Here is a 288,358-nt window from a genome sequence, read left to right on the forward strand (position 1 = left end):
CACTTGATAGGATTTTTCCTTTATGTCAGCTGCATGTGCGGAACACTTGTCAGGGAAGAAAAGGCAACATGTTTTTGAGCACATTCTTACCCAGCTTCAATTCAGGTAAACATATTCTCTGAATGCCCCCGTGAAACATGGATTGTGTCTTTCGACCTTGATTTTGATTAAACTGTAAAGGAGAGAGACAGTTCAGAAACCGACGTGTTCGACTTCATTAAGCTCTGAGCAGAACGATTTATGACAATCAATGTTCTGTGAGAGTGTTTTAAAAGCATTGGTTACGAGAGTTTCCATGATAACTAAACAAACGGGAGACAACCGGTAATTTATGGATATCATCCAGCACCCCAAAATAATACCAAAACACTTCAAAACAGCCTTCATTATTCACAAACAGTGTATAACACCTTGAAAAATGACATATGAGCCAACCAAATCACAGAGATGGCATTCGCACGGCTTAAGATCCCAGAAAACCCTTGCTATTAATACAAATGACAAGAGGTCCCCCAGTAATACTAATCTTTAGCGGAAAGGGCTCATGGCACTTCAAACGATTTCATACAATGCAATAGTTAAGCACAGTACAACAACGCTCCATGTTTTTCCCACATTTTTCTCATGTGCGAACCAGTGGGCGGGGCTAGAGAAGTATTCGTTGATACTTTTCTGTGGAGGCGGTGTTCAACCTATCAATGTCGTCATAGATAGGTGCATTACAGAACCTGGCGTTCGCTGGGCCTGGTGTCAATAACAGATGACATTGTATGCCGTTCCCAGTGTGGAGCTCCGCAATGTTGAGAGACCGCTCTCCAAAGGGAATGTTACTGTCGCAACATTGGTTCCCTGAGAAGCGGGAACGAGACATTGCGCAGTCCGACGTGTTCGCCACTCATCAACTGTGCAGGTGTCTCTGGTAGATTATGAGGTATGCCGTTAGAAACGGGAAAAAACTATGTGAGCATGTAAAGACAGCGTGTAAGAAGATTACAACTGAGCGAGCACAGTCTATTAATAAACTGCTGTGTGAAGGTCCTTGATCAGTATCCAAAACTAAATGCATCAGAAACTGCTCCTCTTTGTCTCCCTTCAGCTTGGACATGCCGTAGTTCCCGGTGGTCATCACATCCATGTCACTGTAACTGCTGTTGTACATCATCTGCCCCGGATGAACCATTCCACACGTACACTTCAACTGCAGCATCATCACATTACAGCACATCACACACACATCATGGTGATAACTGCTAACTGAAGTGTCTGATCTTACCCTACTGCTTTGTGTCCTCTCTTTGCGCTCCTGTAAGGTGGACAGGTAATTGACAGCGGCGTGCTCGATCACAGATGTAAAGACTGAGCTGACCCACAGGTAAATGTCCACATTTGATGTAAGACACTATGGGCATGAAGGCGTTAAAACCCGTGATGATGGTGGACCTGGTGAGCAACGTGGTAATGCCTGCAAAGAAACTCCAGACGTCATAACAAATCTACAGCACTTGAATCACTTACGGTGAAAAATATCATTGTCAGTGTAAGAGGGGTTCAATTATTTCACTAAAACTCATTTTTGGGTGAACTTTAATCAATTCCGTGTGAATTCATTTGATTAAATTTGATGACCAGCTGTCCTACATTGATCACATTGCAAAAATAATGCGGTCATGCCGATATGCCTTATTCAACATTAGAAAGGTTAGACCCTATCTCACTGAGCAGGCCCTGAACAACTCCTTGTCCAGGCCCTTGTAATCTCAAGGTTGTACTACTGCTATCCTCCCTGGTCGTCCTATCAAACCACTCCAGCTGGTTGACTAAATGTTAATGATCAAACTAATACAAAAGAGAGTGACCCCTTTCTAAATCAAAGATTGTGCAGAATTAATGCTGTCTCTCCTGCAGTTTATTTATTTCATATTAATAGTAAGCGTTCCACAGCAAACCATTTTCATTGCAACCCTATGCAGACCCTATGATTCACACACGTGAATCAAAGAAAGTTTCACTGGCGTAACAAAAATTGATGTAAAAAACATATTTGTTTATTTGCACCAAAAACAAAACAGATAATTGCACATATCATAAGAATATTTAAAGGAAATTTTTACGATGCACTTTACAACTTTAGCTATAAAATTTATGATTATAAATCCAAATCATTGCAGATTTTTTCGTAAATACTTCACAATGCATCTATATAAATCGATTTTACATTGTTAATTAATTTTGATATATATATAAAACTTCTAGATTGACCGTCTGCCTAAAAAATTACTTGATGGTTTCGTATTTTCAAGAGATATTCTGTAGACGTTCTTTCTTCCAGTAGAGCACACAATGAAACTTTCTCAAATCATCAGATGCTCATCACAACTAAAGTGCAAGAAACCTTAACTCAAGATGTCATAATATATCTTTTATTTGCATCTATAGTTTTGGAATAGCGCACCACTAACTGACTAAGCAGATCACCAGACGTTCAATAACTCACCCTGTCTTAAAGTGTGTTGGAAAGGTGAAGGCGCAGATCCTCCGGAAGGGAAACTCCAGGTTGGAAGACTGAGTTGTCTCGTCAATCATATACACATCATTCTTTCAATCCATCAACATCATGTACCTGTGGAAACACAAGAGAAGCCACAGAATGTCATGGAGACAGACGGTCATCATTAAGTGCAGATGTGGCTACAACTTGCTTTTTTATTTTATAGATAAGATCGAAAGACATTGTGATGTGATGTATTACACTATACCATGAACAAATGTTTGCATACGTGCAACTGGACACAGTGTAGTGATCCATCGCTTTAAGGGATAAAATAATACTCCGCTCATAAATTCAAACACCACACAATACCAGATTCACAATACAATGACAACCTTTTTTAAATAAATAAAAAAAACATATTGAACAAAATCTTTTAAGCGAAACTTAAATTCTAATAATTTACTAATTAATTTGTTTACTTATTGGTACATTTATCTTTTTTCAATTAAAACTTGTGTCATTTACACATAAAAGCACATTAGTAAATCCACTGTATGCAGAGGAGAAAGTGTGCCTCGCTCTCAAGCGCTTTCTGCCACCATTTTGCTTTTTTTGGTGCCATTGCCATGGTGAATCATAATATTAGAGCTCCATTGATAATGGCTTATCGTAGTTATGGTGCAAATGCTTAACTCTACGCAGAGTTGATAGAACTAACTCAAATCAGTTGTTCTGAAACTAAAAACTCAAAGTTTCGCATCGTGGTTTTAAACAACCCAAGAATTCACATTTTAACTCGTTGTTGGTTGAACCTCCCTATTGAAACGGGCTCCTGGAATGCAGGGGAAGGAACCTGGGCACTGCTGTTTAATTTGTTTATGATTTATTCTGCAGTAACACACTGCCAACCTCAATTGAGTGTTTTTTTTATGCATGATGATTTTATTGATTTTAAAGTTGCTATAATGCTGTGATGTAATCAATTGTTTAGATGATTTCCGTTTTGTCTGAATTGATGAGATGTGTTCTCTTCTAGTATTTAGTAATTGTTCCCATTTAATTTAATTACTTTACTACTCATTTTAAAAATAGTTTAGAAGTGGCATGAAGGGAGATAAACAGAGACTTTATCTTGATATTATGCCTTTGAATTGAAATACATTTCAATGTCCAATGTCTTTCATTCCTGAAATAGATCAATGTTTTATATAGGCAATTAGTTTTTGTTATACTGGTGGGAATAAACAGGTTCTTGTGGATTTTAAAATATTTCATTTTATTATGTCAAATACACCCTCTTACAATCAAATTGGAATTTAACAGTACGCTAATAATAGATTGTATTTAAGTAAAAAAGCAAAATAGATGCCTTTCACTCCCCACTGATATGTTTGTCCTTATCCAAATCAAAAGCAATTTGTGGGAGATGTAAAGACAAACAATAACAAAAAAAAATATTATCCACAGAGGAGAATGACCGTCAGAACAGAAGTGGACCACTTGTGAGGTGAATGATAAATATATTCATTTTTTTTAAAAACATTTGTTTCCTTGGTCAGACTGTATCAAGGTTTTTTGAGGTTCAGATCAAGGTTGTCATCATTGGATATACAGTACGGCAGATTGACAACACAGACATGTGATTGGAGTTAAACAGGTTAATCGTGGTGATTAAGGGGATGTTTGGACAGAAGGAGATATCCAGCTCTACAGAAGCACAGTAAGTTTCTGACGGGACAGTTCCTCTTGAAGGAGTTGTGTGTGTCTTCTGGGTGTGGTTCTGACTTGATGCCGCTCCTGGATTACAGAGTGTGACCAGAAATCGTGTGTCAGAATGTAGGCGGAGAACACACTGTATATCTCAGGATTCAATACTTTGTTGTGCTCTCACTCTCGATAGGAACTGTGGATAAGGAGCGGACATTGCAAATCTAAAGATTTTAAAGGAGGGAAGACTTGGTGTTGTTGCTATTTGGAAAAAAGGTTGTTCTCTGGTTTAACACGGAACGTTTTGTCATCCATTCCTTCAGCTCCTCTGCAATGACAACCTGAACAGCATCTCTGGAAATCTTACATGCAGATTTTCCTGCCATCCTTTTTTTTGGAAATTTTATTGAAGTGCAACAGAATACAAAAAGTACATGAAAATCTGGAGCGTTCTCAGTAAAACTGAATGTAATGTATTTAAAATTCTATTTTGATGGCAGATTAATGGCATATAGTTCATGATAATCATTTGTTTAAATTTGTTTAAAGTTGGACGACTTGAATGTGTTTGGAAAAGCATATGGAAATAACCTAATAATCTTAGTTGTCACGGTAGATTTTAATTTCACATTTGCTTTCTGTAGGTATAAATCTGTGGAGTATACCAGTTTATAGACAGAATACATCAGGAGGAAGAAAATGGAGAGTAATCCCATGAATTCATTTTTTGGCAAATCTACAGAATATTTTCAACCCAATAAAAAACATGAACTTCCAACATTGACTGAGGATAGTCTGTCTTTGACCTCTTTTCAATCTTTGACTGAAAATGATTCCTCTTTGGGAGACTGTTCTCGGTGGTGGGATGACTTTGGCACTTCACATTTAAATGTTCAGCTATACAAGAAGACTAAGGACAACCTAAACAGCTCAAATATTCTGATTAATGAAATGAACACTGCTCCAGAAAAAGAGAACCTGGACTTAGACCTGACTGTTGCACATCAGAGAGATCATTACAATAAAATATCAGGAACAAGCCGAGCTAACCAGGATGTAACAGATGGTCTAGCTTACCCCCAGTCTAAACCAATTAGCGAAGTCTTGGACAGTTACAGCGTGAGCAGTCTGTACAAACAAATTGATAATTTAGCAGTGGGTTCAGCGGATACTAAAAAGGTTGTTTTTGGTGACTATACAAAGGTATCTGTCAACATGAGAGATAAAGAATTTGTATCAGCGAGTGATGATGGGAATATGTGCAAATACAGAATCAGTCAGGACATATCTGACAATAATGGACATGGGTTGGATAGCATCAGCAGTGAATTTGGTACGGTGGAAAATGACTCAACGAGAAGTTATCTTTCAGAATTTTCTTTGTCTCTGAAGCCACCCACGTATGACAACAATGACATTTCAATGCAAAGTCAGCAGGAAGCATCTTCCATCATGAGCAAAATGACTGGAGATAAAAATATTGCAGATGTTGCTTCAGATGTAGTTGGAACTTTTGATTTAAACCAAAACACAACTTTAGATACTCTAGATAAGCAGGCATCTAAAAACGTGGACATTAACACCACATCAACACATTGTGAAGATCAGGATCTCATTGATCACAAGGTTCTTTCTCCAAACTCACCTGTGAACAGCAGAACTCGAGTTATCACCCTTACACAAGTGGAAGATCATTCTTTAGAACCTGGTATTGGAGGTGGAAAGATCCAAGAGAAGGAGAGTTTTGTGGAGGTCCATTCTTCTAACCCAACCCAGAAGACTGAGATTCAAAATACACGATCTGACATAAGAGGAAGTGAGTTGGAGTTTTTAAAAGATTCTGAAATCTTTGACACTAAACAACATGCTACCAGTTTGTCCAAACCAGGAAATTCTGACTCAGCCCCACTGGAACCAGTACCTTCAGGCGATCAGCTAGAGAACAAGGTGATGCAAGATTATGTCAAAGGCAAGAGACGAATAAGAGAAGAAGGCTGGAATATAAAAATGCAGGATCGAACCGACAAACTTGTGGGGTCAGAAGAAAAAATAGAGGATGAAAAGATGGGTGAAAATATAAAGAAAGAACCAACAGAAGATAAGACAATGATAGAACATGCAGATACATCCTCTGTGCTCAATCGCCCAGATGATTCATCTCCTGAGAAGAACACAGAACCTCCTCTGGGATCTGAGTCGAACCAATCTGTACAGTCCCCCACCGCAGTAAAAGAGAGACCCCTCCATTTGTCTTTCCTCTTCCCCAGCATGCGTGGCACCAAGAAAGAAGGACATGAGGAAAGAGAAACCCCAGACCAGCCCCAAAGCCCAGATCAGTCGAACAAGGAGGTGAAGGGAGACTTCCTGGAACAGATTACCCAATTCTTCAACAGCAGCAAGGGGGAAGGAAAGAGAAAGAAGGAGACCACGTCAAGTCCTCCGCTGTCTCCAGTCAGCCAAAAGCCTGCAGAAAGGCCAGAGAAACGTCCAAGCGAAGAGGAGAAATTAATCTCCCCATCTGAGGAAACGAACAAAGCTCCAAATACAGAGACGGCCTTAGATGCCTTCAAAGCTTTCTTTACAGTTAAACCCGTCAAAAAAGACACTTCACTTCAAATTGACATGGACGCTGGAAAAAAGAAGATGAATAAGGACAAAGAGGCTCTCAGAGCTTTCTTTGACCGGAGCTCAATAAAGTCACCAGATACCAAAAGAACTGATTGCAAAGTATGAAGCTTTGGTAGCATCTCCTCCAAATAGTTATTTGACAGTCTTTAACTGTACCACTTTCATCAAAAACCCAAAAGAATAACAATTAATTCTAACATTAATGTAGAATGTGTAGTTTATCCATAATTCTTAACTGCTTTAAAATCTTTATTTTCTTTTTATAATTTTTGTTTGTTATCATTTTTCAGTCATTTTTTAAAAACCCTACAGTTTTAGATTTTTAAACCAGTATATGAATGTCTTTATGTTTAACATTGCAATGTAACTGTTTTCTTCCCTTTAGTCTGAGGTGAGTGAGGAACGCACACCAAGGCGACTTCAGACCATCTGGCCTCCACCCAAGCCCAAAGACAAGGAGGAAAAGATAGGCCTGAAATACACAGAAGCTGGTGAGGCCTCATTGTACATTTTGAAACAAGCGGTGTGTAAATGTTTGCTTTTGTACCTAATGGCAGAATGCTCTCCAAACATACTCCAATACACCTCCACCCTCAATGTATTCTTAAAGGGCAGTTCTGCAGATGATAAGATATTTTTCAACATCATATTGTTTGTTTTGCATGTGTCACTCCAAGACAATGCTTTCATTTTCCTAGCTATGCACCACAAACATTTTTAAAGTTCCACCTACTATATTGTTTTGCGTCCATATTTCCAATTTTATAATAACACATGACCCTCATACATCACACATATTCTGTTGATTTAAGAGTCAACAGGGTGTGGAGTGAACCAAAAAAACATAAAAAATCATGGTTCTATGTGTTAATATAATCATAACAGCTACAACCCTCCCACATGAGAAAATTATCTTACAAAAGACGCCTGACAGTTTCTCCCATTGTTCCGCAAATATTAAAGCTATTTTTCTCGAAAGAACAAATACCAGGCCCGGATTAACACAGTTTAGTGCCCTAGGGTGACCACATGTGAAGTCCCCCCCCAACTCGCATGTTAGTGCAACATGAACATGTCATACTAAATATGTTTATTTGGATCATAAATGGCAAGTATTAGGAATACATGTAAAACCATATGTCTTAAAGGGGTCATTTGACTCGGCTAAAAGGAATATTACTGTTTGCTTTAGATGTAATACAATGAGTATAAACAATTTAAGAGTAAAAAATGCTGTATTTTACAGATACAGTGCATGTTTGTATCTCCTCTTTCCTCCGCCTCTCTGAAACATGCTAATATTTTACAAAGCTCAGCGCTCTGAAAAGTAGTGGTGGGCGATAAGGTAAAATTTGGTACCGATCCGATACCAAGTAAATGCAGGGCCAGTATTGCCGATATCGATACCGATACCAATACTTTTAGAAGCATTCACTTGAATTTACTTTCCTGTGGATGAAATATCATGATTTATCAGATGAATGCATCATTCATTTGCTAAATCTGAATACAATTTCATGTCTACTAAAATATTTTGTGATTTGTGCTCTTAATGTGCATATAGGCTAATTAATCATGTAGATGTTAAAACACGGGACATCATTTAATCCATATAAATATATTTATTTAGTTATTTATTCCTGTAATAGAATTTGCAAGCATGAACTTTGCACCAAATTATTACTGGAAAATAGTAAAATAACAGATTAACAGAACAGAAAACCGATACACAACAATACAATTTCTCTCTATCCTAGTACTACTCCTCTAGCTTAAAAAAAAGTCTACACAATTATTACTGAAGAACAAAGCTTTTAAACTGCTTTTCCGTTTTTGTTCAGTGTTATGTTTAGAGATAATAACATAACATTTACATTACATTTCCCTTTCATTACATTTTTAAGTGAATTTATAAACAAAGTGCACACAATTGTTTGAGAATTAAAGTAAATAAAGGGTTTCAATAATAAAGTACTTTTAATTTAAGGTACTGCAGGTACATTTCGCTTCTCTTTTTTAAATCGCCCAATCCCGTCTATGGATAATCCGCCCCTGACAAACACACTACTGCCATCTGCTGGAATGTTTCGCATCTGCAGTATTTAAATATGCACCTTTCGTGATGTATTTGGAAAACGGATTAATGGTAGAACACGTTTACAAGTTTTGAAATATGTACAGAAATAATCATCTCTTTGTTTGATTTTCTCAGAGCATCAGGCAGCTCTACTGCAGCAGAAAAGAGAATTTGACGAAGAGAAGGAGAAAATAGAGGTGAGAAACTTAATAACATTGACATTAACATTATTTAATTAAGCAATTTACAACTAAGCAATTTACAACTGAAAAATACAGAAAATGACAAAAACACTATGGCATCAGCTTCCTTATTTCATTAAGAATTTAAAGTGTCTACTAAAAACGTGTGTACAAAATTTCTAATGCGTATTTTAGTAAGCATGATTTAAAACACCTCTAGTAATGCTTTTACATTTTTCAGCAAATCTGTTTAATTGTAATTTAATTTTTCATTTTTCACATTTTCTCACATTCATGTTGAATTAATTTGACATTATCATGTCTGATTTCATCAGATCAGATTTATTTCTGTAATGTTATTATTATCTGTTTATTAAAATAATGTTGAATATTAAGAAATGAGAAAGCAAAAAATCTGCTGAAAATTAAAGTAGCGTTGGATTAGGATGATCACAGAATTTAAGCAAAAGTCATTAATCGATGGCTATTGGGAGAAATACAGTACATGCTCATGTAAATATGTTACAATCTATCAGTTTTTACACGTTGTTTTTGAGGAGGCTTATTTTCTCATGCAAATATTTTCATATCAGCGTTGTTTATATTAATGTTAACATAACACATGAGATTTGACACTTTTACATGAACGCAGGCCGAACTCAAACTTCAGCTCTTCCAGACACATGAGGAACATGAAGAGGTTCTGTCCAAACTAGGAGAAACCATCGCAAGCTTACAACAAGAGAGAAACGAAGACCATCACAAAGATCTCAGGGATGTTGCTGTGTCCACTGAAGACCACATCAGACCACGGGTCTTTCGCTCCGTTTGCATTCAGACAGACAGGGAGACATTTATCAAGTCTGATGAGGTCAAAGGAGGCCAGAGCAGGGTCCTTGACTTCCAACAAAGTGTGTCCAAAAATCCAGATCCCAGTTTGACAAAAGACCTAAACTTCACTGGCAATGAAAACATGGTTCCTCCTCCGCCTCCCCCACCTGCATTTCTTCAGTTAGAATTGGACAGCATGGTTCCTCCACCGCCTCCACCACCACCACCACCACCTGGCCCTTATGCTCCCACTATATCTCCGCTTCTTCCTCAACCTCTGGATTTGCCAGGAAGTGTACCTCCACCTCCTCCACCACCTCCAGACATGATGTGTGTGCCACCACCACCACCACCACCAGTGTTGCACTCTGTCCCACCTCCCCCTCCAGGAGGCGCTGTCTACCTCAGTCAAGTGCCAGACAATACTCTTCGCAAACAGTCAGTGGAGCCGGTCTGTCCAATGAAACCACTGTACTGGACACGCATACAGATCCAAGAAAACAGGTATTATAGCCCTATATATTTTGCTGAAATATAAACAATTTCCTATTGATAAAATATAAACAATGCCAATGCTTAGAAGTTGATCTTGTTATTGTCTCGGACATTTCTTATAAATATAATGCTTCATCTAAATTTAGATTGTAGAGAAAATAATGTGTATTTGGGTAAATTTTTGCGTTCACATTGAAATCTTCAATAATAATACTATTTGGTTGCGGATTTGGCAAATCTGTGCTCAATTTGTGACATCCTCTAAATTCAAATGAATACATTTGTAAGGTTTGAGAAATATTATTAGCAATTCCAGAGTTCTGGATGTGACATTTTGCATTGTGGATGGGACATATTAAATCTCAGAGAATGTTTTTGTTACTAATATAATGAACCATCTGTTTATATTTCCCTAACCCCTTGTTGATAGAATCAGAATAATATCAGCCTATGCTCAAGTTCTCTATTTCAAAAAAGGGAAATAAACATGCATTATGGAGTTGACAAAAAAGACACGGTTTGGGGAGACAACAATTTTGGCAGGATTTATTTGAAATAAATGCACAAACCAGAAGCAATAATACCCAACCATTGGAGAAGGAATGTCACTTCACAGAACATAAAACATTTATTTATATATTTATTTATTTTATTTTTCATGTGCCCATCCATAAGGAATATGGACCATTATAGATTTGACATTGAAAATGGCACACAGCTGACTACTGAAAACCATGCACTTAAAATATAACAAATGCTTTAAAAACGTGAAGAGAGACCTGAAATTGGAATTTGAACCACCAAGTCACGGGACACAGTTGTCAATGATGATTGGTTAGTTTGCGTTGGTGCTTGTGAATCAGTGTTTAAGTGGGCACAAGAAAATCTTCATTTTAGGGTGAAGGACTCTTTTACATTCCACAGAAACACTCGACATCCATCTCAAAAGTGAGGCAGACATCATTAGACCTCAAATTATGTTTAAGACAGACCGCTGCAGACATTTGTCTGCATGAGGGGCCAGCCACAAGCTGAGCAGTCGTCTTTCCAGGACCTCTAGTGGCGGTGTGGATTTCTGTGGGATTCTTTTCCCCGGCCACCTCTGTGCTGTTGAGATGTTATTCGACTCCCCATAAAAGCTTTCTTCTCTCTCTTTGAGGATTTATTCAAACCAAAGTCGAACCCAGTCAATCTTAACTACGCGCCTTCGCCCCGGCTCCTTAATTATTTTTATAAGAGAGAAATTGTTGCAAAGCACATTGAGATTGTGCTGATTTTCCATCCCCTGCATTATGACACTGTTGCCTGGCAACAACAAATGTTACTTTGGTTTTCACAAATACCACAATTAGTAAGTGCTTTGGTTGGTAGGCTGTACTTCACCTCAAGATATAATCTTGATGTGCCTGTAAAATAAGCGAAAACGTTTGAGGGGACAAAAATTGTCATATTATGCAATATTTCAAAAGAATAGGAAAAAGGCGTAATTAAGACATCCCAACACATCTGTCTCCATCTCCATCTTTATGTATTTTCTCAGAAACGATATGCTGTGGAGTTCACTGGTGGAGCCAGAGATAATAAACACAGATGAGTTTGCAGAACTGTTCGCGAAAGCCGCGTCGACCACCAAAAGAAAGCCCCTCTCAGAAGCCTACGAGAAGAAAAACAAAGCCAGGAAGGTACAGTTGATGTTGCTGAAAATGACAAGACATATGAGATTGGCATGAATGTCCCATTCAAGATAAGCAAGCGTTTATCTTCTTTCATAAAATACTGATTTAAGAAATGTCCACTAGAGAGAGCAGTTTTCAACCTTTGCAATAAAATATTCAAGGCTGGAACACAGAGATATTTCATAATGCCTCTATTTACTTTTCTCTGTTGGTCATTCAGGCTTATACAGAATAACAATAGCACTTAATTCAATTGATTTTAATTCTATTAAGTACCGCTGCCATTGCCATTATATTCTATATAACTACATTGGCTTATAGGAAATAACTGAAAAAAAATGCTACTGTTTATGTGACCATGTCATTGTTTATCTTGGCAGTCAGATTTCACAATGAAAGGATTTTTCAAGGTTTCTATGGTTTCAAATTTGTGTCTTTATTGCATGACACAAAAATAAAACAAAAATGAATCTTTGATTTATATAGTGTATAGAATGCTTTATTGTGCATGTTTGATTTATAAATAAAATGGCTATTGATTTTTAAAATATTGAACTTTTCAAGGTCATTAAATTATTGGATGGTAAGCGCTCCCAGGCAGTGGGCATCTTAATCTCAAGTCTCCACCTAGAGATGAAGGACATCCAGCAAGGTAAATTGCTTTGAAGAACTCCACACATCATCCAGTCAACTGATGTTTTCTTTGTTCCATTACAGTGATATGCCTGTCCAGATAAATTTTATCAATAAAGGGTTAGGGTTAACAATAAACAGACATGTGAAAATGGATGCATATTTGTGCCGTCTGGATAGCGTGAGACGAGTCGAGAGACAATGTTTAAAAAAGGATGCATATTTCTAGAGACGGAGCTTTCAGCCGTGGGATTGGAACCAGTTCTTATTAGGACTTTGTTTTTTAAATAAACTTGTCACATCGTTTGAAACCTTCGCATAAACTTTTCTGAATGCATCACAGGCCAGTTTTGCAAAGTCAGTACCAGCTGTTTTCAATGATTTCGGGAAATTGAGCCACACTTGCTAATGTATTAAATCCAGAACAATTATCACATACGGGAATAAAACTACTACGCAATAGTAATTCTTAGAAATATCTAAACATGTAAAGTTGCACATATCTCTAAGATGATATATTATATACAGTAGTTGGCTATAAAAAATAATACAATTTATTCACAGTTATGATCAATTTCTTGTTTTAAATACTTTCTCGTAGCTGTTTTGACTTTGGACAATTCAGTGGTTGACCTGGATGCCATTGAAGCATTGTATGAGAACGTAAGTATTCTGCAACATTCGTCACTTCATGTTTAGATTACCGTATTTTATTGGCGGTTCTAGTTACAAACATTACCTAATTTATAGTTTTGTTAATGTTTTCATTTACGTAAGTGTATGGGTGTATATTTGGGTCAGTTGTCGTATGTGTTCATCTGGTTTGTTTCTTTTAGAGAGCCCAGCCTGAAGAGTTGGAGAAGATAAAGAAACACTATGAAACCTCGGACGAGGAGCAGGTCAAACTACTGGACAAACCTGAACAGTGAGATATTCCAGAAACATAAGACATAGTTTGTGTTTTCTTTCCATTTAGTCCTGAAAACAGCTAGCAACTTGTATATTTTTTAAGTTTTTGAGATCGATTGAAGGCCAATTTCTTACTCATTTTTGCTCTGATGTTTCACCGATCTGTCCTGACAGGTTCCTGTATGAACTCTCCCAGATTCCTGAATTCTCCAGTCGAGTTCACTGTTTCATTTTTCAGTCAAAGTTTACAGATGCTGTTGCCGCCATACAGCACAAGGCTGAGATTATTCTCCGCGTCTGCAAGGTACAAAGGCAATTTTAAGGGTCAGATCTCAGATCATTTATGAAAGCTGGCCTGCTTTACCTATCACTTTGAGCAGTTGACATTTGTTAAGTTAAAATCTGAGTGCTTGAAAAATTTAAATTCTTTTAATTATAAAGACTGTCAAAAATACTAATGTGTCTTTCTGTACTGAATTTCTGCAGCATCTGCCGGAGGAGGACAGTGTGAGGGAAGTGATGGGACTGGTTCTTGCTCTTGGAAACTATATGAATGGAGGTAGTAGAGCTCGAGGTCAGGCGGACGGCTTTGGGCTTGAGATTCTTCCTAAACTTAAAGATGTCAAGAGCAGGGTAAAGTTACTCTCCAATACTCCTTCTATCTGTTAGACTTCTCCCGAGGCTTTTTAACACTTGTATGCCTTTCATTAGATGTCATTTCATCTGTTTTATAGCATTATGTATAATATGTACGTTTTAACACATTTCCGTATGAATCTACAGGATAATCGAATTAGTCTGTTGGACTACGTTGTTTCCTACTATCTGCACCATTTTGATAAGGTAACCTTTCATAAGCTACTTACTTTATTACACTCTTGTTAAAGGTATGGTTCACCCAAAAATGAAAATTCTGTCAATCATTTACTCACCATCTTGTCATTTCAATCCTGTTTGACTTTCTTTCTTCTGCAGAATACGAAAGAAGATATTTTGGAGAAAGTTAGTAACCGAACAGTGCTGACACTCATTCAAAAACCAATCCAAGTGAATGGGGGCCAGTTAACCACATTCTTCAAAATATCTTATTTTGTATTCTGCGAAAGAAAGAAAGCAATACAGGTTTGAAATGACAGGAGTATGAATAAATGATGACACAATTTTCATTTTTAGTGAACTATCACTTTAAAAAGACCACAGCAACAGTAAACCATCATGACCATCATACTGGTTTAAGTGGGTCAGGGACCACAGATCTTTATCTAATACGCTTGTTTCTCTCTCTTCAGAATGCCGGGACGGAAAAGAGCGTCTTTCCTTTGCCTGAACCTCAAGATATTTTTCTGGCCTCTCAAGTGAAGTTTGAAGACCTCTCAAGGGATCTCAGAAAGTTAAGGCGAGATCTGGCAGGTAGGAATTAGCAAAAGCTCTCTCAAGAGCTTCAAAAACGATTTTACTGTGTGAATGATTTACTACACCATCAAACAAGCCAGATTACATGGGTTTGGATGGATGGCTTTAATCCTCCAGCGACCGTCTGTTACTTTATCACAGTGAATCAAATGAACTTCAGTCAGACTTCTCAGAAGATTTTACAACATCTGTAAGCAACAACTCATTATTAAACCACATTAGATCAGGTAGAATATATCTAAGGACTTTCCGCTTTTGTGTACGCGTGTACACGCACGGATGTTGGAGACGAAGCGGAGTCGGTGCGACTCTGCCCTGGCGCCTTTTAGATATGACTTTAATCCTACCCATCAGATGCTTCAGGCATTCTGTGCTTCTTCAGTTTCGTTGCTCATGTCATTGGAGGGCCGACAGACGGCAGTGCGCTTATGTAATCTGAGAGAAGAGAGGCTTATCGCAATGGGATGGGCTTTATCTCCGCATAGATGCATCTCTGTTCTCCCGCTACACTTGTATCAGTCAAAGTTCAGTGTGGCCTTACAGATGTGTGTCAGAGATTCTATTCTTTACCTTTCAACAAGCCTTTCTTATCGCACGATGGAGAGACTGGCAAATCTGGCCCATCATGCTCTCCCTTTTCCTTGCCGTTTGAACTCCCCTCATGTCCCAAAGAGCCACGTCTTTTGTTCGGGATGTTGTTTTTTTGCTGCGTCTGTTGGATCTTGGTGTCTTTGGTACATTTCCTGCTGAGGTTTCGGATGCTTGAGGTGACCACGTTTGTCTGCAGTGTTGTTTTGAACAACAAGAAAGCGCTGGAGTAATTGAATTGGTCACTGCGTGCCTACGAGAAAGAGAGCGTCCCTGTGAAACGACAACTTTGACAACGTTGTGGAGCACATCTAATGCCTTTAGTCTCCACTACTGATTCATCTTGTTTTTCTTTTGAGACATCTTTTGGATCTCTTTGTAAACATTGCGGCTGTGGTTTGGCTCGCCACGTTGCACAGTTGAGAAGACCTGAATATTGCCACGATTTGAGTTCAACTACTTTCACGGATGTAGCCAATCTTTGAGAATTTAATCGGGTTAAATTAGGATTATTCAATAAAAATACAGTAAATGTCTAAATTGAATGTTTCCTCATTGACAGCCATCTTCACAGTTTACACAAATGCTTAATGACAATGGCAGTGTGTGTAACCTTATCTGAAGCGAGATGCAGATGGAGCGTGTTCAAGCGTTGTGGGTTCCCATCAGGGTGTATTATGACTTGGGCAGGAGACTGGCTCCTCTGATCCTCCTCTGATTGGACGGGGGCTGGCTGTGAACAAACAGCGTTGCAAGGTCCACAGGTGGCGCAGTGGCTATCTAAGTTTCATATCAGAGGTGCATGTGAACAGATCTTAGCCGGAGAAAAGACTTTCCATGAACTTTGACTCTTATGCTTTAGTATTTAAACATGGCTATTGCCTAGAAACATAAGATAACACAATGGTTAAAGAGTACCTAGCATATGGTTGTTTAGGCCCTACTTTGGTTTATGGAGTGTCCAACAACAAGTTTATGTACATACAATGTGTAAAAATACTATAATGTCTTAAGAATAGGCAGTTATTTACTTACTTCTTGACTGACTCTCAAATGATTCGTTCCGCGATTCATCCGTCTAGCCCCTGCCTACCCACTAACCTTGTGTCATGTGATTGGTCAGATGGTGTAGTCTGTTGTTATTGGTCAAACGCGTTCATCGTTTGTCGCAAATGGAACCCCACTACCATCATTACAGGATTACGGTTTACATGTGGTTGGATGTCATGTATATTATATGTGTAGCTAGAGATGGCGGCGATTTTACCGTACCAATTTGAGTCCGAATTTGACGAGGAAGCAGAAGACGCTAATCCACAACAAACTCCACCACGACTGGAGCAGGATGTTTGTCAGTGACAAGTGACAACTCTTGTCATAAAAACTCCCAGTGTGACAACATGCATGCTTATCAATGAAATAAAAGATTTTTTTTTCTTAAAATACTGTTAATACGTTAGTAATACTATTATTTCGTCTTAACTGTGCGTTGTCATGGTACATAGAGCATTTTAGAAAGTCGACGTTATGAAAAATTATTGTAGTATCACCCAAATATATCTATATAGGTGCATGTGCGGCAAATGTGTCAAAATGCAGAGTTAATAGCAAGATAAACAACTGTAAACACCCCAGAAATAACGGTACATGCTAATGTTGATGTTATATGCATTAGCTAAACACAGACATAAGGTACAAAAATATTTCTTGAAGCTAATACAAAAATGAATAGTCACACTTTCAGGTTGTGATTCGGTGGAGCTAACAGATCCAAATAGAGTTGGTATTGCCCCTCTTTGAAGGTTAGTCGTTTCACATACACTGCAGTGAATGCGCCAAGATTATTAAACCAATATTCGGTGAAATGACGCGCGCACAGTAAAACCCTGGGGTTATACTCCTCTGGTATCCTTTGAAAAATGAATTGTAACCATTTTTTCCCTCAGACGTTCTTCCTTTGGTAGTTGAAATAAGACGGACTTAGTGTCACACCCTAGAACACAGACTCTAGACATGATACACACGCATCATGAACGAGCGACTGTGTTTGGGGGAGTCTCAGCAAAACGTAGGCGGGGACTATGTCTAGTGACGTAGATACGCGGGTGTACTATTCCACGTCTTGTTTGTGTGATTCAGAGTCGACTCCCATTTTTACAAGCAAATAACTTTGTTATTTATTCACCTTCGGACTTACAACTTGGCAGACAGCTTACTTTCAAACACAGCAACATAACAGACTGCATGAAATGTCATTTTCATGATCTCATGCTACGTACTCTTTAAGAATTTTATGTAATTTTGGTGTGTAAACATCATATCGCGAGTTCGGAACAGATCAGCACCATGGCCACGATATGACATCTGGAAACCACTGACCTTTCCAGCTCAAAAACAACTCGCCTTCCTTCCAGAGATTCTTTGACGTGATTTCACAAGAAAATTTGAGAGGAATGACTGTGCAGCTCTTGGATAGGTTAGAGACATCTATAAACTTTATGTCACTATTAGTTATTAATCATGCACTTATAAACTTGTGACTATTATTTATTGCTGAGGTGTTTGTGCTAATTCATACTTACAACAGGACATCCTGCATAAAAAATATCTCACCTCATCCAGCAATCGCTAGGAAAAGCATGAAATGCTTTGCACAAAGCATCACTACAGACAGTATATACAGCAATGAAAAGGTCATTTTGAATTTTGAAATCTTGTTGACGATGATAAAACACTTCTGGAAATGCATTAAGATTTCTCCCAAAATACATTTTTATTACTTTGAGATTGCACACATGCTTTGTACTGTAGGACTCTCTGTGCGATCCAGACATTAGTAGAATCCTCTAAAATGCTTCCATGTAGTCGGCTCTTCATTAATAAACAATCTTTAAGTGATGGTTGACTCAAACATGAATATTCTGTCATGAATTGCTAGAATGTTCCAAAACTATATAAATGTCTTTGTTTGGTTGAACACAAAGAAAGATATTTGGAAGAATGTTAGCAACTGAGATTTCAGGGGCACCGTTGACTACCTTAGTGGAAGAAATTATTGTTGTTTTTTTGTTCTGTTGAATGATGTTTTGAAGAATTTTGCAAAGAAAACTGTTCCGGGGCATCCTTGACTTAAATTAAATGTTTTTATCTGAGGAAAAGGTGCCCCAGAAATCTCAGTTGCTAACATTTTTCTAAATATCTTTCTTTGTGTATAACAGAACAAAGACATGTATGCAGGTTTGGAACTATGTGAGATTGCGTAATTCCCTTTAAATCCCTTTAAAGCGGAAGTTCAATAAAAATATTAAATATTAAACCTTAATATGTATACACCCTTATTTAATTTAAAAGCTGTCCATGACTCGATGTTACAGTATAACACAAAAAAAGATATATTAAGGAATGTCTCTTTTGTGTCCAACATTCTTCAAAATATCTTATTGTGTTCTGCAAAAATAAAAGAACAGCATAATCTGTTCATTTGTATATTGAACAGAAATTGTTTATTGTATTTTGAACTGAAATAGTTTTACTAAAATCAATATTTTTCTATTGTTATAGTTCTGTGGAGAATTGACTTTAGTTTAATGTGTTTTAATGTTTTGGTGGGATTTTTTTCTTGACTCATCCATGTTTCTACAAACAAGTTGAAGCCTGACCTTTAGAGACTCATCTTTATCAACAGTGTTCTTGCAATTTATCATCTTGACTATGTATTAGTATTGTACATAGCACAATACCAGAGACATGAGTGGAAGCTCACTATTTACTGTTGTTTTGATGTTCTTTTTGGCTTTTGAGAACTACCGTAACTACTGCAAGTAACATGTATACACTTTGGTAAACGCCTTGGAGAGAAAAGCATCTGCAAATATGATAAATGTGATTATAATGAATCATTCGCTCTGTAATGCTAGCTTCATAAAATGTAAGTGCTGATGGAGAGCTAACAGAAAAAGGCAGGACTGTTTATTTTTGGATAAAATATTGTTTTAAAACTAGTCTAAACTTTGGGTTGGCTTTTGAAATTTGCTTCTGGTCAGGGACCAGGGCCTTAAAAGCATCAATCTAACCCAGTGTTATTTTTTTTTTTTTTCACAGTTTGTGAGAAAGATGTCCTAACCGTCTGTACCAATTCGGCCCAAGAAAACATGCATCCCTTCAAGGAGAAAATGGACTGTTTTATTGCTAATGGTAAGCCATGATGTGAAGTTTAGCCTAATTTACTGTTTGAAAAGTTTGTAAGTCTTCTATTTATGTTCCCTGTCTCATCATCCAATCCTTTCTGTCTACATTGTTCAGATATAAGCTCTAGTTTGTCTGTAAGATGATCGGAGTCTGTAGATGAATGATAGACAGCAGAACAAATGTTTGTTCTGGTTAGGTTATGTGGGTGTGTATATATAATGTATTGTTTTTGTTTAGTGTTTGGATTTGCTTTACTTTGTTTTGGAGATCATAGTGACTGATAAATGGTGATATAAACTGATATTTTACAGGGATGGATAAGACAATGCAAGCAATAGAAAACGTTAGAAAGAGAATAAAGAGAAAACATTTTTCTGTTGGTAACTTATGTATAGCATCAATGACAAATGTCTGCATTTCAAAGAAAGCTTTTGTCATTCCTACATACTGTAGATATTCTTCATGACTGCAGGAAATGTGCTTTCTTATCTGTTTTGTGCCCTTTCGGAGACCTGATAAGTGTCTGTGACTCCCTACCTGTACAGATAGCTGGTCAGGTTTAGAAGGCAGACGAAGAGATAGGAATCAGACAGACTTTAGCAATGAATGAGACTTCGTGAAAATAAGGCATTTTTGTTGTACAGGCCCTATAAACATGAGTATGAATGCTTTTATGTAGCTCAGTGGTTTGTGCATGGAGCTAACAACGCCAAGGTCATTGGTTCGATCCCAGGGGAGTGCACACACTCCGATACAATGTATAGTATAATTCAATGTTAGTCACTTCGTATAAAAACGTCTGCCAAATGCGTAAATGTAAATTAATTTGGGACTATAGCACTATTGGTACTATTGGTGCACAATCTTACCACTTGTTATAAGGATCTATATACAACAGTCCTAATTGTTGATCCACATATTTTCTTTTAAAGCACAAATAGAGGTCATTACTATGGAACACCAAGTGATATCAGCACGTAAAAGGTATAGGCACATATTTGTATAAAATAGTTATGCAAAACTGGTACGTTTCCATCAACTTCCTCCTTTGATTCATCTTTTCTTCCTCAGCTTTGGTAACCTGGTGGAATACTTAAGTATAAAGCCACGTTCTGGGGACCAAGAGGTTCTGCCTGGCCATGTTTTCACACTTTGGTTTGAGTTCTGTAATGATTTCAAGATCAGATGGAAGAAAGAGAACAAGACAATATCAAAACAGAGGTGAGAATTTATCAAACCAGTTTTCTGCCTCATGTTATGTATTTAGTAAACCAAACCAAGTCCGAACAACAGTGATTGATGAGAGATAATAAAAAATAAACATGAACTACATTGAATAAATAACTTGTATTTCATGGAATACTAAAAAAGTATTGAAAAGTAGTTCTGTGTACATCTGAAATTTGTCAAAGAAAATACATTTTCCTATATACTAATTGTCAATATATTTAATCATTGTATAGGTGTGTGTTTGTGTGCGTCTCTGTGTGTTAATATTTTTCAGTATTGCAATATATGTAATAATGCATTTGAATTGCCACTCTTCATATATATGCAAAAATGTACTATTATTTAATATATTGCTGGATATTTTAATGTATATTACATAAATTTTGGTTTGTAAGAGGTTGGTTTAGCAACATGCTTACACCAAACTAACTTTTAATGCTAAGTTGATGTGAAGGAAGTTAGGAAATACTGTCATATCCAATTTCTGTTTTAGTGGGTTCCAGCATTACAACTTGCTGGACAAACATTTTAGTTACATAAACACTTTGATTGAATTCAGCTTTCACATATACAAATTATTCAGTCTGAATGTTTTCTTGATTTTAGGCTCAGAGAGGCCAAACAGTCAGTGCGCAACATCACAGCAGAGAAGAATATTGAGACCAAAAGGGTCCATGCAAACGGACTGGTAACAACTACTTTCATCTTTTTTCACTTTTTTTATACAGTGTCACAGAACCCCTCACATTTTTTTAAATATTTTATTATTTCTTTTCATGTGACAACAATGAAGAAATGACACTTTGCTTCAATAGAAAAGTAGCGAGTTAACAGCTTGTATAACAGTGTAAATTTGACATCCTGTTAAATAACTCAACACACTCCCATTAATGTATAAACCGCTGGCAACAAAAGTGAGTACACCCCTAGGTAAAGATCTCCAAATTGTGCCCAATTTGCCATTTTTCCTCGCCGGTGTCATGTGATTCATTAGAAATACAAGGTCACTGGTAGTTCAACATGGGACCTCATGGAAAATAACTGTCTGAGGATCTGAAAAAAGAATTGTTGCACTTCAAAAAGAAGGCTTAGGCTATAAGAAGATTGCCAAGACCCTGAATCTAAGCTGGAGCATGGTGGCCAAGACCATAAAGAGGTTTAACAGGACCGGTTCCACTCAGAACAGGCCTTGCCATGGTTGACCAAAGAAGTTGACTGCACGTGCTCATCGTCATATCCAGAGGTTGTCTTTGGGAAATAGACTAATGAGTGCTGCCAGCATTGCTGCATAGGTTTAAGGGGGGGGGGGGTCAGCCTGTCAGTGCTCAGACCATATGCTGCACACGGCATCAAATTGGTCTGCATGGCTGTCGTCCCAGAAGGAAGCCTCTTCCAAAGATGATGCTCAAGAAAGCCCACAAACAGTTTGCTGAAGACAATCAGACTGAGGACATGGATTACTGGAACTATGTACAGTGGTCTGATGAGACCAAGATAAACATATTTGGTTCAGATGGTGTCTAGCATGTGTGGCGGCAAGCAGGTGAGGAGTGCAAAGACAAGTGTGTCTTGACTTCAGTCAAGAATGTAGGTTGGAGTGTCATGGCCTAGGGCTGCATAAGTGCTGTCGGCACTGGGGAGCTACTGTTCATTGAGGGAACCATGAATAACAACATGTATTGTGACATACTGTAGCATAGCATGATCCCCTCCATTCGGAGACTGGGCTGCAGGGCAGTATTCCAACATGATAACAACCCCAGAAGAAGCTGAGGGTAAAGGTGATGGACTTGCCAAGCATGTCTCTAGACTTAAACCCTATTGAGCCTCTGTGGGGCATCCTCAAACGGAAGGTGGACAAAATATTGACACTTTTGGCCCAACTTTGACATTTTCACTTAGAGGTGTACTCACTTTTGTTGCCTGCGATTTAGACATGAATTGCTGTGTGTTGAGTTATTTTGAGGGGACAGCAAATTTACACTTTTATACAAGGTATACTCACTACTTTATATTGTAGCAAAGTGTCATTTTTTCAGTGTTGTCACATGAAAAGATATAATAAAATATTTACAGAAATGTGAGGGTGAACTCACTTCTGTGAGATACTGTAGGTGGCAGATATGCAAGAGCTGCAGACCAAACAATAGTAACTGTTAAACTTCATTAGGTGTTTACAACCTTTTTGACACCAAACTTGTTTAACAGGATAGTGTTTCTTAACAGAACTGCATGATGCATCATAATAATATACATGTTTTTGTTTTAATTACAGAAAGAGAGACTGCGTATGAAAGAAGCAAGTCTGACCAGCAGCTAATGCTCTTAACCTTTTCCAAAGAAGGCCAGGTATATTTATGTGCTCTGACCCATCCTTTGGCAGGATAATATTTTTTTCTTCAGACTGTATTGGTGTATTGTGTGTAATCCCACAATAGATTACATTAAGAAAGTTTTAAATGTTAAAATTTTGAAAAAATAATATTTTTATAATTTACTTGATTTTTTTTATTTATTAATTACACTGGGGTTGTTCGAAATGACTATCGTGGCTTCTGAAATGAAATAGGATTCTAACATGTAAAAATGGCAATATAAACAGTTATCTTTAAACTTTATTTTGGTTGTTGCGTAACAAAGTTTAGTACATTAGACAATACTTAAACATAAAAGTCATAATCCAAAGGCAATGTTCATGTACAGTAAACATTGAAAGTTCACACACTTTTTTCTAAATACAGACAATTATGTTGCTTCTTAACATCTCTTTTTTTATTATGTCCATTATTGATGTTTTGATTGCAACATGAAAAATAAACGCCGGTGTAAATTGCACTGGACTCTTTAAAACAAAAATACTTTGGTTGCATCCATCACAATGTCTTCCACATTATGAATAAACCTTACTCGTGCAAATCTTGCTCCACACAGTGGATAATAATAACAATATAAGCATTTTCTAAGACGTCACTATTTTATAGAACTATAATTTATTTGAAGTACATTTAATTGCATACATTTTATTCCCACGACACGTTTTACGCAGAACTGTTCACAAAGAGAACGAGAATGCCGCGGTCACGTAAAGTAATGACGTCAGCACGTTCAATCCAATTCGATAGCGGTACAGCGGCACTGTTTCACCCGTCGCACTCGCTTCCGCTTGGTGTTGGGGGTCTGGCCCGGACAAAAGAGGGTATAAGTGACGGTGGTGAAAGTCTTCGGCTTGCACACAGAGCACGACTCGAAGGCGCTGTCCTCTTGATAAATGTGTCGAGGTATGTAGAATGAGTTGCACTGTCCGTAACAGAAGCGGTTGATGATGGTGCGCGGCTGGCACCCGTCCTCTTTGATCGTCTGCTTCATCGGCTGCGTTTTGCACCAGTCGAGTTTCAGATAACGGCGCTCCGTTACGTATAAAGCCTCCTGGCTAGAGTCCAGCACCTCGTCCCCGACCGAAGGCGGTCCCATTTCCCTGAAAGCGCCCTGCGGTGTCTGCGGCGACTGTTCCGACTCGTTTGGGGTGTATTTATTTGGGTGAGGAATGGCGCCTTGAAATCCCCCGGTTCCTCTGATTCTGGCTGGATTGCAGAGCAGCCACAAGACCGCGACAGTGACAGCTAATGCGTCTTTAGTCATCCTTTCACACGAAGAAAGAAGGAAAACTTAAACTTTTACCAAATTAGACGTATTATTAAAACTATTTTTAAAATAGGTTAAATAGTACAATGAATTATGTTTGTCTATTTTCTTAAATATCTATTCATACTAATATTTTCCTTTGGAGGACTTCAAGTAAACTGTCTTTATGATTTATTATATGGTAAATAATTTGATATGAGATGTTTAAACTTACCTCAGATAAGATGAATATTTGTTTGTATTTCTTCACATGGACTGCAGCTATGTTGTTTTAAAGAACTTGAAATGATATAAACTAGAATATATGTTGATATAAGTTGTTCCAAATGATCGAGATCTCAGAGTCAAAATAAGGTATGGAAGTTCTGAGCTCTGACATTTAAGAGGATGGGGCAGAATACCAGGGGAGGTGCACGCCTCCTAAACCAAAGATCATTCACAGCATTTTGGGGATGTTCCATTGCCTCGAGAGGGAAAAATCATGATAAATAAGAATGCGTATTGGGATTTGGAAAGTGAAACACGATATTAAATACACATCTCAAAATATCTGCACATGAACATATACATTTTTATTTGAATAAAATGAACAACAAAGTCTGTGCCATGGGAAGAATTACTTGTGTTACAATCACACTTTCCTGCACTTTTAATAACATGATTCGTTTGAATGTCGCACATTACGGAATATTAACTTTACTGTGATACTGATAAATGATTTTTATTATACAGATTTGTGAACAACACGATGTTCAGGTTTTGATATTGCTGGTAGCATTTCAACTTCATCGTCCTCTGGAAAATGTGGCACTGATTTCTTGGCCACCACGCTATCCAGCCGCTGTCCCATCAAATATGGATTTGGGCTCTGAAACAACAGTCAGTAGCAGGTCTTGTGACATACCCGCTATAAAATACACGTCAATATCACAGTGGTCTATCTATCATTCATGTGCCTCATAAATTCCACCCAGAAGCCATAGAACATTATTCCTAGTTATGTTCACAACATACCCTTTTTCTTCTTTTTGGCCCACCCTTCAGTTTTTCATACAACAGCCCTTCGTTCTGAAAGAGTAAGACAATATTACTATACTGTATTACAGAATGTATTTAAACATTATATAAACTTCAAAATGAACTATGATGTAGATAAAGAGATTGTTTATCAAGAACAAAAAAAACTGAACCAATTTACTGTAGAATCATTAATCATATTAGACGGTAATGCACAGAAATAGGTCAGTATACTTTTATCTATTACAAATAAAACCAATTTGACCATGACTTCGGTTAAAATAACCTCATATGTCATTCAATTGATTTGCTGAATTGTGTCTTTAAAGCTCATTTTGTGGAATGAAACAAAAGTTTATTTTAAGGGAATCCCAGTCTGTTTCACTGTGCCAACTCACCCACTTCGCCAGGGCAGGGTAGTCATGCTCTGGATCAAAGAGGTGCTGATGTTTCTGGAACTCACGACTGAACTCGGCAGTGTCTGGAGAGTTCTCTATGCATCCATCCACAGCTAGAAAAATATCACATTTTAAAAACTGAGAAATATGGACTTCTCATTTTCTGAGAATATTCAGATAACACTGAAGTTTAGTGTTGCATCTGTGTAGTCATTCCTGTCTGTAAACATCTTTAATCATTCTATCTGTAGTCTTTAAACTCTCCAGGCTCAGTAATTGTTTACTGTTTTTTCAGAATAAACTGTATCACTGTATTTTTGTGGATTTTGATCATTTCTGCACTTTCGGATGCTTACCAGTCTTTCCCAGGGGGCAAGGATTAGGAGGGTCGGGATACCCATGGTCCTCACTGAACTCTTTGGGAACATTGTCTCCAGTTAATTCTGCAACGATGTTAGGGATGTTCCCGTATGGTCCAAGATGTTGAAGCCCTTCGTGGGCACCACCTAGTGGACAAAGTGTAGAATAATAAACGTGAAGGCAACCTCATCATGGTGTCTAAGCCATTGAACAGAGGATATCATAAACATACAATTAAGCCGTTTTTAATATGTGTTTGTCATGTGTTTTCGATAAATGTTTTAAATTCTACAGTCTTTGCATTTAGCATACACACAACATAGATCTACGTTTATAATAAACTTATATTTATAATAAAGCGCGCCCTAAAGAAAACTGTTTTTTATACAAAGCTTGTACCTTGGATGCTAAGAGGACCCACTATGTTGGTGGCCTGGTGCGCAGGATACTCGACCCTGGGCCGAGCGATGCCCAGCTGCTCCATCACACCGTGGAGCAGGCGCTGGAGATCAGCCTCCGACACCTGATCTGCCGTGCGTGGACTGCGACCAGAAACCACGACCAACACGCTTATCATGACACTCAGAAGAACCGTGGGTGTCATTTTCGGGTCCGAACCCATCGTTGACGTTTACTACATTAACGATAAACAGAAAATAATAGATAGCTAAATTATATAAAAAGGTTTTTTAAAGTACATTTCAATATATTTATGTGACGTGCGCATCATGATGTATCATTTAGAGTTGACGGAGAATACATACTCACAAAAACAGATCGCTGTTGTGTACGTCACAGGTAAACAGGCTTCCTGAAGAACACAGGCCATCATTTGAAATGCATGAATTTGGCATGAAAATAGATAATCGTAGTCGTATTTTTGCAAATCTATAAAACAAGCGTGTTATGGCATGAAGCCTTAAAAATGACGGCGTATTAAAGAGATAACTTACCATGTAATATGGATCGAGAGATGGTCTCGCTCAACAGAGATGCCGTCCTCCTCCACGCATCATTTGCTCTGTTGCCAAGCACCCGAATCATCTGCCTGTACAAATGACCATTAGCTGACGTAGTGTGACACTGCAAACATGTTTTTTACGTCCGTGTTTCGGTGTTACATTGCTTCATAAAGTGAAAACGTTAGTTGATAAATACAAGTTAATGTATTTACAGTAAATAAATACAATTTAAAATTTCAGTAGGCTATATGGAAACACCTGTATGCTAATTTCAGTGAGCTGTGTGGTCGTCTTCGTCATTTATCCCTGAAGGGAGTACATTCTGGAAGTTCTGGTTTTCATTGCAAATAGGCTGTAAACTATCGGTTGTTTTCAAACACATTACAAAATTATTCTATGCAGTTTGTTTTAAGCCTTATTACAGTAGGATCTAATGTTTTTTTTCCAGACAGATACACAGAAAACATATAGTTTCCATTACAGTTTTTCTAAGTCACTTTGGTGCATTTCTCACATAACTATTGACATTTGCACAACATTTAGTTCAACCTCCACAACATTTAGGCTGTGCACATCATAGTAGCATTTTCTCATTCCTTCCAACAAATATCAAATGCTTTTGGACATCAATTGCTTTCATACAACTCTCTGCTGTTTTATGACATTATCATTTGCTTATGTCATGTCAGTCAAAATTGACTAAACATGTGAATGCTGAATAGTCATTCCATATAAAACTAATAGTCCTCATTTCATTGCTTTAGTCATTACATGCAAAAATGTTGAAATAGTTGTCAAAATCTTAAAAAAAATTGAACAAAATTGTCTCAGGTGAATTTTTCTCTTCCTGGAGGTGGAAGGTACTGTATATGACCAGCATCCACATACCCAAATGGCCCTGCTAGTGGCCATGGATGCAGCATGTGATGACATCACAGCAGAGTCCTGCAGAGGGTGGATTCGCCACTCGAGGAGATACATTTCTCGCTGCATTGCAAGAGATGATATTCGCTGTGATGTAGATGAAACTATGTGGCCAGACAGAGAGGAACGTCTGGATGTGCATGAATGATTTACAGTACTATGTATGTTGTATGTTCAGTTCCAATATGTACTGCAATATTGTTTACAGTTGTGCACAGCTCTACCCAAAGGGAGTTGATGTTTGTTGTAAATAATGGTGTATTTATACTTTTGCACAATGCTGTGAACAAATTAGAATTGCAAAGAGCATACGCAGTAAAAATGTGAAACATACATATTCAGTTCCTTGTACTCAGATACCTCACTAAATACAGTAATGTCTAACTTTACTGTAGTTTTCAAATGGCTGTGCAAATTGTATATAGTGCTGTCTTGAGCATTTTCAGGAAGTGTCACCAAAATCTGTCTTTTTTTACATTGGAAAACCTTTACTGAGTAAACTGTCATAATGAAAACATGACAAAGCCATTTGACTATCTTGTTCATAAACAGTGGTGTCAAGACTTTTCATCTCGATGACACTGACACTTTCATTGACATGAATACTTGCTTTTGAGGAATGAGCTGTCCATTTTGAGCAAGTGACAGGCTTTTGCAGGTTATACTAATTGTTTTGAGGAATGCATTAACTATTGTGCAAATGTAAATAGTGATGTGAGAAATGCACCAAGGCGACTGAGAAAAACTGTAAAACCAATACAATAACCATTGAACACACTAGAGTTTCTGTGGTGTTGTGCATCTATCTATCTATGTTATAAAATTATATTATGAAGAATAATAGTAGGCTTACAACACAAAAAAATGTATATATATATATATATATATATATATATATACACACACAGTTTATAGATAGATAGATAGATAGACAGACAGACAGACAGACAGACAGACAAATAGATAGATCGTATAGAAGTATAAGTATACCTTGTCTATAATGTTTAGTCTATTATGAAGAGCAGGTCATCCATTATGTGTTTGACTCATATTTCTCATATGCTTTCTTGAACTGTCGTCCTTATCATAATTTATTTCAGGTATTATTCCCTAAAAGTTTATCTTTAGTTATTGTAAAGTTGTGGGACTTTTTACCCCAGTGCATTCACCTAACAGTATATCTGTCTTCATACACCAAAAACTCAGACAAGTCCCAGAGAGCACGTCACAACTTTTATTACAACAGTACATGTAGGCTATATACAGCAAAGGACACAGTATAAATTCAGACGGTGGGGTTGTTGAGAGTTTAGAAGCACTTCCTGTGGACAATGGAGGGACCTGCCTCATCATACTCCTGCTTGCTGATCCACATCTGCTGGAAGGTGGACAAGGAAGCCAGGATGGAACCGCCGATCCAGACAGAGTACTTACGTTCAGGGGGAGCAATGATCTAGAGTACACAGAGTAGACAAGAGTTTTTAGTTGGAGTTTAGGACTTTAACGCGACACCTCACGAATGAATTTGACGTTCACCTTGATTTTCATTGTGCTAGGGGCCAGAGCAGTGATCTCCTTCTGCATACGGTCAGCGATACCAGGGTACATGGTGGTACCCCCGGACAGGACATTGTTGGCATAGAGATCCTTACGGATGTCAATGTCGCACTTCATAATGCTGTTGTAGGCAGTCTCATGGATACCAGCAGACTCCATACCTGAAGTCAAGTTAATGATTAATTCATGAAGTGTAATGAGATCACAAACAAAGAGCACTAATAAAAACATACCAATGAAAGAGGGCTGGAAGAGGGTCTCAGGGCAACGGAAACGTTCGTTGCCAATGGTGATGACCTGGCCGTCGGGCAACTCATAGGATTTCTCCAGGGAGGAGGAAGAGGCAGCAGTGGCCATCTCATTCTCAAAGTCCAAAGCGACGTAGCACAGCTTCTCTTTAATGTCACGCACGATCTCACGCTCAGCTATGGATGAGAGAATATAGCTTGTGTTATTTAACTTGATGTAACATATAGAACTCAAAAACGTGTAGTAGAACTCACCTGTGGTCACGAAAGAGTAACCACGCTCGGTCAGGATCTTCATTAGATAGTCAGTCAAGTCACGACCGGCCAGATCCAAACGCATGATAGCATGAGGAAGAGCGTAACCCTCGTAGATTGGCACGTTGTGGGTCACACCATCACCAGAATCCAGTACAATACCTGTTACACATAGATCAGTTTGTCAAATATTGCTCACATACTATATACAGTATATATATATATATATAGAGAGAGAGAGAGAGAGAGAGAGAGAGAGAGAGAGAGAGAGAGAGATAGAGAGAGAGAGAGAGAGAGAGAGAGAGAGAGAGAGAGAGAGAGAGAAATGAATGCCTATGTGTTATGTATTGCTCCTAGAGATTTGACAAACACTGACCGGTGGTACGACCAGATGCATACAGGGACAGCACAGCCTGAATGGCAACGTACATGGCAGGGACGTTGAAGGTCTCAAACATGATCTGCAACAGGAAAATACAAGGTCAGTTTTTCATCACCAGTAACAGTAAACCTTGAACAAACACTCAAGAATGGATCAGTCTGCTCACCTGTGTCATCTTCTCTCTGTTGGCTTTGGGGTTAAGGGGGGCCTCAGTGAGCAGAGTGGGGTGCTCCTCAGGGGCCACACGCAACTCGTTGTAGAAAGTGTGGTGCCAGATCTATAGAAAATTATGTAGGTTTACTTGCGAATGGATTGAATAAAAGACCTCAGAATTCATTTGGAATCATTGTGGGTGGTCTTTATGCATCATGTATGGATTTTCAATCGCTACCTTCTCCATGTCATCCCAGTTAGTGATGATGCCGTGCTCGATGGGATACTTCAGTGTGAGGATACCCCTTTTGCTTTGAGCCTCATCTCCGACGTAGCTGTCCTTCTGACCCATACCCACCATCACACCCTGTGAAGAAAAACAGGTACGGTGTGAGTCAAGTGGAGCAACATTCAGAATTTCAGAATTTGTGTTCTTTTAACTCATTATCTTAATATTTTGCTCTGTTCTGATTTTGCAGATACATTTTGAAACCCAGGGTTAATCAGAGCATTCTTAGAAATGTTCTTTCAACATTGTTTATAATATTAATGTTGATTTATTCAATATAAGAAAATTTAAGTCTGCTTTCAAATATCATTATTATTTTTATTATTAAAAATCCCCATTGTGTTTATAAATACAGTAACTCAAGATAAAAACAATACTATTTCAGACATTAAAGCAAATTAAAATTGTGAAAAATTACAAAATGTTGCAATTGTCAAATGTGTGAAATATTTGGGCTGACCTGGTGACGGGGTCTGCCAACAATCGAGGGAAAGACAGCACGGGGAGCATCATCACCGGCGAATCCAGCCTTGACCAAACCGGAACCGTTGTCGCACACGAGGGCGGTGGTCTCATCGTCGTCACACATGATTGGTCTGGTGTAGGTGGTCCTGATAGAAGAAAAACACAAATTAGTTTTGCTGTAAAGAGTAAGAGTGTTTTGCTGTATGTTTTGCTGGCATTTCTGCATAGAACCATTTCAGAACCATTGTGGGGTTTTAACGTTGTAAAACTAAAAGTTACATTTCAACACTGCACAAATGCACTTACACATATTCAACTATTTAAACAAAATATGCACTTTTAATAGAGTTTAAGTGTAACCTCAAGGACTACACTTATTGTAGGTAAAAAAAACTGCATCAGCACAGCACCACATAAAGTTTTAAAACCTATTTGAGCTTTCAACTAAATTTCACCAATGGTCAACAGCCTGCAGTAACAAATGCAGTGATTAAAGACCAAAAGGGACACAGCAGATTCCCTTTACACTATTTAAGGCATCAGCTCTTGTCCTTCCAAGTGGAGGCCCCCCGACCGAGTGTCTTATCTGTAGCTATTTCACAGTTGCTAGATGACAAATGACAGCAGGCCCAGAACTCTTCCCCTCAGCTGTCTGCAAAAGTGTAAGGGATCCGCTGACAACATGTGCCACTTCATTACTGTTGATGAATTTCTAAATCACTGGATCTTCAAGTGATCCTATTAAAACCCAGGCAAGGACATTGTAATCCAAAGAACATCAAAGGCTTGAGAACTTTCAAACAAATACAAGTTACTGCGGCTCCTTTTCTATTCCCTTTTAACCGCCTTTTTTACTTAACAATGTGTTTTAACCTATCTTTAACTAAACATTTTACTTACTATAACTACAAAAACAATCTTCACTCTTTTTTCATTGATTTTATGAATTATTCCGCCTCAGAAGAGTTGTTTTGTGGAAGTACAATTAACCTTTTTTAGCGACCATAACCCAAAAATCTTAAATTCCAAATAACGTTTCTTATCACGTTGGTAAAGTAATAGATCCTAATACTGCACAAAGCATCTTCAAATCTCACTCTTCCTTGCATGTAGTCCATTGACATAAAAGTAGCAAACACTCACCAAGTTGTAGCACAAGACTGGAGTTTCCGCTGGGATGAAGAGCATGGAACAGGGATGCTCCTTAAATATGGTAGGGGTCTGGGTGGGGGGTCGCTGTGATTCAGGGGCGGGCTCAGGCATTCACACAACACCAAATAAGCTGTTAGAAAACAGCGCATAGTAAGTAATTACAAAAATGGACAGATGTTTCTTAGAAGGTGACAGTTCCTCTTTGGTGCGAAAATAAACAGCAGAAATGTGCTGCCATTGTTCTGAATGTTATAGATGTGCCTGAAGAGCTGGGTGGTTATACGAATTATATCAAAGTGTATAATTAAATAAAGTCTTTTTTTAATAAATAATGTTTTGTATTTGTTATTATGTGTAATGAGACTACAAAGTAGTTTCTGATGAATAGATGATCATGAAATGATTGAATCATAATAAACATGTTCACTCTTTCTATGGATGTAGCTAAAGTAAACGTTATGTTAACCCTTCCTCTATTAAATCATGAATCGTCATTCTTCAAGTCAACACAGATGGGACTGATGCAGAAGTAGACAACAGCGGATGCAAAATATTTTAAGATTTTTTTGTGGATACACACTACATATACGAAACTTTTCTAATCATTTATTAAAATAGGAACTAGGATTTTTGATTTCACTCAAACCAAAAGGAATCTAATAAAAAAAGAGCTGTGAAACAATTAATCGCGAATAATCGCATCAAGAATAATAGTTTACATGATATATGTCTGTGTACTCTGCATATTAGTTTTGCATTTATAAACACAAAAACATACACATATATGTACAGTGTATATATCTAGGAAATGTTTATATATATTAATTTTTATTTATCAATAATTGAAATGATACATAAATGTTTTTTTTTTATTAAATATATGCATGTATTTGTATTGTTTAAAATACAAAATTAATATGCGCAGTACACAGACATATATTATGTAGACACAAACTTTTATTCTGGATGCGATTAATCCCGATTAATCGTCTGACGATCGATTCTCAAACACAGAGATAAAGACCAATATTCCACATGTGTAGAGTTACATTGTCACATACAGTCTCTTTGACTACATAAGGAATCAGAAGGTATGAGATGCAACCCTAGATGTGTGGGGTCACATTCAGGGCCCAGACCTGAGCAATGCCACCTTTGTCAAATAGCCTGGACCCTGGTATGCGATTGGCCTCAAAGTATGCCAGACAGCTGAGAGGTGTGGGGGTGTCAGCAAGGGGGTAAGAAAGAGCCTGTGTCCCTCTTCTGCAATTGCTGTCCGGTACTGCTGTTCTCTGATTGGCTCATTTCTTTCCTTTTAGGGTCATGGTGAGTGACAGGTGCTCCAGGCCGCACATCAGTGCTGGTTCCAACTCCTTATTTGTCACCCTCCCCCCTTATCTCTTTCACTCAACACTGTTAGAAAACAAAGCATTTTTTTCTTGTTGTTTGAAGATACTGTAGTTTGGTGCTTTGGGTTAAATAGTGTAGAGTACACATAAAACAAGTATTGTTTTATTGATTGATTATTTGTCTTGTTAGTATGGAGCTGACCATTTGAGCCTGGAGCTGAAATACCCGTCTGTTTCATTGGTACCTTGTGTTTTATCATCTCGGAGAGTTGGAGATAATGTTCTATTTGCGATCCTAAAAGCTCTCTGTGATATCAGCGTGATAATATTTCCTAACCTATTGTTATCTCTTTTTCGAATTCCTGGGGTTTCCTTATAGACCCGTCAGTTGATGCCAAAGTTGGATTATGTGTTAGCATTTTTCCGCACTGTAATGTTCAAACAGGACTGTTAGATGTGCTATTATTAGATATTTTTCACACTAAGCCCATAGGTCTACAGAACACAATCCTTTAGGATTCCCTTCAACCCTTGTGCACTATGGCAATACTAGCATCTTATTATAGGCATGATGATGCTGTCTAGAAACCAGTGCTTAAAATGAGGTCATGGCTAACTCTTTGCTTTGTGATTAGGTTAACTGTATGTACTATAATAAATACTACAATAAGAATTTTTTTGCATTCATTGGATTGATAATGTCTTCAGAAAACAAAAGGGATTCGAGAGGGTCCATCGAAACAAAGTAAAAGTTAGATTTTTTCATTTGCTAGCATTTTCAGTTTTAAATTGTTTTGTGTGGTAGGCCTGGTGGTCTACAATAATAGTCAGACAAAGAAGGAAACCGACAAAGGAAACCAACACAAGAATATTAACATGGCCCTCTTTCCATAAAAGGACACGCACGGGACACAGGATTTGCCTGTTTCAGACAGCTGCACTTACCAATACCCCCCACTCAGAATGTGGCAACTGTTACCCCCAAAAGCTTTTAAACATTCATTATATTAGGAACGATTGTTTGTTTATCAACCTGCTAGTGACATTCTCCTGCATAAGCCATGCCACGCTGAGCCAAATATCTGCTTCCAAAACTGTTCTAATGGTTGCTATGGTGTTCATAAGACCTTTTATAAAGCAGAATGTCTAAAATAGTAGTTTATAGAAAAAAATTGTGCAAATAGAAGAGCATTGATGTTGTTGATAGATATATTCTGCTCGAATCTAAACAAACGACAAATAAGTACATTAGCACTTCTTTGGTGTGGTAGTTTGAATATCTAATACCCAATGTCATGTGCTGATGTGACAATGAGCTGTCATAGTGATATAATGTATGTTAACAAGATCTATTGTGTGTCGATGTGTGGACAAAAGCAGCTGTTGTCAGCTAAGGACTCTTAAGAAGGATGGGCCACTGACAGGCATACTAATCAAAAATGTCCATATAAATATTTCTCACAGTAATGTACTTGTCTCTCCAGGGCAATGATTAATACATCACAATGGATTTGATTAGATTCTGATATACACAACCCTCTATAAAGTAGAGATCGAATTGGCAAATTAAAAGAACACCTATGCCTTACAGAGTAGAAACCTGCAGGAAGCAAACAGATATTAACCATCCATATTTTGAAGTGTTTAGGATAGATAAATCCCTCACATATAACTTGTTTCAGTTAAATTTAAACCTGTTTGAGTGTGCTACTAAAAGTTCACAATGTCCTGGAAGCACTTATAAGAGAATGGTTAGTCTCCCAGCCCCTACCAAGAGTGCCCCAGATAATGAGTCCTATAAATATATTGCACGCTTCAGAAGTTTCCATGTATTTTTATTGCAGGTTTGCATTGAGAAAATGATTCACTGTACTAAAAGCACAATTCCCGATCTAAGATTATGGTATTCACATTTTGCAATAATAATGTAATATCTGATACAACTTTAAGAAATGTATAACCGGGAAAGCATTAGTAAATACTGAGGTCCCCAAGTGCGAATCCTAGTACCACAAACGCAATACCAACACATGTTCAATTGTTTGAGGTAAAACTAATACTATTTATAGACTTGGCACGCATTTAAAATAATGCCATTTGTTAAGTTTAAGGTAAAACATGTACCATTGTTAAGTGAGCTGTGTTTAAAAAAAAAAGTCTTAAAACAGCCAATTAGAAAAGAGATTCAAGCATATGGGATCTTTATTTAAAAGTACAAAAAACTAAATAGCATTTTAATATCATAAAAAAAAGAAAACTCATCTCACACATCAATTAGGTTCATGTGACATGAATGCTGTACAAATGTAAGGGCCGAGTCCCTGTACATGTCAATAGTCTTTAAAGTGTCCATTTCCAGCATTTGGATAGTTTTTAAAAATCAGCATCTAGTCTGAAAGTGTTATCTGTAGAGCCGGACATAACTCCCATCCTCTGGTACTCTCCCACTCGTTTCTCAAAGAAGTTGGTCTTGCCCTCCAAGGAAATGTTCTCCATGAAGTCAAAGGGGTTCTCCACCTTGTAGATCTAGAAAACAATTAAGGTTAATACCTCATTTTATGTAATGAGCAATTCTGAACAAGTCACAGATCTACAATCATTCCACGAACAAGGCTACTGATATAGTGACCGCCAACAAAGTGCCAAATAAACCCCTACCTTGCTGAATCCCAGCTCCAGCATTAGTCTGTCAGCAACAAATTCAATGTATTGCTTCATCAGGTCACAGTTCATTCCGATCAACTTCACCGGTAGAGCCACAGTCAGGAACTCCTAAAGGGGAGATTGAAAACATTTACAAGGAGGAAACTAACAGCATTTGTTTTAACAATTTAGGTTAATAGTACAATTGATAAATCTCTGTATCATATGGCAATCACACAAACCTGTTCAATTTCAACTGCGTTTGTGATGATATTCCTTACAGTTGCTTCTGAGGGTTTGTTTACCAAGTGCTTGAACATGAGGCAGGCAAAGTCACAGTGAAGCCCCTGTTGGTTAACATGAACAAATCAAAACCAAATTAGCATTTTATTATACATTTCGGAGTAGATTTAGGTTTGAGCGCGTGTGTGAGGTGGGACTCAAAATGTTACCTCATCTCTGCTGATAAGCTCATTGGAGAAGGTGAGTCCAGGCATGAGTCCTCTCTTCTTTAACCAAAAAATAGAAGCAAAAGAGCCAGAAAAGAAGATCCCCTCAACAGCAGCAAACGCCACCACTCGCTCTCCTGTAAACAGACTCACATTAGCCCAACCAGTTGTCATAATCAAATAATTCAGAAGTGCAGCTTCAACGTACCATATTGTGCATTTTTGTTTCCAATCCAGTTGATTGCCCAGTCAGCCTTCTTTTTTACACAAGGCATGGTCTCAATGGCATTGAAAAGAAACTCTCTACAGGAAAAAGCACATTTTAAAAGGTCAGTAAATGTCAAAACTGAAATGCACCATATTAAGGCAAGTACACATTTAGAGGGCTCAGTCAAGGCGTCTGTTTCGTACTGACGCTCTACAACCAGCGAACCACATGCCCACTGATCTTCGAGCAGTCAGCACTCAGCTCCCATCATCAGCTGAGGTACGTACCCCTGCGCCACTCATCATCGCCCACAGTAAAAACATGTCAAAGGACCTCACCTTTCTTTGGGAACTTTGATATAGGTATCAATCAACAGACTGTACATTTCAGAGTGAATGTTTTCCATGGCGATCTGGAAACCATAGAAGCAACGGGCTTCAGTCACCTGGACTTCCTGAGAGAAGCGCTCCACCTAGAGCACAGACGAAGATGTGCAATGAGAACCTGGGGTTTTCTCTTATAACAGCTTTTGAACAAATAGGAATGCATTTGCATCTGAACTAACCAAGTTTTCATTGACAATGCCATCACTTGCAGCAAAGAAAGCCAAAATATGGGAGATGAAATATTTCTCTTCATCTTTCAGAGTTTCCCAGTGCTGGATATCTTTGGACAGGTCCACCTTGGGAAAAACAAATAATTTTAACATACTGTGACACAAACCACTAAGATTTCAAGTTGTTGTAAGGTCATGTTGGATGTCTTTACAAAGACTAAAATATTTTAAAGTATGATATTTAAGTTTACCTCCTCAGCAGTCCAGAAGGAGGCCTCTGCCTTTTTGTACATCTGCCAGATGTCATGGTACTGAATTGGGAAAATGACAAAGCGTTGGGCATTCTCCTTGAGAAGTGGCTCTTCTTCCACATTTGTTTTGCTGGCTTTTGGTTGTTCCTTAAGAGAAAAATTGTAAGACTTAATTACGATTCAGAAAACTAAAGATTAACCATTTAAACAAAAAAAACATGCCAACTTGGAGCATTTCTGAAATAAATCATGTTCTAATATGTAATATAAAACCCATCAGCAATACGTAAAGATTCCATCGTGTTCGCTTTATAGTTTAGAAATTAATGAAAAAAAAAACATTTTCGGTAATAAAGTTAGTTTATCTGTTTGTCAACATCAGTTGCTCAGTTCGTGGTAGAAAAACGCAAGCAAGACTACCAATAACCGCTCCTTTTTAACTGTATCTGATAAAAGTACAAAACAATGATCAACTAAATAAAACGAATCTCATGGTTCGGCTTACTTGAAGAACAACGATCATGGCAAACATGTTTGAGCATTAAATCGACAGCAAAGGTTGTGCAACTGTTGACCCGCCAAAACACGTGAGAAAATAAACCCAATTCTGTTGCAACTCCACAAATAGACACGAACCCCCATTTAAATCTAGAGGACATTAATGGAGATTGCCTTGTTAACTTGAAATAAACACGTAACGTTACACAATGAGGCTAGATCAGCCAAAGTTGGCGCGCTTTGAATCCGCCAAAATGTTACGTGCATCTTTCAAAACAATCCCAGAAATAACTCGATCCAGAAAAATACTACATGTAGTTAGATACCAATCCTGAAGCAACATATACTGACGGGAGAATTTAAACATCACGTTACCTCTGAATCAAAGATTTTGCGCGCGACTTTGGACGCCAGGACTCTTGTGGAGGTCAGACTGGGAGGCTGGAGGCGAAACAAAGATCACACTTTCAACATCAACATTTCGTGGTAAAAACAGACTCAGAAATGTACTTTGAACAGCAATAGATTTCCTCTTACCGTGTTTTCTTTGTCCACGAAGGACATGCTACTCATTTTTGAAGAAACGGAGTTTTCATTCTTTGTTTTAAGTGGAGAGCGAGTAACGTTAGACAGCATGGTGAATGTTCGCGTGTTTGATAAAATATACAAAAAAAGAGCTTAACTTAAGATGCAAGGAGAAATTAAAATCAAAGGTTATAAGATAAAAATAAATAAAGTATACGAGCTTGAAGAACTACAGTCCAGCTGGAGGGAAGAATACGAAATATGAGTGCCGGTGACTCTTATATTCATTTCTTGGCGCTCGAAATCAGCCAATAGGAGAAGTCCAGCCTACTGCTTTGTCTTGTCCTTTTAATTCTTGCGTCAGCTGAGCCAATCAGAATGCGAAAAGACGTCACGTGAGCACTATACACATTTCAAGATCGCGGGAAATTTAAAGGTGTGGGGGGGGGAGGGTGTAAAATGTTACACAAGGTTCTTTTGCAACGCCCTATACCAAAGAAATGTTACACAAAAACCCGACAAACAAGTACACAAAATGAGTAAAAAGCGCGAAAAAACAAAAAGCTACGTATTGTTGATATTCTGAACTAAAGTTGGATTGAACAAAATACATTTGTGTTTACAATGAGACACAAGACTATTACGTTTACTTGCTATGAGATTTCAGTGCACAATACACTTTGCATGTTGCTTTCCACTTTCTATTTATCTAATTCTAATTTATAATCCCATTAGGAAAGAAGTATTTTTAATAAAACATATTGTGCTAGTGCCAATAGATGCATTGCCACATGTATAAAAGGGACAATAACTGTTGCTCTTGTATAAATAATACTTTAAACATCAAGCGAAAGTATAAAAATGTAATGGTAAAAGCCTCTTGTTTAGGAAGAATAATTTATACGTTCCTTTTAGTAATACAAGCACAACTCGACGCTTTTATTCTTTTTACAACCAAACACCCATAGACAGGAAGCACTGGCTTCTCGACAGATTCAAGTAAACAATCATAAAAGACATAATGCGAACCCATATACTGTACAATACTGCTGACAACATAATTTCCTACAATTAACATAATACTGCTATACAAAACAGCTAACATGATCATTCTTACAATGAATATAATTCTTCCTAAGGCGTTTAGTTTAGCAACGCATTTTAAATAGCTACCTTCATAAAACGTGGCGCCAAATGTTTTGTTGTTGTTCTTGTTTCTCTCGTTCACACGGTTTATTGCTTTAAAAGCGCGCCCTCCTCTGGATTCTCACTGACATTACAGCCATTTCATTTATGCAACAAATTTTTTTTAATCATTTTGGTCTTTTTCAGTTCTCATGGCTGTACGTACTAATTGCGAGTCAATGTTTTTATGCTTGGTCTTTTTGTTGCGGTATTTTGTGCTTACATTTGTATTCGTTTTTTATAACCAGTCAAATATATAGTCAAACAAATAATCCTCTCTGGATAAAGTTTAGTGCTAATAAAATGTTCATAAAGATTGATCAAGATAGTCGTCGTTCATTTATATAAAAGGGACGTTCATATCTTAAAGGACAGATTCTGATTATAGGCATTTTATTAACCATGTTTAACTTGTAATTTATACCACAACAGATCGGACAATTGCTCATCAGAACCAGAAAATCAGCATTGATTAAAACAATCGCTTAAATTCTCTTGAAAACGTGTTTCAGAATAAGCATTAATGTTTAAATTCCTCTTTTGTCAACAACATTTGCAGGACGCGGGACAGGAAACAGGCGCTCAAGAGGTCACAGTGACGTCACGGTGGTAGAGAACTGCATACTTGTGAGATATCTAGTGGCAGGAGGATAATACTACCAGGAAAACTTTTTCGAACATTTTATAAAGACATCTTCGTAGAAACAAGACTATATATATATCTCTAAAAAATATCACGATTTATGAACATTTTATTAGGACTGAACTGTATTCAGAGATGATTATGTGACTGATTATGAAAAATATTTAAAAAAGAAAAAATCTAAACACATGATTACCACAACAAAAAGACATAAACAAAACACAACCAAACACGGACTCGCCAGAAGCAGTACGTACAGCCATGAGAAGTGAAAAAGACCAAACTGATGTAAAATATATTTGTTGCATAAAGGAAATGACTGCAATATCAATGAGAATCCAGATGAGGGCGCGCTTTAACAGCAGTAAATCTGGCTCTTCTGGATAATCGCCAGCATTGACGAAAAATTCAGAAAATACGGGTTTTTTAGTTTAATGAAAAGCAGTTAAAGGTACCACGCGAACATGGCGGTTAAATGTTGCCGATCTTTAAGGACACGTACAAGAATGCAGTTTGGTACGTTAGCTATTGTGTTGCGTAAGTGTTAGTGTCGTAACAAACGTTTTCATTTTGAAAACATACGTAGACCCGAAAAACATTTCTTTAAGTATACGTATGAAATTTGATCCAATCGTCAAGTGCTTTAAACTTCCGCATTATTTCAATGGTAACAATGCAGCTGTTCATCAAAGTCCTTCCCTATTTTTTCAAAAAATTTAATTTAGGATTTTTAATATAATTTTATTTTTAATTCATTAGAAGACAGAATATTGAATTTTATATCGTTTTTAATGCAATGATAGTAGTTTGAAGTATTTCTTATATATCGGTCAGTAAGGCAAGTGGGCGGAGACCAAAAGATGTCAGTAAGACTGCTGTTGGCATATTTACATCTCGTCACCATCTCTGATTGGTCGCGCCCCCTTAACGCTCCACAAATACGCGATGCGATTGGAGGAGTCGTGTTACTTGGCACCGTTGGGTGTCGATGTTGAGAATTTATATTGAGCTAGTGTTGAGTAGCTGTGTCGTCATCAGTACATGGTTGTGTAACGATGTCATTGTTTATTTTTCTCCGTTTTCTTCTTATCTATAAGTTCTTTATTTGTTCATAAAGGTCACAAATATAGAGATCAAAATAAAACAAATGATCTAGTTATACTAGAAATGTTTATTCTTAAATAATATGGAATATTGCAGGTAGTTTCGCATACAGGAATACTGTCCAAATAACAGAAGTAACATCAATAACATTTATTCATATATCAACAATAAATGCAAGTTTGAATACACGTTACATTCATATAGATAGCGATATTTATATACAAATATACAAGAGTAAAGAATAAGTAACAGATGAACCGATGCAAAGACTTTGGCAAAAGGAGTAAATACATACCGGGAGACATAACTTATATAAAAGTAAACAAGAATTCCTTATAAACAAGGATGATTAAAATAAAAATCCAGTGCAATGTCATTTTGTTTTATGTACATGGATGTGTAGCAGCCTTGGTTTTCTAATATTTCCCCTGTAAATGGACAGTGGGATATTGTCCTGAGGTGAGTGGTCTCAATCTAGTTTGAGGAAGGAAGAAGAACACTAAGGGGAAGGGAAGATGGCGCCTGGGAAGCCGACACTTTGTTAAGATCGCGAACTTCATTAGGCCATGTTGCTGACCTCTTGGTTGTCATGTGACGCCGGGCATGTTTGGTCAGGTGGTCGCTTCTCATGAAGCGGCGATCGCACACGGGACAGACAAACTTTTTTTCACCCGTGTGTGTTCGGCGGTGTCTGGAAAGTTCATCTGAGCGTGCAAATTTTTTATCACAGCCTTCCCAATGACAGCTAAAGGGTTTCTCACCTGAAACACACACACAAAAGATATTGTCTACCGCTTATTGCAAATATTGAGTAACAGCGTAACCTGAAAACAGTGAATACAAACCTGTGTGGGTTCTTAGATGTGCTTTCAGGTGGGAACTTTTAAAGTAAGTCTTCTTGCATCCTTGGAAGTTGCAGACGTAGTTCCGTCTGCGAGAGAAGTCAGACTGCGTTACTCCGCCGCTCTGACCCGTTGGCATATAGACCGGAGCAGGAGCCAGCGGCAGAAGCTTAGTGTTCCCAAGAGTAACTATACTTTGCTGACAGGAGGAGGCCTGAGAAACCTGGGACTGGGGAACGACAAACATCACAGTACCCTGAGCTACAGGAGAGCCGACCAGAAGAGACTGAGATAGAGGGGAAGCCTGTGGAAGAATGGGCTTTGAGCCAGACGCCTGCATCTGTACCGGGGTCTGAACAAATGCAGAGATGATTCCCGTCTGCCCATTGACAGGAAACACCTGACAGAGGACAGGGGGGCTAGAGATGGGGGACTGCGGGATGGCCTGGGAGACAGACAGTGATGTGGCGATAACAGGGACTGTGGAGTCAGGGGAGGGGGCAGTCCTTTCGGTTCCTGCAAGATCATGTGGGCTTTTGCAGTTTTGCTGATTTGCCGTGGGGTTGCTACCAGGTTCTGTATGCTGTAAAGGGTTTTCGGTAGAATACTGCATTTCTTTCCCAGTAGCCGGTGTTGGAATGTCGTGGTCTACGGAGCTGTCAGCAGTGTGTCGTATAACGCTGGTGGCTCTGCGGATTAAGGGCTGGTCTGAAGATGCGTTGAGCATAACTGTGGTAGGAGGATGCAGGCTGACGTGACATGTAGCCCTGTTCGTCAAGGGTGAGCAAAGCCTGGACTGTGACAGGACGGGTTTGAGACCCAAGCCTGCCACTGAGGTACCTAGAACGGCTGTGCCTGAAGTTTCAGCAAAGCTTGGGCTATGGGGAGGGGTCATGCACTGTTGGGAGACAGAGATGTGAACTGTGTGAGTTTTGAAGATTCTAATAAAGTCAAAGCTTTTCAATCCTCTTTTTCGATAAATTTATTTATTTCTATTCATATTTTTCAGAGTCACTCACCAATGAAGAAAGGGAGACGAGGTCTTTAGGGGACTCAATGATTTCAGTCTGCAATGGGAGAGAATCACAGGAGTCTGACGTGGGCGTCAGTGGGCGAGGCTTGTGCGTCCTCTGGACCCAGGAGCTCATGCATACCAAAGCCTCTGCAGCCTCCAGGTCATTGTATTCCAGAGTGGAGGAGCAAGACTTCTCACTGTCATGCCGGTTTCTCTCCATCATCACCTCACAGATGTCCACAAGACTGGACTACAGAACATAAAAACCCACACTGCACTTTTAATCTTAATGTACGTGGCAATTGGGTAAAAAGGGTGCTGTTCCCTGTAACTAATCTAACAATTTTCTCAATTGAGATCAGAAACTGTTATACATTTCTAATAGACGGGTCCTAAAACAAGTGAGGATATGGCGATATCAATGAACGGATTAATACTGTTTGCCAACCATCTGCTGAGTGTTGATCTGTAAATAGCTACTGCCATTCATAAGCGAAAAATGGGCCCCAATTCTGGTCGACTACACCCACCCACCCCCTCGCATAGCGTTAACTGTGAGCTTCTGGGAACCTCCCATCGCCAAATATAGAATTAAGAGTGACGTGCACCCAACCAAAGCGCCATGTGAGTGTGCCATGCAGATAGAATCGTCTATGGATAGTTAAACACATCAATACATTTCAGTAAGGTTTCTTTTTGTCGTTATTGAGACATTCACACAGGTCAGCAAACACTAAACAATGTGCAAAATGTTATAAAACAAATAATGCACTCAAATGTCTGACCACAGGTCAATCCAATCAAATGAGTTTACAATTATTCTTCTTATGGGGGGAATTGTGTTTTGCAGAACACCAAACGAGAGTATGTTCCGGGGGCAAATAAGGTCGCAAAAAAACGGTGACAACAGTTTGTACCCAAGTAACACTGCAGCTCACCACCAAAGAGCACAAGAGGGTAATGAACAACTAAGATGCGGCAAATGTCTTATCATGACTTCAAATTATATAAAGCCTGTTTTTTACACAGTGCAATTTAAAAAGCATTCAATACTAAACACGCTCATATTTCAGGTAAAACTATGACCAAAGGTACAAAATGATGTTATACAGGCGCGCAACTTTGTAACATCAGGGAGCGGTCGTCATTAGCTGGTCACTGCGCAAACAATTAAAAATGAGCAATTATTAAAACCACTTTGACAGCTAACAAACTTACCCGGCTGGGGTCAAAATTCAGCATGCGTAAATCTCCCAAAAGCAGAGCCGAGACGGGAAGACTGGGTGACACCGCTGAGCAAACCCTGGACACATAAGTCTTACCACTTTTTTACAGCAAGGTCCGACCTCAGCTGAGTGAATCAGAAGCGCAAAAAACAACAGAAGAAAAAAAGAAACAAAATTCAGAGCGCTCTGGCGGGTGGTAACATGTTACCAATCAAAAACAAAGGTGTAGCGGATAAAAGCCAATGGAAACGCAGGCAGCGCGTGATCAGTACGTGATCGCGCGGCGATTGGCGGAAACAGGGTGCGTGGCTGTTGGGAGGCGTTACGGAGGAGTCAGCGGTGTCAGAGTAAACCCGGTGAACCCGGCGCTCGAGAACTGGGGGAAAGGTCGGCGCGGCGAACGAACGGAATCGTGAGATACTCGCACGCGTCTGGATCGCAGCGCCTAGTGTGCTAGCACAGTGTGGCATGCGCAGACGACGCACAATGAATCCACACTGGAAATGCGTAAGCCAACGCCTGTATGGAATCAAAACAAAGCGAAAGCTACCATGAAAATAATGTGCACATATTATATAAACACGACTATTGCTGTCTTTAAGGAATTGTTTATTTTGCATGTTTTGAACGTGTACCCCAAATGACTGTTGCATAAAGGGGAAACGCGCACATCGCTTAATGACAAAAACACGATGCTGTTACAACAAATGGATAATACAAATATCTGCTGTGCTATGAACGAACACCACAGCAGTTTGGGGGCGAAATAATAATGTATTTTTTGTAATCCTTTTTTAGAAACGCATACAAATTATGGTGCACTTGGTTTTGACATATCGTTTAAATGTTTATTTATAAAGACATGGTTCTCACAATAGCGGTCCGGAAAGCATTACATATATATCACGTGCCAGCACTGGTTTCGCTGAACTAGAATGAACTCGGAAACCTCAGTGATCCCCTTTTCTCCGAAGAATTCAAGGGCGGAGCCTATGAGTGTGCTGCATCTCTTTGTTGTAGATACATCAACCTTTACGTTTCTATCATGTTAAAGCATAAAAAGCTCAATGCGTTGGTCGTTAGTCAAATGATTAGCAAGAAGAGGTGTAAATGTTCGGGAGTTTTCATAGATGTCCTCACTGTTTGTCCCTACAGGAGGGCTGTAATTTCGTCTGTCTGAGACAGCAGAGCTGAGGAGACAAAAGGCTTATCAATCCCTCCCTCTTCTTCAGATATTCAGGATATTCAACTGTAGATGGTTCCGTTTCTTTGTCTGTGGTTTGTGTAGTTGAGGCTGTTGATGTTCTGAATAAGCAGAAAAGAAATTCATGATAATAGACATTATTTGGATAATTGACTTATAATTGTCATTTAGCTTGAAAAGAACGCACAAACAGACACACCTCTATAAATCTAAACATGGATTTAATATTTTATTTGAGAAAATGAGCAACATCCTTGGAAAATAAATATGGGGTTGGTGTGGAGGAGGGGGATCCATGAGGTAACTGGTATGGAAACAAAGGCAGTTAATGTTTGATTTTGCACAGACACAAGAGGCTTCACATTTTTTCCGATAGTAGAGTGAGCTTTTGCTTGATATTTGATTCCTAATCCTGCATATGTGGACAATCTATTGTATTTTTTGTTTAGGATTTTGTATAAATGAAACGTGTTTTGTTAAAGCTTTTTCATGAACATTTACAAGCAGCTTAATTTGCATCTGTACAGAGTTGTGCAAGTTGTATGATAAACTACAGGAGAAAGGAGAGTGTTATTGAATTAAATAAGGACCACGTTTCTGTTTTAGCAAAACAATGCAGAAACTGGAAAATGGTACAGCATCTGTGTAAATGGAAGAAAAAGACCAAATGCTGCCAAATATTTCAAGGTGTATCATTATTTATCATTATCATATATGTTGCTTTACATTAAAACAAAATAGTTTACACAAAAATGAAAATTCTGTCATTTACTTACCCTCAGATTGTTCTGACCAATATAAATGTTGAGATAACTCCGTTTTTAAACTCATGTTTTTTATTACGTTCTTATGATGTTTCATTGTGTTAATTAGCTGTTTTTTAGTTATTATGGCTTAAATAAAAGCAATCCAACTACAGTTTGATTGATATTAATTGGTAATTGAAGACTGTCAATAAACAAATATCTACCTTTGTGTTTAGCAGAACAAAAACATGTATATAGGTTTTGTTTCTCAGCCACTTCTAATATTATTTAAATATTTATAATACTATTTCAATATTAATACTGAAATATTATGTAACTTATTTATGAGACACTGTTACAAGTATTTATTTTCTGATAGGCCTAAATGAACTTCCAGATTAAGATGCAGAGAATTTTATATTATGGTCCACAATAGTGAAGTTAAATTTGATTTTATGAGGATGTTAAAAAGGATTTGAAAACCTCAGACCTACATTAAAACGGCAGTTTTGTAGGTGTCAGCTGAAAAGAAATAACATCTTAACATTAGTCATCATCATAGGTTGGGTTTTTGGTCAAGCAGACTTCTGATAGATGGTGTCTGTTTAAACTCAAACAGGAATATGGGGAGGGTAGTGAGGCCATGTATAGGGTTATAGACTCTGGGCCAGAGGAGACTGTGTGTGTAAGAGAAAAAGAGACCCCAATCAGGGTGTGCAAACACATAGGCTATGGACAGGGCTGGGTGACAGATGTGATATGTTTGGGCTGATGAGGAAAAAAAGCTGTGGAAACATGGGCAGAACTTTGCCGAAAGGGGAACCAATATGTGCTGGTTTAGCATTGTGAACCCAATGACTTGTGCTCAGATAGATGGGATCCTCAAAAGTAGGTCATCCAAAAAAGGACGGGCTTACTTTCAACCATAAAGACACGACATGCTTTCCATGTTACATACCCCAATTCTCCTCCATCTGGGCTGTTAGAAAAGGACAAAGCAAAATGTTGTTAAATTTCATGACTTATTTAATATAATAAATAACTTTCTCATTTCTAACAATAAATGTGTTGTGCCTTACGCATGTAATACTGTACTGGAAAAAGACAAACACTCAGCAATTTCCGTAACTCGAATGAATGCTCAAGAGGCATAATTAATGTCACATGGGTTTTAAATGTTATTTAATGTATTGCTTAAAGTTAGCATGTTACATTTATCATGTAGAGCTGCTTTGTAACAATGAGAATTGTAAAATAGTTACATAAATAAAAGTAGAGTTGATGAAGCAGGATATGGAAAAAAATCACAATATTTCTAGCTATTAACACAGGTCTGAATATGAAACAGCCCCGAAACATCCAACCATACACCTGTTTAAATGGTACGTAAAAAATACAAGAGTATTGCCCAAAATGACTCTATTTTTATACTTCTTATATAGATTAAGATTTATCCATTGGAAAATTAATTTAACAGTAATGTGGTAAAAAAAAGAGTTAAAGCAGATTATAAGGTACAGAATATGTGGGTAACAGGCATGTATCCAAATTATATCTGCTGCCATTCAAACCCTAAAGCGAAAAATGTTTTGCCCTCTAACAGGGGCTTTTCACTCTTTAAAGTTGTTTAATGTTAATTATATCACGATAAAGGTACAGGGTGATCACAAACCAAGGCGAAGAAAAGAATCAAAAGCGAAACTGATGATAATGGGAAAGAGAGAACAGTATTGTGAAAATAACTTTCCAATAAAGTTACATTTTGGATACTGGACTTCGCTTTACCTACAGTATGCATGGTTTGTGTATCAACAGCCCTGGTCAGTTAGTCAAGGTTAAATCCAGTGCTGAAATCACATTCATGAAAATGCTTGCAGTGCAATTCTCATGGAGTGTTTTTCATTTGACACCACAGCAAAGTGTAGAGGTGTGGCTAGTTTGGAGAACCCAAGATAAACAGAAAACATGCCAGGAAAATGAGGACAGCCCATCTACAGGAGAGTAGAAATGATCCTGAAAGCCATGCAGAGTAAATTGTTTTCTGCCCTGAAATATTTTGCTGAAAGCAATATGTTTGTAAGTATGTGTATAAAGTGGGGAAGGGCTTTTCTAACAGGAAACATGTGGACAGTGTTTACATGCACACAGTCAGCTGGTTTGGCTAGGCCTAGGGAATAGTTCCAGAGAAACACCCATAAGAGCACACAAGCTCTCTGTCCTAACTCCCTCTTGCCCCGCCCCCGTGCTCATGCTATTTCGATGTTTGATGATGTTGATTTTCTCTCTGGACCATTCATGCTGGACCTTCAGCAAAAGTACACTTTAAGACAATTTCAACTTCTTAGTCCAAAACCGTTACAAGAAACACATTGTTGGAACATTTACAAAAGTTTTAGCTTTGTTTTAGCTGTGCTTTTTTTTAGGTTAAAGAGTGTATTCGAGGCATCTGTATTGCTGCCCATATCAACAGAAATAATGGTTTTCATAGATGAAGGGCAGAAAATCAAAGAAAAATGCTCCAAAAGACACCAAATCTCACCCTGTTTTGTTATATTATATATTTTGTGGAAAATACATCTGAGCAAACTATAGACAAACCCTAATCCTGAGGTTACTCCAGTAGAGGGTTATCAGATTGGCAAATAAACGCTTTAGCCCCTCAATAATACCAAAATATGCTACATCCAAGAAACATATTTTACTGTCACCGTTTTGAATTACACACTTTGTTTTCCTACAATCACTGTATGATCAACACAGCTTTTCTTCCCTTAAGAATAACAAAATAATTTCATCTTTACCGATCCTACCGTGCACTTGTCAATATTGGGCTGTAAAATCATCATAGGTCTACCTGTTTATTTTATATCTTCAACAAACTGACAGGGTATTTAGGTTGTTAAATCATCCTGCATATTAGGACCATGTCATTAATTTACAGCGCAAAATACTTTTATGTGTTTATTATATATTGGATAGCTTTAACTTATCTGTTTATTTTGTCGATGTGGCTTAATTTAAATTTTACTCGCGGAATAAAAACAACATGCAACAATAGTTTGAAAATATCCCAGTGCCGCGGGGAAAAACTTTGATTTGGCAATCCTGCTTCAGTACCAGTGTTGGGTGTAACTAGTTACTAAGTAATTAGTTACTGTAATTTAATTACTTTTCCCTTAAAAAAAGTAAAGTACGGGATTACTCTAATTTTTATGTAATTAAACTAAATTCTTTGTGTAATATATTTGTGTGCAATAGTGGAATTGACATCAAAATTCAAAGTCTAACTTTAAAATCCATGCTTTAATTTATACTTCTCACATTTGTAATACTTTGGTCAGTTAATAAATACTACTTTATGTAGTTTAATATTATTTATTTGATTGAATTAAAAGAGCCGTATCATGTCTATCCTTGAATCACTTAACTAAGGTGGATATAGGATACAGTAAGCAATTAGTAATAAGTAATTAAATACATTTTGGTGAGAGTAATTTGTACAGTAATCTAATTACATTATTAAATATGTAATTAGTAACTAGTAATTAATTACTTTTTCAGAGTAACTTACCCAACACTGTTCAGTACTTCATATCGTGGAGGATTTATATCTCTAGCTACAGTCATTGAGGGAGAGAGAGTCCCATCAACTGCCGTCACAGCAATGATGGTTCATAGCGGCTCTCAATAGTTCCCGGAAGTTACCAGTAACGCATAGTGCCGCGTGTAAACAGACCAAGTGAGGTTAACTCTTAACCCGTTTAAAGGTGTAAGTCATTTAATGAAGAAAATTTAAAGAAATAAAGCATTTAAAGAGGAAACTAACTTCCTGGAACTACGTGAAGCCTTCATGAATCACGTGACACAAATGTCAAACTTCCGTTGGCGTAAAGTGTCAATGGTTCTGGCTACAACATACTCGGGTTGTCAAGGTACCATAAACATGTCTTACGATATTATACCAGCTGAAGTATCTCGATACCAAGCAGTATCACGATACTGTGACATAAAATTCAGATCTATACAAAAAACACAGATTTAAATTAAACATGTTGTATTTACTATAGTAAACTGTCTTATACTTTGCAATGGAATATGTTCTTGTATTGACTGTAGCAATTGGATAAATTGTAGCAAATACTGTAGTGTACTTCAATATTTACTATGATAAGACTAAAAAACACTAGTACGTGTGAGTTTTATTCGTTTACTGTAGTAAATACTAAAGTACACTAGATCATTTCACGTGGGAACTAATTCAAATGTGGGACAAAAATGTATTGATACAGCAGTGTTATATATAAAGGGAAATATTAGGCTTACTTTAAATGCAGAAGACGGCCAATAGGTGGCGATAAACACCGCCAAAAGGCAGATGTAAGTGTTCGAATGAATATCAATGCGCATATGCAACATGAATTACGGTACTACGATACTAGCGTTTCAAAAATAGAGAGGTATCGCGAGTATTTTGTAGCGGTTACCGTAGCGCCGGTACACCGGGCAACCCTATTTTAAAGAGGAGCGTTCGGTAAGTTACTCTGAAAAAGTAATTGAATACAAGTTAATTATTACATATTCAATCATGTTATTAGATAACTACAAATTACTTTCTCCGATAATAAATAACTACATAAATGATTCTTATTAATTGATGTGATAAATGTGAGAAGGATACGTTAAGCATACATTTCAAAGTTAGACTTAAAATATTGATGTCATTTCCACTAATGAATACATTACACAGTATTTAGTTAAATTACATCAGAAGTAATTGTAATTAAATGACAGAAAAATAAGAGTAATCCCTTCCTTTACTTTTTCTAGGAAAAGTAATTTAATTACAGTAACTAATTACTTAGTAACTACTTACACGCAACACTGCACAAGAGACATGAATGGGACATATATTTTTTAGCAAAACATAAGACGTTCCAAAGCATATTGTGAATATAAATTATTAAACTACACAAATAATAATAACAATTCGGTATCTTTAGAAACTAATTTTGTTCCTTTAATGTTGTTTTTGTAGATTGATGCACACAACAGGAAGCAAAGGTGAAAGTTAACAATGTCATCTAAAAACTTGAAATAGGACATACTTGTCCTGAAATTTAAATACAGTACAGTTAAGTGTCTTGCTCTTTAGCAGATTAAAACAAAACTTTCATGTTATTTGAACCTTACAAAGGTCATATCACGCATCATGTCACTGGCTACAGACAATTTATAAAATTGTTTAAATTATTTGCAAATATATATTTGAGAATATATAGGCGTGACTGTATTATTACTCATTTGTTATTTTCCGAGGACGCAGAGTCCTTTCAGTCGCAGACTGACTTGGTGTACTTTTAGTCGCAGATTGACATGGAGTCTTTTTAGTTGCAGACCGACGTGGAGTGCTTTTAGGCACAGGCGGACGTTTTCTCTTCAGGAACCGTCGTTCTACGTTGAGGACCTCTTTGTGGACTTGTGCTTGACTGACCCCCAGCAGAAATGAGAAGAGATCAAGGAGCCACACGTACATCCTGGGCAGGCTGGGCTCAATTTCTGAGAAATGATCGTTACAAGTACTAAAAAAGGAAAAGAGATCAGGCTTGTCAAAATCAGAACAACAGTTCATGCACAAAAACAGTAGCGCAAGGCCTTCCTTATGCTTTTGAAAGTAACTTTCATGCAAGTTTGTGACATAAGCAGAATCTAATGGACTTCATCTAAATAACTGGTCTCGATCCACAACAGTACTCAATCACTCACAGTGGGCAGACACTTAGAACTGTATGCCAGTATTTTCGGTTGGTCAGCCTCTTGACACCATTTTTCTTGAAAGTACAATTCAGCCGCTGTTTATGCAAACTGCGACCGTCTGAACCCTGTTCTTTTCCCCAGTGGAAGTGAAAGCTTGAGAAAGAGGTTGTGGTGGAAACCTGTTGTTCTGGAGAGGAGTCAGTTAACTTCTGAAATATGTGCTGCAAGTGATTAACAACACCTGAAGATGACAAAGCACAAAACATTCAACGAAATATTGAGATAATGACATCACTTATGAGGTGTGTTCATCTGATCTGATTTGCTTACGTCTCTTTTTGAAAACCAAACTCTTGTCTTTCTGAGATGTAATGAAAGGTTTGTGGGATTTCCATAGTTGTCTGTAAAAGCAAAAGGACACCACATCCACCACGACATCCGTTTACAATATGAAACATTTACAAAGTCAAACATCTCAGTCAGAGCTTTCACGCATCTTACCGGGCTTCTTCTCTTTCCATCTTCTGTCGAGCTCGCTCAAAGGCAGGCTGGATTATTTTATACCATCTTTCTACATTGAACACTGTTAGGAGCACATCATGAGGTAAATGAAGACTTCCAATAATATGCATCAAAGTATGCAACTAAATATTGTTTATATTATAGCAAAATGTCACAAATGAAGACCTTTCTTTTTCTTCTCACTGGCTGCTTTCCCATATGACATCCTTAAAACATAACAAGAAGAAATTTATTCAACAATTTAATAAAGTTGGTAAATTTCAAAGACGATTCTTCATTTTCAGTGACGCTCTTGTTACTAAAATAAATATTTTGGTGTGTTTAGACGTACCACTCCACCCGATCATCCAACTTGAAAAGGAGCTTCATGGTGACAATAATGACAGCTGCTGCCTGAATGTCATAGCATACGAGAGCAGGCTTCTGCTTGACAGGGTCAAAGGTCAGGAAGGAGTCATCTCCTATAGAAGCTACATCTATAACCTTGTGGACCCAAACAAGAAGCCCATCTGAAGAACAAAGAACATGAAAAGCATTACAGAGGGTTAAAATGTTAGGTGTCTTTATATAAAAAACAAAAGACGTTGTATTAACATTCAAGAAAACCCACCAGGGAGGTTAGATTCCATTAGATAGCGGACAGTAAGTGGAATTGGGTGGAGCAAGCAATCTTGAGAAACAGTTGGGAAGGCAGGCAATTTGATGACCTTAGCCAGATCTACAGCTTCTTTGTGGACCATTGAGTATGAAGGTATGGACTGTAGAAAACCAGCAGAGATGTTTACAGAAACGCATTAAAACATGTTGCATTGATTCAAGACTAAAGAAGCAGATTGATTTTTTCTCACATCTACTCGAAAGATTTGGGAATCTTGTCCGAATATTTTCATTTCTTTTGGAAGATACTCCTGAATGTTCAAATATGGAACACGTCTCTCGTTCACCAGCCTGCCAAAAAAATAAAACAAGCATCAAGTTTCAAATTGTCCCACCAAAAAATTTAAATAATTTATTCATTTAGCAGACACTTTTTTCCTCAAAGCCACTTACAACTAGGAGAGCATATAAACATTTTATCAACATTTTACAATGCCATGCTACTAGGAGCATTAAAGCTGGAGTAACCAAAGGAGAGAATGACCAACAAGGTTTTGTTTTTTTGACAGACAGACATACAGAGTTATTGGTTAGTCAAATAAATGCAGAACAGGTATATTTTGAGCAGAAGGATGCTGCAGTTAGGATGGAGGCTTGTAGGTCATCCAAAAAATAATTAAACGAATTTGCCGTTATCTTTCTGTAGGCCAGTGTCAGAGATTTAAACTTAATGCGGTCGGCAAATGGCATCCAGTGAAGTGAAATCAAGACATAAGTTACATGATTCTTTTAGGCTAATTGAAAACTAGACATGTAGCTGCATTCTGGGTAATTTGCAAACAAATCAGAAATAACAGCAGAAATGTTTAGAACAACATGATGTTAATGACATGACAGAAAGTGTCTGTCATCACGAAAGTGTCTGTCGTCACGAAACTGACAAAAACGTTCAGCAAACAGCGCTTCTAAAACAAGAGTCTGTCCTCCATACCTCAGTAAATCAGCCAGGGTGATGGCCTCTCGCACCCACAGCAGAGCCAGATAGCACAGAGCCAGCGTCCGTGGCATGGTCATAACATTACGGCTCTTCCTTCCTTTCACATATAACGCAGCATCTAAAGAGCCTGACCGTCTATTATTGGAGCAGTCTGGAGAAAAAAAACATGTTTAAATGGTAACAAAACGCATTGCTTGAAAAAAGTATCAGCTGACAGTGGGAGGAAAGGTTTTACCTGAGGTTGGCTTCCCTCCCTCTGAAGGAGCTCCTGTCAGAGACGACCCCTCACAAAATGGCCCAGCCTCTGGTTCACTCTCAGACTCAGATTTCAGATCCTGGAGAAGATGGGGGAGACTTTAGTTAACATGCAGTGTCTTTCAAGAAAACGATTATATATTTTTATCAAAAAAATATTTTACACTTACTGCTGAAAACCCAGCAGCGGAAACTGGATTGTTGACGAAAGCTTGCCCGGTGTTCTGCAGGTATCTCTTCCAGAAATTCCACATTACATCTGTCTGTAAAATAAAACACAAAATGAGACGTGCTATTTTCTCATCACCTCCTGTACTTCCAACTAGTAAATGAAAGTAACTGACCTTAAACTGCAAACAAACACCAAGACTAACCAAAGCATCAGCCTGGCATTTCAGAACGAACTGAAAACCCTCACAGACCATCCACTCTTGTGCAAATTCTGAAAATACAAAAAGAAGTCATCACAGTAAGTTCTCAAGTAAACCAAATGTAAATAAAGAACAAGAAATGTTGACTGACCCATTGCAGTATTCTTGGGTTTTGGGATGTATGAGATTTTGCTGTTGTAGCTGTAATGGCTGCACTCCCCCACCATGTCTCTTGTTCTCTAAAAGCAAAAAAAAATCCACATGTGAAGATATAGGCTAAAGATAAGACATGGTGATTTGTTAAATCTGTCCTCGAATTGTTTAATTCATGTGTCAATGTCTGGATCAGTTCCATTTAGAAAAAAAAGTTTCACAATTCAGTGAATGACTTGAGTGGCCTGTTTGAAAATTGCAAAACAAAGAAATAATAAATGTTGTCCTAGATAGTTCGGCATTGTAATATAATTTCGGTCACATTTTACGTTAGATTAAGTTCTTTACTCGCATTACTCTTCAGGTACACTGTTAACGTCACCATGCATTATCCAATGAAATGTACCAAGCATCTAACCAGCATATAGTGCAGTTAACGTAGTAACCTGTGTGAGATTTGCGAAAGACCCTAAAAATAATCAATTGCGCCAGTGTGACACTTATGACAATTAATGTGACTGTAGACAAACCTCGATCACATTGTGACAGTTTTTGCAGAAGAACTGTTCCTCTCCAGAAATGCCCCAGTCAACAGCAGCGCACCGGCCGCATGGCTCACTGTATCCATGCTGCATGCACAGACCAACAGGTAAATCAACAACAACAACTCTGCTCACCGAACAAATCGCTGTGAGAAAATGCAAAAATATCGTGCTCAACGTTTCACACTCACAGTGAGAAATTCGTCCATTATAGTATCTGCCGATTAAAGCTCGTGTATCAAGTTTTGCTTCGCTAGCTTCATCAAGCAGAGTTTACGTTTTTTTAATATGGCCGGCAAAATATATTTTTCATAATAAAAGCCAGAGGACGAACTCCATCGTACCAGCCAAAAATGTAAATAGAGACTAAATGCAAACTTTAGTGTCACTAGTAAACTTTTCTTTGGTTTTCACTGTTAATATTTCTTATTCGAATAATTTATAATGCAAAATGACCAATTAAAAATCACGTGTACTGTTTACATAATAATAGTTTTTGTGTGATTTATAAATATCACATACATATATGCGGAACAGAATATCCTATCAGACATTACAATAATGCCCCCGCAAATTAAATCTAATCCTAATGTTGTTACAATTATTAGTTTTCTTAACTGCTTTTACATTTTCTGCAACTACTTTGATCAGAAAAAGGAAGATTGCTCCAAATTATATTGTATATATATATTATTACAACACCACAAAATATCAACAAGAGATATTGTGAACTGATTTGTTTCCCTTTAATGTGATTTTGGTAGGTTGATGCTTCACACCAGCAAGCAATGGTGAAAATGTAACAGTTTCACCTTAAAACATTGAACGCGAGACAGAACGCGTCATAATGTAGAAAACACGCCCACCGTGGTGGAAAACAATCCAACCCTCTCCATTGACTTTCTTTTGCGGGAAGGTGCCTCCTTGTCATTTATGACTTATAACAACGATGTTTTAACACTACGGTGACAAGTTGTACAGTAAACAAGCTAAACAATACAAACGTTACAGTTTAGAGCTTCATTTAGAGAAATATAATTTGTAAAACTGACGTTTGGATATTTGATTCACAAGTGACAGTTTCCTGCCTACGTATCGTTAGACATATCCTGTCAGGATGCTGCAATTTATCCATTCTTCCTCGTCTTATTGCCTGTATCCACTCTTGTCCTCTTATAGTCTTGGCTTTTACGGTTCGGTAGCTTATAAAACCTAGTACACTTACATTTTACATTTAGGCATTTGGAAGACGCTTTTATACAAAGCGACTTACATTGGGTTATCCTATACATTTTACATAGGTATTTGCAATCCCCTGGAAGCCAACCCACAACCTTGCGTTGTTAACGCTATGCTCTTACCACTGAACTACAGGAAAGCACAGTTTTTTTAAGCTTCTTTACTGAACACCTTATTACACAGCAGCTTTTAGACATTGTTCTGTATAAGTCAGAAATAAAGAGGCAGCTTCTCCCAATAGAAAGTATATGGAGAGGGTTGCATTGTTTTTCCCCGGTGTGGGTGTGGCCTAAATGGGTAATAAATACAGTACATTTCACTCAAATGGTGATTATCCAAATTATAACAAAACTTTACATTATTTAACCTTACAAAGGTCATGTGATAGATCATGCCACAGATCAAATTGTGAAAAAGGTATATTTGAGAACAAATTCCGCTGCATTAGATTTTACTAGGTTTTTTTGTTTGTTTGTTTTTCCGCTTTTTGGGAGGAGGAGTCTCTTTAGACACAGGCAGACATTCTCTCTCCGTGAAGCGTCGTTCTATGTTGAGGACCTCTTTGTGGACTTGTGCTTGACTGACCCCCAGCAGAAATGAGAAGAGATCAAGGAGCCACACGTACATCCTGGGCAGGCTGGGCTCAATTTCCGAGAAATGATCGCTGCAAGTACTAAACAAGGATAAAAGATCAGGTTAGTCAGAATCAGAAATTGAAGCTTTGAATTGTAAGCTTTGCAATGGTCACTTAGAAAACTCTTATTTAAGAAACCACTGTTGTTAAATTTCTGTAGCACAAGCAGCATCCAATAGATTTAACAGAAATGGGGTCAAACTGGTACACCAGAAGAGCACTGAATGACTCACGGTGGGCAGACACTTAGAACTGTATGCCAGTATTTTCGGTTGGTCAGCCTCTTGACCCCTTTTTTCTTGAAGGTACAGTTCAGCCGGTGTTTATGCAAACTGAGACCGTCTGAACCCTGTTCTTTTCCCCAGTGGAAGTGAAAGCTTGAGAAAGAGGTTGAGGTGGAAACCTGTTGTTCCGGAGTGGAGTCAGTTAACTTCTGAAATCTGTGCTGCAAGTGATTAACAACACCTGAAGATGACAAAGCACAAAAAATTCAACGAAATATTGAGATAATGACATCACTTATGAGGTGTGTTCATCTGATCTGATTTGCTTACGTCTCTTTTTGAAAACCAAACTCTTGTCTTTCTGAGATGTAATGAAAGGTTTGTGGGATTTCCATAGTTGTCTGTAAAAGCAAAAGGACACCACATCCACCACGACATCCGTTTACAATATGAAACATTTACAAAGTCAAACATCTCAGTCAGAGCTTTCACGCATCTTACCGGGTTTCTTCTCTTTCCATCTTCTGTCGAGCTCGCTCAAAGGCAGGCTGGATTATTTTATACCATCTTTCTACATTGAACACTGTTAGGAGCACATCATGAGGTAAATGAAGACTTCCAATAATATGCATCAAAGTATGCAACTAAATATTGTTTATATTATAGCAAAATGTCACAAATGAAGACCTTTCTTTTTCTTCTCACTGGCTGCTTTCCCAGGTGACGTCCTTAAAAATCAACAAGAAGAAATTTATACAACAAGTCAATAAAGTTGGTAAATTTCAAAGAAGATTCTTCATTTTCAGTGACGCTCTTGTTACAAAAATAAATATTTTTGGTGTGTTGAGACATACCACTCCACCCGATCATCCAACTTGAAAAGGAGCTTCATGGTGACAATAATGACACCTGCTGCCTGAATGTCATAGCATATGAGAGCAGGCTTCTGCCTGACAGGGTCAAAGGTCAGGAAGGAGTCATCTCCTATAGAAGCTACATCTATAACCTTGTGGACCCAAATAAGAAGCCCATCTGAAGGAGAACAAAGAGCATGAAAAGCATTACAAACAGAGGGTTTAGAAGGGGGTGAATTCATTAAATATTAATTCAAAGTTACATAAATAAGATTCAACTGTTGCACTACTCACCAGGTAGGTTGGATTCCAGCAGATAGCGGACAGTAAGTGGAATTGGGTGGAGCAAGCAATCTCGAGTGACCATTGGGAAGGAAGGCAATTTCATAACCTGAGCTAGATCTACAGCTTCTTTGTGGACCATTGAATATGAAGGTATGGACTGCAAAAGACAGAAGAAGTAACATCTGTCAGAACACAATAAAAAACCCTTAAAACAGTCACGACTAAAGAAATGGACTGAATTTTCCTCACGTCCACTCGAAAGATTAGAGAATCTCTCCCAAATATTTTAATTTCTTCTGGAAAATTGTCGTGAATGTTCAAGTATGGAACACGTCTCTCTTTCACCAGCCTGCAATAAAGTCACAAAAAATATTATTTTATTTAATACAAATATCCTCAATAAAAATGTCACAGAAAATATTGAGCTATTGTTATAATAACGGACTAAAAAAGGTTAAACATATCTGCCGATTAATAGCACTTATGAAATAACATTCATACTCCATACCTCAGTAAATCAGCCAGAGTGATGGCCTCTCGCACCCACAGCAGAGCCAGATAGCACAGGGCCAGCGTCCGTGGCATGGTCATAACATTAAGGGTTTTACAGTCTATCCTTTTAATGTATGCCAAAGCATCCAAAGAGCCTGACCGTCCACCAGTGAAGCTGCCTGTACGGCAAAACATGTTTAGTTGTGAATAAAATGCAGTGCTTTAAATGAGGTACCAGGCATGAGTGGTTTTACCTGAGTCTTTAACCTCTCCTGCCTCTGAACGAGCCCCATCCAAAAATGAATACACAGAACAGACCACAGACTCGGTCTCACTGACCGACTCAGAGTTTTGATCCTGAAGAAGATGGGGAACACATAATTATTTATTATACATCATTTATCAAAAGAAAATGTTTATACACTTACCGCAGTGGAAATCGGGTTGCTGACGAAAGCTTGCCTGGTGTTCTGTAGAAATCTCTTCCAGAAATTCCACATTACTTCTGTCTATGAATATAAAAAGACACCATTTTTAATACAGGTAGTCCTATTTTCGTCACCTCCTGTACGCTCAAATTGAAGCAACTGACCTTAAACTGCAAACAAACACCAAGACTAACCAAAGCATCAGCCTGGCATTTCAGAACCAACTGAAAACCCTCACAGACCATCCACTCTTGTGCAAATTCTGTAAAAATACAAAAAGAAGCCATCACAGACAGTTCTCAGGTAAACAAAGGCAAATAAAGGACCAAAGACTTTGACTGACTGTTTTCAGTTTTCATGGATTTTGCCATCTTTGAGACTCTGCTGTTCTTTATGTCAAGGAATGATTCATCCGTCACCTCTCTCATTTTCTAGGAGCAATCACATTTTTAATTTATTTAATGATTATTAAATGGAATATTTACATAATAAACCTTGATCATTGGGTACATATGAGTACAAGTACAGTGATGGAGTAAGCATATAGTTATGCGGTGTAACACTCATGACAATTAATATAAAGTTAGACTATAGACAAACCTCGATCACATTGTGGCAGTTTTTGCAGAAGAATTGTTCCTCTAAAGAAATCCCCCAGTCAACAGCAGCGCACTGACCGCATGGCTCAGTGTATCCATCCTAAATGCACAAACCAACAGGTAAATCAACAACTCTGCTCACCGAACAAATCGCTGTGAGAAAATGCAAAAATATCATTCCAACGTTTCACACTCACGGCGGTATATTCGTCCATGGTGGCATCAGCCGATCAAAATGTAATCAACAATTTTGTTGTTCTTAGCTCTCATCAAGTTAACATTTTCAATATGGCGGCGAAAATATTTTTCATAATAAAAGTCGGAGAACGAAACTCAGCCATGCCAATTTATCTACTTAAAGTAAACTTAGAGTGTTACTAGTAAAACTTTCTTTGTATATTACACTCGATATTAGTTATTATTCAATCGTCATGTTCATTTATATGAAAAATCTCTAACGTCCCTTATGCAGTTAACATAATATTAGTGTTTGAGTGCGATTTTGAAAGTTGATTTATAAAGAGCAGAAATTGTCTTGCAAAGTTAACAGTAGATGGCGTATGTGTCCACGAGGCTGTTTGAGCTTTTAACGTTCATCAACAAGAGTGCATGAATTATCCCATAATTTCCTTTGAACAATAACTGAGCTGCATCCTCCGGGTTTAATTGCTCTTTTTAGTACACACTGATATAAGAGTGCCACCCATAGTTTGTGTGGGTGTAAAATTGGGCAGGCCGGTCACAGTGTATATTTGTATTATTATAAAATTTGGGACAACAGTGCCATCGAACCAGTGAAAAGCTGAGGGTAGAAGCCTTATATTATTTAATGATTTTAAAATCATATTTATTTTTTAACCTTTATACAAGTTATCTTATTTTAATAGTATAGGCTTACATGCTTTCCTGTAGCTCAGTGGTAAGAGCATTGCGAAGGTTGTGGGTTCGATCCCAGGGGATTGCAACTACCTATGTAAAATGTATAGGATAAAGTAATGTAAGTCACTTTGGATAAAAGCGTCTGCCAAATGCGTAAATGTTTATAGTACATGTTGAACAGAATCTCCTTTCTTCTTCCTTCAAAGATTTCATAAAATATATGAATGTCTGTATGTTTTTTTTTGCAGATGACTTGTGTGAAAAGTAAAACAAATAGAGTTGAATACAAAAGTAGGCTACCATTAATGGAAATCTGTTTTTTTAAGTCATAATAACATGTCTTTTCTAGTTATTTTCAGGTGTGTGCATCAGCAATCCCCTTCACACACTCACACACATACAAAGTCCTTTAAAGATGCTGCTTCTTGCACCACGGGACCAATTTCATGGTTTAGTGGCTTGCAGGCAATCTTTCATGCTCTCTATGCAATGCGCAGCATTGTTGTCTATGGAAATCAGGAACAGTCAGTAACTGCTGGTGTGGGTATTATTCATCATACTAAAACACACGTTTCATACCCACTCGTCCTCCACGGGTGTCACAAGCGGAGGATAAAGATTGTGGGCGGCTGTGGGTGTGCTACGCTGCTCGGGTGAAGAGAAAATTATACTGAGCCTTTCTCACTTGGCTTTTAGCTGTATGAATATTACATGCTCTTACACCTTTTTCAATCACGACTCTGCTTCCTCTTTGTCACCGGCAGCTGAGGTTGTCCATAAACAATATTTACTATGAAACATAACACTAAACCCTGACTAAATTTTGCCCACCTTCTCACACTTGCTTGGTGGGCAGCAGCTTTCTCTGGTGTTAGGATGCTGACGTCTGTGACGTGTGTCAGCGGTGAGGTAATCTAAGGGTGAAGAGAGAGGCATTGTGAATAATCAAATATGCAAAAACAAACATCAAGGTTAAAAGTCCAGCAAAAATTATTTACATAAAACTCCATGTTTTTATGAGCTCAATTCCCTACTTATAGGGAATATCTGCTGTTTAAAGACATTTAAAGTTATAAGGAACAAACCAAAATATACGTTTTAAAATGTGTCATTTTGGGGTGAATTAGTCCTGTGTGAATGTGTGAAAGAAAATGTGAACAAGAATATGCAGTACAGTATATTCTATTGTGAACAAACTACTGTAATAGAGGAATATTAATGACATCAATAACGTCATTCACCTTTATTTCTTTCCAGCATTCACATACAGGTTTTGATGTGCCAAGATGGACGCAGTGGAATCTTCATTCTGTTTTCACACCAACTACGCACATGGAAAATCCTACTGTTGCCAACCTAAGGTCTGCGTCCCAATGGTTACCATAGAAACCACATCACGTAGAGGCACACTGAATGGCAGGGGTGCTCATGCATAATCAATGATGAAAGCATATGTGGTGTGCAATAGTTTTCCTCTTACAGAGGGTATCAGAATTGTTAATACATCAACAGATCCAGATGCTTTGCAGGTTCTGAGTTGACTACCACTTTACAGAATATGATTGATTAGGCATTGATATCAGGGTTCACCTCAGGTATCAGGTTTTCATTCAAAATAGTTGTCGCCTTTATGGTCCATAGAGAAGCACTGCATATAAGTGAGACTACACACACACTGTATTTTAGTTCCTCCCCATCACTCTGGAAAAAATGACCTCATTGGCATCATTAGTCACTAGTACCCTGTCAGCAGACCCGCTGTTTACTCAACCCTCCATCACTATGGCGATGAAAGCTTCACATACTGTATATCCTATCTCTTAAAAATACGCATCTAGATAGGCAAATGTTTATAGTGTTAAAGTCAGTCTTGACTGTATCACTGTCTATCCAAACAAGATATCCAACATCTGCATAAGCTTAACGCTTCTAGCATAAAACCCGGTCTAGAGAACACTAAAGCCGACACATATTACCTTCATCTCCAGCATCACACACAGCTTCTTAGACTATTGTTTTCCATTCTTAAATCCAACCAAAAGGCTATTTGTTTCAGCCTAAGAATCCCACTTTCCCACACCAGCAATATTTTTCAGGGAATGCCTAACAGAGCTTGATCAGCAATTGACTAACATTACGTTTTAACAGCCAGTTTAAAATATACTGTGGTGAGCAGAATGGGATGACATGTTTTGCTTGATTCTAGTCATTAGAGAAAATAAATATTTTACTGTATATTACCTTCATAGCAATATGATCAATAAAAATATGATCATTTCAATTTGTTTCTTCGTGTTAATTACTATATTTAAAAAAAACGTGACATTTTCTGTAAACTGGAAAACAAATATGCTGTTAAATTATGAAAAAAAAGTTTTTATATTGTATAGTTTTCCCCATTTCTCTTTTAAATGTTGTTCTTTAATTTTATAGTTTTTGACTGTATTTTAAAAATGACATAAAAAGCTGTAAACACTGCTAAGTTCAACATTTTAGCAGGAAAATCTGAAAAAATTCTGTGAAAATTATAGTCAATTTTATTTGATTTCTACCACTAACCCCCACCTGCTAAAGGATTGTGGAGAATACAATACTTGGCGTGGGATAACTGGGGCTGTCTCCATAGCAACTACTGATGGACTCTGAAGAAGAGAGAGAGAGAGAGAGAGAGAGAGAGGATGTGTGAGAATAGGAGAGGGACTGGAAAACAGGAATTCTATGGTAACTCCTAGAATCCAACTAAAATGAAACCCATGTCAAATGTCTTCTATACATTTTAAGCAGTAATAACAGGCCTCTCATAAAACTTATATTAAAATTGTGCTTAATATTATTTTTAAATGACAGTAAGGCAGAACATATGTGTGTGAGCAGTGCATAGGAGCACACTCTTCTGTTTAGGATTGGCAAACAGACATAAGGACTTAATGTTAAACATTTTGCCAGTCATACCTTTGATGAGTACGTCATGGTTCTTAACTATTGGGTCATGCTTTGCAATCTACTGTCAGGGTTAAATCTGTCTGCCAGGTTTTACAAACGTAGGGAGTAATTTGGTGCCTCATTCATAAACCGTTGCTTTATTTATCTACTGTAATAACATGTTGTGATCTCCATCTTCAACTGAGAAGATAAGAGCTGTAACATTTTCTTCACATGCAGGGGAGAGAAGGAGGGTGTGCAAGATGACTTTTTCCTAATTATTTTGTTCACTTTGATCATTTTGATTTATACATCATTATATATCAAATTATAATTAATACAGTTCTTTACTATGACCATGAAGGGGAGAGGCTGAGGGCACAAAGAGAAATGAAAGGACAAAAGGGGAACTATGTAAGTGTTTGTATTCATGTATTCATACACATTCAAGGCATAGGACTTTGTACTCTTTGTTTCCATGGGCTATAAGAACAATGAATACCCTACTAATAATTAATTATTTATGGTCTTTTTTTGATGTGTATATTTTGACTTTTGTTTTTTAGTAATGTTACATTATGTGTTTTTTAAACTGCCCTAAGGGGGAGTTGCACTTAAATTTTGTTATATTCTAATACATGGATAATAAACTAAAATAACAAACTAACTAACTCCAGTTGGCAACTTTTCCTATTGTAGTTTATTCTTGAACATTCTAGTATTTATTTACAAGTAAGTAAAGATAAATAGATCCATTATCAAAATAGATGATAATGTAATGCTTAAATCCACATTATATGGAGTACGTCACACCATCTTGTCTGTCATCGTGTGACTGCATGTGATTGATGTGATAAAAGATTGGACAGTTTATTCGACAGCTGAGTAATATTTCTTATCCTTGATAAGATTGTTATAGTACACTTGAAAGATGAGATACTCATTGTTTTGCAGTGAGGTGTGTTATTTTTACCCTAAAGTGCCAAGTGTTTGGTTACCACTGCGCTTCACCCATCTGTCTTAACCGAGGACTATAATTATAGCTGTTATTGACCCGTTTACTCTTAATGGCACTTCCACACTTCAAAGAGAGATATTCGCTGTCCAGCCAAATGTTAACCCACACTTCAGTTTGAGAATCACCTCTGTGAAACTAAATAAGATGCAAAATCACATGGTGTTATATTGTATATTCTGTGTAAATTCTTCATGGTATGTATTTTGCTCAACTTGAACTTTTTATCTTGTACATTTTATTATGGAAATTTGGGGGTGCAAAAAAGTAGTATTTAAATACACTCTGGCTATAAATGTAAGATTGCTGGGTATTAACATGCATTAGTCTGAAAAAAATCTCCTGCTAAGCATGCACACATCATAGATTAACAGAACAAAGCCCATTCTATTTGTCATCAATGTTAATGTAAGGTTATGAGGCTTTTAGTCGTAAATTTTTTTAGAAAATGACATCACACCTGCCCACACACATGAATTATGCAGTCTTTGTTCTTTTATCACATGCACATCTCACCCTCTCCTTATTAGCAACATACTTGTTTAGTTAATGTGTGTGTGCGCACGTGTGTTTGTGTCTGCATTGCTTTAGTGGTACAAAGAGTATGTATTCGACACACATCCTGACAAAAACTGAAAATGTACAGAGTGTTGTTTAAAAGGCTACACATTTGTATGAAGTTGATTACACATTTGCAAATGTGTAGTTGGATCAAAAATGTCCCCACAAGGTAAAAAATTATTGGTTTACCAGTTAAACTGGACTAGACACACACACACAGATTTTGAGTACATTAAAGCTCTTTGGGCTTGTGTGGGATGTATTTTTTAGAGTGATGAAATCTCATTACCAGACTGGGTCTTCATGTCCAGTTTCTTTGCTTTAAGCACTGTCCTTACGCAACTCGCTCACTTTAAGTTGGGAGGAACACTATGTGACATACTATATTACAGTTGCGGCCAGTGACTTTTTAACTGGGTATGCTGAGTGATTACTATCATCATCACAGCAAAAACATGTGAAAACAGCAGATTTACAATACAGTTTGCTATGCCCTGCACAACACTAGAAGCACAATGCAAAAAATAAATACTGATCTCAGGTGATTAACACTCTTTGTACACATTTATGGTGCAGAAACCAGATAAGCTATCACAGCTGTCTTCCTGAATTACAAATGAACGCAATCCAAATGATTTAAAAGTGTCAGTGTTGACAGAACTGTTATAGCAGCCCCTAGAAAGCCAAGCGTCTCCTGATGGGTTTGGGAAGGTAATGAGCCCATGTACAGTATTTTTTTCTCATTCAGACTAAACACACATTGACTGTATGTTTGCAATTGACATCACTGGCTTGAGTCACGACCAGGTTGAAATAAAGGAGCCCTGACTTCTATGACACTTTTATAATGTGGCAAACATGCCGTGTGTTTGACGTGCTCAATTAATTTTTGATCATGAGTGCTGAGGCCGAGTGGTCTACGGGCTCCATATGTGCAGTGCTCTCTTTCACTCTCTCTTGGACTGAGAGCTTATCTGATATCCTGAGCTTCATGTTTTTTATTGAATGGAATTACAAACCAGAGGAAGGGTTGACTGTGTTTGTAAAATTATTTAAATGAGAAAAAGATAAAAAAAATTGTGTGCATCTGACAGGAACCAAGCAATTGTCTGCTTTACAATATATCGCACAACCTATAACTATGTCACAATATATGATTAGTTATCATATTTGTGTTTATAACTTAGACACACAACACCACTGAGACGTACCTTGCTGATATTATGTTGCCATGCACAAAAAATGTATCACTAAAAACCTCAAAATGCTAATAGTATCTCTCAATAACATGCAGTTTCACTTCAGACATTAACCGGCTGGAGTAATTTAATTTACTTTGATGATGGATGTTTTTTTTGAGCTTCGTGATGTTGGCATTCATATTACATAGCATGGCGGTGGCAGGTTTTATTTTTAAAATGATTTCATATTAAATAAGTTAGAAATACAGTTGGGTAGCATCAGGGTGAGTAATTTATGAGAGTTTTTATATTTCTGTGAACTGTTGCTTTTAAGAGATCATATCTGGATTTTTCTTGACACATAATTCTGAGGATTTACAGGAGTCCACAGATGTTTGAATCAGGTAGAACATCAGAACAGCCATTTTCAGCAACACTATAACAGCTTCTGTAAAGTGACGAATGAACCCCAGACTACCAGCAGCAAAAATGAGGGTGATAGCATATTCACTTTTACATTTATGCATTTGTCAGACGTTTTTATCCAAAGCGACTTACATAGGTATTTGCAATCCCCTGGGATTGAACCAACAACCTTGGGTATGTCATAGTCTTATAAATCAAAGCATCTCAGGAATAAGGTGACAACATGGTGCCTCATCTGTATAGTGACTTTTGCTTTTGAGACCCCCCAGTAAATGAATAGGACTATAATTCAATAACATCACCAACTCTTCAGACATGTTTAGAGTCTGATCATGGCTCTTTAATTTTCAGCCTGGATAGATGCAGTGCAGCTGAGAAAAGCTGTGAGTGTCGGAGAATAAATTAGTAGAAAAAATATAGTGGAAAAATTTTCAATGGTAGTCAAAAGTTCCCCAGAACTGTTTGCTTTCCTGCAGTCTTACAAATATCTTAATGCTAGACAGAATAAAGCAAGTTCTCCTACAATATATTCAATGGTGGCCAATAACTGTTTTATTACAAGGATTCTTCCAAATATCTATAAAAAAGAAATTCATACAGATATGGAACAACTTGAAGGAAATGTTCCTTTAATTTTGCCAAATTGTGTATAACGTTAACCTTTATGACAGCCTGTCTAAATGCAACTTTTTTGTGCTGTAAAACACAGTTTTTGTAATCTGTGGTATATTTGCCATGACCTAATGTTTAAACAATGTTGCAACAATAATTGTACATTAAATACGTAATTTTTTTTTTTCAGGAAAATGTCTCTGGGCGTTGTCTTGTCTCCTGAAAACCTGCTTGGAAAAAAGCTTACTCATAACTGGTATCATAGCCATGTCCTTCAATGTACGGTGTTCAGAAAAGGCCCAGGAACTTATCAGCAGAATCATTCTGGAAATTACTAAAATAAATATATCACATAGATTGTAATAGTGCTCGCCTGTGCAGAAAGTGTGAACCGACAGCCTGACTGATCTAGTTCACAAACATGGGTGACGGTAGGCTGGCTGGGAAAGTGAAAGTGTTTAAAACTAAAAGCTGGATTAATTACAAATTTTTTGCACTACATATGAAAATGTTCAAGTAACGCATTATAGGCTATTAACTTCCAAGAGCTGGAACATCAACCGTATTTTACTGGTTCCATCACGACAGTGAAAGTGAGCTCTAAAGAAATGGTTTGAAAGTATGTGGGTAACCTGATGGTGTGCCTACACATATCCTGGGCCTGAATCCCAATACATCTTTGGCTTTTCTAATCAGCTGCATTTGATGTCCCAGACCTGTTTAAATCTTCTCCCGCCCTCTTTCTCCTTCCTTTCCCTATGAATGTTTTACAGCCCTCAGATCAGAGAAGGAGCAGCACGTCAGAAACTTTACATAAATGCACAGCACTCCTGAAGCACTCAGCATATTGCATGCTCTCATTTCTCCGCAGCTCCCCGAGCAGATGCAAGTGTCAGATAAGCCAAGCAGGCTGAATGTATGCTTTAATGTATAACTGATCTCTGGCAAAATAATATTTCCATTAAAACCTAATATGAAGTTAAGGACGATTTAGAAAGCAGCAATACAAAATGGATTATGAAATGATTTCCTGTAAGAGCACTTTAGCTTTTTGAAAAGATGCAGCTCATAAGAACAGAATTCTACACCTAGAATTCTCCCCATTGCATTTGCATGGGCAAATAATGGCAGCCCTGTCATTTTAGATGAATAAGCCTTTATTCATTAAACAGAGGGTAATGAGTGAAATACAGGCACATAATTAAGCATCTCTTTTTTATTCATGTGATTCAGTGAAATATAATCTGCTTAAAACATTCAATGAAAAGTATCTACTTCGCATTGTTAAGTGTTCATATGTTTACAGTATAGCGTGGCGGAATGTCATGTCACGATACAGAAAAGCATCATTTAGTAAACACCATTTTTTGTGCCTTCAGGTCCTTGAGAAACTATGATTAACAAAAGGATGGAATCCGAGCTCATTCTAAACCAGTAACTGATATGTGTTTTTTCCTGCTTCAGAGAATGTGGCCTATACGCAGATGTGAATGAGGCCATCCCCTATTTTCACTCTAGCCCCATTTGTTTCATGGCACCATGTTTTTTTGATCAACAGTAATGTATTAAACAAAACCCCAGGTGACATCACAGTCTAACAATACAGTTGAACGAGTTTTCTGTGTGTAATTGTGTAGGACCGTTGTTGTTCATTCTGTAACCCTAACCCAGGACTATCGAAAAACGAGTCAAACATGTTTATTTGCATTGGAAACACTCACTGTCCAAGATAGGAACTAAAAGCAGGGTTTCAGTATTTTCCTCAAATGAACGATAACACTCATTTTAAAAAACATTCGCATTTTGCACAAAGGGTTCTGCCTTAGATAAAGTAAAAATGTAAAAAATGCACGCCGCAGCGTGCACAAGAATTCGAGGGGGTGTGTCCATTGCGATGAGAATGGCTCTAAATCGCGTAAATCCCATGGCCTCAGACGGGACCTCCTTTAATCCCGCCTATTTTTATCGACGATTGGTCAACAGGCCGTAGCTCTGCGTAGGAGGAACGCCACATCTGCACTCTGATTAGTCATGCGTTTAGGAAGCCGCGCCCCTTCTTGAGTTCGGTTGAGGACGTGAAGGCGAACCTTTTCTCCCCCACTCAAAGCGGATATAGCTTTTGCTGAATATCTGATTGGTACCGCTCTTCAAGGTGGGAAAAACATTCTCTTATTTTGCTGTTTTATATATTTTCTCGCCGATTTATGTTAAGAACGTTCGTGTTTGGTTTAACTTCCGCTGTCTGTTTGATGTAAAAGCCGTGTCAGACAGGAGGGTGTCGTTATCTGTAAAATGCTAACCGAATTAATTGCACGCGCTACCAGGTTGACTAGCATTACTTGATAATATGTCCGATTTCGATGCAACAATCGGGTATTTATTAAGATTGTGAAGCATAATTAATGATATAAATGGGAGATATCTGGTGATATTTACAGAACGTGTTAGGGAATTGTGGGTCCAGAAGTAGCAGGTTAGCCATTTGCTGGTTAATGGACAGTATTGGATTAGACAAGCGTGATTAACGTTAACTGTTATATCAGGAGAAAGTGAATCTTATATATGATGCTAAACACATCGTATTCTCTGTATTTTGCGTGAAACGTAACCAGATAGGAAAATTGCAGCCAGTGGGTTGTTAAGGTGAAAAATGTTATAAGCCATATTTTTCGTGAACTGTAATGTGTTATTTTTTTATGACATTGAACAATTTCAACTGCCTGGTTCGCTTAATCTGTTATTGCATACTTTATTGTGAATACTATATTCTTGGTTTTACAACCTCAGGTGTTCGTGGACCACTATAGCCCTTACTGCTTCGCCCAGCAAGTCTCTCCTCTTCCCCTTTACACACTTTCTGTTCTCCCTCCCCTCTTTGTCGGACTCGCTATTGTCCAGCGTTGAAACGCTTTTACCGTGTCATTAAATCATGGATAAGACGGAGCTTATTCAGCAAGCCAAGCTGGGAGAGCAGGCGGAGCGCTATGATGACATGGCCGCGTCTATGAAGCAGGTGACGGAGCAGGGAGCAGAGCTCACCAACGAGGAGAGAAACCTGCTCTCTGTCGCCTACAAGAACGTGGTCGGGGCTCGGAGGTCGGCATGGAGGGTCATCTCGAGTATTGAACAGAAGACCGATGGCAACGACAAAAAGCTTCAGATGGTGAAGGAATACAGAGGGAAAGTGGAGGGTGAATTACGCGATATTTGCAACGAGGTGCTGGTAAGTTGACGTTGAAAAAGAGTATATACTTCTATACTGAGTATACCCTACTGACAACATACTAACAATACTTTTGAGAACAGAATGTTCTGTGCACAATATTATTATATGTATTGATACATTCTATAGTAGTATATATATATTTTCTGACAATATAGTAACTAATCTTACTACTAGCTCTTTACACTGTCTAGAATTCATCCTACTATATACTGACCATGCTCAATATTACTGCTTATACTGACTACATTCTATACTGGGCATATACTAGGTATATCTTACCTGGCAATATATTACGTATAGGAAATTCTGTCTCTGAACGTACTCAATATGCTCACTATACTCAATAGTGGCTTTATACTTCTATAATCTAGATTGCTAGCCTATATAGTGATCGATCTATATGGGTTTTATATATACTGGCTATGCTTAATATTTCATCTTTACTGCATCTTTCTTTATTGGGCAATATATTAAGTAAACTCTGAACTGGCTCTGAACACACTCAATATGCTCACTATAATCAACACCGGCTTTATAGTTCTATAATCTATACTGCTATATAGTGGTCAACCAATTTTTTATTTTTACTATACTGACCATTCTTAATATAGCACATTTTCTGATTACGCTATGTAAAATGCCATGTATATAAAGGCTGTAGTATGTACATCTATACTTGCAGTTATATGTGGATCTTTAATTAAGTCTTTTGCGTTTAGCTATAAGTGCTCATAGGGGCATCACATTATCACATGACCGACAAACTTTGATCTAGTGTTTATGTCCCCTCAGCCTCATTGTATTAGAAAGAATTGTATTCTTCTTGAAGTGAATTTGTGGCATATAGCTGCAGTACTTGGAGGGGAAAACCACCACATACAGTGTTCCAGTTTAAAGTTTGGCACCTCATCCCAGTCCTCTTGTTGTAAGAGGCTCTTGTGGGACGATTAGACAATTGATTACTCGAGCAGAGGTGCAGAGTGAGACAACCAAGCCTTCAGCTTCCCACATTCGATATGTATTGCAGGCTGAAGTGCAGCCTCTCTCTCCTCCCACAGGCAGGGACGTTTGGATTCTGTGTCATCAGTATTGGATTCCCACTGTCACTCCCCTAATAGCCCAGTCATCTTTTTGTCACGCTTATCAAACGTGGTGAAATGGTGCCGCAGAAAAGACAAGACCATTCATGCCTAGTGTTTAAAAAAGATGCAATGAATGAGCACATCTGGAAGTCAAGCTGGGCTCAATATATCGCAAATTGTCAGTTAACCCAGCTTTAGAGAAACTAGTTATGTGGCTCCTTCATAACTCTCAGTAAGGGTTTCGTTTTATTTATGAAATAAGATGGAAGGGAGAGTACCTGAGCTTTTCTTTCCTGAATGATAAAGGGGTTTATAATGCAATGCTACGACAATAATGAGTAAATTAATGAAGTTTGGGTGAACTATACCTTTTTATTTTTCTTGTGATCTTTCCCTCATGTCTAGTAAAAGGCAGCTGGTCTTGTGCCACAGAAATAAAATGATTTGTAATATAAGAAATTGGTTAGAAACAAGTGACCTCAGCTACTAAAAATAGCAGTTAGCATTGCATTGGCTTGCTGGTAGCGTTCTCTCACAGCTGATTGTTGTAGTGTGTTGTTTTTAAATAGGAACAGTTTGAGGATTGTGACTCGCTTATCCTGTGTGGAGACATGAGGGGCCCATCCTGAGCGGTTAAAGTACATTTAGTGTTGCACAAGGCGACCGGAAATGGACGTGTACATCATCTCAGTCACCGTTTTCTCAGCATCTCTTAATGATGAAGAAAAAGAGAGGAAGGGCATTAAAAGAGCTGGTTTCCTGTCAAACAAGAACAGGCCAGTTTGTGAAGAATAGAAGGTCAGGGGCCACTGACATATGGGGAGTTTATCCCTTCAGGTCAGATATTAAGGGCACTTCTCTGAAGCCTGTCATTGTCTGAAATGTGACAGCTACTCAGAGGTTTGTAGGGCGCATCTATGGTAGGGGTCTGGTTTTATATGCAGAAGAGCAGGCGAGGTCAGTATTAATCCATGGCTGAGTTGCACGATTACAATTTTTCTGAATTCTTTTCAGGCTTACAGGGTAATCTTTGGAGACTCTATTGACAGAAATTCAATATAAGTAACTGTCTGCAGAGGTGTATAAAGACCTTTCAAACTGAAGCGTTATGTTTTTTTCATCTTAGATGGAGCGACTTTTATCTACATACACCGCAGGTCCACTTGCATGGAATTCGTCATGTTGTTTCTACAGCCCTAAATAGACAAACTGTTAGGGCGCATTTCGTAAGTGCGTTATCTCCTCCGGCAAAGAAGCGAAAACGTGACGACATCTTAGTGCTGTGTCAGCCACCGTAGTGCTTTGAAAGGGAGGGGGGTGGAGTGAGTCGTTGCTTGCAATGCGCAACCTCACCACTAGATGCCACTTAATTCCATTCACTGGACCTTTAATGCATAAACTCTTGCCTATTGGAGTCAAGTGTACTTCACAACACCAGTCTGCATAAATTCTCTTCTTTCAAATCCTGTTTCTGGATCATTAAAGTTTATTTTTGAGTTAGAACCTGCTTGATCCAAACACTGGATCCTAAAACGGGAAATATATTGCTGACTTTAATATGTTTTCTTGAGATATTTAAATTTGAAGGGGTGATATGACACGGCCAAAACGAATATTATCGTTTGTTTTAGAAGTAATGCAATGCGTATATATGATTTAAGGTTCAAAAACGCTGTATTTTCCACATACAATGCATGCTTGTATTTAATCTTTGCCAAAGATCATCGCTCTGAAAAGTGAGGTGTGCTATGATTGGCCAGTTAAACTGTGCGTAGCAATTGGTCGAATACTGCAAGCGTGAGGCAGAAATGTAACGCCACCATATTTGGAACATCAGGTTCCATAGTAATTGTACTGACAGGCATGCCCACCTTACTTGCGTATACATTTGGGTGGTCTTAGTCAAATCACGAACATATGTAGATTTGTGTGGGGTGTGGTTACACAAGGTGTTTCAGGCAGGTCTGGGTAAGCATTCACTTACAGATAGAATGCATGTTTTGTTCCGACACTTTATTTTTTTTCCAATTTTACGTCTTATACATGCAAGGGCAACTTATAACGCACCAAAGACAAAGAAAAACGCATGTTTGTGGCACATGACCACTTAAAAATGTTACATCTGTGCTTATTATCAGCGAGGGAATATGTCTTTGTGCTTTTCTGACATTTGACCTTTAACTCTCTAGTTAAAGCAGTGTGCAGTATACACTGATATTAAGACTATATGCATTAGGAGATAGTGAGAGTGCATTAGTTTCTTTGGAGGCCCTGTAGAACATTCCCATAAATGCTGAGATGATGGCATAACATCTGATAATATGGATGTCTGTGTAAAGCAGTGCATTAAGTAAAGAGTAACCTTCGTTTATCTAAACTGATTTGGAGAAAAGTTAATGTAATAGTAAATGAGGCTGTATTACATACAGGTTTCAGTGGCTTGCCTTGTTGTGTTGCTGAGGTCTGTTTGCATTACGCAAGATTTTTTTTTGTTTTAATGCTTGTCATTTGTTCAACAGCCACCAAACCATTTAGCTGATCAACTTCCATTTACTTCTCATGTCACAGTTTCAAAGTGATTTGTAGTTCAGAAATGTATGGTTTCTTCTCCATTTATGCTGTAACATATTTTTATAGTTTATGCTGAACAGCTTGTTCTTTTAATATTTGGCCACACATCCTTGTCTGTGTCGTGCAGTACACAGGCTTGTTGTCTGTTCCTCTATCCTGGTGGTTCTGTTAAATTTAGGCATTAGGAAGCACATGTGATGTGCACTTACAGGGATATGGGGGGCCAGGAGTGCCCTGGCTGACCCTCTTTGGATTAAACAAAGTAATGTCAGTCCTACTCTTCTCATTTTCTGTCTTTTTAAACAGTAGAGAAACATCTAAAGGGGTGGGTTGTCACACAGGAAGTCTGCACTCTTCTCTGGTTTTCACTTGTGTTTATGTGCATTTGCATGGTTTGTCTAATAGAGCCTTTTACCTACCAACGCCCAGAATGTGGTAAACTGGTGATGCTGCAAAATGTCAGTTTACAGTTTTACACTTGTCAAATGAATAAAGTTTACAATCATACACTGCTGCCTTTACAACCTTTATTAATTGATTGTGTTATACAAAGATTGTTTAAAATAGATTAATATGACTAGCTCTTTCTCTCTCCCTTTTTTGCACTCTTCTCCACCCTCAGGGACTGCTCGACAAATATTTGATTGAGAACTCCACAAACCCAGAGAGCAAAGTCTTCTATTTAAAGATGAAGGGTGACTACTACAGATATCTTGCAGAGGTTGCCTCAGGAGATGTCTGGAAGGGTAAGTGTCTTACTGCATATCTGTTTCGGGGAAAGGGTTACGTGTGCGTGTGTGTGCGCACATGCGTGATTCTTTTCTCAGTAATGCTGTCTTGGTTACTTCACAGTAAGCAGTAATTTGCCATCCTAGACATTAGATGTGAATTATATAAATCTTGTTTCTGTTTGTGAGACCATGTCAGTGTCACATTTTGTTCTTTGCTTTAGGCAAAATTAGTTCTGTGGCGTTAAGACAGATTCAGCATGAATGGTTTAGTCAGATTTTGGTTGCAGAGAGTATTTAGATGGCTAAGGGTGTCTTTTAAACCATTTATTGAGTTTGCAGTCTTTCTGGGAGAGGGCCTTATTCCCCCTCTGGCTGCTTGCTTGGAATAAGTCATGAAGGCCCAGTGTTTATTTTGGCTTAGTGCAGCACAAAAATCTAGTGCAAGGGAGAAGGTTTTTGACATTGTGACAATTAGTCAAAATTCTTATTTTTGTATTTCATATGTCTTTTTCTAAACGTCTGCTGTTATAAATGGCATTTCGCCCTTTCTTTCTGATATTGATCATGCTTATTCAAATTGCACACAGAAAAAAGAATGTAATGTCCAAGTTATAATTTACTTGCCTTATAAACCAATTTTTTGTGCCACTTAGGTTATTGCATCAGTCTGATATCCAAATCCTGTGAGGAACCGTCACAACCTATTGTCACTACTTATAATTTCTGCAGGTTGCTCTCTTCACTTCATAATGTTTTTGTGTTCCCGCACAGAAACGATAGCCAACTCTCAAAGTGCGTATCAAGATGCGTTAGACATCAGTAAGAAGGAGATGCAGCCCACACACCCCATCCGTCTAGGACTGGCTCTCAATTTTTCTGTCTTCTACTACGAGATCCTTAACACTCCTGAGCAGGCTTGTTCTCTGGCCAAAAATGTGAGTTTTCTAGACGACACTTCCACTGTGTTACTGTTCATTAGTGCTCACTGAGTTCATTACTTTGATTACTGTAAACATTTCTATTTTTGATATTAAACCATCTTATGCCATTTCTCATTCAACATGAGTTTTGCTTGGGACTATGTGTAATATGCACCTTATTAGAGAAATCACTTGCAGTCTGAAAAGTGGAAGATATGATAAAGGATATAATCTTTTTTTGAGGGAGAACATGCCGCTGGTAGTGGCATATTTCACTTTTAAATCTAGTTAAAGGGATAGTTCACCCAAATGGGGTCCAAGAACGGTTTGGTTTTAAGCATTCTTTCAAATATATTTCTCCATGTTCCCAGAACAAAGAAATTCACACAGATTTGGAACTCGAAGATGAGTAAACGATGACAGATTTTTTTTGGTGTGAACAATCCCTTTAAATCATGTTGTTACCTTGATCAATTTTAGGTTTGAAAATTGTGTACCTCAAGCTTTGAATTTCATCAGGGACATAGTTTGCATTTCAGAAGCTTCACTGTTGTGGTTTCCTCGCACACCTTCACATGGCTTTAACTCGTTTTGTGGATTTTCTTGTAGGCCTTTGATGAAGCAATTGCTGAGCTGGATACACTGAATGAAGACTCGTACAAAGACAGCACACTTATCATGCAGCTGCTTCGAGATAACCTCACAGTGAGTCTCAAACAGAGTCATACTCGCCTACAAAAGATTACAAACAACCTTTAAGATTGAATATTTATGTTAAACTAACCAGTGTTCAAGCATACCTCCTTTTATCTCTTTCCCCATTAGTTATGGACCTCTGAAAACACTGCAGATGAGGGTGAAGTTGGAGATGGAGGTGAAAACTAAGCCTGCATATTCTCTTCCCATATTAAAGAAAAACAATCCTGGAAAACGACAACTTTTTACACTTCTTCATTCCTTATTGTGTCACTCATGATTATTCTAGCCATGTAAGCCCATGATCATACCAATGAGCTGTGAATGTGGAAATTCCAATCAGTCGGTTATTTTCTCACCACCTGGATTGTGATTGCAATGAAAGTGAATATTAAGTTTCTTGGTTATCTGTGGTTTGTCCTTTGGCCTTTATGTGCAGTGTCTGCTGTAGAAAAGTATTATCCTTACATAAAATCAATTGTCCTTTAACTTTGACAGAGCGACTAGCGTGTTATTCTGATAAACATAAGCATTGGAAGTGTCAGTCACAAAATGCAAAGCATTTCGCCTCAAGCATGGATAGTTCTTTGCTTGCTATATCACCTGCCATCTCTTTAGGGAGATCAGCATACACCTGACAGAGATAAATGTCTTGTGTAATTGTCATAGTTTTGGCTTGAAACGGGCCTTTTCTTTAGTATTGATTTCAGGAAAGCTGTTGTCTGATGCACCAAGTCAGCATGCATTGCTCAGCCAAGTATGCACTTTTCATAGACTAGAATCATGTCTTGAAGGTCACAAAACCATCTTGCCTGGTTGTGGTTTTCACTTTGAAGAGTTACCTTGGAAATGCTCAAAGACGAAATATTTAAATACCATGCATGCCCATATTTTACTATACACTGGATGGAATATGAACTAGTATCGCATACGTTTGGTAAAGTGCTTTTCATTGCAGGTTTGTGCACATGTTGAGAGGATGTTTGATTTGTCAAGTGATGTCAGTAGTTATCTGGACCACTGTTGTGATTTTGCAAATCATTGACTGTATTCACCTCATCTCCCCCCCCAAAACCTTGTGAAAATGTGTAAACCTTACATACCAGCTATGTAACCTGAATTAAAATGATCATTTTATAAGTCATACATCTTTGTCTGTAATTTCATTGTTTCCTCAGAGTGTTACAATTTGTTTTCACATTTTTGATCTTGTGATGCGATTGTTTTTTTTTTCTGTAAAAGCAAACAATACTACGTAAAAAACAATACAATACGAGTGGCATGAAAGTATTTCAACAATTAGGGCGTTTGCTGCACCCATCAACCATATTTGGAATATGTATGTATATATATATATATATATATATATATATATATATATATATGATTCAACATTAATATCTCAACCTTAGTTGTATAGTTACTACTCCATATATAAAAATACTTTAAGATGCTTGTTCATCTATGTAAATAAACCTTAAAACGCCGGGCTGAAGTTTGAGGTAAGCGTTTATAAATAGAGTCCGGATAAGACCGAGGCTGTGTTTCAAAACCTTGCGGGCTGCCTACAGTCCTACGCACGCGCCCCTTTTGAAGCTCAACATGCTATTTCCACAGTCAGCTCGGTATCTTTTGAGACATACCTCGAAAGTTCATCCTTTTACGTAATAGATACCGCGGCCAAGCCAAAAACCTAACGCGAGAACACGAGCCGTAGATAGTTACGTTACGTTAAATGGAATTTCCCGGTATCGTCGACTCGCGCACAGTGAATCTGAACACACAATAAACACTTCCGGGTGTTTGTCTACAATAAGATTATGGCATGGTTTGTTTTTAAGTGATTTTTTTTCTTTGAACGTCAAACAGCATGGACGACAGCGCCTTACAGCTCATATAATGTAATCGTATTTTAATCTTATTTATTTACGTCATTGAAACTTTATCGCTTTGTTTTGTCCTGCCAGCTGTGCGCGTGTAGATTTGGTGGATCATGTCCAGATGTTGATCTCCATCAGATTTGTAATCCATGGGATTACAGCGTGTGTTGTATGAAGTATTGTATAGTGTTCGCCATGAAACGCATTGTTTTCTTTTTGGCGTCTTTCTTTTTGACGGAGTGTTCAAGGAGAAACATTAGGGATGTCCTGGACGACGAGTACGGTGAGTTTTTCTGTAGTCACTTAGTTTCTGTAGTCACATTGTTTCAATGAAGTTACCAAAACCAAGGTCTGCTTTTTAAACACGTTACTGTATTTCAGCTCTCGAAAGTTTCCCTTGTTGTTGTACAGTAGAGTAAATCAAAACAAATAGTTTGTTGAGAAATCAAGGGAACAATTCACTCAGTTACTGTACTATTGCTGACATCACTATTTGCTGTTATTCATAGTTTTGAAGTTAAAAAGATACTTCTTCAATACGTTTTAAGATCTTCATCTATTTTTTTGTGGTGCCACAACTATATTTACTGTGGTAATGTTTAATGCTTTTGGCCACAAGGTTGTTTCTCACACTGGCTTTCTTGTATATCACCTTAAAGGGCAACCAAAAATAAAAGTTCTATCATTATTTACTCGCTTTGTAATTTCAAACCTGTATGACTTTCTTGTAATCACAAAAGAAGATGAAGAACGTTGATAACCGAACAACGAAGGTACCCATTGTTTTTGTGTCCATGCAATAGAGGTGATTGGGTACCGGCGTTGTTTGGTTACCAACATTCTTAAAATATCTTATTTTGTGTTCTACAGAGCACAGACGAAAGAAAGTCATACAGGTTTGAAATGACAATAGGGTGAGTTAATGATGACAGATTTTTTATTTTTGGGTGAAGTGTCACTTTAAGGAGTTAATATTAATAAATGTATAAATGCATAAATATATCAGTCACTTTGGGTAACATCATTTGAAGCATCATGAGTAAATGATGACAGAATTTTCAGTTGCTGTCTTCAATTTTTCAGACCAGCTCAGTTCAATGCTGTCAGACTTTGATGTTCTTCAGCTGTCCAGTCTTCAACAGCATTCAGTACGGAAGAGAGATGTACAGGCCCACACACATGCAGAGAGGTTTCTTAGTTTCACTGCATTAGACAGGTGAATATTCATAACCTGATTTTATGTGTACTTTTAAGGTCCTTCAAAGGAGTCCATTACAGTCTGTAGTTGTGCCCGGTCATCACCAAGATCACTGCTCAGTCATTTAAAAAACCTTGCTATTTATTTTGCAGGCATTTCAAACTGTACCTGACAACCAACACAGAGCTTTTCACCCGTGACTTTAATGCCGTGGTGATAGGAGAGGATGGCGCACAGGAGATGTTTGAGGTCCAAAGAGAGAACTTCTTCACTGGTCACGTCGTCGGTAACTTCACCTGTACTTCTTTAAAGTTGAAAAAATGTAATCTAAGTACTGTTATAATGGAAATAATTTATGGTGTTATTGTTTTTTTAGTTCAGAAAGCCATTATAAAATATTGTTATAAAACAATTAACCATTAACAAATTAAAGGATTAGTTCACCCCAAAAACAAAGATTTCTCATAATTAGGGCTGTTCGATTCTGATTTTTTTGGAGTCGATTCCAATTCCTGGTTTGGGAACCGAAAGAATCGATTCCAAGAATTGGTTCCTAGCTGCTGTTTTCAATTCCTGCTCAATTTCCTGTTTTTAATTTATTTTTAATGCAATACAAAATTCTAACCTGTCACTTTCTACATTTATTAATTGTTTATTGTTTATGTAACAAAAACCGTAACCATATATATTGTTGTTTTATTGATGTATCATTAAAAACATCATTAATAATCTAATTTACTAGCTGTTTTTAAAAAAAAGCACTGGTCAAATTACTATTTTTTAAGTTTCAGCAGTGTACACAAAAAGGTTTGAGGAATATAGATAGACAGATTGATAATCAGTCAATTGTATTCAAAATATTTAAGAGTGCTGTGCATATTAATATTAATATTACTGTTAAATGTAATTAGTGCAGACAGATGTTTAAAAAGTTCTGTCCAGCTTTTACAGCTTTAAACAGACATCCAAGTACATATGTTGCGAGACTGTTATAAACATGTTTTATTCTCTTAATGCACATACTGAGCTGATCGGTAGAGAGTAAGAGAAGATGGTCCGTTTACAGTCCGTCAGTCAAGCAAATGTACTTATATGATTTGTTAAATGTGTGGATACATGTAATTATATCTGCGGTGTGTGTGCAAACAAAGCTTTTGCTTTTTATGGATGCAGAATATTTTATGTCATTCCACAGCTCTAGACTACACCCATCAGTTTTTTCTTAAGTCTGTACTGTTTTAGAAAAGAAACCAATGTGAATTAGTTGACAAATGACATCAGCTGAGGGGTGGGGCTTATGCTTATGAAGGCTCTCAAAGAGGAATTAAATGAATCGATTCTTAAATGCCTTGGATTCAAGGAATCGACAATTTTTGGCCATCCCAGATTTAAATGGCTTCCTTTCTCAGTTGAACACAGATGAATAATGTTATTTGAAAAATGCAGTCATTCTTTCTTCTTATAAGGTCCAAGAGCACATACATTCATCATTTAAGTAATCTGAATGACTAAGCGGGTAAATAAAAGTGAACAACAAGTTTATATTTTACGCTGAGCATTAATAACGAACCATTGTTAAAACGACTCTAATTCACATGCTTTTACCCTCCCTTTCTAGGAGAGCTGAATTCTCGTGTACAGGCACATATCAGTGCCAATGATTTCTCTGCTCATATTCTCACTGAAGAAGCTGAATACAACATTGAGGTAATATAAATCACCACAATCTACTACATCTGCTGATATACATCATACCACTCAATATAAACACTACAATCATTGTTAACCTTTTCACAGCCACTGTGGAGGTTCACTGAAGACCCTCGGGATGGGCGGCTGCTTGCTTATCGTTCAGAGGACATCAGGAACGTGACCCGGCTGGCAGCTCCTAAAGTGTGTGGTTACATCAGCACAGAAGACAACGAGATGATGCCAGAGAGTGTGCAGGGAGCCACAGCATTACATGAAGACAATGATGAGTATGGTGAGTCTTAAAAGGAAATTATTTTATGATGCATACGGTAGACTTATGAGAGTGAAATACTGGATTTGGTCTACAGTCAACACTTGAAGATGGTGCACTGTAAGACACTGCTCTATTAAGTTACCCATGTGTAATGTCTGTCTCTCGCATTCTCACTCTTAAGTCTGTTCTAGCTGTTATATCTCCTTTACAGAGCACATGAGAGAGAGAAGGCAAACCCAGGACCACAGCAAAAACACTTGTCCTCTGCTGCTTGTGGCAGACTATCGCTTTTTCAGACACATGGGACGTAAGGAGGAGAGCACCACCCTTAACTACCTGGTATTCACACTTGGCATTATTCAGAAAGTGTCATAATTGGTTTAACAAGGCAATTTATCTAAAAAAGAACGTATTACTATTTCTTTTGTATGAGAAAAGTATTTTTTCTTTAAGAGACATAAATTATTGTATTATGAGATTAATGTTTCCATTTACAGGGTGGATCAAATTATACATTTAAGAATTTAAGAGAACGCTTTTTCGTTCATGAGTAATTGTGATTGGCCACGCCTAGACAAATAGGAAAGGAAAAATAGTTTTAATGGATTTAGTTTTAAGTTTTGCATTTTGTAAATTCATGTTTGGGTTTTAGATTGAGCTGATTGATCGTGTGGACGACATTTATCGCAACACATCATGGGATGAGCAATATAAAGGTTATGGAGTTCAGATTCACCAGGTAATTTAATTCCTTTGGTGCCTTAAAGTGATAGTGATCGTTGATAGACTTTCATTCTTCCGCAGAACACGAAAGAAGATATTTTGAGGAATGTTTTAACAGGCACCCATTGACTTGCATTGTATTTGTTTGAATATAGAATTGAATAGTCGTTGGCACTGTTCGGTTACCAACATTCTTTGAAATATCTTCTTTTGTGTTCTCCGAGAGAAAGAAAGTGAATGACTGAATATACATTTTGGGGTGAACTATCACTTTTAGAACACTAAGGAGTTCCAAGAGAATGCAGTTTGATACAAAACAACATTCATTTTTTTCAGATCATAATTAATAGGTCACCCACAAAAGGAGAGCCCGGAGAAGCCCACTTCAACATGAAGGGTTCTCCTGTGAAGAACAAAGATGTTTGGGATGTCAAGAAATTGCTGGAGGTTAGGGAGAGCTTGTGCTGCCTGTGTCCTGCCTGATGTAAAAATAAAAAATGTGCTTACTAGCACTTACAGAGCAAACAATATTGAATACTTGTGTATTCTGTTTCATTATCCATTTCAGCCCATGACCTACTTGTCAGAGAGGCTCCAGAGATGTTTTGTTTGTTTGAAATTGCTTTCGCATGTAAATGTAGTAAAATGTCGTGTTTGTCTTTTCCCTGCAGCAATTTAGTATCGACATCGCAGACAATGCATCAAAGGTTTGCTTGGCTCATCTGTTCACATACCAGGATTTTGATGAAGGCACACTAGGCCTGGCGTACGTGGCTCCAATAAAGAGTGGATTTCCTGGAGGTCTTTGCTCTGAGAGTGAGTGAAACGCTTTCTTTCAAATTATATGCCATATTTTTTGAGTATCACACCCAGATGGATAACTTAGTCCTTAAAATGCAAAAAGATCTTTTGGTGGTATTTTTCTTAAGAGTGCCCTTCAGGAAATGACAACCGGGCTATATACCTGAACACTGGACTAACCAGCACCAAGAATTATGGGAAAACCATTCTTACCAAGGTAAAGTGTCTTGTATTTATTCTGTTTTTTATTCCGTTTTGTTGTTGTGTTCGCCTGGGTTCGAATTTAGAAATGCATGTCACATCATGTTACAAAGGTGCCTCCATAATTCTCATGAGGTCACAACATGTCTATCCGTGTGCTCGTGCTCACTTTAAAGTGATAATTTGATTTGCTGACACAGGAAGCAGATCTGGTTACCACTCACGAGCTCGGTCACAACTTTGGTGCCGTGCACGACCCGGATAACGTGCTCTGTGCGCCCAGAGAGGATCAGGGAGGAAAATACGTAATGTACCCCATTGCAGTGAGCGGCGACCACTCCAACAATAAAGTACGTCCTTCTGTGATGTGTCCGTGCTTTGAGTCCACCTCGGTATCATTTGTCACGATTGTTGTTTTATGTGCTTCCCTTTAGTTGTTTTCAACCTGCAGTAAGGAATCTATAGCAAAGCAACTGATGTCCAAGGCCTCCACCTGCTTCAAAGAGAGGAACAGCAATGTGTGCGGAAACTCAAGGGTGGAGGAAGGAGAGGAATGCGATCCTGGACTGCTGAACCTAAACGATGACAACTGCTGCACATCAACCTGCAAGCTTAAGCCCGCTGCGGTGTGCAGGTAGAGCAGCTCCCTGTGGCCATAACGAAAAATTGCATAGTCAAACATGCTGAATTAAAGGGAAAGTCATGAATTGCTCAATCTCTAGTTGGTCAAATCTGTATATATTTCTTTGTTTGGTCGAAAACAGAGAAAGATATTTGGAATCCTTGTAACCAGACAGTTCTTGGACCCCATCGACTACCATAGTGGGAAAAATGACAATGGTTAACCCAAAATAGAACACAGGTTAACCTAAACGCTCGAATGAAAAAATGCTGTAGTGTTCTTTAGTATTTGATCTAGCAAATTGTGGTATTCTTGTTGTAAACTGATCAACTCTAGTAATAGAAGTATACTAAGTTTCAAACCCACTATATTATCTAGATAATGTAATATTATTGCAGTTTACCATAGGCCTAGTAAGTACTATAGCTACATTATTTTTATGTGGACAAACATTAATGTCATTTGTTGTTAAGCAGTCTATTTATGTGGTGATCTGTTCATTTGTGTTCTTTAAAGATGATAACAGACGTTTTATACTTGTGCTGCCTATGCTACAAAACTTCAAACCTCTGAAGCACCAGTGCTATGTGCAAAAAACTTAATGTACAGCCCTGTATTTCAATTCAGATCAGTTATGAAGATCGTGATGTGCTTTTTTGGGAAGATCACCCAGCCCCAAATATCTTCTCTGTGTTCACCAAAACAAAGAAATGTATACAGATTTGGAACTTGAAAGTGGTTAAATGATGACAGAATTAAAAATTTGGGTGAACTATCGCTTTAAATATTTGTATTTATTTAATTAAATTCAACTTTTTAATCCAGACTCTTTGACCTACAACTAAACATTAAAAACCTATATGATGTGTTTTGATTGTTGAAGTAGCGTTTAGCTTCAAATTGGGAAAAAGCTCCAATTTAATTTCTGTGTGACAAAGTACCTTTAAGATTTCCAGCTGATGTCACTTTCTATCGGTAACTGCTTTCCCTGATTTGTTCTTGGTACTAGTGACAGAAACAGCGCCTGCTGCAAACGCTGCCAGTTCGAGGACTCTACCAAGGTGTGCCAGGAGCCGATGGATGCCACATGCAAGGGCAGATCTTACTGCACAGGTGGGACATAAGCTGACATACTCCAGATACTACTAGCTATACGTTTTATTTTATTTTAAGTGTGGAGCTGTTTTGGTGAGCTTCATTCTCTAGTTTTTTGTAACACTGGAGTCTTTTCTTCTCTGGCTATAACAGGAAACAGTAGCGAGTGCCCTCCTCCAGAGAACCTTGCTGATAGGAACATCTGTGTCGACAACGGGCGATGTCTGAACGGGGAATGTATCCCATTCTGTGAGGCTGTTAAGAACCTGCAGTCATGTGCTTGCAATGGTAAACCGACCACCTGAAGTCATTGGTTATTTCAGACAATGCAAAGACTGTTGTTATTACAGCTTATAAACACTGTCTTGAGCCGGCATGTGCTTTATTTGATCTTCATCTAATTTTTCAGAGACGATCAACTCTTGTAAGGTATGCTGCATGGATAGGAACGCTGTATGTTCTCCGTATGTTGATAACATGGGGAACCTGTTGTTTCTGCGGAAAGGCAAACCCTGCACTGTGGGCTTTTGTGACGGAGCTGTGAGTTCTAGACCATTTTCATATACATGATTTTCTGCTTATGTACTGTTGTGAATTATTCAAACATTTATTTTGAAATCCAGGGCAAATGTATGAAACAGGTTCAGGATGTTATTGAAAGATTGTGGGATTTCATTGACAAGCTGGACATTAATACCTTTGGTGAGTTATTTATGAACATGATCATTTCAGCTCAATTGAAATCCAGTATGAGAATTTTTCATATTAAATATCTTTGTGTGTCTGTTCTTAGCGAAGTTTTTGGCAGATAACATTGTTGGCACAGTTGTGGTCTTCTCACTTCTTTTCTGGGTTCCTCTCAGCGTTCTGGTCCACTGTGTGGTGAGTCATCGCCAGTAACTCACAGCAATCTTGCACTTACAACTACGAAGAAATGTCTGCTATATGTATATATTGACCTTGAGTTGTACTACAGAAACAAAATGAAAAAGTGAAAGATACCGAATGGTCTATTCACGATATTCACCCATGCCTGACCCCAAAATGATTTGTTTTTAGGATAAGAAACTTGACCGGCAGTATGAATCAAACACCAAGTCCCTCTTCTTCCACAGTGTAAGTACCAATCAATAAAGACTAAATGTAAAGAATATACATTTTATGTTGAAAAACGGATAGATTGTGTATATTTTGGCACAGAACGCTGAGCTACTTAGCAGTCTTGAATTAGCCTCGGGGAGGATCTTCAAACCAACGTCTGCTTCAGCCAACTCCGCCGAGCCCCGATTCCAGGCATCCGGTCCTTTGCAGACCAGCACTCCACCCGTTTCACTCTCCCAGATGGCTCCAGCACTGGTCCCATGTCATCTTCCAAAAACAGGGACCCAGCACATGACCACCATCGAAGAAGATACCAGCTACAATTCCCACCTGAATGAACAAACCCTTGGAGAGGACTTCCCTACATCTGGTTCTGCTTCACGCTCATTTGATGACCTGACAGACAACCGAGAGAATGCCATGTTCTTCACGGGGAGGAGATATCCACAGACTATCAGTAAGGAGACTGAATGTTGAGCACTTGATTGTATAGAAGGAAATGGAAAGAAAAAATGGACTCGAGAGTTATTTTATTGGGAATTCTCAAAGCTGAACAGATCAAGCAAGGAGTTTAACGCTCATAGTTTCTGTATGGAAAATACCCAGAATGCAATGTTTTTAGAGCGCTGGAAGCTGCAAAAAGCACAAATTTTTCAGTGAGGTATCATACGGAATTTGATTTTGTTAATCTTACACACAGAGGGATATTCAACCAGTTATATTGTTAAAGGCTTAAGATTGGCATGAATTTTAAATTGACCCTATTTTTTTTCTTAATGCATGTTACTGGTCCTATTATTTATTATAAAAGTTGTTTGACCTTGGTGCAGTTAAAGGTGAAGTAAGCGATTTCTGAGAAATGCTGTGGAATTTTGAAATTGATAAACAAATGAACACAGCTCCACCCAAACAACACTTGTAACACATAATATATTATTTTATATATTTTTTTTATATAATAAAAAATAGCATTAGAGAGATTTATCTTTGGATCAGTGCAGTTCCCAAAAACATGCATCTAGGAAATATTCACAAATTACTTTGTTTTTTTAAGCCAATTTAATATAACGGTGTGCCACACCAACTTTTCACAATCTACTAAACAAGTTTAAAGTCCTGCCCTTATTTTTTTAAATCATGCAGTTTTACTCGTAAATAATAATCGTCGTTGAATACAATTCTTGTATCAAATTCTGAAACCCATAATGTTATGTGATAATATATGTTCTGACATTCACCATACATCCAAATGTTTTGTATCCTCTATAGCAGTGGTTCTCAAATTTGGATCCAGGGGGCCACAGATTTTGTGCCATTTTATAAAATATAGAAATTTATCATAGATTTTATGAAATAAAACAGATCACCAAAAAAAAGAATTGATGTTCCAGCATTGTGTAACCGAATACGTGTTTGTTTTAATTCAAGTTCTAAATATAAGATTATAAATCTTTATTTGGGGGGCTGCAAAGCAATGGACTCTACATAAAGGGGGTTTGAGAGCCACTGCTCCATAGACCATAATCTGGTGCTTTTAATCTCTGCAAATGATGATCACGTTTACTTTGAAGGGCATTTGATATTTACAAATGTAGGCTCTGAAGTAGTTTAGTTAAGCATATGAGCACTTTTATTACGGTGTTTGAGTGTAACATGTACTGTTACTTAAGTGTTGTACCTGCAGATATTGGGAAAATTGGTTGGTACATGAGGAAGTTTATAAATTCATTATTGAAACAAGTCGCTAGGTAATTTAAGGAACAATTGTTTTTATTGTAATTGTGTGCACTTAACTTCACGGGCACTGCAAAAAAAAATCACAAGACCGCTGAATGCTTTTAAAACACTGCGATACATTGCTGTGCCACATGCGGGCCTAATGTTTATGAGTGACTGTGCGTAAGAATAAGTATCTTACAGCTGCACCTAAATGAATGTGTACGGATATTTAACATTGCTCTGAAAAGTAACATAAGTGCCTTGCAGTTGTTTTGTAAAAATGTTATTTACTGAATGTGTTTTATAACATGTAAAAATCCTTAGTAAACTGACTCGGGAGTGGCAGTGTCTTTTGTAGGGGGCTAAATGGTCACCTTTGGCTTGTATTCATCTGTGTAACCATTGGGAGTGTGTGTAGATCACCTGTATGTTTATTGTATTAAAATAGTGTTGACCTCTCGATATACCAAGCACAAAAGTTTCTGTTAAAACAGATCGAACTCTGAAAACTTGTGTCAAATCCTGTGAAATCCTTTTCAGTGACCACAATACTTGCCTGTTGGCCTTGTAACAATTTAAGTATTTGTGTTGTATTTTGTATCAATGTGTTACACGTTTGTATAACCTAATAGCTTTGTGCAAGTTTTCGTTTTTAAATCAAAGCATTGTCCTCAATAAAAGACTGTGTATTTAAAATCAAGTTCAGCAGACTCAAACACCTTTTATTAAATCAACATAGATCATAAACATATTAAAGGTCATTATCCTAAATATAGTATAAATGCTAAATACGTATTATGTGACTTTCAGATGTGCATCTGTTTTACATCTACAAATAAATCTGCACCGTTTGCCTTTCGATTTAATTAAGAAATCGACTTAATACATTGAAGTGCTTCAGCCATTCCAACTTCTGGTGTCTTCAGTGTGGTCAAGCGTGGTTTAGATGAGATTTCTGGAGCTTCTAAACAGAAAATGTTTCTGCAGACTTTAGCTCAACTCACATCGCAGGGTTCATCGCTTCATACAGTCTCTGCACAGCAAGCTCCACCATTTCCCTTAGAGAATCATCTTCACCGTTGGTCTCTTCATACTCCACAGTCTAAACAGTAAACACACTAGAATGACTTTTTACTCTTAAAACATAGGTGTGCTGGAACATCTCAAAGTGTGATACCTACTCTGGTTTCCAGGTTCACGCAGGCAGTCTTCCCATCCACGGTTATAGACAGACTGTTATTATCGCTTAAGTCGACACATTCCTCACCAAACATGTCTCTGCAGAACACAGGAGAAAATTTTGAATCAAATGTAAACATAAATCCAGTTCTGCTATGTTCAGATAAGTGCATCGAGGCTCGACTTACTGGAACATTTTCAGTATTCTGCTCTGGAAAACATTCACATCCACCTTCTTTTCTTGAGGCTGAACATCTAATATAAATAAAAGAGTTTAAATATTTGGAAGACTATTTTATCAACCAAAAGTACAGAAACCAGGTGACCTCCGGCCATAAGCATGTCACCAGTATGGAATGGGCGTTACCTTTCTGTGCTTTAGGATTTGATTGGACCTCCAACACCACTGTGGTGACTGCATCAGCATACATGTCATTTAAGGGGTTGGCAAGCCACTGGTGAAAGCACAGAGACACACAACCTAATGAAGACACTGAATTTGCCATATAGTTACACTGGTACATCAAAACTCACAGTTAAAAAGGGCCTTACCTCCAGCATGACCATGTTTGAATCATAAACCAGTGTGATGTTGTTAAACACCCTCAGTGTGTTTTTCTCTGGAGTATCGATCTCATCCACATCACCTATAACGCACACATGCAGTATATATTTTTTACACAAATAAATATTAAGCACACGTATGCACAAGTACACCCACCTGTCAAGTGACGTAGCTGACTCAACAGCAGTTCAAAAGGGCCGGTGAAGGGGATGGCTTGAGTCTGTTTAATGGTGCTCATAGCAAGATCTGTGTAATCTGGATGATCAGAGTCAAGAAACAGGTCTCACGTTACACTTGCATTTATACATTTGACAGACACTTTAATCCAAAACAATTTACAGTAAATTCAAGATATACAATTTCTCAGTGCAAGACCTTTAATGCAATTATATAAAGGAAGCTATAAACACAGAAGTATAAAATACACAATAAAGATCAGAGCTGTTTCCAACACACACTTAACTTACTGGAAAGGTCAGATGGGGAGAGGATGTGATAACTGAAGTTCTTTTTGACCAGAATGCCGGAGACCCTCTGACCCTGCGCACACTTCTTATCCGCAAGAGAACCCATCACCTTAAAAGACCACACAACATTCATTTATTTATTCCAAGGTTATTATATATATATATATATATATATATATTCAAAATAATTGAGAAAAATGAGAAATGATCAACAGCCCTTTTTGTTATTTCTCAAATGCTCTATTTTTTTGTAAACAAAATATATTTATGCCAAATAACAAAACTAAGTTGCAATTTTAAAACAAATTCCAAATCAAATAAAATAAAATGAATAATGCAATTTACTTAAAATACTTTGTTACATTTAAGAAATATCAGCATATCCATGTTTACCAAGAATCAGTAAACATAGCGGCCCCTACTGTTCAAAACATGGATTGCACTTCATTTAATATCAACCGACTTAATTTGTCACATATTACTATTAATTTTCAACCGGCATAGAGACACTCTTCACATGAATTAAAATAAAGTACGCTTTATTTCTCACCTTTGCCAGTTTTTCTCCTCTGAAGTTTAACGTGACGGCCTCTGTGTTACGAGGGTTGTGGACCTCGATGTGAACCTCATCGTTGTCCTCGTACTCTCTGATCAGCGCAGCTTTCAGACGAGCCATCTCATTCTGCTCTCCATGAACTAAAATCTAAACACCAGTAACGCCAGTCATATCAGCCCCTTAACCAGAACACCTAATCTTGAGCCATCCCATAATGCTCTGCTTTAAAGTTAGAAATGTTTGAAATAAATAACGAGCACAAAATGCATTTCGCATAAGACTACATACCACATGAGGAGGTTTCAGAGCTCGGATGAACTCGCTGGTCTGCTGGTAGTCAGTGTGAGCGGAGAACGAGATGTAGTCCACAGACATCTTCAATGGCAGTTTCTGGCCGGACATGGTGGCAATTTCCTCTGGTTCAGACATGATATGCTACACATTCGGAGAAGACAGGTCAACTGTGCCCATACGTTTCATTTATCGGCCAATGAAAACATATAACGGGGAACTTAAGGCCTACCTTGGCGAGTGTTCCTTCCACACAGTAACCTGCTATGATGACGCCGTTCCTCTTGTCCGTGCACCAGCTCTCAAAAAGCTCTCTGGAGAGCCCGCTCTGCATCATACCTGGAGATGCCATCACCACACTCGGGCCGATGTCATCAAAATGGTCCATGCTCTGGAAGAGGACACGTTAGATTTTCTTGGGTGAAACATCCTAACGTAATTTTGTATTTTCTACATCACGAGTTCTTACAAATTTGAAAGATGCCCACCTTAAGATTGCTGATATGCTTGAAGACAAAAGGGTTGTTAATGTTGATGGCCTTGCGGATCTTGTCGTTCATGGCGTTCACGTAAGTCTGGTATACAGCCATGCACTTCTTCGCCAGGGACGAGGCATAATAAATTGGAATGTCGTGCAGTTCAGGGTGATTCTGCCAATATTCATCTGAAACAAATACAGAAGAAGGTCTTCAGATAAGTTCAAGTTTAATGATGACTTTCATGGTTGAAAGTCTGAATCGTGGACTTTACCGAGAATGAGCAGCAGCTCTTGGGCTCGACCCAAAGCGAACACTGGGATCAGACAGCGTCCCTCTCGGTTAACTATGTCATGGACCGTGTTACAGAAACGCGCTTCTCTCTCTTCTCTTTTCTCATGGATGTGTGTGCCATACGTTGACTCCTACAGAGAGTGAGAAATTTGACAGTCATCATCTGTAAATGCAGAATTTATATTTTTACTAAAATGGTGTATAAATGAAATCAATCGGACTGACTGTGATGAGAATGTCTGGTTTGACGCTTGGAATCTCAGCTGCCATTAGATGTCTGTCTTCCTGACGTGAGAAATCTCCTGTATACAGAATCTGAAGGATGTGCGTATATTACAATATTATTGTGCCGATATGTGATGCTTACGTGGCAAAGACATTACAATATTCTTCATTGAAGACCTCTGAACTACACCCACCTTCACTCCAGCAATCTCGATCATAAACATTGCGGCACCCAAAACATGACCAGCATGGTAGCACCAAAACTTAATCCCAGCCACCTCTTTCACTTCATGGAAGTTGATCGTCTCAATCTTATCCATGCTTTCTTCTAGATCTGTCTCTGTATACAGCATATCATCTGCTGAGATGTTGCTTTAGAAAAAGAAAACAACGGGAAAAGATACAGAGTTACTTTGCTGGCTCTTTCGGACTCATGCAAGATGTTATATAAAAGGAGCACACGTTACTGACGTACCTAACTTTCACATAGTCTGAAAGCAACCAGCGGTAGATGGCTTTGGTGGCATGGGTCATAAAAGTCCTCCCTTTGAAACTTGTCTTTTGTAAGAACCAAGGTAACGCTCCACAATGATCCAAGTGAAAACTGACAAGGGGAGAAAAATGTAAGCAGACTTACACAGTCTTCAAGAATCTATCAGTCATAGAGAGAATGGGAACTCACTGGCTGATGAGGAGCAGGTCTATCTCAGCTGGGTCTATCAAATCAATGTAGGGCAATGCATCCATGCCCTCCAAACCGGGGTGGATCCCACAGTCGAGCTAAAATATATATATAGCACGTTAGAAAACACCAACATGTTCAACACAAGGAGAAAACACCGACCAAACTATGCTCACCATAATTTTACGTCCCTTAAACTCCAGGATAATGCATGATCTGCCCACCTCCTGACCAGCTCCTCTGTTAGACAATTACAGAAAGCAATGATAGTTATTATTAAACGTTATTAAATAAAAAGCATGTTATATTTCACAGAAAAATATAAATATAAAATATAAAAATATTGAACAGAAAAACTGAACACGTGTAAAATATTTTTCTTTAGTCATTTAAGTCCTACTGAATAACGTGATGTTACTGTGTTTGCACACATAATTGAAGAAATATAGGCCTAAGTAATAAATATAAACAAAACATCGTCGGGCTAATGAATAAACTCACAATGGTCTTATGAGAAGTTGATCACTCTCTTCTGCAGGCACTGGTACATCCGCTTTACGTTTTGCAGCCATGTTTGTTGTGCCTTTTACACGTAATACACAAAAACGTATATCATACCCGTCTATCCTACTAATAATAAAAATGAACGTGCATGAGGACTGAACCCACACACTGCGAGAGCGAAGACACTACTTCCGGTGTGACCACGCACCAAAATAAAAGTCGTTGTGGCGAAGAAAATAAATTAGAAATATTATAACAGTCTATGATAATGAATGAGCAAATACACAAAAACAGTACGTTTTGCGTTATTATTTATTATGTATTAAAAGCCATTTTGACATGAACACGGGACATGCTTTTGAGAAATTACACCGGCTCTGAGGATAGCAAAATAAAGAACATAAAATTTTCAGAACAAAAATATCTAAATAAAACTATAAAACATATGAAACTGGTGAAATATACATATAGATGTGATGTCATTCGGCATTTTAAAACGAAAAAGATTACAGCGCACCTTACCCTGCCTCGCTTCCCATTGGCCAGTAAGTTTGAATCCTCACTCTCATTGGTGGACTGGAATGATTGACGTGTGAATACATTCCTCATACAGATCTCATGGAAGTGAAGTTCCTCCGGACAGGACCGAATGCACGGATCGGCCGTTCTGTACATTACAGCGGTCAGAGGCGCATGTGATGGAGTTATTTAACCCAACTCATCTTCTGATCAAAGATTTTACTCCTCGTTTCCTCTTTTTAATCTGTTTGGACTTCGCACGCGATTATTTAAGATAAAGTGTTAAAATAATGACTGACATGGAGTGAGTCTGGTCTGGTGTTTGTGCAGTTGGGTCTGAAAACGTCAAAAACTTTTTTGCCTTTGAACTTGTCTGTGTTTAAGGGAATAACAATGCCTGATCAATTAACCGTATCGGAATTTATGGACATTACCAATGAGGACTATCAAGCACCAACGACATCAGTGTTCTGCACGCGCATGAGTCACTGTCGCAATACAGTGGCCGCTTTGGAGGAGGTGAGAGCTGTCTATTCAACATTAGACGAATTATTAAACTCCTTTTACAAATGACACACGTGACTATTACAGAAAGTCTGCGATCTAACCTCAGATTATTGGTTTCTTTTAGTCCATGCTATTATTTGTCTGTTTTACGAAGGGAGCCTTTGAAATCACTTCCTTCTTGTTAAAGGCTCCGTGTATACTACAGTGTGTTAGAAGTGAACCTCGCCCATGTTCAGGATAAGACACTTTCTCACGGATATTATGTAACTTCTCTGCTAAAAAACAATACAAATTGTAGCACAACCACCTTAAATATAGTGACATGTAACAATTAATGCATATGGCAGGTCTTATGCACTGATACATATAGGTCTGTCCCTGTCAGTGTTGGGTAAGTTACTCTGAAAAGGTAATGAATTACTAGTTACAAATTACATATTCAATAGTGTAATTAGATTACTGTACAAATTAATCTCACCAAAATGTATTTAATTACTTATTACTAATTACTTACTGTATCCTATATCCACCTTGACTAGTTAAGTGATTTAAGGATAGACATGATATGGCTCTTTTAATTCAATCAAATAAATAGTGTTAAACTACATAAAGTAGTATTTATTAACTGACCAAAGTATTACAATTGTGAGAAGTATAAATTAAAGCATGGATTTTAAAGTTAGACTTTGAATTTTGATGTCAATTTCACTATTGCACACACATATATTACACAAAGTATTTAGTTTAATTACATAAAAAAACTGTAATTAAATTACATAAAAAATAAGAGTAATCCCGTATTTTACTTTTTTAAGGGAAAAGTAATTCAATTATAGTAACTAATAACTTAGTAACTAGTTACACCCAACACTGGTCCCTGTGTATTATTAGCGTAATACTGTTTGTGTATTGAGTTAGTGACACTGACACTAACATTTACATAAGAAAAAAAGATGGTACTTTAAAAAAGTATCAACATGACCTGGTATTCGTAAATACCATAATATATAGTAATAATATTTAAAAGTCAGGACCATGATATTAGCACAGTGTTACCATTTCTTCAGTTTACCGTGGTTCTGCCATGACATTTTTTGAAGGGATTAAAACCTCCATGACACTTGTTACAGGATCTCTTAAACTGAAATTGAAAGATTTCTATTTAGGTGTAACCTTGTTTCACTATTACAATAAGATAGAACTTGACTGAAAAATATCCTCCTTGCACTTCCGCTTTTGCAAGCAATCTTGAACTTCACTTTGCCTACATTAAAGATGTCGGTGAGAAGGGACGACGTTATGTTTGCTGGACATCGTGTAAATTACTGTTTCAAGGTGATTTTTAAAGTGAGTCAAATCCAGTGCCCTAGGCAGGGACACGTAGAGGGAAACTCTCTTTATGAGTATCCCTTTGGCACGAACCCATTTGCATTTAGCCTTATTGAAGTAAGCAACTGAGGTAAACAGATGTTCAAGGTTTATGTGAAAACTGGACCTGGATCGCATGTGACTTTATGCGTGTGTCTGCTAAAAGAAAACATGTAGAGCGATTCAATTATGTCACATGATTGGGTTATTATTGTACAAACCATCACATATTTTATCATAACAGGAAAGTATCACTATAACATAGGTGCGCTCTTTATCAAAATATAGGACTCAGACACACACAGAGACCATAAAGATGTTGAAATGTATACTGTAAATTGGTTTGACACGTAGTACACTCCTTCCGGTTTATTCCATGCTGGGAGTCCAGCCGAGGCTTGTCTTTGATGAAACCCCAGTGCTGTTAAAATGTCTCCTTCCCTCTTCTTCTCTCTCATGCTCCTTCCTTCATCTTTCTCGTTCCTCAAGGCGAAGGCGGAATGACTGCCACCGTTCTTGTCTTAACTTGTTCTTGTCTCTCCTAATCTTTCTTTTCCCCCTCTCTCTGTCTCTCTCTCTCTCTCTCTCTCACACACACACACACACACACACACGCAGGACCGGGCCAAGCCTTTACAGGGTCCTGAGCAGAGTTTTATTTGGTGTTGCCCCCAATACAACCGACTGTTGTCAATGTTTGATTATTTGCACGCACACTTTAAATCTAACACACCCAATTCTTTTAGTTGTAGCTGTATTTGGGATGTAGGAATGTCATTCTTCAGGAATGTAGGAATTTCATTACTTCCAATTCTAGGTGAACTGTCCCTTCAAATTTTGAGGACAGACCATACAAAGGTTGTTGTATTGATTGTTCAATAAATTACATGTTTTTCATCTAAATCAGCATTTTGTTGCACAACATTCTTTCAACTTTTAAACTAAAGCGTCTTGCTGAACACCTGAAGAAGTGACAGTAGCTCCGTCTTCTTTGTTTTGATTGGTTTCTGCTCGGCTCTGTAACCAGTAACTCCCGCCTCCTTTCATTCCTTTGATATTGCAATTTTGTAATTTCAGTAATTTCACAATTTTGACAAACACCACAAAAAATAGGGTACCGCTCAATGAGGAAATGGATGTGGGTCATGAATATATCACAAGAAAATCGTAATTTCATAAGCTCCTGGGGGCCTATTGGCGGGGGGGCCTTAAGCAGACGCTTAGTTTGCTTATGGGGAGGGCTGGCTCTGCACAAAAGTCTGCTTACTGTTTTTCCACATGCTTTTGTGTGTCTACACACCTGTTTGCTCAGTCTTCTTCTTCTTAAAGGCCAAAAGTGTGGCGCAGAGCTTGAACAACCAACAGTGTTTTGAGTTGTTACTGCATAGGACACAGATACACTGCAAGGTTTTTGGGTGACAGTTTGTGGAAGAAAGTCAGCGCTTCTTCAAAATGAGAATTTTGTCAATGTTTTGGAACACATTAGTTAGAAATACAAAAAAGCGCATATATGAAATTTACGTTTCAAATATATTATATAAACATGTTTAGTACACAATAGTGTAAATTTAGTTTCAAGTATTTTGATGTCTTGACATTACATTACTTCTGCATAAACGCAAGACTTTCTGTATCTCCTGGTTCTTTTTGTATCATAATCCCAAAGTGTGATTCAGCATGAGCGATGCCATCTGAATTAAAGACTGTCTGCGAATGATTCAAATCATCAAACAAAATTTTATATTACTCAATGAAATCCAGAGTAAATACAAAATGCAGTTTTTAAGTGCAGTTTTTTTTATTTATTAAGAGAAAAAACAATCTAAACATTTCTGACCCTATGTGAAAAAGTAATGGCCCCCTTGGTAAATCATGAATTATCTGTGATGAATTAAATAACTGAGTTAAATTTCACTAGCCACACTCAAGCCTTATCACTGCCAGACCTGTTGAATCAAGAAATCACTTAAGTAGAACCTGTCTGACAAACTGAAGTAGTCTAAAAGATCTCAAATAGCAACACATCAAACAGATGAGAAACAAAGTAATTGAAATGTATCAGTCTAGAAAGGGTTTGGGACTCCAGCGAACCACAGTAAGAGCCATTATCCACAAAATGAGAAAGCATGGAACAGTGCTAAACCGTCCCAGGAGTGGCTGGCCTACCAAAATTACTCCAAGAGCACAACGATGACTCGTCCAGGATGACATAAAACATCCCAGAACAACATCAGGCCTCTCTTGCTTCAGTTAAGTTCAGTGTTCATGATTCTACAATCAGAAATAGACTGTGCATCCATGGGAGAGTTCCAAGGTAAAAACCACTGCTGACCAAAAAGAACACAAAGGCTCGTCTCACATTTGCTAAAAAACTTCTTGATGATCTCCAAAACTTTTGGGCAAATATTCTCTGGACTGATGAGACAAAGGTTGAACTTTTTGGAAGGTGTGCGTCCCGTTACATCTGGCATAAAACTAACAGAGTATTCATAAAAAGAACATCCCAACAGTCAAACGTGGTGGAGGTAGTGTGATGGTCTGGGGCTGTTTTGCATCTTCAGGACCTGGACGACTGGCCATAATTGATGAAACCATGAATTCTGCGGTCTACCAGAAAATCCTAAAAGAGAATGTCCGGCCATCGTTTTGTGAGCTCGAGCTTACACGCACTTGGGTTATGCAGCAGGACAATGATCCAAAATACATCAGCAATTCCACCCCGAAAGGCTAAAAAAAACAAAATAAAGGTTTTGGAGTGGCCTAGTCAAAGTCCAGACTTAAATCCAATTGAAATTGTGTGGCATGACCTTAAAAAGGCTGTTCATGCTCGAAGACCCTCCAATGTGGCTGAATAAAAACAATTCGGCAAAGAAGAGTGGGCCAAAATTCCTCCACAGCGATGTGAAAGTATCATTGCGAGCTTTCGCAAACACTTGATTGCAGTTGTTGCAGCCAAGGGTGGCACAACTAGTTATTAGGTTTAGGGGGAAATTACTTTTTCACATAGGGTCAGAAATGTTTGGATTGTTTTTTCCCATAATAAATAAAACCATCATTCAAAAAATGCATTTTTTTATATACTCAGGTTTTCTTTGTGTAATATATATCTGGATCATTTAAGCATGACAAATATGCAAAAAAAACAAGGGGGCAGAAACTTTTTCATACCACTGTATATGTATATACTTGTACTTATTTGTGTGGCTTTAGAACTAAATTCTTTATAATGCTCTACTGAAAAAAATATGTTGTTTTGCAGGCGTTGGATCTGGACCGCACTGTATTGCACAAAATAAAGAAGTCAGTCAAAGCCATAAACATCTCTGGTTTGTGTAAGTATTACAAATTGCAATTGAGCTCATAGCTCAGTTTATATAAAGCTAGTTTTCTTTAAATAGGATCCAAACTATAAATCCAAAATATACTTAAAACAATGAAAAACTCACATTTCTTCGATTCACACCATTTGTGCATATAATAACCACATACCAGTGGATTTAGTTCACTGATACTCAGCCAGCAAGCAGTATTTATTTACAACCTTTTACATTCCACTCATTCCTACCAACAACACAAATACCTGTTGCAGCAGGACTTGTGTATTTTCCTCTCCCTCTTTCTTCAGTTCTTATGCCTTTACTCCATGTTTGTGTGTTTAGAGGCAGATCAACAAAATGTATGTTTTTTATTTAAATCTCCATCCGCATGATTCAAATCACCAAGACAAATATTCATGTAAGGCAATTGTATTATTATTGTATTATCTGTTACCGTATGGACATTTACTGTTGCTAAGCCATTTTGGTACTTTCTGCAAAATTAAGAACCAGTCTGAAATGTGGGTCCTGGTGCAAAACCAGTTCAGAGTTACTTCATTACTCTACGCCAGCTCTTACACATTCTGTTTGCTTTTTGTTCCACAGCACAGACTTTGGTTATAAATTAGGAAGTATGTTCCTTTGCAAGGGCAGCGCGACACGTGATAGCCATTGACTTATGCACTTGTAGACTTAAAAAAAGTCAAGTGTGTTTACAATTCAATGGAGTACAAAGCAGAAATGATCTTTCTAAAGCTACACTTGGAAAATGCACAAAATATCATTGATCATCAAACAAGCTTTTGTCCCCATCTGTATGAATCAACCCCATACAAAGCTTATGCTGAATCATATCGCAGCGGGTAATTAAACAAATGGTTTCTGTGTGATTTCAGCTCACGTTGAGAATGAGGAGCAGTACATTCAGGCACTGGAGAGGTTTACAGATAACACTGTGTACAAAGATGACCCTGAGATGTCCAGTTACTTCCTCAAATTTGCTGGTTTGACCAAGGAGCTCACTGGTCTCTTTAAGAACCTGGTAAAACCTCTCTGCTATCTATCTATCATATATCACGCTGAGTGTTTTTTGTACGTGTTTCCATTTGTTTTCACAGCTTCAGAACATGAATAATATCATCACTTTTCCACTAGACAGTCTGTTGAAAGGAGACCTCAAAGGAGTTAAAGGGGTATGAAATGAAATATATTATTCTTATTACTGTTAAAGAAAGTATTAAAGGTCCAGTGTGTCATTTTTTGAAAGACATATTAACAGAAATGCAATATAATATAAATACCTATATCTTCAGAGGTTATATATCTACAGTAGACCCAAATGGACAAACTACTCTACAGAGCGCGTTTTGTAAATATGTTATCTGCTTTAGCAAAGAAGCCACCGTAGTGCTTCGAAAGGGAGGGGTGGAGTGATCTGTTGGTTGCAATTTACAACCTCACCACTAGATGTCGCTACATTTCATACTCTGGACCTTTAAAGGGTCACGGAACACTGCAACACATTTTTTGAGATACAGTATGAATGCTGCGGATATTTCTATTTCAAAAGCAAATCAATTACTACTGTTTTGTGACACCGTTTGGCCTTGTACAAGGATATTCATTTCAAAATGTTTACCTTTCTTATCATTTAAGCTGTGCTTTCTCATAAACACAACGTTTGCTTGTTGGTTTGCGTGAGTGTTAAAGGAAACGTTTGACCTTAATGTCCCTCTGATGGAAAATGGTATCGTTTGTTTGCAGGATTTGAAAAAGCCTTTCGATAAAGCATGGAAGGATTATGAGACCAAACTGTAAGCACCCATTACTTTCTTTTTATTCTTTATTTACCTCACAAAAGGCAACCTGTTTTGATGTCACCTGTCATATCTGTCTATCTGAAAAATCTAAGTCAAGTTTGTCGATTACGGAAATACAAATATGTTGTCACATTCAGTTACAGCTCAGTGACTCATACCCATATCTTATAAAATCATGAATCAATCTTCTGCATTTCTCTGAGAAACAAACTGTAAACTGAGTTTCAGAGGTATGAACAAAACAGCTTCTAAGCTGAAAAGATTCAATTGTGGTCACGATGACTATAAACTTGTTTATTTGGACTTATTATACAAGGGATGTAGTAGTTAAATTATATAAGTGGAGGCTCTTTTTAGGTAAATTCAGATGTTTCAAGTAAATTCCTGGGTCTATATAGTTGAAATTGTGGTGTTTTACCTTAAGCAAACATTGACATTTACAGTTTATTTGTTCATCCGGAGCATTCAAAGGCCTTAACAAAAGCTTAACGTTTGTTTCTGGTCAAAGTAATGTTGGAACTTCTATTCTTTGACAGAAATAAGATTGAGAAAGAAAAGCGTGAACATGCCAAACAACACGGTCTGATCAGGACAGAGATCAGCGGAGGAGAGATTGCAGAAGAGATGGAGAAGGAGAGACGTCTCTTTCAGCTTCAGATGTGTGAGGTGAGGAACGTGCTTTATGTCTCTGCAGACAGTTTTTTCAGTGGTATAGTCTTATAGTTCTAAATGAAGTGATAAAAATGATTGTATTTTATACTGTTTTTATTGTTTCCCAGTATCAAATTAAAGTGAACGAAATTAAAGTCAAGAAAGGGGTAGACCTGCTCCAAAACCTCATCAAATACTTTCACGCTCAGTGCAAGTATGTTTTTTTATGAAATTCTCCCATTGACAATACTTTAAAAAAAAGTTTTTTAAAGTACATTTTTTACAGTTTCTTTCAAGATGGGATAAAAATTGTGGACAACCTGAAACCCTTCATGGAAAAACTTGCCACAGAATTGACAGCAGTGAGTCTCACTGGGCACTTTTTTAAACAGTCATCTACGTATTCTCACATTGTATTAGTGTATTCGTTTTTCCATCTCATATCTCCTGTATGTGTGTGTGAATGGTAGAGCAAGCAAACACAAGATTCAGAGAGGAAACAGCTGATGCAGTTGAAGGATGTTCTGAAATCTGCCCTGCAGTCAGAGTCTAAGGACGTGAGTCATCCTGCTCTGATGCTCCAATGCCAAAAATGACAATGTTCTCCAAGCATTTCTATTGCTTTATTAAATGCTAGCTTTATGAAAACCAGATTTAAAACTTGGCTAAGTGCAGATAAAATCAATGGTTTGCTCATGTTGGTATGACAAAACAGTTCTTTATAAATTACATCTGGTGACAGTTTACCATAATGTTGCACTTGAGTAGTTACGGCACTAGTTAATGATTAACAATACAACATTTTATAATCTGGTCTGTTAATTTATTTACAGAAACCATTTTAGTTCTGGCAGCAGTGAAATTTTATATTCTAACTAGATGTATTATGTGTGTTTTTTTGTGTTGTGACAGGACGGTCAGTCGAAGCAGAATGCAGGCTACAGTCTCCACCAGCTGCAGGGTAATAAAGCTCACGGTACCGAACGCTCGGGATTTCTAAACAAACGCAGTGAGGGGTGAGCTTGCATGGGCATTAATATAAAATGTAGCACATATTTCATAAATACTAATTAAAAAACATGATGCTCTTAGTTTTTGTCCATCTTCAGAGTTTTACAGTATACTTATTCAAGATTAACATGTTCACCCATATTAGATTTTTTGATTCAGTACATTTCTCAGAAAAAACAAAATAAAGGTTATTTAAAATAGGTTTTTTATACAAATAATACCCATATATGCTATCTATGTTGCTTGTAATTGGGATTTTTATGGCTGTATTAAACCAAATAATACTGTGGATCCAGTAACCTGCGAACATTGGCTGAGTAACAAAAACATACACCATACAAGTCTTTAATGTGTGCAAAGTTAAATGAATGGCAATGAATGTTTTAGTTTGTGAGATTAAAGGAATAGTTCACCTTAAAAATGAAAATTCTGTTATCATTTAAACCTGTGATTTTTATGTCTTGAACAATGTTGCCAAAAACCGATTGTTACCATTGACTTCTACTCTATGGAGATTAAACCAATGCAAGTCAATGGTTACCAAAAGGTTTTCTGTTACCAACATTTTTCAAAATATCATCTTTTGTGTTCTGCATAAGAAAGAAAGTCAAACAGGTTTGAAATGACAAGAGGCCATGTAAATAACAACAGAATTTTAATTTTATATAATACTATTTTATATTAAAGTTGATAACTATTCATTTAAGGTTCTTCGTCACATTGTGTTTACAGGTTTAGGAAGCTTTGGCAGAAAAGGAAGTGCTCTGTAAAAAATGGGTTATTGACCATTTCGCATGGAACGGTAAGTGAAAAACTCTCACATAGTCCTGAAATGTTTGTGTTGAATGCACTGCAAGTTGCTTTGTGTAGAAGTGTCTGCCTATTGCAAAATGTGCTTAAATTGTAAGATCTGTGCTTGATTAAAAATAATAGTATGTAATAATAATTATTGTTAACTTTCAATTTTTTATATATTAATACAATCATATAATAAACAAAATGTATTTAATTTAACATAGCTCATTATAGAGGAATCTGCCATAACTAGGCAATAAACATCAAGAATATCTTAAGAACATTTCTCTTATTTACTTTGTTCCTGCTGCATCTCTTGTCTTTGTAGCCTAATGCACCTCCAGTGAACCTCAACCTCTTAACCTGCCAAGTGAAGCGAAGCCCCGACGAGAAGAAATGCTTTGATCTCGTATCTCGTAAAATACTTTGACTACAAAGATTTTCTCAGAATCTGGCTCATTGTTCGATTGTTTATTTGCTTACTTTTCTTTTACATATTCTAGATGACAGAACATATCACTTTCAGGCAGAGGATGAAGCAGAATGTCAGATGTGAGTATGTTCTCATATGATGAGGGACTCATACATAACTTACTGAAGTTTTGTCATCAACTCACTCTGTCATTATTTTCTGTTTCTTAGCTGGGTGTCTGTACTCCAGAACAGTAAAGAGGAGGCATTGAACAACGCCTTTAAAGATGACCAGAATGAGGGCGAGAACAACACCGTACGGGAGTTGACCAAGGCTATCGTGGGAGAAGTAAAGAAAATGAGCGGCAATGACCTGTGCTGTGACTGCGGAGCTTCGAGTAAGCGATATGACAGTGGTGTGGTGGTTGAAAGGTTGCATGTGTAAATCCAATAAGGCATTGTGTCACATTGAGTAAAAAAATACTCTGTTTTCAACCTTCTTGCACTGGTTGTGTGGTAAATAGAATAACAGTTTCTATTCTATTTTAGCACACATATAAACGATGCTCACAGTTTCCTGCAGAACTTGAATATCTGTAATATATTAAATTTCACAAATGATCCGATCTTTTATGTGTTTGTTTATCAAATATGTTTGGCAAATTATGTACTACATTTTCCTTGAACACTTCGCGACCAAAAGTTTCCACACAAAATTAGCATGTAGCATGAGACCAAAATTACAAGTGTTGTTCATTTTCACACCCCACACTTCCTGTTTCGAATCTGGCCTTTCAACTTCTCTTTGCACATTCTATGAGACCTAGTTATTCCAGCTGAACTTGTTTCATTGTTATCCATGAATGACGGCTGAGATCAAGGATGTGAAATTCAGATAACATGTCAATGGATTTTCGTGTGTTGCCACTCCAGATCCAACATGGCTCTCCACAAACCTGGGTGTGTTGATTTGTATCGAATGCTCTGGAATCCATCGGGAAATGGGTGTTCACTTCTCCAGAATACAGTCACTGACACTGGATGTTTTGGGCACGTCTGAGCTCTTGGTAAACTCTCGTGGAAGCTCTGTTTCTCTTGTTTAAGAGAAGATGCAAACATACAGATTAAGACAGATTTCATTTCTCGCAGCTTGCTAACAGTGTGGGCAATGCAGGCTTCAATGAGATCATGGAGGCAAATCTGTCAGCAGAGATCCCCAAACCTAACCCATCTAGTGACATGTGAGTGACTGATGAAAAGAATATAAAAAGTTTCGAAAGAATCAACCTAAATTTAGTATTTTGTTTTTTCCCTTCAATTGTGCCTTAGGCAGGTAAGAAAAGACTTCATCACGGCCAAATACACAGAAAAGTGGTTCGTTCAGCGGAAGTTTGCAGACAACGCAGCCCGACTACATGCACTCTGTGATGCAGTGAAGACCCGGGACATCTTCTCTTTGATCCAGGTGTACGCCGAGGGAGTGGACCTGATGGAGACCATCCACCTGCCTAATGAACATGTGAGCTGTAATGTGAATTAGTTATGCTTCAAATGACATTTAGGGAAATTTTGTATAAGACATCTATTATCCTGCCCTTTGCTGACAGGAACCAGGAGAGACGGCGCTTCACCTCGCAGTACGAATGGTGGACCGAAACTCCCTCCATATTATAGATTTTCTAGTACAGAACAGGTGTGAGAATGTTTTATGTGATTAGAGCTTCGTAAATGAACATGATGACGGTAATTGACATTGAATACATTTTTAAATGCATGTTTTCTGGCATTTGTTTCTGAATGTGTTTGTGCGAGCAGTGGGAGTTTAGACAAGCAGACTTCTAAAGGAAGCACAGCCCTGCACTACTGCTGCTTGACTGACAACAGTGAATGTATGAAGCTGCTTCTGCGGGGAAAGGCGTCTTCCACCATTAGTAAGACATATTCTTGCATAGATTTTTGACTAAAATATCAAGTTTTACTGCAGAGTCATTGGGCAATAACTGAACCAAAGAAAGTGTCGACTGATAAAAGCTACATAAGATATGCTGTTTTATTATAGTTAAAGTGATTCAATCAAGTTTGCAATATATATTTTATTCATATAAAAACTTGATGAGACTGATAAGAATTAGTTGCTTAGATTTGTTGGTGTTTAATGAACATTGCGTATTTGTTTTGTCCTCTTTCCTTGAAGCCAATGATGCTGGAGAAACTCCCCTGGATCTGGCCCGACGTCTCCGACACTCAAAGTGTGAAGAGTTGGTCAGTGTAGTTTTCATCTCCGTGTTTAAAGGGTAAGTTCGTCCCAAATCAATTTTGTGTGTTTTTTTTTATTTTTTACTCACCCTCATAACGTAAAACCTTCTGGGGTCTTCGGAGCACAAAAAAAGATATTTAAGTGACATCCGAGAGATTTTCAGGCCTCCTCATAGACATCATGGTTAAAGTTGTTATCAAGGTCCATAAAAGTACTAAAGACACAGTTAAATTGGTCCATCTGCTCATCGTTGCTCAAATTTGTTTTTGTGAAGGGACGAGAATGCTTCATGTGTGAACAACAAACCAAAATAACGACTTTAAAAAGAGCTGCCGAAAGCACAGCTCTGTTTTTACAAGAAGACGCACGCTGTATATAATCTGACCTTCGCAAAATCTCTTATGATTTCTATATTGAGGAAAACTTGCATTTTTTTCCCCAACCAGACAAACCGAATGTGCACGCGTCGAAGTGCTCTCGTGAACGTGCACCGTAGACTGACATGACAGAGGAGAATATAAAGATTCAAGTCGTTATTTTGGTTTGTTTCACACATTAAGCATTGTTGTTGCTTCAAAAATATTAAATTGAGCCACTAGGAGCGGATGGACCAATTTAACAATGTCTTTAGTATAACTATATCTATAATCATTATATCTCAGAGGGGGCCTGGAAATCTCTCAGATAAAATATCTTATATCTTCTTAACATCTTTATTTGAGCTACGACGCCTGGAGGTCTCAAAACATGTTTAATGTCATGTGGGTGATTAAAACAATCACACAAATTTGATTTTGGGATGAATTTACCTTTTAATGTCCTGAAGTGTTTCTGCTTGCAGTTTTTTGAGATTTTGTACTAGAATTTCCCTTAACCTTATCATGTGTGTTGTGTGATTGACAGTTGACCCAAGCACAGACAGGGAAGTTCAATGTCCATGTGCATGTGGAGTCCGACTGGCGTCTACACAACGAAGATCTGGATGAGAGTGAGGATGAGATGGAGGACAAGGTAGTCCTGCTTTTTTACTCATACACACAAAAGAACCTATAACTGTATGTTTTGTTTTAAATCAGTTACAGTATTTATAAAGCATGGCGTTTCAAACTTTTACAGTCCAAGACCCACCAGACAGGTATAATATTGCTTCTATTGTTCACCTCATTTGTAAGTCGCCTTGGATAAAAGTGTCTGCTCAATGACTAAATGTAAATATTTTTCAAGACCCATATATGCACATTTAACTTTTTTACCAGACAATAGTTTTTATTTATCTTTTCATTGTATAAATGAATTATAAGTTTAATTTAAATACCAATACCTTATGGCAAGATATCAAACCATCGTCATTGCTAGTCATTCATTGGACTGTAACAGTTTTTTGTGTCATTCAATGCAAAAGCCTAGAGACTTTACATAACTCACTCCCTCTATGCAGCCAGCTAGTCGCCAACCCTCATATAGACAGGCATTGCGTTTTCCAGGCTTTGTTTGCATTACACGCACATTCAATTTGTTTGGCAAATCCGGTCTTTGAGACTGACCGTCCACACAGTCAATTCATAAGTAATGAAATGTGACCCATTTGTTCATGCAGCATAGTCAAATTTCGTTTATTTATATCGGATTCTATGGTAACAATGGTATCAGATTTTCTCATATGACAATAACTAATTAACATTGAATTAATCTGAATATAAATTGAATATAAAATAAATTGTAATATTATAACCAAACAAAGCAAACATCTAATGAAACCGTCTATATCGACTGAGAAAAGCTGTCAGTGTAAAAAGAGAGAACGAGAAGTCTATCATAATGTCTCGCTGTGTTGCTCAAGTCAAAATCGTCAGAGCACTTATGCAACACTATATTCATGAACAGTCTAGAACTGTACGCCCTTTAAAGCTTGTTTATATCATACATAACCTAGCGAATATCTTTGATTTCTCATTCCAGCCCATTCCCTTCAGACGAGAGGAGCGTCCAGTTAGCTGTTTTGTTCCAGGCAGCGGCCCTATGATGCCCAACATGAGCGCGCTGGCACGGGATGTGGTGAACGCGGTCAGAGATAAGCAGAGGGCTTTTGTGCCCAGCATGATTTGCAATGAGACTTACGGCACCATGCTTGATGTTAGCCCTCCGCCGCTTGGGTTACCAGGAGCCTCTTTGCTTCCTCGTACTCTGGGAAGGGGTGAGTAGCGTACTGATAACTGTACGGGGAGGATACTTGGTCAGAAGAATTAATAATCGTCTGGGTGTGAATCCTGAAAGCATTAATTTACACAAAAGGCATACACTAAACATATACTTTTGTGTGCGTTTGCTATCTCAGGGTGGAATCCTCCAATGGAAGTGGTTGGGAGGCAGAGATCATCTTCGGACCCTTTAAACCCTCAGAGTCCAGAGATGAACAGCTCTGTGTATGGTGAGTGTCACCTCAAACTGAATTTTACTGCGCAAGTTGTTTGTCACTTGCATAACACGTCTCGTATCTCCTCTAGTGCTCCCTCCTGTTCCTCCACCTCCTCCTGCACCCAAGAGACCACCACCCCCCGATCCTAAAGCCACCCTTCCCCAGTTTCCTCCGGTCCCAGCACCACCCTCGTTTATTCCACCCGCCCCAGGTAGACATGTGCCTGTAGTGCCACCTGCTCCAATGTTGCCCCCTTCATTTGCATATAAAGTCGCACCTCCGCCTGTGCCCACACCGCCAAAAGCCCCTCAGCCAAAAACCCCTACATCCAAGCCAACGAAATGCCCATCTAGGTAACATTCAGCTTCATTTAATAACATTTATATTAGTTTATAGAGACTTTTGTGTTCATGTGTACCTTGTGTGTGTTCACAGAGATCCTGTTGGTCCATTTAGTAAAGATGCAAATAAGGCAGCACCCGCCAGACCACTGCCCATTGATAAACCAGGTCAATCTTGCAAACATCGCTGCTGTTCTTCTGAAACCTTGTATCTCCATATATTCTTAATTTTTATTTTTTCCTACCATCATTATTATAAGTAATATTTTTTTGTTTGTCAGTGCATGGTTTTGAAATATCTAACCAATAAAATGTAAATGTAATCATTAAAAACGTGCAGTGTTTCTTCAGTTTCCTGAAAAACACTGAATTTGGACATCTGAGATTCCAGAGACAGCGGCAATATATTATAGATAATATATCCACTAATTTCAAAATATTATTAAGTTATGTTTCTAAAGGTTACTATTTATAATGTTTTCTCCAGATTCCGGCCCATCTGCTGCTTCTGTTCCGGTCCCGGCTCCAGCTCCCAAACCCCGAACAGCCCTTCCTGTAAGTCCTAAGCCTATGTTTCTAAAACAAAAGTCAACATTCTCTGATCCATTGACATTTATACACTTAAAGTTAGAGATGCACCGATATATCGGCCAACAATAGGTATCAGTCGATAAAAGCATTTTTCGACACTATCGCCCGATTGAAAACAGCTGATGATGATATATCCTGTCAATCAAAAAAGGACAGGAAATGCTATGAAGTTGTGCTCTGTATTGAGAAAATGTTAAGAAACATCACCAGTTTGTGATGTTATATGAATTAATAACATTCAGAAAGTCAAGAAATATTAATTTTATCTCCAGAATCATTATCGGCAGATATCACTTTGAATAATCGGCTGATGGTATCAGTGGATCTCTAATTCATATAGATTTGACTTAAGTGTCCTCATACTTCTGGTGCCATTGTGTTGTATCGATTTAGAAGCAGAAACCAAAGAGGGTAAAGGCCCTTTACAACTGTCTGGCAGATAATAAGGATGAACTGTCCTTCACTGAGGGAGAGGTAATAATAGTGCAAGGAGAGGAGGACAAGGACTGGTGGGTGAGTTCACAGTCATTTTCAAACACACGCACACGTCAATTAAATCACGTGTGATCTAGAAGTAAGCATTTAATGACTCTTCCAGGTTGGTCACATTGATGGGGATCCAAACAGAAAGGGGGTTTTCCCTGTCTCATTTGTACACTTCATCACTGATTGATGTCACACACCGCTGTCCTGCTACAGCCATAGGCTATGATGTCCTGTGTGACAGAGCCTTCAGATCTTGCCACGGACTACTGAAAAATATTCTACAGCTGGCAATATGGATTCTATAGGTTATCAGGGATGTTAATGTATGGGCCACAATCTGGATGGTACAAGATAAATAATCTCAGGACTGCTGTTGTACTGTACGCTATTACCAAGATCAACGTTCTGATTTGTAAACAGACTTTTTTTAACCAAACATTCTGATTTTAAGAGCAATTACCTCTTAATACAGAAATTGTGTGTGAGCTGTGATGTCTGCTATACATTTAATGGGGATTGTTATTTTATAAATATGGAAATTGTTGGATTTTTACTCCTGATTTTTTATGATCACACACTCAGTTTGCAGCGCAACGTTAGGTGACATGCTTCACCATAATAGCATGCATCCAAGTATTTTCTTTTAGCGCTGTTACTGAACATGCCATTAAACTTTTTAAGTCTATACATTTTAAATGTTGTGGTTTTATTTTTAGCACTAAAGATATGTTTTTACAAAAATAATTAAGACAAACATGTCAAAGCTGTGGTTCTGAAACAGTTCACAGTAACGTTACACATCGAACAGTTACATGAATAAACCATTCTTTTATAAACAAAGACATCTTCGGACATAAGGTCCAAAAAGTGCGAGAATTTCTATATTTTTCCGACCAGCACAGCCATGATTTAATTCCGTTACAGCATTATCAGATGGCCCATGAATTTACCAATTTGAAAAACGACCTTCAAGTTTAGCTGAGTCGGCATCATGCCTACAGGAAAACTTTCAAAATATAAAAAATACTCATGTATTTACAAAACAATAGAATCTGGAATCAATATGTGTGCCCGGCGATACGAGCAACAAAGTCGAGGTAAACCAAAGTCTCCATTTTTGTAGTGTTTGTGGTCCTTATGCACTCTGTACAGCTGCTACACTGCTTGAAACATCTGAAAAAAGAGTGATGTAGATTTTCTTCAAAATTTGGTTTAAATAATAACATTTAAACCATCAGGATTAATTACTGATAATGACCATTTAAGTGAGCGAAACAAAGTCATACGGCTTACCTGATATAAGTGGTTGTGTGTGTATCCGGCTCTCCTCTAGTGTTATAAAGCATCCTGGTTTCAAAGGCTTTGATTCTTTGTTTGCTGGATCCACTGCATCACGTGGTCCCTCAGTCTCACAGGTAAGTATATGAATGGGGCCCCGGCAACCCTTCAAGTGAATCTGGATTGAGTTCTAGACCATAACAAAGGTACACAAACATTAGCTCACATATTGCCAGGATAAAAACATCAGATTATATCACAGTTATCCAAAATTTCATAGCTTCCCACTTTGTGTCTTACCTCAGTGGGAGTGGGCACCTCTAGCTTGGTCTCTTCAGGGGCTCTGATTGATACAATAGTCTGATCTTGGAATACTCCAATCTGACAGATGTCCTCATATGTCACATAAGCGGAGGTACAATGTCAGTTAAGGCCAAAACGAAACGCAAAGGAGATTAGGTATTTAATACCAGCAAACCATTTGATTCCATTATTTAAATGAATTATTGTGACATTCAAAGTGTAATTATACTTATGTTTAATTTCTGATTTTATAAATCATTGCGTCAGCTGTTCTATGCTTTAAACTAAATTTGATTTGTGTCCATTAAATTTCCCCTGTTAAAGGAGGTATAAATTAAAATCACAATTTTTACCTGAGCTTTTGTTATACAAGAGGGAATCGTATTCACGCGAACATCATGTAAGTGTCAGAACTGATAACACCCTTGTTACCGAAATAACATCTGTTATTGACACCAGGCCCAGCGAACGTCATTCTGGAATGCACCTATCTACATTGAAATTGATAGGTTGAACACCGCCTCGAAAGAATATCAACGACTACTTCTCTAGCCTCGCCACTGGTTCACGCATGACAATTCTGAAGTAACACAAGTGGGGCGGAACCAGATAAAGTGAGCAAGCAATAAACAAAACATGCCGTTAAAGATAGCTAAATATTGTCCCATCCCTGGTTGAGGAAGAATACAGTAGCTGCATAACCTTCCTTTGGATTCCAATATTAGTAATGAGTGATTAAAGTTTATTTTTTAAGACGTTGATGTGCCATGAGCACTATTCGCACAAGATTAGTATTACCTGGGGACCTCTAGTCATTTGTATTAATTGCAGAGGTAGTCTGTGATCTAGAGGCCGTGCGAATCGCCACCTCTGTGATTTGGTGGACTCATATTTGCGAATAATGGAGGCTGTTTTCAAAGTTACCGGGAGTCTCCCGTTTGTTTGTTTATCATGGAAACTCTCGTAACATTTGAGACCTGTGATCGCGGTGATCTTCTGTCCGGTTCACGATCACTGGTCTCAAATGCTGACAGGTATCATTAAACCCAATACAACTACAGGCTATACAAACTATACGCAGAGCCTTGCATCACATCCGGGAAATAAGTCAGTAAATTTGAGTTGGCTGAAATCATCCCGTATGAATGTGTCACACGAAATACAGATGTTTGGGGGGGTAATTTATAAATCAGAGGAGGTCTCCAGGCTCCAGATAATACTAATGCTGTGCGAAAACTGTGAATGGTACTGATGTGTAACCTATCGTTACGTCTCTAACCAAATTCACAAAAGGCTCAAACTACGCAAACTGCTTTCCAATCAAAGCAGAGGGCGGTTACTTATAAAGTCTTCAATGAACTGAGCATTTGTAGAGCTGGCCTCAAAACCGGGTTAGAAAATATCCTATTACTATTACGTTGAACGTAAAAAACACACAAACGTCATAACTAGACCTCATACAACAGTATAAAACAATAAACAAGCCCAGTTCCTCACACCTTTAAAAGCAAAGGTAAGAAAAAGGATATTCAGCATTATCCTTGAGGTCGGTCAGGGCAAAGAGTTGTTGGGCACAGTCTTTGATGAGCCAGTCGAGGGATTCCTCGGTTGACTTCAGCTTAAGCAGGTCAGAATTCGGTTCAGACGACCGGTTGCTACCGCAGGAGCCGACTGTTTCTGAACATCTTGAAAATGAAAGATACGTCAAAATCAGCAATGCCACTTTTATGCCTTAAAAACAATACTTTTTTTTTTTAAACTTATTTAGATGTTGAAACAAGTTACACACTAAGTTAAAATTGTATCAAATCGTAATGTCCTTACAGCTGGATCTTGTTTTTGGACATCTTTTTGATCAGATGGATGCCATTAAGCACACTGGTGATGTCATACACCCGCCTCTTTCTTGCGCCCAGTTTTCTGGTAGCCTCATTGAGATCCAGAATCCCACCAGGTGCAGAAAGAAGTAACTGCATGAAGCGTTTGGTCAGAGGTCCAAGAGCGACGTTAGAACGATTCTGGACTGGAACAGAAAAAAAGAAACAATAGAAAGGTTTTTAATGAAAAATGTATGTTTTCTGTTTATTAACCATTCAAAATATACAATTAAAGTGCTGATTATCAGTCATCTTGTACCTTGCATGCCTGTTGTACCTGTTGGTTGCTTGAAGTCGTTTATATCATAGTTGTGAGATAGGCTAAAAGGAAGCGTTACATACTGTATAAGCAATTTTGGGACAAAAACGAATCAATATAAAAAGCTTTTGATAAAAAAGTTGTGTAGCACTTGCTTACATCATGCGATGTGCTCTCTGGACATCATTACTTATAATATTTGCACCACCATATGCAAACGAGTGTTCTTCCTCATCATCGTCTTCCTCTTCGTCATCGTCTTCCTCATCAACGTCATCATCTGGGACAGCTCCACTCTTGAAAGACCAAATAAGGGTAAACAAACCAAGAATTCGTATACACCAATCATTGCGCAATGCTAAACATTGTAAATCTTTCAACCTCGTCAGTTGTCGCCGACTGATTGTCGTTCACGTCGAGCAACAGTCCATCTAAAGGGGGCGTGATGGGAATCGCGTCCGGGCTTATGCCGTTGGGTGTAATATGATGGGTCAAGAAATGATCCTCGCATATCCGAAGGTGCTCTGGGATTTCGCGCTCAGACTCGCGTAAAGCGGCCAGCCACACTCTTACTCGGGCCTTATCATTGGGGAAGCTGAAAAACCTCTTGCGCGGACGGTTCGGAAGCTCTCCTGGTATCACATCTCTGTAGTTTCTACAGCTCTGGACCATACACTTCACCATCGTTACAACACGCTGTCAGATAATATCGCTACATTCAATTATACCATGTGCATTGTTTACACACATCACGACAGGAAGCAGGGAGCCGTGTCATGTGACTTAACACAATCAATCAAATGTTGTGTTTCATTCTGCTCAGGACCTCTTCATTGCCACCTAGTGGAACGGAGAAATAACGTGATCGTGTTTTTTTAATAATCGTAATTTTGTTGAACCAACACAAGAGTGCATGATATAAACCGGTGAATGTTAATTTCATTTGTAGGTGTTTCGCTACATTTTGTATAATAACATTTCATACACACGCATGAATGTATAATAGTTGTGTTTTGCGGAAATATCTTACATTGCCGTGTAATAGCATTTTATATTCATATTTGAGGAATATGATGCATGTATATGTGAGTAATGTACATGTGTATGCATGTATATGTATATAATGTTAAAAAGGAACGTTATCTAGCCCTATACGTTGCAGACAATCGGCTCCACATATTGGCCTGACGTCACGTCACGTGATTAATATTCATGAGCCGAGTTAACCCATAGTAGGATTTGAAAATCGTACGGCTGGACCGCGCCGTGTGGGTGTGTTGTTCCGTTTTTTACCAGCAGTGGACAGCAGCAAGCAGCAACAGTCTCTCCAGAGGTGGATGTGGATGTATGTGTGGGATTGAATCAAGGCGAATTGGGCTGCCACAGGGAAAAGCACAGAACTAATACAATAGCGAAACATGGCTACTGAGGCGCTATCAGCGTGCACCGGATCCAGTTTACTACAACCCATAAGCGAGATAACCAACCTCCCGTTAGATCAGGTACATGCATGTGAACGTACTGTATTTTTTTGTTATTTTCATTTGGTGAAATGAGTACTGGAGGCACAAAACCCTCGCCACGTCTCTCATTGGCATCCAGGTCCTTCTGCAAATCCATTGCAGGCTATGCCTAAAAATATTTGGTAAGATTACAGTGAAGACGCTGAATTCACATTTTGCCTCGAAATTGATGCTGTCGTGATGTGCATTGCCATATTTGTCCTCATTGAATTATTTGTATGAAGAAACCGGCGAGGGGTTATTCGAGGGTTATGCACGTAATTTTAAATTCACACACGGCCTAGATTATCATGAATTTACAGCAATGTTTAAGGTGGGAGAAAAAATAGCACCATGCACAGAAAACGACTGGTTGTGTTAACTGTGTGGTGTGTTGTTTGCCTTTAAAAGACGTCGTGGTTATTACTGTTCAATGTAAAGTTAACACAATCTCGGACAGAGTGGATGTGTGTAGAATGTCGCCCCTCCAAATACAGCGAGCTCCACACCTAGACAGCATTTTTGGCATCTTAAAATGCTGTCTGGATTGAGTGCTCATATGGCCTGAATGGTGCTGCAACAGAGGATGCTGTGTTGAGTGATTCTGATTGTCGTGTTTTTAATCTGTGGTTTTATGTATTAACAAGTCCTGTGTCAAATTTCAGGTTAATGAATGAATTATTAATATGGCAGTAAATAAATATTTCTGTTATTGTAGAAGCATCTATCACCAGGTATGAACTAGGCCGTCTCTACTAGAAGGCTGTCAGATATCCAGAATATAATATTGTTTAATATAATATAGTATTGGGCAATTTGAGGGTAACATTATTCCACAGAGCTTTCTTGTTCGAATATCTAACATTATGTTGTTGAATAAACGGGTATTAATGACATGAATCCATTAAAGCCAGCTCAAAATGAACAAGAAAAGTGAGTGATGAATTTCTATGTGACTAATTAATATTACAATTTATAGACACACACATACATGCACCCTAACGATAATCAGCAATTAATTGTATTATTTATTTCTTAATAATGTAGTATGTGTTATATTTAAGGTTTTTGTATGATGATCTATTATCATATCATTTATTGCTTAGCCTGTATTTTTGCTATAGACTTAAATGTGCATATTTTTGGAAAGTGATAACTGGGCGTGATGTAGCATAAAATTGTTCATACAGAGGAAAAAACATGTGCTTTTAATTATTTTTATTATTCAGTCAGTATAACTAAGCAAAGTAACTGTCAACAGGTGAATTTGTTATCAACACAATCACCCTAAAAAACACTTCTGATGTTTGTTAGTAGAACAGTTAACTTCTATTAAGTGTCCCGTTTTGAGGGAGAATAAAACTAAGGTTAGAATAGATTGTAATGTGAGCAGTACTCGACTATCGTTGCTCTCCCACTGGCAGACACTGGACTCCTGTTACACTTGTACCTAAGAGAGAAAGTCTCTTATGCTTATTGTCTGTTGCACTTTTCATGCTTGGTGTGGATAAGGCAGTTTCCTTCTTCTGCAAAAAGATTCTGCTCATTCTGTCCTGTTTTGTACACATTGCAGTCACACTCTTAAGATGACAGTAGGCTATATTTAATCTGTGTGTGGAGTCACAGCAGTTCATTTGGTGCCGTGTTTTTTAATATTTCCAAACATTCCACAGCTGTTTATAGTCATGACAATGGGTCAAACAGGATTTTTTCCAGAAGAATTTACTTTTTACTTTTTAAATGCTTCACGTCATGCCCTTAGCTGTTATAAAATGCACTGTAACCCACTGCTTCCTGGTGCTTATTGCTTTAATAAAACGGTTAATCCATATGCTTAGCAAGGTTTTATAAAATAAAGTAAATAAAATTATGTTTAGGCTTTGTGGTGAGGTCAGCCATTATATATCGGGGTGTATTATAACGGCTCCTTTATGAAAAGACAAATTTAAAGAGTTAATATTTTGTGATTTTTAAGATCCAACTATGGTTTATGGATTGTCAAACAACAGGTTTACTGAGGGTTCAGTCAGTGGAGGAAGGAGGATTGACAGTATGAAATGATCGCCATCTCCGCTAACATGAGCACTATTCAAAAGCATGTAGAGAAAACAACCACAGCTCTTTACTAAAAGCTACGTCTGTTAAGAAAACAAAGCATCAATTTTGTGCAATTATTGCATGTAATTTGAATTTCTGACAAAACACTTCGCAGTGTTTACATATTGTTTTTAACTGCATAATGAACTTCTATTTAAGTTAATTATAAGTACAAATTGATTTGATAATTCCTACATTTTTTCTGCATTTTGAGTTAAGGTGAATAAAAGACCCCTATACACTTCACGATTTAGCATTTCTTTTAAAAGTAAAAAAAATCTCGTCTCATTCTCGTGAACCTAGTGTCGTCTAGTCTCGTTGGATAACTGTCTCGTCACGCCGCTACCCTTTAATATTTGATGCTCTGTTTAACCATTTGGCTGTGAGTGATGTTTTTTTCTTGGAGGGATGTATTGCTACTTCACAATATGGTACAATACAAGACCCCTAAACAAGACCTAACAGGATCTTACTGCACATTTCACCGATATGTATTGTTGTGTGGATCTACAAATGCATTAGTAAGCTATTTTGTTCTACCTCATGTGTGGTACTTTAGCCTCTTTGTGAAACACATAAATCATATGAAGTGCTGATCAAAGACCATTGCTGGCTACATGTAGGTCTGTTTACTGAAAGCTGAAGTAAAACAGGAAGTCAATTTAGATTGTGTCTCATTTCGCATGATCCGTGGCACTACTTCAAACAGATGGCTTAATGCAGGACCAATCTCAAAGCCCTGACAGGGTTCTTTATGAACAATACAGCTTTAATGGGAGGAGAGGCCACCTTTTGGATTCTCACAGGAGAAGGCAGTCTCAGGGCTCTATGCTAATGTCCCAAGAAAAAATATTAGTCCCCTGGGTCTCAAATTGATTTAAACCAATGAATGGAATAATTTAGAGTCAGATTCGATTGGTTTTGCAAGTTGAAACACTAATTCACAGATATTTAGCATGTGGGATGTTCAGTGAGTCAGATGTTTCTTTTAATGTTAAAATGACTCACCAGATTTGGAAACTGCTTGATCATTTTTCGTTATTGAGTAATGTGAAACAGTGGGCACTAGAAGATGCAGATTAATTTAACACACGTCTCCAGGGAACAGGCAATAGGAATCCTAGTGAGGTTCTGTATTAAGATGCTGTGGTTTACCCGACTACTCAGCAGTTTTTCCTCATGTGCTAAAGGAAAACAAATTTGCACGTTGAGTCCCATTTTGTAGATTACATAACAAATGAGGGCTATCTAAGAATAATGTGTGCAACCTAATGATGGCCTGTAGTCTTATTACTTCATTAAAAAAGTGGAAAAAATAAATTAAAAATGCTAACATGGGAAAGTGGTGTTAGTTTTGAGTCAATGGAATAGTTCACTGGAAAATTAAATTTTGAGTTTCCCCAAATTAGTTTTTTCTAATTGTTCTGTAATTGTAATGCTTTACTATACGAAAGTAAATACACTACTGTAGTATACTGCAGTAGAATTCTTGTGTTGTGTACTATAGTATATATGAACCTTACTATAGCAAATAATAAAACCTACTATGGTGTTTAGTGCAGTTTATAAATTTACAACAAATTATTTTATCATCTGGCTCAAATTAAGCAGAGATTTATTTTGGTGGGTCGTTGTGAAGACACTTGAGTGTTTGATAGTAGCTTCACTCAAACAGTGAAATGCTCTTAAGCGAATCTTTAGCAGAACTAACTTAAACAGAACAACTTCGTTGATGAAGTTCATCTGTTCATGTCCTTGAATAGCAAGATGAAGACAAATCAGTATCACGATTGTAACATGGTTAGGTGTGCAAGTTATGCACTCATTGACACGCAGAACAAGTAGAGGACACACTTAAATAGTAGAATTCTACTTTCGTGAATCCTTCCATGTTTTCCCACATTGCGCTGATCATTGGGCTCTAGATCAATGGACTCGATGCAGCCGGAAAACAAGTTTTAATTGCAAAAACTAAATAAAAACAAATATAAATAGTGGTGCTCCATTAGTTAACCTCGCATGCGAAAAAGCACAACGACAAACGCACTTCACACAAACAAGCGGCTGTGTATTAAACACCTGCCAAACTGTATCGCACACGTGCTACACTATTACATTTATTCTTAGCACGGACCAAATTTTTTTTTAAGCTTATTCAACATATATGTACAGCCCTGGGGATGGGATGAGTAAATTATGAAAGCATTTTTATATTTAAGTAAACTAATTCTTTAATCTAGCAAACTACATGATGTTGGTCATGTGAACATATATTTACAAAGGGCCACTAAACCCACTGTCCAGCATGAGTATTTTCTGAGGTGGCTGATTCGTATTATTTTGTACGATGAGAATCATACAAAAAAGGTATGATTATTAGAAAAATGTGATACTAAATCCTCTCCCCTTACCCCACCCCTAAGCTTTACGTCACTGGCACGAATGCAAATCGTACTGAAATGTCCAAATTAATTTACAGTAGTTATGAATTGCTGTAAGATTGTGTTGGACTTTGCCCTAGTAGAAGATTATTATCCAAAATATTTATTGGAATTTCTTTCTCACAAAAGATTTTATAGCTGATCTCGGCATCGAGCCCTGCATAATATGTCTTCATTTAATAAGAATATAATACAATCTACATGATCCTAAGTACAAGCAGAGAGAACTTCTTGCCAGTCAGAGAACTAACCAGTTTCTGCTCATCCAGTTCCACCCTCTTACTCCAGTTTTTATTCTCTTATTTGTGTGGTCCATCTTCATATTTGGCTGTAGCATCAAGTGCTTTAGTCATATGTAATGGTTGTCTTTACCTGCTCAGTTGACAGGTGCATGAGAGCACCACATGCATTACCACCACAGATAAATAATTGAGTATCTAATGCACTGTTTGGAGGGAGCACTTAGTGCTCAAGAGCGATTTAATCATCTTCTAACTGCTCGTCATGTTATTCTTATGCTATATTCATGGTCAGCCGTTTGGTTAGGGAGATTAATGGGTTAACAGTAAAGCGGACCCTGCCACAGATCTCCCTGCCTAAGCTATCATTGACAAACAATGATTATTTAATTTTTTGGTGTTTATAGAACTTTGGCTCAGATTCACTTATGCATCAGCTTACCTTCTGTTAAAAAATATCATGCATGTCACTGATGTGTTGTGACCAGGATACTCAAGCACGTCTTATAGGGTCGCATGACACCAACTTGCAAATGAAACAGGAGAATTAATTTCTTGTTTATCTCAAAATCCATTAGAATTCTGAGGTGATTTTGCACTAACTCATGTTTAATTTGTTATAATATATTAAATTTAGCACATGGTTGCATTACGTGCTCCTCATTAACTATAAAAAAATCTACTGAAGGTAAAGGCTCTTAGTAAATATGACTCTAGAGTACATTCAATGTATGTTCACTTTAAATGAGGAATAATATGGTTTGTGGTGACCATAATGTGTTCAGTGCGGTGAGTTATTGGCAGCTGAGAGCAAGAAACTTTTAGCAGATACTTTTATCCAAATTATTCGCATTAACAGTATACATTATATCATTTTACGCATTCTCTGGGAATCAAACACCAAAAATAAATCAATTAGTGGATTTCAACTTTCGTTTAAAGGGATCGCTCAGAAATGGAAAGTCTTTTAATAGTAACTCTCCAGCATTACATAGCAAACCCGTATGACTTTCGTACTTCAGCAGAACACAAAACAAAATATTTTGAGGAAAGTTAGAAACCAAAAAGCAATGGTCCCCATTGACTTCCATTGCATGCACACCACTGCAACATTTCTCAAAATATCTTATTTTGTGTTCCACAGAAGGAGGAGTCATTTGCAGTTTTTGAAGGACATGAATGTGAATAAATGATAAGGTGAACTATTCCTTGAGGAAATGTTTGTGCTAATTTACAAAATCTTGAGCGTCTATCTAAAAAGGTAAAATATGCCTTTCTTGGTCTGTGGTTCTTAAACTTTTTCGTTGTAAGGCCCCTTTGTGTAGGGTGCATCACTTTTCGGCCCCCCAAAATAAAGACTTATAATCTTAAACTTAGAATGTTAATTAAGCCAAAAACCTATGCAGGTATACAGTGCAGGAACATGTGGTCTAGTGGGTTAAACCACTGAACTGGTAAAAAGGTTGCTGGTTCGATCCCAGCAGCCACCACCAGTGTGTCCTTGAGCAAGACACTTTACTCCATGTTGCTCCAGGGGGATTGTCCCTGTAATAAGTGCACTGTAAGTCGCTTTGGATAAAAGCGTCTGCCAAATGACTAAATATAAATGTAAACATTAATTCTTTTGGTTTATGATGTTATTTTTCTAATGCTAGATTGCATAAATTTTATGATAAATTTCTATATTTTATAAATAACACAAAATATGTGGCCACCCGGATCCATCTCGGCCCCCGGTTTGAGAACCACTGCTCTAGGTAACATCATAGCTTTTCGAAAGGTAATTATGTTTCAGCGGCAGTCACTGCTTTGTATATGATAAAGGTTGCTTTGCGTAGAAGTGTTTAGACTAGAAGGAAAATCAATCAGGCTGAGCGTGTGGCCTGTGACAGCTGAAAAGACTAATGGCTGCAGCAGGCAGCTTTCATTCTGCACCTCCATGTCCTCCTTTATTTTTAGGAGCTCTGTGTCCTAGCAACAGGCTTGTCAAGGATTTCCACAAAAAGCAGATGAACTGTGGTCTTATCGATTAGAAACCATAGTAGCCATAGTTCTGGTAATCCAGTTTTTTTTCATATGTGAATTCAAATGAATCTCAATGAGATTCCAGGAAAGCTGTTGCTTTTTCTTTTAAGAATATTATTACATTATAACAGCCAACATTGCATAGTGCATTTGTATTAACTTTACCACATCCATATAGCCTACATACAAATGTTACAAGATGTATAATTATTAGGGATGAAACGGTTCATGAAAAAGTTGGTACTGTTCAATTCACTTGTCATGGCTCGAGACGCACGTGTATTGTTCGGTCCGGTCCTGCCCAGCGCAGCATGCTTTTCCCCCCATTTGGCACAGAGGCAAATGTTAGCAGTATAGTCATGTCTGCTTATAATATGCAACTTTGGGCTTCTTTTTCTCTTAAGTTTCGTTTAAAAAATCATGAGTCACAGGTTCTGGGGCTTATAAAAAAAAAAAGTTGCTTGTTGAGAGAATCTGACACCTCGTTTCTTTACATCCAGTGTTTCCCATACATTGATTTATTCGTGGCGGACTGCCATAATGTCAACGCTGGCCACCACGAATAGATTTTACACGATTCCCCTTTAAATTTTTATTTAAACAGCTTAATTCATTGTAGAGTTGCGCGCAGCGTGTTTGTCAAACCCCCTCTCTCTCAATTTTGTGTGCAGCGCAGCGTTGCCTCTCTCTCTCACATGACAGTGACCAAATTCAGTGTTTTCAATATGTGTCACTCCGTGAACTTGCATATCCACGTAAACGTCAACAGTCACAGAGTTACGGTCAATATAAGACGGCTGGCCGAGTTTATCAGGACTTAACAGAAGATCAGCAGTGTTCCCCACAAATTGACTTTACTTGGGCAGGTATATAAATGGCCGCCCAAGTATATTTGGACTCAAATTTTGTCTTTTTTTATCCATCCGTAAGAATGACTGTATCTGCGATTAATTAAGCTGATAAACCGCGCTTCTAAACAGCTCTCACGTTTGCATCCTCTCTCTTTCTGGATGAGGCCTTGTGTGGTGTGCATGTGAGAGTAGTAAGCTCCCTGCTAACAGTGTATTCTCACAGATTTCTGGATTTCAAACTATCAATTGCATTCCAAATCTAAGAAGCGCTCATAATGCAGCAGCACAATGAGGAGAAAGATAAACGGCAGTAAAGGCCGTGTGCTCCATGAGACAAATAATTGACCCCAGAAATCTCAGTTGCTAACATTCATCTAAATATCTATCTTTGTGTTCAACCAAGCAAAGAAATGGATACAGGTTTTTTTTGGTTGAATGTTAGCAACTGAGATTTCTGGGACACCATTGACTACCATATCAATAATTATTGTATAAATTCTTTGTACTATAAAACATTTAGGAATTTAGGAAAACAAACAGTTATGGGGCACCTTTGATGACCATTTTACAATTTGGAACAACTTGAGGTTGAGAAATTCATGAAAAAATTGTCATTTTTGGTCGAACTGTCTATATTGCACTTTTTCCGAGTACCTCTTAGTAAATTTGGCTTCCTCCATACGTTTGTCAGGACTTACTCTTCTGTTGGTTTGATGTCATATCCAGATTGTTCTGCAAAGCGCAGTGCGCAACATCTTTTCACGAATCCTGATTATAATAAATAATGGAGTTGTAACGGTACACGTATTCGAACCGTTTCGGTACAGGATCGAATGCATTTTAGGTTTCACAAGTATAACTTTTCAAATCACAGTTCCCACACAAACATATTAAGTGGCGGACTGTTTAGTTTCCGCCTCGCAGTATGAGCGCGCTTAGCCTCTGGTTAGTGAACGTCATCATAGCCAATGCGAATGAAAGGCCAGACCTCGAAGACCCGCCTTTATCATTAAGGTCTTCTGTTTGGGAACACTTCAGGTTCCTGGTGAATTATGACAAGGGACAAAGCCATGTGTATAAAACAAAAGCACCATGCAGACACTGTTCAGCAATGATCTGGTATGTTTCTGCCAACATGCTGATAAATTATTTGAAAAGGCATCACGCAAATGTGAATATCACTACTACATGTAAAAAAAGTGTATTGCAATGCCTGATTTAAACAGCCCCTCGCTGATCGGGCCAAAGCAATGACAAATGCCTTTGCAGTTTTTATAGTAGTGGATCTACGACCATATTCAGTTGTTGGAAACAGAGGTTTTAAACATATGATGGTGATTGACCCCCGGTATTAAGTTCCTTATCTTCTGAATTTCAGTCAGAAATTTATTCAAGCCCCTTATGAAAAAGTAAAAGCTGCTGTTATCCACGACTTGTCCAATGCATCTGCCTTAGTACTCACGACTGATGAATGAATGAAAGAAACTGCAGGCCTGTGAGCTAAAAATGTTTGTTACATTTCTTTGAGAATTATTCAATTTGGAGAACCTTTTATTTTAATATTTTAATATTTTATTTAAACCAAGCAGGCATTTTATTTAAACTTTTGTAAAAATGTAAAGTGTTAATGTTTACAAACGTTAATAATAATAAATGTTTTCAATTATAAACAACAAACAATTTTATCTGCTAAATATCTTCCCACTAAATGTACCGAAATTTAATCGAATCATGACTCAAAAAAAGATGTATAATATAATGCATAATGCATATTATTATAATAATGCATTTTAGCAAGTTAAAATGGACTCGAAATGGACCCTTTTGCTTTTTTTCAAGACTACTGGTTTTATTTAGGGATGTGCTCTACGACCAATTTGACAGTCGTTTAAACGAAAGTTTTGCTACCGTGTAGTCGACTATAGTCTTAAACTAAGAATGGCCCAGAAGGCTGTTCAAAATCCTAAAAGTCCTGTTCATATCCCATATTTATTGTAGCTAAAATAGTCATATATGTTCCACATTTCGTTCCTGGAACACTTTTAAAGACAATTCATAATTATTTTATGAAATGTATTGTAAACGTAATTTAAAAGGGTTTTGAAGGAAACATTAAAATGAAAGTAATCTAAATTATGACATTTTGTGTAATTTTTTTAGTGTAATCGACTGTTGTTTTCAGTGACGACTAGTAGAAGCTTACCGTTTAAACGACTAGTCAATTAGTATCGCACATCCCTAGTTTTATTATGTGTGGTTTATTGGTAAACATTATTTTGAGTTTATTACTGATCAAAACTGACTATTAATCACGGTTCAACAAGTCCTTTTCTACAAATATTCATATTTTTTAACATTGAAAGTTAAAATTGACAATACATTTTGAAGTGAATTTGCGGTTAACAAATGCTGTTAAATTGTGTCCATGATATCTAATGATTGAACTTTAGTGGAAGGTGAATTGAACCCCAGTGAAAAGTTGTGTTACCCTTCCTGTATTTTATCTGTCTTGACCATTGCCCAATTAAACAATTCAATGGTAACATTCACCACCTGATGTAGTGAAGCGGCCTTTTACTTTCCCTGACTCAGCCGACCTTGATGTATCTTCAGGGAAATTCCAGCCAGACCGAATCACTCCCTATCCCCAGACACGCTGCTCTGCCTCCAGTCACCCATTTAGAAAACATCAGATTTATCTGCTGCTTCTCAGAATATGTAGGCTTGGCAAATTCTCACATGTTTTATCTCCAGCTGGGTGCTACCTGCACAACCTGAGCACTGTTGTGGCTACTGTAAGACTTCTGCTCAAATGACACAGGAGATGATACACCGGGTAACCTGGAAATCAAGGAGACTTTGAATGTAATGAGACACATCAAGGATCATTAATTAAAGAAGTTGGGAGAAGGCAAAAGAGGTCCAACCTTTTTTGGCCAGCTTGCATCATAGAAGCACATGTAACAATCCAGACCTGCTGAGTAATAGATGTGAGGTGAGAAGGTTCAAGGCAGTTATTTGAGTTCCTGATGGCAGTTGGATATTGGATATAGACTGTTGCATCTTAACAACATAAACAAACGTTAATGTGCAAGCGCACTTTTGTGACCCCAGCTAAACCATTCAACAAATTGTTTCTTTAATGAAAGGAACATACAACAAAAATTCAACAAATCATTTATTGAATACAATTATTATACAGTAAAATAATAATGCAAATCAATATTAACCTAAATTAAATATAAATAGTTATATTATTACAAACTAGCCTAACACAAACCGGTAGTTAACTTGGGGTCAGGCACGTATCCGATGAAACGTTCTTAATGCTGTCATCTTCTGCAGCCTATTACTGTTGTTTGGTGAAAACAACTATTACACAGGGTCAATAGATGAGTGTATGCCTTTCTTCCGCAGATATTTTGAAGAAAGTTGTTAACCAAACAGCAACAGTACCCATTCACTTCTATTGTATGGACACTAAACCAATACAAGTGAATGGGTGCCAGTTACGAACATTCTCCAAAATATCTTCTTTTGTGTTCTGCTGAAGGACGAAAGCCAAACAAGTTTGAAATGACAAGAGAGTGAGTAAATGATGACCGAATTTTCAGTTTGGGTCGAACTATCCCTTTAAGAGCAATTGTTTGATGACATAATAAATATTATGAACTATTGATTTATTTCTCTTGTGTTTCTTCTTCAGAGAATAAATGATTGATGTTATCTAATTTCACAATTCATCAATGTACCATCAAGATATTTTCAGCAGATTCATAGACCACAACAGATATATGACATGTTGATGTGCACGATACACTTTCAATTTTTTTTGATTCACCATGTGGTGGCATTTCCTGCTCTCTGCCAGAGCGCAGGACGGATGCTAAATGCAGATGCTTAGTAGACTAGCAACAGGAAGTCTACAGAGAAGTTGTTAGAGGCTCGCAAACAGATAACCCGTCATCTGTCAAAAGTGATGTAAGTTAGAGAAAAATGATCTTAGCCTTCAAAATTCCAAACTTCTCAGCGTCTCGTCCTCAAATGGCATGTCTGCTTGAGTTTTAAATTTTGTACTCCGTTGTAAAGACATCTGCACCACTAAATGATTCTTTTTTGCACACTTTTTTTATCAGTGATTTCAGATGTACCCATCCCAAATGCCATGTAAGAATAATGCACCTGCATTGTTTGTAAACATGATGAATCAGAATTTTCTCTTATTCGAAATCAAATTTTATCCTATTTTATGTGGCATGTTTGTTTTGTTTTTCCAGCCTAGGAAGAAGGGGCTGTGAACTTATGGGTAATATACAATAGCTTGCTGCCGGTTATCTCCCGTAATTCCCTTGGTCTAGTCTGCAGACCGTACTGGGTTGCATGACGAATGTATTGGGTGACACAAAAACATGTGGCTGCCTTATGTGGTGGTATTAGTAAGTGCTGCTCTCCAGGCATTGAAAGCAGATGTGGACAATACAAGCGGTGACTGTAGCATCCTTACACAGCGTGTGAATTCTGTCTCGCATCAATAACTTGCAAGCCGATAACCACATTTTCTGGATTGCATTTGACCAGAGGAAGGTGGCAGATCTTTCGCAGCGTGTATGTGGGCTGTGACCCTGTTAGAATTGTTTACTGCATATGGTCATGGTGTGGATATGAATGCTTTTATTACTGCTGGAGGGGTCTGCTTTGTTCTACCTTTGTAATTAATACAAAAAGGTCGCTTATGGATGCGGTTTGTATAAAGCTTTAAAGGCGTTGGGCCTTTAATGAAGTTGAAGATAAATAATCAGCTTTCAGTTTAAAATCTGCAGCTGCGTCCAGCCTGGAAAGAACTTCAGGAGTCATGCTGTTGCTGTCTTTGGTGTTCATGAGAAGCATGTCAGAATAGAGCTCAAGGCATTGTCTTCTAAGTAGGTCACAAGGCATGCAGAGTTCTGAGATACTGCAGGAACCATATCGTCGCCTTAGAATTATAAGGTTCTATCTGACATTTTGGTCAAAATTTAGTTATTCACATATTCTGTGACAACTTCTTCACATTATGACATGTTTTTTTTTTTGTAATGTGTGCATTTTGAGACTTTTTTAAAGAAAGGTTCTATCTACGAAATCGAATTATAATTTGGTGCTATAAGGTTCTATCTGCAAGAGCCAATCAGCACTTTGAAATGCACGCGAGAGGAACAATCAAGATCTTTGTAATGTGACCGTACTCCTCAGTGACAAAACGCAACAAAAAACAATGTTTAAAAGAAACCTCAAGATTGACTGTTTTATTGATGCTCTTGTCAACGAGAGCAGCTCAAACGAAAGTGTTTTAGGTTTTGTTGTGGAGATTCAATTTTTTATATTTATAGACACAACACTAGCCAGCAGCGCTAGCTTTATATCTGTGTTTACAAGACTCTCATAATGCAGTTAATGCCTAATAGTCAACTGCCTCAAGAGTCTTGATTACAACAATAAACATAATTATGTTTTTTCAGCCATACTCGTCTCTAAAAAGTAATTAGATCCGTCCCACCTTCTGTGGATAAAACATCGATACAACAATTAGCTTAGCCTTTTATGCTTAACTTGAACAATGAAAAAGCATCCTAAAATATGAAGTGTCATAAAAACCATGTAAATGTTCCTTTTTTACACATTATCATACACTTATTTCATGTTTTAACAAAAGTTATAAGTATATGGTCTGTGTTGCTTGAAAATGTATTGCTTTAATGAATGTTTTGCAGACAGAACCTTATAATTCTAAACAGCAGAAAGAACCCTATCATTCCAAGTCGACGATATTCAAACTTGTGTTCAAGTAACTGCTGGAAAACAAGCTCTCTGGCTCTGTTTTGTATTTATCCTGCTGTTCATTTTTTTGAATGCACAATTTGCTTTATACTGATTCATAACCGGAGGCAAAAAACTACTTTTTTATCTTCCTTTGCAACATATTATATATATATATAAGATATAGAATATATTATAAAATTATACTAACAGCAAATGAAAAATAAAACATGAATTCAAAAATAAAATCAATGTATTGACAAAATCACAAATCACAAAATTTTGTCACTGTAGCTTTGATCATAATACCATATTTGCCCCAAAGTGCACTAAATAATTGTTTGATTCTTTCTTTGTGTCCATCTTTCTCTTTTAGGTGAACTTTGTTGTATGTCAGCTCTGTGCTCTGCTCACGGCAGTATGGTTCAGACTCTATCTACACCCCAGCAAAACCAGTCCTTTTGTGCGGCATGTGGTGGCCACACTGCTGGGCATCTACTTTGCTCTCTTCTGCTTTGGCTGGTGAGTCTTTGGCTTCACACTGATGTGTTACTAGCTCTATTGTCAAAACCAGTTCTGGACTGCAGGATATGTGCTGGCTGGACATTCTAGAAAGAAGAAAGACAGCAATCGATAGAAAATGTAGCCATCTGTGACGATTGACATTTGATACAGAATAAACAAACATTTAGTGGACGAATACAGTGAGATGAAGCTGATTTCTGCTGTACACTGTCAGGTATCAAGTTATGTGGTATTTTTCATTTGTAAATAAACAAATACCTGTAGGACTTCCTTCCAAAACATCAGGGGACCGAATAGTAAACTCTGGACCTTTCCCGGTAAAGTGTAAGATGGATAAAAGACGCCTCTAAAACCATGCAGAAAAGATTGAAACTGATCCCGCAGTTTCAGTCGCAATTACGTTGCAAAACATCCATTTATTATTTCACTCTCCTTAAATCAATTTTGCTTTTGCGTCATTGGGAAACAGATCCTCAATTCCAGTATACTTGGTAAAAACTTGCCAGAAAGAAAGAAAGAACCATTATTCTAATGTTATTTCTATTCTGACGTTATTAATAGAAACGCATTAGAGAAAGCACTTCCGATATTAACATAGTTTCAGATACATTAGTGTGTGTGTTTTTAGCTCTACACTTGTATTGACGTCTAAGCGGTGGCTAAAATCTCAAAGTCATTAACATCTCATTTAATAAGACTAACAGATCAATAGGCCACACTCATGATGATAAAGGATGGATAGATTTTTGGCTGGGTTGCTGTCGTGGTGAATTAGAGGCTATTTTCAAAGCCTTGTTAAAGTGACTCTGTTTCTCTTTGTGTGGGGGAGCTGGTTTTGTTTACATTGTGGGGACAAATGTACACTAAAACAGATACTGAAACAGACAACGGTCTAGATGAGGACAACATAAAAATACCTAATAATATCTTAATAGACATCAAAAAAGTGTTTGTGTATACGTCGGGTTCAGCTTTATGTCATTAGCACTGATGTCACTAAATAAGTCTAGTGATAGATCTTTTTATAGAGGAACTGTAATTGCAGAGCTGTAAAATACTGTGACTGCACTATCCTGTTGTTCTTGTGTATTCATCCTGAAACCGAAATCTAGCACGTGAAATGATTATCTGTATAGTGGAGGAGAATGTAAAGGATACACGTGTGTGATATAGTTTTCGTATATAAAGTGCATGCATATTTTTTTCTCTCTTCTGTAGGTATGCTCTTCATTTTCTGCTCCAGAGTGGTATTACATATGGCATCATGATTGTGACTGGAGTCGAGCACATGCACAAGTAAGTCAAGTATTGTGTGCTTTATTGAAGAGCTTTTAGTTGTGTTGTGTTGCGTAGCATTGTAGTCAACCTCAAGTAAAAACATACCCTACATACCTACATTCAAAAATTTTTTAAACATTTGTCATTATTTACTCAACCTGTGTTGTTCAAACCCTAGATGTGTTTCCATGACCAAAGCGCTGATTTTTGAAAAGGTGGTGTTATGGGTATTTAGAATACAATGGGGGTGATTGGGGATTCTTGTTTTGAGCTTCAACTGGACACGAAAACTTCATATATGCCATATATTTTGTAACTTAAAGGCATACAAATTGGTTTGGTGTAGAACAATAGAACCGTAATGTACTTCTGAACAAATCTGTGCTTTGGTTCCAAAGATCAAAGAAAGGCGCAGAGTGTTTGAACAAGTAGTTTTGTTTACATCACAGACAAAAAAGATCGTTTACTACTTACCCCTGAGTACAAGATGAGTCATTAATAATTTTCATTAAAACATAATTTTATGAAGGAAATATATTACATTATGGAAGTAATCATTTACTTTTACATTTATTATTTACAGATTGCTCCAAACCTGTATAAATTTCTTTGTTCTACTAAACACAAAGAAGATATTTGGAAGAATGTCGGTATCCAAACAGATCTCATCCCCCACTAACTCCCATACTATTTATTCTCCCTACTATGGCAGTAAATTGGGGTTTTAATTTGTTCGGTTACTGACATATATTGTTTCTTGTTCATTAGAACAAAGAAATTCATCCAGGTTTGGACCACCTGAGGGTTCAAAATTTTTATATAAAAATATCTATAAAATAGCATATATTGTTTGATCATCCCTAGCCTTTTCATGATTACAATTGTACTGTTAGACTTGAATTGTCCATTTTATCTCCTCTAAGTATTTTGTCAGAAGTTGTCCCTCCTTACAGAGTCTTTCGTTGAAAGAGTGGAAAACTGACCCAGAGATAATTATAATGAGAAAGAGATCATTCCCTTCACCCGCTGACCACCAGGCACTCTTCTCCTCACTGGTGTAATAAAAACAGCCATTATTTTCCAGCAGCTATCTCCTGCCAGCTGCCAAAAACTTTTTACTAGGTTGTATATATAAAACTGCCTCCGTGTCACACTCTTGCCAAACGGCCCTTTGAGACATTTTGTTTCAAATAAGGTGATATTACTGTCTTCAGAAGATTCAGGGGCAGTTGTTCAGGCTGGAGTTCTTCCTGCCCTTCAGCTGTTTTCTATTGGTGGGCTCTGTAGACAGGACTGACGTGAATTGTTGTGTCGTTTGGAGAACATGCGGTACTTGACAATATTTTGGGGCTATTTAAGGATCATTTGAGGAGATGGGACAAAACAGTTGTGCAGCTCGGCAAAAGACAGTTGCGCGGTTGCGCTGACTGGAAAACACTCGCAGTGCACACACACCCACCTGATCTATCTTTGTTCTCACACCTGCAGTCATTGGGGACCTGGGCTGAATGTGTCATCACTACCGTACAAGTGTGTGTGTACAAAAAGCGAATGAGAAGGACTTCTGTTTTGTTCAAATATTAGAGATGAACAAAGATATTATCTTCTGTCTATTGACTTCCATTGTTGTTACACAGAATAAAGAAGTTTTGAGTCACATGAGGGTGAATAAATTATGACTATTTTTGGGCGGGTGAACTATGTCTTCAAAATAAATGTAAATTTAATTATTTGGTCCATATTGCAGATACTGTTTAGTGGTCGCACTGGGATATCTTAGCTTCTGCCAAATCACCCGGGTTTACGTCTTCGATTACGGAATGTACTCTGCCGATTTTACAGGGTAAGAATATACAAATATAGTGTTCCTCAACATTATATCTGAACTGCATTATCAGTGCTCTTTACCCACATCTCTCTTTATTTCTCCCCAACAGGCCCATGATGGTCATCACACAAAAGATAACCAGTGTTGCTTTTGAGATCCATGACGGTAAGATGCAAAAGTGTGCGTTTGTTGGGTTAGAATATGCAGAAGTGATGCAGGGGGATTGCGTTCAAACGATTGTCAATTGTGCTGCCAAAGGCCTTGAGAAACTAATTAAAGAAATGGAGGCAGAGAGATGCAATGAAAGCAAATTAAAACAAGCCCCGCCTCCTCTCTTCTTCGCTATTGTTCCACCGGGTGACAAATGACCCTGATGATGTGTGTGACCCCATACTGCATTCATAATATAACCATTATCTCCATTTCATTTCTTTCTCGTCTGCTGAGTTCAGCTGCTGTTCTGCAAACCCCATTGTAGATGCGTTTGAACAGGGTCGATTTCAGTATGCTTTTGTCATATTTGCCATCTTTGGATTTATTCAAGCAGCTCTCAGTGGAAAGGCTGTTTACATGTGAAATGAGGAATTTTACATGCACCGCGTCACCTCATAGGGGATCAAAATCAAGATGCGGTTTCACTCATTGCTCTGAATAAACTCCCATTGATATTCCCTGTGGTCCTGTGGACACTAATAGTACAAGAAGTCCTCACTGACCTCCATCACTAGGTCTGGGATTTGTTTGTGTTTCTGTATGTGACTAGCTCATTTTCCTCACTTCTGACTGGGTCAGTCATAAACTAATGAAAACACATTAAGTGCCTTGTATTGTTGTGTACATAAAGGTGGCAATGAAACAACAAGAAATTATTCAAGCCTCTTACCCTGGGTCACCTTATCGTGCAGGAAGACAAACAGCAGAAGCGGACGAGACTCATAAGTCGACCACACCAAGTCAATTTACAGCATCTTCTAGCTCACTATAATTACCTCTGTAAATCAGACAGAGGACTGAGAGAGTTAGACAAAGCACTTCTCACAGGCCGAACAGTCTTTCCACGTGCACACATTAAAGGTCCAATGTTTAATTTTTTTGAGGATCTATTGACAGAAATGCAATATAATATACATAACAATGTCTTCAGAGATGAAGCGTTAAGTTTTAGAGTAATTTTTTTCTACACCAGCCCTAAACGGACAAACTGCTCTACAGAGTGCGTTTCGTAAATACGTTATCTCCTTAGCCAAAAAAGTAAAAAAAAAATGTGATGACATCTTAGTTCTATGTAAGCCACTGTATTCTAAATTGCCGCTTTATTTCTTATGCTGGACATTTAAATAAAGGTAAAAGTTCACCAGAAAATTACAACTCTGTTATTTACTCATTCTTATTTCAAAACTGTTGGTTTGGTTGCAACAATAATCTTTTTTTGTGCTTTGAGATACAAAAAGGATGGAAAAAGTGGTCCATATGACATATGACTGCTATAATTAAAGTCTTCTGAAGCCCTGGATGGAAATGTTTGATGACCTTCCATGTCGTTTTGAGAAAACAAATGATAGATGTACCATCCAGAAATCATCTACCACTGTTACAACTCGGATGGAAAGATATGACGGAGGCATCAATGTTTTGCATTAAATGTTGGAAAAGTGGGATTGATTAGTTTTTCTTCATTGTTGGCAGGAATGGCAAGGCAGGAAGATCAGCTTAATCGAGGTCAAAAACTGCTGGCGATAAGGTTATATTTTTACTTGTTATATGCTAACTTGTTTTACGTTAACATGGTAACAATACTAAGCTATTGAAGATAGTGCCATTGATTACTGGATATTAAAACTCTGCATATAATCTCTTTATACACTTTATGGTTGTGAGGTAATTATAACATGGTCACGAAAAAAATCTAATACAAATCTTAAAGGTCCAATGTGTAATTTTTTTGTGGATCTATTGATGCAATAACATATACATATCTATGTCTTCATAGGTGCATAAAGACCTTACAAAATGATACGTTATGTTTTTATTACCTTAGAATGAGCTATTTTTATCTACATCCACCGCAGATACCCTTGCAAGGAATTCGCAATGTTGTTTCTGTAGCTTCCTGGGCACAGTGGTTAGCGCATGGCACTAGCAATGCCAAGGTCATGGGTTCGATCCCAGGGGATTGCACATAGGCACATACTCAGAAATGTTAGAATGTAGGAAACATGGTAATCAGAAACAAATGGTCAGAAACAAATTTGTAAGTCGCTTTCGATAAAAGTGCCGCCAAATGCGTAAATGTAATGTAAATGTTTCTACAGTAGCCCTAAACAGACAAACTGCTCTACAGAAAATATTTGTTCTGTGTGAGCCACCCTCTTTCAAAACCTCACTGCTAGATGCGGCTAAGTGTCATACACACGACCTTTAAGTCAATTATAGTTTTTTATATGAGGACTGTATGTACTATTTCACTAATGTAACTGTAAAATTGTTTCATCTTTTACCTAGGCGGATGCCCAGTTTATTGGAGTACTTCAGTTATAATTGTAATTTCATGGGTATTTTGGCTGGACCCACCTGCTCCTATAATGATTACATTGCCTTCATTGAGGGCTCCCCCTGTCGCCATAGAGACCAAGAGACCAAAGGAAAACTGAACGGAAAGAGCAGGCTGAACGACCCTTCACCAAACGTGTGTATTTTTTACTGCTTTTGGATTTTTTATCTATACAGTACATCAGTTTAGGTGTCATCTCACAAATCACTTAAAGGGCTGAACAAAGGCTATCTTACATAATTTGTATTTTATTCAAAGTCATATTCTCTTATACTCTAGTCTGAATATAATTCTCCTTTCCATATGGTCTTCAAACTATAGGTTGCATTATTTATAGTGAAGTGTTCATTTAATAATAAAGACTGTAGTTGTCTGTTTAACATTGCAAAACCTAAATTTAAAACAATACTTAAGAAATTGCAAGCACTACAGTATTTTACAAATGAAAAAAAATAGAACATACAACCAAGTCTGTAAAAATTGCAGTGAATTGTTAGTGCTTTGCTAGCACATATAGTGCTAAACATGTCATTATATTTGGTTGAATATGTTAATTTGTTTTCACTTAGACCAATCGCAAATGCCCTTTCGAATGACACTTGGGATCTTGACCATTTTTGTAATGTCGTAATTCACCAACAGACTACTAAAAATAACAACAAATGATGAATCAGAAATTTGTAAAAATACTTTGTCCAATCTTAATGAATAAAACAGCCAGTATCTGAACATTGTTCTGCCCGCAGCAATTTCTCAAGCAGTCATGCAAGGAACCAATCAGATTTGAAGATCATGTTCTATAGGACTGTAAACCGATTTTGCTGTCAGTGATTTCTTCACATCAGTTTGTGACTTTCTATCTTTTTTTGTTCACAGACAGCGGTCATTCAAAAGCTGGCCACCTGCTTCATCTCTCTGTTGGTCTTCCTTTCTGTCTGCAAAGTCTTTCCTGTGGAGCGTAATGTTGATGATGATTTTATCGCCACCACGCCCTTCTATGCTCAGGTGGTCTACCTGTATTTGTCCATGCTGACCACCCGGCCTAAATACTACTTTGTTTGGACTCTGGGTGCGTGGACTTCCTGCCTCTCCTTCTCCTTCCATCTCACCTTCTCTGTCCATTATTTTCATCTTTATAAAGAAAATTGTATTGATCCTCTCGCTTCTTCATCTCTGTTCTTGCATTGAATAACATTTTCCCCTCATGTCCTACGATCATTTATCTATAACCAAAATGTCCTTTTTAATTCCCAAAATATGTTGTGTGTGTCTGACAAACCACGATACGAATGATTTATTAAAGCGCAAGAAATAGTTTTTCTCTCATGTTCTGTCATTATCATCTATACTTTATCAGAGGTATGAATAATAATTAGGATTCATCAATCATGATCTGAGGACTGGTTCTGTTGTGACCCATCTGAATTGGGATCAACATGTTACACAACACAGATTTAGTTCTAATGACTTGTGTTGCAGTGCTCTCATCAGGCCAAAGATGGAACTGCAAGAAATTGATTCACGTGATGAATTATGACGTCAAAGGAAATATACTTTCTAAATCTGTGATACTTAAAACACACATTTTTGAAATGTAAAAAACTACATCAAGCATATTCAACAATGCCTTTTTTTAAATGAAACTCACCGGCCCTGTTTAGCATAAGTGTACCCGCTTCAAAGTAACACTTGAAGGAGGGTTTCCTATAGTCATAAGATAATAATAATCATAAAAATAGTAATAGAAAATGTATTTCTACTAATTGAAGCTCAGCTGCACTTGATTGTTTTAATGTATAATTCATAACATTGATCTCTTTTAATATGTCTGTGATCATGCTGTCGTTCTGAATAGCTGATGCCATTAACAACGCAGCAGGATTTGGCTTTAATGGTTATGACAGCGATGGTCTGCCGCGATGGGATCTCATTTCCAACCTCAGGGTCATGAATATTGAGGTCAGTCAAGCTACTGTTCATTTTTTAAAGCTTTGACAGAACGAATCAGATTTTTTAATTGACCCGTGTCTTTTGCAGTGCGCGACCAGCTTTAAAGTTTTCCTGGATAACTGGAATATCCAAACAGCACATTGGCTTAAAAGGTTTGAACAGCAAGAGCATGTTGATTGTGGCATCACTGCATTACATCTTGTAAATACATGTCATCTGCCCACCTTCACAAATACACTAATGCTCCGCTTTAATAAAATAATGCATGACCTAGATCTTACGAATTCATAGCTTAGCTCTGTGTGAGATGACACCATCTAATGGTCCTAAAGGCCATTCATATCTTTCAAAAATGAATGCTAACACAAATGTTATGACAAGTATAATTACTTTTTTCAAATATTTACACATTCATTTCCCCCATTCTATTTTGGAAATTGTGCTACGTAGTCCAAATGACACGAGCGTGTTGAATTAGGTGTGACACTAACTGTGTATTGTCTTGTCTAGGGTGTGTTATGAACGCTGTCCTTATAACCCTACTGCTGCCACCTTCCTGCTGTCAGCCATGTGGCACGGGGCTTATCCAGGCTACTACCTCACTTTCCTGACAGGCATCGTCATCACACTTGCAGCCAGAGCTGTGAGTAAAATAACACTGTACCTTACATGAAATACATGTATGACATATCGCTTGTTGCTCCCTAACTCTTTGTAAGTCGCTTTGGATAAAAGTGTCTGCTAAATGAGTAAATGTAAATGTAAATACGCCTTTTGTGACTTAAAATTTAATGCCAATGCTATAGTAGGAATTTAAGTCCATGTGGATTTGCTGTGTTTAATATGTGTATCTGTGTTCTTACAGGTTAAGTACAAATTATTTTCATAAGAAATGCTGCTGGGTGTGTATTTAATCTAATCTCTTGTTTCCTCAGGTAAGGCACAATGTAAGACCACACTTCTTGGGCTCGCCAACGCACAAGTTTGTTTATGACATCATCACGTGGGCAGCTACACAGATTGCCATTTGTTACACAGTGGTACCGTTCGTGCTGCTTTCTGTGGGTCCCTCGCTCAAATTCTACAGGTGGGTGGAACACGCAGGAAGAAATACCTGTAATGATACCTTTAGCATTATGCATTTGCTGATATACTGTTGCTGTTTTGCTCTAGCTTTGTTTTAGTACAATTCTGATGAAGTGATTCAGAATTCATTCTTTTACTTCTCTTTCTCACCCTGTAGGTCATGGTACTTCTGCCTCCACATAGGCTGTATATTGTTGGCCATCGCTCTGCCTGTAAAACCACGTCACCTGCGGCTAAAAGAGCAACAGTCTCCCCTCCAACCAAGCCAGGAGACCACAGACAGCAACAGCAACCAGAAACAAAAAACTACATGAGCCATGCATCTTATCACATTTCTAAATACACACAGACTGGGCAAATGTACCTATTCTCCAGCCACACAAGAAAAGAGTCGCCCCTTGGCTCAGTATAGTGGCACTGAGATTTTTGCGTGATTTGAGATAATGGAATCGAATCAGACTGGCATAAGGAGGAGTTGCCAAGTGAATGCGGTTATATAAAATTACTTGACCTTGCCTTTGTGATCCAACTTGCCACAGCAAGTATTAGTGTCCTGACCTAGTGGTCTAGTATTGGGCTGTAAATAGGATTTGCAGGGACAAAACCTGTACCAATTGAATACAAAATTGAAAACAATTTTCATACGAAAGGAGGAAACAAAATACATTTAAAGTTGTCCACAAAAAGACACATAGCTAAGTTTTGTTCTCTGGGTGGTGCCAGTAAAATAGGGCCCTTGGAGTTTTTGTCATGTTATGTTTGTTATGGTCTGTATTAACGTCTTGTCCATGTAGTCTTCAAATAGAGAAAGTTGTATGTGATACATGCCACTTTAAGACCAGAGATTATTTTCCCATAAATGAAAGTATTACGTCGTCTCCATTGGGAGTGTTGAAAATAATGTTGGACCTGAACTGGAACGTCGAGTTAACATCTTGGGAAAAATACCTGATAGTAATTGTGTGACCATTGAAAATCAACCAGACAGTGATTCTTTATGTAAAGTATTGCACACTTTTGTCTCATGGGTCAGTCTGCTAAGGGTTAGAAGTGAAGCTGATGTCTGTGTTAAAGTCAGTTGAAATTGTGTTGGAGTTCCTATGTCTGTGTGGACCTGAAAGGTTGTTTTTTTGCAAATTATGTGAATAAAAGAGGTCTTTTACTACTTTGTTGTGTATTTGTTTAGTGGTGGCCTATTTCATACTGGTCATGTGCACTGTATTATCACTGAAAAATAATTAGGTTTAGAGATATTTTAAAGATATTGATGATTTACGAAGCATTCTGTATCTGCTATTGTCCATACACAACATCTGCATTTGCCCAGCTGCTTCATTTCTACTTCCTACCATTCTTAGCCTGACCCTTACTAAAATTAACCATGGTTTTACTACAGTTAAACCCGAAAAAACATGGTTTTACTAAAGAAAAATAAACATGGTTACCAAAAAATAACCACGGTAAAGAAAACCAAGGATTTTTAAGAACCATATAAAACGATGGTTACTGTTGTAAAACCATGGTTTTGCCATAAAAATAAATCTATGCACCAAAAAAACATGGCATCGCGAGGCAAGGCGCCATAAATTTAGTCTATATGACGTCATAAATTATATCTGTGTGAATTGTATTTTCTTGTTACTTTTACACTTTTTATCGACTGTAAGCTTTTTGATTTATTTGAATAGATATACCGAGATTTACTTATTGTATCTGTAGTTCTTTATTTTTTTGACGTACAAATCTAAGAAAAATGTTATTTTTTGCAAGTAGGTGCCCAGACTACCTGTTGATTTAAAGACTATATTATCGTTTATTCAAACCAGCACAAATTAAACGAATGATTAAATTAAATGAACTGTTTTTGCTGATTTCTTATTTATAGACATCGAAATTGTATTTAATATGCTTTCTTGTTTAAACATGCTTAAGTGGGGTCTACTTTTTGTAAATGTACACTTCTGAATATAAAATTTACCAATAAATAAAAGTAAATATGAGTTCCGAGAAATGTGCGTGACGTCACCTAGTGTGTTGTCAGGGGCACACAGGGAAGAAGCCAGCAGCTCGAGCGCACTTCAAAATGGCTGTTGTTAAAGATGGTGAATAGGAAGAAAGAAGCGCCCTATATCGAGATCTGAAAATAAATACGACTCTTTAAACGGACCCCCAGGTCACAGAACATTTCGACGTTTCTCTTTCGTGAGGTACGGCTTGTATTATGGGTTTAAATCGCGTTTGTCGGATGGTGCCGCGTCTGATTGACAGTTCATATGATATTTATCACTCCCGTTTAAATGGCCGTAACGAGCATCACGCTGTAAGTTACAGTAGATGTAAACATTAACCGCGAATTATGTTTGGCTCATATATGTAACAGTATTAAATACTAATACGGTGCCCGTTGTTGTTTTTATAGCGATTCATTTGGCTGGTCTCCAATGGGAGTTAGTCCGTGCATCGACACGCAGACATGTCGACCTTGCAGATGAGACACAAGCTGTCCTCTGTTTATTTACAGAGATGCATTCTTCAGTATAAACTTAAAATAATATTTACACAGCTAATGTTATTTATATTTATATATATCAGTGGGCGTTATAACGATCCATGTTGAATCTATTCTTAATTAATAATCTATTAATTATTGCTGGTTGCTGTTTTTAGGAGTAATGTAACGTATACATGCATCATATGCACAGTTAAAACAACATACACACACCTGTATATGTTACCTGGGTTGCCAAATATAATGTTCAAATTTTGTGTGGTTTTTATTAGAACAAATTATCAGTCTTATTTCGTGATTCCCATAAATATTATTTAATGTCAGTCTCGAGAAGGCAGAATATTACAGTCTGCATTTATAAGCAGTCAGAGAAAAGCATGATAGACAGCAGATGCTTTGAAAAATACAATTGGTGTTGTGTTATTAGGAAGGGCAATAAAGAGCTGCTTGGCCTGACTGAGCTGCTATATTTTCTTTGTTGTTTTCTGTTTGTCTGTTGCAAGCCTTGTTTATACAGCCTTCATTAAATGATAAATAAAATGGCACATACCGGTGCAAGGTCAAACGTCTTAATGTATTCCTATTCAAAATGAATTTGCATTGATTTATGCTTGGTCTTTGGCCATGCAGGGCGGCGCAGGTGTATTTTTCTCATACATAAAATAAAACTGTTCTGGAATTAAAAAAATGTGTCCTGTTCGCTATATTGAATGTGGGGGAATGTGACACAAGGTACGAGTTGACTGTTAGGTGTGTCTGTGAAGAGGCTTGAAAAGAATGGATATTATATGGGGGATAAAGCTATCTCTGACATTCAAAGTCCCTTGGCTGTGTGCCTTCTCGCCTTGTGCTGGGAAGAAATGTTCTGATATCACCTGTCACTCAACTATATGATAATTTATTCCTGCAGTGCTTCTCAAAGCTTAAATCAGACAACAAAGACACAATTCAAACTTTCATCTATCTGGCTTTTAATAACTCGGTTGCCTCTCTACTCAGGGTGTCTGAGTGTTGAGTGTCAATCATGGACACCACAACCTCCATCAAGATGACCACTCTGGCCATCCAGAATCTCTTCGGCTATGTGGAAGAAGAGAACCTGGCTGCTGTTAAAGCCCATCTGGATAAGTTCAAAGAGGTGGATGGTCGAAGCGATGTAAGTTTTATTTAATGTACATCCATAAAATGTCCAAATTTAAAAGGGTCAGCTGAAATGTTCTTCTCCTATCAAATAAATCTGTATTATGCTTTATTGACAGAATGGACAGACTCCTCTGATGTTGGCTTCCGAGCAGGGCAGTCTTGAGATTGTTCAAGAGCTCATCCGAAGGGGAGCTGACGTCAACTTGGATGATGTGGTGAGAAAACCTTTTTTTTAGCTTCACAAAGAAAATGTCATACAGTAGCTCTGGTTTCCATTCAAGCGCTGCAGATTTTACAGAGGTGCTTAATGTGGGTGATTTTATTCAATTAATGACCTAGAAAAAGCTCAGATAGAAGTATATTGTTTTAAAATGTGAGTAAATAGCACTTTGAGTCACTATGGAGTCAGACATTTAAATTCCACTGTATTTCTATCAGATATTTTGTTGAATATGAATGTCCTGTAGTGTCCTTTATAACTGTGCCTTAGGGTTTTTCATCCAGCACAGCTACTGCACACACCATCACTGTTCCTATGGCGACAAAAGCTATTGGTTCATCATAGCAAACATGTTTCCATAGCGACCTGTGTTTTTCCCTGATAGGACTGCTGGTCTGCTCTGATCTCTGCAGCCAAGGAAGGGCATGTGGAAGTGGTGAAAGAGCTGCTGGAAAACAGTGCTTATATTGAGCACAGAGACATGGTGAGACGAACATTGCACCAGTCAGTCTACAATGATTAATAATAAAAAGCAATTTTTTGGTGTCAAAACCCATTTGTTTATTATTTTGTACCTTATCAATACAGTATATACAGCCACATAAAAGATTAAGAGACCATTTCAAGCACAATTGTCAGGTTTTCTGCATTTACTATGGATAGGTATGTGTTTTTGGTAAAATGATTGCTTTTGTTTTGTTCTTTGAACTACTACCAATATTTCGGCCCCCACCAAAAATATATTGTTTCTATTTGCAATAATTTGCTGAAAATTTAAATAGGAGAAACAGGTCGAAATAAGAGAAAAGAGGCTCTTTATTTCCAGACCTATATCAAATATCGAAATGTATTTAGGAAAAGTTCAAAAATATTTTTATGATAAACTTGGCCTTGTCATGCTGTCAGTCTTTCACATTGCTGTTGGATGACTTTGTCATTCCTGAGGTTTGATTTTGTTGAAATTCAACAGACCCTGGACTGGAACGACCACAATACACTTAGTAATGCTGAATAAAAATATCTCTTTAATTCTTTCCGTGGCTGTATATGTATGTAGTTATATATATATTATATATATGCAGATAAACTGTATAACCTTTGTGTTATGCAGGGGGGTTGGACTGCCCTCACATGGGCTTCATATAAAGGCAGAGTTGAAGTGGCCAGTATCCTGCTTGAGAATGGGGGAAACCCAAACACCACTGGACAGGTAAACAGCCTGTAAATGAGTCCTTTCCAAATATTAAAAGAAGTGCATGATAAAATTATTGATAAAATAAAATGATACAAAGTTAATACATATTCAACTATTGGAATTTAATTTTGTTGTGTTATAGCAGTATAGCGTCTACCCCATTATTTGGGCAGCGGGTAGAGGCCATCCGGAGATTGTCAAACTCTTACTGGAACATGGAGCAAAAGTCAACTGCTCTGATAAGGTGAGCCAGCGGTTGCTTAACTAACTCTGTCTAACTGTGCCTGCTTATATGTGTGTTAAATATAAGATGTATTGACAGATAGATTTCTGAAGCAAGTGCATTTGTGTGAGCATGGTTTTATATTCCGTTTTTACAAATGTAAGAATTTCTATTTTAAAAAACAAATCATCAAAAGATTTCAATATTTAATGTGTCATTCTGTACCTTTAGTATGGCACCACCCCACTGATCTGGGCTGCTAGAAAGGGTCATTATGACTCTGTGATGCACCTGTTGGAGAATGGAGCTGATGTTGACCAGGAGGGGGCGGTATGTACTCATCATTTGGCAGCTTCGAATCAGATGCTCCAGGAATGGTTGTCTTATTGATCTGTCTCACTCAGAACTCTATGACGGCACTAATCGTGGCTGTGAGAGGAGGTTATACAGAAGTGGTTAAAGAGCTTCTGAAGCGAAACCCCAATGTGAACATGACTGATAAGGATGGCAACACAGCCCTGATGATCGCAGCTAAAGAGGGCTACACAGAGATCGTGCAGGACCTGCTGGATGCTGGCACATACGTCAATATCCCAGATAGGGTGGGTCGAATTACAAACGATAAATGATTGAGTCTGAAAACCCAGTCACACATGTTGTCAATTTAACTTTCACTGCAGTTTTGGTCATTTGTTGATAAATCAAAGGGTGTGTATAATGCTTAATGCATAATAATGATAAATGATACATTTCTGACATGGGTGTCCATACATTTACATTTGTGGCAAAAAATTTATGTAATAATATAACATCACTCACTCAGTTTTCATTCCTATTGGTATTTGCTTTGGGTTGCTGTATGTGTAATGTGTGAAATGTGGCCATTCAGAATCACCTGTAAATGTTGTAATTTCACTGTGTTTGTGTGTTTTGAACCTGTAGGGTGGTGATACAGTGCTGATTGGAGCCGTGAGAGGGGGGCATGTTGAGATCGTGAGAGCCTTGCTGCATAAGTATGCAGACATCGACATCAGAGGACAGGTAACATACATGCAAAAATACATCAATACATGACACGTTTTAGACAAGCAGCTGATGCTTGATCATAGTAGTTGGAGGTGTGTGTGGGGTTTCAAAAGACTATTCCTATTGTTTTGTTACAGGAAAATAAGACTGCTCTATATTGGGCTGTAGAGAAAGGCAATGCAACCATGGTTCGAGACATACTGATGTGTAACCCCGACACAGAGACCACTACTAAGGTAAGAGAAAGCAAAACTTTAAGGCATACTTCACATAAAAAACTTGCTTTTACTGTTGTTGCATACCTGAACGCCTTTATTATGTGGAACACAGCAGGATATATAAGGCAGTGATGAAAGCAACAATAGATATTGAATTTTATTAGATGTTATGAAAATATAATTAATACATATTGTCTTCTACTGAAATGGGACAGTAATGCCTTCTTTATGAGACATACCTTTTATTGTACTTTGTGCATTTTTTGTGTGTAGGATTCTGAGACTCCACTTATCAAAGCCACCAAGATGAGGAATATAGAAATAGTGGAGCTTCTATTGGACAAAGGTGCCAAAGTGTCTGCAGTTGACAAGGTAAGTCTTAAGTCAGTTGGTAGTGTCATGGATGTAAGGAATCACATGAATAGCATATCTGCTGCATATTAAACCTAAAAGCTCTGTCTGACTCCAGAAAGGGGACACGCCTCTTCACATCGCCATTCGTGGGCGGAGCCGCAGACTGGCTGAGCTTCTTCTACGTAACCCTAAAGACGGCCGTCTTCTCTACCGGCCCAATAAGGCTGGTGAGACCCCCTACAACATCGACTGTAGCCACCAGAAGAGCATCCTTACCCAGATTTTTGGCTCCAGTAAGTTTTTTGGACTAATTCTGCCACATTGATCTAAAGTTATCAGAAGTAAATAAAATAAATAAATAAGCATGTGTTTTAGAATTGTTGTACTCAACAAGGACTTTTTTTACCACACTCACATCACACCTTCTAACTAGGTTCATATAATGTATGACCCTTGTAGTTTAACTCATCTCTGTGTTCTCCCCTTTAGGACATCTGTCCCCCACAGAGTCAGACGGGGACATGCTTGGCTATGACCTGTACAGCAGCGCTCTCGCAGACATTCTTAGCGAGCCCACCATGCAGCCCCCCATCTGCGTGGGTCTGTACGCCCAGTGGGGCAGTGGCAAGTCCTTCCTGCTCAAGAAACTGGAGGGTGAGCATCATTTTGAGTCGCGCAGCTTAAACTAGGAAAGTGACCTCAAAAGGGTATTTTAAAGTTTCCACATGTACAGCAAGCTAGCTATTTTGAAGCGTGAGATGTTTAATACGGGTCAATTCGCCGCATCTGGCGTATCTTCATTGGTGGACAAATCTTCATATTTCTTTCTCAGATGAGATGAAGACATTTGCAGGGCAGCAGGTGGAGCCTCTGTTCCAGTTTTCCTGGTTGGTAGTGTTGTTATCACTCATGCTGTGCAGCTCTGTAGCTCTGGTGCTCGGCTTCACTGTGGATCCCAAGCTGGCTATCGCCACTTCTCTTAGCATCCTAGCGCTGCTTTATGTGTTCTTTGGTAAGAAACTGACCTGTTATTCAGTTCTCCGTCATGTTAGTAAAATAAATATTGCACAAGCATCTATAGTTATAGTAAAGATAAATCTTTAGATAATACAACATTACACATGTCAAGGTATGATACAACTCTCCATCTCAACACAGTGGTTGTGTACTTCGGGAGCAGGCGTGAGGGTGAGAACTGGAACTGGGCGTGGGTCATTAGCACCCGTCTGGCCCGACATATCGGATACCTTGAGCTTCTACTTAAACTTATGTTCGTCAACCCACCAGAACTGCCTGAACAAACCACCAGAGCTCTGCCTGTCAGGTATCTATGCACCATTTATTTTAGTTTTTACATTCTAGTTCGTTTATTTTTTCTTATTAAAACAAAGCAAAAATATTAGATGTGATTTGAATGAATCACATTCCGACTCTCATCTTCAATGTTTTGTCGTCAGGTTTCTGTTCACAGACTACAACAGGTTGTCCAGCGTGGGTGGCGAGACATCCATGGCTGAAATGATTGCCACTCTCTCAGATGCTTGTGAGAGAGAGTTCGGCTTCTTGGCCACCAGACTTTTCAGAGTCTTCAAAACTGAGGAAACTCAAGGTAAAAGACATCTCTTTTTGCCTAAGTGGGCGATTCTTGGCCATTTATGCTAGAAAGTGAAGTTGCGTGGTGGATCATGAGTTTTTTAAAGAGCCTGGCTGCTAATAAGCCTTTATTTACATTAATGTTGCGGTCCAATCTTCCCCCAGGTAAAAAGAAGTGGAAGAAGACTTGTTGCATCCCATCCTTTGTCATATTCCTCTTCATCGTGACCTGCTTGATCATGGGCATGGGCCTGTTGGCAGTTTTTAAGGTGGATGGGCAAAATCAGACAGTGAACGCCGTGTTGATTTCCATGGCGAGTGTGATTGGGTTGGCGCTGTTGCTGAATTGCCGCACCTGGTGGCAGGTGACCGACTCGGTGCTCAATTCACAGAGGAAAAGGCTGCACAGTGCTGCCAACAAGATGAACAAATTGAAGAGTGAAGGCTTTATGAAGGTTAGTTTCACACTTTTGTTTGTTATATTGGAGATCCCAGTGGGTTCCAAAAGTCTGGATTGAAAATCTGAGATTCAAAATTAAAATCGAATTGTTGTGGCTGTAGTTGGAAAAGCATTGCGTGGAATGGGGTCTGAAAAAAGCATAAATACTTAATAAATACACAAATGCAATTTGAGATATTAATCATTTTAACTTTTGTACGAAAGGTCAGGTTTCTTTGCTTTATTGAAACTCCCAAGATTTATGAAGTATTCTGGTCCAGAAACATTTTCACTAGTGGTTTTAGACTTTCGGAGTCCACTTACTCTGCTACATACAATGTAGTCTTACATACAAATGTTCACATAACTTTTTGCTCAGGTTTTGAAGAATGAAGTGGAGCTCATGGCTAAGATGGCAAAGGCTATAGATGGCTTCACCCAGAATCAGACACGTCTAGTCGTCATCATCGATGGTCTGGACTCTTGTGAACAGGACAAAGTGTTACAGATGTTAGACACGGTGAGCACTGGTGGACACACATTCCTGTATCTATCATCATGGGCGTTGTTACCGTTGTAAGTGGGTGGGACAGGACCCACCCACTTTTTAAGACCAATGATGTTGGACCCACTCAATTTGTTAGCCTCTCTCATGTAGCGCTGATAGAGCACCTTCAGTCAAATCCATTCCACTTGAGGAATGTTTATTAAATTAAACTCTATTTTAACGTTTTATCTACAGCATTGACAGCATTCTCATTATACATACAATAACTTTCACTTCATTTTCATAATAATAGAGTGCAAATGATCATATTAATTAAAATGATTAAATGGATGCCAACTAATTGGGACACTATAGACCTCTATACTACCCCTAACCTTACCGTACACTTTTTTTATGAAGCTCCTGTTAGCCAATTTTCCTTAATTTTTATGAAAATGTATGCCTGTATGGTCTGATAAGTGATGTGAAAATATAAACAAGAGTTGATGTCGGTCTTCTTTGAGACCCATCCATCCATCCATTTTCTACTGCTTATCCGAACTACCTCGGGTCACGGGGAGCCTGCGCCTATCTCAGGAGTCGTCAGGCTTCAAGGCCTCCTTTGAGACATTGATTAAAATTAAAATTCTGTTGTAATTTCCTTTTCAATCAGGTGAGGGTGCTGTTTTCCAAAGGACCCTTTATCTCCGTCTTTGCAAGTGACCCTCACATCATCATCAAAGCTATAAACCAGAACCTCAACAGTGTGCTGCGCGACTCCAACATCAACGGCCACGACTACATGCGCAACATCGTCCACCTGCCCGTGTTCCTTAACAGCCGTGGCCTCAGCAGCGCAAAGAAAATGTGTGCCCCAGGTCCAGCTAACGGAGAAGCAGGCAACCCTGAGGGTTTGTGAAATCTACAGTACACCGCACTGTCCGGAAGTCTTATAAAGGAAATATAAGTGTGCTTTTTGTGATTGGCTCAGGTTCAATCTGGTAGACAATAAAACTGAGAATAACTCTTATTTAGGGCTTTACAGATACCTCAGTTAAATGTTGTCGGAATCACATTCGGAATCACATTTTTGGATAATAGAAGAAATCACAAAGAGTGCGATAATACCAACCACATTTTATGTGCAATGTTTAGTGTTTCAGATCATAAAGTACATTTCTTGAGAGTAGTAATGTCTTTTCTTATCGTTTTTTGCTCTAGGCTGGCATGACGAGTTGGACAGAAAATTGTCCCAGAACAGCTTGGGTGAACAGACTAAGTTTGGCAGTAAGACTACTCTAAACCGCAGGGTAAGCTTATAAAAATACTGCTTTGTTTGAAGGAACTTGTTAAATCCAAATGTCTGCTGAAGGACAGTAAAACGAAGCATTGAATTGAACACAGTGTGCTGCATGTGTCATGTTAATAATAACATAATAAAAGCTTTTGTCTGACTCTGCAGTTTGAACTTTTTCTAATGTAGCCGCTATCAGGCCATCCTATTCACTAATTTGATTCAGTGTTTAGTTTAGACATCTTGGTTTTCATTTTGTCTGACTTTAATCCAATATTACAGAAATGTAATATCATGTTTTACCATATGATGTGGTAATATCACCACTTTTCTCCAGTGACATTTTCCTTCCTTTTATTAAGGTAATGGCATTGATTTAGTCAGTAATACACTGGATTTAAATGTAACCTAACTCATCTCCTCTTAGGATACTTACCGGCGCAGACAGATGCAGAGATCAGTCACGCGTCAGATGTCATTCGACCTCACTAAACTTCTCGTCACTGAGGACTGGTTCAGTGACATCAGCCCCCAGACAATGAGGCGACTGCTTAACATTGTGTCCGTCACAGGTCAGCATTAAATCTTTAAGGGTCCTCAAAATTAGGTCATCACTAAAAATGGTGTTTCAGAAATGACGCCATTCAATGACTCCATCTTGTTTAGGTCGCTTGTTAAGGGCCAATCAGATAAGTTTTAACTGGGACCGTCTAGCATCCTGGATCAACCTGACTGAGCAGTGGCCGTATCGTACATCCTGGCTCATACTGTATTTAGAGGAGACCGATGGCATTCCAGATCAGACCACGCTTAAGACAATTTATGAAAGGTAAGATATCTGTCATCACATGATGCTGTGGATTAGAAATGCAGAGATGCAATATAATTCAGTTAAACATTTTAACAAATAGTTGTTGACCATGGCAAGACGTTACACAGTTGTTTTGGTTATTAAGTAGCTAGATTATTGTGTATCTCAAAGAAAACTTCGGATATTTTTTTTATGTTTTGTCAATATAAACTGTTATGCAAACACATTTTTGGACCGTTTGATTAATACATTTCTTTGAGTTTTTTAGATAGCCCATTAGGGTCGGACAGAAAAATGTGTCCTTTGGGAAACTTCCTGGAAACAAATAATGGGAGGCCACAGAATTTCAAATGAAGCCAAAGAAAGCAGGCTCAGATCATTAGATAGACTTCCCAATGGTGATTAGTCAGATTATGCTATTCATGAAAGACATTCTCATTGCAAAAATGTAGTCATTTAATCAGAGCTAACTGTTTCTATGTTGTTTACTTCTTTTCACACGTAAAGAACCATCTCGTTTACAATTTCATTGTGAGGTCATTGTCGTTCCCAAACATTAAGATGAAATGTGTTCACAGCATGGGTGTATTCTTACATTTGAGGGGTTTATAGGGCGTTTTTGAAAACCCTCAGGTCTGATTAAGTGGAAACACATGAAGTTTGTGGTTTTATGAAGAGGTTTGTTCTCCAAAACATCAGTAATATTGCTGGATTTTGTTGACACTGGCTGTCCACATGTTCCTTCCACTCTCAAAGCTGTCCGTAGCCCAGTAACACGAACCGAAATAGAGATATTGCGCTGCTCATGCTGAGTTATATCAGCATCATTTTCAGTTTGAATAAAACCATCATGTCTTGTTTCATCTGGCAAAGATTAGTGTATTTTATGCCAGGATATGTACAATATAAGCCATTTTCACAAAACATGCATTGTTTGAGTAAAAATGTCTGCTTCACATTAGCAAGATTTTTAACCTTCACCAACCTTAAAATATGATGCAGTATTGTCTCTTGTTGCTCATATTGTACCTTTCATGTATTGCCTGACAGGATCTCCAAGAATATTCCAACTACTAAAGATGTGGAGCCATTGCTGGAGATAGATGGAGATGTTCGGAGCTTTGAGGTCTTCCTCTCGTCCCGTACACCAGTGCTGACAGCTCGAGACATCCGCATGTTCCTCCCCTGCACTGTAAATATAGATCCCAAACTCCGAGAGATTATTGCAGGTCTGTTTTTTTAAATAAGTTTAAATGATATGTGTTGAAAATGCCAAAGTAATTTGAAATAAAATGATTTTTGTTCTTTGTGTACTCTCTCAGATGTGCGTGCTGCGAGGGAGCAGGTGAACATGACTAGTGTCACCTATCCCACACTGCCCATGCAAGAGGCCCGGCCAGTATCTGTCTACAGCCAGCAGTCCTCGGCCTGCTCCCCCACTGCCTCCTACAACGGCCCGTATAACCTGCCGGGCGTCTCTCCTCAGCCCCACAGTGCCTATTTCAGTGGCATGGCTGGGCCGCAACACCCGTTCTATAACAGAGTGAGTGATAATGCACAAAAGATAGCTAGCTAGCTATTGTAAGCTTCAAATAAATTCTCTTTGTCAGGTTGAAGGAGTCAGAAATTATGTATTTCTTTTAATCCAGTGTTCTATTATTCTGAGCTTTATTTAGCAGATCATGGTACACAGGGGTCGATTTTGAACTTATAAATAGTGTCAAGTGTAGATTGATGGCTCGGCTGTGGTTTAGACTGAAATTTCCTCAGGGAGCTTTACCAGGCAAGTCGACTTGCTTAATCTACGAGGGAAGTCCCCTGATCTCACACCACCCCCCCAAAGTATTCCAGCCCCGGTGCCGAACATTTTGTACCTGCTATTATTTATTCATCTCCCTGTGCTTGTGTTCCAGTTATTGTTTTACTTCATTTTATTGTCATTTTTGATGATTTGTGTTCTGCCTTGGTTTCTCGTGTTAAACCCCCTGATGTAACAAAAGGAGGTGTTAGTGTGGGAATACTACACAATGCATGCTGTATCCCACCTAATGAACATTTATTCTGAGGTTTCATGCATGTTAAAGAGAGAATGCATCTGTGTGAGAGAGAGAGAGAGAGAGAGAGAGAGAGGAGAAGGAGTGAATGAATGACACCTCATTATTTCACAGATTTACATTTAAGTGTTTGTGCTTTTCTGTTATATTTTTCGTTTCTTACATTTTTGTTTCCTTCACACTTGCTCTCCCAGCCATATTTCCCCCAACATCTTTACCAGCTGCCACGGCACTACCCTGGCAGCTTCATCCCTGCTCATGTTCTTCCACGTCCCTTCTATAAACCCGGCCATTCCAGGGATCCTAGCAGTGGACTCGTAAGTACTAGCCACGAACAGTAGTTTTTAGACTGTGGTTTAGAATCTTAGAATTAGTGTTAGATATTCTTCTTAAGGTTTCAGCTGATGAACCAATCTTGTTTCGCGCTTAATGTATCTGTGTTTTTGCCCTGCAGATGTTTCCTTTGTTTTTACTTGTTTAATGTCGGTCCACATACAACCTAGTGAGCTGTCTCTCTGTCTATATAAGCGGCTGTCTTCTAAGTCAGCATTTTAACTATGACAAATGACTGACTAGGAAACCTTCTACATAGATCGCAAATCTGCCACACAGATAGCAGCAACATGTATAGTAAATACATACTACATTTTTACTGGCGTACTACAAAAATAAGTCCGTTTTTATTAAAAGGATAGATCACGCAATAATTTAAATTCTGTCATCATTTACTCACCCTCAGATTGTTCCAAACCTGTATAAATGTCTTGGTTTTGCTTAACACAAAGGAAGTTATTTTGAAGAATATCAGTAGCCGAACAGATCTCATCCCCCTTTGACTGCCATTATACCTTTTTTCCCTGTTATGGCAGTAAATGAGGGATAAGATCTGTTTGATTACTGACGTTCTTTCAAATATCCTTCTTTGTGTTTAGCAAAACAAAAACATTTATACACGTTTGGAACAATGTGAGGGTGAGGAAATGATGACATAATTTAAATTTTTCGGTGAACAATCCCTTTAATTATCAATATAGTTTACCATTGAATTTCTCTCTTTCATTTCTTTCATATACAACCATCATGATTTTTTTGTTGAAATTGGTTCATTGCATTCTAGGATTACTTTCTCTTGATTTATTCATTGCTGCTTTAAAAACCATAGGTACAAAAGTCTTAGCATTGCGAGTGCTCCTGGAATGCCTTCAAAGGCTTCCTCTGCAGGCAGCTCACTAGGATGTGGAAAAGATCAACAGTCTAATGATAGAATGCTTCTCTGAGTGTAACATGTAATATGTGTCAGCTTTCAAACTCCTTTTGTGTGAGAACAGTGACAAATGAACAAACTTTCACTGCTCTAGTGACGTCAGTCACCAGCTTCCTTGCAAGCTTTTCCACCTGTTCCCGAATGCCACAGAGAAAGACTCATCTGCTCCTTGTAAAAACTCTTTCTCCATCTTTCATCAACATGACTTGAATTATGGTTCCCTCACGATTTCCACCTCCTCTGTCTCTCCTATCCTCTCTCTCCTCAAGCAGGGTAAAGTACCGTCTTTGAAAAAGAAGCAGGTACTGAATCCTTCAGACTCGGCTTAAGTTCTGCTGATGCTGCCCCTTCCACGCCTTCGCAAACACAATAACATAATCTGATGCCCCAACAGTCACACTCAAGCATGCACAATGGGAAAAAATATATTTTCCCACACCCGCATTGGGGAAGGAGTTTTGAAGTCAAATGTAAATGTTAAGCTGCGCTCAAATTATAAGCGACTTCGTCGCTGCAAATCGCCAGTGGGAGTCCCCACTAGTGGTTGCCTGAGTGTCCACATCCACTGATCACGTTAGCTTTACCTTCTTCCTATTGGCTCTCCACTGATCACGTTAGCTCTACCTTCTTCCTATTGGCTGGCGCTTCTGAAAAACGCTCTTCATTTGCATGAAGATGAAGATTTCTCAACTTTGTCGCGCTACTAGACACGCCCATCCGGTCGACAGTGGTTGCGACTGCTCGTGTCGCCGGAAGTCGCCAGCTCTCTGTTGAAATGAAAAGGATCATGCCGCTTTGTCGCTTGTAATCTGAACGCAGCTTTATGTGGTGAATATTTTCACATCTTTTACGTGTGCACAGTCAAGTATAACAGCATACATGAAGCATAATTTAGTAATCATTATTAATAATGAAGCTTACAATAATGTAATAATGTAATTGTACAATTATCATCTTAATTATCATCTTTTAGTAATATACATATTTCTCATATCAAACTTGACTTCTGCTCCTTCCCCAGAATTCTTTCTGTCCCCTCCTATAAAAAGAATCTTTCAGTCTCTCTTCTTATTTTCTACTACAGATTCTTCTCTCTGTTTCTATACCCTTTCAGTTGTAGCGATGCCGTTGTTTCAATGATGCCTATTAAAGCAAACGCCATTGAAATAATGAGCCTCTCGCACAGTGTGGCCTGGATGCTAAACTTTGTGAAGATTCTATCACACCTGATAGAAAACTTTAAAAAGTATAGAACCCAGGTGCCACTTTTGCTTTATGGAGGACTGTATATATAGTCTATGTAGTGTAGGTCATCGTTTTAGGGTTTGTTATAATTAGACGTAGCTATCTGAAAGCAACGTAACACTTAATTTTACGTGTAACAATTGTGGATGCAACACCCCAGCACTAACAAACTATTTTATTCCTTTTTCTAAGTAGTGTGTAGCTATGTCATGATACTGTACTAATATAGGCCTCTTCAAAATCATGGCATTGCATACTTTCTTCCGCAGTCCTGGCTTTTTGTGAGTTCCTCCTTCAATTTTAAGTCAAAGCCTTTTCTAACTTCTTCGTTAGTTTTGCTCTTCTAACAATCCGCATGGTATTTGAAATCCCTCGTGATAACACACCGAAGGCTGATTTTATACTTCATGTTATATTATGATAGTTAAGTGGCTTTAATATTTTTTTGTGTTGTGTATCAGGGCTCTGCCTCGGTGGTGTCAGGCACCCCATCCATTCTTCTCAGCTCACTGAGCACAGACGTTGTGTGTGAACGTGTCCGACTTATCGATGGCATTGACCAAAGCATGCTGCCTCAGTATAGTGCCACTATTAAGAAGGTAAGATGCTTCTGCATATGTGTTTGTCAAGAAAGAACTTATTAAAGTCTATTGTTTGCACTACATTCATATTTTGTGATTTCTCAGGCTAACATAAACGGCCGAGTTCTGTCTCAGTGCGTCCTTGATGAGCTGAAGAAAGAAATGAACATGAATTTTGGAGATTGGCAGCTTTTCAGAACAACAGTAAGTATTCATCCCATAGTTGTCAGCACATCGTTTTTCCTTTTCTAAACTATTTAGTTGTTCACGTAATTTAGTAAGCTGAAAAAAACTGAAATTACATAACAACAGCTTTTGGATTTAGGTCAGAAATCCTGTTTGTGTTTTCGTTTCAAAATTGAATTCACTGAAACTTGAATGTTCTAACAGATGTCATAATATTTTCGAAGTGATTGCAAATAGCCGCTGCCAAATTATTTCTTATATTAGCGTTCCAATAATTCTAGTGCTAAACACAAACTGCAGGATACTGGTTTAATGGAGATGATGATGTGCAGGTGATGGAGCTACGTCATATTGAGGGCCAAGTCCTGCATGAGGAGGCTCCCAGTGAGCAGGGGAGCAGTATGGTTGGGCAGGTGGAGACTAGCAGGCACGCTGGAGCGCCAGCTAACGGAGGAGTCGTTAACACGGACAACTCACCCATGTACAACTTTAACATCAGCTTTGAGGATCTCAGTAATGTGGGGTTGTATGAGCCTCCTAGGTACCCCAACCCCCCCTGGATGGTAAGGATAATTTTCCAAGCGTCCTTTTTTGTTTAATGAACTTATTTGGTTATAACAACATGTATTCCCATATCTCTCGCCCTCTGTAGGCCACTACCCACCGTACACCTAGCATGTCCAGCCTAAACTCTCAAGAGTCCTCTAATGACATTTGCAAGCTAACTGACAAGCAGCAGGCTGAGTATCACAACGCCTACCAGGAATACATCGCCTCAATGGCTCAACTTGAGTTAGGCAGTGGAATGGACAAGAATGGTCATTCTGAAGACAAGCGGAAGGATGGAAGCGACCAGGATGCGCGCAAAATGGCTTTGAAACGAGCAAGCGCCAAGTCCGCAACGGATAACACCGACTACACTGCAGGAGACACGCCCACTTTAGATCCCATTACAGAAGAGGATGAAAAGGTTGATCATGGAATATCAAAGTCCCTACTGGGACGCAAGACGTCTAGTGAGAAGTTGGGTCTCTTCCAAGGTGCTGACCTGAAGCTGAAGGCTAATGGTGGTTTACGCTACCAGAAACTGACCAGCGATGACGATGAGTCAGAGGAGTCTGACAATGCTCCACTTCTCAAGGATGGAAAGAAGCCTGAACCTAAAGCATCCGATGCTGGAGATCGATCGTTGGGCAAGGGTAAGGATTACCTTTCCGATAAGAAGGATTCCTCTGACTCGGGTGTACGTTCCAACGAAAGCTCACCCAACCACTCTCTGCAAGACGAAGAGGCTGACCTGTCGCAGTCTGAGAGGGCTAACCTGATCGAGCTGGATGAGGAGAATTCGGCCCCAAAGAGAGGACTGCCCAATAGTCTGAGCGGCCTCCAAGACCCAGCTATCGCCCGCATGTCCATCTGCTCCGAGGACCAGTGCAGTCTTCTGGCCAGCAGCCCTGAGGAGAGCTGGCCTTCCTCCAAGAGCTACAACCTCAACCGGACACCCAGCAACACCACCCTCAACAACAACACAAATGCCCAACAAGGAAACAACCTTCGGCAGCCCACAGTTAGCTCCAATACCACCTCCACGACCACCTGCAGTGATGTCATCATAGCTCCTGGCTCCAGCACCACCACCCAGAATGAGAATGTTCGTGTGGTGCACCTGAAGAGGGGGCTCAACCCTGGAGATCCACCTGAGATCCTCAATGTGTCTACTGACACTGTCACTTTTGGAGAGGAGCGAGAGAGCATCCTGTAGGCAACGTCTTGATCTGTTCGTGTTTGGTTAGACGGTTGATATAATCTATTGTGGTGTTCACGCATGTTTGGTGTAATGCTTAAATATGTGAAATGGTGATTAATTGTGACACCTATAAATGTTAAGTGTTGTTAATGTATTTTTCATTTACATTTCTTCTACAATCCATCAGTTTATACACTAGTTTCTTATAGAGCTGTTTCCATACAGAATGCTCAATTAAATATGCATGCCAGCCTTTCTAATTATAGATGTATGAACAAACTTAACAATTCCTATTAAGTGTTTTGCAATCGCAGCTGTGAGAAAAGTTTCAATAGGGTCTCCCAAAGGATAAGATCATAGTACCTTTGTCACAAAAAACAGCATAATTTAAGCAAACAGTACCAAACTTTGTGTAAGCCCATTATTAAGTATTAATATAAGCATTTTTCATTCAGCCATAATAAATGTGTCTTGGAAATGTGCTGTATTGAATTGTTTATTGCACGCTTGAACACTTTCATTGTGCAGTAGTAACAGTAGTATATAAGCAGTGACAAGCATGGGTCAGACTGCAGTGAGTATTGAATTAGTAGGTATGCTACTGCATGCCATGTGATGACATCAGTCTTTAGCAGTTTACCATATTGTTGACCACTGTCTGTAGAGGGAAAACGTGTTTGTGATGTTTGTTGCAGCATGAAATAAACCTACATTGACAGCACTTCTTGAGTCTTTGTTTGAAAGAAAAAACTTGAATGAAAAAAACATTTTACTGGTTTGTACAGACGGAAAGCAATGTGTTCCCGAGAGACTGAACAAACTTAAGTACCGTGAATTACAGATGGGTGGCACCAGTAGCTCGTGCATTACAATTATATGCGATCCCACACCCTTTTAAAATACAAACTTTATAACACAAGCAGCTCTACAGCCATTGTAGGGAGTTAATAAGCTTTATATATTTGCAAAAAAGCATTTTCAACTATACAGCGCTGTTGCATGTAATTATAAAAGTGCCATTTACGTCATAATTATAAAACGTCTGTAATATTATAAACATCACAAGTACAGCATATAACAATAATACATTTAAACAGTGTCCTCAGTCTTTGCCGACAGTTAATGCGAATTCGTTTGCGCATTTTGACAACACAAGCAAAAAATCCTGCTTTTTCGAGATTTCTTGCTCACTTTTCATTTACATTATAAAGTCTTTTTTAATCTTCCTTTGGAAGAAAGAATAGGAAAGTCCGTAGTTGACTCAGAATCTTTTCATGTCCATTTGTGGGAGATCCTTGTCATTCAAGACGAAGTCCAGGCGAATGACACGGGAAACAAAACACAAAAAGGTCCTGTTTTTGCTCCATGACCGAAACACCTGCGAAACATTGAGAGAGAGAAAGAGAGAGAGAGGCGTGTTTAAAGAAGGCAAAAGGACAAAGATCCGGACAGACTGGCGCCAGGGAGGAAGCCGCAGCACTTTTTTCGGACTTTTAACCAAACACTCCAACACTTGTGAAATACCAGGCAACCCCATATATCTCCAGATGGACTGCTTTACGCTGGGCATCTGGTTATAGCAACGTAACTCTTTGTTAATAGGTTACCAAACATTATACATTATAAAATGTGGTTAACAAGAATGATTTTCTATTTAAAGTAAAACAACTATTTGATAATTCTACAAAATGATGCACAGTTTGAACCATTTTTATTTTGAAGGGTGCATCAGCATGCATTATGTTCAGGTGCTCGCGACTGGCATACAAACCAGATCTCCCACGTGCAAAAGTTAACTTTGTTTACTTTACGTTTAACCATCGGGTTCATTTCATATGCATCGAACTTACCATATCAACGAGACAGGACTATGAGGTCATCTGAGTTGATCTCTCTTTGAGGGTTACTTGGCTGCAAATGAACATAGGCAAACAATTATGTGACATATGATGTACATCTGCTTACCGTTTTTAACAGATTATTTTCTTTACACGTTGCTCCTATGCTGTTTTCCATTCTTATTTAATACAAATATAAGAATTTAACCATCGTATTACAGCGAGCATGGATACGCTACATGTGACACAAACTTTGCGTTACCTGTAAAGAGATGATGCTGATATCAGCACCAAGTGATTTCGCCGTCTTTTTTGGAGTGCCCTGTCCGACCCGGAGCTGTTGTTGCGGGTTCTGGTCCAGTGTGATCTGTAGATCCAAAATATAATCTATGACATGCTGCAGGATCTCCATTTTACTCACGCTCCTGTTCTGCGGTAAACTCGGCACGAGCTCTTTCAACCTGCTGTAGCAGTCATTCATGTTGTACAGTAGACTGAGGGGGTCGTCCAGTGAGGTCTTGCTCCGTGAGATGCCAACATTATGTTCCGATAAATGAAAAGCAGGTTTCCTTATGGACCGCACCGGATTGACTGCCTTCATAGTCGATACTAATGTTACTAATAATTGCGCTGCATGCAGTTCCTCCAAAGCTCTTTGCAGAAGCTTGTTGTCAGCGCGGTTATATAGCAACCGAGCTGGGTTTGTTATAAGGGATAAAGAATTAAGCGGATTGGTCAACGAAGCGACGTCACTCAGTGAAGAGGGGCATCAGCATTGGCCAAACGTTCGGCACGTGAGGAACCTCCCACATCCTCTGCGTATTTTCGTCGTGGACGGGAGAATCTGAGCAACTGCGTGCAAAGACCAATAACATCCTTTTCGTTATCATATTCTTTTGTTTAAGCGATATGCTTTAGGAGGTAAAATAAACTCATACTACGGATGTATATTTTGGTGCATTTGTGTCAATTCGAATGGCAGCTGACCTTATAAAGTCAATATAGTTGGTGCTTTTCAATACCGATTGCGTGTTAGCATGCACTGTGCTTACTAAAAGCTATGAATTAAAACATACAAAGTGACCACAAGCGAAGAGTGAAAACATAGAAAGTGATATAATGAAGTGACCACGCGCTCCTGGCGCCAGTCTCGTGACGTCATCGAATCATAGCAACTCTCGTGTACTTCTGGCGATGCGCGGCCGCGTGCTTTCGTCGACTTTGAGCGATATGTGCATGTAGAAAAATCAAGTGCGCTGCTTCAGTTAAAAACTAAAATAGTTACTTTCCATCGATGTTCCTGCCTGTGCGCACCTGCATAATCAGTCAGTTTACTTGGCTTAAACAGATGCTGTTCATCCAAAGTAATTGACACTTCGCAGGTCCAGCCCTGCTCAAGCCACTGGGTCAAGTGCATTGCTTAGGAATACAATCCTGATAAAGCAGGATCAGCAGACTTTGTCTAGTCCCTGGGTCACCCCTACCTGACACTAAACATGCAACCATTGTTTTAGAAGTGCACTCTTTAAACAACGTTAAGCCTACCGTAAAAAATTGAATGTCAAATATTCCAGTATGGGCGGAGAGGGAAATGTTTACCAGATTTATTATGCAGGGGAAAATTCTGTGAGCCATCACGATGTACAAATTGCCTATCTTAAAAATACACGGCAGGGAATGTCTTTTGACCTTTTCCTACAGAGACCAACACTGGTGCAAACAAAGGAATGTGTCTACCCAGTTAACAATTTTACTTTATAAAAATGTTCCTGTAACACTTCGAATGTTTTTTTTAACGTTTATGTTTGAACATTCTTAGAACGTTCAAAATGACAAGGTTTTTATAAGAACATTATTCAAACGCTTTAAGAATGGTTCAGTCTGTTGTTATATCAATGTTCTAAGAACGTTTCTTAAAGATGTAATCTTTTGTTAATGTAACGTTCTTAAAACGTTAGGATCACAAACGTTATAATTGCTTTTTTGACGGAACGTTCTAAAAACGCTACTAAAACGTTCCATTTTGCATTAAATTAATGTTTTATGAACGTTTTTCTTACGTTCACAGTAAGTTATAAAAACAATATGTTTGAATGTTCTTAGAACGTTTAAAACGTCTTGTTTTTTATACGTTGTATTAACCTTATTGTTTTGTTGTAAGAACGTTATTAAAAGTGTTTTTAGAATGTTCCGCTTACAATGCAATTATAACGTTTGTGATGGTAACGTTTTAAGAACGTTACATTAACAACGCAATGGTAACGTTTCAACACTAATGCTTTTAGAACGTTCCGCTTAGAATGCAATAATAACGTTTGTAATGCTAAGGATTTTAAAACGTTATTCAATTGCAGATAACGTTAATGAAACGTTCTACTAATGTTATTGAAATAATGTTTTTGATAACTTTGCGAGAACCTTTAGAGAACGTTAGCCAAAGTTAGGAGTTCAGGAGCGTTCCCTGAAAACATCACGTTACGGCATGGCATCCCTCGATGCGTCACACTGAGATCTTATACAAGCCAAGAGGAATAGAGTTTCAGGATAATGTTCTTTTCTCAGCTGTTTCGGGGAAATATGAGCAGAATAACATGATTTCTCAATCCAGAGTTCTCCCTCAGTTTGCCAGTTTTAGCCAGTGTATGAAGAGAAACGTCCATTTCCAATATCAACTCATGGCCTCACATTTTGCCTCTGCAGTGTGTTTGTGTGTTTGGACGATTAAGTATTGAGGTCAATAAACGATCACTGGTGAAGTAGGCCTACAGAACTGTTTTAACAATAGCAAGTATTGGACAGATTCATCAGGCTATAGCCTACACAATTTATTATTCAGAGAGCTCATTTATTATAAAATGTAATAAATAATTCCTTCTGGGATCTATGCTTACTGATATTCACAATGCTGTCTTAAAATGGATTAGCTACATAATAAAGTATTTCAACAGACTTCTCTAGAAGCAGCAGTTACATGTTTATACATCTAGCACATCAAATCCAGTCAGTGGTGATGCCCTAAGGGTTCACTCGCTTACATACTCCTAGTCTGAATATGAGAGATGCCTCAGGCATGACTTCACAGGACAGGTGCTGTTCGCACATCTGCCCCAGAACACTACCAAAACATCAAAGGTGGGAGTCGGAGGGATGGTTGAAGAAAAGGTTTAGAAACTACATCTGAACTGACCTCAGACCTGTCTCAGGTAGCTAAAAATGCATGTCATATGAGCCTCATGTGGAAATACACTTTCACACTTACGGGAGGAGGTCACACCTGACTGTTAGTAAAGAATATAATGTATAGTTGTGGTATTCACCGCAGGTGATGGATCTGTGCTGCGGCTACAATGTCTTTCTGTACCAGCTCTGACCTCCAATGCACACGCACGCACACAGGTTCGCTGCAGGTGTTTTTTTATGTGGCACCGGTTGCCCCTCAGGCTCTTTGGGCTTCCCCTCAAACAAACTGGAGCACCTTATGAACACACATTAGTTCAACAAAACTTTTGCTTTATAATCCTCATGCTTTTTAATGGTCTCCACCGCTGTACACTTTACTCTACATGTCTTTTGTTAAGTGTGCAATGTGAAGTTTTCCTCCCCTGGTGGTAGGTTGAGTGTCCAGGTGGGGAGCCCATATGTGGGTGTCATGGGTGTGGAGTGTGCCTAGCTGGGGGGCTGGTGATGGTGGTGGTTGAGGATGGGGAGGGCGTTGCCCACAGGGAGAACACCTGCTTACCCTGCCCTACTCTTTCTCGCCCTCCCCCCACCTGCCCCAGCTGCATGCTGCGGGCATCTGCCCACCTCTGGGTAATGGAGCTGTCACTCGTGCTGGCTGCTCACCACAAAGGCTTGACCTAATTTATCTGCCCTGTCTTCAACTCACCAGTATGTCCACCGTGGGTCTACATCTTTCATCAGTCTTATGTTCTGCATGTTTTAGAAGGCCTGTTTCCTTCGACCCTTTGTAGCGGTGAGGCTTTTAATTTAAGTAAAAAATCTGATTGTGTTAAAATATGCTTATGTTATATACATTTTTATTTGCATTGCAATTTTTATTTTCATTGAACTCCAGATGATGCTGGTTTGATTGACATAGCTGTCATGGAATTGGCATGGCAGATAAGGGTCACCCTTAGTAGTTGATATAACCAGATAGCTGGGTCAATAAAGCCTAAAATTAGGTCATGTTGGTCTTTACACAATCTTCTCCTTTTGCCATCACACACCTTTGTTTTCCTCCAGCATTTACAGTAGAGGTCAACTGACAGATGGGCAGCAACCTTGAATTGTTGCTCTTGCGGTTTTGAAATCTGTGCTCTGCAGTTTGCACGCCTCCTGAGCGTTCTCTAACACGCCGCCTCACAGGGCACTGTTACACTGTTCCAGGTGGACCCAGCTGGGCAGGAAAGACTCCATTCACACACACTTATACATCATAAATTATGAGGAAGTCCCATTTACAGATAATGTTAATTCACAACGAGAGCTAAACTGCACAATGGTGTAAGGATGAGGGAGAAGGGTGTGTCTACAGTGACAGGGTTCTTCAACTTCAACTGGGTGTGAATGAAATTTAATTAAAAACGCAGGAGTGGGAATGCAGGCAGCAGTGTGCTGTTGAAGTTTAAAAGCGGAGATGATTTCTGAGTCATGCAATTATTGTCAAACTCTCCCAGATATGCAGCATCTCTCTGACATTCAGTCATCATTCAGATGGCTGGAAATAATAAAAACTAATATTGCAGACAGTCCAGCCACCGACTTGGCTCTGTGAACGTGTCTATGCGAAAGCAATAAACTTTTGAAAAGTTGCCAGTTAACTCACTGTAACTTACTGTTTATCTGATGAAAAAGAAAATAAAGCTATGATTTTTCTCTGATTGTCAGAATCCTTTATAACATATGTAATATTTGTGATTTTTTTTCTAGATGTCATCGTTCATTCTTGCGCATGTCATCACAATGTAAGGCACACAAAATGATTATGATTTTGTTGTTTTATTCTAAAAAAAAGACTTGACATCCACTGTTTAGTCCAATTGAGCAATTTGAATCTAGTAAATGAACAGATGAATCTCTTATTCATTCAAAAACTTTCAAGTTTAGAGTTCACTGCACGCAGAAAAGATTTTCAGTAGAATAATGGCTTTAATTTCCCTGAATCATATGGAATACTTTTATCACTTTCATGGTGCTTTAGTTCTTTGTGAAGCTGGAAAAATGTATTTGTTTTAATTACATAGGAAAAGAGTGACCGGTGAATCATTAAAAGTAATTTTGTGTTCCACGGAAGAAAGAGAGTCCTATGGGTTTACAACAACATCTGGGTAAATGAAAGTAATTGATGACATAATTGTCTTAATTAGGTGAACTATTTCTTTAAGCACACAGAGAGACTTTAATCCGTCATAAAAACAACAAAAATCCCATCCCATAATATAATCTGTAATGTTTGTTTTTACCATTAGCACAAATCTTCATATTGCCATTATATTCATGACTATTTTCCACCATTTCGGTTAGTCTAGTGCCGTTTCAGAGATTTACACTGACAAGAGGTCATATACTGCACCTGTGATTCACCATTGTCATAATTAGTTAATGGTCTCGCCATGACGGTGAAAGCATAAGCTTCTCGCTTCCTGAGTAAGTGCCATTAGAAGCCATCTGTGAGGTTCCTCTGTCCTTATGCCATAGAGCGTCTGTCATAGCTCTACAAAAATCATAGAACTGTTTGAAATCCACTTCTACTGCATTAACAGAGCCAGATGAAATCAAAGGCTGTGCTTACACAGAATAACATTTTAAGTGTCAGATATGAGCCGCAACAACATTTTATTGCTCATGGCTGAAGGGGAAATAAGCCAATTCATGTTTATAAACTTTAATACAAAGAGAATTTTATGGTTAACAGTCAGACCGGCCTTGTAAGAGAATAGAGACCGAGGTTTTCATGTATTTTTTTTGTTTTTTGTTCTTACCAATTTAGTTCTAAGTGGTTTTGAAAGAGTTAATAATTTTATCACTCTTGTAAGTACTAGCATATTAATATTACTACATAAAGTCCAACACTAAAAATGTCCTTTATCTTTAAGTGATAGTTTGCCCAAAAATGACAATTCTGTCATCATTTACTCGTATGATTTTCTGCAGAACCCAGAAGAAAATATTTTGAAGAATGTGGGCCACCAAACAATAGCAATAGGAACTCCTTCACTTCTATTGTATGGACACAACAATATGCTGTTCGGTTACCAACATTCTACAACAAATTTTCTTTTGGGTTCTACAGAAAATCATACAAGTTTGAAATGACAAGAGGGTGATTAAATGATGACTGAAGAAATGTTAAGATTGACTGAAGCTGGCTGAAGTTTCCTGTTAAAGACAGTTAAAAAGTAGAAACACCAGCATCTCATACTGGGGACCAGCATCTAAAACACAACATATGCTGGTGACCATCAATGCTGGTTTTGTCAACAGGGCTATCTGAAGTAAAAGTTCATGGCGTGAGTAATCATAAACTCAAGGCTTTAGGTTCTGCGTCTGGCATCTCAGTTTCAAGGTCATCCCAGAAGTGTAGAAAAATATCAGCACTATTGAAAAAGTTCTGCTAAATCTATCAGTACGGGAAACATCTCTTGTCACACTGTCTTTTGGACAGAACCAAGGAAAATAATGAATCACTTCAAAATAATATTAAATGAAAAGTCTAATGTGATATGTCAGAGATAAGATTTTTTCCTATCTTTGCATTTCAAAATTGTGGGCTTTTACTAGATACATGACTACGTCAAACAACAACTCAAATTTCGCTGTAACCCACACTTTTAGGTTAGGACACAGTAGTAATCACCATGATCTCTCTCAGTACTCAAGGGAGGCAATTTTAAAGCTTCCTGCCTCTGTACAAAGACCTTCTGTGCCCTGATAAAAACACTACTAATGAACTGCCATTGGGGAGATGAGGTGATTTTGAAGTGTGACTACAACTGCGTAATAGATTCAAACAGGCTTCAGCCAGCTCTAAAGATGGACAGGGTGCCTTATCTGAAATCTGTTTTTATTTCCAGGATGATTTGGACTCCACCCTGGAATGGTGCGTTCATTTCCCTGGGCAAGGACATCCGCAAATGTGTGTCCAGCAGGCATTGAGACAAATAATCTAATCAGCCACGGAGAACAAGACGGGAGCTCCCCATCACAGACAGTGAGGAATCACAGAGTGTTAAAGTTCTAGCCTCCTGTTAAGAAATAGAAATAAAATGGCTGTCAAAAGATTGAAATAAAACAAATTTTAAACCTGTTAAGTTATTATAATCAGTAATGATTTAAATAAATAAATAAAATATTTATACTGCAACAATGAATTAAATTAGTTTTTTGTGTTGATTGTGTTGGTCCTTAAACCAAAGGGCATTTGCTTAATAAGCTATAAAGTCTTATTTTTCTGAAACAAAAAAAGATCAAATTTAAGCGAGTATAGACTTAAAGCATATATCTGACAGGAGGATGAGGAAAAAAATGTGAATTACATTTATTGAAGTTTATTTTTTTAACCCAATGGCAGATATTTTTGGATGTCTTTAAAAATTGTATCCTCATTTTGCTTCTCGAGTAAATTTATCTTAATTTAAGAATTTTTCACATTTGTCCTGGATTTGTATTGTATTAGGCTTAGAAAGTATTGCGAATTTAACCAAGCATAGGGGCAGTTTGACAGGGCTTAAACCTAGTCCCAGACTAACTTAAATGTTAGAGGTGTCTTGACTGAAAAAAACTGATATGATATCTTAAAAGACACTATTCATTTATTACTGAGGCGAAACATGAAACAATCACAACGTCTCACTGTTTGCTCAATGGTCTTCACAACAGACTCAAACCCAAAGCAAATCCTCTCCTTTCCTCCCTCAGACCTGCTAATCTCCCATCCACTATCTGCTTATCATTCACAGACTGCCTCTCACATTCCTGAGAGTCGAAGAACTGCATGTATCAGCAGCCTCTCGCCACTATCCCGCTGGAGAGAAGTTAACAAAGTGAGGAAATGACCCATCAGATGTGTCTTCCTGTCATTTACAGGGGAGGGGGCTCAAATTTTTCTCTAGAATCATTCCGGGGTAGGATTTAAGTACTGCGTTTAGGGCACCTGTGACCTTAAATTAAAATCCATCTCAATAGACAGATTTACACATTACTCTTAAAGAAGTATTTATCTCCTGACACTATTTGTGATGCAGACTTTTTATGGTGGGTTAATTTTATTTTAAATACTGTATTGGTTTTAATCTAATAGATTTGCCTTTGTGTAACTTTAAAGAATAATAAAAGACCAAAGCATACCAGAATCCTGCAATGTCATATACTGTACAGTAAAGGGCTTTCAATGCATTGCAATTTGCTGGTAAGCATTTTGTGGGTTCAGTTTTCTAATCGTATACCTGGCACATCCAGTGCTTCCATCAGCAGATTCATCCAAAGCCGAAGAGGTGCTTCAACTCAGTATTCAGCTCAGAGTAATGGACCTCCTCCAACACCAGTGCGGTCAGGTTACCTAATGGGCCCCAGATCCATTAGACTAAGAGCAGGCTCAGAGAAACATCACCCTGTACATTTCCTAAGATATAAAATCCTTCTTCAGCCTTTTCTGTAGGCAGCCGCAACTCCTCTATATGTATAATAAATGTTTCATCTGTTATGTTTTAGTACAGCAAGGGATGAACTGTTCACATTTATGATTTATCAGATCCATTGCATTAAATCAAAAGCACTTTTCTACTGCCAGAAAAACTGGTTAATTTATACATTTTATTTAACATAATTCATTCATTCAAATCTCACAAATGAATCTCTACATATTTATGTCAGTATGTGTTTAGATCAATCAAGTTGAGGTATATGGTGTTGCAAGATTTCGTGACTTTCTGCTTATTTCTGCAAAAGAGTTGCAATACAAGGTCATAAGTAGACTAAGTTGACGTCTCATTCTCTAAAATGTCAACACAGCAAGTGTGCACTCACTTGTGGAGAAAATGTGCCAAAACAATATCACCAATGAGATTGTACCAAATGGCATTGATGTAAAACAGACACCAAATCCATCCTACAAGCAAAATCACAATGCACACGTAACACAAACAAACATAACAGTGCTTATGTGACTCTGCTTTGCCAATAATAGAGGACCAGTACTTTCGATTTTAACAAGACAATAATTGAGTTTGGAGTTACTGGTACGGTAATATAAAGTCCCTTACAAAAAACTTTATTTTGTTTTGTTTATTTTAAGTATTATTAAGTAAAGTTCAAATAAATTGATTGTATACTTTATGTACACTGTACAAAAACTGTAATTTTGTAGATTTGTTTTACAGCATTTTTTGAAACTGTAATCTGAAAAACATATCATTTTACTTTACAAAATATTCATTTTATGTTTTTTTCTGACACCCCAGCTGCCGCAATATTTCAGTTTTTTACTAGATTTGTTTACAGTGTAGTAACTAGTAAGTATAATATCAATGTACTGGTATAATACTTCTAAGTGTACTATTTCAATACTTTTGGGGACAAAATTGACCCACTTTTAGTTAATAAAAGTATGCTTTTTAAATTATACTTCGAACGGGTACCACTAGTTAGCCTTATACTTCTTGTCTGTACAACAACTGCAATACAAGTAAACTTATAGGTATACCGATAGTTTACTAGTTCAATTCTTTTAACATATTTTTAGTTTACAACAGTACACTTTAAAGTACACTAAGTACACTACTGGTTTAGTAGTTTTTACACTGCAAGCTTATCTGTGTGTAATATAGTTAACTATTTATGTAATATTTTGTTATTTTAAGTTTGAACGTTTATATGACACAATGTAAATCTAGTGAAAAAAGTTTTAAGCCAAGAACACTTCATTAGTATACCTCGATCAAAAGATTGAGTTCAGGTAGATAATATACTTGGACTTTCTGGGGCGATTTCCCAGACAGGGCTTAAGGCTAGTCCCACACTAATTTAAATGTTAGAGATGTCTTAATAGAAAACAACTTGCCCTGACTTCTCTTAAAATATATCAGTGCATTTATTTTGTCTCAGGATGCCCACCAGTAATGTTTTTGGTAAAATATGTTTTTAAAAACAACTTAAATATCCTAATGTAACCAAGGACTAGTCCTGTTTTAAAACAATCCTTGTCCGGGAAACAGCCCCTCTATCAGTATTAATCAAACACTTAATTTTAGGTATATTTCTGAGAAGTTCGTTTTAAACAAAAAAAGTTGACTTTTTTTGTTTAAAACGAAATGCCCAATTGAAAGAGCTTCTTTTATTGTCAGGGGTGCTTTGGAATCCCCTTATAGAAAGACTCTGCTCATTCCTGGTTATCTTCCATCCCTGATGGTTTACAGCTTGCTGTGGTGGACCACAGGAATCAGTCTTTCTACCACCAGTGTGAAAGTGAGGTCTAACATCCATGAAAAATACATTGCCATTTTTGTCTATGCGTGTGAACGGATTTTGAAACTATCTGGTTGAGAACTAAAGGCCATTTCTTATAATGTCATACATTAGTCATGTCATTTGCAAGACAAATAATGTACAGTAACCTGTTACTGAGCAAGGTATGCCCATCTCTGCAAAAAGAATAACCGTTTGTAGCACGTAACAGTAATGCACTATCCAAGCATTTGAATATTCCACAGTATGTGTGTGTTTCTTTGCGTATGCGGACGCCCAAAGCATACAGCTGTGCAATGACCCCAAACACTGTTTTGCATGTACAGTGAGACTGGCAGGGTAGCTTTAAGGGCAGATAGAGGATAATATGCAAAGCACCCAGGATTATTAGCCAGGTTCTATTGTTGAGCAACACGCTTACTAGGTAAATGTGTGAGCTTCTTTGCCTAGAGCTGCATGTTGCGGTAGTGTTCTTGTACTCAGGTTGTGTCAGATGAAAGAGGAAACAGCAAGTATTTGGTGAACTTGTTCAGGTTATAGCACGCATTTGTTAGTAGAGGAAACAACTACTCTATTTAAAGAACCGTGTGGATTAGACTTAACAAAGAATGCAAAAACCTAAGATCGCTAAAAGTCAAAATAAACACGCATTCTATCAAATGTTCCACTTTAACTATGGAAATAGGTTTCACAACAGATATTGCACGCTTAAATATTGCAATCATTGAATTAAAGATTATTGCCTATTAGTTTTACAGAATTTTATTGTAAGCTTGGTGACCTCTCTGGACAAATGTTACTGCCCATGCTTGCTTTTGTGGCCTTAAAGGGATAGATCAGCCAAAAACTCAAATTTGCCGTTTATTTACTCACCCTCAGGCCATTCCAGATGTAGGTTACATTTTCTCTTGAGAAGAACCATAAAGAAAATTGTTTGGTAAATCCTGGACATGTTGACGTTTAGTGAAGTGAGTCGCTCAATATTTTCATAAATTTGAACTTCACTTTTAATAATATTAGCCATACTGTACAGCCTCAACACTCCCTTTCTGCAGGTGGCGCTAAACGTACCAGACGCTGGTATGCCATCCGCCACCAATACTACAAGAAGAAGATTGAGTACAGAGGCTGCACATTATGGCTTATTTTATTAAAAATGACGTTCAGTTTTATGAAAATATCAAACGATTCAAACGTCAACATGTCGCCAGGAGCCGCTTTTTGGAATTATATGCTTTAGGAACTCTAAGACAGGTGGACCCCATTGACTCCCCTTTTATGAAGCAGAGAGGGCCGTCACCAAACAATCTTCTTTATGGTTCTTCTCAAGAATAAATGTCACCTACATCTCAGATGGCCTGAGGGTGAGAAGATAAACGGCAAATTTGAGTTTTTGGCTGAACTATCCCTTTAACCTAACTTCCGATATACATTTGCCAAGAAAAGAGTCCCTGTAGAATATTTCTGAAACAAGATAAATAAATGACAAGTAAAATACATTAGCTAGCAAGTTAAAATTGTAGCCATATTTTGGGTTACCAGAAGAAGAAGCGTTACTTGGCTAAACTTAAATGACACTTCAATGACCCATTGAAAAAAATGTTAATTGAAGAAAATTAATAAACAAAAAAATTAACAAATTGTTTATTTAACACAATTATTATACAATAAAATATTAATATAAATTAAAATTAATATAGTATTATTAGCCACTAGCCAGAACGATCAACAAACAGATCGGAAGTTAACTTTGTGAATGCGATGAAACAGTAGTAAAGAAAAAATTGGACCACTTAATTTAGTTCAAATTAATCATTTTAAATCGTTTTTATTACATCTTAGTTCTTATAGGTTTTACAGGAAATGTTTTACCTAAAAAATTAATTAATGAAAAAAGTGAACTACTCCTTTAAAGTCCCTGCCTTCAGCTCTTAAATGTACTTCCATTAGTGTAAGTACTGCATAAAGATGTCCTCCTCTCTCATAAAAGGGCTTGGCTTGGTGCCTGCTCTTCACAGCCTGTGGGTTTGTCTTACGTTATGACAGCGTTACATTTTGTTATCCTGAGCCAAGTACACTTTTTCCTTGAGAAATGACATGAGGAAATCAAAACCCTTGCCTAACTGGCCCATCGGTTTCACAGAAGTACTCTTCTCGTAGCGGAGGGCGGGACCTTATCCTCTTAAGAAAATTAATACATGAATTGCTTGTTGCAGAGAAAGAAATCATTAACCAAAAGCAAAGACACCGTAACACCTCCATTAGAAATAGTGCTGGTAACTTAAATCACTCAATTAGTGGAACAATGAGCGATTTGCTGAAGAACTCAAAGCAGATGTGCTTGAATATTTCTTTGAGAATGGGGACAGAGTGGGATTGGCTAATGACTAGAAATGCAAATGACTAAATCTGTTATCCTGGCTGCATAGTTTATTCTGAAATAGTTTTGGGAATATTATAGTGATAATGTGATATTGTTCATGCAAACTTTATAGCGCTAAAGCTAAACTCAGTGTCACATCCATAACTGTGACATTTTTAAATCATCAGCACAATCACTATAAAGGCACTTATGTTGTGTATGTTTTGTATATATATCTGTATATGTATATCATATAATAACATAATCAAAATCTTGATGCCGTCATCATTCCCGGAACACATTTGCTTTAACTTCATTTTTTCCAAGTAGAAACTTTGCATCGACTTCGCACTGTCCAAGCGTTTACAGTGGCAAACCAGAGTAACCGAATCAACATGTGGCTTTGATAAGTTTGTGGCTCCTGGAGTTTTGGGATCTAACCGGGAGTTTTGGGATCGACGAGGAAACATTTGAGCTGGTTGAGCTGCAAAGCATTTTCCGTGAGTGAGCGTCAAAGAACTGAGGAGAAAATATTTCCCCATTAGTTTCTGGGGTGTGCCATTCCCCTAAAAGCTCTAAGAAACTTTTCCTGTAAGTAACGATTTCTGACTGTTGAGAGTTATTTTTCTTGGGCCTCTTTGTATGAATGTTAACGATCACATTCATACATTTTAGTGCGACCTTCTTTTACGTAGGTTTGGGGGCGTGACTTTGTACGAATAATCCTACGTTTTCTACGATTCATCTTGTACAAATTCGTACAAATTTTCACTTCGTAGAACAGTTAACCTTTCCAGTCAAATTATGATGTAAGTTATAGTTTAAAATGAAGTTTATCCAAATTGTTTATGTGTACAGAAATTAACCAAAAATACTTTTTAAACAAACACAATAATTGTCCTATATTTGTGATATGTAGGCTGAAGGTTTTTTAAAGCTAAAAATTATATTATATGAACTGTTTATTTAATGAAACTTATATAAATTGTATGTCTATCAACTTTCAGATATCAGATTTAATGAAAAGTTCTCATGTAACCCATTCTTGCTTATATTATAGTTTGTGTAATAATAATGTGCACCCTGTCTTAGTTACAAAAACATTATAAGACACTGTTGAAGTGTACTGCAGACCACTTCGGAAGATGTAAACAAGTCTATTTATTAATATTTATAACCAAATCAAAATGGTAAACTTAATTACATGTTAAGACTTGATTATGTAAGTTCAAACTACAAAAACAAATGTGAAACCTGTAGTGCTTAGCCCAGTGTTTGCATCTTGCGAAGTGATCTATATTTATTATAATATGTAAAAGTACATGTCTAAATTGGTGTGTAAAGAATAAGCATAGAACAAAATGTAAATAAAATAAGATATTTATAAATAAACATATAAATAAGTATAGTATTAACCTAAACATTTTTAGAAATGCGGTATCACAACATACAGTACAGTAAAATTCACTTGCTGTGTTCAGATATAGCTCCCCCCAGACCAGATCTCTAACTCCAGTAGTGAAGCAAGCCTGATCTGTCCTCGCAGGGCTGAAGGTGACTGGTGTGTGTATAGAGGCGCTGCGGGCGTTGGATCAAACAGGGCCAGGGGAAGAGGGTAGAAACTGCAGCTGGGTGCCTGGGCTTCAGGCCTCAGGCAACAGGAGCCCAGCTGGGACAGACTTTGGCTGGCTGGAGTAAAGAGTGCTGGCTGTCTCTGGGGCCCGTGCCCTGTTGCAGGTAGTTCAGCCATCTTGCCTGAGGAGCAAAAAGGGATGAAAGGCAAGCACACAGATGTCGCCCCTGCTGGGGACCGCAAGCCCGGCCAGGAAATGTCATGTTTAGCAGCTGGTATGAAGCCTCCCCTCCTTTGTTGCTCTCTCTCGCAACCTCTCTTTGCCCAAACATTCACTCAACCTCAACACTCACGTTTAGGACACAGAGAAAAATAAGCTTCAATTGTATTAACATGAGGATCATTGAAATTCGAATGGATTAAAATTACCCATCGGAAAAGATGTTAAGTCTAATTTTAAGTTGAATGAATTTTTTTATTTATTTAATAATATATGACTTTTACATTAACTTAAGACGAGTTCTACTGAAAAATGTTACATGAGGCAGGATCTATGGGGAACATTCACATTCCCTGAAGACTGGTGCTCTGGAAGCGTTAGGTGCAGATGCGTTCGAACGAACTGGTGTGGTCCTTGCAAACGTGTTCTTCTAAGTGAAGTTTAGAGTGTAGGTCATAGAGGAGAAGCAAAGAGAAGAGGATCCTGATGGTGTGGGTGGCAGCTGCACAGGCCAGACTGCTCTCTTTCTCACCCACAGGGCAGAAAAGAGAGAGAGCGAGAGAAACAGCATCTGTCTGACTTCCCCACGGATGCATCCCTTCTACCGCACCGGCCTGGCCAGGCTAAAACCGTACAGTAAGAAGGTCACCTCTACCTCTCATTCCCAGTGTTCTCTTCTCTAAATTGACCTGACCCGCTACAGCCCCCATTAGCCATGGCGCTCGCTATACTGCTACCCAAGAGAAAAGAAAATATGACAGACCGAACAGATAGGAAAAGGTTTCAGGTGGGGTGGCAGTTGAGGATTCTCAAGTTGACTTGTCAGGTAACAGCCGAATAGTTAATTTGTAAGGTCTGCTATTTGGAATTTTTTTAAGTCATCATCTAGCCGGTAATTTTGTTTTATTTTATATTTTGAAAAGGAAATAAAGTTTTTTCGTTTCTAGTTTCACTGCAAAACCAGACAAAAATATTAAAAAGAGACGGTAACACTTTATAATAACTGCACACTATGAATCATTTGTTAAGCATCAGTACATAGTTAATTAATCATTTATGAAGCATTGGCCCCACATTAATAGACTTTAGTAAGCAGTTTATAAATAGAGCTATAAATGCTTTGTTCTTGATTTATAAGCATGTATATAATATGCTTAATAATTAAATTTTCATACTTTATTTCGGATGAATTCATCATTTCTAAATTAAGGATTACATTACTTACAAACCAGTTAGTTAGGAGTTGTCAGTGGTTCATGAGATCATTTAGAAAGTGTAAGTAAATGATTAATAAACTCTTTGAATGCACATTTATACATCTTATTATTCTGACATATAGTAACAGTTACTTAATTTGTTAATAAATGCTTTTTTAAAACACATTCCTGCTGTAATTCATGATTAATTAAGGAAGTTATAAAACATTTACTAGTTGTTAGATAACTATTTTTTGTGAGCTCATCTAAAGTGAGGACTATTTATGCCTTGTAAAGCATTTACCAAACCTGTACACTTTTCTTTGTTCTGTAACAGAAAGAGATATATTCAGAAGAATGTTCTGAAACATTCACTACCACAGTAGATTTTTTTGCTCTGTTGAACACAAAATGAGATATTTTGAAGAATTTAGGAAAGCGAACCGTTCTGGGGCACCATTGAATACCATTAACATTTGTACATCTATGGCAGTCGATGTCCCGAACTGAAAATTGTTAACATTCTTCCAAATATCTCCTAGTGTGCACAGCAGAACAAAGTTATGTATACAGGTTGGGAACAACTGGAAGGTGAGATTTTCATTTAACTTATGTTGATCTTTTTCGCAAAAAAAACTGTTTTGAGCACAAGATCTTAAACTGTGTTTAAGTCCCCCAAAAAAACTACGAAGTGCTTTGCATTTGGATAATATCACACCGAAAACAAACGTAATATTATGGAGCTTCCTAAAGCTATATTGACAAGTCATTCTCACCGATTCCTCATTGAAAACGTAGTTTTGTGCACCCCTAGTGGATTCACGACAAAAATAACATGATTTATACATCTGCTATATTTGTAAAGTAGAAAAAAACAAATTCACTCCCCTCTGCCATTTCCCCATAGCACACATCTATCTATCCAGTTAGTCCTGTCATGTTTACTTTATTAAATGAGTTAATGGAGAAATGTTGAACAGCGTATCTCCTCAAGGACCAGGGGCATCTGAGAGGGTGCGTCTTTAGAACAGGATGGATCTAGAGCGAAGAGCGCCTGATATGTGAGGCGTGTTTTTCTCCGAGTCTCCCCAGAGTCCCCATCTGTTACTGCGCCATGTCTGATTCAGAGAAGAGCCAGCTGGGCATGAGAACTAACCCAGCTCCCACTAGTCTAGGCACACTTTTAAACCCTCTTCCAGAACAGATTCATCTCAGAGAGGTTTTACCGGCACGACTACCAGTTGATGAAGCGGGCCAGGTACAACCACTGTTGTTCTACACAAAAGTAGCCGTGATATTGTTAAGGTGATGGCAAACTTGCATGGTTAGTAATAGCGTTTTACAGGAAGGAAAGAATTTCTGTGTGCAGTACCTTCAGTAAGAAGAATGACAAATACAAAGCAAACAACCCACAACCTGCTAGTCAAGATATGACTAAAGTCTTAACAATGAGCTTGATGGGGTAAGACTTGACAAACTCCTTTTAGCAGAAAGCAGCAGGACTGGGCAGATGTCCCAGTGAGATGAGCGAAGGTCAGGTGGTCATCAAGGACATGTTTCAGACTTTTTCTGCACCAGGAGGCAACACCATGTGCCCTTCAACAGAGATCGGAGAGATACAAAGCGAACCAAAAACAGGGGGGTAAAGAAGCTCAGACCTGTCAAATTTGGGGTTAAGGTGATAAGTTGCCATCCATTTTAGGATGTCCGAGAGGCTGGGGAACATCTCTATCAGTTGAAGACAAAAGGGGGACGTGAGAAGCAGCAGAGCGATGATTGAGGAGGGTGATTAATATAGTTCAACCTACAAATCGACCTCAGTTTCAAAAGTCATCTGAGGAATCTTTTGGTTTGATAGTTTTATGAATCTTAATGGTTTAGATGATATTCCCTTACATAAATGATCATAAACCGAAATGTAAAGTCAGCCATCTTTATGATATTACACTGCGCCACGAAACATCTCAACAGTATTTAATTTGCATGAATCTCACAGACAGTTTAGCAGTTGGTGCGATGTGTGGTGGTTTGTCCTAGCAGCAGGCCTGTTTAGGCTTTTCAGGGCATACTGCGGAGGTTGGTGAAGGCCACAGAGGATACAGGGACCATCGCGCCTGCTTGTCTCCATCTGTAGCTGAAGCTGGTAATTATAGTTGGGAGAGGCGCCCGCAGCTTGATGCCATCTGCCAGCGGGACAGAAGAGCCAGGCTGAAGCAGGCACAAAGGCCCAGCGAAGTTCCCTAAGCTGAGACCGACAGGAGGACCAACACCTGCCAGTGAGCCGCTGGGCCTCAGACGCACCGTGCGGCCCGAGGATGGGGCACGAGTTCTGGCCAGAGACAAATATTGCAGTGCGACTTCAAACGAATCACATGTAGTCTCCAAAACAACTGTTTTCCATAATCGTGATGCAAAACTTGAATAATAGGAGCATTTGGAATGCTGACTATTCGCAAAGTTTTTTGTAAAAAAACGACGCGTTGCTGCCACCTTGTGGGTATATACATGTGTTGCAGCTGAAAAAAAGTTACATTTCTACAGCTCTGGTTCATGCACATACTGAAAACTTTAACATTTCAGCCACTTCTGTGACAGCAAGACAGCTGTGCTTCTGTCTCTCTGTCACTCATTCGTTTTGGCACCGAATATCGCTCTGCAGTCTACTCTTCCGCGGCCCTGCTCTGCTCTGCCCATCCTGCGTGTCACCGGAGTTCGTGTGTGAACCGCTGGCGAGTGTGGACACAGATGGTGCGGGGGGAGCAGCGCATGAATATATGATACTGGAGGGTGAAGTGTTGCAGGTCGAAGCAGATGCCCGCTGGCCTCGCGAGAGCCCCTCTGCCCGGTCAGCCACGGCCCTCGGCTTTCAACCAGATGCTGCGGCAGAACCTCAGCTAAACCTGTCACGCTCTCCTTAAGATGGACGTCAACGCATTTGATAAAGTATTTTGGTTGATCGGGAACATTTCAAAAAGTCCTTTAAGACTCAACTTATTAAGATTGGACGGCGAGGAAACATGGGCAACAAAAGCCCTAAAACCCCCAAAGAGAGTTTGCATTGGCTTGATGATCTTCCGAAACCTCAGATGTCCAAATTCGCTATTTTTCAGTAAATGAAAAAACACTGTACTTTTAAATGATAAAATACCGTGTTGACAAGCACTTTTTAAATCCTTTTATTTTCAAAAGTGAAGATTTTTAAGCCATGAACTCAAGTACACTACCGGTCAAAAGCTTTTTAACACTTGAGTGAAATGTTTCTCATTATTAAAAAAAACATTTGATCTAAGAAATTAGTTTAGTAGACAAAAATATAAATTTCCTAACAAATATGTTTTTTTCATGACAAAATTTATTGATTTTATTCAATAAAAATGTTATTTAAAATTGATTACTTTGTCTGAATAATTAAGAAAGAACAGCAAATAATAGAAAAGAATGTATCATAACTCCTTTGATGTTGTTTTAAAAGCATCTCAGGATGAGACCTCAAGAAGCTGCTTGATAGAATGACAAGGAGCATTTCTGCAAATTCTAGTCGAAAGGTGATTACACTGAATGCAATAAAATATAGCATGTTTTAATGAATTTTTAATTGCAACATAATTCCCATAGTTCCATTTGTTTTATTTCATTTTGATGAGTTTATTATTATTCTAAAAGGTGGAAAAATATGAACACATAAGTGAGTAAGAGTCTCAAACCTTTCTGTTATCTGTTCATGTACGTTATATAATTGTATATAAAAGTATTTTGTTTATGGAAGAAATTTGATTTGAGATGCAACTGTTAAGTATTCCTGTAGCTCAGTGGTAAGAGCGCAAGGTTGTGGGTTCGATCCCAGGGGATTGCAAATACCTATGTAAAATGTATAGGATAAAGCAATGCAAGTTGCTTTGGATAAAGGCGTCTGCCAAATGCCTAAATGTTAATGTAATGTTAAGTTGGAGGTATTAATAAAAGATGTGTTTTAATGCACAAGAAAGCAAAACCAATTGTACTGAAGCATAATAATATATTTAACAAGAAAACATGTAAATGATATACCTTACAGTTGCTTACAAAGTGTTTCATACACTTACAAAAGTGTGCAAAACATGAAAAAAACGAAAGGCGCAATTATGGAAATACAACAACCAAAAACTAGGTGTTCCCCATTCATCAACCAAATATTAATGTGCTAAACACACAAATATTAATGTGCGTACATAACGCACAGGTTTACATGTCACATTTGGCAATCCGAAACATCACTCCCGAAAAATAAATAAAATAAATTATATAATATATATATATAATAGCAAAACAACTCTCAGCTTGACCTGAAATGTAGAAAGTTAATCTTCACTGACCTGATTACTCTGCCCTAAATTGGCAGGCACATGGTAATGCAGGTTGGAGTCACGGTCAACAGTTTGGATAAACAAAAACCAACACATATAATATTAACATTTTTCTGTACATGACATCAATCAGGACTGTTCAAATGTGAAGAGTGGTACAAAATATTTGCCTGTTTTTTATGACATGTTGAAATGCTGACTGATTAACTGAAACCAGGATAATAAATCTTTCTGTAGCACCCAACCCCTACAAGCTCTGACAAGGCATCAGGTGGCATGTTTGCTACATCTGTGGTGCAAAGTGAATCAAATGGAAGAACAAGCATAAGCTATACGGTAGAAGAAAGTGGTAAAATCTATAGAGGCTCTTCTGTCTGGGAGTCTTGGTTTTGTTTTTGCCTGTCTAACAAGTAAAATATTCTCAGCCTCTGGCATGCATTTGCAGTTTGACTAAAACATTTTGCAAAAAATACATGCTACTATGCTACCAAAAAGATTCCTACAAGAATGTGTGTGGTATCCCAGGATAAACAACATCAAAAATACATTTAGTTAGCCTTAAAGGGACAGTTAATGTAAAATTATTAATGTAAAATAAGAAAATTCTGTTTGTTTGCTTATCCTCCATGTGATTTAACTCCCTTTGTATTTGACACAAAAGTTAGTTAACAGAAGCAAAAATATACCTTTACAGTCAACTTAAAAAAAGTAGTTTAAACACTTGTAAAAGACAGAATGCTTTTAAGTGAACTGTCCATTTAATGTCACACAAAGTAAAAAAAGGTCAATAATGAGCTCCAGAAAGATACAAGACAACCTGTGTAAAAGATTGAAGAAAGCCATAACAATGTGCAAACCCTATAAAACAACCAGTGTGTCCTGCATCAAACAAGGTCTCCAAACACGCCAGACCTGCATAGTGTCTTGATCTGCTTCTCACTTCTCAATTTCAGCTAAGATAATACGGAAGACCCGAGTCTTACATCAGCGCCCCAGCTGAAGCTACAAAGACAGCTCAGAGGTGTAAACCTCAGTGGACTGAGCCGAAAGTGATCTCCTGAAGGTGGAAAGGACCTCTAGGTAGGAAGAGGGTCGTCGTCACCACGTTTGCACTTGCATTTGCAGCAAAGCACAAAGGGAGTAGCCAGAAGAAGGAAGGGGGAGGCCACCAGCAAGAGGAGTCCGAAACCAGCGAAGATCCCTACAACCTGTGCAGGGGATGTATGAAGAGAGGAAGGGTGAAAAAGAAGGAAAGAGAGGAAGTTGGATTTAAAATGAATTTGTATTCCTGATTATTGCAGAGGTAAAAAAATAGCTCTTTATGAGGCTGCTAACGGTTCAATGTGGGACATGAAGATCAATCCACCAGGGGGCAGTAATGGTTTAGTGGCTGTTCATTGTTTACATTACTGTCTGCAATGTGCCCAAAAATCCCAAATACAATAAAACTGACTAAAAACACCTGCAATGTCCCTTATACAGATAATCATCAGCAAATTTGAGAAATAAATTAAAGGAGTAGTTAAATTCAAAATTTTCCCCCATTCACTTCCCGTAGTCATTTTTTATTCCTACTATGGTAAGCCAATGGGGACAAATTTTAAAGTGAAATACTCATTTAAATATTATCAGCACAATATGGCTGTATTATAGAATAATAAATTATACAAATCTGTTTCTCAAATAACCAGATCTTAAGAAGTGCTAAACAAGCCAGACGTGATTCATCGGAGACCTACAGTCTATAGAGACAGCACACACCTGTGTCCGATGCCAGATGACGGAGGCTCTGGAGTGACCCAGTTTATTCCGGCAGGGTCCTTTATCATAGTGAATCAGTAGGAAGTCATCCTGAGGAGACGGAGTAGATGTTAGTGTCACTTAAGATAAATTATATTCAGCCTAAGTAAACCAGCCCAAGACTCAAACAGATCTATAACCGTATTGAAGAAATAAGAAGTTTCCCCTTAGAGGTGCAGCTGTGTGTTGTTTGTGATTATGGTGATAAAGCTGTACAAATCCATGCCAGAATCTCTCAAAGTGCTCAGCCGGGCTGATACGGTGAGATCCAAAAGTCTGAGACCAGACCGGTCTGAGCTCTTTGTATCAAATTTATCATTGTATCAGTTTTTGACAATCCAATATAGTATTTATTTATGTACATTGCATATAGAAAAACTTGCAATAATTCCACGTATTTTAATACGATCGACTTTAAAAAAAAAATGTATTTATAATAAATGAATAATAGTAATTTGATTAATAATGTATGTAAAGCTGCGTTTTAACAATGAAAACTGTGAAAAGCGGTATCCACCTTATTTTTGGCGTAAATGTGGGCGCCGCCATCTTTGAGCCATTTGTGTTTAGACTTTCGGTGAGCCACTGTAGCTAATGGCAATCTAATATCGTCTTAATTTAATTGACATAAAAACAATCATGTTTGCTCCACTTTGACTGGTATTCACATCTGCTTTTAAAAACACGAATTTGTAATCTGTCATGTATACATTTCCACTGACTTTCCCACTGTGCATGTAGCGTTATTGGTACGTCTAAGTGCTTTTATGGTTGCGCACCAAAGACCCGCCAACCCTGAGAGAAAATACGAAGTAATTGAATAAATCCTCATATGATATATCAGGCCACTTTATGCTGTGTAATACATCATGAATGTGAAAAATATTCATCAGAGCTGTTTTAAAGCGATTTGAGCATTCTCCTGCAGCAAAACACTTCCATTGTTTTCCACTGCCCAGCTAATAATGTGGAAGACTTGAGACAAAAAGGAAGTACGTCACATTGTTTACTTCCGCGATCAAAAATAAGGTGGATAGTAAAATTGTATTGAATTGTATTGAATTTAATATTTCTAATTAAACCTCTTGTTGAGTGTACATTTTGCAATGATTTAATGTTTGGGGTTATATTGACCCCAAATTTCATAGATGCTTATAGAAGCTTCAAATAAAAATAAAAAAAATATGAATAAAAATAAAACTTCCATTTCTAAACAATATTCAAGAACTAGTTCCAGGGGGCATGGGAGAAGAATCATATATTATAGGATACTCTTCAGAGGACGTCAAAGTTGCTTTGGGGTCAGACTGTCCCCAAACATAATCTATGGTTAAAAATTGAGCAACAACATTTCAAACATGTTATATGAAAACTTACATCAAGTGACTCCAGGCAGTACCAGCAGAAGGCGTGTTTACAGTTCTTGCACATCATCTGCGCGCAGCCTTCATCTCTCTCTATGTACACTTTACACTTGGGACAGCGTTTGATCGGTGCCTCGTCGTCCTGACTCTTCAGGTTAGAACTGAAAAACATTGAAATATGATGCAAATTTTTAAAACATGCATATTCTCTTTAACAGACAGGAGTAGAAGTTGAATGCAAGTTGCACATTACAACAAATTTACACCTAGGGTTGGGTCTCGAGAACCGGTTTCAGTTTAGAACCGGTTACAAATTTCAAAGAACCAGGGATTTGATAGGACGCGGACATTTCTGTTCTGTTTATCTATTAAAGACTTTATTAATCACTCGCGAACGTGCGCATATTACCGTTGTATCTGTGTCAGGACCTGCAACAAGACTTATCTCATTACACAAACGCACAGTTCATTACCATCCGGAATCGGCACTATGAACGTTCAAAGTTTGGTTAAACTTTGTGAAAAAAGATGATAGCATTGCTACATGCAATACATGTGGTAAAGATATTTTGTGACTGGGACGAAGTATCTCTTTTATGATGAAACGCATCATTAATCTGAAGAAATGCACCGTGTTTTAGTCTCTCAGCCTTGAGTTCTCCTGCTAGAACGCACCAGATAACTTAAAGCTATTAGCATCGTCTCACACTCAGGTCAAAAATACAGATAGATATGAAAAGACAATCAGTTTTGTTTAAGTCACTTTATTTTTTTAAATAGGGATCACAATTAAATACATCCGGGAAGCTACAGGACAACATGTTCTAGTTTATTTTAAATGATATTAATTTGAATGATTAACTCAATCACTTTAAAAAATGAATTAATTCACAAATAATTGTTATTATATTTGCATGTTATATATTTTATGTTGTATTTTTGTGTTATACTTAAATAGTTTGGGTTTGTAATCGCTTCTGATTATTCCTTAACGGAAGTGTTGTTTATTTCATTATTTGACAAATTGTCACAGTTAACAGTTACAGACTACTGGTCATAGCCTAAATGTGGCACAAATAAAAGGTAAAAACTGTTTTCTACTTCTGTTTTCAAGTATTTGCTATTTTTTTCTCTCCCCCCCAAAAATTTGGAATCCGAACAGAGAATCGATAAGAGCCGGATTCAATAAGCAGAATCGGAACTGGAATTGCTCAAATTAAAACGAAACCCAACCCTATTTACACCTCAGTTGATTGTGATATAGAATGGAGAGGTAATCTGAGGTGAGATCTCTCTGCCTGCCTCATTACTGCTGTGCCCCAGAGAAAAGCACATAATCTCATGTAGCTCCAGCTTGACTGTGCTGTATGTTCACTACAAGTCTTAATGACAAGTAACTGGGCCAAGCTTTATATATTATATTGCATGTATTATACATTTCTTATAGGATATTTTCAAACACACAAGGCAAAATTAAGGTATAAACCTACAATTTTAACGTTTTGAAGTATGTACCTATTTTCCCCAGGCAGGAAGGTGGTAATAGGAAGGCTCTCCGCACACCCCTGACCTGTGTGACAGTCTGCCCTGCAGGCCGAGCAGAAACGCAGGCTGCACTGAGGGCACTGCACCGGCTGCGCCGCTTGCACGTCATCTTCCTTTAGCTGGCACACTGCTTGGCATGAGGAGGATGGGCACCAGGTCCGACAAGGATCCAAAAGCACCTCTGCAAGAAGAATGCATATGATGCATTCTGTATCAACAGTGTGTAGTAGACTCTGCAGATGTCTACACTATATAATGTATGCACGGATTTGCATTTATGCATTTTTGCAGATGCTTTTATTCAAAGTGACAGTGCATTAATCCATCCATACAGTATTTTTTCAGTATATGCGCTCCATGGGGATCGAAGCCATGACATTTGTATTCCCAATGTAATGCTCTATCGATTGAACTATTGGAACATACATGTATGCAAATGCAACAATAAAACTCACCACGCTCAAACTGGAGTCTCTTGTAACGCTTCATGACCTCATCAGCCACCATACATTCAATCTACAGACGAGAGACGGTGTATAGGGAATAGAAGAAGAAAAAAACGTAATACTTCAAAATATGTATTAAGCACAATTGTTTCTTGTCTCTCGCAAAACAAATTCAGTGTTTGCGTGTCATGCCTGTATTGTAAGTGAGGTTACCTCATTTTCCAGTAATTGTCCCTGTTTCGGGCAGGCAGAATCTGGACAGCTAATGGCCGTTTCGAGGCCTTCTTTAATGAGCAGGTCAACATAATGCTTCAAACACTGAAAAAGACAGAGTTCGGTAAAGTCATCTTTGAAAAGCACAGAATAAAGAGCTGTCACAGAATAAAAGAGTCTTTACCAGACTACAAAACACACACTGGCACTGGGAGATGGTGGTCATCTGCTCCACAGGAAACTCTCCCAGGCAGAGTTTACAGGACAGAAGGGGCACCAGGTCAACATCACAGCTGGGTTTGTAGCGGGAGCTGCTCATGGTACTCGAATCTGGGACGCTTGGAGACACAGACAGACAGCATGAGTGCAGACATCAACACTGACCTTATTTACATTAAAGGGGAGCTGCAATGATGTGTCATGCATTCTGACTTCTTTACAATGTTAAACGTGCTGTCTTCTCATGCTTAAAATGGTCAACTTGTCAAAAACGAGTTTGGTGTATTACGTAATATTTCTGTGCTCGATACACTTCCCCAGCGATCTTACAGGTTTCGGAATTTTTTTTTCGAACATAAAAACTGTTTCGAAACAACTTTTCTTAGTCCCTTATTGGACAATTCTCCTGGAAAAGCACACGGTATACCCACACGGCAGCAAGTAGAGCAGGAGAAGGAGCATACGCAGATGTCACTTTCACTTGTGTGCAGGAGAGAGAGAGCATACGTTCACGAAGTTCAGGTGTTTGATCATTCTCTGCATTTGGGTGATGAATGTTATATAAACTGGGGATATAACGCTGGATTTGGATTTGCAAGGCTTCATTCGGTTATATAACACCCAAGTTTTTAAACCCAACCTATTCCTGATGAATTAAAACGGCATTGCACATTTTTCCCGCGATTAATATTTTGTTTTGTTTCACCTTGAAACTGAATGAAGCAGCTGCCACTTTCAACCAACATTTTGAGAGATTCTCTCTAGTGTTTGCCAAGTGCTTGCCCGATCATTCAGTGTCAATATCTCACACTATTATATGCTGCTAGGCAACCCAAGGTAATGACCATCTCTCAACAGGAAAGCCAAATACAGTACATACTCCCTAAGAGAGGACAAGCAGCCAGCAATAACAAACCCAGCTCATCAACACAAACAAACACGTAGGTTACTGTAACACACACATTCAAACACCTTTAAACGTTGCTTAAAATGTTTTAGTGATACAAAATGTGGTCTTATACTACCAACTTACTGTGCACTTCGTGCCAACCTGAGCTATACAACCTGAGCTATATAAATCGGGTCTGGTACATTTCTCCACAGCAGATAAATGTGTGGGTGGAGACAGATGGAGACTGTGTGCTTGCGTCTGCAGTCTCTTATTGTGTAAGCGGTGGAAAGACTCGATAGTCCAAACAGGACCAGCATCTCAGTGGGCTGTGCTGTGTGTGTGTGTGTGTGTGTCTCTCTCACCTCAGTCAGCACACCCACACAAATTCACCCAGACAGTCTCAAACATATGCAAAACACTGAGTCTTATATTGTGTCCTATAGCAGTAATACTGAGACTAATTCACAGTTTCAGTCCGCATAAAGAAAAAAAAGCAGTGTAACAAGATTCATATTTACTCATTTATCTAAAGTTAAAAGAACAGTTCATATAAAAATGAAAATTCTGTCTTTATTAAACTCACCCTCAAGTTCTTCCAAATGGAAGAATGCTTGTAACCAAACAGTTCTTGGCCACAATTGACTACCATAGCAGGACAACTTGCTTTATACATTTTTTTGCCCTGTTGAACACAAAGAAGATATTTTAAGAATGTAGGAAAGTAAACAGTTCTTGGGCACTTTTGACCACCATTGATATTTTTCCTACTATGGTAGTCAATGGTGGCCAAGAACCATTTGCATACAAGCATTCTTCCAAATATCTTTCTCTATGTTCATCAGATCAGAACAAAGACATTTATACAGATTTGGAACATAAACCTTCATTATGCATTCATGTAGACCAAAACTACTGACGCACAAATTGGTCAGAAAGGGAAATAGCCCTGGGTCATGCATTGCATTACAGAACAAAGGACCATGTAAGTGTGCAACAGCCTTGCACTGTAATTGAACATCTGTATCTGCTGACGGAGGCTAGCACTTTAGCAAATATTTTGAAGCGCGAGCACATTCTGAAGTGCTTGCAGTTTAATTTAATTGGGAAACCGGTTTCGCTCAATTTTGCCAAAAGTGATGGTGGTCAGGAGACGCAGTGCTTCATTTGAGCTTGTGGTGCAAGTATAAAAAAATTATATAACAAATGATATGAAGGTCTTATGTAAGATCTATTTTTAATCTATCTAGGCTAAAGATAAATGAAGCCGTTCTCCATTCACTAGCCTACACAACTGTCACTCCAACTGTCTGTACCGTGCCGAGTAGAGATGGCTTGGCTGAAATCAGGGGCTTTGGGAGAAATATAAAATCATATGCTGCCTCTTACATAAATAAACAAAATAAACACATTTCAAAGACTTTGTTTATACCAGGTATTCAGATTTTGGCTTAGCTTCGATACAGTAACAAGTGAAGTGATGAGCAATAAATATTAGTGTAAACGGTGTCCAAAATCTTTTCTGTTTGAATCACAAAATACATTCAGTGCTGGTCAAGTATTCTCATTTTAAAGGGAACATTCACCCCAAAACAAACCTGCATATGACTCATTCCTCTGTGGAGCACAAAAGAATATTCTGAGAAATGTCTTTTTTTTGTCCATACAACGGAAGTCAATTGTGGCCAATATTGTTTGGTTGCTTCTTCACAATAACTTCTTTTCCACACAAGAAAGAGATTCGACTGATATGGAAGGACATGAAGGTGAATCAATTATTATTATTCTTTTTTTTAACTATCTCTTTAGCATCATGTGTAAACATGATAAATATTGTTACCTCATGGTTCTACCATTCTATTTACACCAGCATTCTCAATAATGCCTGCGCAAAGTACACAACACACAGGTCTTTGGCAGATCTTCAAATGTGTGTCAGCAATTATACCACAGTGGCAAAATGGATCAACCTAATTGCTTAATTGGATTACAATACAAAGTAAAAAGAATGCGCTGGTCACGTTCCTGAAAACCCAAAGCGAAGGCGTTTCATAAAACAATAACCTGTTAAAAATATGTTTATATTAATATCCTAATAAATATCATAATAGTAATGAATATTATTATATTCAGTCATTACACTTGCCATGTTAATTTGTTAAAAAAATGTTTTGCTTGTTTGGGAGAATTTAAGACTAAATTCCCTTAAGGGAAATTAAATGCTAATTCTGCAAAAATCCCAGACCAGCTTGATCGTACAAAATCCCTGCAAGAGTTCTGGAGTGTGCAGGGCAGAGGAAGACGTGTATTCCTGCCAAGCACAGGAAGTGATCTCGGCCCAAGGAAACGGCAACCCTTCCTGCTGTTGGCATATGCATGACGCTCTAAAATGTACTTTCAGGTCGGCTAAAGAATTTCGGAAGGTAAACAAATATCAACACAATAGCTCACCCAAAAATAAACATTATTTCATCATTTACTCACCTTTATATCATTTCAAACCTGTATGACTTTCTCTCTTCAGCAGAACTTTTAAGCAGATCTTTTTACCAAACACGTTCCTTAAAATATCTTTCCAGTTCATATACAGATTTGAATGACATGGGGGTGAATAAATGATAAAACCTTTTTATTTTAGGGTGAAAAATGCCTTTAAATGGATCGTTTTTTGTCATAATTTACTTACCCTTAGATTTCTTACCGGTATACATTTCTTTGTTCTGCTAAACACAAAGGAATATATCTGGAAGAATGTCACTGAACAAACAGATCTCATCCCCCATTGACTCTCATAGTATTAATCTTCTCTACTATGGCAGTAAATGGGGGGTGAGATCTCTTCTTTCTCGGTGTTCATCAGAAAAATAAATTTATACAGTTTTAGGAACAACCTAAGAGTCAGTAAATGATGACAGAATTTTTATACCTTTAAGATAGAAAAATACTGCACAATTCACTATTTTTCTAAACTAAAAGTCCAAGAAAAAAAAACGTAAATATCAAACTTTTGAAAAGTTATTGAATCAATAACATTAATTAGTTTTGAATAAGACAAGACAAATAATATGAAGACATGATGTGTTTCATAACATCAAATGAAAGACATCTGTGCTCTTAGAAATTGTCCTTTTAATAAATTTTACGAAGCGTATTGTAGAATGTATTAAAGAGATTCATCTCTAGAGGGTTTGTCCCATTTCAGTTAGACAACATGATCTAAAGACGATTTAACAGATTACTTGAAAAGCTGAGATCAAAAGATTTGTAACAGTTCAGAAATCACACGCATAATTGCTCATTTTATAAAATACCCATGTGCATTGAAGAAGTGTGTTGGTGAATTCTTTGTTGTCAATCTTTTTTAAATCCTTCAAAATATCAAAACATAATATGATCCTTTTTTAAACTAGTTTGCGTTAGGTCAAATTGTAATCATTGGCCTTATGAGCCTGTAGAAGATTAACCTACTTTCTTTCTAGTAATTCATTCACAGATCTACTGACACTAGTTTATTTTTCTGTGATTCCATTCAAACTCTATTTTGTGTTATAGTAAAGCTCTGATAACCTGTGATTGGTACTTTTACATGTCAGTCAAACGGCTCTTCTCGTCTAACTGGAAATAAAGCTGCTGGGCATCGGAATGCATTAGGTCACCTCAAAGAACCTTTCGCCCTCACTAGTCTAAAAAGCTACAAAACGGATCCCTCATCCAGGATAACAAATCATAAAGGTCAAAGTGCAAAACTTTGACGTTATATTTTCGTCGTATTTGACGTAATAAACTACCGTGTGTGGTGTAGACCAGGAAGACTGGAAGCTGGCTAGCACAGTGTGTTCCGGACACAGGAAGTCGACGTGAATTCTTGAAAGAGACATTCAGATCTGACCAGCTGTACTACGGCAAACACTAATGTCCCTCTTTCATGCTCAGCCAGATTCTTTAACATCACACCAGGCTTGATCAGCTTCCCCTCTCTTCTCCTTTATGTCTGCACATCCCAATTTGGGTTACAGGCATCAATCGTCACATAATCCATCTATAGTTGTCGAGGAACTCCTACCACCGGCCTCCAATCGAAATGTCAGGCATGACGCAACGACTACATCAAACACTGGGTCCCTTCCAGATTGGCTACAGACCAACAACGAAACTGGCCACCAGTGGAGTCAAACTAAGCCGAAACACTTTGCAAGTGTATATGCATGAACACACAGACGGCCTTGTGCCCCTCTTCAGACTTTGAAGAAATAAGTTTGGAAGTGTTTGTTTGAACATTTGTCATTAGAGGACATGCTCATTAAAAGATCCGTAAAACCTATTATAAAAGGAGGAAAAATAGAAAAGCTTTCTTGTACTGGTTGGATTATAGTATTTACTATATATTAGCTGGGGTTGAACAATTCACGTATTTGGCATGCTTGTGTGTTACAGTATGAAGTGTCATTAAAGTAGCAGTTCAGATCTTATTTCAAACAGATCCCAAATTACAAATGAACTAAAAACCAATGCACCTAAACTACACAACAGAAATTCTCCACTAAATAAACCATCATGCAGATGATTTTCTAAACAACCATTAAAGCGACTTCCACAAACACTCACTAACTAGAAAAGGTAATGTTTTGAGGTATTTCTGAGCAGTCCAGCAGCAGTCCACTGATGTACAAAGAGCATATTTTTTCTATTCACATGACTGACAGCTGCATCTTGTAATATGAACAAAGTACATTAAAGCGACCGAGGGTAACCTTAGGAGAACTTGTATCGTCAGTGTTCATAAATGACACATGAGGTGTAACGTTGATGGAGTTTCCCCGGATTATGTGAATCTCATAAACCACAGTATGAGATTTGTCAAAGGCCTCCAGTGCAATGCATACCACACAAAGATACATCTGCACAATGTCAACATATGTTACATTTCATAATACAACATGCAACGTTTCATGCACGGGAAATAAATCACGGCTGAGAATGACGTGCCAAAATAATGATTTAAAGTAAGATCTTGTTATACGTCATATAACACTATGCTTACCTTGGGTTTAAATATCAGTTGTCGATCCGGTACTAGAAGGATATCAGCTTCATGAATAAATATGCACAGCGTTATAAGGCAGCATTTGTCGCAGCTATATTAAGAAATCACAGCTCACAGAGACGTCGCATCAAGACCAATAATACACGAAATCCCAAAAGAAGAGGTTTTTGTCTTCTAATGAAAATCAGCTGATCGGACTGCCTGTTCTGACTCTCTGGAGCGGCGCCATTTGACTGCGCTGGAAGGCGAGCGACTCTTGAGACAACGCCGATGTGGTGTACTGAGATCAGACGACTCGCTGACGCCCTCTGCAGACTTTACGGGACACGGGAATATACATTAATGCTGACACTCTTATTGCATTTTTTATAGCAGAGAAGAGAAAATGGAAGTATACTGCCATCTGCTGTTCATAAAGAGGCAGTGACCGTTCACGTGCTTTGACCGCAGTTGACCAATTAATTGTGAATTAATCATGTTTATTTAATTTGCTTACTTGTATACCTTTGATAGTACTTCCACTTTCAACGAATGCCTATATGATACACAATGCAGGATAAATAGTACCCAGATAGCACAAGCCATCTGGCTCACGTCTATTTGACGTCTGCATTTACATCTGCAAGATACCTGCAATACATAGTTTGCTCATCTGCAATATGTCTCGGAGACGTCTGAACGTCTGTTATATGTCTGTTAAAGATCTGGAGATCTGCTGTGTAAAAACATCTGCTAAACATCTTAGAAAGAGCAGCTTTACATCCATTCTAAATCATAAACATCTTACAGACGTCTTCTAGATGTCTATATGACGTCTGACAGCAGACATCTCTGAGACGTACTGCAGATGAGCAAACTATGTATTGTAGATGTCTGTAAGATATAAATGCAGACGTCAAATAGACGTAAGCAAGATGTATGTGTGCTATCAGGGTATAGTCTTATATGGATAAAAAATGTATGTCTATAGTGCACACTCACACGGTGTGGTTATTTCTTTTAATTTTTGTAAACATTTGTTTTTAAGAGTTACTAACATGATTAATTTTTGGTTTGATCCAGGTCTTATAAAATGACATACCAAAAATATGTTATAAAATCAATATGAAATAGGCTAGAAAATATGTATCCAATGTCATGTGCATACAAATGTAAACAAAATGTTACAACTGTACAGATATCTGCATGTTTGGTTAAATTTTGTGTCAACCTCTCTACATTCACAGACGATTACATAATTTATATAGATATCAAGTGTCACACAGCTTATCTGAAACACTCTCCCCAAACTCTGCAGATGTCTCTTACATGTACAGGGGTGTCCAAAGTCAGTCCTGGAGGGCCACAGTCCTGCAAAGTTTCGCTTCAACTCTAATCAAACACACCTGAACAGCCAATCAAGGTCTCAGAAAACATACTAGAAACTTCAAAACAGGTTTGTTAAACCAAGTTGGAGCTAAACTCTGCAGGACTGTGGCCCTCCAGGACTGACATTGGCCACCCCTGAAGTAAGTCATTTGGTGCGTCAGAGTTTGGAACGACAGTATTAGAGAAATATGTCCATCGGACCGTCCCAGCTCAGACCACTATATCCCCAACCAAGAGCAAAGACGGACTATTTGTCTTATTAATGCTGAAGTTACAATATTTGGTATTAAATGCTAAACTAAAATCACATGTCACCAGTTTGAGTGCAGCTATGACACGTCAGAGGGGATCTGGCCCTCCCGGTTGAGCCTGGTTTCTCCCGAGGTTTTTTTCTCCATTAATCAATCATTGGAGTTTGGGTTCCTCGCCACAGCAGGGTATGTTGGCCTGCTCACCGGGAGACTGCATTCATTCATTTATTTATTTAATTAGAAATAAGATATTATTTATTAGAACGATCTTACTCGTTGTATAAATACCATGCACTGTGCTGTGTTTGAACTTTTCTGTTTTTCCTGTTTGCCCCTGTAAAGCTGCTTTGAAACAATACACATTGTGAAAAGCGCTATATAAATACACTTGAATTGAATTGAGTATTAAACTTCACCGCTAGATGTCAGTGTGAGGCTTCACTGTGATGCATAAGGAACTTCATAAAAGATTCCATTTATGCAGCCTATAAAACAGCACTTGTCTACTTTCATCTGCTCACAGGCAGACAGACTGGAGAACATGCCAGGACATATAGCAGCATATTGGTGTTTTTAGAAGCCTGCATTGTAATCTAGATTCTAATTTGATGCATGGAAATAATGTCCAAAAATATTTTGAAAGCATGCAAGACTGGCGATGTCCTGAATAATTATCAATTCCAGACATTTTGACAAGCTTGTTGATGCAATAATCCCATTTATTGCCTCATATGCAGTTCATCTTAAATTTGATGTGATATGACTTGTTTATTTGTCTTTAAGTCAAATAGTAATTTTGAGATTGCAAAAAAATAATTCACTGGCTACATTGTAGGATTTGTGCACAATAATACAAATTTTGAAAAACATGTAAAATAGCTACATATTGTAAATAAGATCACTGTAATATTTGGGCTTTGATTTTTAGAACTTTTCAAAGCCGCCACAAAATTATTTGACAAATCAGTAGTCATTTCAAATCGATGTGGTTTATGACTTTACCAGGCTAGGTATGACAGAAATAAAAAAAGCTCCATTATGTGAATTAAAATTCATACAAAAGTATTTTATGTACACAATATTAATCAACACATCACATCATGATACTCTGAAGAACGGACTTTATTGTAATACTTGCATTACACAAAACAGTAGCAAGCTAACATGAAAAATACCTATTTTATAAAGTTTTCATTACGACATTTTTCAAAATCAAATGAATCCCTAATTCTGCATTAACTGCTTATGCCGCAAGGCTTACAGACCTTGTTGCAAGACAACAGTGGATAAATTGAGTGCAGTGAGACATAAAAGATATCTAGCATGCTGCCTTCTTGGTGAAAAATGTTGTAGAGCGCAGCGGGTCAGATATTGCCTTGTGGTTTGGTGTTTACCTTTGCACTCAGCCCAAGGCCAAGTCACTATGGCAACTTCCTTACACCAGGAATGGAATAATTGCAGTTCGGAAATTCCAAAATGGATGGTGCGTCTTGTTAAAGGTTATTTTTTTACTGCAATCTGTCTGTATAAGGATTATAGTCACATATCAACCTTTTCTTCTGTTGTGTGTTTCTAGGATTATACATTGTATGCATTTTTGCATTTACTATAGTAAATGTAAATCTGCAATAAAAGCAGTCATGCTTATGTCACAAGAATACTAAATTAATGTCTTAATCCCAATTAAAATGAGAAAAAAATGGAAATAATATGTTCTGGAAATGGAAATAAAATTGTAAAATTTTTAGGATTGATCCAAAACAACAAATTTAAACAAATTTTGCACTATTTAAAGCTCACTTTTGGATACATTTTTTAATTTGAATATGTTAATTTGATGTCAAATTAAGTAGGTGTGCCATTTTTGCATTTAATAATCTATCTTAAAATCCACTTAAAAATCAGTTTGTTTGAACCGATGTTAACGGCATCAGTGTGAATTTGTGCAGAATTCTTTCAACATTATGTCTCATTATGTGGATTTAAACTCAAGACGCTGTCATTTTTCAGCATAAGTGTTTTCCTCAAGTATATCAACAATTCTGAAATTGCTGTTTGATACCTTCAGGCGCTTTTAAAGAATTAATGTTCAATCTTGTGTTTTGCATGTTTAAATCTCTCATTTATCCCAACTCTGCAATAATATCCTCAAAGAAGATGGAAGAGGGTTAGATACGGGTTACGAGATGCACAACCTTCACGTCATTCCTCCTGACCCCTTTGTTTTGTTAGGCCCCCACATGCCCATTACAATTTCATTATGTCCAATCAATACATCTCTTTTAAAATCTTGATTAAATCTTCATGGTTCAGCTAACCAGAGACGCTGATCCATCTAGCTGTCTTCTGTGCTCCTGCTTTAACCTCTGGAGTTGTGTGTGCAAAGGCCATTCTCAATGCAGTCCACCGAACCTTTCTAACACTAACTGGATTACAGGAAAGACAACAAAGACATGTGTGACCTATTTATGATATGGATATTGGAAAAGATGGAAACACACTATTTTCAGAAATGTCGCACAGGTTTTGAACAATAAAACTAACAACATTTAAAGCTTTGAATGCAGCCAAAACTGAACATAATATAATAAAAGGTTTGTACTCTTCAGAAGATGGGAGATAACTTCTCCAGAGAAATAGTAGTTACTATTTAATCTTATTTCTATCCAGGTGAAACATCTAACAGTTTAATAGCTGCAAACTTCAACCTAAGAAACTAAGTCCTGAATCTTTTTTCACCCGAAGAGTCCTGATTACAGGACTGCAGAAAGCAGAGACCGGCAGCTTGGATCCGTTATCCATCACCCAGCCTGACACCGGACCACCGCAGGCCATTCAATCCCAAGACCCCTCTGCTTTTTCCTGTCCAGTAACCATACATCTCCCCTCTCTCCACCTGGGCCAAACAAATGAACCCCTCAGGTCAAGGGTGAGGGTGGGGGCACCGTTGTCAGCCAGACAATGTCCATATGACCCCTCTGTCATTTCCTCTTCCAATCACCTAAAACTGGTCTTTGTTTAGATGTGCTTTTTACTTATTCCAAGTTCACATTGGTTAGATTATATGGCATCGTAGATGTCATAATCAGAGTTTCATTTTAGTTTAGGCAGTTGCATGACTTCACTCCTCGGCTACGGTTCTCAGTGTATACCCAAAGCCCCAAGCTTTGATTTCTCAGAATAATTAATGGCATAACCAGATGCTGTTGCAGACACAGCAGGAAAGTCCAGTGTTTTCTAGCCTTGTTATTTACTAGATGAACAGGGCCGACAGACTCCAGGGGGGGAAATGAGAGGACATGCATGTGCAGATTTGTTACAAGCTATAACACTTCTTTCCTCAGCCCAGCTGCACATCTTCTCCCAGCGGAAGGCAACCGGACTGTGTCCATCACTTGAGGTGGAATTGATTCCATTAACAGCTGTAGGCCAAAGCCCAGTTCTCCCCACAGTGTGGAGAGGTTGTGTAAGAAGTCTATATTGGTCCCTATGGTCCTTGGACCTATTCAGAATCTGGACCTATCAGAAAACTTTAAAGACGTGTAAGGGAAATGACTTAAAGGGATAGTTCATCCAAATAGAAAAAGTATATGTATGTATGTAGAGGCACGTATAACCTTCATCTTCATCAAATAAATAAAATAAAATAAATATTTTCAAAGTGAAGATTTGGTCTAAACAAAAAACTTGGCCCAATCCCTATAAGGTAAATTCTCTTTACAATATGAATTCTAACATAATTTTTCATATTACATCAAATATAATTTCCCCCCTTTTTGTTCACAAATTCAGTTCTCTTGACAGAAATAATTATGTATAAGGTTGCAGGCAAAAATCTACTTCTGTGAGTTCTGAAAACTTTGAGTCGATTAATGAACCAGCACTGTCCTTTGTCCAATTTATCAAATAAACAATAAAATATAGAAAATGCATTTTTTATGGTTTAGCACTTGAGTCATATTAGGTTACATTATGTTTATCAGAGAAATATGGCTGATCACATAATGTAACCAATATGTACAAAATCTACAGAGAAAAATGAAAAAGTACAGAAGCATCACGGGTAATATCATCCCTGGAAAAGTAAAATGATCTCTCATCTACTTAATAGCCCCTCTGGTGATATAAACCACAAAATTAATCAAAACATGCAAACAAGTAAACAATAACACATTTGTTTGCAGGAACTGCAGTGCTAAAAACCTGATCTTCTTGTGAATAAAATATTAAAGGACCATAAAATTATAAGTTATACAGTCTTCATGTACATATTAGAAGCATATGTCTGATCCAAGACCTTCAGAGTCAACTGAAGCATAACCACGCCACATGTCCTAAATTCTGCATGGCTGATTAGCAATGTTTATTTGCATTTACCTTGGTTGGTGCATATGATAATAACATGCACATATGCAACTATCTTTGTGATAGAAATGACATGTATGGTGAAAGTTTCAGTTAAATTGAACAGGCAAGCCCCTTGTCTGAGTGCATCTCAGTGTGCGTATGCGTGTAAGGCCCAAACTGGGTTTATAAAGTGACAGGCTGGTTTGTTAATAAGCAAGAGACAGAATCAGTGGAGTGATGCTGAGAACTGCAGACAGATCCTTCTGAAGCCGGAGATTTTCCGAACAGAAATATCTCTCTGGGCAAGCTTGTGTCATGCATTGTGTGCTCATAATGCAAATGCGGACTGATCCCATTGTCGCTTTGCTTCGCATCGCAGACTCACGAACCACTTTGTGAATAGATGGGGATGAGCATCAGGACAGGTCATATTAGGTCTCTCTCTGCTTTATGTAAGTTATAAGAGAGAATGGAAAAACAGTTCATTAAAATGATGGCTGCTACATGTCTTTTCTCTGTTCCTGAATGAACTTAACAGTTAATTTATTAAGTGGTTAGTTTTTTTTAATAGCGTGACACACTAAACTTTAAAAAAAAATGATGTCCCTAACATAAAAGTGCCTAATGTATATCTGGGCCTGTTGCTTCATCTCCGCACCACTAGAGGTCACCTTCTCATGAATCATGAGACTGCTTCTATCACTGCCAGTTTCCATTACGTCTGTATTTAAAGTCCCCGTGAACCAGATGTTGCGATCGTTTCTACTTCCGTATTCTGACACATTACCGAATTAAAAGGAATTTCAAAGAAGGAAATGAGTGGTCGTAGCTTTCATTTTCACTGTGAATTGATTGGATGTGTAAAAACAACTGTTGCATTGATTTTGAAATGAAGCTGGCAGCAGACTGCCAGGTGAGGGGGAGGAGTTAACGGATGCTCCGCCCAAGCAGTCTTATTTACCTCATTTAGTGGGTAAGTGGGCCACCTTTTCAGGGGGGAAGTGCATTTTCAGATTTTAACTGAAGATTATGAGGGCACATGAATCTAAAAAAGAAAATGACCCACATTGATAAACTATTACTATAAATGCTGCATTTTTTATTTCACTGGGACTTTAAGACAATGTATAAACACTTTAACAATGCTTTTGACATTAAAGGGGAATTTTAAACCAATAAAACATGACATTTTTCATAATGTGAACTATTAAATTTAATACACTTTAATCCAACATAAAATCAACATACCATGAAATTCATTAGCCCGTCGGCCAAGTTAATATACTCTCTACATATAGATCTTAATCCTCTAGCGGTTGAGATGTCACAAGTCTCCGTGTCCCTGTATTACATAAGGACCAAGCACCACTGAACTGTTGCTCTGTTACTAATGCCTTGAAAGATCTGTCAGTCAAAATGCTTCAAGCTTCCTGCATATTACAGGTCCATTGCACACATCCATCACTTTTCAAGTTTCTATCCGACCAACTGCTATTAAAACTCAAAAGTGCACACAGGAACAGCCAGGTTCTGTCCAAAACAGAGAAAAACTATGACACCATCTAAAATCTTCTACATATTGACTGTCGAGGCATCAAGTGAAACTGAATATGGTTATTTGGTTCTCCAATGATGGGGAGTCCAAAAGTCTCAAACACTTGTAAAAGTAATGTAATACAATTTATGTCAACTTTTCATTTGAAAATCTTTATGTATTTATGCGTTTACTGTATTTGCTTTTCGTAGTTTTCATAGGATTTGTTTTAAGAACAAGCAAATCACAAACCTTTCTTGTTGGTTGTGATATCTTTATTATAATAATCCTAGTGTCATTGGATATGCGACTGTGTGCATGCTCTGTTGTCCGGCTTATAGTCAGAAGTAATTGAAAGCGAACGAGTCAGATAATGAGAAGGTAAGTAAGGAAAGGAATGCTGAAACATCTCTGAAAGATCAATGTCATTCGTCTCACACAATGACTTGTCCACGGTCCAGCCTGGGGCTTAGGCTAGAACCCTGAATAACACACATATAAAGGCTGGCCAAACTTTTTCACGGGACTACCTCACTTTGACTTTGTTACCTGGCCTCTAGCCATCAGCACTGCACAAAACCAAGGCATCGACTAATACAAGCTCCATTTTCTCCACACATAACCGGTAACTGAGACGTCCCACTGAGCTCTTAAGAAACGGAAATGTGGCATTGTGGAGTTTCTTCTATTCAATTATTCACGTACAGCCCCCGGCCACGACTGCCATTTACAACAGCAGTCATCTCTTCAAAGCTCATATAGGGCTGGGCGAGATCCTGTTTCTGTGATTGTGGAGTCAGGGAGGGGAGTGGAGCTCAACCTCGACTCCCTCTTCTGTCTCTCTCTATCTCTCTCTATACAAAGTAGTCACTTCAGGGCTTGACCCATTCAACTCAGCAACTTGATACAAATGCGGAACAGACAGAAAAGGAGTGAAGAAAAGACTGTACGCTATCAAGAGCATTTCTGTCAGTGTGAAGTGCTTTGGGTTTAGAGTAATAAATTAAAGTTTAAACTAAAGACTGATATCTGATTTGCTGTGGACGACAGGAACATTTCAAAGAGTGAAATCCAGCATAAGCTTCATGCACGAAATAGCAAAGTACACTTGTTTTTTTGTTATTTCCTGTAATTTCAAACATTTATGACTTTCTTCCCTGCATTTCAAAAGAAGAATTCAGAATAACATGTAATATTATGCATTTACAAGAACCAAAAAATGCTCCATTTAAAGACCCACTGCAATCCCTTGGAATGCACAGCATTATTTGATATGTTGACGTAACATGGCGCATGTGACCAGCTCTGCCTCTGTGCTATCGTGCCCTATCGTGCCATAGCGTGGGGTAGCACGTCAGTGTGCTCCGGTTAATGCGAAATTAAGACTTTAAAGGGCCGCAATCCCAGAAAATGAACTTTTTAATGTTTATCTACCAGAAATTGAGTCGACAGCGTGTGTGCTTAAACACCCTGTTATTATACAAATCCATCAATTATTTTTTTGTAATCTCCTTTATACCACAACAGTGACACAAAACAGGCTGTTGGGTCTCTAACTCTAACTCCCGGTAGCTGGAAAGGTTGAAAAATCTAAGCTCCCGGACACGGTGGCCTGTCAGTACAGCATGGGTTTAACCAAAAAAAAAAAGATTCTCAAGAGTGGATCAGTACAAGCTGTTCGCGATCAAGCTTCATCTCCCAAAGAAGTACAACATTTCATACAGCATATGTTGTTCTATCTATGTTTCTGTCTTCTCCATTTAATTCGTATTTATGAACAAGGCATTAAGGTGATTTTTATTGTAGTTAGTGTATGGTTTTGGTGGGATATTGCATTACAGACGTAGTTGCGTTTTCCGCCATATTGCTTGTCTTGATGTCATCCAAAGCACATGTGTTAGCGCTCTGAACGGTTTTGAACATATCACTTGGAAACGCTTTTGAACGGTTATATCTCCTAAATGCAAATAATTAATAGTATATCAGTTCATTGACGTCCTTAAGGCTCACTAATTTTTAATAAAAGGAAAAAACTTTTGTTTTGATTTTACTGGATCTTTAAAGTAGCCTATAGATTACATTATAGGTAATTATAGTTTGCTATTACTAAAACATTGTTAAAACATTTCTGTTTATTGAATTCAAATAATATAATATATATACTTTTTGAGGCCCTAAAATGATTCAATCCAAATAAACAAATTATAAAATGACCTAACAAAAACCAAAATGTGCCTTACATTTTTTTTATAAAAAGATCTAATTCAAACTATTAATAAAACTACAAAAACACTGAAAACAAAAATAATTACTCTGGTCTCCGTAAACTCTAATATGCTTTAGACATACAAATAAAAGATAAATCAAATAAAATGGCTAATCCTTAACATATTACTGGAACTTAAAAACTTAAACCCACAGAGGGCCCACATAAAAAAGAGAAAGAAACCGAATAGGCCAGACTGAGATAGAAGGAGAGACAGAGGCCCAGTAGATCGAAGACAGCCACCTGGGTTTCTATTCCTCTGCTTGGCAGCTCCAGCTTGAGAAGCAGAGAGAAGGCTGGACAGACCTCCTGCCCTTCAACAGATGCCTGGCACGTGCTGAAAAACAGACGCCACCCACTATATGACATCACTCCCGACCCCTTATTGCCTAGAGGAAGAGGAGATGAAATGTCCATGTACATGACGTACTGTATATCAGCAAGACTACACGGGAGCATTTCCCATAAATTAACCTTCGAACCAACTGCATGCAGCTGACCTCCAAACAAAACTCACTCATCCAAATCCCGTACCTAAAATGTCAGAGGGGAGTGAATCAAACTTTTACTTACGATATGTGACAGTTAACCTACATTATCCGTTGACGGGCCTGTGTAGGTTTGTAACCTGGGGCATGTTTATTGCGTGATGGAGTATCACTTGGCATGCCCATAGCAGTGGTAAGCGGCATTAAGCACTAAACCCCACTTTCTTTGTGTATGAGTTTGCACGCATACACGCACACACACATCATCTCCGTGGGGACAGTCCAAACGCGTAATGAGTTGTATACTGTACAAACTGTATATTTTATGTCCTTACCCAACCCCTAAACATCGTAGAAAAGTTTTTTTGCATTTTTAGATTAAAAAAATTACCGTTCTGTACAATTTATAAGCTTTTGTGCCCGTGGGGACCTCAATTTTGGTCCCCACAGTGACACGGGTCCCCATGAGTTGGTGTGCATTCAGGTTAAGGTCCCCACTAACATATAAAAACCAAGTCTACACACATGCACACATTCACACACATGTGGAAAGCATCCACAATCTCTTGGTTCATGACAACAATCATTCAGGCCATCGGTTTCACAACGTCGCATAGAATTACCGCAGAGGCAAAAACAGACATTGCGTGCGTGCATCCCTAAAGAGGAGAGAATATGCGTTGAATAACTGTAGTGCCTGTTTCCCCACACTTCTCCTCAGACAACAGCAGAGTGGTGCCACTCTGAAAATCATTCAAATGGAGACCTAAAGTGAATTTCTATGGAGTTCACGTCTATATGATGAATCATTAATGAAGAGACCATCCATTAGACACACATGGACTTAGGAGCACATCAGTTTAATTGTTAAAACTTTCCTTGAAGAATATGCTGTTCAACCAGTGCCAATGAAATCCATTTATAAAGCCACTGTGCAGTAATGTAAACATGTAATTAGACACATAGAGAAGTTAAATATTCATGTCGTCCATTAAGATGCCTGCGGCACTTCACGTGATTCTGTACTAGATGCATTTATGTGATGTAAAGTTTATAAACCACAGAACGGGTGGTCGAGATAAGGTAAGATGGATTTCGGTGAACATGACTATGGAACTGTGAATATATTAGAATATGTTTAAAAATTTATAAGTTATATGGATGTGCCTGTCTCAATGTGTCATGCTTGCCGCTGGTACGAATACAAAGTCATATGGTGCAGATTGCAAAAATAAATTACATTCAGCATGTTTCTAGTTTATAGACCGTTTCATTAGAAACTAAATAAAACTTAACTTCTGATAGACCTCTGCAAAGAATCAATAACTGTTGAATAGTTTTGATTGATTTTAATACAATTAATAAACAATTAAATATTACTAAATGAATGAACATGAATACAAATCAAATCTAAAATAAATTGTTATATAAATAGCTACTAGCCAGACCAATAACCAAACACAGACAGGAAGTTAACATTGACAATGAAAACCAATTACAGATAAAATACTGAAATTTGTCATAAACAAGCACAAGACTTGGAGAAAGACAAGACACTTAAAGAAAAAAAGAGCATTATAAAAAAATATGAAGAAAAAAAATAGAAATATGAAAAAAATCATATATAGGAAATCTGTGTATAAAAAAGCAACAGATGCCCCACCTCATGGTCAATGGCCAAAATCGGAATCACCAGACTGTTATAGCATCATTTTGGATGTCGAGAGGGAATCAGGAGTCTTGTTTCGGGGAACTGTGTGCTTATCTACTGATCAGGAAAACCAGAGAGCACAGTCAACATTTTCACAAACAGTAATAGCAGCCAAAGCCCAAATGAAGCAGACTTCACCCCAATTTACTTCAGCAACTTAAGATCAAAATGAAATATTTTCCGGCACTGTCATGGTTTATATGATCCGGTTTTATGACAATTAAAATGAACTGCCGCCCATGTGATGCTATGGTGCTGCAAATTGAAAGCAGCAGAAGTAGGCAAAGTTGAATATTGAAGACAGTGTGAGTCTCACCCTCGCACTGATTCATAACTGACGTGCACTGGATATTCGTGAGACAGGCTTCACAAGTATTGTGCCAGGTGCAGACTTTTATGCACTGACAGAGACTCATACACATATGGCTCCATAATGAACGTGTATCTCACAAATAACGGAGAAAAAAATCCACAGGAGCCAACAGTCTGCTTCCCCCAATTCTGATATACACATATCGCATTTGCAAATGATTTCATGTGAAATATCAAGATTACCCACAAATCAGTGCAAAATCATTACGAGCGATACACAGCCTGTTGTCTGCTGGGATATTACGGTAAATTACCAAGTGACAATACTGTCATTTGATGCATGTTCTGGCCTCTTTTCTAGCCTGCGGGTCTCTATCGCGGTTGATGAATAGCTACAGACTCACTTTAATAATCTTGCTGTGGGAGGCCTGCAGCTGATGTGCATCGCCCCACCAGCCGCTCCAACCAACCTCCCAAACGAGACTGTTTTTCTTTTTTTAGTTACTCATTTAATACAGCACAGGGACCATTTGAAACAATTTGTCATAGACATGGAAGTTTGCAGGAGGAGGAGGCGGGGCTCTCGTGTGCTTAAAAGCATTAATGAGAGCAGTCACATTCATCTTCAGGTTGCTTATTTTTCTACAGTAGTGTTAATGAGGGAAAGACATACAGCATGCTGACATATGCGGCGCGTTAGGGAAGAAATATTCAGTTTGGAGTAATTGGCTTAGCAGTTGCCCTGCATCCTGCAAGTATAAATTTTATGTGTCGGTGTTCACATGCGGTACACAGTGTAATTATTTGATATAGCATGTTTGTGAATGATGCCTTTTACTGAAACTGAATTTACAGCGAAGATGAGAAAGTGTATGGAGACTAAGAGCCATTTTTTCCTTATATGAGCATATTAAATACTGGCACACTTTGTATTACTCATGAAGTAGCAGCTTGGTGATGATAGAAATATCTGGCCACATGGTGACGGGAGCTGTTTTGATTATCGCCCAATTTATTTTATGATTCATAACGCAATAAACTTTTACAGCAGAATAATGAACAAGACTTACATAGTGATGACGGAACATAAGGGGATATTTTCACACAGGCGACAGCAGAGTCAAACATTTAGCCAGTCTGATTTTCACCCCATGACATCTGTGTTCATTAAATAAACCCTAACAAGTCGAGGATTAGGGGGCTACATCCGCATTATTTTGGATGGGTTTGGAAACATCTTATTCTTGACGTTTTGGCTTCTTGTCCACTCCATGACGTACTATTTTGTCTAGCTAAAACAGAAAATACATTTAGATACAACCACGGAAATAATTAAGATACTTTCAAAGGTTTCATTTAATCAGCATTTCTAGATGTATCGTGGCCATTCTAGTCCAGTGGCTGTTGAATTTCAACTAAATCAAACCTCAGGAGTGACAAAGTCAACCAACAGAAATGTGAATAACCGATTGCATGATAAGAAACATGAAAACTGCAATGAAGCAAGGTTATCACATAATTTCTTAAATGTATTTCCTTGTGTACAAGTATTACTGTTGCATTGTTTGAAATGGAATATGAACTTGTTTTTTTTGCAGTATTGAGGTCTTATAAAATATAGAGGATCTTTTCTGTTATTTTGACCTGTTTCTGTATTCATTTTCTGCAAATATATGCATATAGAAACCTTTTTTTATTTGAGAGAAATATTGTTAGTAGTTCAAAGAAATAAAAATAATAATTTTACCTGAGCACAAAAAAAGGGCCATATGATTTTCGTGATGCGTAAAACATGAAAGGAAACGCAGAATCCAGACTTTAAAATTGTTTTTTTAAAGTATGCATGACACTTCTGTTTACAGCATCTCACTATATGGCGATGCGAACACATCTCCAGAACTGCTCTGAGAGTTTATTTCATGAGCATTTTACCGCTTCCTTTGGGTAAAGCTACCGTCAAACACGCACTAAAAAGGTCTTTGTGACAACCTGTAAAATATAGAAGTCTAGTTAACTTAAATTAACTATGACACAACCACATGAATAAACTATAGTATATCATATTATTTCCTTTATTATAGTAAGTGTGCTACTAAATTAAATTAAAGTAGTTGTAAAGAAAACAAATGAAAAACAGAAAATGGACTGAAGAGATTCCGGTTTTTAACATAGCATTGCATTTCGCCATATTTTTGCATGCCGTAATGTTTAAAAGGTATCTAGGTGTCTTACTATAGTCTAGTTAAAGAGTAAATGCTATGGTATACTTAAGTATTTTTCACGTGAGCAAAAATAATATTATTGTATGATAAAAGAAACGGAAAACAAGGAATCCATTTAATTAATTTTACCATGATTTCAGTTTTTGACATGGTCTTACTCAGTTTAAATAAAAGATATCAATATATATATATTTTCACAGAATGTTCTTTGAATAATGCAGGATGATTTCAGCTGGGTTTCACAGGTGAGTTTTTAATCATTAACTACATTATTAAGTACATTTTTCATGTGGCCGAACCATCACTTGGCAAGTAATGTATAGCATCTTTTTAATCACCACAGAGGTTACAATGAGGCATGGTGTGTTAAAAAGCTATGTCTCAGTCTTAGGGAACAGCTGTCTAGTCATTTGTGTAAGGCGAAGGGCCCCTGGTCTCATTCAATCTGCATTAATGTATGTGTCTTAATGATAGCTGGACACGCTAATGATAGTTTGGTTACAGACCCATATCCATTATCTAAGTGCGTTTTGCGGGCATCTGCAGCTGGGACCAAACCATTAACACACCGCTAATGTGAAATGTTGTAATGCTGATGCGCAGGTCGTGTCTGTTACACAGACAAGGGTACAGTGCTTTTAATTACACGTGGAAAGACTGATGAAAAGATGTACAAAAGATGTTTGATGTTTCAGTATGATTAAAACTGCGTTATTTTTCAAATATCAAAATGCTTTTTCAAGTCTCAGCTTTATATGTAGACAACTGGAGGAAGGGGAAGGGAAGAGTTTTAAGCAACATGTTTGAAAACAACTATTTTTGAATTTCTCTTCGATGACACCAGTGTCACTGTAACGTAACAATTCAGCTTAAAAGTTATAACAATAAACAGCTTTAAAGCTGCAATCTGTATCTTTTGCGTCTACAGAGTGCTGCAGGGATGTCACATTTTTGTAAACAAAACCCAGAAGCGAGTTATCACTTCAACACTTCCAGTGTTATCATACCGAAGTCACCAAAAAATAGTTTGTTAACGGTCTGTGGTGAACTAAATCCATAAAAATATTCACGTTTTATTCTATAAATAAAATAAATCAGTTATAAAGACATTGTCTGGGACATTAAACAACAATACGATAAGAAATAAAAATGTGGATTCATACATGGAGTCATTACTTATCAGAATTTTTTTTTAATAATGTTTGAAAGTGTTGTTGGAAGCTTTGTGGTGGCGACATTAATGTGGAAAGTCTCATGTTAGCTTTTTATTTCCGCCGATTGTGTCCAGGCTTCAAAAATCTTCAACTTTGAAAATGGTCTTGATAGACAAAATGAATAGCTATGATGAACTTGATCACAAAGATTTGTTTTATCCATTTGTAAAAATCCTATTGACTTTTTGTGGAGGGAACTGTGATGCTAACTTCCGAGTTCACAATGCTTACTTCAGTACTTACCAACTGCGATGCTACCTTAAGCGTTCGCCTACAGAAATGCGTCATACCTGCAGAACTCCATATCGCCATCTCTGTTTGAAATATAAATTTACAGGTCACTTTCTGTATTTATCATACAGTCAAAAGACGCCAAACTGACATTTACTGCAAAATCATATCCGACAGGTTGACATTTAAAACGTAACTGTGAGCTTTTTTTGTAACAAATCAGTGAAATGTGGAGGATAAGTCAGATTTTATTTTTTATTACAGAGGAAAAAGCCATGCAAAAAGAAAACCAAACACACAAATGAAACCATTAATATCCAGCGTCTGCACTTGGTGTGGAGCTTAAGTGCATTTTAGACAGGAGCTGCCTGGGGGCAGAGAGCAGAAATAAGCCACTGATTAGGTAGCGCCTCTGCACAAACTGGATGAGGTCATTTCCTCATCTCCTCTCTAAGGATGCTTTTTCAGACCTCTCACTTATTCTCGCTAACAAAACCCTGCATTATAGCTGGTATTGTACGAATGTCTTAGATATTTAATTTAAAAGTTTCTCTGACCTAATATGTTATTTATACACTCACTGTGCACACACTGTGTCAGAGTATATTCCTGATCTGTTTATATATGTTTGCAAATATCCATCTACATGCTTCATTTGCAGTGTCTCTTGCTGCTGAATATCCCTAAGCGGTGGCTGTACAAGAGATTAGACACGGAAAAATGGGGCTTGTGCCTTTTGGGACCAAAGAGGTGAGGAGATAAGCCAGCCAATGGTGCCTCTACGCCGGGGAACTGCGCTGGGCGGAGGGGCCTTCAAGGTCCAGTACCAGGCAACACAGGGGCCCCTGATAACAAGCACTTCTGTTTGGATTAGCGGTGTGACTACCAGGGGAGACTGCAGAGGAAGAGAGAGGGAAATGAGAGGACCATCTGATGTTGAAGGTCTGCAAGAGCGTGATATTCCACCGTTTGCATTCCACATATCAAAGTCTTTCAATATGAGCTGGGTGGCAACTTTTTCTGTATAGCACCTTCACACATCCCACTGCATCCCATTTCTGTTTTCATAATAACCTCATTCGCATAGAATCTAGAAAGACTGAAAAATACAGAAAGCGAAAATGAGATAGAAATGGGGGACCGGTGAGCAGTCTGTGTGAAGTAACAGCAGGCTATAGTGTTTTTGTCAGCCCGTGATAAAGCAGACTGACACAGCAGAAGGAATCTCCTGGTAATACATAAACACTTAAATCATCTTTCGCCGACGGATCTAGCCACGCATATCAATGAAAGAGATATATTAAGTGTCCTCATGTGTGAGGGACAGACAGAATGAATGGTTGTTTACATTTACACAAACGAGTGCAAGCTTCATACCAATGAAATACCATGCAATTCAAACCACCATAGCCAGCAGGTGGCAGTGGAGTAATCCAGTATGTGTGCAATAGGATTGTGGCTCTACAGGCAGCCGGCCAAGTGTTTCAAGTTCAAATGTCTGGAGAGTAACCTACTTCTCCTATTCCTCCAGCCACAGGCGCCACCAGGACCTGATTCAGCGTTCGCTTCCACCTCCCATAAGCACAGGCTTTAAACAGACACACACACAGTGATCCAAACTGTATTGATCCAGATGACATTGCTTTTGTGACTACATCACACTGGTTAAAACAAACAACGTGTACAAAAAGGTACTGCTGTGGTACCATAGCGCAATGATGGTATCAGGTTGCAGGTAGTGCAATAGAAATTTTGCGAACAAAAGGTTAAACTGGAATATTAAGACAACTTGAAAAGCTGATCAAATTAAACAAAATGTAAAATTATAACAGATTTTTTAATTACATAAAACGTCCAGTCTATGAAATTTAACGGCATCTAGTGGTGAGGTTGCGCATTGCAACCAATGGCTCTCTTCACCCCTCCCCCCTTTCAAGCACTACAGTGGCTTACACAGATCTAAGATGTCATCACGATTTGGCACATGGCAAATTCCTTGTAATGGGACCTCTAGGGAAGCACATTCTAAAGTAATAAAAACATAACGCTTCAATGTGTAAGGTATTTTATACACCGCTGAAGACATAGTTATTTATATTATGTTGCATTTCGTTCAATAGATCCTCCAAAAACGTACACACTGGACCTTTAAGTGGTACAATGTATACTGTATGCTAATATGAACATGTCATTTTATGTCAACTTTGATGTTTAATCATAATTGCAGCTTTTCTGTAGCTCAGTGAGACCATTGTGTTAACAACGCAAGTTTGTGGGTTCGATCCCAGGGGATTGCACATAACTAAGTATAAATGTATAGGTTAATGCAATGTAAGTCGCTTTAGATAAAAGCGTCTGCCAAATGCATAAATGTAAATGATCATAACTTGATTTTGAGACTTTAGCCTGGATTTCACAGACAGGGTCCCATATAATAAAAGATTAAAACACAACACTATTTCAGTGTCTACCAAGGGGCCCTCTGCCTAAAAAGGTTGGACAACTTCTGTATTAAGTACAATATGTGTTAGGTACTTCAATCCATATCAAAGAACATGCATGCATGCATATACCCCAGAATTTCCATGTTACCATGTCCAGAAACATTAAACCATTGGACACTTTTTTGCTATAGTGAAACTGTTGCTCATCACTGAAAACTGAAATGGTACTTACACTTGTCATTACAAAAAATGTACTAATACCCAACACGTTTCCACACATAATCAGCTGCTCTCCTATGGGGACTTTTTATAGCCCCAGCCTTCCCACGCCAACACACAGATCCAACACTGTTTGTGTAATGTTATTCCTGCTTTATCATGTTGCTACGGGAACATGACTGACGGTGTGAAAGTGCTATGTGCTCACCGGTCACTTTGCATCAGCACGCTGATATTATCGCTGATGTCTGAGAGTGGGCAGCGCAGCCTATGATTCATGCTCTATCTGTCAGCTCCACCAAAAATAATAAATAAGTAAACATAATACACACTGTTCTGTACTCGTGTCCACTCAAGAAAAATTTGAAACACCAGCCCCCAAATAATGTTCTGTTCTGTGAACTGACAGCAAAAACTCACGAATGAATCTTAAGTGATATGAGTGTTACATAAATCACAAAATGGTGAACCTTATAAAGTTTGTGTTCTGTTAATTTCAGCAAATGACTTCGTGGAAGATTGCTCTATAATAACAGTATTTTTGCTTCAAGGAATCCTCTTATGATACATATAACAATCTTTTCACATACAATATAGCCTTCATTCAGCTCTTTCTTTTTAGGATGAACAAAGACGAGTTTCTCTATTCAACCTTGTTTCTTTCGAACAGCTGTTATCATTATTGTATCATTATGCAACCCAGAACATCACTGAAGTATAGAGCGTATCATTACCTTCACAACATTGGGTGAGAGCAGTGATCCACCATGCTTAAAAAGTCTCATGCTCTGAGAGATTGACCCATTACATTGCTGCCCACCCACACAAACTTCATGGCAAACAGAGCTGCTGAGGAGAGATGATGATGTACAGATGAACAGAACAGCATGAACCGAACAGAATGTACACACACATAGACTCTCACAGCATGCTGGAGCCCACAGACCAAGCAGCATTGAGAGGTGGGCACTTTAACCTAGCGTTATTGACATAGATGACATCAATTTCCTTATGGATACTTGTTTGTGACCATAATTCTTATTTCTATTTTGCTTTCATTACTTCACTATATCCTTTCACACTCAAACTCATAGATTCCGAATAATAGGAATGTAACAACATATCTTGACACAGTAAATATGTTTACACTATGCATAGAGCCTATGGGTATTTTTTATGGTATTTTTAACGCCTTTCTTAAAAGTTCAATATGTGAGATTAAGCGGGTTTTATTGACAGAAATGCAATAATATCCCGATATAAAAATTGTTTATGCTTTGCATTGTATAGAGCTTTTGGGGATTTTTAAAATGGTATTTTTAACACCTTTCTTAAAGGTTCAATATATGAGATTAAGGGGGTTTTATTGACAGAAATGCAATAATATCCTGATATAAAAAATGTTTATGCTTTGCATTGTATAGAGCTTTTGGGGATTTTTAAAATGGTATTTTTAACACCTTTCTTAAAGGTTCAATATGTGAGATTAAGGGGGTTTTATTGACAGAAATGCAATAATATCCTGATATAAAAAATGTTTATGCTTTGCATTGTATAGAGCTTTTGGGGATTTTTAAAATGGTATTTTTAACACCTTTCTTAAAGGTTCAATATGTGAGATTAAGGAGGTTCTATTGACAGGAATGCAATATTATATGCAGTAAATTACTTTGTCTTCAGCGTAATGTTTTTCTTACATTGGAATGAGCTATTTCTATCTACATACAGCGCGGTTCTGCTTACATAGAATTTCCGCTGTTGTTTCTGCAGTAGCCCTAATCGGACAAATTGCTCTACATAGCTTGCTTTGTAAATGTTATCTCCATCGGCAAAGGAGCGAAAACATGACAACATATTTGTGGTGTCAGCCACCTAGCAGTAGACTGAGTCGTTGGTTGCAATTTGTTATCTCACCACTAAAGAAAAAAAAAAATCCTTTTTAAAAATGAAAATAAATGTCAACTTATTGTTTTTATGTTAAAATTCTGCCTTCATTTTCAGTGACCGACCTATAAAGTTTTTATTCATTTAGATAAAAAAGGCTCACTAGCATGAATTATAGTCAACTATAAAACCGCAACAAAAAATGTATTATCTGACATTCATTTATTAAAAGATAAAATATCATGATAAAATTGTATTTGAAGTTTCGTACATTGTTTTAAATCGTAAATTGTTTTAAATCCCTATAAATGCATTTAAACAGCCCAGCTACATTACCAGAGGCATATCCAATGCAAACAGACAAATCTATCAGTCCACCACTAGAGGTTTGTCTGTTCAAGAACAATCATATCTGAGAAATCTGAGAAAATCTCTGGAGCTATAACATCTTTCCTTCCCATAATATGGTTCTCATACTTCTCAAATCAGCATCTCTGAATCAGATCTACAAATCATTCATCAAAGAGCACAATAAATATTCCTGTAATTATTCCCAGCTTCTCTCCACTTTTTTCATCCCAGATATAATGCTGGTTGATTTGAATCTGAATAAATTATACGAGTCACAGCCTCGGTTGGACATCGCCAGCGATTTTTATTTGGCCAATGAAGAGGCCTAAGGGTCTTCATGAAAGGTAACTCATGAAAAATAACAGTAATTGAGGTCAACGTGATAGTTACTCAGTATATCATAATACAGTTCAGGGAAAGTTTTACCTATTAAGCGAAACATTAACTCACCTTAAGCGTTTCTATGAACAGGAATATGAATACAAGTTCACGGATATCTACTGAACCACGCATTGCTTTGCTTATTTCTTTTCTTTATCAGAGGCTACACTAAATGTACACCGTTTCCTATTATGGTTTGTTTACCTTTCACATAAACATCCTGATACAAATTCTCACGCACAAACGAGTCCGTGTCTTTTGCAAACACAGCGCTGTTTTCATATCCCAGGCAGCCTGAGATAAGAACAGCTCCTGCCGGTCTCTTTCAGGTACACTGCAAATATGCAAACTGCCTGTGATTGTAGATAAGGGCCGAAAGCAAAGCCTGTACTCAACAGAAATCTGTAATTAAAGTTCTGTCATTAGAGACGGCTGATTAGTCATTTCTAATCACCCAAAGTGCTGGAACTCTTTCATTTTCCAAAGCTTTAGGTCACCATAAATGACCATATTGGCTAACCTGGGGTCAGTCGGGTTCTTGGATCTTTACCGGTGTATTCACGATTTGCATTTGTGTGCTACTCTGAGGTCCAGAGGTCTTTGAATTGCAAAGATGATCGTGTCTTTGATCCATCAGAGAAAGACGACTAATTTATGCCTCGTGTTCTATTAGAATGTAAAATAAGAGGGAGAAAACGGTGTACTGTAAACCCGTTGACCTCTGCAGGCTTTTCTGAAGCAGCACACAGAGCTTCCAGTGAGAGCAGACTGATGCCTGCTCTAAACAGGATGTACCGAGTCTACCCAGGGCGAGAGAATGCGCTTTCCTGACTGAGATGGCCTGTGAAGAATCATTGAGATGGATGAACGCAAATGGACTCAGTGTGTCAGAGACGGAGCTGAGAGGAACTATGTCAGACTAAGCGCCGTTTCTTAGTCGCTATTTCTCTGACCTACTTATGTCTCTGGATCGATGCTTATAGTCCCTGTGGTGCTCGTGTGCAGCACGTGTATGAAGCATGGGCTGTTTTAAATGCCTCCTCTCATCGAATTACTGAGATGGACATTCCTGGGTGATATAGCAACTAAAGAAGTAGGAGTGATTTCAATTTTGTCTTTGAACATCATGTGCATTTGTTAGATGTAAAATACATCATTCACATTAACATGGAAATCTTTTTAATTATAAGATAGAGATTTTAGACATTATAGAGAGATTCGTCGAGTCATGTTCAAAGCCACACCTTAATGAATTTTTCGGGATTAATATTATTAATCTATACTGGCTACAATCCTGGATTTAAAAATGCTCTAAACCAGACAAAGTTGGTTTGCTGGTCTTGGTGTTTAAGTGGGTCAAGCTGGTTTTCAGCAGGTCTTCTGGAAGGGTTGATGGGGTTGAAGCGGATCTTTTAATTTAGCAGAGATGAATGAACCGCTTCAGAATAATCATAACACATCAGAATAATTGTTTATTGTGATTATTATTAAACAATTGAATATTGGTGTATTTTATTAAACGGATTCTTTTTCTGCAGAAGAAAGAAAGTCATACAGGTTGGGAATGACTTGAAGATGAGTTAATAATTAAAAAACATCAGAACCTAAAATTGTGATTTAAATCACTGTAACGCACATGGCATATTGCTGTATTTAGCAACTTCGATCAAAAATAGAAATGATAGCACTCATGTTACTGCTATTACAAGGCACTAAAGTGTTTCCAGCAGCCACAGTGATTGGAGGCAACCTGAGATGACCTTTTTTAAAGGGCCACTTCCACTATATAGCAGAAATATTTCTGGGTCTAATAACCCAGTTCAAAACCATTTCGCAAATGAGCTTAATGCAATACACAAGTGCACCCCCAGAGCTCTTCTTTGAACAGGGTGCAAACAGGTTGTAAAAATACTTTTAAGCGTATTGGTTATTGAGATTCGTCTGAGAGACAGTGGGTAGGCACAATGAATGTATGATGCTCCAGTGAGAATTTGCACCAGTCTCTGATTTTATAGCTGCACGGATGGGCATTGTGGGCGACTGTCACTGAGTGATGATGCGTCACAGGCTCAGGGTCGTGCAGCCACCAGAGGTTTGGTGACAACAAGCTAAATGAGCCACTTTTGACCTATTTCTCCTCCCCGTTAGCTTAACAAGCTATAAATACCTGTGGCCCTCTCGACGTCTCACAGCAGGAAGGATAAAGGGTACAATATGTTTGGTGAGGCGCTGTAGGATAAACCACTGAATAGGGTGAATCTGTATATACAACATTATAAAATGAGAATTATATAAACTTGTTTTTGTGTGTAATGCCAAATGGAATCAGCTGTTATAATCTGCAGTTTATTTTAATCTTTAACAATACTGCCATGTAATGACACAGGAATTTAAAAGCCAAGCCCTGAGAATCTCATTCTGCTCTAACCTTTTGAAAAGACACAAACAGCATTTGAAAAGTAAGAAAAACTCTATTCTTCTTATAGTTCAGAGCTCACTTGAGTATATTTAAGCCTCTAGGCTCTCACTGATGAAGCTTAAATATTTAAACACGCTCTCCTCTCCAGCTCTCTGGCTTGTACCACATTTGTCTATAATTATGTAATTCTGCTGCAGCTTTCAAGCTGAGCTCGGTTTGATAACATTCTCTATAATGGTTTGGGGGCAAGTGCACGGACAGAAAAGAGAGAGACAGAAAAGAGACACATGAATCTTGCATAGCTTTCATTTAAAAAAAAGTGAAATAAATATAAAAGTCCACTCGTTATTTACTAACCCTTTTAGGATGCTTTTCTGTAAAAGAGATTTCAGTTTACCCAAGAATAAAAATTCTTCTATCATTTACTCACCTTTATGTCATTCCAAACCTCTATCATGTTCATTCTTAAAAAAATTCATTTTGATGCTTGTAAAAGACGGTATTTTTTAATGCTTTCCTCAATATTGAAAACTTAAGAGGAACAAAACAACCCAATATCTCTAACCCAACTATTGGGTTACAAAAACAATCAAGTGTTTTGTTTTCCTGTAGCTCAGTGGGAAGAGTGTTGCGTTATCAACCCAAGGTCGGGGGTTCGATTCCAGGGGATTGCACATCCTTAAAAACAAATGCATAGGATAATGCAATGTACAAAATCGAAATGCTGAAAAAACTTTTCTCAAACTTTGTTTTAAAAGAACCCTAAAATTATTTTTAAACTCACATTTTGTACATCATAATACTGAAAAAATACTATAATGTGCCATTTGTATTGCAGTTAGGCTATGTTGCAAAAATACTGGCAAAATTTTACTTAACAGCATTCTGTTATATTTGTTCATTAAGGCTGTGTGAATTTGCACAGAAGCCTGAACATTTTGCTTTTATTTGTTTTCATATGACATTTTATATTTAGCTTAAAAAACAAAAAAAAAAAAAACGAAAGTAAAGTAACGAAAAGTTATGTAAAGTAACTGAAAGCAAAGTAACTAAACAGTAAAGTAAAGTAAAGAAACGAAAATGAAAGTAACGAAAAGTAAAGTAACGAAAAGTAAAGGAAAGGAAAGTAAAGGAACGTAAAGTAAAGTAAAGTAAAGTAGAGTAAAGAAATAAAGTAACGAAAATGAAATAATAAAATAAAATAAAATAAAATAAAATAAAATAAAATAAAATAAAATAAAATAAAATAAAATAAAATAAAATAAAATAAATTAAAATAAATTAAATTAAATTAAATTAAATTAAATTAAATTAAATTAAATTAAATTAAATTAAATTAAATTAAATTAAATTAAATTAAATTAAATTAAAATAAAATACAACCTATGTGACTAACAAAGGCACCTAGCACTTACAACAGGCCTTTAAACAAAAGCTTTACAGCCCTGCTGTCATGATCACTATTTAACCTCTGCAAGTCCAGAATGACCCTGAAGTCAGAACTGGGACTCCATTTTCAAGCCTCATTTCCACTGACTTCAATCCTGCACTCAGTGCAGCCCATCACTGCTCAGTTCTGTGATCTTCATGCAAACAGCACCGTCTGGTAATGGATCCCATCACAGCTGTTTGCTTGCCAGAACCGTTCTGATGAAAGGAAGACGCAGGCTGATCGGGCGTCGTTTTTCTGCAAACTTATCCAATGATTCAGAACAGCGTGCATCACTTTCTTATTCGATCCCAGCTCTGCATCTAATGACATCATCTACAGCACAGACACACTCTAAAAATACATGCGTGTGCTTTCTTCCATGTGAAATCTTGTCGGTAATGGGTATCACATATAATAAGAATTGAATAGGATGGTCCATTGTGATCTGATTTTCGATTGTATATGATATGCTATATTATTTGGAAATATTTCTCAGGAGATGACTGAATGGAGAATTGTTCAATATACAGTTGAATAATTATTAGGTATTATCAGAATAAATAATAAATAGTTATTCTATAACATAAACATATAGTTTTTAATTAATATGGAATGTGTTTTTACAGGTGTGTTTATAATGATTTACAACAGCGTTGAACAAGGCTCATTCAAGCTGAATCAGAGTGTTGAATTGAATTTTGTTCATTTCAGTATAAAACAACTTCTCACTAAATAACAGCATTCTCTCCCTCTGTAACATACATTTGCTCTGTGACCTGACTTAATGAGTCCTCAACAAGTCAACAGAGAATCACACCTTTTCATGGCAGTGATCCAAAGAGCATGTTATGGCTGGAACAACCTTTCCCTCTTTCACTGGATGCACTCTGTGGCTTTCTGTGTAGACATCTGTTTCTTTAACCATTCCACCTAGTAATATATCAAAAAAATATCTGTGATATATCAAAAGGGAAAAAAATTAGACTAAATCCAGAAGAACTGTGGCAATGTCCCATAGACGCTTGAAGAAACCTACCAATTTTTTTTGCATTGCCAAAACTAGTTAAAACGAATGAAGAGTTTTTTAAAGTGAAGAATAAAAAACAAACAAACCCACATCACACAGTCAATGCATGCACATATGCTGTGTAATCCTGCCAGGATGTTGCCCCCTGCTGATTGGTCAGGCTGTAGCTCAGAATGATGTAATGCTCAAGATGAGGCTGGCTTGTTCTCAGTGCTCAGTAAAACTGATCTCCATTGAGTGGTGTCCACCACTGACTGTTGGTGACCACTGAAGCCACTAAAATACTACACAAGCCCAACAATATACTATCGAAGCACAGAGAACACCACAAAGATCTGCTCTGTCCGTTGTCTTTGTAATGAAATACGCTAAGAGTTTAAAATTCATTTACAATTAAAATGACTCACCACCAAAAGATGTTTTCAACAAACAACTGCCCAGTGGTATTAGTTATCTAATAAAGAGCAATCAATAAAGCCTCTTAAGTTAATGTGTAATATTTCTTTTCAGGACCTGTCCATAGTTAGAGGTTCAGGTCCATTAAGTTATAAAAGAATAATGGATTTATGTTCAAGTGTGGCTATTAGGTCAAGATTATAGCCCAACGGTAGTGGAATATCCAACAGCGGTCTCAAATGGCTTCATTCTGGAAACGTGCCCAGACATTGTTCAATGAGCTAGACATACCTGAGTGACAACCTGCTGAAATAAAACTCCAACCTATTGTGTCTGAGCTGCACAGTGGAGCGAGTCAAGGCGAAATTAACATTACAACAGCCCCGATCTCCCCTGTTCCTTTTGCTTGACATAAAAATCTCATGTGTTATATGCTTATACTACTAAATGGCCTAGACATAAACCTAGAACTAGAGAAATAAAAATACAAAAGGAACAGTTTTGCTTGCATCCCTTTTTGGAAAGAAACAGGTAATGGGTCTGTGTTGTCGCTTTGAAGAACCTGGCGGGTGATTCAGTTGAAAGCTCGATAAAGTCCTCACATGAATGGTTAGTGTGGGGATAGCACAGATCCAATAATCCTACACACATTCTTCAGACACAGCCAAGTATCACAAGGGGAACATGCTCAGCAGAGCATCGAGATGAAGAGACTCAGAGGAGCCTTTGATCAGACACCCAAGAGCGTTGACTAAAAGTGATCAGACCTGAGACTTGATCCAGTCTTCAGTCAATTTGAAAACAAAGTCTGATTACTTTAACAATACAGGAACGTATAAAAGTTTTGTTCAGACCAAAAATAATGGGAAACAGAAATAAGGATCTTCTTTGCAAGCACAACTAATAGCATTAAACGATTGTGTGCTCTCATTTAAAATGATATTTCTCTATGTGATTACTTAGACCTTTACAATGCAACTCTTAAGTTTAAGACTCTAAATCCTAAATATAACTAAAACCAGCATGCTTGACAGGGAACAGGAGGTTACCGGGAGGCCCAGCATATTAGTGTAAGCTAGTGGGTGTTAGCACCTGCCTAATTAATTTCCACACCAAAACTTCCCTTTGTGTGTCTGTGCAAAGCAGGACTGACCTGATACAGCTGTCCTTGCCCATTAGAAATCGTGAATGTCGGGGCATATGGCGGGGAGGTTGGAAGGGCGTATGTGAGGTGTACGAAGATGGAGGTGCTGTTGACAGTCGCCGCGGTGCGCTACTTGGCCCAATTCCACTCCATAAATTTAAATGAATGAATCATGCTGGCGACATATGCTCCAGTGATTTTTTGTGTGCCAGAAGCCTGCAGGTCTGGTACTCCTGTAGCCCAATAGTAATTCCACAATCTGTTCCTCTGCAGCCTCAAGAGGAAAACCCTCCATCCACCCTCAGAAATAAAGCCGGTGATAAGAGGAAAAAGTGAAAACTTTAATAACTAAGATATCTCAAACCATCCACCCTAGCATGGAGGTGTGCTCATCAATATGTTTTTGTGTGCAAACCGAACGAAGGTATTTTTTCTTCCATTTTGATAATGAGTGTGTTCCTCATTGCTTGCTGAAAGGCTCCATCCCCTAAAGCCATTTTCTGTAATATTAACTCATCCTGAACAGAAGTGAATGAGTGGATGAGAGAGAAACACAAATTGGCCTTTGCCTCGGGCAAGGCTTTCTCCCAAGATGGCAGAATAATAGGGACATGCAGTACAGAACGGCCCGGTGCAAAAACTGTTGCTGCTCCAACAGTCCATCTTGACCAGAGAGAATGATCCTTCTGCCAAAAATCAGCGATGATGAGCGGCTGCCCATCCCTGCCAGAGAGCGCTCTTGCCGTACCGCAGGTTCATGCCCAGAGCTGATGTAATGGTGCCACTTCCACAGATGGCCAAGCCACTCGTTGCCACGCTTGCTTTCCCCTCCCTTTTTTAGATAGCACTCTCAGAGCACCTGCAACTTGTTAATGATAAGAGTCTTAACCATTATACAATACAATTTCATGTCCATACCGTGTTCTTTATTTAACTTTTATCTATCCAAGCATAGTCAGTTAGAGCAAGCTTAACTCAGAGTGAAAGTTCACCCAAAAAATGAAAGTCATTTATACTGTACAACCTCATGTCTTTCAAAACCTGTATATGACTTCTGTGCAGCAAAGTTTTTTTTGAGAAATGTCTCGGTGGTTTTGTGTCCATGCAATGGAAGTTAATCCCAATTTGTTATCCGTGTATAAAACTATTGTCTTTTGTGTTCTACAGATTGAAGAAAGTCATACAAGTTTGGAATGATCTCAGCGTGAATAAATGATGAAATAATTTTTATTTTTGGCTGAACTCGCAACTGTTCCTGAATGGTATAATCATTAAAGGTACTAAAAGACAGGAAAGACCCATAAAACAATATCTCTAACACTTCTGTTCTGCATTGGATGGCAGGTGGAGTCTTTTTATGTGCTGTATTCTACTGGGATGAAACGTTATAATGCCGTAAATGGTCCCGAGTGAGATAGGAGACGGCAGGAAACAGCAAAGTCACTACAGGAGACGACAGGTGCATGTCTGTGTGGAGAGAAACTACATCCCTCTGGGCTTATCTTAAGAGTTAAGTTGAAAAGCAGAAGCAAGACGTAAAGATTTCAGTATGTACGTTTTCCCGTACAGTCTTAAAAATCCACTGAAATCATCATTGGAGCTTTGTGGGTTCTTAATAGACCTAATATGGGTAAAATATAATATGGGCAGAAATAAAAATTAAATAAAGCATTAGAGAGACGGAGAGAAACATTGATCAGTTTCATAAAGGTAGTGATGAAATAACCAAAATAAGAAATGGTCAAATTTTTAAATGCAGTAAAATGCTTTTTCGGAAGACAGAGATAATAAAAACCAAATTGCAACAGAAAATTTTAACTGTTATAGGACCCTAAATATAACTTACATATATATTGGCAGTGTATCTCTCCACAAATCCAAAGCCAAAACAAACCTTAGCCAAAATAAAGGGACCACAGACCAATAAGAGGACAAACGTAAATAATAAGTATTTGGTTGCCCAGAGGAATCAGAATATGTGGCACTGTTAGAAGGGTGAATTTTACAGTATATAGAGGTAAACTCTGTTTTGTACAGTCAATAATGTGTCAATAATGTAGCTGAAACTGAGAAAAAGGGTGTTAGGTACTTCTGTATCACATTATTGCTACACCCGTTTCTCCTCCCACATAGAAAACCATACGCTCACTCTTTTCAGCCGGGCTCATTTTCAGTTAAAAGGTCCACACAAAAAGAAATGAAAGTTGGCTGTTGCATCGGCCCTTTCCATCAGCATTTGCCACTTGAGATCAAAGCCTCCAGGGCTGTGATCTTTTTCTCCTTTCTCTCTCTCTCCTGCGTGGGTGTGATGTTCATTAGCACCCCGGGTCTTGCCCGTGCTCTTAAGCCAGAAAGATCTGTTTTCTGCTATAACGTGAGAGCTCCAAATTCACTTCTTAGGATCAAAGCGGGTCAAGCTTGTCACAGAAAGGCACTAACAAACCGCTGGTGCACTAAGATCGAGATGGATTCCTGGAAATTTCAAGTGGACCCCTTTTCATTTAGCTTTGCTTAGAGTTGGACAAGGGTTTGTATGAGCCAATTTAAATAATTTGGTTGATGTAATAGGCAGTCAGGTCTATATTACTTAAATCATTCTATTCTAAAGTCCGTACACTAGTTCTATCATCCATAAGATACCCTGCCAACAAACCAGTATAAAGGTTTAGACAGGTTTAAACCCTAATCAAAGCATGGAGAAACGGTTTCATTGACCTTGATCAACTTAACTATGCCCATTTACACATACATTTTATTTTGTAAGGCAGGTCCAAAACCCAGATTGGACTCAGGTTCCCATAAATCAGCAGCTGTTGTATATGTCTGGGGCAAGTCTACTGACTTCTTCATCACTGCTCTAATAAAGCAATAAGCCCAAAGAAGTAGTGGGTTACAGTGCATTTTATAACGACTAAGGGCGTTGTGCCACGACGCAAAGCGGAGTTCCTAAAACCCCCTTAGCCGTTATAAAATATACTGTTACCTACTGCTTCGCGGGGCTTATTGCTTTTATAAAAAAGTTCATCCATATGCATAGCAAGGTTTCATAAAATAACGTAAATACAATGATATTTAGGCTATGTAATGCAGTCAGCCAGTATATATCCGGGTATTTTATAAAGGCTTAGAACTCGGCTCAGCAAATCAGAATCAAGGACCAGAACTGACCGTTTTATAATGATAAATAATAAAACTTGAAGTTCTGCCAGGAACGAGAAAATATAGCTCATCATACTGTTTTACAGTTCAAAAGAAGCAAAGGATATAGATTAAAATTAACAGTAATGTCCCTTACTAACTTTTAAAATGTTATCTGGCGAAAACTAAACATAAACATGATGTTTTGTTGTGGAACTGCTTGTGAATTGTGAGATATTAGCCTCAGTTTAATATGATCAGTAAAACGATATCTGTGCTGACAGACTTGAAACAAAAATTCCAAAAGAACAAAGACCTCCCTTTGTGACATTTTAGGGCCCAACCTCTTACCTTACATTCTTCTCTGTCGCTTTAAAAAATACACCTAAATACCCTTTTTAGACATGATTTAATGTTAGCCTAAAGCCATTGTTAAAGTCAGGGTATCATGTCACAGCCAAACCCTCCTGCAACATCTCAGTTAACAAGTGCAACACCGAATCCCGTTTAAAGGTTCAACGCGTAAGCCTTCACATACCCGACAAGAATCTGGTGTCTCCAGAGTTGCATTCGGAGAAAAGTGTGGGCTTGGAGACTTTCCGGGAACCCTCACACAGAGGCAGATACAGATAACCCTATGTGGCATAATAATTAATCAGACAGCCGCCTAACGCTAACAAGTAATGTATCAGTATGGTGCAGCCTTGGGTTATGGATGATGGGGGATGGATAGTGGCTGTGGGTGAGACAGATCTGGTGCACCTGGGCAGAAAATCACATGCGCTGCTCCCAGAAGCCGGGCCCATGAATCAACTCCGCACTGAATGAGGACTGCACGGCTTCCATGTCATTTCATCTTAGCCAAGAGACACACACAGAGTCCACACACACTTACTCATTTATAGGGCCAAAAATATTTGTGAAGCAGCTTCTTACTTTTCAGTTCGAAATTACTTTTTGCAAACAGGTCAAGAGTGACCTTTAAAAAACACAAAAAAGCAACTTTATGGACTGTCATTCTAGCCATTATTTGGAAAGGACAGTGTAAAAAACATTAAACAGCGAACTGCCCACTAACTTGTATCACAAAGAACTGGCACTAATCATTTTAATCATAATAGCAACTATAATTGTCATATTCAATTGAATATTCATTGCCAATATATTTATATTCAACTTCAAATTGATTCTATAGCTTTTCGTAAAAATTTGGCATGGTTGCAAAGCAGCTTTACATTGAATACAATACAGAAAGTACTAGTGACAAAAAAAAACGAAAACCAAGAAACTATGAAACATATAGATTACATAGTCTTATTTTTTAATAATGCTGCATTTAAATCACCTTAGTGTCACAGGCAGAGCAACGACACGTACACGAGAAGTGCAGTTTGTGGCCCCGTAGGGTTTTTTATTAAAGCTTTCGTGGTAAGACGACAGAAGAGTAATTTGTTCCGTTCTCTCTGAGGCACGAGTCGGATATCCGGCTGCGAGAGGCTTGCTGCTTCCGGGTTGGGCAGGAACGGTTTCCTCCAGCTTCTACTCGTCTAAGCCATGAACAGAAGATAATAATCCTGAGTTATAACTCCCAACTCTGGAGATGTTGCTCACCCTTCGTCTCGTCCCAGCGGGATATTTCCCACCACAAACCCAGAAGTTTCGTCTGTATTTAGTAACATTCACAGTATTTAAAAGCATTAAAACAACTTTTACTAAAGATTAAGTAGCATTAAAGCATTGTAAGAATTTATTAACATTAAAGGAGTAGTTCACCTCAAATGAAAATTCTGTCATCATTAACTATGATTTTCTTTCTTCCGCAGGTGAAGATATTTTGAAGAATATTATTAACAGCCCCCCATTCACTTGCATTGGTTAAGTGAATTAGGGTCTGTGCTGTTCTGTTGCCGACATTTTTCAAAATATCTTCTTTTGTGTTCTGCATAAAGGTTTGAAATGATAAGCTGACCGAATTTTCATTTTTAAGGTGAACTACTCCTTTCAGGGTTGAGGTGGAAAATATCCTAAATCCAAGGTGCCTTGAACGCAGCATTAATTATGGTTTTAAAATAGAGTTCCTTTTGATATGCAAGCAGACATATAAGTAGACAAGTTTGCCATTTTATATATTTTGCAATGTCATGCGCACACAAGAAAATCACATTACGCTCTGGTCTCTGGGTCGCCTCATCCTACTGAAAAGATAAGCATTGTGGGTCACCAGCACATGATATGTTTTGAACACCGGTAAGGTGATCCAAACAAGTCCCACCAGCCTTTTTACAACAGAAAACTGGTCTGTTCAAACTTCTAAACTAGCAAGATCATGTGCTCAGCATTGCTTTACCTGAAATAGTACTTTACCATTATCATAGGCTAACATTCCAGTTGGCTATCCTAATCAAATTGTTTTTTGCTATCAAACAACATATACAAGTGGACACCAACAGGACTATGCACAAATTGAAACCTTCAGAAGGAATAATATTTGGCGCCTCGTCTTGCTCTCTGTAAGATTTGGTTTCCTAGACCTATTAGGCACTGACATATCCAATTCGAGTGAGTGCTATTCTATTTGCGCTCTCACAGTTGCTACTTTGTGTCTAGTGTATGATTATCATTCGCACAGGATTCGTAGCAGCCTTTCTGCAGCAAATGGAAAATGGAAGTTGGATTTGAAAATGGACAGCGTGTCAAGCCACTGCGTGTAAATCAGTGAAGATCTCACAGCAGGGTACGTTATGCAAAAAACAACAATACAACACAGGTTTTCTGCCTGCTGATGAAATGGCTACAGAAGCTTTTAAATAGGTTATTGAGGGCGGTCTGAGCCTAATTGCCTTTAATTTCACACAGGGTGTCCACCGGCCCAATTAATTATGGTGCAAATGAGTCCTTTATAAAGTCCTTTATCCCCATTGTCCTTGATTTTAAATCATGTTACTGATAAAGTATTCAGAGAGAGTAAGTGCCCACATCTCCAGTTCTAATTAGAGGTTGAAACAGAAAGGTGAGGGTTGGAAGCAGTCATCTGTATATGGTTTTCCACCAATCGCACCCTCAGCGTTTTACAAGACCTAATCTTCACTGTCAGGAAATGAAGCATTACCATTTTTAATGACCTAGGCTTCCGCGACCGGGAGAGACGCAGGGCCTATTTGTATGCAGGATGAGTGCCAGGCGCATGACAATGTCAAATGCGGCGACAACACATCGGAAATGACTAACCGAAAGACAGAGCGCTCGAGCTTAGGGCGGCTCAGGGGGGTGAAAATAATTCTTTTAGCAAACATTCAGCAGTAATGTGGAGATGATTACTTGGAAATGTCACGGTTTTATCGCAGCCATGCAAAGAATTGTAATTTCATTCAGGCTGAAAATGTAACAACATTTTTAAATGGGGTCACTAACACTTAAGTCATTTCTAATGTATTATGCAAAGCTTTAAAAAATCTTCTCGTGCGCCTTCAAAGTCTATTCCAAATATGATTTACAGCACTCACTAGCAAAACAACAGCATCACCTATACACTATTTTTAGTAAAAAAATGTATGAAACCTCCCTAAACGTGAGGCATGAAATATGAGCTAAACACTAAAGTGATTTAGAAGATCATCGCGATTTTATTTGACTTCACACAAGGCCACAGATAAAGCAAAGTAGTGAACAAAATCAAATACACACTGTGTGAGTTTGACAGTAGTGCAAGAAATTGCTTTCTTATGTGGGTCAAAATCATAAAAAGATCCTCAAACATGGCAGGACGAATAGGGACCATTTGCTCTGCCGCCCTATTTGAAATCATTTGATAGGCCCATATCATATCACACTCCTGTACTTAAGATCCAGTGGGCTGCCCTCTATAAGCGCTCCTCACCGACTCAAGCATTGCTACGTTTCCCATAATACTTTGCAAATTGAACAAGCCATACAACAGCAGGCTAAGTTCTGCAATCACAAATACCTGCAGCTCCTATACACCTTATTGTAATTTTCTATCTATATCTCTTTCTAACTCAATCTGGTTGAAGATTTTTGGATAGTCTTGAAAATGGGTGTTAGAGGATAAGGGAATAATTCACCCCAAAACACAATGTCTGTCTTTATTTATTCACCCTCATATTGCTCAAAACCTGTAGCCTATACGATTCTTTCTTGTAAAACACAACAGAAGATATTTTGAGAAATGTCTCAGTGGTTCTGTGTTCATTCATTGGAAATCAACGAGGGCCAATGTTGTTTGGTCACCAACGTTCTTCATAATATCTTCTTTGCGTTCTGCAGAAAAAAGACTCATACAGGTTTGGAATGACATGAGATGAATAAATTTGCATTCCTTTAATTTATTTACATTATGCTGCAGCGCTGGTGCACAGGGGGCAAATAACGCACATACTAAGGTCATACATTTCTGTCAAGAATGAGTTTACAACCAGCTTAGCAGAACACACACGAATCCTCTTGTTCTTACACAACCTGGCAACTACCTGTTGTCAGGAAACTCTTTAAGACAGACCCTGAGGTCAGGAAGCTGTCAATTAATGGTATAGGTCCTGTTGCAAAACACTTAATGTGGCACTCCTAACCAAAGATCAGAGCCCGTATGTATAAACCTTCTCAAAAATGCTCTTCAGAGTAGTCTTAAACTTTGACTTAAGTGTCAAAAAATGTAAGTGAGAAGTACAACTTTTTTTAAGAGTAGGAGACTTTTATAAAGAATCTTAAACCAACTTCAGTAAAGTTTATGACTAATTCTAAAGTTCTGACTTCAGTGTTGTAAACTAAGGACTACAATGATTTAAACACCAAATCTCTCTGAATCTCTGAATCTGCCAATTAAGACATTACTTAATTCAGACATTAATTTATTATTATTTTTATTAATTAATCGTATTCATCTTATTAATATACAGCTTCGATCCATAACTTATATGGGTAAAATAAACCAAAATTTACTTATTGGGCAAGTACATAAAAATCTATGTTGAAAACTTTCACCCTAACTTTCCCTGATTTACAACGATAAGATTAAAATAGTGATTGATAAATTGAGCTGTACTATTTTGTGGGAAATTTAACATCGGTTGACTTCAACCCATTTGAAGATAAACACATAAAGTAACCTGCAATTTCATTTTTCAAACAGAGATGGCGACAGAGATGCTAAAGTTAAAAATGGCAGTCTAAAAAAAATATTTTTCATCGTACGCAAAAACATTAAAATACGTATCCATTTAGGCTTGGTTTAACACGCTTTTAATTGCGTTTTAATAGTTAATAAGTTAAATTAAGCTGAGGAATACCATCCTTCTAAATTGCACTCTGTATATAAATATATGTATTTGTAAAAAAAAAATATTGTTTGATTAACTGTCATCATATCATTCTAACACATTGTTTCTTTGTTGTAATGTCCATCGTCTTTGCCTCTGTTCTGCCATCTTGTTGCTCTTAAGGTCAGGAGACCTCTTTAGCTCTCTAAAATAATTTAGGAGCTGAGACCTATTCTTAACACTTATGAAGCTTTATGCATCACACTTATTCTTAAATCTTGTATTAAGAGTAAAATCATTCTTAGAGTTTTGACACACTTAAAAGTAAATTTTTACTCTAAAATGCTTTATACATAAGGGCCCTGTTTCCTAGCAACATGTTCTTCATATACATTTAAACCTGGCATCACAAAACTTTCGTAGGCCAACATCAGGAAACAAGCCAAACAAATGTAAATTCAAGTTGGCTAGAGATAACAATGTGCAAAATAAAAACAACTTTCAGAAACAGGAAAGACAAGTCTAGCTCTGATTACATTGAATTGTATGTTGTTGTTTGTTATCATTGTATCGGCTCGGATTTAAAATACAGTAATCCATTCAGCTATTGTCATACTTGGTGCCAAGAATCCTTGATGTGTTGATTGTAGTGGAGAATAAAGATGCAAAGACGGTAAATGAGATCTATTTTTTATATGCTGTTACAAACAAGATCACAACACAGCTGGAGATATGAGTTAGACTTTAGTCTCATTTACACATCTGTGTTGTTCGAAGCTAGTAGACAGTCCCACTTGACCGCCTCTATTGAGTGGTGAATCCCTATCCAAACAACCTATTGGTTGTTTTTACATCACATCGCTGCACACTGTTCTATTGGTCACTTTTTGTCTCTTATTTACTGACAACATTTCACTCTTCCTCACCATGCTGTGGTCTTGCAGGGATGATTGTTTTCACACATGCAGCTCATAACATGTGTTTTTGCAAACCGTTTTAAGCCCATTATCATATGACTGAACCAAAAAACAAACAAAACCCTGGTTAAAAGACCAAGCACGGTAAAAACATGTAAGCGGCAAAACAGACAGTGTGAATAGCCCTCCGATGCAGAAAAACACTAAGCATGTAAATAGCCCAGTGGAAATGAGCGTATAATCACCTAAAAGCATGTCAGTAAATTTGGGTCATGCCTTTAAGTGATTAAGGGCTTTTACATAGATAAATACTGTCAGTGCTGTTTACATCATCCTCCGAGTGTTCATTAGGCCTGATTACTTTCATGATTTCAATAATATACCTTGCAGAATTCTGTGGGTTTTCTTGTGGAAAATCACTGGCTCTTACGCCTACATTATAAAAATAAGTATAAGAGGCCTCTGATGAAGCGTAAAAAATATTAAATGAGATTTGATTCCAGTACGTTTACTTATTGTTACACTAATATACAGTATATGGCTTGATCTGTAGCAAGGGAGAAAAAAAAATTCTTCGCCTCTTTTTTCTTTTTACAGAAATCAAAAATTAAAATGGTTTGAAGACAGGGAAATTTTTACTTTACTATTATTTATTTGAAGAGACTTAATTTAAGTTGTATCATATTGATATAAAAGTTGTCTTAGATATTTATCTTACACTGTGGAAAATAAAGGTGCTGAAAAAGCTCTTTGCACTGATAACATAGGAAGCATTTCTGACTCGCAAAGAACCTTCAAGTCAAGGTTCTTACTTTTTCTACCGTTTGTACCACAAACTAAACGAAAATTGTCGAGCTACATTCCGAGTATGAGCTATAAATTTAATGTGGATTACATAGCTCAGATCATTTTTGTCTCGAAAGAATGTGATGAGAGATATTAAGACATTGTTGAGCTCTTCTGAAACTCTAGAACATGACACATGTGAGATAAATTAAGGAAATGTCTTCATTTACTCTCATTTAATCTCATTGCTGTTTTTGGGAGTAAAAATTGATTAGATAGTGGAAAGAGTGATATTGCATTGACATTGACAAGCGGACAAGGACAAAAAGAGCTGCATACTTATTACAATCGCTTTCACAGCACTTTTTACACACAGTTCCTAGACAGCAAATACACTCTGTATGCTAAGCATATTTACCATGGTACCACTGCTGTAGAATGGGAATTATTACAATATGCAAATGTATGTGTATAAATGTAATGTGTTCATAGTATAGGATCCCTTAAAATATCAGTATACACAAATGGATACCCCATAAATCTCCATCGAGTTAATAGATAATAAATATACCAGTGTGATATTGATATTGCGTGCTTATCACAAAGAGAAATAGCTGTAACCAAAGGAACATCCAAAGGCCAAATGTCTAGACCACCTTGTCTGGGCAAAGATATCTGAACTTAGAAGAACAAGATGTCCCAGTAAAGCACATGGTTCTGGGTTGAGGATAAAGGCTGAAGGTATAAGTGATGTTAATGATGATAATCACAGTGATCTGGCAGTTAAGGCCCAGCTGCAAAAACAAAGAACAAGCAAGAAAAGCTGTTTGTGAGAGCAGCAACAGGATCTCAACTTCATGGTGCCAAGTTATATTGTGGGAGCTTTGATAACAAACATATGGAGCAAATCAGCTTCGTCTTCTCACCTTCCAATTACAACATGACCCACTTTAGATGGAATCAATAAAAGAGAAAAGATTGCACTTACTTATTTGATGAAAATCATTCTCCCATAAAAACATTTTTTACATTACTTTGATAATGTTCACCAACTATGCTTACACTATTTAAATTACATACTTATTTCATCTTACTTTAGCTGTTTTAGTAAAATTCAGTTTGTACTCTGCCTGAACAATGAGTACAATAAAGACATTGGTATGCCCAGAGCAGTAAGTAAAAAAACCAAGAGTGCATCAAAGCACAAAAAATATATACTTTAGCAAGTAAATCCTCCTTTATGGTCAATTATCTTAATCTATACATATAGCGCTTCAGAGAGTGATCTAGTGTTAACCTTAGCCTATACTGGCCCCTGACCTCTAGACTAAAATTATAAGCACTGACCTCTAACCCAGCAGACAGACAAAACTGAAGCAGGATGGGGCCGCTCTAATTATAGGCAGGATGCCCTGTTCATCAGCCAAATGCACATAGAGACAATAGAGAGAAATATTTCCCCTTTATGGTGTGCATCGGTTGTGATTGTTCAACTAGCTGGATAAGTGCACCCAAGTGGGTAAATAAAATTTGCTGCACAAATATTCTGATGTTTTCCACCCAAAATAAACAGTCAAACAAAAATAGCTGTGGTTGTTTTGCCTGTAAGGCTGGACACTTGTTGGCTGGATGGAATATTTTATACGAGCCTCGACAGCTGGTGCCTGCTCAGTTTAAATGCTTAAAGATGTGTTTGTTTTGTTATCAAATCAACAATACCGAAGGAAGGTAATTCCATCCTTTGCAAAAGATCAGCATTCAATTCTCTTTCTTAAAAGCACCCTGTAGTTTCACAATCAAAACAAGGCTTAATGTTGGATTAACCTGTAAAACGGTAAATTATCTTTCTAAAGGCATCGTTATGTTTTGCTTTGTATTGTTTTTGTTATAACAATTAAGAGAACATTCCAAATTTATTAATTTCAGGGATTATGAATTTACTTTTTTACCATTTATTCAGTGTTTAGGTAAAAAAAAATCATTCGTGAACTACTAAATTTCGCTCAAATTACAAATAAAAGATTTTTTTTAGCAGAAAATCAAAACTGGAAAAACTCAAAAAATCTAAATAATAAAACAAATAATACATCAAGACCATAAGAACAGAAAAAAATTCAATGATAAATAATCATAAATAAAATAATAATTATATAAAAATAAAAACAAGTGTGTTACATAATAAGAAAAATTAAGTTAAGAAAATAGAATTTGAATGGAATAACCCTGATTTTTAACCACAGCTTTCATGCTACTTGGCATGGTCTAAGTCTTACATTGCTGTCACTGACGAGATGTGCTTTTGTTGCAATTCAACAGACTAAAATTGGTCTAAAATTCATGTAAATGCTGATTAATGGCAAATTTGGAATGATTTTCCAGAGCAAAATGTTTTGTAGCTTCAGATGGCACATTGCAATTCATTAACATTTACGTACTTTATTTTCCTGACAAAATAACATATTTCTGCAGCCACAAACATACACTCAAGGTTAAAAGTTAAATATCGGTTAAGACCTTGCACAGTTCTGCAGAAATACAAAATCCTGCTCCAAGTGCCATTTAAGAGTTGCATTTCTGGACAAAAACTGAGCTGTTGAGGAGACAAGGAAGCTATGATGGTCCTTGTAGCCTTATCCACTCTACACAACTGCATCCCTGAGTTATGGAGCAGCCTCAGGAGATTTTGATTAATCAATGCCAAGTTCATAAAAAACTAAGCTGTCTTGCTGAAAATGTATAGCCCTACCCTGGATTTTCCTTCTCTATTTTTTTACCTTAAGACCCACAGGAATCGTGACAGCCTTGTGTATGACCCCTTCTTTACAGGGTGACAGACCGATCAAAACTAGAGCAGCGTTTCAACAGTCACCAGCAGTGTGATGCAAATAAATTATGGCCTGCTCACCGATTCAGAAGGTCAACAAATTTTATGGCTGTCACAAGGTTATTGACAAGCCAGCGCCTGAAAATAGGGTTTGTTTGGAGAAAAGTGATGCTCAATTTGCAAGGTTTTATCCCTCACTGTTGTGTTGCCAATACAGTTTCTCATGTGACTTATAGCCACAAGAGCCGATGCAACAAAGCTACAAGACTTTCCATTATAAACCAGAAAACCCATTGCTAAGCCCTATTAAAGACAAGGTCAATTAAACAATCTATGGTCTACTTCATTGGAGCCTGATCTGCTGTAAAACAGGAGAACAACTGCTGAGCATGCCAAAAATGCCAGGTGGGAAGAAAATGATCAGGCTGTGTTCATCAGATGCAGAGGGGATGTGTTTAAGTTGTTGCTTTAATGCACATGGATTTGTTTGTTCAGTGAGGCATATTTGGGTGCAGATGGCGGTACAGTGTCAGGTGCACATCTGTGGATGGATGGATTGTGGAAGGAGGGAATTAGGAGCAAGTGATTCTACATAGTGTGATGTTGAGTGAATCATGCCTGTGCTTTATTAAAGCTGAGCAGAAGAGAAAGAGAGTCGAAGTGGGATAAAATATGGGCTATAAAAAGCTACTGTTCCTTCTGTGGTCAAGATTTACAGATTCATTCTGACAAATTACATTTAAATCACATTTCTTTCCTTTTCGTCTGAATAAATCTACAAAACAGAAAGGGTGCGTTACAATATAAAACTGTAAACACTGCACAGACATTTCTATACAGACAGACCTTTCTTTTTTTTGTTTGCCCATTTGGTAATTGTTCATAGCCAATTTAACTGTAAACATTGCCATATTAATACATTTCTCTTTATTATTGTATTTGGTTCTATTCAGAGGGACATTTCTACACATTTCATTGCATTTGTTCTGCAATGTATTGTTAAACGTATTTAAAATGAAATCAATTTATTTATACAGAAAAACTGTTAGCCTATACACTTTTCAGGGCTTTGAATGCATATGCAGGTACTGCAGACATGAGAAGAGATATAAAAATACAGCTTCTGACCGTTTATCTGCTGCATTTTTAATTTCTAAACAGACTATCGACGATGACGTCACTACACGGGAGTCTCATACTTCCGTGTAAACGCGGTTTTCTGCGTAGCCGCTGTGATGAGGAATCGAGTCCCCCATCGAATTCGGTCCCCTTTAGGACCCCAACTGATACAAAAATTCAAATTTTTGTAAATGTTCGGTAAGTGCTAGGGCTAGCTTTTTTCGTAAGTGCTAGCCACGTAGTTCCATGCTATGCTACTTGATACGCAAGATAAATACGCAACTAAAACAGTAAGACCGAGATTTGTTTGATTTCACTACCGATAGCCTCATATACATACTAGCATAGCAAACACTTAATGTAAAAGATGTTAAAAGTACTAGTGACATGTATCGCAATGTAATTTTGAAAGAATTGCAATCAGGCGCTAAAAGGGTACCCAAATAGGCGTTCTTTCAGCCAATAGAATCACTCTGGGTCCTTAAGGGAACCAAATTCGGGGGGGGGGAACTGAGGCCTCATGACACCTGTTTATTACTATGCATGTAAACACGTGATAACTGGTTTCTCTTCAAGCTGATTTTTGAAAGATATCCGTTTATTTTGTGCATGTAAACGCACTCAGTATGTGGTTCCTAAACTGTCATTTGGAGATGGTCACTTGGCTGTTTTATGGTGTATTTCGCCTAAAGACAGTTTATTTCTAGGACTAAAGTCACTTGTTCATTAGTTTACGCGTTTTTGTGCTTGGACACTGGATGCACAAGCAAGCGCCGCGAACGCGGATGATGTAGGTAACGTCAGGAATATCTGGACTCCCTGCTCTCAAATATAACTTGATTGTGAAGAACGGGACATGGTAAGAAACTGGCGAATCCTGCAATTTCCATGAGTTTTAGATGTTATTGGCCCCTAAACAATACACACCTTCCGCAAGCATTGATTCATTTCTAACCAAAAGGTGGGGACATGTTCCAACCGCAAATTACGCCTATGCAACTAAACATGTATTTATTATCACCAAAAGCCACATCAAATAACTTATGAAAGCGTGTTGGGCTCAGCTGTCGAACCCCAGCCGGTCGTTCAAAGAAACGCCACACAGGAACATTTATCCCTCCAAACGACACCTGATGAAACACACACACACCCGCGCAGCCATAGAGGGACATCACCTCAAATTCATTTGTTACCTGTTTGCTGAAACAACATATGTGAAAGGGGTTAAAAAATACAACTTTGATTAAAAAAATATATTTCCTGTGAAAGCAATCCTGTATCACACAATTTTACTCCTTAAGTAAATGTCTTATTTCAAGGACAGATATATTTTTACTAGCAAACAACACAAAAGTACTTTTGTGTTTTGTCAATAAAACACCTTCCTCATTTTATCAATCATTACTCTACAGAACCTGCTACAACAAACCTTGTCACTTTGAATCAGAAAAAAATTATTTATAAGCTTCACAAAATATAAACAACCGATAAACAGAAAAGCACAATGCCGAAAAAACATATTTATAAGGCAATAACCTTGCAAACCGAGCTGTAAAGCTGTCTGAATTATCCTGCAATTCAAATACAGCCTCTGGCGGAAAGGATCATGTGTTCCTGACCACAACCCCTCTCAGGTGGACCACTAAAGTGGGATGTCAGCATCTTACTGGAGCATTTTCTTCCTGTAATTGAAATGGTAAAGAATGGATCAAGCAAAACCAAAATCCTGGGTTTGGATCCCAAAGAACAAAGATAAAAAAATGTATACCTTTAAATCCAATGCAAGTTGCATAAATATGAATCATGTTTTTGTAAGTTAACAGAACATTAAGATCACTTTGGGACAGAAAAATCAGCAAAGAATGGTGTCCTCTTTCTCAATTATACAACTCCCATCAGGCCATCCTGAATAACAAAACCCTGAGGCCACATCTGTACCATGCACCCTCTCCTTTCTCTCAACATGATTTCTATTGATCCGGTGGTCGCAATATCACACTCATCTTCAGCATGGGGCATGGTCTCACTCCCACCTCAACCCCCTGCAGACCTAAGCAGTGGCTGCCAGCGGGAACCCTGAACCTGAGGTCATTCTGAGGTTCGGAGTCCTCCTATATCCCTTGTTTCTCCTCCCCCACAGCCCCATGCCCCTTGCGCCTCTGTTTCTGTGGCCCCAGCAGGGTCCCTGCTGCCCTCGTCTTCCATCTGCTGTGCTGTGCCTGCTGGTGTCTCCGAGCAGCCCTTCCCCTTGGCCACATTAGCAAGTCTATTTAGCCTAAATCAAAGCCTTTATTATGGTCAAGAGTGCTCATAAGAAGGAGGTCTCCATTTTTATTGCTGATTTGGAACCCGCTGTAAAATACGGCAGGACTAGAGCTGAAGTGCAGAAAAAAACCTAAAGGATATTTAAACAGATATTATCCCACAATGAAGCACAACGAAAAGCAATTTAACTGCACTGTGACAAAAAGCAAACAGACCACAGAGTATTTAGACTTCTGTGTGCAAAGGAGTTACAGGTAAATAGCACTGGCCATCTGCTGTTATATGCATAGAGAGAGAGAGAGTGAGAGAGAGAGAGCCATACTGAACAAGCTTAACTGACACCTGTGGTCTCTCATAAGAAATGATCTCAGGGAATTCATTCCTGCCCCAGGATCACGACGGCAGAATATTGATTAGAGTTGAGACTCAACGTGGAGACAAAGACTGAGATGTGATGAGGCCCTCAGAGACACTGTAATGTGAGCGTTATATCCATGTGCAAGAGATAAGAAAAAGAAGAGAAAATAAAGAAAAGAGAGTACTCCTTAATATTTCATTGGGCGACTGAACACACAGCTTCCGTCACATTCGTGTGATATTTGCAGCTGTGCCTTGGGGAGGATAGAACAGACGGGTGTGCAGGACGGTTAGATGGTGGCATTAGGTAACTTCCCTGGTAAAAATACCAGCGTTCAATTTCATAGTGGTCTGAATGCTGGTTGACTATGGACGTCATGCTGATTAAGACATCCATGAAGCTTGGTGAAATCTGCATCTAAAAATGTACTGGTGGTAACCAGCAATGCTGTCTGGCTTAGTGCTTACATTGTAAATATGCAAACCAGGAATGAGACGTCTTTTAAATCCCTGCACCGAGAGTGTGTTTAGTATAAACAAAGAGAGAGATAGCAGGGGATTATAGTGAAATGGTGGAGATAATAAGCAATCTGATTTTTCGAAAATGCCCCTAGGAAGAAAAGCATCATGCTGTAGCAAATTGCCCAAAGTAGGGCATGTTAACTGGTTGAGTTTTATTACTAACATCCTTGCACAGGTGTTGGTTTAGCCGGTATGAACACTTCATTTCACTGACAAACACTGCTGGAGAGGAAACAGGACCAGTGCTGCTTGAGCACAACAGTTTTTTTTAAAGAGATACAGTATGTAAATTTTCCAGCATAGGAGGTTGTTTAGACTGCCGGAGATCTGAATGGTAAGTGTGAACGATTTCAGAAAGTGTCCATTAAAACTTCAGAAGGTTAACGACACCATAAACCTTCACAACACACAATCTTTTCAAGACACTCCTGTTCATCTTGGTCTAACTAAAAGTAGCTATGTTTTACACAATCGCTATCAATGTAATTAAACACACATGTCTAAAATATCTCCATCCCTATCATATTAAACATGAGAGGTCTGACTCATTTTACTTGCTACATTAAAATGATTATATAACTAAAGTAAAAAATCTGACTTTTGTTCTTAATGTCAGTTTGTATCGAAACTCAGACAGACCGTTTGCCACAATACCACACTAAACCATGGGTAGCAGTATATGCAGCAATATATAAAACAGTATTATAATATTTACATAATACTTACAATGTACAAAAAAATACATAACACTACATTTAGGTAAATGTTATGGTTTGTCACAAAGCTGTAACTTTATAGTTGACTAACTGAGATCGCCGTGGTTTTATGCATATTGTTTAAATAACTTAAACTGGATAAACCTTGCTTTTTTATTATAATTTTAAAGTGCAGTTAACTACTGTTTATAACTTGACTTCAGTTGACCTGGATTTGTTTTTTCAAAGTGGGAGGGGTAAAACCTACATGTAAAAAGACCTAAATGTTTTCATAAGAAGCTTGTGTGTTCAAATCAAGTTTGTGTAAATCATGCTGACTATAAACCTATAACAGTAAACATATGGAGATATGTGTACACACTTCTATATATATAATTTTACTCGTATGGAATCATAAACAAGCACAACACTGTTCAGTATCTCAGTGTTAAAAGAAGTGAAGCTCGACCCCTTTATGGCAAACAGGAAGCGACCAAGCGCCACAAGGTAAACATACCAACTGCCATCATTCCATTCAAATTTCCTGTGAGTTTGTTTTCACTGTCAGATAGATAACCACATTAAACTGCCATGTACAAAAGTTCAGATGCTTTACTGTTGCTGAAGAATTGCACATCTTGTTTGGTCTAGCTACATGTTGCTGCCTTTTAATAAAACTAACCTCACTTTTGTGTTTCCACGCTTCTCCGTTCTCATCTCGTAAACTGTAATACAATTTTGTTTATCCAGTCATTGGTGTGTGACCAAACACTACTCACAGCCAGAGGAGTGCTTGAATTATCTAAAGATTGCAGGGGGTCATTGGCGGACACACAGTGTAGATTTAAGCCTTCGTTCACCTCCTGCTGCCTGAGAGCATTTATTACCACATGCGTTCATATTCACACAAAGGCCCCGCTGAGCCACAAACAATCCTGACAGAAGTGACTACACTGAACGATTGCGCCATGTATTAGCGAGGTATTTCAACGCAAAAAAGTCACCAACCTCTCACCGTTCAATACAATGTAAGCGTTTTTACACTTTGTGAGGGTCGCAATCCACAGTAAACAGGTTGGATGTGTCGTGAGCGCGACCGATCTCGCGGTACCTTCATGCCATGCGCCAATCGGTGAGGAACGCAAACGGAATTTAATTTATTGTTGTAAATGGTGTGTTTGTGTCCACGTTTGGTTGATCACAAAAGCAGTTATTATTACTTTTAAATGATTGATGAAAGCGTTATAACCCGACAAGTAAATGCACTGAGAGCAATATATGAGTTGCGCTGTTCAGATGGCATTCAGCGCAGATTTCGAGCCGCGTTTGCGACGCTTATTTGCATATCCGTTGTTTTTGCGTCTCGTTTTAAAAAGTGAAAAAATAAGCACTTCCCCCTTAGTGTGGGAAATGACCAAAACAATCAATGACTATTTAGGAACACAGTATTAAAAAAGATGAAAATAGAGAGTGGGATGAAGGGTGGCTGAAAACCAAGCTGGCGCTCCATATCTTGAACCAGTTGGAGACTCATCTCTGGAGTGAAGATTGACTGTGTTGGTGATTGAAGTGCCGTGGGGCTTTAGAGGAGGAATTATTGAGCATTGACATGAGACATCTAACAGCCAGAGCCAACACTGAGATCAAAACTTAAGCATCAAACCAAGGCTTACGGCAAAATGAGGGAAAACCTAAACAAGATTCTCTAGGAGCAAGAAGCTACAAATGTAACCTTTTTTCCTAATGCCACAGGCAGGAGCGAGAGCCACAACTGATAATTCCGAGCAACTGCTTGGAATAAATATTTAATAGAGTGCAGAAAATATAAAACTGTAGAAACAATCAAAGGCCTCTGCCTATGTGTGCAGGTTATCTGTCTGCTGGGTGTTATGTGAATCACTGACCGGCGGAGACTGCGATCCCAGAGGGTCTCTTTCATTATCACATAGAGAAGAACAGGAACATGGCCATCCTCCATAAATTATTCATGTCCACCTCCAGACTTCACCGCTGACAATTTTTCCATCTCTTCACAACTAAAATATGGAATAAATACTTTAAGAAAAAAGTTCAGCCTGTGCGTAGACAGCAGACATAAGCTGAAATATAGTAGGTAAACAGAATGTTCACAGGAAATAAGACACAATTTTAGATTTATGAAGAGATTTATTTATAAGGGTCCTTGTGCAAGCAAAAGAATTACATTAAAGATGAGTTAGTTCAATGTACTTTGTTCAAAGAAAATAAAAACGTTTCACCAAGATGCTTCTGGCAAACATTTCAGAGTTCTTTTGAGGTAAAACTTAAGTGTACATTTTTCAGGGTTTTAACAGCCCACTTTCTTGTATAATGCAAATAAGCAATTGCAAGTGCAATTGATGGTTTTGGAAGTGAAACAATTTAGGGAGTGTTCCGGAAAATGTTTGAAAGCAATCTTTTTTACAATGCTATTTGTTGATACAGAAGTTAAACATTACGGCTTTAATCTTGTTTTATTTTGTGGAGCTGATGAAATAAGAGCTTTAGTATTTTTCCTGAATGGTTCCACACCGTTGAGATTTGAATAATTTATCAATTTAACATATGCAAAGCAGAAGGCTACTTGTCTCCGCTGAAAGGGGGGGTGTCATCACATCCAACAGTCAATGGTAATCACTCATTTTCAATTAGGGAGGAGAGAGAGAGCAATTCACAAAGTAAACTGTAAAAGAACATCAAAATATACTGCAATCAGCACCGCAGTTAGAACGCGCCAACCATTTCAATTTTCTTGCTTGATTGTGCAAATAAATGGTTTATTTAACTCTGTGCTCCCCACATGCATGCTGCACAAAAAATATATCATGGAATAAACAAGCTGAGAGCTGCTATGTATTCACCATTGATTGAATTAAAAAGAGGGAAACAAAGGACAATAAAAAAGTGGAAATTCGTGAAGTCAAGTTCAAAATGCTGCTTCAGATTTTTGCAGATTTTGTTTTTTGCATGTATACAAGGCGATACATATTTTTCCAAAGAGTGAAGACTGAAATCTAGAAGAAAACTGCATCGTAAATGTTGCTTCTTTAGTTCAGATCACAAACAATCTGTATGACAACTGGATGATGACTCACAAAAACAATCAAAATGGAAAATCATAAATAGGAAAAACACCCATATCATCAGTTAGTGTTATGCTACTTTAAGGTTGACAGAGCTTTTTTTTCTACCCTATCATTAGCTACAGAGGTTAGGGTGGGGCGTTCTTTTCTGTGGCTTCTGCAATGCAAGGCCACATATTGTGTGAAGGAACGTTCAGCAGGAGATGCTCAACACAGATTGGAAAAATGAGTCTAACAGCAGAGACTTAGCACATGAACAAATAGTGGAACCCACCATTTGGCTCAGAGCGCAAATGGCTGATTTTAGAAAGCATATGGGAGATGTTAAATTTTCCTGCTGGACCTTTTTTCCCCCACAAACACTAAAGTACAGCTAATGACCAAGATCTTTCTGCACTAGGTAGCAGATGGGCTCTTATTTTCAAAGAGAACAGAAAGATGGAAAATGCTAAATGCGGAAAACAGTCTACACAAAAAAAGCTACCTTCGCTTTCAGATCCTCATTTATAATGCACACAAAAAATTGTGTTTCAGGCTCCCCCTGGGCTGTCAGCACTATATTAATGAGACTTTTAAAAATGGAGGATTAAGTCTTAAAGATCTTGCCAGAAACAGAGCTTTTATAGAGCCAGCTAAAATGTTTTTCCACTTATCGAATATCGATGGCTAAATAGACTCCGCGTCAAGTAATCTGTGTTTGTGTCATGAGAAAATTCATTAACACAACCATGAATCTCTCTCACGAAAAGGTTTTTAAATCCGAAACAGAACAAGACCTGGCAGTAATGCTGAAATAAAACGTACGACTGACTTTTATCATCGCAAACACTGTTTTAAAACCATAGTGAGCGGTAAGTATATGATAAACAATTAAGTTAACAACCAAACCTGGAGATAAATCACAGCGTATAAACAGCTCATAAAAACATCCAAACAGTCTGGAATTAACGGATGAACTACTCCAGAGTGTTTGGGCCTGAAAGACGCCTACTTTCCATTCACAAACAACTCCATTTGTTGTGAGAGAGTTGGTTTGCATGGGGTAACGATCATCCTGCGAGAAGATTTCCCTGGGGAGTGTAACATTCGATCACACTGGACAAGCAGAATCTGCCTCGTCCGCGGTGGTCCCGCCCCCTTGCTGCATTAATCAGCAAATGTGCCCTACATTAAGTGCTTGAAAGTGAGCGGCCTGTCAACACTGAGCTTTTTATGCTGTTGGTGGCCGTGTAATGAGGGCGCGGACCCCTGGGCCGAAGCGCTCATGCTGGGCTGTCTTCGGGGGTCTGTATGCAGCGGTGTGGATGACCCCACCGAACCCTGTTTCTCTGATGAGGTCAGCCATCAGCTAGCTGATCGTAATGTTAGGCAGACACACGGGGAACCGGGCGGAAGGGTGTCGGGTGGTGTGGTGGGCGGTGCTCAGGAAGCAAGCATTTGGCCCTGTCTGACCTTGGCTGATTTCTCTCCTCTGTGTGTTTTGGTCTGTTAAGACTCTTTTTCTGACTGCATGCCAGCCCTGATGAGCTGTTACATGACCTGCATTCTTGCTAGGAAAGTGCGAGGCAGGAGCGCTGTAGACTCCCCTAATACCCTTGAGACTGCTTTTAGAGTCTCATAGTCAATGCAGCTCGTTCACATTGTTTGTGTGAACACTGAAACGGTCGGGCCTAATAGGGGAATGTATGTTTTTTATGATGACAGGACTGTAAGGGTTGGGTGTTGCAGTGTAAGATATCAGGCCTGGCCTTCTGGTATACTTAGCCTGGTGTGCAGACAGACAGATCACAACAGCTTTCATGAGGTATATTTCATTCGTTTCGTTGGAGAAAGGCCCTCAGAGTGTTCCCTGCTAGTAAGTGAACAATTTATATAGGCTCAGTTTTAAAACGGATATAAGAAGCCTCACAGAGCCCAATGGATAATCTCATTGGCCTTCTGGGAAATGTGATGTCTCAAAGGCTGTCAGAAGAGCTCGGCAAACATTGGGTCTTCCAAACATTTACTCTTCTGGATTGCAGATGAACGGAGAGAGCTGAACTGCATTCCACAGAGCTGTATACCTTACACACAGACATACAGATGGACTGACAAACATAAAAAATGTTCACCTTTGTATGTTTATGATGTCTCCATACAATAATAAATGTATACATTTTGATAATGATTTTGTAACAAGTTGTAACAACACTCTTCAAACCAAAAACACAGAACCACTAATGTGCTTTCATATAGTTAATAAACAAGTCATGTAAAAGTTCACATTATAATGAAAAAGCATATGGACCTGTTGGTTTATTGAGCCTACTTTTGTAGCAATAAACAACATCAAACATTTTCTCCGTTTTTGATGTTTTGATGTTTTGATGTTGGTGTTCTTGGTTCTTCTCTGCACATTCTTTTCTGAAAAGATTTATGTGAATATAATTTTACAATGACCTTGTGTAACCCTATCAGCACAGATAGATATTAGATATTCTAATAACTATCTGTTAGATATTCTTACCACATCTCTTTTTTTTATTACATTCGAGACAAAGTTTCAAAACTTTCCTCGGTGAGTCACTTTGTATTGAGTTCCAGTCACATGTTTCTTCAGGGTGAAATAATTGTTTGATGCATTGAAAGATATCTATTTCAAAATGTTGATAGTTAAGCAATACATATGCTAATATGATACTGTTCAAAAGAAATAAAAATAACACAAAGTCATTTTCTAGGCCTTTTTTCCATTCCTGCAAGAATAGGTGTGACTATTAGAGGCTTGAAAAGTACGACACCACATGAATCTTTTTACACATAAACCTGTAATTTAACAAATTAGATTAATATTGACATGAATGATAATTAAATTTCACTAATAAAATGTACATTTCTCTGGGATGTTAGCAAATTTGTATAAATGTCAGGTGGGTTTTCTTCCACCCAGAAACACTTGAAACACTTTGAAAAATTCTTAAATCCTATAACATGAAAACAGATCACCAGATGTTGCACAAGCATGTGGAGGTCGTGCCAGCTCAATGTATGCTGACATTAAAGCAAAAGATGGACTTACACGATAAAATTCACATATGTTTTCTAGTCATTTTTTCCCTAGTTTTTTACTTGTGTAAAAAACACACATGTTTGCATTCCATCATAAAAACACAAACTTTTTATTATTGTCAGACGTTTAACCCCACTCAAGCTGATCTCACGGGAATTCACAACTTTTTTAGGAGGTGGCTTACTCATATGAATTGGAACATTGTGAATCCTATAAAAACGTATGATTACTAGAAAAAAGCAATTCTGCATCCCCATGCCCTAACCCATACGTAACTGGCTCGAAAGCAAATCGTAGGAACGAATGAGATCATACTGATTCATTTGAATTAGCCAAAATTAGCCACATCGTAAGATTATTGCCATGAGATTTTGTTGTATGAAGATATGATATGATTTGAAGAGACTTTCAACTAACAAAAAATGTTTCTGGAAAGATTCGCCTTCCCTTCTTGTAAATGCTTAGATTCCTAATGTTCCTTTTAATCATAAAATAAAACAATCTGCTTAAATTGAACTAAACTACACTAACTAAAGCAGAGGCTGTGCCAGTGTACGTGGCCTCCTGCACATTCGCTCACAGGGCATTCATAGATTCTGCTCGTGCACCAGTGCCTTCTAAAGTTATTAATGGGCCGAGGAACGTGCAGACTGCAGCCCTGCTGGTAGTGTATGGTAGAGTCATCTGTGGCCATGATTAACATGTCTGCAAGATCAACCACACCAAAGCAAAAGTCTGCGCCAGGAATGACTGCTCCGAGAACAGCCCTTAAATCAAATTCTCATTAATCGCCGGGCCACCATTCAGTGGCACCATGTGCCCCTCTGAAGCAGAATCAAATGCAGAGTTCTTCCTCTTCCTGCCCACGGCCTTTATGTTTCTCAGTTAATCCACAGACCAGTGACTGGTGGGTCTGGTTCTCTGCTTGTGTCTCTGTCTTTCAGTGTGTATCTGGCACTGTCTGCTGACAATAGTGACTTTAGATTCTGTTTAACATAAAAGTACTTGTGAAACAATTGAGTATAAGAGATATCTGCATTTGTTATTAGCTTAACAATTTCCATAGGGGAAACATTATTAGTCAAAGGTGTTAAGTACTGTGTGTAATATTTTTGAGGCTCTATAGACAGAAATGCAATATAATACACATAACTATGGTTTTCGAGGCTGAAAGACCTTACATAATGAAGCGTTATGTTTTTATTACCATAGAATGAGCTATTTCAATCTACATACACGACGTGTACCCTTGCATGGAATTCGCCATGTTGTTTCTACAGCAGCCCTAAATGCACAAACTACTCTAAAGAGCATGTTTCGTAAATACGTTATCTCTTTTTGCAAAAATGTGACGAGATCTTAGTTTTGTGTGTGTTTGTGATAATAACGTTTCAGAGTTCTATAGGCAAGACAAACCTATAAGTTTAATAAAATAATAAAGAAACTTTATTAAATCCAGACTCTGCATCTGGCAAAGACATAAGGAAGTAATACACAGAATGCCTCACTGAGTTGCTAACAAATGTTCAAGAAATACCACTATTGATAACCTGTCAGTGAAATTCAGCCCAATTAGAGGTACGGCACGGTTCACTTGACTAGAAGGTATGCTGCATAATTTATCTAAGATCGAATACAAGAGATCTGCAGTGGAAACAGCTGTTTTTCTACTGAACGTAAAGAAGTGAAGTTTGAACTGAACCGTTACTAAAAGTCTAAGCTTTTCTGTAATGAGTCATTCTCGAGAGTTCAGGAAGAAGAATCATGATTCAAGATATTTAGAGCAGGCCTACAGGAAAATGAGCTGAAAATAAGTCTCTCCGCTGCTATCATTCATTAGTATCATTAGGATTGATCTTCCTCAAACACCGTCTTGAATACGTTGTGTAGTGTGTCTGCTAACAGTTAGCCTCAACCCTAATTCTGTTTATGTTCAGAAGGCAGATGTTACCTATTCAGAATGAGGTTCTCAGTGTTTTTGGATGTTTAAAACAACGACCACAATGTATCATGATCTGAAGATTGTTTTGAAAGTAGATGCAAAACAAACGTGTTCTTGCGAAATCTTTCGCTAAAATGATTACCTGCTCTGCTGAAGTAAATTGCAGAAAAGAAGAAAGCAGGATAAAATGTGTGCAAACAGCAGACTGTTCAGACGCAAAGTGGTCATTCAAATCTGGGAAATAATGTGATTCAATTTCATGACCGACACATATCTGCACCAAATAGTCCTGTTTTCTCTGAGAATATTGTGGGTGTGCTTTGCATTCTTAAGAGTCTTTACAGTAGTAATATGACAGCTTTAAAAGACATGAAATGTCAAGTCACTGACCTATGATGTTACAGCAGAATTTTAAAGACTACCCTTCAGCAGCACTGTCATGACGGCAATTAAGAGCAAAATAACCTCTCCCTTGCTGCAGCCGCACATGGTGCCATGAAGGTCACACGTCACAGAGAAAGAGAGAAAGAGGGAAAAAAGTGGTAAAGTTGATGTTGATGTTTAAGGGAAGAAAAGAAACACAAATGAGATAAATGCAAACACAGGGTGAAATAAGTGCAATAGATCCAGATCATCGGGGGGATTCTGCCTCCTTTATTGATTGTATTAAATTAGTTTCTCTTTTATATTTCTTCATTCCTATAACACACATAGATGCTTCCTTTCTTTCTCCTCTTTTTTCTACTGACTAAACATTGCTATTGATCATGTTTTAGGTGCAGTCAAATGTCCTTTGACCTGACTTTCATCACCATGCGCAACAAACACCGCTGTTACTATGTAAAGGAAGTAAATATCTTTTGTCTAGACAGGTAAGTCCTATTTTCAGGATTGTCACATCCATAACAGTACATATTCCTCATAAATGGGAACATGGAAATTAAAATAAAACAAACTATTTTATGTTCTATGAGAGGCATCCCGTCTCCTTTGTTGGTTACAATTGCTTCAGCTTTGTGCATCTTAATTCACAGAAATCCTCAAAGTTAGTTGTCTCCCAAAAATCCGTGTCTTTTTTCACATCCATTTTTGTCGCATGTTTAATTCCTTTTTTTAAATAGAAAACTTGTGCAAAGACTAATATTTTTCTGATGTTTAAGCTCTATCAATAAGGGTTTAGTAAAATATAAACAAATGGTTCATTATATTGGTAACAAATACATTCTTTGAGTGTCCACATCCATAATGCTGGAATTGCCCAGGTGTAACTATAGACCCCTTCGCCAGATGTAAACACTTGTCCAGAAGCACCTCCAGTTTTATATTTCTTTATTTAATTTTTACGTCTTACATATTTAATGAAATCTTAAAAATATTTGTTTTACATTTTGATTTGGTTGTATTTTGGATGTATTTTGTTCAAACGTTTGTGTAGAAATAGGAAGTTCTTTTGGACAATCATTGGATAACCGTTGCTTACGTTTTCCGAAATGGTCTCTCTGGCCTAAGGTTTCAGCTCAAAACTGTTTTTCTATTGTGACTTATGCAGAGCTAATAACGGTTAGTTACAAGCCTGCATTGATTATGAGTATTATTAAAGTATTTTTCAAATTATGACTCTGTTAATGTGTGTTTATTAAATTGTCTGGTATGGGCGAGTCAGGGTACTTTTCCTATATCTCTTGCCCATTTTTCTACCTGTCTTGTGTGCATTTCTGATAAAATCTGAGACACGCTGACATCACCAATTGTGGTTTATGCTATACTGCAGAGGGCAGAACCAGCAGAAGAAACATTTAGAAGCACAGAAGAGGGAGGGGTCTCTCTCTCTTTCTCTCTCTGTGGGTGCTAAACATAAAGCTAATGAAGATGATCATAATCTATCAACACTGACAGTAATGTCTCAGTATGCATTGACCTATAGGAACACTCTAGCAACAGTATTTGCAATGTTGCTATTTATTATAAAAAAAATGGTATTTGAACTATATATGTATATCTACAAAAACTCTATACCATTGGATAAAAATATGGATAAACACAAAAAACACCAAGTTGATAAATGTCATCTTTTCCCCTTAGTCATTTATTGTGGTCTCTAAGATTTCCACTAGTGCTAAATCAAACTGTATTTTTCTAAACATTTCAAAACATGGATAAATGAGACTGTGATGAGCTATGACAAAGATGCTTATGATTTATCAAGGAGGAGTCTTCATTCGTATAAAATCTGCATTAAGAAAACCGTATAAAGCTCTTCAGAGAGTTCATATTAATCTGACCGATGGAAATGTTCCGTCAGCAGTACAGCACATTCAAGGCAGTGACAGGAATAAATCAGAAGCCACAATCTGATAAAACTCGAATGTGATATGTGGTGATAAGATAAACCTCTGCACAACCGCAATAAAAAGAGAGCCATAGTATCTCACCACAACAAATGTCAGTCTATAGAGAAATATAAAAGATAAGCAGGCAAAAACAAAAAAGGAAACTGAAGAGTCATTTTTTTGGAGGATCTATTGACATAAATGCAATATAATATGCATAACATTCTGTTCAGGGGTGTATAAAGACCTTACGAATGATACATTTTTTTACCTTGGAATGAACTACTTTTATCTACATACACTGCAGGTACCCTTGCATAGAATTGGCCATGTTGTTTCTACAGCAGCCCTAAACAGACAAAGGCTCTGCAGATCGCATTTCGTAAATACATTATCTATTTCGGTAAAGAAGCAAAAACATGATGACATCTTAGTGCTGTATCAGCCTCATAGACTGTATAAAAGATTGACAGCGTGATTCCGCTTCCTCCCATTGTAACAAATTGACCCTAAAACGTCTGACGATGTTCCGCAAAAGTGTCAACTTGGAGTCTGGGCAAGCACAGAAGGAAATGTCAGTGGAGCCAGAGTCAGCGCAGTAGTGCAGCCTGGTATCAAGCTCCTGCCCATATTCCCTGGTGACTTAATCGTAAACGAAGAAATCATGTCACCCCTTTTTTTATAACCTCTTATAAATAGCTAAAACCAATAACGAATACTTGGATAAAACACCAACGTGATAAACACTGACTAAAATACTAGAAACATTTTTTGGAAAAATTATTTGATGTGTAATTTGATTTTATAGTGTGGCTCCTGTCCCATTTGTTTACATGGAGAGGGTGGGGTTTATGACCTATACTGCAGCCAGCAACCAGGGACCAATCAAAGAGCCGGCAGCTTCACTTATCAGGACTTGTGAGGGGTGGAGTGAGCCGGTAATTGCAATTTACAACCTCACAGCTTGATGCCGCTAAATTTCATACCCTGGACCTTTAGGAGGAAATGAACCTGTGAATGGATTAATTTAAGCTTGGAACAGGTATTACCTCTTTGTTTTCTGTTTATCGTGGTTAAGGTTAAATCTGTCTATGAGGTGGATTGTTTAGCTGCAGGAACAAACACGCACAAAATATCATTGACATCTAGTGAATAGCCTGTGAGAGTAGACAAAGATTCTCCCGCCCTCACAGTGCATTCACAGCACGCATCTCATGTTTATCTGTGAGAAGAAATCTGATTGCCCCTATAGTACTGCTAAACCTTCTTTTCTCCCTGTCTTTCTCTCTCCGGTCTCTTTATCTTCATCTCATCTTCCACTCATCAACTCAATATTCCAATAACTTTCCATTTTCCAACAGAAGTTTAAAGCCATCAGGGGTTTGAAAAGAGCCAAAGCGTAACTGCTGTGGTTAAACACAGACCTGACATGACAGGCAGGGGTCCGTCCCGCCCCCCATTCCCCTAAAACCTAAGCAAACAAACACACACAAGCTATGTGAGTCAGCAGATGAAAGACATCACTTACGCATATGACGACGGTGACATCCAGGGTCACGTGCAGCTTCTTTTTGCACCCATCAACCTTTATCAAACAGAGAAACTCGTCGGTTTCCTATGGTCTGCGTGTGCTTTATGTAGGTGGTTAGGAGACCACAGGTGCTAAGAAGATCAAAAGACACGAAGGAGTCTGTGTTCTTTGTTTCTGAACATGCCCAGAAATCTCTACAGTCAAAGTCATTTCTCAGTTCTTTGACATGTGAATGAGAGGAAGAGTAAGAACCACGGCCCCCCCAGGACAGACATTTCTTACAGATGCTAGTCTTTTTTAGAGCAGGAGATTAAGACATAAAGCACTGTAGTGAAGACCACTGCTGGCCACAGACGGCCATTAGCGAATTTTCTCAATTACTTCATAGGCAAACTTTTTATTTTTCATAAGTAACCACATTGGAAGCCGTGCCGGTGGCCTAAGTATTTTGTAAACCCTGAGGGAAAACTGCCTTTTTGAAAGTCTTTTTGACACTCTACAGATGTAGTTTGGAACACGAGATGTTTAATCTCTTCATACATGAGCTACTGTGTGAAGGACAGCAAAGCCGTTGTGTTTAGAGCCCAGGTCTCAAGACTTGCTGAGAAGAAAATGTGCATGTGTGCGTGAGTGTGTTTTGGCTAGTTCTTTAGTCTCCCTGCTCTTCCTGTGCATCTCTGTTACTGTTCTCACACGTTGCTTTCGTAAATCTGTCTCAGAAATGCATATAACAGCCTACAGCTCATTTTATCTCCGCATCAAATTTCTCAGCAAACAGATGCTGCAAGAAACACAACAAAAAGGCTTTTAAAATAATGCATCTGTTGATTTCCTGGCAGGGCCCGGCCTACAGGATTTCACTTTGACCTCACCCATACAGACAGCTTCGAAAAATTATTTGGTTAAGGCCTCGCATTAAAAAAGAATGCACTTGTTTTGGGGAAAGATGAGAGATGTTTGTTTGCAGGCACTGCAATGCTAGTTCACTGAGGTCATCTCTGCAGGATGATCAAATGAGGAATGCTTTCCTCTGTGCCTTTAGAGTTCGAATTATGCTGGTAAAGTATCTTATGCTGACATCTTGTTCCCTGGTCCAAACATGTTTGTTGGCTTTGATATGGGCTGTGATCGTGTTATAATGAAATAGAATCGTAGGAAACCAACAGCACAGGGCCTACATCTGAGAATCCTGCGGAATGGAAGGTATTCACTGGTAAACCAAAACATCAGGCCCTGTAATCTCCTGCGTCAGTGTAATGTTTATTGTTTTTCCCCTCATTCTTCCTAATTGGATGACAGTGAAAGATGATAAAGCTTGATGATTGGGGAAAAACGTACTGGTTGGGAGATGAATGTCAGCATGAGTCCAACATGCCTGAAGGCCTGCACATGCACGAATGCAGCCCCTCACACGTTCAGACGACCCCAGGATGACCCATGTGCACAATCGCTCACTAACTACAATTACAAACATGCACAGACACATGCATATATACATTCACACAGGATCTAAAACCAACAATGACCAAGCCCCAAATGTGAGTGAAAAAGGCTTGGCAAGTAAATCAAGGGTCATTCTTTGAGAAAAACAATTGAGAAAACATCTGCTGTGACTTTTAACACAGTCTACCTCATTTTTGTTTAGCCCATGTACTGTATATGTCTATTATGTATTTCATACGTTTTGAGGGTCACGAAAAAGAAGAGAAATGTATTAAATATTTTCAAGATGATACATTTTTTTTTACATTTTATGATAATATAATTGTTGCGTAAATTTCACTGATCTTGATCAAAGTCTTGCTGCGACTTGTTTTACCTGTTACCTGTTTATTATAATGAAATATGTAATATAACATATAAAATAAATGTAATATTATAATATATAATTTGTATTATTTTATGATCATTAAATATAATGTAGCATCTAATGTGCTTTGAAAAATATCAATATAGTGAATATCATATAATATTTCAAAATAATAATATACTTCCATTTCCTTTGGCAGCTGGTGCCTAATAATCTGTCAATCACTTGTAATTAAATGTTACATTGGAATAAGAAATGTATATCTTGCTAACACACCTTTTCGCTGAGGCCTCATAGGGGCATATGACCCCGACTCACTCACCAGCCATAGGCTGTTTATAACAGTCCCCATTAGCATCCAATCTCTGCTCGAGAAGCATGCGGAGTGCTTGGGCCACTTATCTGAAGACCTCTGGAAAACTTCAGCTATCAGCATGTGTGTGCATGATGATTTGTAGCGTAGAAAAAAGAAGGAGTGCCAGGGGGAAAGGGGGAACATGCTAGACAGCTCCTTTCACAAGATTGGACTTTAAACCAGCCAATTAGTCGTTTCACACATAGGGAGCATTGTGCAGGTCACACATTAATTTGAGAAATGAGCAGGAAAAGTGGAAGAGGGTGATGTGGAGAGAGAGACGGAAGAAATGAAAGACCGAGAGAGAGAGAGTAGGACTTTAATTATAGCAGAATTGCATTTCACAGACTCCCATCATTTCTATTTCTCCTCCACTGTCATTGGATATTTTACCAAAAAAGAGATGAGCTTCTCTTTACCTTTGAATGTCCTTCATTTGCTCTTGTTAGCAGAACTCCAACAGGGATTTGACAGCAAGTAAATGTTCAACTTCTCCTAATTTGACAGGGGATCTATCTTTGTATAGCAACTGTATCCACAACCATTAATGCTTCAGGCCTTGTCTAGTTCTATATGTGTACATAAGCAGGCATCTAATTAGCTGTAAAGCTCCCATTACTGTCATGGTGTTTCAAATCTTGAAGAGTTCTCTTTCCCAATCATTATATTATTCAGAGTAAACAGCATGTAAAAAGGTATTTTTTCTAAAACCGAACGCCTTGCTTTTTTTCTTAGGTCCCTAAAGAGAGTGTCAGGACAACTGTAGCTCCTGTTACGCCCGGAAAAATGCAGTGTACAGTCCAACAAAGATAAATGATCGTTCTCACAGTGTGTGGCTCCACTGAGGACCTGGAGAAAGTTTACATTACTGGAGAAAGAAGCATATATACCAGCAGAATCAATCTAATCAATCCACCGGACCACAATGGCTCTCTGGCAGGGGAAAGCAGAGGAAATATAGATTGTTCAATTATGTTGTCAGATATGAGAGCCAAGAAAACAAATAACCCAAATCCATAAATGCCTGAAAACTTCAACTGGGTAATACGTGTAATCATTTAAGAGCATTCACCCATTATCTTGTGTGACTTGCATGGTAAACACAACACCAGAAATATCAAATCCCTATTACGGCTCGGGAACGCCTGAGTGAGGGAAATGTTCATGCAAATGTTTACTTTTAATAGGCAAGTGTAAAACCTAGACCTGTCATATCAGAGGCGCATGCAGGTCATTGTTTTGCCATTTGCCAGGAATAGCCTGACTGGAGGAGCTCACTTAAGCCCTCACTTGTAGGTTAAATTTTTGGCCATCACTGCCTCTAAGACCCTCTCAAATACAGAAATGCTTATTTTGGAACATCCTTCTATCAGAATTATAATTTTGGTTCATTAAACAATGAGATAGAAAGTTAAAAAAAAAGGACTGTTTTATGGTCAAGGCATACGTGTTAATCTAATCTCTTGCTTTGGAAAGACAAGACCAGAGCTCCCTGTTGGAATTATAAGAAATATAAGAGAAGTTCAGTACAACAGTGTGAGAAGGAAAAGCACACCTAAGAGATGGATAGTGTTTTGGTCAATAAAGGTAATGACATCTTCCTCTGTGGCTTAGTGCTTTTGCAGCAGCCCTGCATACTTATCAGTCCATGAGATCAGCAGGAAGTAACAGAAAGCCAGGCTTATCTGTGTTTTGGTCTGGAGCTTTGGGGGAAGGGCTGAGGAAGGGTTGAGGTTTGAGTTGGTCATGATTTTTGTGGTTGGAGTGGGGTGGCACGGTAACATGACACAAAGACCAAACAGAATATATGCAATGGAATTACGTGAGGACAGATGTGTATATAATAAATCTTTTTAATACTCAAAGACATGCAGATTTCATAACAATGGATTTAGGAAGGAAAAACCACTATTTTATTTTTTCATACGATATTATTGTTTAAAATAGAAGTACTTTTTGAAAAATAATGAAGTAAAGAATAGACAGGAAATACTGGTGCTACGCAAATGGGCAATTAAAAAATGTGGGTCAAAATGTACCTATTAAAGCGGAGGCAGATCCTTAGGTTGAGGAGACAAATTACCTTCTACCTTAAGGCTGCACTATGTGATCGGATGTGACATCTCTCTGCACAAACATGACAAGCTCAAATTAGCAGAAATTGCTGAGATTCAATTTTAGAGAATCCAAGACATGCAGACACACAGATGTGAGCCAGTATAGATGAGAGCTTTAATGCAGCAACATTTATACACTTTCTGAGTGAATAAAGAATATTACGACACAGTCTCAAGGGCAGAGATAATAAAAAGCATGCTGCTTGTTTGCTATTTTTCACATTGTCTTATTTGGGCGATAGCACTTTGAACATTCAAACCACAAATGTGTTTAGAAAAATAAAGACATGAGGTCTGTTATGTTGGTCTCTGAAAAGATTCATAAAGGATTGAAGAAAGAACACGAAGAACCACTCAGCTTATTGTGTATCTTCTGTGAAGTGGATGATGACATCTATTTTCACATGAGAGCAGAACCTCTAAAAACAATTTACAGGAAAATAGCATGTTCAGGTATCAGAATACTTCTAAATTGAAGCATATAAATTACTCATGTGTCAGCGAATCGTGTGCAGATACTTTGAAACATATGTATGATGTATATGGGAAGAGAAGTGGGGGAAATCACATTAATCCTGAACTTATTCGATTTCAGGAATCCCAACCTTCCATCAAAAGATATTTTATTGTGTCTAAAATGCAATTTAATGGAAGTAAAGTCTGGCCTTCAAGCCATTCAAGGAAGTTTTGCACCTTTCATTGACTTACAAATGTGTTAATAATACTGTTCAGGGTTGCAGCAGACTGGTTTTTATAAATCAATATTTTAATAGCGATAATAATTGTCTTATGTTGCAAAATTCACCTGGAGAATTCAACAGTGTGAAATGAAAACAGATCATCATGAAACGCTGAACACACAAATTGTGTAAAAAAGATAAAAGACCCAGTTATGATCAGTATTGATCATTCTGACAACAGGAACCAAAATTGTATCGACAATGATACATTCATTAATATATGCATATTGTCAAATTAGCACTCAGAGTTTGAATTTAATTTAAAGCACAGTGGGTTGCTTCTCACTGTTTATAAATAAAATATTATAATAATACAATTCCTCCACTCACATTTTCCCATAATTGGCATCCCACAGAGAATGTCACATTTGTTCAACATAAAGCTAACTAGTGAAGACTAAGAAAACATAGTGTCTTTATAAAATCTGACAAGGGGCAATAAATGAATATAGCTGTTGGGCTACCTGTGGCTGATTTAGAGTTTTACTGTCCCTAACATATTGAATAAATAAAATAATTGCGAAACTAGAGTAGGTAGCATAGGTTATAAGTTGTAAATGGCAAAAGTGTAAGCCAGTTTGAAAGATAGATTGTGAAGTATCAGTATTTATAAGATTTTCATATTATTCCATGGCTTCAAAGCCTGAGTAAGACAGAGAAAACTTTGGGGTGGAGAAGAGAGAGGGGTGATGGAGGATGGAAATCAAAAGATGAACTGAACTTTAGTACAGTGTTTCTTAAAAGGATTTGGCTATTTTAAATGTTCTTACCCAGGAAGTTGGTTATTATGTTGAAAACGCAAACTAATCTTGCTTAATGCAGTCTTTTGATGATGTTAATTACAGTAAAATAAAACGGTGTCCTTAATAGATCTGACAAAATCTTCTGTGATGCAACAATCAAGAATGTTGAAAAGATTCCTATTTTTTAGTAATTGAAAGACATTCATAATCTTCTGTGCAAATCAACCAACCAGCCAGTTGTTGAGTTAACTGTTGATGTAAAAATGTTACCAGGAAAAAGAAGTCTCAATGAATTTAAATCATGGCCCTAGCCAACACTAATAAGAGAAATCATTCAGCACGGTTCCTATTTTATTTTCAAAACCATCAATGATCGTTAACCGTTTCTTATTATAAAAACTGTATACAGGGATCACAGAGAGCCCTTGGCTTGGTAGCTTTAGAATGAGAAAAGTGCTTTACGCTCTGAATAGTAACAAAACCCTGAACTGAACAGGAGAATGTATAATCAAACCCATGTATCTTGGCAGCTGTCCATGTGAATGACTTTCCTTCCGTAGATTAACATATGCAGCAACTGAGAATGGAGAATGAGCGCTATCCCACCGGTTAATTCCCCCCCTCCACTCTGCACACATGGGCTTTCATGTAAACTGCCTTTACAGTTGACGAAGTTAGACTGCTTACATAAGACCACTTTTTAGAAATATTGTATAAATCATTGCATTTGAAATGGAATATTTCCATTATATGGAAAAGGCATAAAACTTATGGCTGAAGAGCCCTGGAAGGACCTGCTTGATGTTAAACCAAGTATAACAACGCATGTCAAGGCACCAAATAAACAATGCACATATCCTATAATAAAAAAATGCACGTTAGATCGTTGTTAATCCACTACTCGTGTGTAGAATGTGTTACATAATTGGTCATTACAGAATATCGCAAATATTGGAAAATAATTTATGCATACACTACATTGAGTGGGTTTGCAATTTTCTTAACAGGCATTTATATTGACTTTACCCTTAAAACTGTAACACTGCATATTGTGAAGCAATCGTTAATGAAATTCACATCACCAGTGACATCACCACCACCTGAAGAATCTCTGAAATCAGTTCGAGAACTATGCCAAATAAAGCTAAAACTGCAGCTCCATAAGATTCAGACTGTGGTGCATCAGCATGGTAACTCTTACAAGCTTGCATAACGCAAAGAGAGGAGAGGGTGGTGTTGGGGGAAATACACCAATCAAAGTTGGCTTCACTCACCGTGCGAGATTTGATTTCTTAAAGGAACAGATTTGTACTGGTTAAGATTAAAACCTCCTGTAAGGACAAGGTTTCATCGCAAGATTATTCATGTCCTATTTGGATCACTTTCAAACACACACCACACCATTAAGCAGACTTACATGTTCTCATCAGTTCCAGCTGATTTATTTGTGTCAGATACAGACTTCAGCATGACGACATGTAACTCATTTCCTTTGCTACAAAACGCAGATGGTCCATTTTGAGAGTATATTGCACAAAATAATAAAAAAACAAATGTGCCATTATGATAAAAAAAAGCAAACAAAATCCAGTTTTACACCTGCTATTTGGGACCCATTCACACAGATATACATAAACTCCTAGCTTTACTATATTACAGAACATATACAATCTTCATTCTAGTACCAGAAATGAGGTCTGTGTTCCCCCAAATTCCACTGTACACTTCTCTATAGAAATGCTTCAGATCTACAGCTGTACATTTGCCTGGCGTAAAATAATAACCAGGCATTTAAATGCAAGTTCTCAGTTTAATCTTGCATGCTTTACAAATGAAACCGGGTTGAAGTGCCTGAAGAAACCTCACTTAAAGCACAGTAAGAATATTCCCTTTAACTGTACAAAAATATGCCAGAAAATAGTTTACTTCTTTTTTTAAAAAGATGAGGTATGTTGGTTATGTATCAAAATGCTTCCTGCCATACCTGTGTGTTCTAGAGCGGTTATCTGCTTAAATACCCCCATATTTGCAGGGAAACGGAACTGTTACAAAAAAGAAACATTTGTGGCATACAGAAATTACATAAGACCACAGGAAAAAGTTACATCCTGAACAGTGTTTCTGAGTCGCCTCCATTCGGTCCAGCAGCCGTTTGCCAACTCCCTGTAGAGATATGGGTGCATGGGAATGCATAGTTCAGATATTACATTTTGCGCTCCATGTTTAAGCAGTTTCACTGCAGTCCTACAGAACAACCACACACACAACCCTGTCAAAGTTGACATGTAACCTTTTCACTACGTTACCCAGTGTCATAACGTACGTTCCGCTGTGTTAACCCCTACCGCAACAATCACAGAGGCAAAGTCAAAGAATAACCTGAAGATGCGCTTCGCCCCCTTGGAGCACTGCGAGAGTTTCAGTTAGTAAGTGAAAACCAAATCTGAAAAGTTCGCCTCCAGCCAGTCTCCCGCGATCATTTCACTGAGCTCAGGGGTGCAATAGTCCGGGAACTCAAAGTGGGAGCCGAGGCTGCCCTCGCTGAACGAGTCCAAGTCTTTATCCACCAGAGACAGGCAAAGATTTCCTGAAGTGTTTCCCAAGTCTGCTCCATGGGAGCCAGCCGCTAAATTCAAACTGAAGTCCACCAACAAGTCGTCGGAGTCCTCGCTGGAGCTGCTGGATGAAGAAGAAACGGACCTGAAAGAAGACGCTGGTGATACGGAGGCAGGATACGCTGCGCTCTGCTTGGTAATGTTCTTGAAGTTGTAAAACAGTCTGCTGCCGCTCGTGTGCCTGGACTCCTCGTACATGCTCGCGCCTTCCGAATCTGCAGCGGAGCTCAGCGTGGGGCTCGCCGGGACTTTATGCAGCCTGATGGGCTCCTCTTCCTCCTCGACTTTAATCCGAGAGGGGAAATCGTCATCGTAGTCGTCCTCCTCATCGTCGTCGTCGTCGTCGTCTTCATCATCGGTAAGTTCCCGTTTGATAGACTTGCTCACTTTTAAACTAGTGAAAACGTAGTTAAATCTGCTGTCTTGCGTAGATCTCGCGGTGATGTTGCTCGGTTTGCTGGGCTTGAGTTTCGTGCACTTCTTTCCTGCCGCTTTGACACTTTTGCTGACCTTCTCCGGCGAATGTAGCGCTGGTTTTGAAGAACCGTCCAGCTTCGGCTTTTTCTTGGGTCTGTATTTGTAGTCGGGGTAGTCAGCCATGTGTTGAAGCCGAAGCCGTTCGGCTTCCCGGATAAAGGGAATCTTTTCGCTGTCCTTTAGCATTTTCCAACGCTTTCCCAGTCTTTTGGAAATCTCAGCATTGTGCATGTCCGGAGACTGTTCCATGATTTTTCTCCTCTCGATCTTTGACCACACCATAAATGCATTCATGGGTCGCTTAATGTGACCGGTAGCTGTTTTGCACCAGTCCGGTTTCGGTGGCACCGGGCTGCACGCCATCAGTTCGTTTTCCTCCGTGTCTGTGGTCTCTCGCGACACGCTGCTCTCTGTCTCGCGGTGCTCCGTGTGCAGCACCATGTCCCCTCCCGCTTTCACAGTCCGGAAAGTTAAAAGATACTTTCTCTCTTGATATCGACTCGCAACGTCTGCGCTCTCTTGACAAACCTCTTTTCAAAGTTACCGTTCGCCTTCTTAACTAGTTCCTAGGTTTCTCATATCGGTTACGTCACGTATAATTATCCAATAGCGTGCCTCGGCTCCTCCCACGAGCCGCCAGACGTTCTCTTAACTCTTTGCGTCCAGTTGAAGATTTCATTTGTGCGCGTTCATGTGGGTGGGATTTTCATTATGTCTGGACTGGGTGTGCGAGACAGGCATATTGAATGAACACCAGTCCTGTCGGATCGAAACACCAGGGCATGGAGATAAAACGAGAGCATATAAATGCAGTGTTTTAATCAAATAATTGAAACATTACATTTTTTCTCTTTTAAGATGAACGCGTTTTTTAAACCCAGTTGACGCAATTCACAGAAACTGTGGGTGGCGCTTGAACACTGCTGTACGTCCACGCAAGCTTTATTGATTCATGTCACGACAATGAAATTTGGTGTTGACTGTCTCACATCGTCCCACTTTCTCTGTTATGCAAGAATAATGTATGTGGGTTATTACTTCCAAGCACGAGCGCATAATACACTAACGATTTGGTATGCAACCCACTCGGCTTGACCTACATATTTACATTGCCTATTTTTTTTTTGAGGGACTGTAATGATGTGTCCAGATAGCAGACAGGAGAGAGAGAGAGAGTGCAAAGATTTGCTGTGTCAAGGAGGTGAGCTCTCTCTCTATCTCACTCTCTGTAGACCACCCTAGCCACGGCTCTGGCAGACTGCCAGCCCGGTCTCTGATAAACCTCTCTGGTGCTCTCTTTTTCTCCTTCCCCTAGAGGGCAATCATTTACCCCTCTGAATCTCTCCTACCCCACACCCGCGCAGCGCTCCCCCCTCAGACTCATGCGGTGACACATTACATTAGAAATGCAGCGAGAGAATTTTGCTGGATAGTTTTGCATTGAAATATAAGAAAAGCATAAGATTCATTTTCAGAGGCGTCTCTTTCAGACCCCCCCACTGCCTGCATTGGATGGCTGCCTGCAAGCAGTATCTTTCCAGGTCGTATCATAACACTTACATGTCTTTTTTTAGTTATTTTGTTTAAAAATAGCATTGTATGCTGAGCTCTTAAACCACCTTAAGTTGGAAAGCAAGAAATGATGAACTGTAAGATCATCATCCACCATGAACATTGTCTTAACAAGCCTGTGTCTAAAGCTCTTGTTGTCACATTAAATAGCTGTTGCTGCACGCTCCCGGATTATTTTTATATTAATTCCCTCCTGCTCTCAAAGCAGCGGTGCATTACAGTAAATTAGATGAGCTTGTGGTAAAATGGTCCTGGATGAAAATAGAGGTGAAGAAAAGATGATAAAGCGAGAGAGACGAGGACGCCAGACAGGAATGACTCATCCCCTCATTGGCGTTTATCTTGTTTAGACAAGAAGCTGCCACTCACCCACTGGAGAAGTGCTAAAGCAATGGATCGATAGACAGTCCTGACTAGAAGCTATCTGATATTGAAGATGCAGGAATGTATTTCTTCTGAATGGCCCCTAGATGGGTTCGTTCAATATGCCTTCAATCTCAACAGCACACAAAAGGCCAAAGCCAGATTAGGTGACCATGGGGATGGAGGGACGCTCGCGATGGGTGGAGTGCCATATTCACATAAATGAGTTAACAAGCCTAGCGTCCTGGCCATTGATTGCGATGCGATGCCTAGCTTTGGTCTCAAGGGCCATAGCTTACCTAACGGCTGCCGTTAGATGTGTGAACTCAAAGCATTGCTGAGTAGGCGTGGAAACGGGCTGTTGTGATTGTTTCGCAACACTTTGTTTTTTGTCTTGTAAAACTGAGTAGGTTGGATTTGAATATATGGGCTAAATAAATGTGATTGAATTCAGGGCAAGCAATTCTTTGTATTTTATAAGAAACTACTTAGCTTCTTAAGATTTCGGTGCAAAATACAACTGTGGAAAAATTAAGAGACCATTTCGAACTATTGTTTTTCGGATTTTAAAATGTACTTATTGTAGGTATGTATTAAGGTCAGATGATCATTTTTGTTTCAATGTGTGAACTACTAAAAATATTTCTAACAAATAACAGTTATAAATATTGTTTCTGTTTGCATTTATTGGCAGAAAATGAAAACAAGAGAAAAATATGCTCTGTATTTTTCAGATCTCAAATACTGCAAAGAAAAGTTCATATTCACCTGTAAGCACATGTGTTAAGGAAAAGTTAATTTTGGGTGTTAACCTCACAGTTTTCATGATGTCAGTCTTTTACATGCTGTTGAATGACTTTATGTCCTCCTGAGGTTTGATTTGGTTGAAATATTGACAGACACTGGACTGGAATGGCCACAACACATCTAGAAATGCTGATTAAATGAAACTTTGGCATGATCTCTTAATTTTTTCTGTGGCTGTCTGGAAGTATGGTCTGTAATATATGCTTCAGACCACACTCCACAAATGCTGTGTGAAATAATTGTATATTCAAAAATCTCATTGAGCTACTGCCAGTTGTTCTGTCAAGTTTTACTTTATGGACAATTTCTCGATTCACAATGCTTTTCCCATCCTTGCCAAAACGTTGTTTTTATTCTCTTGTGAAAATACCACGGTCACTGTGATTTGGAGAGTAAAGGATTTTGTTATCAGTGTTAGATAAGGACCCTCTGAAGTGGAATACATACTGTAATGCAATTGACCCCATGTCTCCACACTTTCAAGGTCTGATGCTTGGCAGACCAAAGTGACTTCACAAGAAGATAAACAGAGAATACCTAACACGCTGGTGTGTGCTAGTTTTATAGATGTTGTCGATGCAAAACATTTTTCTCGTACTTACAAGCACTCGATTTTAAAGTTAATTTACAAAATGTCAAAACATTTCCTCCAGCGTGTCAAAATGATGTCTGCACCATGTGTTGTGTTACTATGTAGTTAGGTTTACAAGATTGATAAATGTCACAAACAGCATACAATCCTTCAACTTAAAGCTACTGACTCACTTTCGTGTTAAAAATCTGGCATATACGCCTTCGTAACGTCAAGCAGCATTGACTGTACAAATTAAGATGTCGCCGTTAGTTATCCAACAAAAATAGTTTTTTAAAACACATAATGCATAAAAGCAGTAGCGTTGAGCCGAGTCCTTGTAGGTACAGAGCACTTGTTTGCCACTTTTTGCGGTAATAGTAAACATGTATTCAGAGGTTCTCGTGGGGCCCTGACCCGCTATAATGAGAGTGTGTTTAGACTGAAGGCCAGGCTCCGTGTTGATGGATTGCACTGCCTGAGGGAGAGTTTTTTCTTCTCTCTTGACACCACAGGAAGGCTCGACAAGGTGCAGGGTGGACATAGATTTCTGTGAGTGTGTGTGCCCTTTTCAAACTATCGATTACTGGAGCCGATTTCGTGTCATAGCTACAGGCCTCATGCATATGGGGTGGCAAAGGGCAAGATGAAAGGCATCAATCAAATAATGTTGCTGTATTATCTCGCCACAAAAACACACAAAGTGGATAAACAATAAGGAATATGCTTGTGCTGGTCAGTTTATGTTGTGCCTTGGGCGTTTTATTCATATTCAAATCACTACATAAGTTGTGAAGAGAGAATACTTGACCTAGTTTTTAAAGATTTCTAAGGGACCAGAATCATCCAGATTTTTGTCAGAGTCAAAATTTGGATGGTTCTTTTAGCTGACAAACTGTTTTTAGTGCAACAAGATCTAGGTTCCTCAATTCCTATGTTTGCAATTTTAAGGAAATTCAGATCCAATGTGGTTTCAAAGAACTGTTTTCCTCTTTAACACACACTTCTTTCTGTGAATTTTTACCTTGAAACTTCAGCTGTTGCCGAAAACCACTGAATTAGTAAGCTTTCACTGCTTTACTCACAAACTGCTCACAAGTTCTCTTGCCTTCTGCAAGCCTCTTCACAGCACTTCATCCCAGGGGCAGACTAATTTAAAGGTAAGTAGTGGATGTCATCAATTGTGAACAAATAAGACAATGGTGAGGAGGGGCTAGGGTTGAGGAGGTGACAGCGCTGGAGATGGCTTGGAAAGGAAAAAATACAAAGATAATGATCACGACTGCCAGATAAAAGAAGCTATTTTTCCGCAGCAGTTCATCTCGTGTTGACATTCCAGTTAATTACCTGGTGCAGGAAGAGAGAGAGGCGCGCCAAGCTCGGGCGTGATAAACACCGAAAGGCTAAAGTTGAGGTTGCAGGTGGTCTTATTCAGAACAACCTGCAGGTAACAAGATCCACAGCTTGCACTTTGTCTGAGGCACAGCGTCAACATCCATTACGAACGCTCACGCTCTCTCGCAGTTTAATGAACGGTGAGATGCCACATGAATCAGTATGATGTGGGAGTGCTGCTGAAACACAGTATTTAACAAAACTGGAGTGAAATGTGAAGGGCTTTTTCTTCCCATATGTTTTAAAAACACCCGAGGAGTCGTACACTCCACGGTGTTCAAGTAAATCATGTTATGATTACAATGCAGTACATGAATGGAGTCTGAAATGATTTGAATTTCACTCTCTTTTATACACATCACTTTAATCTGTAGATTGCATTTTTAAAATGAACGTGAATTGCTGTCTGGTAACTGTTTTCTTTCAGAATGAGATGCACGACAGAGAGAAACAAGAATGAGAAAATGTAGGACGAAACATGACTTTTTCCAGGAATTGACTGAATAATGAAAAATAGCAATTTGGCCACTGGTTAACATCAACACAGTTAGTGACGTCAGTGGAAATGTAATGTCATTTAAAAGGAAGAGAAAGTTATTACTTGTTGATTATAGGTTACAAAGACAAACTTATTATTTCTTTGGAATAACATTCACAAATGATGTTTACAATAATGCCATTGAGAAAGTAAACAGGGTCAATTCTGATTTCATGATGACTTTTACTAAAATAAACTCACTCGAAACCAGGTCTAACAGTCCTGCGATAAATTTTGGATTAGGCTGTCTGTAGAAGCAGCATTGGTCTGGTAGGTTAAAATATGGAAAATAACACCTCTGAGAACCTTGCAGTCTTTTAGTCAAGTACACATTATTCTGTGAAACACACAAATACACTCCTCTAAGTGCTCTTACTAAAGACACCTTTCAACCCCCACGTCCAAGGAGTTCTGCTTCCATCGACTGGTCCTAATGAGCCAGAAAGGAACTTGATGAACCTGACTGACACACAGCTCAGAGGTGTTGGGAGGTTAGGACTGCCAAACCTTCCCAAGCACAAAGAATTCATTATTCGAGAAGCTTGGTGCTCTTTGGTCTTCTTTATACACCAAGATTTCGCTGAATTACACTTTTTCGGTCTTCGATCCATCCATCAATGTCATTTCCAGTCAATGGTGTAACATATTCTAAAGTAATTACTTACTAGATTTTTTACCAAGGTAACAGATTGTACTTTATGTTGTTAATCTTAGATTACAGTTGACTTTCAATTGAATTCTTCTATTTTTAAACATTTTTCTCAGCCATGCTTGTCTAATCCCTCACAGTATATAGTTTAAATAGACCGTAAGAGTACAAGTCTTAGCCAGAAAATACCAGTAAAGGAATGACACATTCTATATCAAATTGAAAATTTAATGTCATTTCACCACTTGTAATTGAATAATTTAAATGGCAGATAACGAAAATGAATATAGGTCTGGTGGTAAATATTCTACACATCAGCTTAAAATATGCACATATAGATCGCTATTTTCCGCAATTCCATATCAAAGGCTTTCTTTGCCTTTTAAGTGCCTTTCTTCTCCATATTCCACAAATGTCAGTCACTCTTATTTTATCACATCATCTCACAACGTCACATTTATTTACGAAGAAAAAAGGTTCAGTCAGAATCAAATTGCAAGTCAATGTCGTGAAATGGAATACTGTATATAGTGCTTCTGTTTTTCTGAAACATTATATCTTGTGCAATATCTAAAACCTTGTAAGACTTACTGTATATTTGGAAGGCCCTTGATCCCATTTCCCGTTTCCTCGTCTTAAAATATACCTTAGTAGCAGATGTTCTCCAACAAATGTGCCCTTTCTTAAGTGCTAAATTGGGCCCAGTTGTTCCATGGCTGCTTAAAGACATGCGCAGGGACTAAGAAACCCTGCACTTTATTATTATTCAGTGCTTACTCAGTGTTATTTGTGAAGTGGATTCAATGGAACCCTCCTTTTCAAGGCAAAATACATGCAATGGTGTATAAATACAAATTTATAGGACCTGCTTCCACATTTTAAGTTGATAATACCCATGTTTTCATCCCCATTGAAAAGAACATTCAGTATGACTTTATTCCTCTCAACACTTTCAAGGAAACATGTATCTTACTGCGCTCTCAATGTTATCTCTAGCTGTGATGATAGTAGTATTCCCCTCAAAGCTATTGACACAAAGCGCACACATCAATGATGGATGGCAGCTATTATAAGGCAAAGCCCCTGCTACCCCTCAGTACAGGCAGAGAGGCAGGGATTAATCTACCCCATTACATCTGGGGGATGGGGAGGTGGGCACATTGACTCTGATTAGGCAGACCAAAGCTGGAAACTCTTTCGAGTTCTAGGGCCCCTTTAAACCTGGTAATAACATTCATCTTGGTTCGAGTAACAAGTGGTCAGCGCATGTGTAGACAGAGTGCAAACGTTTTAAGATTTGATTACTCAAGGTGCAAGGTAGTCAGAAATGTACATGACTGCTTTGCATTTGTAGTGTAAACACAAGTGTGCCCAGACACATCCTGAACAGCAGCAAAGGACCGCCCACCAACCAATTATTGCACTAGAACCGTTTAGCAGTCATATGTGGTTTAAAAGAAAATAAACACTGGATTAAAACAGATTGCATATGAAATTCCTTTGTGAAGTCACAAAAGTTTAACTAAAAGGTAAGATAAACAATATTGGAGTTTCTGCTTTCAAATTTCATTTCATATTTCACATTTAAAGTAATAGCTTAAAAATAGTTTGGGGAAAAACTCTGTCTGATAAATGTATCATTGTTTAAGCGTAAAGTGTGATTTTGAATGCAAAATACTATAAAGGCTATATGACATCACCTTACAATACATTCAACAAGCTGTATGTAATTGTGGTTCTTGACCCTGCACCACTACACATTGCGCTATCATTCCATCGCACGTATCTGATCAAATTCAGATGTGTCGCGTGATCTTGCTATGAAAGAAAAAAGTGAACATGATGACAGATTAAGCGTCTAATCGCGAAGGGGAAGAGATAAATGAGGTTCTTGCATGTTCGTGTAAAACAGTCCAGTAATTTCCCCAGGTCATCTACTCATACATGTGCACATTTTTCATGTGCATAAAGAGGAGGGGGGTGCTTTATAATTTCTGATGAGGGTGAGACGTGGGATGTAGTTAGAGAGATAGAACGCTGGAATGTTCTGTGGATCGTATTATCGACTAATCTATTATAGCCAATTAATTCACGGCGGCAACTTGGACACAGTTTTCTAATTCATTACAAAGAAGATGAACTCTGCAGAGAATATAGTCGCTGCTCAGCTGAATGATGTACGACCTAGTAAACTGGGGCAGTGAGAGACAAAGAAAAAATATAGATAAAACGATATACAGTATTTAGCAAAAAGTATTGTTTTGCAAGGAGTAAGAAAATCCATTTTAAAACGGTTTAGTTTATTTGTTATATATAATATATGAACACATTCATTATGGGGACAATATAAGTGTACTTTATAACATTTACATTTGTGCATTTGGTACATTTTGACACCTTTATCAAAATTGACTTTAACATGCATTCAAAGTATATTTTATTAGTATGTGTGTTCCCTGGGAATCGAACCCATGACCTCTGAACTGCTAATGCAATGCTCTTCCAGTTTACCTAGAGAATCGCTGAAACAGAATTGACCCTTATATGTTTTTTTCTGATCAATTTAATAAAAATCACATTAGGTATTTTGCTGAATACCTTATTCACTGTGCCCTCTGAGACAGACAATGTGTCGATGGGGAAGGGACTCTGACACACTCATCTCTGCCACACTTCTGGCAACCTGTTTTTATTTATAGAGATAATTAATAGCAGGCCTTTGAAGATGAAAAGGCAGAAGAGCCCTTGCCCGATCACGCTTCAATTGTTTGGCAAGTTCTAAAAAGTGTTCTGTTTTTCTCATGGCAGCCAATCTGTTTGATAGCAGAAATTTGCAAGCACGGTCAGAGTGTCAAAGGTTTACGGCTACATCCTGTATTCAGATTTACACATCAGAGAATCCAAAATAGAGCGGAAAGAAAGAGGAGAGAAGGGGGTCTTTTCAAGGTGAACAACTTCAATGGCTGTTGATAGGAGCAGTTCAACAATGTTCAAAAGCTTTTTTGTGTATGCTAAAACAGTTATCTGTCTGTTGGGCTCACTGCCTGAAAACTGTCCCAATAAAAACCATTCCTACATGCCAGGTCATGCTGAGCTCAAACATCCTTCTTGCACCAGTGTGACACGAGTAAGGTGAAATAACTTGCAAGGTTTTAGCGCTGGAATTTTCCTTTTATCGACCCTTGTGGGAAGGGGATTGTAAAGGCACATATCTGAGGTTTTCAGCTTATTTCTGTCACACGTGGAATTTGTTTGCTTGTGTGAGCGTGTTCCTGATCAAGGGAGAAATAACACAGGACAGAATAAGTGAACAGAATAAGTACATTGCATTTTTGTACATGATTAAGCCATAGTGTCATATAATTATTAAAAAGTATTAATCAACATGTCATTGCAAACCTGTATGACCTTATTTCTTTTGGAAAACACAAAATATTTTTTCAAGAGCGTTGGTAACCAAACAACATTGGTCTCTTTTGACTTCCATTAAATGGACACCAAACCACTGAGACATTTCTTAAAATTGAGTCTTATACAAGTTTGAATGACTTAGACAAGTTTTAAATAAATAAAGACAGAATTTATATTTTAAGGCGAACTTCCCCTTTATGTATGTATAGATATTTTTGGTAAGCAAGGCTTTTTCCAATAATGTATACCTGTCCAGTGCTAAGCATCACATAGGTTTCCTCCATCCATCTGACTCTTTCTAGCCACTGATATGTATTTAATATCCCCTGTTCGCTCGGTAGAATACATTACAGTTGTGCCCCTCCTCCCAGGCCTACAGGCCTGCCTGCTATTTCATTTTTCCATTCTCCACTGGAAGGATGTGGGCGATGATTTATACAGCATGTCCAATTGGTTTCTGTGTACCAGTGCGGTGCAGGTTGTCACATATGCGTTGGTACAGTAGGTAAAAATCCAATAAGGGAAGCGGTTGGGGGAGAGCGGGGGGGGATTGATGGTCACAAGCCAATTTAGCCAAAAAAAGAAACATTCAGGAAATCAAGTTCCCATCAAAGAAAGTTTTATGCAAGAGCCTGTGCTGGAGGATTTTTACTCTAATTGCCGTGGAGGCTGGGCAGACCCACGTCAGACATCCAGGAGAAGTGGTGAAACATGAGACTGCAGGACCAGCTCGCTCTTTGCTAGGAGCTTGTTATAAAACCCCTTTTCTCCCATTGATACCCTTTTCAAAAAACGAGAAGCTTGCCTTTGGCAAATGAAAGTGTACAGGCACAAAAAGATTCTTTTTCTGAGATAATAAAGACATGAGAAACAGTCTTTTCACTCGAGAGGGCCCTGCATTAAGCAGTCTTTGGGATAGAAAGAGAGCATGGCTTTCTGTCAGTGGGATTGAAGGGGGTTAGAACAGCTGCTGAGGGCTCGGATCTGCAACCATGCTGGCTGCCTGTTTGAAGAGGGCTACGGCTTAACAGGGTCTTCTAATACCTCCATTGTTCGTCATGCAGGGGTGCAGACCTCTAGTGCCAGTCCGGGGTGAAGAGGTCCACAGCTGCTCAGAGACACAGAGGAAAGAATGGTAGTGAATGCTGGAGCTTTCTTGTTGTGACTTTGTCAGTTAGATTTAAGAAGGAAGGAGAATTAAAAATATGCAATTTTAACGAAAATCTTAAGGCACGCTTTATTTCTATGCTACGGCAGTGTAGAATGAACGTGGGAATGAGAACCGGGCAATTCTAGCATTTTGGATGTGACATTTTCAGTCAAAACGTGAGACATAAATTCTCAGAGAAACTATTACGAATATTTTTTATATTCCAAAACCCCTGATGATAGTGTCCAGACGTCAGAAAAATATCAGACTATGCACATGTTCATTTTAAAATATTAAAATATGAATGTGTCATGGATGTGACAAGGGACAAGAAATTATACCAAAGATAAATCAAGATGTGCCTCTGCCATTACAATGAATGGAGAGGAATCCAACTCTCAATATGGCCGCTTTAGCAAAGAAATCCCTTATGTGAGGCGCATAAGCTGAAGATATCTCGAAAAAGTTATTTTTAACGCAATTTAAGCATAGCAAACCGAAGCTATGTCACAATCCATATTGGGTTTAATTATTGATTGAAAATATGCCATTCAATTGTGATTTTTGACAGCGATTTTAGAAATATCTGCCTTCATCCATTCAAGCGATAGGACTGTTGACCTACTATGACATAAATAACTGCCCAAAAGTGTTTCAAACATGGCCGCCGAGTACCATGACTTCTGTTAACCGACTTTTCTTATACCCAACAAATGGAGAAGGAATGGCCTCTTATACATAAAATAGTTCAATTTTAAATTGCATGTGCCTATTATGAGCAACATAGAATATTATAGCTGTGACCACTAACTTACCCGATATGGAAAAAAAAACTTTAAAAACACACAAACATTTTTTTTTAAAGAGAATTGACATGGGGATATAAACCACCAAATATTGACATGTCAGCATGGCGAAACCCTTTGGTAAAAACTTGATTGTCTTCATCTTAAGGTTGACATTTTCATGAAATTGCCATGGTGTATTGTGAATTACTTAAAAAAAATCTGTATAGCAAATCTTCGCTTTTCACATTGTTATCTAACATATTGGTAATAAAAATAAACTTCAAACTTTCTATGGAGATTATTCAGTAGGCCCTACTCCCCAATTTATATTTAATTCAATTCAACTTTCTGCCAAAAATATACATTATAAACTGATGTAACACAGCCCTTAAACAAATACTAAACAAAACAGAAGGGATCATACCTTTTCCTTTCTAATGCCTGTCATCTATCCAAACAACTTCAGCACAGAGCATGTTTCATTGACTGTTCATCATTGGGGAACAGAAACAAACCACTCTGCCTATTTGCTTTTACACAATGACTATTTGAATGCAAACTTCAAAATTGTTTTACAACCTAAGAGTTAGGAGCAGTCAATTGCATTTTCCTGTAATCTGAATTTGTCCACCGCTACCGAGATGTTAGTGGGCAAGCAGCCATGAGAATAATAGGTCTATTGATCTCCGCTGCATTTGAATGCGACTCCCTTTGGGATAGTATGAATCTGGATCAAAATAGGATCCCGATGCAAATTGAAGGCACTGTTAAACATCCAGGCCAGAAGGGAGCGTTCAGTTAAATGCACCCAGCACCGCTGACCCATACAGCAGAGTCTGAGGAGAATGCAAATACTATTAGACTCTATTTTGGGAAAGACTTGGGTGGATCAGAGTCGGAGATTGAATCTGACCTCTGGTCATGTGGCAGCCTGGTCCTACAGTAACCCAAACAAACACGGTGGAGAGGCTTCCTGGCGAGATTGAAAAGGGAAATGTGTGGGTGTAGTCACCTCAATCAGAGTTGCTGTGTTTAAAGTGGCAAACACTTTGTAGTATAATTCATTGACTCATGGTTTACAATCATTAAATGTTCTGCTATAATACTTCACCCTGCCATGATGTTGAGTATTTTCAGAACACAAACGTGTGACAAATATAAGTACATAACTCGTTCGAATTGACCCTGAATAAGCAGCCCTAAATCACCCTCAGTGGGGTTTTAACCACCACAATTGACCAGAGCAAACATCTAGTTTATATCAACCTGGTGAGGGCTGCACCAAATTCCATTTTTAGTTCTCACCTCAAGCACCCTCCTGCCTGCATTCATCTGGAGCATTGTTAAACAACATTAAATCAGGTAGACAAGCGAGACAATTTCATTATGTGTCTAGATGAAGGTAGCAGACAAAAGTGAAGGCAGAGATGAAATCTACTGGATGTAATGCAAATGCAAGACTGCGACCAGCTCGGCAGGGGGATGGGCGTGTGGATCTCCAGTATATGTGGTGAGAAAATAATTTTTCTGGTACTGAGTTATGCATTCAGTGGTGGAATGTAGGTAAACTAGAACTATTTCTTAGTTGAATGTGATACATTTCCCAAAATGAATTGAGATAGACAATATTCTACAAAGATTGTTCGCATTTTTATGTCAAACCTCGAAGACTTTCTTTTTTAAATCGAATACAAGAGGTTATGTTATAGGCAGAATTTTTGTGACTGACAACTGCAGTCCCCATTCAATTTTATTCGCTCTTCGGATCCACATAGGAAATAAACTTGGATTTGGAACGACATGATGGATGGATAATTTAATTGTAAATATATACTGGATGTTTTGTGGGTGAACTCCAGTATGCTTTCAAGAAGCCACTTCTTTACAGTGACACTATCCTTTCTGGTGTGAAAGTTGACAGGTTTCAGTTTAGTGAGAGCAGCTGGAGAAAAAGCCTTAGACAACAGCCTAATAAACAAGTTTTAAATCCCCAGTCATGTAAGAATTTTACCGCTGTCTGGACTTTCAATTAAACTCCACCTAATAAATATCATCACCTCTGCAGAGGTATAATGAGCATATTCAGGTTCCAGACAGGTTCCAGACTCACAGGAGGCGCAACCTTGTTTTAAAGCAGTTACCTAAATTGCTCTTTGATTTTATGAAGCAGGTTTGACACAGTCCCATCTGTAGAAGGGCATGCTGAGGGGAACTGTTTTATCCTTTACCCTCATCGCCAGTAACTTTCATCTCATTCTAAGAGATCAAGTGAAAATAATAAGTTCTACATAAATGCACACTTTGTACATAAACAAGAACTTTCTTTCCATTTCTTTCCTTAAGTCTTCCAGCTTCCTCCTGAGGCCGTTATAATTGGACCCTCATTTCCTGACCACGAATCGTCTGACTTCCTATAATGGACTTGGTTCTTCTCATGGCCTTGTAACATTCAAATAGGAACCAAATGCAAATAGCCAAAAGCCACGGCCATCAGATAAAAGATCATGGCGACAGACAGAAACCCGATCAAGAAAGTTTATAGCAGCCACTCCACTGTTGTTCAAATGTGTTTCGAGATAACATCAACAAATGTGGAAGTTTTACCCGTTTGACCTGGAACGCTGAGATTGTGTTGGCCCTTATTCCATTATATTTTGCATGCCGATAAGCTAAAAATAACTCTGAATCTCTTGCACTTTTATTCCTAAGGATGGAATGTCTTCTAACACTTCTATTCACATGATGTAAGGACTACATATCAAACAAAAGATTTTATGATAACATTGGTAAACTTGAGTCTCTGCATAATGCTAATATGGTGGTGTAAATGGCCAGTGCTTTGAAACACTCCATTCACAGTCCAGATTCTGCTGATAATGGAATAGTTTATTTTGTTTTGACTGCTTGCATTTGAACAGTCTCTTGTCTGGCAACAATAGATCCTTCCCTCAAGCCACTGTTTTTGCTTTTCCAAAATTACCATATGACTAAAAGGCTTTAATGACCTTTCAGGACTGCAGCACTTATCTCAGGAAATGAAATAATCACTTGATTTTGATTTGAGATAAATTTAGAGTTGAACAAATAGGTTGATTTTTGCATGCAGGTTAGTGTTAGTTTGTTTTATTCACATTTGAAGGAGAAAGCAATTGTTTTTGCTTCAAACTATCTTCTTGTTTATGGTATGATTGTTCGTGCAAAAAAAAGTTTGATTTTTCCTGTCAGTTCACCAATGTTGTCAGTTTGGACATGCCTTAAACGAAAAGTTTGCTTTGCTGTCTTGGTTTGGTTCACCCAAAAATGAAAATTTTCTCATAATTTACTCACTCTCTTGTAATTTTATATTTTTATCTTAGCTTTTCTGCAGAACACAAAAGAAAATCTTTTTAAGAATGCTAGTAACCGAACAACGGCAGTATCGATTGATGCTTTGGTTTTATGTCCATACAATAGAAGTGAATGGGTACCGCCATTGATCGGTTACCAATATTCAAAAAATATCTTCTTTTGTGTCCTTCGGAATAAAGAAAGTCATACCGGTTTTAAATGACAAGAGGGTGAGTAAACGATGACAGAATTTTCTTGTGTACATAAATTATACTTTTTGATAGTTTTGTTAGCCTGTCAATGTTAAAATCTTAATCTGCCAAAAATCTTAATGTGTAACGCAAATTGTTACCTCACATTTCTCCTCAAATCAACATTCTTTGACAAAGATATACACGCAAAACACACTTATCTGGATACACCATTATTTTATATTAAGTGTGTTAGTGTCATGATAGTTGCCCTAAACAGGTGGTCTGTCTCACCCTCATCTGAAAAATCCCTTATGTTGGACCAGCTCACGATCTATCACCACTTATTCTGAGCTGATATCATGCTTGTCATCACCTGAATCTCCACTGTGGCCTCCACCAAAACTCTTCCTGTAACAGACCTGCATGTCAGCACACAAACAGACAAAATGACTTTCCCTATTATCCACCAAAAAACAGAGAGAAGTCAAAACCTGTCACTATACACCCTGTAAACCAGCACAGTGTGTTTCAGTGAACAAGCGTGTTCAAAACAACCACAGGTTACTGTAAAATAAGCATAAAAAGACCCATTAAAAGTCATTAGTGAGACATTAACATCTGCAGGTGCCGTTTCTTTGATGCCTGTCAATTATTATTGTACAGGATAGCCCAGATGAAAGGGTTAGACCGGTTCATGTCTGGGATGCAGGTGATTTAGTTTCTCTCTGTAGGGAGCCTTCGGCTTTCTGACATGTTACCGTGACCTTCCTCGGCCAGCGCAACATTAACGACTTGCTGAACTTTTACAGAATTGATTAAAAACTGCACATACAGTCATTCAGTGACGCATATTTAGTTCAGGCAGGTTTTTAGTTCACATGTTAATGGCAAACGCTATTTATTTTCGCATTTAAGTGTCCGTAAAAGTTTTTTTTAGAAGAGATTTAGCAATGCAGAAGTGAATGTCCAGGAGAGAGAGGGAAAGAGAGAGAGGCTTTGAAAAGAAATCCACACCTCAGGCCAGCCATCTGTTACAGAAGCTGAAGAACAAGAGAAGAGGCCCGTCGTGACCAGTCGCCACTGTCTGTGTTCTCAGTCTGTCTATCAGAATGTATCTACTATCAACAGCTGGCCATTACCTCAGGCTAGATTTCTGCTTCGTTAAACATCTGGATCTTGCTTCAGGGGTTCGAGGTGTTTTGTGAACTTCGTATTAGGCACTTGAACCTTCTGGGCATGTAATCTGATTTATCAATTGTGTATTTTTTATTGAACCATTAGTATGACGTCACATCCATGTAGAGTAGCAAATCTGAAATATGTACGTAACAAAGGTATACCTCAGCAATGTGAAGGACTGAGAGAATGCCAAGATGCATGAAGGCTGTGATTAAAAAGGTTTTTCCATCAAATATTAAATACATCGCTGCCTTCCTTAATGAAACACTGTATCTTCCTATTTCGTGATTTTTATTATTTGCCATGAATCATTATAATGAATCACCCTTTATGTTTGTCACTGGGTTTTACAAATATTTAACCAATAAAAGTGTTAAAAAGTTCTGATCAATTTTGACAACACAGTGTGTAGTCATTTAAAAAGTACTGTGTTTTTCCATTTCCAGAAAAATGGTGGATTAGGCCATACATGGTTTCAGAAGGACAGCAACGACATGCAGAACATTAGGATTGTGTTGTATGTGAATCTGAACTTCTTTGCAGTATCTAAGGTCTGAAAACATGACATCATGTTGTCATTTTGACCAATTTGACCAGTGTCCATTTTATGCACATAAATGCAAAAAACATGTATAGTTTTGCCTTGAAACATAACTATAACAGGAAAATAATTCTGGAGTGTTCTGAATTCTTTCCAAAGCTGTATATATATTTCTTATATTTAGACATTATTACATTAAAAAAAATATGTTTACAATACTATAATTATCTTTGAATCTCTAATTATAGTATAGATTACCATAAAAAGATTGAGGCATGTAAATGGTGTTGGGTTGGGTTGAATACCATATGCTTTTATTATTTCAGTAACACTTGACAATATGTGTACCTTAATTCATTTAATTCACATTCAATTGCGAAAGTTGAGAAAATAATTATATGTTTTTATTTTTATTTTGTATATGTATTTTAACTATATGCTAGATGTATATTAGCCATAACCATCAATGCATATAGCTGTTTAAAAAATATATTTTTCTCTGTTAAAGGTATTTTGTTTAAACAAATGCACATATTATACTAGAAAAAGAAGAATTTTATTTTTACATGGCGCCTTTCCACAAGCTATGGGTTGCTTTACAATGAGCACCATCAAGAAAAATACATTTTTGAACAAACATACAAATAGACAGGAAAAGATGCAAGATAATTGATAATACATTTCAAAGAACTTTGTTTTCAATTGTGTTTTGAAGATGGATAGAGAAGGAGAATTACAGAGCAATATGGGTAAAGAATTCCATATGTTGGGGACATTAACACTAAATGAACTTCCCCCGGCAGTGGACAGTCTAAACTTGGGTATCATAGGAAGCCCCAAATCAGATGACCTCAGAGACTGAGTTGGTATATACTTTATGGGTGAATTAGGTCTTTGATATAGCCAGGTGCTTGACCGTTCAAATCCTTAAATGTCAACAGGAGAATCCTAAACTGAATGTGTGAAGAAACAGGTAGCCAATGAAGACTGTGTAGAAGTGGAATAATGTACTGTAATATAATGCACTGCGCCTGGTCAAGGGAAGTACCCTAGCAGCAGCATTCTGGACATACTGCAATCTTTTAAGATGTTTCCCTGGCAGACCGATAAACATAGCATTGCAATAATCCAGCCGTGATGTAATTTGAGTAAACACTAGGGTTTCTGAATCAACCAGATTAAGAGAAGATCCAAGATTTGCAGATGATAAAAATAACTTTTAACCAACTTAGAAATCAAAGAGATGTGTCAATCAGGACACCTAGATTTCCAACAGAGGTTGAAGGTTTAAGAAGATCCCCATCAATGTTAAAAAATAAATCCTCTTTTGTATGTGATGCAGCGGATCCAGTCAGCATTATTTCAGTTTACTACTGCTTAATTTAAGGAAATGTAGTGACTTCCAATGTTTTCAGTGATGCAATCCGTAAGTGTAGCAGGCAAAGTAGATTTTTCAGAGGCAGTGGTTAAATACAGTAAATCTGGATATCATCAGCATAGAGAATGCTAATCCCATTCAAAATCAAAGCAGTCATTGATTTGCGTCGCTTAACTAATGCTACTCTGACACCAATGTATCCCAACCTCATAAACAGATTGGCCTTGAGGAATTGCGTGAGGATTGTGCTTAAAAATGCTGACGACCATACATAAAAACACTATAGTGGTAACAGCAGAGGACAGAAGCTTGAAGGGTGGGGGGACTAAACCTTGCATTCAATTGCAAAACGCTCAGGGAATGGCCCATCCATTTCACCCTGGCCTCTTCTAGACCCCCCACCGGAAAGATGCTATCTTGTCACCTTAATAATAGCTGTGCATACAAAAAGTAGCTTGAGCTCGGCTGGTGCTTCAATTCAGCTCTGGAGGAGGGGCCTAGATAAACACCTAGAGAATAACTTGAATGATAGTACCAAAGGCCAAAGCTTTGCCTTGGGATTCACTTATCTGAATGGTAATAAGAAATGCAAACAGAACCGAGAGTGCAAATAAAAAAGGCACCGTGTTCATTAGTCATTTGGAGAAAGAAAGGGGAGCAGATGGAAAGAAGGCTCTTTAGAAGGCTTTCTGAGTTTTTTAAGGAACTACTGCTGTCATAGAGGTGACGTATCAAAACCTGACTCCAGAAAGTTCAGGAACATGAGCCGGGTCCACATGTGGCCACTCTGGGTCTGACTGCTTGATTGGCCGCCTGCCTTCTTGAAAGCTTGCTGGATCAATTTGCAAGCGGGAAGGAAATACCCCAGAGGAAATCAAGTGTGGACTAATGAATTCCACGGTTATTACAGAGCCCTCCCGTCGCCCGGATACATGCATATACAATTGAGCTCGAGCAGCTGAAGGTGACAGATAAAAAGTATGCATTCAGCATTTTGAGACCTGACTTGCCCGTCCTCCACAGGCACATACATATTCACACAATTATTGTGAGGTAGTGAATAAATATTTGATATCAATTCAGTCAGCATGCTTAGTCATATCTCATAAAGCAGGCTTGGTAACTCCGGGCTTTACGCCAAGTCAACAATCAATGGTGGAGCCCAGAGCTCAGCGTCCTGCAGAGGGGTCCTGGTGAGAACAATCCCAGCATGCACTCTTCGCTCAACTTCGTTAAAACTCTCCTTGAGCCCTGGTGTTGAAGCCTTTCACGTTTGTACAAGAGAAAGTGATGCAAAGGTTGGACAGTCACTGTTTTAGGAATATACTGAATTGGCAGAAACAAACATAGTTTTTAAGCATCAGATATTTCTGATAATCATATTTAAAGGATTTTAGAACTTTAGACTCTTACCACTGGGCCACAATGGTGGTCTTACATTTTTCAAACTCTGGGGTCTGTCTCGCAAATCGCTGTTGTCCTTCTGAAACCTCCCATCTCCAAATTTCATGATATGTTTTGCCGCAAATCATTACTATTAGTCACCCTTTGTGTATGTCACTGGGTTTTGTAAATATCTAACAAATAAGAAGTATTGAAAATCGCTTGTCGACTTTAACAACACAGTATTTAATTATTTAAAAGGGTTATTTATTATTTATTATTTCCTGAAAAATAGCGAATTTGGACTTACAAGGTTTCCGAAGGACATCGACAAAATATAATGCAAAATTAAAATTTGGGTTATTGGTTTATATTGTTTTATTTTCTTCATTATTACTATTGGTGGCTTGGCCCACAAAGCACACATGGCCATTAAGTTACTGTGTTTTTAAAATTGTGCTTTCATGCCAGTTTTGAAATTGACATTTTGTCACAATTTGTCATTGTCCAATACTGTGGCTAGAAGTGTAGAATTGAAATTGTGATATATTAAAAATTGTGTAATGCTTCAACTATGATTTTTGAAAGCCCATTGAGGGGAAGGTGGACATATGAACATCTATCTTGTATGACCTAGCAGTGTAACTATAACTCTTCGGAACGGTGAATAAGTGGAACAAAGGGATGACAAATTATATCAAGAAGACTTCATATTTCTTCACAAACGCATACACTGAATTTGAGCAACACTACTTTCTGTTCATCGTCACAAGAATAAAAATATGAGCGCTGGTGAAACGGCAAATACCTAAGGCCTCAAACATGCTTCGTACTAACATCCCTCCTGCGTGAGTTCTTCATTTATAATCTGTGCACAGCTCTTTGATTTCATCCCGAAAGTGTTTATTTTTTGAAGATATAATGAAATACATATTTTGTTTTCTCTCCTCACACTGTAAGGACAATTCCCGATGTATGTCATGCAAATAGGACCCTAGACACGCTTGCACAATTCTTAGCTTATCTGCTTCTGAGCAGGCAGGGCCAATCTTATCCACCTCTATGTTCAATATTTATGGAGAGAAACAAGTATTTATATATAAACCAATAATTTTTTCCTTTTAGTTTCTGATAAAAAAACTATTGTGACACAGACCATAAAGCTTTCGTCAAATACCAGCACAGTTTTATCAAAAGAGGATACTGACCAATTGAGTGAGCTGACCCCAATTGCTCTGGACTATAATAACCTTATGGATACAAATTTAGTAGTTCCAAGCACACCAGCTGTATTCCTCAAGGCTGTTTTCACCTGAATAATATAAACATGGACACAATGGCTATATACCGGCATTTTATTACATTATCCTTTTTTGCAATAAAAAACACATAATTTCTGAGAAAAATAGTAGTAGAGGAATCTTCAAGCCTCTGTGGGCAGGTGTTTCCAAAAACACAACTGTAGATGTGCCAGTCCTCAAACCCTGCCTTCCTTACAGGCCATAAGACTTGTAAAAAACAAACCTGATGGCCCGCTGAACAACATCCCCCTCTAAAACAATCCCCATTCTGGGAGCCAGACCAACTCCTCTCAATGACTGCTAGTAAACTCCTGCCAAGACAGATGCAGCAGTGTGTGTATAAAAAGAAAAGTGTGTGAGTAAGGTTTACTACAAGGATGTAAATCACTGTCACAAACATCAATTCAAACTTTGCAAGATTTCCTACATCCTAGGAAGATCCAGGTGGTATTAAGGGGAGGGGCTTCTAAAGTGCATTTAATTGAACAACATTTGTGTAATTCATTAAAGAACGTTTTCTCTGTTTGTACGAAAGGGAAAGGTTGTAATGCATACAACTACTTTATGATGATCTGGGTAAATTAAACCCTCCACAAACATTCACTGTGAATGATTCAGTGCCCTTAATTCAGTTTTTTCATTTAGTTTCCAAACTGAACTATTGCCACACACAGATATTTACACAGTATCTGATGATTGGTCTCAATGTCTTTTTGGTTCTTTTTATCATTATTTTTCCTGTAAAGGGTGAGGTAACTGCAGGCTCGTGATGGATTTGCAGCAAGTTGCTGGATTTAAGTGAGAAGTCATGCTTTCTCTCTCTCTGCAGGGGGCCTGTGGCTGTCTTACAGAGAATCAGTCTCTGTTGAGAATTGATTTTCATCATCCCTCCACAGCAAAAAGCTCAGGTCACATCCCAGCCTGCCCGAGCAAGATAACAGCAAATAAAGTGAGAACAAGTCGCCTGGAAATGAACCAAAATATTTTCAAATATAGTCTCAAATAACCAGTTCCTTACAAAAGCTTTGTGTGCATGCTGTAGTTAGTTGCATAAGTTACTCATTTTCTACCTTTTTATATAAAGTGATGTTGTTTGTCTACATATTCCCAAACATATTCTCTCTATCGCTCTCTCTCTCTCTCTCTCTCTCTCTCTCTCTCTCTCTCTCTCTCTCTCGCTCTCTCTAAGCCATCCCATCTGATTATGAGTACTTTGCAATCTGCGACAGTTTGATTGATGCTTCACCTCCATGAGCAGAATTTTGAGCAGCACCTCCTTGAAGCAGCACGTTATGTGTCTGCAAACTGGTAACCTTGAATTTATGTTTCCACGGCAACAGAGCTGGTCATGCATTATGGATTTTCATTGAAATTCTACACCACCTACCTAACATAATAATGGGGGCTTGAGACTTAATCAAATCAGCCATTCTGAGCGAGTATTCGCGCCCATGTACACGAGTGAATTTTATATAATTCTATATGATTGTTATTGAAAAGTATATGTTTACTCATGTTTGTCTTACAGTTTGAGGGCAATGTACACACGCTGATACAAATATGACGCGGGAGATAGTGAAAATTTTTCCGAGCTGCTCGGCTTGTCCGTGTGTGAATGTGTTACATAATATTTAAACTTTTTAAATGTTATTATTCAGCGAAAGGCACAAAATGATTCATACCCACCCTCATGACATTATATGTGGGTTTTTGTGTGTGGAAAATAGCAGATCTTCCAAGCAAAAATGTATAATTGTACTATTATTAAATTATAATTAAAATTAAACAAAAGGTTGGAGTTTAAAGTCTGGGAGGAATGCACACAAAATGAACATTGTACGACTAACAAGTCTTAATTTTTTTTTTTTAAATGCCCACGGCAAGATATTCACACTCCCTGATCTTAGAAACACAAATACACATGCCATATCTTACAAACATGTACAAATTACTGTGATTTTCATCCTGCTTCTCTTTCCCGCAGAAAATAACAGAGTAGTTTAACTAGAGTTCCCGGTAAACTACCAGAGACGCTGAGTCACACGCTTCATGTTTGTGAGGGTCAGCGAGGCCGTGGAATATAAATGCAGACTCAAACATGCTGGTCTGATCGCTCAACCCTCGCTCAAAGGCTGTAATTACTTCAGAGTACTGTATTGAGTACCGTACAGCAGGCTTAATGTTCCTCCGCTAGGCCCAAATTAACACTGTGAGTCAATGTGTAGAAGAATAGTGGCTCTCTGCTGTCTCTCAGCGATGGCTGCTGAATTGTTCTGTCACAGTATTGACGATAAATCAAGCGGCAGGTTCATTCCGAAGACACAGAGACAAAAGACGTAGGTGTTATGACTTCATAATTAAGAACCAGAGGGCAACTCACAGCGGCGGGTGACGTAACCCCACGAAACCAAAGTCGTGCAGTGATTTATAGCACATGTACCACAGCGCAAGAATGATTTACGTAGGACGTGTTTAGATGCACTGATAAAAGTTCCATTACTCAAGACAAACCTTTAATTAATTTCGGTATGATTGATTTAAAATAGCTACAAATGTGTGAAATGGTCATAACGCCCTTTTAACATTCGTCTAATGTAAGTGGTGAATGACAAATACAATATGAATATGTGCAAAGACAATGTGAAAGATAATGACTACAATATGACAGTTGGGGTGGGAGGACGCGCGTGGGACTCTGATGCCTGATTAAGCAACTGTATCAGCTGCTGTTTCTCGCCTGTCAAGATACACTCTCATAGAATCCTTTATAAACACTGTGTGGGTAGATAAAGCCAGATCTGCTGTATGAGTGAGTCTGTGTAAAAACATACCAGTGTTAGATCAGGAACATGTTTATGCTTTGTAATTAAAATATGTTAATACAGTATTACAATATATTATTATTACAATATGTGACCCAGGACAACAAAACCAGTCTTACGGTCAATTTTTCGAAATTTGGATTTTAACATCAGCTGAATAATTAAGCTTTCTATGGTTTGTTAGGATAAGACAATATCTGGCGGAGCTACAACAGTTTAAAACTCTGGAATATTGTCTTTAAAGTTGTTCATCAGAGGTGCTGTGGCAGACCACCCACTCGCAAAAATAAAGTTTTTCTATATACAAGGTAGGATATTTACAAAATATCTTCATGGAACATGATCTTTACTTAATATTCTAATTATTTTTGGCATAAAAGAAAAATCTATCAATTTGACACATCCAGTGTATTTTTGTCTTTTACTAAAATGTTCCTACGCTACTTAAGACTGGTTTTGTCGTCCAGGGTCACATAATGATTAATGAAATGTATTTTATACAAAATACGAATAAATATAAATCGCATTGGAAACATGTAAATAATGCTGGTCCAGAATGTTTTTTTAATCCTTTTAACCTTTATCTTATATTATTTTACTACCAATAGTGAAGTTGGTTTTATTGAATTGGCATCATCATTTTTACTGCATCACCGTAAACTTCCTGTCTCAGGTTTTTAACACTGCACAAAGGTTTAAACAGAATACAACAACAGAACAGTTATAACCAAAATGTGAAATGGATATCAAGATTTAATTATGTATGTGAGAATTTAAAAAAGTATAAAATTAAAACACAAAAGTGCTGCTGGACCAGTTCAAATCTTGTAAAGTGGTCTGCGCAGTTGGATTAAACGCAATTTTGCCAGACGTAAACAACAAGAGTACTTTGAAAGTGTTTTTTTTCTCTCAAATAATTGAGTCTTAAAGATGTTTAACGTTTTAATATAGTATGTCTTGTTGGTTTTATTTTGTTCTAATGTTTGTGTAGTGAACAGTAAGCTGAAACAGGAAGTTTCCAATGATGGAATGAAGAATGACGATGCGAATGACTAAAAATATCAAACTTTATATTTTTATTTTATTCAATTGTTTATAACATTGGTGATATTTTCTTTATGAACCAAAACTATCTCTCTGCATTAAGTAATAGCAGATCTCTCAGTTGTGGTTGGCTAATTCTTTCTTTTCAGTCTAACACCCTTTAAGAGATTGTAGTAGATTCAAAATCTATAAAGTATTCGATTCTTCATTGATTGTCAAAATACAGAATTTCGAAACAATTTAAATTTAAAGGCACAAAATAATGTCAATACATAAGCTGAGAGACAGATAATGGTCTGGCTGCTCTGTTTTGCTGGTTTTAAAGAGGATTTTTTAGTTAAACACCAACTTGACCCGACTGGAAGACCAGCTTAGACCAGCGTACCAGTTTTATTTCAGCAGGCATGTGTTTACAAACTGCACTTTCAGTGTAGCCTACTATTTACTTCTGCGCAAATGAACCTGCCATTACCATTAAAAAGAAATCTCCCAGCATCTGTGTATATCATTCAAGTGTTTCGTTGTGAACCACCCTTTTAAACAACGCATACCCTTCTGACTTTTCATTTAATTGTCAGAAAAGCACAGCGAGCCAGAACGCCGAAAAAGCAGCGATTCTCATATTCTGTCAAATTCTGGGTCCTGTGCAAATTAAAAATTGCTTGGTCAAATGAGCTGCTCTGTCTGAGTGAGGGCTACACAATTGGTGGTGACAGGTCCCGAGCAGAACGTGTCAGAGCGGTAATGGCGCTAAGGTAACCAGATGGCTGGTGATGGATTTGGCTGTCTGAATCTATTCCTACAACCCAACCGCACTAACTACACGTTGGACTGCTGCATATTTCCCCATAATTAGCTGCACATTTCTTCTTGGCTTCTACATGACATGCAGAAAAACACAGTGCCACAGCGCTGATAGAATATTCTGGAGGTGCAAATTAAGGTTCTGACATATCATCGCTGAGATGGAAAAAAAAGAAGCAGTGGCCCAGCGAAATGCTTTTAAATATCAAGGTGCTTATTTACATACTGTGTGTAAAAAGCAAATATAAAATAAAGTCAACTCGACGTTTGTGGAAAAGAAAATTGAAAATTTAAGAGTCTCACCGATGAGTCTGAACAAACGACAGTGGAATTGTAGAATAGATCTCAACAAACTGAGCTTAGGTTTTATCATGTCAAATAAATAAATACATTTCAGACTGAACTTAAATATTGCTCATTTAATTTATCTGAGCCCAATTTTTTTAATTCATATTCTTAAAGCGATAGTTCATCCAAAAATGTTTTCGCCCTCTTTTCATTTTAAACCTGTACGACTTTCTTTCCTCTGCAGGTTATTATTAGAAGATATTTTGAAGAATGTTGGTAACGACTGTAACCTTTGACTTGCATAGTTGGTCGTTTACCCACATTCTTCAATTTTTTTTTCTTTTGTAAGAAAGAAAGTCATAGGGGTTTGAAATGACAAGACAGGGAATAAATGGTGACAGAATTTTCATTTTGGGGGAACTATCCTTTTAATGTGTTTCAATAATTATCTAATTTGCATTTATTTAGCCTAAACAGTTGAGGGAGAAACATCTGAGACAACGTTGATTCTTCAATAAAACCCAACTGAGAACCAAATCTCCTGAGCTATGAAAGAGTAATCTCAAAGCAATAAAATGTACCTCTGGGCTGTAATGACCCACTGCTTTACATAATCTGCAAAAACTCATATTCCAGAATCGAATTCCACGTTCCAAAATTGGAAGTGAACACAGCATACTCTTCTATATCCCTACAAATCCCTCCCTGAATCTACAGGCTCATCGGGTTTAGTGGCACCAGCTACTAAGCTAGAGAAATCTCAGCACAGAGACCCATACAAGGTTGTTTATCTGCTCCTTAGGGATGGTGAGAGACATTCAATGACAGTCACAGATCTCCTTCTCTCCCTGCTGGCAATGAGAAGGGGTCAGGGGTGAGAGGAGAGGGGGCTGGTCACTCATTCATGCTCTGATATTCCGCTTGTCTGGCTGCGGGTTGATTGATGGGCGCAGGTTTGAGGCCTGAGATTTTCTCCAGTCGTGGATGAAGAACCTTGAGAATGTGGGGGAACATATGTATAGAAATGGCAAAAAACAAAATTAGGCATATTGGTTTGGTTGTCATTCACAGTCTTTAAAACAGTTGACAGAGATAATGCATCCAAAATGTACAATTTGTTTATCATTCACTCACCCTCGTGTCATTCAAAAATGTGAACATTTTAAATAAATGGTGCCTCTTTTCTGTAAAATATAATAAACAGCGTCTGGAGCTTTCCAAATTAATCTATTCCCCTAAATCCACAGTTTACCACAACTGAAAGTTAGCATGATCCTATGGTGTCATGCATGGCTGATCGTGCTGACGGCGTTAGTCTGTATACCCATTCTGTGACGTGTGAGTGTAGCACTAGTCCTGTGACCCCACCCTTTCCATCTGTAGGGTCTCCTGAGAAAACAAGAGCACGTGTGCAGAGCCTCAGCCTGTGGGAACAGGCAATATCCGTCCTGCTGGGGCCCTTTATTCTCTTGTGTAAAATACAGTGAGATGTTTGGTGTTGCTTGTATGCTTGGTGCTGCAGTAACATTGTAAATTTATTTCCCAGATGCAAAAACAGCACCATACATCCTGTCTTACATCTAGGTACTACACAATATGGTGAATCTATATTCTGCTATCTGGCAATGCATTTTGATGACAATGACAAACCATCAGAACGTGTCCCATTCACCTAAATAAACATTCAGGTGGAACCAGTATTGATCCATGATCTAGCTCAGCTGTCCCATCGCTATATGACAGCTCTTCTAGAAAAAGGTATTTTTATAGTTTCTCTACAACTTGAGAACTAGAAATGTGGACGCTTCGCAACTGTGATTTAAAGAGCCAGGGTACAGCAGAGTTCAAAGCTGTCTGTATTTCAGAAGCATAATTTACTATGTATGAGTGTATTTTGGCACTGGGCTATTTGTTGAACACGATGTTCCCATTATTTATGCAGGCGCTCCAAACTGAGTGCACTGGCAGAGTGTTGAAAATGCCCTGGCATCACAGGCCTTCATTAATCGGTCACATCAAACCCACAGAGAACTAAAAATACATCCTCAGCAATGTCACGGCAGATGAGAAGCCAAATGGAAGCACTTAATCATAGGAACGTTTTTTTTTTTGTCTGCTTCATGACTGTGAATATAGTCTTTTTATGTCCATACAACCATTTTGGTCAGAAAACATTTGTTTTAATCACGCTGTAATTGGTGACACGCAGACTAAATTAATGCATTTGCCCCAGATTTGCCATGAAACCGTTGCTTATTTTGATCATAGCAGTGAATTATAAACAACTAAACATTCATTTAGGGAAAACAAGCAGATATTATGTATGATTCTATTAAAACATATATCATTCATAATCCCATAATAAATTATCAGTGATGTCTAAACAACATCAATATCCTTATTTTCCTTCTCATTAACTAACACAGTCGACTACAATTCAGGAAGTCATTCCACAACTTTGACATCACTACCTGATGTAAATGCGTAAAACAAAGCCCACAGCTTCACAGATTATTATATTTCCCAGATTTGTCTAGTTTTCACTCACAATTCTATCTACGTCGGGCAGCTGGGGGACCCTGCTTTCAATTAGCCCCGGCTCTGTTCGTCTCTGGCCTGCCTGTGAGGAGCGAAGCTGTGTAGGCCGCACATATCTGGTGTGTGACAGGAGCTTGGCACAAAGATGACTCAGTTGGCAAAGATAGTTGGCATGACAGTGGCAAAATCCCCCCTTGGCTGTCTGGTGTTGTTCGTGTGCCAACCCTGTGCTGTGCCCCAGAGATGCCTAGGAGACAATTGTCCCAGAGCTTACTACACAACTAATGGAGACACATCACCGATAGCCATCTTTCTGACAGGAATCGGTTCTATCATTTGGAGATCAGGGAGGGACTTAGAGGCGGGCTAATTTGATCCGAAGTAATTTGCCACAACCACAGCACTAAGCAAACCAAACATTGCTCAAACGAATACTGTATCTTACAGTAACTAGTTAATGTAAATACAATGGTGCTCCATTTATCTAAAATGGCACCAAAAAGCATCAGGATAGCTAGGGCCTACTTAAAATGACTGAATGGAAATGCATTTGACAACCAATGTCAAAGTGTATTTTTTAGAACATCAGTTTTAACTTTAGCCTCTGTTTTGCCATGTCTTTTGAAAAAATAAAATTGCAAGTTACCTTTGTCAGATGACGTCAATCTTAAAAAATTTAACAGACGTCTCAAAGAATAAATAATTATTATTAGCTTATAACTAAAAATACTTTATTAGTTACTTAATAAATATATTTATTAGACAATTTTTGTTTAATTTTAACCAAGAAATTACAGATTTTTATAAAGTATGAGCATAAACATCAGATGTAGTTTTAAAAAGGAAAAAGGGAAAAGTTTTGACACTTTCTGCTTGTCGAATGTTAGTGGAACATCTGGTTACTCTGTCAGGACACCTGTGAGAACCTGAGAGGAACTGACCTACTGACCTACACTACAAAAAAACAGCAGTTAGTGAAAAAGTGTTTTTAATTCTTGAAAAAGTTTTAGTTTTCTTTAGTTTTATAACATAGTTATAATTATATATTTTTAAATGTGACTCAAGTCAAGAGTACAAATACTTTTTGGAGAATGTAGATATGAAAGTAATATTTAATATTCAAAAGAATCGTATTAAAGCAATTATAGGGATTGTATAACCCTGTCCTAATATAAAAAAAATGCAAGCACACCATGGCCAAATTATCAAGAGGAGCCAGAAAACGTTCCCTGCACTCCAAACACATACGCACAGGCTAACCCACCCCGTGCTTTGCGACACACGACACTTTTCTTTAGCTTTTCAAAAAGAAAAGGGGGTGGATGTGGCGTAGCGGCAACCGAGGCAGAACGAGAGAAACAGAAAACCACAAAGCGTCCTTTATCTGCCTCTGGATTGTACAAACAGCGCTTGCCCCCGCCGAGGCTGTACTCCTCTGGGGTGTGGTTAACCTCTCAGGGTTACCCACCGACCGACTCTCTAATAAGCATCTCACAAAAGCCCGGACTGTCCAAAGGGGAGGAGAAGAAAGAGGGAGAGCCAGAAGAGGGGAAGGAGCTAAAGGGAGGGGCAGTGAGGCAGATGCCAGACACACAGAGAAGAGCAGATGGGGCTTGATGAATCCTGAAAGGAAGGAATTGAAACCCGCTGAAGTTGCCAAAGCGGCCAGCCGCAATTATCGCTGCGCCTTTGGGTTCATTGTCAATTAGAGTGGCGGTTGCGCCGAGCAGCAGCTGTGGCAGATGGCGAGCTTCCAGGAGGAGGAGGAGGAGAACGAGGCAGGGAGAGGAGATGGGACGCGGGCCATCCCCCTAGAGGGTCCTGCTCTCTCACTCTCTTCAGTTTTCTCTCTGATAACACGGTGATAATATTAAAGGCCCCTAGGCCTCATATTACACAGTAAGTCCCCTTGAGACTTAAATCTCAACCACTTTACGTGGCACCTGCTGCGTAACAGAAAGATTTAAAAAAAGATTTAGAAAGATATTGAAAAGTTTTTGGCTTCCGCATTTCTGTGTTTTACACTAGCAAATTTCACATATTTCAACTTTAATTATTTTTTAAGTTAAATCAAATTGCTGATATTACAAGTCACTTTTACTTTAATATAATTCAAATTCAAGTAAAAAGTAAAGCCAATTTAACTTAAAAACTTTAGTTCAAAATCTGGCAAAAATCAGTTTTAAGTTGAAAAATTTGCTATTTTTTACAGTGTACGGTATGCAATACAACTACACTGAACACAATGTTATGTCAGATAAATTTAGGTCCAAAAATATGAATTCAACTCAATCATTTGGCATTTTAATCGCTCAAAAAGCAGACTTGAAGGGTCAGGTTGATACTTTTGAGATGTTCCCTAATCTCATTAGAACAGAATATAACCAAATTGTCAAATTTACCGAAACATCGTGTTTCAAATGTCTTTAATGGAAAATGCAAATAGAACATGAATGTATGTAATAAAGTAATAAACCTGCCTTCTTTCAACTACACCCCACAAATAATTTCCAACAGAATAAGATTGTTTAGTTATGTACTTTAATTGTTTAGAATGGGCCCATATCTGTGTGCTAATGGGTTAAACAAGCACAACTTGTGCTTATATAACAACTGTCATAAAAAATTGCCATATCATTTTTAAATTGCTATGGATATTACATTTCTGCTTGATTACCTCCCATAAGCTGTTCAGAAATTGCACAATATTATGCTGTTATTGGCCATTTCCACAACCCCAACAGAAACGTCTAATTTCGTTATCTAAAAATACACCTCTCTTAAATCACCCATGCACACAGCCATTAAATATTTCCAGTGAAATGTCTCCGACTGGCAGCTCAGATTGCGCTTTCCTGCAGAACGTTGCGATGGAAGGCAG

The 288,358-nt window shown here is 38.1% G+C and overlaps 18 protein-coding genes, 1 long non-coding RNA gene and 1 other non-coding gene across 27 annotated transcripts; 7 read left to right on the top strand and 13 right to left on the bottom strand.

The window, feature by feature from the left end:
• Positions 1-5,149: 5,149 nt before the first annotated feature.
• On the top strand, positions 5,150-23,426 carry fmn1 (formin 1). The gene is made up of 17 exons (XM_056763760.1): positions 5,150-6,925; positions 7,212-7,317; positions 9,039-9,100; positions 9,738-10,420; positions 11,952-12,093; positions 12,652-12,739; positions 13,322-13,383; positions 13,557-13,645; positions 13,804-13,933; positions 14,116-14,262; positions 14,413-14,472; positions 14,919-15,039; positions 19,732-19,824; positions 20,751-20,802; positions 20,890-21,039; positions 21,655-21,736; positions 23,324-23,426. The coding sequence occupies exons 1-17, from the start codon at positions 5,150-5,152 to the stop codon at positions 23,366-23,368; spliced, it is 3,888 nt and encodes a 1,295-aa protein (XP_056619738.1). The 3' UTR covers positions 23,369-23,426.
• A 247-nt stretch (positions 23,427-23,673) lies between these two features.
• grem1a (gremlin 1a, DAN family BMP antagonist) lies at positions 23,674-25,054 on the bottom strand. The gene is made up of 2 exons (XM_056765231.1): positions 24,905-25,054; positions 23,674-24,688 (listed from the first exon to the last, which is right to left on the bottom strand). Exon 2 carries the CDS (start codon positions 24,685-24,687, stop codon positions 24,154-24,156), a length of 534 nt encoding a protein of 177 aa, XP_056621209.1. The 5' UTR covers position 24,688; positions 24,905-25,054; the 3' UTR covers positions 23,674-24,153.
• Positions 25,055-25,189: 135 nt separating this feature from the next.
• Positions 25,190-27,498, bottom strand: LOC130434861 (neuroendocrine protein 7B2). Its single transcript, XM_056765230.1, is given in 8 exon segments — positions 25,190-25,468; positions 25,471-25,558; positions 25,705-25,758; positions 26,106-26,218; positions 26,462-26,611; positions 26,865-27,099; positions 27,230-27,276; positions 27,419-27,498. Coding segments are annotated over 6 exon segments (654 nt in total). The 5' UTR covers positions 27,088-27,099; positions 27,230-27,276; positions 27,419-27,498; the 3' UTR covers positions 25,190-25,442.
• Positions 27,499-29,571: 2,073 nt separating this feature from the next.
• Positions 29,572-32,966, bottom strand: actc1a (actin alpha cardiac muscle 1a). Its single transcript, XM_056763638.1, has 9 exons — positions 32,844-32,966; positions 31,696-31,846; positions 31,185-31,313; positions 30,960-31,070; positions 30,788-30,872; positions 30,412-30,573; positions 30,142-30,333; positions 29,888-30,069; positions 29,572-29,804 (listed from the first exon to the last, which is right to left on the bottom strand). The coding sequence occupies exons 2-9, from the start codon at positions 31,822-31,824 to the stop codon at positions 29,661-29,663; spliced, it is 1,134 nt and encodes a 377-aa protein (XP_056619616.1). The 5' UTR covers positions 31,825-31,846; positions 32,844-32,966; the 3' UTR covers positions 29,572-29,660.
• Positions 32,967-36,019: 3,053 nt separating this feature from the next.
• LOC130434966 (ribonucleoside-diphosphate reductase subunit M2) lies at positions 36,020-40,551 on the bottom strand. The gene is made up of 10 exons (XM_056765416.1): positions 39,344-40,551; positions 39,182-39,247; positions 38,309-38,455; positions 38,067-38,183; positions 37,840-37,973; positions 37,502-37,596; positions 37,297-37,430; positions 37,087-37,191; positions 36,860-36,973; positions 36,020-36,727 (listed from the first exon to the last, which is right to left on the bottom strand). Exons 1-10 carry the CDS (start codon positions 39,440-39,442, stop codon positions 36,575-36,577), a joined length of 1,164 nt encoding a protein of 387 aa, XP_056621394.1. The 5' UTR covers positions 39,443-40,551; the 3' UTR covers positions 36,020-36,574.
• LOC130434998 (small nucleolar RNA SNORD94) lies at positions 37,676-37,812 on the bottom strand. Its single transcript, XR_008908767.1, has one exon. It is a non-coding gene; the product is annotated as a small nucleolar RNA SNORD94 (small nucleolar RNA).
• A 1,747-nt stretch (positions 40,552-42,298) lies between the features above and the next one.
• Positions 42,299-45,470, bottom strand: klf11a (Kruppel like factor 11a). The gene is made up of 4 exons (XM_056764643.1): positions 45,339-45,470; positions 44,125-44,370; positions 43,109-44,003; positions 42,299-43,024 (listed from the first exon to the last, which is right to left on the bottom strand). Exons 1-4 carry the CDS (start codon positions 45,360-45,362, stop codon positions 42,738-42,740), a joined length of 1,452 nt encoding a protein of 483 aa, XP_056620621.1. The 5' UTR covers positions 45,363-45,470; the 3' UTR covers positions 42,299-42,737.
• Positions 45,471-51,759: 6,289 nt separating this feature from the next.
• Positions 51,760-52,803, top strand: LOC130434461 (uncharacterized). The gene is made up of 3 exons (XR_008908678.1): positions 51,760-51,827; positions 52,332-52,357; positions 52,685-52,803. It is a non-coding gene; the product is annotated as an uncharacterized LOC130434461 (long non-coding RNA).
• On the bottom strand, positions 52,288-56,791 carry LOC130434459 (TATA box-binding protein-associated factor RNA polymerase I subunit B-like). The gene is made up of 15 exons (XM_056764642.1): positions 56,679-56,791; positions 56,476-56,574; positions 55,944-56,031; positions 55,766-55,863; positions 55,592-55,684; positions 55,402-55,501; positions 55,161-55,317; positions 54,421-54,520; positions 54,183-54,330; positions 53,904-54,081; positions 53,738-53,778; positions 53,552-53,633; positions 53,381-53,451; positions 53,060-53,291; positions 52,288-52,875 (listed from the first exon to the last, which is right to left on the bottom strand). The coding sequence occupies exons 1-15, from the start codon at positions 56,694-56,696 to the stop codon at positions 52,590-52,592; spliced, it is 1,791 nt and encodes a 596-aa protein (XP_056620620.1). The 5' UTR covers positions 56,697-56,791; the 3' UTR covers positions 52,288-52,589.
• Positions 56,792-57,217: 426 nt separating this feature from the next.
• LOC130434368 (TATA box-binding protein-associated factor RNA polymerase I subunit B-like) lies at positions 57,218-61,537 on the bottom strand. Its single transcript, XM_056764502.1, has 15 exons — positions 61,440-61,537; positions 61,244-61,342; positions 60,987-61,074; positions 60,808-60,905; positions 60,644-60,724; positions 60,470-60,572; positions 60,232-60,394; positions 59,973-60,072; positions 59,733-59,880; positions 59,439-59,616; positions 59,272-59,312; positions 59,086-59,167; positions 58,915-58,985; positions 58,594-58,825; positions 57,218-58,399 (listed from the first exon to the last, which is right to left on the bottom strand). The coding sequence occupies exons 1-15, from the start codon at positions 61,455-61,457 to the stop codon at positions 58,171-58,173; spliced, it is 1,731 nt and encodes a 576-aa protein (XP_056620480.1). The 5' UTR covers positions 61,458-61,537; the 3' UTR covers positions 57,218-58,170.
• A 9,336-nt stretch (positions 61,538-70,873) lies between these two features.
• On the top strand, positions 70,874-79,210 carry ywhaqa (tyrosine 3-monooxygenase/tryptophan 5-monooxygenase activation protein, theta polypeptide a). The gene is made up of 6 exons (XM_056764391.1): positions 70,874-70,990; positions 71,626-72,061; positions 76,340-76,463; positions 77,220-77,383; positions 77,978-78,073; positions 78,194-79,210. The coding sequence occupies exons 2-6, from the start codon at positions 71,768-71,770 to the stop codon at positions 78,251-78,253; spliced, it is 738 nt and encodes a 245-aa protein (XP_056620369.1). The 5' UTR covers positions 70,874-70,990; positions 71,626-71,767; the 3' UTR covers positions 78,254-79,210.
• Positions 79,211-79,647: 437 nt separating this feature from the next.
• On the top strand, positions 79,648-90,070 carry adam17b (ADAM metallopeptidase domain 17b). Its single transcript, XM_056764540.1, has 19 exons — positions 79,648-80,227; positions 81,028-81,160; positions 81,295-81,428; positions 82,761-82,849; positions 82,940-83,126; positions 83,320-83,447; positions 83,761-83,847; positions 84,168-84,278; positions 84,503-84,647; positions 84,761-84,849; positions 85,034-85,183; positions 85,268-85,467; positions 86,465-86,568; positions 86,704-86,838; positions 86,960-87,090; positions 87,174-87,252; positions 87,344-87,432; positions 87,610-87,666; positions 87,751-90,070. Exons 1-19 carry the CDS (start codon positions 80,116-80,118, stop codon positions 88,126-88,128), a joined length of 2,538 nt encoding a protein of 845 aa, XP_056620518.1. The 5' UTR covers positions 79,648-80,115; the 3' UTR covers positions 88,129-90,070.
• Position 90,071: 1 nt separating this feature from the next.
• Positions 90,072-94,785, bottom strand: cpsf3 (cleavage and polyadenylation specific factor 3). Its single transcript, XM_056764541.1, has 18 exons — positions 94,607-94,785; positions 94,282-94,345; positions 94,106-94,203; positions 93,899-94,027; positions 93,618-93,795; positions 93,424-93,513; positions 93,179-93,329; positions 92,917-93,092; positions 92,661-92,819; positions 92,426-92,572; positions 92,132-92,284; positions 91,582-91,690; positions 91,271-91,369; positions 91,102-91,196; positions 90,917-91,004; positions 90,738-90,804; positions 90,552-90,648; positions 90,072-90,472 (listed from the first exon to the last, which is right to left on the bottom strand). The coding sequence occupies exons 1-18, from the start codon at positions 94,675-94,677 to the stop codon at positions 90,371-90,373; spliced, it is 2,073 nt and encodes a 690-aa protein (XP_056620519.1). The 5' UTR covers positions 94,678-94,785; the 3' UTR covers positions 90,072-90,370.
• A 452-nt stretch (positions 94,786-95,237) lies between these two features.
• asap2b (ArfGAP with SH3 domain, ankyrin repeat and PH domain 2b) lies at positions 95,238-111,786 on the top strand. The gene is made up of 28 exons (XM_056763907.1): positions 95,238-95,647; positions 100,263-100,335; positions 101,217-101,362; positions 101,439-101,513; positions 102,085-102,134; positions 102,677-102,806; positions 102,920-103,005; positions 103,078-103,153; positions 103,262-103,348; positions 103,704-103,807; positions 104,535-104,604; positions 104,926-105,013; positions 105,101-105,149; positions 105,240-105,406; positions 105,942-106,075; positions 106,158-106,249; positions 106,338-106,527; positions 106,616-106,701; positions 106,824-106,939; positions 107,203-107,270; positions 108,169-108,276; positions 109,225-109,459; positions 109,601-109,693; positions 109,770-110,034; positions 110,117-110,190; positions 110,510-110,577; positions 111,007-111,126; positions 111,212-111,786. Exons 1-28 carry the CDS (start codon positions 95,522-95,524, stop codon positions 111,284-111,286), a joined length of 3,051 nt encoding a protein of 1,016 aa, XP_056619885.1. The 5' UTR covers positions 95,238-95,521; the 3' UTR covers positions 111,287-111,786.
• e2f6 (E2F transcription factor 6) lies at positions 111,785-115,621 on the bottom strand. The gene is made up of 8 exons (XM_056763910.1): positions 115,198-115,621; positions 114,976-115,112; positions 114,817-114,878; positions 114,505-114,703; positions 114,210-114,365; positions 112,678-112,792; positions 112,393-112,567; positions 111,785-112,272 (listed from the first exon to the last, which is right to left on the bottom strand). The coding sequence occupies exons 1-8, from the start codon at positions 115,498-115,500 to the stop codon at positions 112,235-112,237; spliced, it is 1,185 nt and encodes a 394-aa protein (XP_056619888.1). The 5' UTR covers positions 115,501-115,621; the 3' UTR covers positions 111,785-112,234.
• Positions 115,622-115,756: 135 nt separating this feature from the next.
• On the top strand, positions 115,757-140,147 carry mboat2b (membrane bound O-acyltransferase domain containing 2b). 2 transcript variants are annotated; one of them, XM_056763908.1, is made up of 13 exons: positions 115,757-116,318; positions 130,141-130,286; positions 131,508-131,585; positions 133,315-133,410; positions 133,505-133,560; positions 135,082-135,136; positions 135,898-136,081; positions 136,823-137,015; positions 137,802-137,905; positions 137,984-138,048; positions 138,407-138,539; positions 138,832-138,983; positions 139,140-140,147. In XM_056763908.1, the coding sequence occupies exons 1-13, from the start codon at positions 116,235-116,237 to the stop codon at positions 139,294-139,296; spliced, it is 1,503 nt and encodes a 500-aa protein (XP_056619886.1). In that variant the 5' UTR covers positions 115,757-116,234; the 3' UTR covers positions 139,297-140,147. The 2 variants fall into 2 exon arrangements, with proteins under 2 accessions (XP_056619886.1, XP_056619887.1); XM_056763909.1 differs by lacking the exon at positions 115,757-116,318 and adding an exon at positions 116,343-116,461.
• An 877-nt stretch (positions 140,148-141,024) lies between these two features.
• Positions 141,025-158,292, top strand: kidins220b (kinase D-interacting substrate 220b). 7 transcript variants are annotated; one of them, XM_056763887.1, is made up of 30 exons: positions 141,025-141,189; positions 142,491-142,647; positions 142,751-142,849; positions 143,240-143,338; positions 143,966-144,064; positions 144,192-144,293; positions 144,504-144,602; positions 144,677-144,874; positions 145,215-145,313; positions 145,436-145,534; positions 145,790-145,888; positions 145,986-146,163; positions 146,360-146,524; positions 146,703-146,882; positions 147,029-147,194; positions 147,328-147,479; positions 147,629-147,918; positions 148,282-148,422; positions 149,063-149,300; positions 149,611-149,699; positions 150,111-150,255; positions 150,350-150,512; positions 151,545-151,723; positions 151,817-152,037; positions 152,743-152,865; positions 154,085-154,114; positions 155,519-155,656; positions 155,744-155,842; positions 156,157-156,387; positions 156,477-158,292. In XM_056763887.1, the coding sequence occupies exons 2-30, from the start codon at positions 142,516-142,518 to the stop codon at positions 157,584-157,586; spliced, it is 5,163 nt and encodes a 1,720-aa protein (XP_056619865.1). In that variant the 5' UTR covers positions 141,025-141,189; positions 142,491-142,515; the 3' UTR covers positions 157,587-158,292. The 7 variants fall into 7 exon arrangements, with proteins under 7 accessions (XP_056619865.1, XP_056619866.1, XP_056619867.1 ...); XM_056763888.1 differs by having other exon boundaries at positions 144,195-144,293; XM_056763889.1 differs by lacking the exon at positions 154,085-154,114.
• A 406-nt stretch (positions 158,293-158,698) lies between these two features.
• Positions 158,699-160,102, bottom strand: id2b (inhibitor of DNA binding 2b). The gene is made up of 3 exons (XM_056763894.1): positions 159,672-160,102; positions 159,422-159,482; positions 158,699-158,949 (listed from the first exon to the last, which is right to left on the bottom strand). Exons 1-2 carry the CDS (start codon positions 160,008-160,010, stop codon positions 159,426-159,428), a joined length of 396 nt encoding a protein of 131 aa, XP_056619872.1. The 5' UTR covers positions 160,011-160,102; the 3' UTR covers positions 158,699-158,949; positions 159,422-159,425.
• Positions 160,103-179,219: 19,117 nt separating this feature from the next.
• On the bottom strand, positions 179,220-191,362 carry rnf144ab (ring finger protein 144ab). The gene is made up of 8 exons (XM_056765228.1): positions 191,085-191,362; positions 185,120-185,273; positions 184,936-185,040; positions 184,732-184,792; positions 184,247-184,457; positions 182,745-182,892; positions 181,329-181,418; positions 179,220-180,775 (listed from the first exon to the last, which is right to left on the bottom strand). Exons 2-8 carry the CDS (start codon positions 185,252-185,254, stop codon positions 180,644-180,646), a joined length of 882 nt encoding a protein of 293 aa, XP_056621206.1. The 5' UTR covers positions 185,255-185,273; positions 191,085-191,362; the 3' UTR covers positions 179,220-180,643.
• Positions 191,363-255,768: 64,406 nt separating this feature from the next.
• Positions 255,769-257,984, bottom strand: sox11b (SRY-box transcription factor 11b). Its single transcript, XM_056764319.1, has one exon. The coding sequence runs from the start codon at positions 257,873-257,875 to the stop codon at positions 256,766-256,768; it is 1,110 nt and encodes a 369-aa protein (XP_056620297.1). The 5' UTR covers positions 257,876-257,984; the 3' UTR covers positions 255,769-256,765.
• Between the last annotated feature and the right edge of the window lie 30,374 nt (positions 257,985-288,358).

The sequence above is a fragment of the Triplophysa dalaica genome, chromosome 13, assembly GCF_015846415.1.
Source record: "Triplophysa dalaica isolate WHDGS20190420 chromosome 13, ASM1584641v1, whole genome shotgun sequence".
NCBI lineage: Eukaryota > Metazoa > Chordata > Actinopteri > Cypriniformes > Nemacheilidae > Triplophysa > Triplophysa dalaica.

Coding starts and splice junctions, on each gene's coding strand:
- LOC130434368 (XM_056764502.1), bottom strand. Junction 60,573..60,643: donor GCAACCCGATTTCCACTGCG/GTAAGTGTATAA, acceptor CATCTTCTTCAG/GATCAAAACTCTGAGTCGGT. Junction 58,986..59,085: donor ATGGAAAGAGAAGAAACCCG/GTAAGATGCGTG, acceptor TTGCTTTTACAG/ACAACTATGGAAATCCCACA.
- grem1a (XM_056765231.1), bottom strand. CDS start 24,687: ATGACTAAAGACGCATTAGCTGTCACTGTCGCGGTCTTGTGGCTGCTC.
- e2f6 (XM_056763910.1), bottom strand. CDS start 115,500: ATGGTGAAGTGTATGGTCCAGAGCTGTAGAAACTACAGAGATGTGATA. Junction 114,704..114,816: donor AGGTACAACAGGCATGCAAG/GTACAAGATGAC, acceptor TTTCTGTTCCAG/TCCAGAATCGTTCTAACGTC. Junction 112,568..112,677: donor AGGTGCCCACTCCCACTGAG/GTAAGACACAAA, acceptor GTTATGGTCTAG/AACTCAATCCAGATTCACTT.
- mboat2b (XM_056763908.1), top strand. CDS start 116,235: ATGGCTACTGAGGCGCTATCAGCGTGCACCGGATCCAGTTTACTACAA. Junction 116,319..130,140: donor CCAACCTCCCGTTAGATCAG/GTACATGCATGT, acceptor TTTCTCTTTTAG/GTGAACTTTGTTGTATGTCA. Junction 135,137..135,897: donor CAAAAACTGCTGGCGATAAG/GTTATATTTTTA, acceptor TCTTTTACCTAG/GCGGATGCCCAGTTTATTGG.
- fmn1 (XM_056763760.1), top strand. CDS start 5,150: ATGAACACTGCTCCAGAAAAAGAGAACCTGGACTTAGACCTGACTGTT. Junction 12,094..12,651: donor AGAAAAACAAAGCCAGGAAG/GTACAGTTGATG, acceptor GAACTTTTCAAG/GTCATTAAATTATTGGATGG. Junction 15,040..19,731: donor GTTAAGGCGAGATCTGGCAG/GTAGGAATTAGC, acceptor TTTTTTTCACAG/TTTGTGAGAAAGATGTCCTA.
- actc1a (XM_056763638.1), bottom strand. CDS start 31,824: ATGTGTGACGACGATGAGACCACCGCCCTCGTGTGCGACAACGGTTCC. Junction 31,071..31,184: donor ACTGGGATGACATGGAGAAG/GTAGCGATTGAA, acceptor AATTTTCTATAG/ATCTGGCACCACACTTTCTA. Junction 29,805..29,887: donor CTAGCACAATGAAAATCAAG/GTGAACGTCAAA, acceptor TGTGTACTCTAG/ATCATTGCTCCCCCTGAACG.
- adam17b (XM_056764540.1), top strand. CDS start 80,116: ATGAAGTATTGTATAGTGTTCGCCATGAAACGCATTGTTTTCTTTTTG. Junction 81,429..82,760: donor CTTCACTGGTCACGTCGTCG/GTAACTTCACCT, acceptor CTCCCTTTCTAG/GAGAGCTGAATTCTCGTGTA. Junction 87,091..87,173: donor TGGGCTTTTGTGACGGAGCT/GTGAGTTCTAGA, acceptor TTTGAAATCCAG/GGCAAATGTATGAAACAGGT.
- cpsf3 (XM_056764541.1), bottom strand. CDS start 94,677: ATGGCTGCAAAACGTAAAGCGGATGTACCAGTGCCTGCAGAAGAGAGT. Junction 93,796..93,898: donor TCAGACTATGTGAAAGTTAG/GTACGTCAGTAA, acceptor CTTTTTCTAAAG/CAACATCTCAGCAGATGATA. Junction 93,093..93,178: donor AGAGCTGCTGCTCATTCTCG/GTAAAGTCCACG, acceptor TATTTGTTTCAG/ATGAATATTGGCAGAATCAC.
- sox11b (XM_056764319.1), bottom strand. CDS start 257,875: ATGGTGCTGCACACGGAGCACCGCGAGACAGAGAGCAGCGTGTCGCGA.
- rnf144ab (XM_056765228.1), bottom strand. CDS start 185,254: ATGAGCAGCTCCCGCTACAAACCCAGCTGTGATGTTGACCTGGTGCCC. Junction 184,793..184,935: donor GACAATTACTGGAAAATGAG/GTAACCTCACTT, acceptor TCTCGTCTGTAG/ATTGAATGTATGGTGGCTGA. Junction 180,776..181,328: donor TCATCTGGCATCGGACACAG/GTGTGTGCTGTC, acceptor TCCCCTGCACAG/GTTGTAGGGATCTTCGCTGG.
- kidins220b (XM_056763887.1), top strand. CDS start 142,516: ATGGACACCACAACCTCCATCAAGATGACCACTCTGGCCATCCAGAAT. Junction 147,480..147,628: donor CAAAACTGAGGAAACTCAAG/GTAAAAGACATC, acceptor ATCTTCCCCCAG/GTAAAAAGAAGTGGAAGAAG. Junction 148,423..149,062: donor TGTTACAGATGTTAGACACG/GTGAGCACTGGT, acceptor CTTTTCAATCAG/GTGAGGGTGCTGTTTTCCAA.
- LOC130434459 (XM_056764642.1), bottom strand. Junction 56,032..56,475: donor ACTGTCACAATGTGATCGAG/GTTTGTCTACAG, acceptor TTTTGCTTTTAG/AGAACAAGAGACATGGTGGG. Junction 55,864..55,943: donor ACCCAAGAATACTGCAATGG/GTCAGTCAACAT, acceptor TTGTATTTTCAG/AATTTGCACAAGAGTGGATG.
- asap2b (XM_056763907.1), top strand. CDS start 95,522: ATGCCTGATCAATTAACCGTATCGGAATTTATGGACATTACCAATGAG. Junction 100,336..101,216: donor CATAAACATCTCTGGTTTGT/GTAAGTATTACA, acceptor GTGTGATTTCAG/CTCACGTTGAGAATGAGGAG. Junction 110,035..110,116: donor CCAACGAAATGCCCATCTAG/GTAACATTCAGC, acceptor GTGTGTTCACAG/AGATCCTGTTGGTCCATTTA.
- LOC130434966 (XM_056765416.1), bottom strand. CDS start 39,442: ATGCTGTCTAACGTTACTCGCTCTCCACTTAAAACAAAGAATGAAAAC. Junction 37,974..38,066: donor GCATTGTCAATGAAAACTTG/GTTAGTTCAGAT, acceptor TCTGTGCTCTAG/GTGGAGCGCTTCTCTCAGGA. Junction 36,974..37,086: donor ACGCAGTTGAAATTGAACAG/GTTTGTGTGATT, acceptor TCTCCCCTTTAG/GAGTTCCTGACTGTGGCTCT.
- klf11a (XM_056764643.1), bottom strand. CDS start 45,362: ATGCTGAATTTTGACCCCAGCCGG. Junction 44,371..45,338: donor TGAATTTTGACCCCAGCCGG/GTAAGTTTGTTA, acceptor TATGTTCTGTAG/TCCAGTCTTGTGGACATCTG. Junction 44,004..44,124: donor TCGTCTCCCTTTCTTCATTG/GTGAGTGACTCT, acceptor GTCTCCCAACAG/TGCATGACCCCTCCCCATAG.
- ywhaqa (XM_056764391.1), top strand. CDS start 71,768: ATGGATAAGACGGAGCTTATTCAGCAAGCCAAGCTGGGAGAGCAGGCG. Junction 76,464..77,219: donor CTCAGGAGATGTCTGGAAGG/GTAAGTGTCTTA, acceptor GTTCCCGCACAG/AAACGATAGCCAACTCTCAA. Junction 78,074..78,193: donor TGCTTCGAGATAACCTCACA/GTGAGTCTCAAA, acceptor TTTCCCCATTAG/TTATGGACCTCTGAAAACAC.
- id2b (XM_056763894.1), bottom strand. CDS start 160,010: ATGAAGGCAGTCAATCCGGTGCGGTCCATAAGGAAACCTGCTTTTCAT. Junction 159,483..159,671: donor TCAGCATCATCTCTTTACAG/GTAACGCAAAGT, acceptor GTTCATTTGCAG/CCAAGTAACCCTCAAAGAGA.